Raw genomic sequence first — 288,358 nt, forward strand, 5'->3', positions numbered from 1 at the left:
GGCTGTGCTGGCTCCACACCCATGGTGCTGAGTACAAGCTCAGGGTGCTTATGCGTTAAAATAAGCATTTCTTTTTTTACATCTTAGCTATAGCACAATGTGATTTCCCAGACATAAAGGAGGTGTTCCGACACGTATTGGCATCTGTTTTGGGTACATATGTGTAGGCTTCAGATGCCTGTTAGCAGATGGAGCTGGTGCAGATGGCATGGCTATCACATATGGGGGGGAGTGTTTGATTCCTCCGAGTAGGAGTGCAATGTTATTCTCAATCAGAAGGGTCAGAAGAGCTTTCACTTGTCACTTAGCATTCTTGGTACCTGTTATTTCAGGATGGAAAAATCTGTAAATATTGCCTGTGGAGGCTTGGTGCCGGAAGCTTAGGTGGGACGGGCATTTGGTGTTTCCAGATAAGGCAGTCTGCACCCTGGAAGTTAATTCTGATAAATGCTGATTAATTGCTCTTTCTTTTTAATAAATTCCATAAGGAGATAGGAAGCTTTCCTGCACACAGCTATGACCTGGTTTAAATTAAGATTCAGGAGGGTGATGGGAACACGCCATTGCTGAATGTGTGGGGAGAGCAGGGAAATATTGCAGTGCTCTCATTTTCGAGAAACAATTTCTAGCTCTCTCTTTCAAAACACAATGCACAGTAGTGGGTAGAAACCAATATTAAATCTGTCATGCTTTTATCTTGTTCTTAACATCTCTGTTTGAAATCTAAACGAACTTGCACAGAAAAGCAAGGATCCCTCTAACGAAGCAGCATTCTGGCAGCAGAAACAACAGCCAGGCTCGAAAGGGAGCAAAATCCCCATATCTGCTCTCTCCTGACAATATATAACCTATTAAAAGCAAAGTACCCTGCTGCAGTGACTAAGTGTTTTATTGTATGGATTTTCTTAGAATTTTAATGGGAGAAACCAAGTAACAAGTAAGATTCTTCCAGCTTAATAGCTGATAGAGTGGATTATATGGAAAGTGATACCTTTTATCTTTTCCTAATGAAAACACTGCCACCAGCTGGTTAATAAATGGTTTTGACTAGGGTTTTATATAGGAAAAAAACTTTTGTAAACACCCACAGCTAAGCTGGGACTGATATTTTAGGTCGGTATGTTTTCAGAATAGAGAGAACTGCAGTCCAGGCACTTCCAGGCTTTGTAAGGGATTAAAGTTAAATAAATAGCAAAATAAATATGAAAAACCAAGGCATATGAAATATATTGAAATCAATTTGCTCTGCTTTTTCAGATTCACAGGTTTTGTTTGTTTGTTTTTGCTGGTGGACCGTGCTTTGTTGAATCAGTGCACACAGGGACTGCGATCAAATCTGCCAGCTGTATGTCCTGACAGCTGCATATAGTGCCATTATGGGTTCTGGTGCCAAGGCTTGGATGGTGCCATAAATGCCATCAGCTCTTTACTTGTTATTTTCCTGAAATATCAGTGGTGGCTAGGAGACTTTGGCTGGGTTGACATTTCAATTGGCACGTTGGTTTTTACGCCTGTGCTTGAGACAATTCATGTGCTCAAAACAATCCTTTCAGGTTCTCTGCAGACCCAAGAAAAATGCATTTCAGGTTTTTAAAGTTGCCATAACAATCACAGGGAAGAGAAATCTTGTAAATGGAGGCTGAGGTTCGGAGGCATAATTCTGTGCTCAGGTGGGATTCGCAATTGATCTTGTGTCCAAGAGAAAGGGGATGTATTGCAGTCCCAGAAGCTGCCGTTCCAGCAGGAGATGTGTTTCATATTGCAGTATGACACTTTCCTTAAGACTGACAATCAGCTTTGGCCCCAGACTCAGGCTGTGACTTTTTTTTCCCCCCCATTCTTTCAGCACACTGAAGCCACGAGGAATACCACGGCCCCGTGTGCTCCACCAAGCTTTGAGCTGGAGAGAGATTTCGGCAGCCACAGGTGAGCATGGTGGCTGAAGGGAGGCCTCTTCTGCACTGTGAGCAAAGGATGCTGCTGGGTTTTTGGCACAATGCACACTTCAGGACAAAGATAAACCTCAGAGGGGGCTGGCATTGGATGACACCATTCCTGAAGAGCAATGATGCTGTGGATGAAGAGCAGAAAGCTCTTCACAACCTTCACAAAAAACAAAAAAACTTTCACAAATGAAAAAAACAAAAAAAACTCAGTTACTGAGAACAGCAGTATCCCCTTCTCCTACACAGCCAACAGTGGAAGAGTTTTTTGTTGGTTTATTCTGAATGTCAATATCCCAGTAGAAACATTGCAATAGAAACAGCCTTTTTTTCATAACACGCATACAAACAGAGGAAAAATTTAGAACAAACAAACAAACAAACAAACAAAAAGGAAAAAGAGGCCCCAAACCTCCTGTTCTGAAACGTTACTTTCAGCAGTTTGCTCCAAACCTGTATAGGCCCCTGTAGATAAAGCAACTTTCTGCCCGTGGATGAAAGCTTCAGATGAAATCTGTGTAAGCAACGAGTTAAAAATCCAGCGTATCTGGGGTTCAGATATCACTAACCACCTTTAGGGTAATGTCTTGAATTTTCTTCATGTCAGTTTATCAATCATTAAAATGTTACCCCACAAGGGTAACCTTAATGAGGAGCAGATCTCTGCGATGTCTAGAAACAAGTTGGCGATGAGCATGTTGGTTTGTACCAGAGTTCAAGTTTGTTCTTAATATCTGAGCTGTGCATGATTGTCTTGAGAGCTCATTAGGCTTAATTTCATAGTCAGCAGAAAGCTGAATCAGCTAAGGACTGGTTCAGGTCTTTGCACTATGTAAGTGCCTTTACAGAAATCATTGCAAATATCCTGGCATGAAAGGGATGCACCTAAAAAGCTCTTCCCTTTTTAAACACCCTAAGGAAGAAGTTTAGTATGTCAGCTCTGCATTTCTTTTCAACTTAAAAGTAATTCCAAACTTGTATTAAAATATTTACTGCTTGTATTCATGGATTGGGATCTTTATATTCTAATTTTATATACTTTTTATTTTTATTTATTATTATGATTTTTAGGTAGGTCTGAGACTGATCTGACCTGATAAGGTAAGAACTAAGAGAACAAACCAACTGAAAACTCAACACATTTAAAATGAAGTAGATACTTGAGACATTTCTAGGGGAAAAGTCAACGAATGACATTTTTTTCTGCAGATACTACAAGTTTCTGCCAAGCTTTTCCTCTTGCCTTAACAGTACCAAGACTTAAAATAATTCATGTTATTGGTTTTAACAAGAAGTAGAGATAAATTATTAAATGATCCCAAGTATTCTACAAGCATTATGGTTTCAAACCAACAGCCCACAAGTCATGCTCAGGGCTTCTTGTGACGAGTTATTCTCCCCAAACAAGCATGTGCTGCAATCTTCCGTGATGTGAGACCAAATTAATTGCTGCTGTTGTTCCTTGGAAACTAACATTTCTCTAATGATCCAGTATCTCATTAGGCAGCACTAAAATACTGTTTTTGCTAAAGAGCGGTTTGCCCACGGAGGACCTCCTTGGCACCTGATTTGTTGCAAGCTGACAGCAGGCATAGTACCTTAAAACATCACAGAATCAGAGCTGTTTTATCTGTGTGCCTACCACATCTAAGTGTGTATTATTTTTCATGTCTATGAAAACACCTAAGTAGAATATTGATGTTCAGCAATAACAGCAAAATAAATACATTCAAGTCCATTGGAATAACTGGCTGCAGAACTTTTCCTTTGATGATGAAATTTTACACATTGGTCTGGATGATGCCATGTTCTTGCAGTAGTCCCGTTCACTTGAAAAACAAGGCAGTGTGGAGACATGGGGAGCTGGTCCCATGGCTCTGGGGATGCCCACAGCAGTGCTGCACAGTGCAGGGTTAGTGCAGGAAAGGTAAAGCACATTAACCCCCGCCTGGAAGCTCTCATCCAGGAGGAGACATCTCTTAGCTTGCTATACTGTAATCCTGCCTTAGAGAGGAGGATTAGAGGAGGATTAAGCTACAGTGAACCAAGGTCACTCTATTCCCAAGTGACAGACTTCACACAGAGATTTAGTATAATTTGGAAAATACCCGTTGACTTCTCACGGCCGTCTGATTTTCCATGTCTTCCCTGAGCCTGCTGGTGCAGGCATGACCTTAGTACCGGAGGTTTCAGAGACGCAGCTTCAGGGGGTGATCTCTACACTTTCTCATCTCTAGGGGTGATGGAGAAACTTGGGATGACCATCGGATCGCTAGCATCTCTGCTGGCCACCCAGGACAGGCATTGCCTCCAGAGAGAGGCCATAATTCCCCTCTAGCTAGCTGAGGCTGGCTGGATCTCCAAGGGCAAGCACAGCATCCTACACAGGGGCATGGGTCCAGCTCTGTTTTGGCAAAGAAAAGTTATTCTGTAATTAAACAAAACAAAACAAAATAAAACAAAATAAAACACAAGTATTTTCACCGTACAAGTCATTAAAAGGAGATATTTAGACACCTGCCTCTTTCCAGCTTCTGCAGAGGTCATTCTGGATTCTGAATTTACTATTCAATTAGAGCTTTTCTTATCAACAAAAGGTAATTGAACATTTGAGTTCAGTTAAGCAGCTGAGGCTTAACACAGGATATGAAACGGCTAAATCTAACCTGAAGATGTATGTGACTGGCTGCTATTTTGGGGCAGATATGTACATTTTTTCTATTGTGAGACTGCTTTATTTTGCTGGACACTGGTAGCCAGGCTGTTCTGAGTTATCTGGCAGCTCGTGAAGTGTCTCAGGGTAATTAAACTTTTAAAGGCATGCTTGTGTGACTCTGACTGCTTGGGTATATATATCTTCTAAACTACAGATTACCTTGCACATTTGAGAACTCTGCATTATACAATAGTGCATTATGAGCTACACAGTAATGCTAATTACACTTATAATTATCACAAAGTCTGAAAGAAGAAATAGAGAATTTAGGAGATGGATTGCAGTGATTCTGCAAGCACAGATAACCAATGAAGAGGGCCAGATGCTGCATTATGGCAAAGTCGACGTGCCACTTCTCTCTCTCTTTTAAGACCACGTCAAAGCCTGGGCACCTCACACTTGGAAGTGCCTATGGGTTCTTCTGCATCCTTGTGCTCACATCCTCCAGCTCCCTCTGCACCCCTTTATTCACCATAGCCATGGGTCTGCCCAGAAGGTGCATGCATGCAGGAGGCTGAACCAGCCCCCTTTGGACTGGGTAGGCCGATCCTCCAGTTGATCCCCATGGATTTTGGATCAATTCCCACAACAGCAACACAAGTTATGCAATACTGCCTGTTTAATATTCATGTTTCTGTACAGACCTCATTAACTGTCCTTGCATTAGCTCCCAGATGCACTGAGTAATTGGATACTTTTCTTTTTACAAAGAGAATATGTTGACCTTCAGTTAAATTCAAACAGATATTTCAGGGTATGATTTAGAAAGCTTATCCTGGAAAAATGAAGATTGTAGTGTGTCAGACATTACAAATATCTTTATTTCCTCTCTGTCTGTTTCTGGGGCTTTACTTCTGATTCAGCACATTAACACCTGCAAGAAAAACTGTTTTCCCAACGTTCCTGGCAGATTTTTGGTCTGGATTATTTTAGATTGCAATGTTTTGCTTGATGATAAGATGTAAATAAACCCAAAGGCTCCTATTCCCCTTTGATAAATGAATTAATAGAATAAAAGATGAAACAGTCTCTCTTAAAAATGTTTGCATACATTACACAGTTGTGAAGCTTTCAGAAAGTTACTCATGCAAGGAATGAAAGCAAAGTAATGCTGTACTGAAGTTCTGTGTTGTATTTTAGCAGGTTATCAACTAAGCATCAGGTTATTAAGTTAGCTTAGTTTCCCAAGTCCTCCTTATGGACAACCAGTCAACTTTAAAAGTGGAACAATGAAATATCTCCATATTTAGAAGAAATGAGTGGCTACAAGTGTATGTGATCAGGCAGTAGAAATGGTGGTAGCATTCAGCAGAGACTTCTGCAAACAGAGCTGTTACTTCTACAATAGATTCCTGACAAGTCCAGAACAAATATTCTGACAGGGAATCGACTTCTGAATTGTGTGAGCCAAACACTTGGAAAAATGCTTTGTGTTGACTCAGTCAAAGGTTTTCTACATTGTTAATAAACTCAGCTCTTTCACTCTTCCAAAGAGTTATCTCTGTGTTCTTCAGTGTATTTGGGTTCTCATTGCAGGAATTTGTTAATGTAGGAATAATCAGTTAACTCTTACATATTTACCTGATGAAAAGTCCTTCATGAACTACAGTGGACTTTGAATCAGCACCTTAAAATTATACATTAGATTTTTAAATATTTTCACATAAGAAATTATTTAAGATCTTCCAGGCTAACAACGCCTGCTGTTTTCTGCCATGTTTCCAATAGTAACATGAGTCTCGTGGAAAAGAGGGAAAGAACTACCCTGAGGGGGAAGAAAACAAGAATGGAAAATACAGGCTTATGAAACAACTTGTTTCCCAATGACTAAACAGAAAGCGTATTTTCATTATGTCTTTCTTTGCAAGACCACTACTGGTAAAGGGACAGCTGCAGCTTCCTTGTGGCATCATGCTGCTCTTCAAAAGAGGCTTCTCATTCTCCCAGGTGGCTCTTTTCTGACATACAACAGTAATAAATGAACAAATATGGGAGACTAATATTATGAGTCAGAAAAAAAAAAAAATCACAATTAAATCAATCCCACAGAAGTAAAGATGAAAGAGACTCAAGAGATGGTTCAACCCCAGATCTTGCATAGCCTCCAAGCAAAACCACATTCTGAGTTGGTAAGTGGCCTGCTGTGGCAGCAGCAAAAAGCAACACTAGAGGCACTGAAAATGGGAGGGTCTTGTCTGTCTAGACTGCTCCTGGAAGATCGATTAAGAATTCTTAGAATGTCTCTTGTTAACCTTGTGATGATCTCATTTTGCCTGTTTTTCAATGGTCAAGAAGAACAGCTGGCTGCTGGTTTCTCCCCATGAAACAGCCTCCCTTTGTCTTCTATTAAACAATATAAAATGTTTAAAGATTTTTAAGAAAGTCTTTTTTTAATATTATTTTTATTTTTTTTAATAGTCTGGTAAGTCTCCCTACTGTCCTCCCACCTCTACAGTTTGTCTCTGACCTTTCTTAAATTATGTCATTGGTTTTGCATCTGTCACAGGACTGGTTCATACTGCATCATTCTCCTACTCCCACCACATCTTTAAGTATTGCTACATGGAGAGATACTCCCCACATGAATGTCACCTTTCTGAATGCATACCATTTCCTCACTCTAAGCTAATCTTGAGCTCTGTTTTTTGTTTGTTTGTTTGTTTTTCTTTTTTTTTTTTTTATTTTGTGGCATATTAGTTGTTACAAACTATTTTCTATTTCTGTATCCAAGTCATAAAAGAAAATACCAAATACAATTAGACCAAGAAGAGATTCCTGTGGATCCACACTGAATTATCTCCAAGTGTAAAAGCCATAAATGAATTCATTTCTGAGGGTAGAAAATAGTAATTTTCCAGCAACTGAAATCCTGCCATTACTACCAAAGATCCTGTTATCCTGTAGTGCTGGAGTTATTCGCTATTCACTCAATGCTTTATTTATGTGCATGTTGTGGTTCCACATCACTGATGCTAATCTGCTTGCTGAGTTCCTGTCACCTCCATGAATGTTTAAAACCACATGGAAATAGTGCTGTGCTGATCTCAGCACTTGGACACATCTGTCTTCATAGAGAACTCTATAAATGCCGCGTTCCTGTTAGCAGCCTGACTGCACAAGAGGCTAGAATGGTTTTCCACCAGTATTACCATCGATTAGTGGTGGAAGCTCCAGGCTTACAGACTCACAAACAAGCAGCACTTGCCACAGGAGCAATCACTTGAATTATCTGTTGTTCAGCTTAGAAAAGGATGAGACAGATTTCCTGTATGAACAGTGAACTCAGGGTGGAATCCATTTCATCTAACTCCGGTCATTTAAGAGCTAAATGTCTGATTAAACAATCTTGCTCTCTTCATAGTAGAGAGAGACCAACGTGCCTAAGGGCAGTTCAACCCCCCTGAGTTAACATCTCAAGAGGATGAATCATCCTGTGGAGTCACATCCATCACCCTATCATGTAAGAAAAGGCAGGGTGACAAATATACTCCATGTTTGATAGTCAACCTGGAGCAAGATGAATCCAACCTTCATTGTTCAACCCTGTGCAGCCCATGCTGGAGCTCGACCAAGCCCTTAGCCCAGACATTATATAATCCAACACATTTGCTTAGGGATGGACAGAACATTTGGTTTCGCCGGTCTATTAATCTCAAAAAAAAAAGTGTTTATTACAAAGTTCAGCAGATGACACAGAAGAAAAGATTTCTCACTTCCAAATTTCTGTGCTGCTTCAAAACAACAAGATGTGAGCTATGTCATTAGCTTTGTTTTTGTCATCTTCTCTCTCTGATTTTTAAAGCTTTGCACATAAGGCAACTGGAATTGCTACCATATTTTGAGGCAAGTGACATTTCTTTATCAGAGGTACTAGACAGTTGATGACTCTAGTAATGCTCTAATTATGTGTAGTGAGTTGTCTCTAAGTGCTGTATGAAAATGCTCACTGCATCATTAGCTACCTTGTTGTTTACTAAATGTCTTTTATAATACTATAGGGGCCCAAATGAAGGTTCTGTCAGTGATTGCATTCTGAATTTCTATTTTTAGGGATTTATAATTCAACCATTTATTTTCACTTCAGGCTGAAATCTGGCACACTGATTCTCAGCTGAGACTAAACTTAATTACTAAATTTAAAAGAAAAAAATCATTGTGGATGGGTTATATGACTGGATTGTGGTTTTGTTTTGTTTTGCTTTGTTTGTTTGTTTATATAGCACTATGGGAGCTAGTATTTTTCAATACCATTTATTTTTGCATGGAATAGAAGACTTTTTAAAAACACAGGTTTTAAGATCTGAGGTACAGATAGTAGTCTAGATGTGTGAATATGCCTGAGCTCAAGAGAGTGTTGCAAGGGGCAGTGATTTATTCCAAGGATGTGTCTGCAACAGGTTTCTTCGTGGGGGAACCCAGGGACACTGTGTGGGCAGGTGCAGCTCCTGCTTACTCGGTGTAAGTCAGACTCCAGCCTGGTGCACAAATTGCCATCAGGTGTTACAGGCAGGCAATGAGACTTGGCATCCGTGGAGATGATGCAAAAGTGTCAGCGGCTATCGTAGCACAGGTGTTAACCGAAATACTCCAGCTTCATTGACAGCCTGATACACAGCGTACAGTTCTCGGATGCTCTGAAAACTAATAAATTGCTACAAATCTTAAGTTCCCATTTTCGGTGACTAATGGTTCCAATATACACTCATTACTTTTTCATAATTTTTCAGGGTAATAATATAATGCTTCTCTGGGTCCTCAGAAATATTCATTTTTGGTAAGTGTTATTGGTTCTTGCACAGTGCTAACAAGTTAAAAATATTAAAGCCTTTAATTGCTCAGAATGAGGTGTCCTTCTGCCTTCTCCTACAAAGGTATTAAAGAAAAAAGAGGAAATTTCTAGAACAAAGTGTTTTTTTTCATGCTGTGCATCCTAAGCACAGATCACCCGTTAAACTGTGAGCCAAAATGTATTTTGTTTTTCCATTTGAATGTGTTAAACATTCTGTTTTTTTAAAAAATGTTTTCGAAAAGTCCCTGGATAGATGGAAATGTCAGTGAGATGTGTGCTGTGATGAAAAGAATGGTTATTGCCCTATGCTAGCACCACAACTGCCAGAGAATCTAAAATAAAATTACAACAATTTAAAAATAACACAAAGAATTTATTGGGTTGCTACAAACATATCCAAATGTGACCGGCTGCAAGAGGATTTGTGTTGCTGGTGGAGTAATTAGAGTGGCAATCTGACACATTGTTTGGCAATGCCTAATATTAGTAATATTTTGTCAAGTGTTATAAATAATCTAGAAATAGTCTGGAATGATCATTTAATGGCTGACTCAGCTGGTGCTTCCTAGACCATTTTTCATCAGTACATGACTACACAGTCGTTTTTTAAAAACATGCTATTATTTCTTATAATTTTGCAAAGGAATTAATCCTCGTAAAGTGGAAGACATCTACTTTTAAAGCACTGGTGCTCTGACCTGGTGGGAGCCAAGCAAGACAGCATGAATTATCTCACCCAAAGGAAAATGCAGGTGCATGGGGAGTGCTCTGAGTCAATGACGTCTCCCATTAGATATTACAAAACCATAGTGTATGGTGAGTTATCCAACTCAAGAGCAGTAGAGATGCAGTGGTGCAAGGCTGTGGCTAGAGTGGGGAGGTCAGAGACCTTTTGGATACATTTTCCCAGTTCAAAACACCATGGCTGGTGATTTTGGGTGGGAGAAGATACATACAAGAACAAGGGAGTGACTCCAGTTTTATTATGAGTTTTTAGTAAGTCGGTTAAACTTAGATTGTGTACCAGGACATAATTAAGTTATTTAATTATCCACCCAAAATTTTAGACAAAAATTTTAGTCATAGTCATCTAAATAATAAGCACTGCCCTACTCATTCTCCACTCCCCCTAAATCATACAGTTTTAGTTTTCTCCAGAGACTTGAGTAATAACATAGCAAAACATTTTATAACAAATATTCCATTATCTTTTTTATGTTTCAAAATAGATTTATAAAAATGTTTTTCTTAGTGTTTTCAATTACAAGAGAAAGCTGTACATCATGTAAGTGCCTCACATAATTCAACCGATAATCTCAGCAGTCAATTAAATTTTAAATGCTTCTCCATTAAATACTTATTTTACCACAGTAAATAATTTAACATGTTTCCATTTAAAATTGTTTCACTTCACAAAGTTTTCAATCTTCTTTTTTAATAAAGTCACATCATTCTATTTATTGAAATAAAATAACTTTTATTTAAAGATTTTTTGCTAGTACATTCACGTTTATTAACTCTACATACATTTCCATCCTAGTAATCTGTAAAAACATAAAATAAATAAATAAATAAAAACCCTGAAATCAAGAGACGAAACTGAAACACACTGACATCTTACTAATGCCCTGCATCAATTTCTATCCCAAGTTCCTATCCAAAATGTGTACCTTCTTATTGTCACAGTTGGTAATGACCAAAATAGTCCAAGTTACAGATTTATTTGGACATATCTGAATAACTTGCCAGGGCAATCATCCTCAGTGTTTTTCTATGCTTATCTTGCCCAAAAACACTCTTAATTTTTTGTTGATTTTGAACAAGAGAACCTTGCTCTAACTCAAATATCATTTAAAAGTCAGTGTTTGCAGAGAGTTACTCTTCATGTACAGGCTGGAATCAGAGATTTCCCCTCTGCATACTGAAATCTGCTAGGTGACTTTAGTGAGAAATGGACAACGGATTAGAAAAATACTTATGGAAGGATGGGAAGAATATTTATATATATATATATATATATATATATTTTTTTTTTTTTTTTTTTTCTGGAGGAGATAATAACAAAGGCAGCTTAAATTTTGCATTGAGAATCTAAACTCCATTGAGTACTAATAGCATGTGAAAGGATTATAAAATAAGAAATTTAGAATGATTGAAAAAATGTTATTGCATTTATGATATCTTGATTAATATTCACTTAGAAAGGCTGGTTTTAAACAAAGTGGTGCAGGAAAGCATGTGCCAGCACAGAGTTGTGCCTTGCCCACAGCAGACCAAGATAACCCATCTTCCTTACTCACACCTTTGCCTGTTGCATGACTCCAGGACAAATATAAATCTTTTTCTGTCATGTTTTCTTTATTTGTGCAGCTGAACTAGAGCATACGATGTTCTACCTCCCACCCAGATGACAATGCCCTGCAAAATTTATAGCTGACATTGCTTTATTAGCTCAGAATTGACCGTGGCGTGCAGAGCAGGACCGCCCTGCTAACACGCTTGCTAACGTTGGAGGTCTCGGCCTGCATAAAACTTACACGTCAGGCTGGGAAAGGTCAACACCCAGAAGTTGTTTGTACTGATTGCTAATAGACTAACAAGCCTTTAAAATTATGTTAATGGGATGGAAAATATTCTGTTGACGAGGATGTGCTGCGGTTTAATTTCATATATTTATCTCATTAATTTCATAGCATGAATTGTGTTTTCTGAGCATCATTCATGAGCATAAACCACTTATACCTCACTCATTGTTTTGTAGTGCCCCTTTTTTTGTTGTTACAGGCTCTACTGGCCTGAGATTATCATAAAGCCTTTGGAGCAGAGATATGTATTTGGGCAGCATCCAGCATGGTGGGACCTTCTCTTGATTTGAGCACTGACACTATGAAAATGATACTCAATAGTCATCATGTGCAACATATGGAAAATTAAGATAAGAATGCCTTTAAAGTCTTTTAATTAAATATGATTATGAATATACCGTTGTCCTGCAGAAAACATTATTGAAGTCCATGAGAAACTTCATGGGTATTGGACTAGCTTGAAGGAAACTTGCTTATTTCTAGTTAGTTTGTATTAATTGAAAGCTTTTAATAAATTAGTATTACAGTAAAAAATAAATGTTTGTGTTAGCATATATAGCTGTTGCCCTTAGGCATTCTTCTGTGGGATAATTACAGATATTAATGATTTCTGTACTTCAAAGCACTTTAGATTTTGACTCAAAAACAAAACAATGTTTTTATAGATAAAGCAGAGGAACTGGTTAGGAGGATGAGATGATATTTTTGGAAAATGCCTCACTTTAGCACCCAGCATTGTCAGCAGAAGGGCGTGTGAGCAGGGTTATGTCCAGCACCATGTCACTGAGCACAGCTGGGAAGCTGCCAGCACTTGGGGACATGCATCACCCAGCAGTGGATCGCAGGGGTGGCTTCTCTCCTCTTACACTTTCTGCACTTCCACAGTACTTTGCAGTACTTTGCTATTGAAAAACAAAAAATAATCAAACAAACAAACAACAACAAAACCCACAAACAAAACACAAAAAAAAAAAAAAAAAAAAACACATAACAACAAAAACAAACGGAAAACAAAACAAAACAAAACAAAACAAAAACCAACCACCATCACCAAAAAGATATTTTTCTCAGAGTTCACTGATGTTGGCCAAAGAATCCCTTCAGAGATGACCATGTTGGTGGACATCCTCGGCTTTTTTTCAATATGTATTTCCTGCTTTGCTTAGTGCTTCGGTCAGCTGCACAGGTGTTTTGCACATAGAGGGAAAGGAAAACTCATCTTAGTCTGTGGAAATGTTGTATGAATAGAAGAATGACTTTGCATGCAAGAAAATACAAGGTGAGGAATATAAAAAGAGCAGACCGAGGAAGAAACTAGTGACAGCTGCTGCTTCTGTAAAGACAGAAGAAATGGAGGTTGCTCAGAAAGAGCTGAAGAGTAAACACAGCTAATAAGCAAAGTAAATATGTGTTTGACCACGTGGGAGTAAATAAGCTTTACAGAATAATCTGAGACAAGCTTTTAATAGTTTCTGTGTGCTTTTTGGTATGCAAGAGGGAAAGAGGAGCAGGCTGGCCTATGCAGGGCCTAAACACCACTTTGGATCCGCAGCACCATGTCCCCACGTCCCTGGCCCTGGGCAACCTGCTTGAGCAGGTGTTGGATCAGATGACCTCCAGAAGTCCCTTCGAACCTCAGCCTTTCTGGGATTCTGTGATTCTGTGTCCTCACTGCCCCCGTTTGTCCTCCAGCCTCTTGCACAGAGCCCACGTGTGCACCACTGTGGCCAAGGCAGCTCCACTGCTGGATCGGTCACCTTGCTGTGTGATGCCAAGCTGCCTGTCAGATCCTGAGTGCCAAAGCTGATTTTTGAAAGATTTCCATCACTCTAATTAATTAAAAGCAACTTCTGCAACACCGGCATGGTCCTGTTTGCTTGTGAGACAAACCAGCCCATCCCTCCCTAGTGCTGAAATGGGAAGTGGGTTTGCTCAAGGGAGCTGGCTGATCCAGCTGCTCTCTGTGAGGTGGTGGGGTGATCCTCAGGCATCCATCTATGCACTGAGATATGTGCATATCATATATTTATATCATGTATCTTATATAATATCCATCGATGCTACTCCATCGCACCAAACATGGTGGTGCCATGCACTGCAAGTGCTCTGCACTGTGCCAGAGATGCTCTATTGTGGTCTGCAGAGTGGCTGCTCATGCCAAATCCTCTGCTTTTGGTAGCCAACAACATCACACGGTGACGTTAGTGCCAGGGGACAAAGAAATGACCTCAGTCTGGCTCCCTAAATGGTTCCTTACCTGCCAGCAGGACCTTTGTCTGATGGAATATGGTACACTGAAAAGGAGGAAAATACAAATAGGAGCAATTGGAGAAGGAAAGCCATTGAACAGTACACAAAAGTGACATTGGGGATAGAGCAGTGCATGCTCAGCCACATGGTTAGTTTGCTGGCTTTGCTGCCTCCTCACATCTCTTCGTACAGAAAGCAGGTCTCCCAGCAGTGCTTAAAATATGCTGAACATTGATGCAGAAGCAACACAGGACACATCCAAATGAAATAAAACGTCATGGAGGGTGTAAAATTAAAAACAACCCCATGAAATATAACCCCTTTGGCCAAGCATGAAGCCGTGGAAGTTCTTGTTCTGCATTGCATCCTAGCAGTGCTAGTGCTGAAGCTCCAGGTAGTCTGTCAGTGGATGAGTGTCCGATGCTCGCAGCCTCCTGCAGTGCACAGAAACACCTGCACTAAAAATCCAACCAGTTCAATATGAAAACTCATAGGGTCCTAAAAATTGCCTCAGCTCTGGGCTGTGATAGTCCACTTGTTGCCTGCTGAATTGCAGCAGGCACCATGGAGAGATAACAGTTCATTGCTGCTTACAGTGTCTCTGCTTTATTTCTTTTCGTGACTTCCTTCTGTTTAGCATTCACACAGAGCCCATTGAATGACACAAACAGTGGAGTTGGGTGGTTTTTGCTTTTGGTTTTGTTTTTCTTCTCTTTTTTTTTTTGCTTATGCATAAAAGAATCATAATAGTCCTTAAAAGCTGTTATTCTCCATGCTGGGATAACACTCTTTAGCCCCCTGCTGCAAACAACACATTCTGAATGCAGCATCTCCGTTACGAGCAGTAACCCTCAGTGCTCAATAGGTTTTGGGCAGCCCTCAGCCACCCACTCCTCCTCACGGCTGCACATCGTGCAGCTCCATGGGCTCCGAGCATGGAGTTTTCCACCTGGGATGGCCGCAGGTGCAGAGCAGCAGGAGATGCTGGCTCTGCGTGCATGATGCAGGAGGCCAGGGCACCTTCCCCTGCACGCTGCCTGGCTGAGCACAAGATGCTATTGAGACTAATTTTATTCTTCCATAGCGAATGTCCTTTGAGTATCTGATGCAGCCGTTGCTGTGGCCATTAGGATCCAGCTGTTCCAGCTGTTTTGTATCAGCCAGATACAGGGATGTGTAGCTACATACATATATTTTCTGCTTCACCTGGTCTCCCATCCCCAGCCTAATGGGGGATGCAACTTTAAGCCATTAGAAGATTCAGCCACAGCATCATCTTTTTGGAGTGGGAAGGTTCTCACTGCTCAGATCCCGGTCACCTGGGGGCACAAGTATCAGCCTTTCCCAATGGACTGTGAGGCCGGCAGTCTCTGCTGTGACATGTGAGACAGAAATCACAGACATTGCAGGGAAGGACTGAGCAAGTAAGCTGATTACTTTGTATGCAGGGCTGCTGATTTTTAAATGTGAGTATCTTAGCTATTTGTTTATTGGAATGCCATATGAGCCTCATTAAAACACTGTCTATAGTTCGTAAGATCTTGTTTACTGTTTGTTCAAACAGAATTGAACGATCAACTCCAAACTTGCAGTTGTTTTTTTTTGTTTTTTTTTGTTTGTTTGTTTGTTTGTTTTTTTCTCTTTGTTATCTCGCATGTAAGGGCCAAAAACAATAAAGAGATAACAATTAAAGTTGAGAAAATAACTTCTCAGCATACATGTAGGTTGCATTCCTGCCTCACTTTAGTTGCAGTGCTATGATTGATGTGAATAAGCTATGAAGTCCTTAAATATTTACATTTTCATACTACACACCAACACAAGCAGAAGGAATGATTTAGTTGTATTACTGTATTCTGCTGCTAAACTGATTCCCAGTAAAACAGGGTCTGTGGCTGCAGTCTCCTCCAAGGAGACCACATTTCTTCTCCTTCTAGGAGACCACAATTCTTCTCCCACAAGCTTCAAAAAATAGTCAGTTGATATTATTCAAATCATCACCATCCCAGTCCTTTCATGGAATGGATATACTACTGAAGTGTATCCTAGGTGTCCACGTTATTCCAGGACGTGTCCTTACCCGTGAGCCCAGCAGGTCCAGTCCCACATCAGAGGGCTGGTGTAATCTCACTGGGGCATTTGCTCTGTCACCCACATTGTGTCACACGCTGTGCCCTGTTATCCTTATGGACATTCATCAGCACATTATCATTCTCAGCAGTTAGTCATTTTTAGAGGAAGGAGAATTTGTGGAAGAAGGTCAAAGAAGATTAATAAGGGACAAAAAGTCTAATAACTACACAATATTAGATGAAAATAGGAGAATGATTACTGCTCACAGTGTGCTGTTTGATCTTATTATCCTGCATTAGTGGAATCCATAATTTACAACTTTAATAAACTCCCAACCTCTTTGGGCCAAGATATACATGTACATGGCTGTTGTTTTTATTAGCAACATAATAGGAAGATGCAATCTGCAACATAATTACTGTGCATAAGCAAACTTCTAATCACTTTCAGGTTTTATTTTATTTTATTTTATTTTAATTTTTATTTTATTTTTATTTTATTTTTATTTTTTATGGCAACTAACAGGGACAAAACCAGACAAACTACAGCCCTGAGACTGTGCTCTCACCATCAGGTTTCCAGGATCATAGATTTTGCTCTGAAAATAGAGGTCACTATCTTGGAACAGCCACTGAAGAACTGGAAGGATCTAAGTACCAAAGTTCAAATATTCTCCCCTGAAATTGATATTAACCACTCATTTGTTTTAAAATTCCTAATTAATTTTATGGGAAAAAAAAAAAAAAAAAAAAAAAAAGAGATATAGTGTGATTCCTAAGTAGTACAATAAAATAGAACTCAGAAGACTACTAGTGATATTCCCAGCTCTGCCTGTAAATTCAGAGCATTTAAATATTCACAGACTTTCAGAAAGAAATAAATCCTTACCATATAGTTCCATAGGATAACTGCAGAGAATCCCAACACTGATAGGGCTTCATTACCTTACTCAGATTACTTTGTAGGACAATTGCATGGAACTTAATTACACCTGTAACTCATGTTAAATTTTATGAGTAAACTTTTCTTCTAGGGTTACTCCCTATTTTGAGTTAATATTTTCAATCTTTTTTATTGTCCCTTTTTTTTAAAATTTATTTATTTATTTATTTATCTTGTAGAGCACTTTTTCAGCTAGTTTGAGGCTCTCAGTTTCTGTCTCCAGGCAAATGAAGCTAAGCTGAAACAAAATAAAACAGATGTAGTCAGTTTTTGCACTCACAACAAACCTGCCTGAATAATTTTCACAGGGCAGGTGTCTGCCTGCCTTATTTGTGCTCCCATCCTGCTGGGCTAATAATAAGATATTTGTTTGTGTTTTAGCTGTCTTGATGCACTAGAACAGTGTTTTGTGAAGGCAGATTTATGTCCATGATCAGAAACCAGCCAATCTATATAAAATTCTACAACTTTGTATTTTCAGCCTTTCTGGCAATTTGAAGTATCTGTAACCTGGTGCTGCCACTGATTATCTTTGCTATTCTTAACTTATGTGAGAGTTTCCCATTATAAAAGGTAATTGCCAAACAGTATCACACTATTTGCTTGAGCACTGAGCCCCAATCCTAATGTTTCTCTTCGATCCTACAGCTGAGGTCTCAACGCAGTTCAACTTAACACCTGGCTCTGGGAAATGTCACCGTGCTTCTTTTCAGAGTAAATATTAAAGAAGAAAGTAACAAGATGCTAACACATTTCCGGGAGGTTTTTACTTGTTGTCCTTGGCTGTTCCGGTGTAATCTAGTCTTCATTTCAGCCACCTAAACTCCTGCTTCATTCTTTATTACATCGTGTTGCCAGCATCTCACCACTCTCAATATGTGAGCTGTTTTTCTCTTGTATACATAGCAAACTTGAACAATACATCTTCATTTTAAGGCCTTCCTGGCCTAATTCCATCCATCTACCTATCATTTCTTTCACAGCATGGAGCCAGAGCGCTTGCACTCATCCAGTCAATGGTGCTGACCTTGGCTGCTGCTACTTAATATACTTAAACAAGCTTTGTTCTCTGCTGCAAAGTCACCTTGCTGTCCTCGGTATTTCTCCTTCCTATTTCATCTTCTAGAATGCCAATAAATAATCCTGCTTTCCATGTCAAACAACATAATTTCATTCTTTCTTTGGTGCTTCTGTTTTCTCCTCTATTATTCCTAGAGTCTGTGTTCTGGGGGCCAGCAGGCACTTGTGTGTTTTGGTGGAGTCCTCTTCAGCCAGCCACAACACAAACTGGACTACTACTACTACTACTATTGCTCCTACTGTTACTACTACTGTTACTGCTACTAATTGCCTGAGGGAGCTCCATTTTCATATGCTAGATGGGAGAGGATGAAATAGGAGAATTCAGGAAATATGAAACATCGAATTGCAACACTTCCATTCACATAGACACCTACAACAACCGGGTATGTAATTCTATGTGGGCTTCTGTAAACACCATAGAAGCTTTTGCAGGTGTCTCCAACAGGCCCTGGCCAACATATGCGTGGGAGGAGGTGGGTAGAGCTGAGAATTAACCAGATCTAACATACCAGCCAGAAAGAAGACAGTCAAGAGCTGGATGAATGGGTTATATCTTGCTTAAATGTTGTTTCTCTCTTTGTTCCTTGTCCTTTATATGTCACACAGATTAACTTCTGATTACGGCCCTAAGGTTGCAGAGGGTTAACTCAATAGATGATGTAGGAATATCTGTCAATTCTCTCTTCTTTTACACAGCACATTTGTGTTTGCTGCACCCGAGGGATGGGGTGGAGGAGCCAAACCCCAAAAGGCAAGCAGGCAGCACCAGTGCCAATGCAGTCCTGCAGGAGGAGAAGCTGAAATCATTGGGCTTGGAGCCAAAGCCAGTGGGCACCTTCCCTGGAGGTACAGGGAAGGAGAAACAGAATGATTTTATCTTAATTGTGCAAAGCCTCAGCAGGGAAGGTGATCCCCTTGCGAGCAAAGGCTTGGATTTGCATGTGCAATAATGATTTTTCCATAGGATTTGGTGGTGGGTAGTGAAAGCGCTGGCTGGCTGGTGTTGGCTGACAGATCAGCTTGGATTTAAGGATAAGGAGGGTCAGCAAAGATCATAAAATGAGCATATTATTCAGCTTATAAAAAGGAAAGTATCCTATGTGGCAGATGCTAGTCATGTCACTTAGTGGTGCCCCTTGAAATGCATTTAGTAGCACTGAATAGAGCAGCATAGGAAAGGTTATGCATAATGCTCATAGTTCAATTTCCATGCATTGTTTAACTTACTAAATCTAATTCACTTTTCCACCCACTACTTAATTTAATTTCCATGCATATAATGGCTGGAATACAGTATTATTGTGCCAGAGGCTAGCAGAAGGACCAGGTAGAGGTCAGGTGAATGTCTGAAAAACAAAACAAATTGCAGAGAACACAGATTGTTTTATTATAGGTTTTTTCATCCTGTTTATAGAAGGAATAACTTTTGCCGTGATTGTTGATGATTTTAAATATTTTCACATTTTTGCAATAACAGAGCTGTTGTCATGATAGAAAAACATAACCTCTGTGTGTCCTTGCTGAATTTCATTGGTTTCTTGGTGACAATCACAGTAATTAAAGCTGGAAAAAGAACTGTAGGTAAACTGTTTGCACTGAGTCATATCATGCAAATATTTCCCTTTTGAGCTTGAGCTAGCCTGAGTTTGAGCTCTGCCAGAAATCTGTTTTGTATGTTTTTGTTATGGGATGTGATTGTTTGGTTTTGTGCATATGAGAACAAAAGCTTAATAAAACCCAGGGTTTGTTTTTCTTTTGAGGAGTTGTTCAAAATCTATCTGAAAATAAATAAATAAATAAATAATAATAATAATAAAAAAGAATATTAAGGTATTTTTTAGGAATAAAGATACGCAATTCCCAGGTCAAAAGTGAGCTGTTGTATTTTTCACCCTTCAGTACTCTGACATAACTACAAAAATGGTAGAACAGTGAATTCAACCATGATTATTTTAACAAAAATGTAAACTAGTGTAAAATGTGTTTCCAGTGTAAAAGCTTTACATCAGTAAGACACAGAAAAACACTTGGTGTGAAAGTAGGCAGGTGTGAGTGGTGTTGCATCAAGCTTTGAGCCCAGAATACGTGTAGTAAGAGATTGTAAAATAAGTATTTGAAGATTTTTGTTTTAGCCTTGTGTTTTCCATAAACTGAGAGACGTTTTAAGCTGTGTTAGTGATCTCATTTATTTTCCTCAGCTGTGTGGATGACTGTCCATGAGTTTCTCAGTGCTTAAGGTAGCATGACAGCATGATGCTGAAGGTAATCAAAGCAAGAAAGCTTTTCCGCCCAGGTAGGTCTTGGAGGACGCCAGGTGAGCTAAAGCTCAGAGACACCAGCGGCAGGCCAAGGACCCCACATCCCTCACTTGTCAGGAGTGTAAATCAGCACGTAAGCTTGTAAAGCAAAGGTTTGATGCAAGGAAGCGTAAGAAGCATCCCCCTGCAGTGTCCCCAGGCCGCTCTGTCTCCAGGGGAATGCATCATGCAAGCAGCTCCTCTCGATGATGCACCGTCCCATACATCAGCGCAAGAGCATCATACATTACCCGAGCGAGCTGTAGCTCTCACACCGCATTACACCAATCCATCACTGAAGCAAGCTGTTGCTCTAATGATATATTAGTGTAATAATCTGAGCAAGGCATACCAATGATATATTACTCAAAAGATGGCACCATTTATGGCAGCAAGGTTCCAGGAAGATATTCAGAATAATTACGGGCTGCTGGCTGACTTCTACTGGCAAGAAAGTCAGCCAATGTACCCAGGATAGGATGAGCGCTGCTTTCCCAGCTTGGGTTGGAAATGCCAGCATTGAAGTAGGCTTGCTGCTAGTATAGTGGCAAATGTTCACTCTTCCTTAGCTGCAGTGAGTTGTTTTTAATTTCCCCTGGTCATTTGGTGGAAAAATCGAGACACCAGTTCCTCTAGGGAGTGCCTTTAGTACAGAGTAACTTCTTTCCAGGGTCAGGTTTCTATTTCTGCTGTTTTATATGAATAGTTCCTCAGATTTGTGGCTTGTATTAGGACAGTGACAAATATTGCTTGTTATAATATTACATCCTTACAAATAATCTACATGTTTTATTTTCATCCTGTGCTGTGGCACTTTGGTACCTACCTGGTGCGGCATCATTCATGTCAGTAAACATGGGCAGAGATTAATTTTGCCCTCTGATTATTTCATTGGTTTGAAGGTATTCTATCATGAGAAGAAAACTGTCTGCCAAATACTTCATATTTATAACAAACACTATACTTTTGCATAGTCCAATTGGCATTGTTACAGCCTAGCTTTCTGAATCCCTGCTCATCCTGACTTTTTACAGTAGCAAATTAATTGTACCTCATGGGAACAAAATTAAAGCATTCAAATAAAGAAAAAAAATGTATGTTGTAGAAAATATAGAAGTAGAAATTATTAAGTGAACAATGCTTCTTTTTATCTCTGGCTTCTGTGAGTCAGCGAACCACATTTCTAACATGGACACGGGCTTATAGGGGTTGGCACACCGCAGAGAGAGAAGAAAAATAGAGCAGAAGCATCACCTTTCAAATGAAGGGCGATAAAATAATTAAACAGCCTGGGGGTGGCTTCAGTTCCTTAGATTCTGCAAGTCTTTTTCCAAATAAATGTATGAACTTATGTTTAACATTACAGTATCTATAACAATAATTAATATCACTAGTGCTTCTCTCCAAGGTCTCAAAGTGACTTCACAGGCAATTAGTCCCACGAGGCTGTAAGTATTAATGCCATCCTTTATACAGATGAGATCTGAAGGAAAAAGGGCCTAATTGGCTGAACCAAACCTATTAAAGTACACGGGAGGTCAGACCTGTGACTTTGAGTCGGGTTTCAGTGACTTGTACCAGCTCATGGATCAGTGGTGCGACAATGTCCCGAGCCCCTCTCCAGCCCAGCTTTGTCTGGGGCTCCAGACCAGGACAACAAATCTCCAGTACAAGGTGGGTATGGGACACACCCAAACAAATCTCCCATATGGGACAAGCAAACTTTGTCAATGTGGGGATGGGAAAGTGGTGCTCTTTTGGAAAAACAGCCTACGGGGAGGCTGAAAGTGAGAACTTGGTCTTTGTGTAACATCGGGAACATATTGCGCCTGATGTAAAAACATTTTTCTCAGATGTAACGTCCTTGACTCTTTTTCTGTAAGAAATGCTTCAGTGAGCAATCGATCTTGTAGTTCCCTACCAGTTACACTACATACAGCAAAGTACAATCTAAACTAAATAAATCTGATATGCCACATAGCCCTGATCTTCCTTTGAAAGGGAAATCACAGACTTGCTGAACCATGAATATGATTTCAGGTTGATTTTGCATCACTGGAATCTTTGAAGTGTTGCATATATGAAATGCATCAAATTAACATGCTCTGCCCTCTGGGATTATTATTATTATTATTTTTAAAATCCTTGTTGTTATTTTTTTATTATTGTGTGTGTGTGTGTGTGTGTGTGTTTGATGAAAAGCATACTAAGGAGCCTACTTAAAAAGTAGGCTGGAAAAAAGAAAAGAATTTGGTTTTGGCATTATAATCAAACTAAAAAAATAAACTGTAATGAACAGTTAGAAGACTGTCACTTTGGTCATCATGGTTAAGGTGCTGAATGTAGCATGTGATTTATCACACTAATATATGAGGAAGATGTCAGCAAGAGAGGTAAATCCAACGTTGCTGAAAGCCTTCTCTTTTCCAAGATCACTTCTGTGTAAGGGTGATGCATCTCTGTGCTTCGAGGTTATCAGTTACATCAGCTGTTTTTAACAGTTTTTCAATGCTCAAATTCTCCAGCTCAGCAGACTGCACTTGGCAAGAGTCTTGGTGTTGTTAAACGCTAGATCTCATTTTATTTCTAGGTAAGGTGTATTTCTCTGACCCTAGTGGTGACCCCAAGCATGCTCTAAGGCCCCAGCAAGTTAAATCAGCCCTTGCCTCACATTCATTTACACACAACTTCAAACCCTTCAACAAACGGCTGACTCCTAAAACACAGCTGAGTTCCAGGTGCGTGGTTATCTCTCCCCTGCACTTTGGTTAGTGAGTTGTAGCTGTCTATAATGTGCAAAACAAGCCCAAAATGCTATGTCAAAAATCTCCTTTCATTTACGCTTTGTTTGGGGTCAAATACCTTTGCACAGGAGCAAAGCCAGTGTTGCAAGGAAACAAATCCCACTTAGTGGTGTGCTAGATACACGGCAGCCAGTAGCAGAAGGTCACGAACTTGTAAATATGAGCAATACTCCATGTGTCAACAAAATGAGGTTGGATATTTTTAACCGCTGAGTTGTTTATAAAGCAGTTAGAAAATGAAGAATTAAAGGTCAGCAGTTAAAAGTACAAACGCTGTCAAGCAAATTTATTGATGAGATGACCGGCAAAATCCTCAGGACATTGGACACCGCCTGGTGAAAACAGGTGAGTTTGGGCTTGGAACAACAGCCAGAGAGAGTCATCCAAAGGCAGCCACTTGGAACTAATGAAGGTGGACTTCAAAGAAACATAAACAACCAGCAGAAAATGAAACTGCCTAATAGCTCAAGCTGCCCCCAGAGGAAGCCAGGAGCTCAAACACTCAGCTGTTACTGCCTTGCAGTTACCAGGGAGGTGTTCTCATGCAATGGCTCCAGTGGTGGTAAGGGCTGAGCTCTGCTATGAGTTTCTCTATCTGTCATTCATCAGATTACATAAATTTATGGGTAGAAATTTACATAATCTGGTGCCCGCAGACGGTGAGCAGATCAGCAGGAAGGGAACAGAGAGCCAAGGATGCTCGAGCCTTATTCAGGGGAACTTTTGTTACCATGCCCTACTCCTCCAGATACCCCCTCAGCACTGGCTGCAGCAATATGATCGATGTGCTTGGTACATAAAACACCACCAAGGAGAAGTTGTCCATTATTTTGCTAAATTTTTGGGTAGAAATCAGAAAGGGGGGCAAGCTGGCATCAGCGGCTGAGCAGACGTCCAGCTCGCGGGCTCCTGGCTGGCAACACGCCTCATGTTCTCTTTGATAGATGGGCTTCCTGGCCAGGGAAATAAATGGGTTTTGTCCACCGTCCAGCACAGCAAGGCTCAGCCAATCTGAAAATAAATCACAGAGCATGATGTAAACACTCATAAAGGCTTTCAAAAACAAAGCAGGTCCTCGAGGAGACATTCTCTGCAATGTCTTTCCATTAAACATGAGCTTTGCAGTAATAAATAGCCTACCTAATAAAAATGAAAAAAAAAAAAAAGGCAAAAAAATAAATAAATAAAATAAAAAATAAATAAAAAGAGGTTTCTTCACAAGATGCTCCCAAAGTGCTGCCCCTTCTGTGGTGGCTGCTACAGGACGTGTAACATTTGATACTGATCTTCTGTTTAGTCCATGGGCATAATGGAAAAGGAGATGCTCCTTGGGAAAAGGAGATATGTCTGTAGGCTGCTTTTTGACAAAATGGCCATAAAAATCTCAATTTACAGTTTTAAAGTATATTGACAGATGGATAGATGTCATAGCATACGTATGTATATCACGATGCTCTTCTGTCCTGCACAGAGTGAAAGTGAAGTGCTTCCCTCTAGGCAAAGCCACCAAGAGAGGCCACAGCGACACCAGCTCTTCAGGAGAGGTCATTGGGAATTTGGTGGCAAATGTGTTTTTTTTACTGAATGTGGAGAAAAAAACCCTTGACTTCTTCATTCTTCTCTCATAAACAAATTGTCCTGGTGCAGCAGCCACAACAAATCCTAGCACTGAAATGAGGGTTGCATTCCCCTTCCATCTAGGTGCTAATGTGTGACAGATTTGTAGTAAGGGCCACTACAGTTTGATGGTCTTTCCATAAAATCCATAAAATAATATATTATTTTTTTCCTCAATAAAAGGCAGATGTCACACCCCCAGAATTCAACAGACCAGACACTTTATATTGACATGTCTGAACACTATCAAATTGAAAAGGTCTCTCAACACCAGATCCCTGATATACAGAGCTGAAATAAAATAAGAAATAAAAGTGAAATAGAAATGTAATATACTGAGCATTAAAATATTTGTATGGCCTCTTTTGTATAACCTGTACTTTTATACTACATGTTTTCTAACTCTGGCAGAACATGAAATTTGAGTGTTGAAAAATGGAATCCTGTTGTGTCTGAAAAAGTTATTTTAGGTCAATTTAGATATTTCTAAAAGGCATTAATTATAATTTTGCTCCTTTTTTGAGGTCACAGTACTAAAGTCGCCTGGAGTTATAGGTGGAAATAGATGAAACATAACACCAGTGACATTCTAAAAGCAGTTCTAAAACGGATTTTCTGAAAAATATTCCTCATGCATAGAATATATAACCATATAACCATGCGAGATTATACTAAAGAAAACAGCTCTTTAATTTGAAATGTAATGGACAAAGGAAGACAAACAAATCAATGCATTTCCCACTTTCTTTCAGACAGATTTTCCTGGCAGGCATCTCATACCCCAATCATACCGGAAGGCAGAAAGTGTTTGGCTGGAGCATACGGAGAGCTTCCTACCGGACCCTTTTCATGTCCAAATTGCTGCTGAGTGATTTGCAGCACGTTTGCTCCCTAATGATGCTGCAGTCAATTTATTTTTCAAGGCAACCTCTTCTGAATTTCAGGTCCTGATCCAGGATCATTTTAATGAGAGGGGGAAATAAAAAAAAAGACTGACCAAAGTCTAAAAAGTTAGACTGAAAGAAAACTTAATGAAGAAATGTACAGTCTTATCATGGTGGGAAGGTGCTAACTCTCTTTTGTGCTTGTGCTTTTCAGGCTAGCATCTTTTACACAGAAATATTGTCTCATAAATGAAGCAATCTTGCACTCTAGATACAAAAAGTAAAAGCTGGGACAATTTATATGTGACTTCAGTACATATGAGAAATGTTAAAATGATATTGGTGCCCCCTTATTTCTTTTTTTTTTTTTTTTTCCCATCACGTCCTGCTTTTCTTTAGCAGAGATTCTTGCTTTCCCAGCCCAGAAAAGCCACTTACTGAGGAATTAACAACACTAATTTAAGCAGGCAGATGTGAACGTTAGGTGCGGCACCTGTTATGGGCCACATCTTCTCACTGCTGTGCTCAACGCATGCCTGAAAATTAAATTTCCAATAGCAGCAAGTGGCTGATGGTTTTCAGAGCGAAGATGTACACCTGCTGGTTTAAGACATCGCTTTGCCCAGCCAGGATGCATCCACACATTTCCTTTGCCCCACAGCCAAGGAATCCTCACCCAAAGCTCTCTGCCTGGCCAGCAGGAGGATTTTTCCTCTGGCTGGGAACGATAGTCCCTTCCTCCAGGCTGTCCAGGAACACAGCCGAGCACACATCCTGCTTCAACACAAGGGATTCCCATTATTTAACCCCAAGCTGTGGGCTGTAGCACACCACAACCTTATATAGGGACCTGAGACACTACCAAAAGCCTATTTATTTATTTATTTATTTATTTATTTATTTATTTATTTATTTATATATGGACAGGAAGAAAATTAACTGATTGAATTAAATACTGAAACTCTGATAAAGGTAGAAGAAAAGTTATGGATGAACTCCAACCCATAAATTTTCATGAACAATCAGGAGTGCATATAAATGAAATGATTTAGCCATGCAAAGTATATACATGTACATTCAAATAACCAGGACATGACATCTCAGGAGCTGCATGTGATGCCAAAACCTTTGGTGTATGCAAATTCTATTATTCTGAGACACAGAAGACTGAAAAAATGCAAATGCCATTTCTCTTGTACTAAGCCATTCTTAATGTGGCCACGGAAAAAAATATTGCCTGATCTGCTGAATGTTAGATATCAAAATAAATTATTATATATTTTGTAACTGAAATGTGGCAAACTCCAGTAGATCTGTCTTTCTTATTGGTTTATTTTAAGAGATGCATTACAGGATTAAACCATAATTGCTGAGATTATGTGAATTCTAATTTTAGACTTAATTTAGTTAATTGCCGTAGCCTAATTGGCTCAAGCTTGATTGACCTGAAAAATGCCCATTTGTTAGCTAGTAATTGTAATGCCAAATGAGCAGAGCTGTGTTAAACTCAAAATAATATTTGGGTTAGTATTCACAATATTTGCTATTTTCTTTCTGTTTTGATAAATTCCGAGTAGTTCGTGTTAAATTATGTGTTGTTTGTCATCTCTCGTCGTGTGTTTATATTCCACTTTCTCCCACTTCTTTGTATTTTAAATGAGGGGAGTTTATTCTAAAGTGCGCCGTTTCAGGAGAAATCACAGACTGATGTTTTTGGTGCAAACCGCCCACTTTTCAATCAGCTCTGCCAGAAGATTACAGAACGCTTTGTTCCAGTGAACTGCTGCCTTTCAGTCTTCCCTCAGCCCCTTCCCAAGCGAGCAGTGAGAACAAGCTCTGTACCCGCACCCCTTCAGATTTACCTGCACTATTTTGGCTGCAGAAACAAGGGAATGTGTTGAGAAGCGATGCAGAGGAGTCAATCATCCTACAAAGAGGACCTGGCCCTGGAGGTGGGCGAAGTGCCCTGCCTGACCCCAGAAGGAGGATTTTTGGCTAACAAGATGTGCTGTGGGAGAGGTGGCACCGACAGTAGTGCCTGGCGGATCTGCCAACCCTCGCTGCAACATCTGGGGAAAATGCTCAATATTGAGTGGTGGTGGTATTTAATTTCGGATCTAACATGCTTTGGGAGTTGCCTCCTTTCCTGCTGGTTGTTTTGGGTCGATTTTCCAGGTACTGATTTTAAGGGATGTGACAGAAACTGGAAAAACTCACGGCACTGACACAGTGGGCCCTGAGTTTTCACGTGGTGGGTTTGTTTCTCACTATCCTGACTTCAGAGCGTTATTCCTCTTTCACATTAAGCCCTGTTTGCCTGAAAGCCCTGGTGTAACGTGCTGGGATGAGGAGCTGGAGACGCTGCCCCCTGGCATTGCCTTCCTTCTCCGGGCACAGCCACCAGGATGCCTTCCTTTTACCCGTCCCTACCAACCCCGGGCACCAAGCGACACCGCGCCCGCTGCAGCCACAGGCCAGCCTCACTCGGCTGCTGCCGTATAACTAAAATAACCCAGATGGGATGCGAGGGGACACTGCTCAGGGAGCAGCAGCAGCAGCAGCAGCAGCCAGCACCCCGCTAGGTGGCACCGCAGCCCCGCGGCTCGCGGCCGGGTGCGGGATGCTGCGGGTGCCGCTCCTCCACCCCACGGCACCGCCAGGGACATTTCCACCTGGGAAAGCCTTGGAGGAAGCACAGAAAACAAGTTTCAAGCTGGTACCTCTCCCACAGTGGGGCTGGGTGTCCCTGCACCATCAACAGGAGCAGGGAGATCAGGGAACAGCGGCTGGTTGTTTGCTGAGCTGACCTCATGGGGCTGGAAGGAGCATCGCCCCTCGCCCACCTGAGGTTTGAGGATGGGTCATCTAAAAATACACTTAAATGAACCAGCTGATTTGAATCCCCTGTCAGTAGTAATTTGTAATTTCTCAATGAGCCTGCATAAGTGTTCGGTGGAAACTATATGTTATAGAGCAATGGTTTTCAACTTTTTAAATTTTTTTTTCCCACCTCATGAAGCCGCAGATAGCCATGATTACAGACCACTGGCATGCTTTTTGTAAGCATTTTTTTTTTTGAAAGCTCAGACACATCGGTCTGCCTTGCTGCATGGCCTAAAGGTGAGCGGTAAGCCTTCGCTATCAAATTATCGCGACATGGCAAGGGCCAGGGCAGGAGCCCCAGCAAAGCTGTGGGTGCAGGAGGTACAGCCAGCTCTGAGCAGGTCAGAAAGAAGCCGGACCCTTGGCTTGGCACAGGGGCTTGGCATAAGCCTATATGCATGCATTTATGTGTAAAATGGGTTATAACACCCATATATATATGTAAAATGTGTTGTAACGCTCATGCTCCAGGGCATAAGCTATCCGCTGTCTTGCATTAGGAAGAAACTCGATCTCCTAAGTGTTTTTTGGGTCTCTGGAGCATCTGGTTTGAGCTGCTCCCAGGGAGAGCGCACTGGATGACACCGACCTGCCATGGGAATGTGAAATTTACACACAGTGCAGTGAAAAAAGTGGTTCAGCCATAAGAATGATAGTGAAAAGGCAAAGATTTAGTGATACAGATGTTCTTTCACAGCTAAATTTGCAGTCCCAGCATACAGATCATGGATTAAGAACTGGAAATGATGTTATTTGTATGAGATGCCACTTGAAGTATTTTAGTTCCTTACCACAAATCCGTAGCCATTTATATTTCCTTACATATTGCTATAGCCACTGATAAAGCCATTTTTCCTGTATGTCTCAGGAATGGTCTGAAATTTCTAAAAGATGGAGGTAATCTACAGCAAGAGAATATATAGAAGTCGAATTTAAAATATTTTCTTTTTTTCATCAACTGATGCTTTCTATAAAAGTTGAACAATTTAGGTGATTTTCTTCTCACTGTTTCAATGTTGGTGGGAAAAGCATAACCCCAAAATCTGCTTTTACTGGAGAATGAGAAGTGGAGAAGGAAAGTTTCTATAGGATGTCATGCATATGTCAAAAAATAAAAAATAAAATATAATAAAAAAGTGAAAATCAAGCCATGCACATTGGAAATCATTTCGAATGATTCAAGTAGAATCCATTTGGCTGCAGTATCCCACCAGCACTGTGCAGGTGCATGGTTTGATGTTGAGCAAAGCAGAGTGCAAATTTTACCTTAAGTTTAATGCCGGCAGTACCAAAAGAGAAAAGTCCTTTTCTCCTCTTCTAACCCAGGTTGTGGGCACCAGACCAAGCAGAAAGCCCAGCTGCCACACCGAATTACTCGGTTATTTTGCTGCGGCTCTGCCTGCGGGCCAGCAAGGGCGTGAGCACCCTGAATTTCCTCATCATGGAGAGGAGTTTAGTTTGAGTTAAGGAGTTTGATTTTGGGAACACGTGTACATACAGGACCAGCTGTGGTTTCAGGGTGTTCGCAATGGGAAATTTCAATTTCCGAGTGACAATATTTTTTATTTTGTATTGAACCATAGGAGAGTGCATCGATGGCTTATTGCAAGTGCATTTATTTGCTGGAAGTCAGCTCTTGCCGAGGGGGCGGCTGGGCTTTGCTACCATGCCACAGCCCCGCAGACCCCACACGGGGGTGCAGCCGGGGTGGGGGCGGCTGGGGTGCGGACCCGGGGTGGGGGGCGTCCCCGTGGGGCGGGGGGGGGGGGCTCTATATAACGGGGCGGGCAGGGAGCGGGGCTCTGCGGGAGCATGCACGCCTTCGGGCCGCCTCCCCACGGCCGGGAGCTGCTGCTGGACGGGGCGGGCCGCCCTGCCGGCCTCCCCCTGCCCCTACCCCTAACCCTAAGCCTGCCCCGGCCCCGACCCTCGCCCGCCGCCCCCTGCCCGTGGCTCGGCGGCCCCGCCGCCCCCTGCCCGGCCCCGGAGAGCCCCCGGCCGCCCTATTCGTACTCGGCGCTGATCGCTATGGCCATCCACAGCGCTCCCGGGCGGCGCCGCACCCTGCGCCAGATCTACCAGTTCGTGGCCGACACCTTCCCCTTCTACCAACGGAGCAAAGCCGGCTGGCAAAACTCCATCCGCCACAACCTCTCCCTCAACGACTGCTTCAAGAAAGTGCCGCGGGACGACGACGACCCGGGTAAGGCGCCCCGGAGGGGATGGGGTCGCGGCACCCCATCGGGTGCAGCCGATTTCCCCCCGTCGGGGCCTGGGTGGCGGCCGACGGGCGCGGGGCTTTTTCTCTCTCCGCAGGCAAAGGCAGCTACTGGACCCTCGACCCCAACTGCGAGAAGATGTTTGACAACGGCACCTTCAGGAGGAAGAGGAAGAGGCGCCCCGACGCCGGACCGCCCGACGGGGCGGGGGGCAGCGGCGGGGTCCCGGGGGGCTCCTCCTGCCCGGCCGGGCTGCGGGGCCCCCCCGGCGGCTTCAGCTCCAGCGGGGCCCCCTTCGGTCGTGCCGGGACCCAGGCTTGAGCTTGCCCCCCCCCGGCAGTGAGGTGCTCGTCGAGGAGCGTTTTTGTAGCGCGGAAATGTACATTTTGGTAGAGATATAAACTGACAGAGGCGGAATGAGGGCTGTGTGTGTGCTGGGAGCCAAGCCGGGGGGGCTGCGGGAAGCTCTCTCCCCGTCGGGGAACTGAAGCCCCACGCCCACCCCCGTGGGCTGAGGCCACCCGACCCGTCCCGTCCATTCCCCTCCCGTCCCGTCCCATCCTACAGACACCTCGGAAGGGCTTTAATATCCAGCCCCGGGGGAGGTTAACCTCGGCCCCCCGACGTGACCAGGCCGGCAGGTGCTGGGGGTGCGGGGAGGGTCAGTGGGATGTGCCCCCCCCAGGGTCAGGGTTGCCGTGGGGACCTTCTGCATAACCCTCTCCCCCCCCTTTCTTTTTTTCCAAACACAAAAGCTCATCTTTGTGTCAGCCCGTGGAGCTGATGCTAATTTATATGAAGAATTTCGGCTTTAATCGAGCATCCAAAACTGTGCCGGATCCCCGCTGGGGAGCTCTTTAATTGCTGGGTTCCCCGCTGGCCGCCCTGCAATCCCCCCCGCAGCCCGATCCCCCCACGTCCACTGCTGGCTCTCCCACCTCGTACGGGACGTCCCAGCTCTGTGCCATTTGCAAAGCTCCAGAAAAGTGCAACTGTAGTGGTCCACAGCCCCACTTTTCATTTGGGCTTTTTGTTTTAAGACCTGAAACGTGAGGGTTTTGGCTGCCCGCACCCACTCACCAGTGCCCAGTGCCTGTGTCCTGCTTCCCAGTTGCTCCTTGAAGGTCCTGGAGTTGGAAGAAAGCAAAGCTGAGAATTATACGATCTGCTGCCTGTCCCTCGTGGCTCTGTCTCCTCCGTCCCACTCATCCTTGCTTAGGACAAAAATAGACTTTTCTCAAATAAAAAGCTAACAAAAGAAAAAAAAATCAGAAACCTTGGTTTTTCTTTCTTTCTTTTCTTTCTTAATTTCTTTTTTATTTTTTTTTCTTTCTGCTTTAGAAGAGAACCATAAAGCAAGTTTGACCAAAAGACAAATAAACCAAACTGTGTAAGACCCTGAAATGTGTCAGAGGTGCAAGTCCCTGATGGAGGTGGAGAACCAGCCATGTAAGCAAAGCTTTTCCTGGCCCAACTGGTAATAAAAAAGATTCCAAAGTATTCACAAATATCCAACTTCAGTAGATGCAGAGTAAAGAGAATAGCAAACTGAGCTTGTCAGCCAAAATCTTGTGCAAGTTTATGCAGTCATTTTTTTTTTTATTATTTTTTTTTTATAACCTGCTGTTTGTAAAAACCTTCATACAGGAAAAATTACAAATCCCAAACTGCTTTTTAGGTATTTCAGACCTAACCTCCTTGCTTATGTTATTATTTTCTGGGGCTATCCAGCAAGAAGACATTTAAATTGTAACTCCTGTTTCTTTTTCAAAGGTAGAAAAATGCTCAAGGCCTCGAGCTCTCCTTTCAGCAGGGTGACCTTTAGCTACTGCATTCAGCAGAGCAAGGAACATTATTTTGGTGATTAGCTGCATTTTGGGCTGCTTTTTTCCAGGTGGCTGAGGGTGAACGGGTTATACAGGGAGGGAAGGGGAGACAGCCTTGTGTCTTTACAAAAAAAAAAAAAATAATAATAATAAAATAAAATAAAATAAAATTATAAATTCATTTATTGGTGAAAATAGCTGTGTGTTGCAAGTAGGTGCCCCAGTTTTTAAAACCTGCCTTTGGGCCCTGAAATTCACTCCCTGAGGAATGGATTTCCTGTGAATACACACTTAAATAGGAGGGAGAGCGGCACTGGTGCCCTGGCACTAGCCAGGAGGGCTTCTCCCGAGACACAGTGACAACACACGGACCTCGGAGCTGGGGAATAAGGGACAGCTCGCAGCCCCATTGCCTTCATCATCAGGATGTCAAGTTCTGGGATGCTGAGCTCAGTGTTTCCACCCTGAGCCTCTCTGCCCTGGGACAAAGTGAGGCACCGCAGGACCTGAAGCTGCAGCGAGACACCAGGAGGAGAGCTCCAGGTGGTGCAGGTGCCTCAGGCTTTCTCAGACACAGATAAGTGTGGCCTTCGTTAGCGTGGCCTTCATTAGTGGCTTGGCTGGGTGCTGCGTTAATGGAAGTCTGTGGATTGGTCAGCAGAAGGATCACGGTGCTGTGCCAGACCTTTCCTTCAGGGACTGTTTAAGATGGTGATTCAGTGTGTACATGGAGGCTACCATCTGTATTTCTCCATCTTTCTCTTGTGCTCTATTCTGTGTATTTTAGAGGAAAGGAGAGCTCCTGACAGTCTTCTCATTCTCTCCATATGTGCATGTAGCACAGGAGCTTGCCTAGAGGTGCTATGAAGTCTAAAGTGATCAAGAGTATAGGCTGCACTTGAATTTTGGTGCTATTTCTGGTATCTCCAGGTCTTGGAGTCCTTAAAAACCAAGTTCAGGGCACCCGGCTGCCCAGTGCAGTGTTATCTTCTCCTGAGCACAGGGGTAGCTGTGGCACCAAGGAAACAGCTCACAGCTTTTCACGATTTTCCCCACAAAATACCTGGCAGTGGGGTGGAAAGGTCTCACTACCTGATGGCATGCCCAAACACAGCAAGAAATGGTGTTCATGGTGCATTTAAACAACGACATGCTGGAGACTTGGGCTTCTATCAACATACTGTGGAAAAGTTTAGGAAATCTCATAGTTAATGGTATGAAATGAAATCTCATCCAGCTTGTGTTACACTTTCTGTCTTCTGCTTTTCACCGGGGATGCTTTAGTACTGGCAACAGACAGCAACAGCCTGGGTTCATCACTCACGGATGAAACCACAGAGATAAGGAATTAGGCTGTTTCTTTATCCAGTTAGATTTCATCACGATGAGAGGGCCACGATTTCTTTACTCGAGATCATCACGTTGGCCGATGCAAGAACAAGAAGGGACTGTCAGGTAACCATAATTCATCTTTTCAAGAACAGGCCATGCTGTGGGGCCAAGACACGGCTGCTGGCTCCGTGCTTGTGTGCTGAACATTTCATTCTTGGATTCTGGTGCAAGCCCGGAGTCAGGTCCGAAGCCAAGAGGGTTGGGAGCGCTCATCCCTGCTCCTAGCAGACAATGGGTGTCTTCACAAAGAACAGCCGTGTGGAATTTGCTCATCAGCCAGCCCCTCACGGAAGGCGTTGGGCAAAGCTCTGGAGCACACAGTGACCTCCCTCTCATGAGGGCATGATCATTTTGGTTGCGTGCAAACAGTGCCTGCAGGGTGTCTGCTGGCTTAGCTGGGAGGAGAGGAAGGGTCTGATGGGCTCCCGAAAGCACGCAGGGGCTGTCCCCTCAGTCCCTGCAGTCTCGGCAAACCAAGACCAGCTGAAAAGGAGAGAGAGTTTGGGGTTTTTATGAATATTCCCAAACCACCTGCTGTGGTTTACTTACTGAGTCTGACCCCTTGAATTTTAATCCTAGCTATATTTTAATCTAATTGCAAAGGCAAGGATTAGAGTGACTGTTGCTTACCAGGAGAACTCTGTAATAAATTCAAATGGGAAGTGGTAAATCAAGTTTATTTTTATTATTATTTTTTTAAATTCCCTTTTCCGCCAGATCTAGTACTTGTATGCAATTCATCCTTACGGACCATTACAATTTCCCTATGCTTTACTATGTTATGACGTTGCTTCCCAGTTCCTTTTGACAAAACAGAGTACTGACAAATTTTGTACAGCTGCACTTTGTAGGTGAAATCAACTCATGTAACAATAGATTTTAGTCTGTTCCAAATCCAGGCTTTGGGACTACAGGTTTTTAATTTTGTGGATTGTGAGCATCAGTGGGACTTCCATGTTCACAAGGAATTGAGAATTGTACAGAAAAGTTTTTTTTAACCTTTCTTATAGTTAAAGATATTTCCCTCAGAAATGCACCTCTGTATTTAATCTGAGTTTCCATGTGTTAGTCACTGCCTCAGCGTCAATCGGACAAGGGCTGAAGGGAAAGTGAGACGTAACATAAAAATAACAGAAAATTCATCCTTTCCAGTAGGTTCCCCCTTGTATAGAAATTCACACTACAGGAGACGGTGGTAGTTGTGACAGCACCAGAGGAAAATACCCAGGTGGACTCTTTGTGGAAGCAGGTCAGGTATGAATGACTTGTCCTGAAAGTGCCAAACTGAGGCTGAGGTGGGAGTAGTGGGGGGAAACGGTATGATGAGGTGGTGGAAAAAATGAATTACAGTCTGAATGCACCCTGGTGCTGACTTTTAAGATCATATGGCCTTATCGGGGATTGCACGCTCCCTGATCCTTCCTGCTGCAGTATGTAAATGCTACCAGATAATGTTGTCTTGATGTGTCCCCATCCATGTCTACCTAAAAGGATTAGTCTGATCTTTTCAGCAGCTCATTCTATTTTTCTTTCAAAATGAGAATACGTGGCTAAACTATATATAATTTTTTACTTTAAGGAAATCACTTTTTTGTCACCCATATATCTAACAGAAGAGGGGAAGACCTTTTGCTTTTATTATTTTATTTTATCATGGTTACTACCGTGCTTGCCGAGTGATTTCGTACTACTATCTCTGTTAGCATCCGAGTTCATTTATGAATGCCTTTTTTTTTTAACAGAACAATACATTTTATGTTATTTTCATTATGGGCTTAACTTGTACAATGTTGCTGCTCACAGAATCCAAGGGCACTTTAAGCATTCCCATCCCCAGCCTGGCCTTGGGCACTGCCAGGGATGGGGCACCCACAGCTCCTCAGGGCAGCCTGGGCAGGGCCTCGCCACCCTCATGTGGAAGAATTTCCTCCTTATGTCTGGTCAAAATCTATCCTCTGTTAGTTACATATAAGTTATGAGTTTTAAAAATAAGTTTAGTTCTTCACCATTCATGTGGAGCCTTTTTTTTTTTTTTTTTCCTTAAAGTGTTTTCTGAAAGATCAATAAATTTTAAATTTTATCAGGGATTTTATGATACGTCCTATAACTCTACCCTGGAGTTTCTCATTTACATAAAGACAATTCTCCTTAAACCTGAATATAATTAATGTCTGTTTAACAGTTCTTTACAGTGCCTGGATGTGTAGATGAGTGTTCTGCAGAGGGGATTTGCTCAGCTGCTGTCTTGTACCACATAAAATAGGGGCAAAACCCAGAAGTGACAGCACAGCTTTGTTCCCTTGTTCTTGGTATAGTTTATAAAAGAAAAGTGCCATCAAACAAGCAAACAGAAAATCACATGTGAAAGTTGTTTGGGGGAAAATTATTCTTCCCTGTAAGTGTTTCCTGTGCCGGCGTAAGAGCTGTGTTGATCCAAAAACATATGGGGACCTCCTGAGAACCCTGGGCTGTAACTGATGAGGATTCTTACTGTCAAGGAGACTTCTCAATACGTATTGATTGCTCAGTGTGGCCCATGATTACTTTTCTCTGAACCTGTAGGTTTTGGCTTGCCATCAGCTTTTACAGGCAGCCCTTTATTGGGGCCGAGGTGTGCATTAACTCCAGCGCCTGCCCCAGGCAGCTCCGGAGCTTCCACTTCACCTCGGGCTGCTGCTCGCAACCCTCCCTGCTCCGGGAGGCCTCGGGGCAGATTTGTCCGGATTGCCATGAAGATAGAAGCAGCCTCAAGAATGAGGAGTTTTAATACTTTAATTAAAGGTTTCAGATTCACCCGAGCAATTTTAAACGATGGACTTTTTTTAAATTACATGGCCTGGCCCCTCAGGTTCCCCTTGTAATCCTGGCCGGACCCACGGCCTTCCTTTACATCTCTTTTTCACACTTCTGTTTCTGTAATGAGATAATTAAACATCTCATGGCTTGTTAAGATCCGGGACATGAAAGGGAGTTTTGAAGCTAGTGGTTCGGGATGGCAAGCCAGGTAATCGTAGCTTCTCACTACCCTATAGAACATTACGGGAGAGATTTTGTGCTTTTTTAGAGTAAGAAATGGTTCAGAAAATCATGCTTATTAAGAACAGCATGTGCTTAATTTAATTCCTACTGAGGCGGTTAGATTTCAATATATAAAGTCAAGGAGCTGCTTTAAGTGCTTCCATGACTGGGCTTTTATCCGGAATAGGTGCACTGGAGAGGTTGCAGAGCTGGAGCCCATGAGATGCTCCCAGAAGAAAGCTTTAATGCAGCTTGAATCCACACAGGTGAGTAGGACACGACACCAGCACCAGTCACCTCCACCAGTGCTTGCTCGCTGAGGCACTCAGCCCTTTCATTAGGCAGTGGCTGTTAGTCAATGGCAGTTTCCTTTTATTTTTTTAAAGCTGTCTGGTACTAGCCATTGGCAAGACCACAGTAGGAGGGAAAAATTGTCAGGTAATACCTCCTTTTAAAGAAAATACAAGAAAATACAACATATGCAGAAGAACAGTCTGCTGACAGCAAAAGAAAAATAAAGGTGGGGGCTCTAGCAAGCTGCTTGCCCAGATCTCCTTAAATTACACCACGGTAATGAAAACTCGACCTCCATATGTCAAAATTCATTAATCGGAAGGCAGATGCAAGGCAAGGGGCATTCCTGGCTGTGAAGGTTAATAGCCTGAACTCCTCTGGTGTCCTCTGCTCACTCTCATCTTTATCTCTGCTCATGGCCCAAAGTTCCCCTCACCTGAGCCAGAGGATGTCCAGGGAAGGTATTGCACTGGTTCTGACACTACTGTGCCCACTGGAAATGCAAACAGATTTGAGATATCCTTTCCTCCTGATCTCAGTCACCGTCTGATCGATCTGGACATCTGGTTCCTATCACATAGCCTGCTGGGGACAACCACCTTTCATTTGGCACGAAAGGACTCCCTTCCCATTTCACTGCTGCATCTGACCTCCGTGAGCCAAGCAGTGTATTGCTACCTTCGGATTTACCCTCCTAAGATGCCCATGTCCCACGCTGCCTCTGGGTTCCCACATATTTCCTACAGCTCTATTGTGGGGCAGCAAGAAATTTTGGATGGCCTTCCCTACCCAAATAATGGCCAAACACAAGGCCGGTCCCTGTCCCGGGGGCTCTTCCATAGCTCATCTCTCTCCGCGTGCTCCCCTGCAGACTGACTGGTGTTCTGGGGGGGCACAGCACCAGTCCCAGAGGTCTGGGCACACATGGTTGTATGAGTACCCATCAGCTCCCCAAATCTCAGATACTCCTTGGCGTAACGTACACTGTGGCTGCTCCTCCAGTTTTCAGCTCTCACTCGCTAGTGTTGTTCAAAAGATGGAGTGCAGCTGACAGACACTGCTTGGAGGCAGGGATAAATCAGCAGTGGGTGCCTCAGGGTTTTCCTGTTGTTGCAAATTGTGCTGCTGAAGGTATAAATTCACAGCACGTTTTCTAATCTGCATAGGTATGGTCCAGGATATTTCTTAGTGCTGTAAACGAATAAAAACAAATAAGAAAAAGAAAAGGAAGCAAACTTCATACAGCAGTAAAGCAGCTTGCATTTTTGTTGAGAAAAATGTTACCTGGAGGCTATAGTCCCTCCTGTCCTCAAGCAGAGCTTTTTTAGCTTTGCTGGTGGGATGAGACAGCTGCAATTTGCAAACCTATCTTCCACCATAAAATAAAAGACCTACTTCATCATCGCATTCAGGTCTGCTGCCTTGTTGCACCAGTATCAAAACAGAACCACATCACAGAATCACTCAGGTTGGAAAAGACCTCTATGATCACCCAGTTGTGCTTCTGTCTTCACGCTTGGGTCCCTGATGGAGGTCCACAAACCTGAGCTTGCTAGTCGGAAGGATTATTCAAACACCTTCTACTTCAGATTTGTCTGGGCACCTTGTGGAACAAAAATCATGCTGGCAGCAAGGCAAATCCTGGCTGCACGTGCTGGCCAGGCATGTGGCTGACAGCCCGGTATGGAAGATGAAATGCATCATCTGATATCCGAGTCTAATGGCTCACCACAACCGTAAGCCACAGCGGTAACACAACTCCGCACGCTCTGCCCATGGAAGCCCCCACTGATGGGGCACAGATCTGTACCTGCTATCAGAGATAATTCCTACATTACATCTCAAACCCTGCTAGATCCCGCTGGAAGCTGTGCTTTTACATTGGGTTCATTAAATTGGTGAAGCCTTGAGTGTAAACTTGTTCACTGAGTGTGCTTAATCCTCTTAAGTCTTGATTGCAGATACATCCAGGTTGGCCATTCAAAAGCCAAACGTAAGAAACCTTAGCCAAAACCCAAAATAGACTAAATATGTACAAGTACAACCTAGCTACAGGTTGGGCTTTCAGACTGCAGATTACTTCCCCTTATCCCCATGTGCTAAGTTGCTGACAAAACACATTCTGACTTTGATGTTATGTATCGAGAAAAGGAACATGGACTGAAGTTGTTGGTGTAAGTTCCCAGTTATTTTCAAACAAAAATTCTCCTGTGCCAAGTGTTGTGCCTTTGTTTCCTTATTGTTGTTAAACTTTTTTCTTTCAGAGGTTTGCTCATATATTTTCCCATATACTGGTCTATACTGGTCTCCAGCACACCTCTGTCCCATTGCAGGATAATGCTGACTCGGATCACAGCCACCCAGCTCTCCTGGCCTTTATTTTACATGCAGCTAATCATTTGAGCTCATCACAGTGAAAATAATTGATGTCATAGCCTGCTGAAATTGCAGCAAACTGAGTTGATTTGGTGTGAACATTACACATCACTCGTAACGTTGCTCCATTTCAACCTGCTTGCTTCTCTAGAGACAATGGGATCTCTTATTCTGCTGGAATGAACAAAGTGTACCCAATCTTATTTGTGTTCAAATCAGTGTCATCTTCATCATCAACACGTCATCTCAACAAGAATGAGAAGCTGAAATTGTGGACGCTCAGCACTCACCTGCACAGGTTCCCATGCTGGGTGGGCTCCTTCTGACTCCTGCTGGAAACAGGGCATAATTTAAGGAACTGTTGAGGGTTTTGTGGCAGTCCATTTGAGAGAGAACAAACATTTTAATACCCTAGGCAGCAGGCATTTCAGCTCTGCCCAGGCTGGGAAGGTTATTTCCATGCTGGGAATCTTTCAAGGGTTTAGGAGCAATAAGAAGCCCAGCAACGCTTTATCTTCTCAGAGGCCTGATGGGGTACAGCTCAGGAGACTGGAGACCATTCTTCATGCAGGGGAAGACATTTTCATGAGCCATACCATATATGAGCCTGATATGAATCACAGAATCACAGAATGACTGAGGTTGGAAGGGACCTCTGGAGCTAGAGGTCCTAGAGCTGCTTGCCCAGGACCATGTTCAGATAGCGTTTGAAAATCTCTAGGGATGGCAACTCCACAGCACATTTTCTCTAATTTGCAATTTATTTTTTTCCAACTATATAATTTTTTTTCCCCAAAGTTCCTCACCCAATACTTTGGGAATGTTAAAATGATTTTGTAGTCTCAGAAACGTGTGAGGAGACTGCAGAGCCTTACCCTTGACCCCATCAGCATGGGCTGGGAGTGCCGTGTCTGCTCAGGACACCCCACCGAGTATCTGCACTTCTCATCACAGGGGTGTAACCTTACAGACAGATACGTTTTGAGTCAGAGGTTAGCTAAATGCACTACACATCATTCGGGTTTGACACTTACAGCACTGTACTCTGGAAACAGTTAATAGTCAGGAGTACAATGGCGACTTTTATAATTCAAAGTGACCCAAATCATTAGGATATCTTTACCAGTAGTCATCAATTTTCAGAGAAAGTTCCAGCAGTTTTCTCCTGCTGGCTATAAAACAACTGAGCAAAAGGGTTTGCTAAGGGGGTGAGATATTTCATGCTTCTGAAATTTTCTCACACTCTGGAGATCCTGAAAATAATATGCACTCTCCATATTTCTCACTGCAAATGACAGCAGAAACTCATTAATTCATCTCATAAAGAAATACAGGTAAAAATTATATTCATTCCTCCTGCCTTCTGCTCAACTGAGATGATGCGATGTAGGAGACTGGAATGACTCTTGAAATCCAAGATACATTTCATTGCATTTATATTTTACTGACAAAACTAAAGTTGCTCAACTGAATTTCCCTTGCTGCTATGCCCACAGCAGAACCAAGCCACTACAATTGAGATTTAAGTCTTCTGTGTCATATACTTCTTACAGCAATGCCATTCTTTTGAGAGACCTGAATGACTCTGCCTTCCCCAAGAGATATCTCTGGTAGGTAACAGTGAAATCAAGAATCAGGAACCTAGAAGGAAAAGGTAAAATGGGTGTCCTAAAACGAGAAGAAAAAAAAAAAAATATATATATACATATATATATAGCACTGGGAGTAGAGAAGAAGAAATTAATATATATATATATCCCTAATGCATTTGGTTATGAAAAATAATCAAGTCGGCCAAAGGCTGATTAGTAGCTATGGTGCTAGGGTGATCCCATCAGGGATGTAACATTGTTTTCATCTTGATATATTTTTGCGGAAGAAAAATTATCCAGCAGCAGGGATTGAATTCTTAATGGAATAAGTATTTCATTAAGGTCTCTTAATGAAAGAGATTGGAAAACAAAAAAGCTCTGAAGAAATACAAATATTTAATGAGGAGCTGACTCCTTCTGCCCTGAAAATTAAGGGAGCAACAGCAGAGTCGAGATGACTGTCACTGTAAATGAGGCAGTAATGGCTTTAGCTGGCACCTCTGGGGCTTCAGGAAGACACTCTCGAGATGATACACCATTAATTAACTTTTCTTTTCCCCAGAGGATCTTCAAAAGTCCAGTTGCTTTAAGATCTACCTGAATAGCATGCTGGGTTAAATTCTCTTTCCCATGTTAAAATTTCTCAGGTGGGAGAGTGGAGACAGGCAAGGTTTGTCTCTACAAACTGCTGCTGAGAAATTTGCCTCAACCCCCTTTTTTTTTTTTTTTTTTTTTTTTTTTTTGGAGGGGGGGGACTGCATGCACTGTAAAAGCATTGTGTCTTCAAAAATTGTTTTAATGTGGACTAAAGAACTGTTTTGCAAGTGCTTCATAGCTGCCTGGCTGCTTGATGCTGCATGCACAGCTGGGCCCTACACTACTGTGCTTGGTACAGACCTGGGCTGGGAAACAGCCCCTGAAGGACATTGTGCTGTTCTGTAGTGATTCAGACCTGTTTTATAGCCCTCTTAATGCTTTCTTCTTCTTTTTCTCAGCTATAATATTTTTTTGGTGTTTGTTTTTGTTGTTTGTTTGTTTGTTTTTTAACTGATGCAAAAGACTTGCTTGGGGAACAAACTTTTGGGAGCACATCTTTGTGAGATGAGTGCTCAATGGGGAGCCCTTGCCATCACAGCAGTTCACAGTTACAGCTTTATTTTTCTTTTGGAAATTATATTTTATTTTGTTTTTAAGGTATTTGACATAAAAAAAAAATGATGTATTTGACATGGCTTTTCAGGAAACAGCCCGGCTCTGTCCATGTTTTGGGTAGGGCTCATCTCAGCAGCTGAATTATGCTCATGGTTGAGGTTGAGATAAAATGCTTGGGATTACCTCTGCCCTCTAAATGTCTTGTTCCTGCAGTTTAATATATCTTCATGATGGGCAGTGTCACAGAGGCTGAAATCTCAGACTTTCCTGGTGCCTCACTGAGGTTGACAGGCTGCTAAAGGATACCTGGACGTCGCCTACCAGAGGAAAACCACAACCTTACTTGCAGACAACACTTGCAGCCTCTTGCCTTTCAGGGTCATTATTTTCTATCAAGACAGCAGCAGCTTCTCATTTTTAAACAAATATTGTCCTTGAAAGCATAGCATTACCACTGATAAAATGATGCTTCATTGAGTTATCTCCATACGCACATGTCAGCAATGGCTGTGGATAAATTACATACATCAAAGACTTCTAATGACCATACTTTGAGTAAAATTAGCTTCCTGTGTTAGCATCGTTAATTAAGCTCAACACTACCCTTCCACATATGTTGCTTTCCCTAATAGCCTGTGCTATCTGAGTACAAATTATTGCCCGTCTGTTCAGGTTCAGTTTTGATACATGGGGTATGGCAGCATGATGTAGTTTGCATTTACTTATTTTAGGTGAGATGCTGAGTTGGATGTGTCTTAAGTAAACACTGAAATATCAGGGAAATTAAAGCTCAGTTCGATTCACTGGATGAGAAAACAGGCATTACCTACACATTTCTGTTTCTCACATATTATGCAGGCCACAAGGAAGGGATATTTCTGTGTCTATTTCCTCAGTAATAGCAGTGGGATTAAAAAAAAAAAAAGAGTTTGTTATAAGTTAAAAAAAAAAAAAAAAGTAGGAGGAACTAGACTTTACAGATCATCTGCTAAAAATACATCTTTTGAAGTAAAATTTTTTATTACAAATATCATACATCACACCTCATTATTTCTTCCTCACTTAAAGCCTTGCTCTCTAGTCTTAAGTAATCTCAACCACTTACATTGTAACTTTTATTTTTTTTAATTTTCTTCACACTCTTAGCAAAATTTGGCCCTAAAACCTGCATTTGTAACCTTCTAAGCAATGTGAGAAGGTCCTGTGTCATTTTGTTCCAGCTGTCCTTCATCCCCACATCTCCACCTCAATTCTCTCCTGACAGCACCTGCAAGCAGTGGCTCAGACAGCTCTTCTGAACTTTGGCTTTATGTCAACTGGAAGTGTTCTTATAAATAAATATTGTTCTATACGCATTGCTAACCACATTCCTAAAGCTGCTTCCAAAACTGTATGACTAGAATGCAACATGAGCTGTTGGTTAGAAAGAAAAAAAGGAAGCAAATTAAAAAGTGAGTGGAAATTGGCAGACATCAGCAATAAACCAAACTCAGAGCAAATTAAAGCAGAGTGCCACAAAGTATTTATGGAAACAAAGGCATTCTCAATCCTTTTAGAGCAAGAACCTGCACAAATTGTTATGCAACATCCACCCAGGTGAAGATTTATTCTTAAAGAAATTGAGCTCTAAAGTCGAATTGATATGAACTCTATCCATATCTTTTTGACACATATATATGCTGCAGGTTTAAAGAGGACCTGCCAGATCACTAGTTCAAATATAGATGTGTATTAATATCCCCTCCAAGCTGGACCTGTACACCTCAGTTGCTCTCACAAACATGTATTGCATTATGTTATTTTTTAGGTTTCTGTCACTAGTTGGACCCTGTAGTAAATGTTAAAAACCCAAAGCTCTATAATGAAGTGAATTAGGATTTGCCTAATTATACGTAAATATATGCCCTAACCATAGGGCCAGCTGTGATTCATTCTGATTTGTTTTTCTGTCGAACCTGTGCTGATCTAACCAACAATTATATGAGCCTTTTACCACCTGCCAGGAGAACAGCTCTAATTCCCTTTCCCCCCACTAAATCTGACTTTGTCAATCAAGAAATAAGAGGTGCTAAATAGGGACCTGTGGTCCCTGCTTCTTAATGAAATCTTCATTCAGAGCAATGTTGGCTGTGGTAGGCTGTTCAGGTCTCTGTGAAAAAATTTTGTAACCAAACCAGCTTATTTTATGTTGTAATATTGTGAGGATCTCACTGCAAGAGCTGGAAGTCTTCGGTAAAGGTAAAAAAAAAAATGTTTCTTGTATTTGTATCTTACTTCTTCTTACTGTGAAAAGCTTTTATTAGAGTGATAAGAAAAACAATAGCTAAGTGAATCAAGCCACTTTTCTGAACACCCAAGGTGTATTTGTTGGTACAGAATAATTAAGGTGTTATATTTGTTTTAACTTTCCAACTATGGCCAACTCTGTAAAAGAGATGAATTTTTGCTAATTTGCTCTTTTAGAGTGAATTAATTACTTCTGTAATGATCTTGGCTTTGGGAATCATGTGTTGATTTTTTTTTCTATATTTTCATTTTTATATTTAAAAAAAGTCTTAGGCTTATAAGCAAAAGTTCCTATGAGGGGAAAAAAAAAAAAGCTATGAGCTTCTTATTGAGATCTCTGACTGTCTATAAATTAATCTTTTGATTTATCAAGCCTTTTGGGTTAGAAAGCCTGTAAGGGCATTTCTAAAACTATGTTCCTTTGACCCTTGGTTCTCTGTATATTTTTCTATCTGCTCTTGTTGTGATCCACAGTCCTGAAGTGAAAACTCAATACTGTTTGACTTCCTCAGGCCCCGTCCTATTTTGAGGAGGTCTAAGGTGCATTATTTTTGCAAGTGTAAGAATTTGACTTTCTGTGAACACTTCAAAATATTTCATATGTTGATTGCTTTAGATGTAATTACAGAACTTCCTAGCTTCATTTCCTGACTAATTTAGGAAAAAAAAAATAGTATGAACTTGAAAGAGCATGAAAAAATTATTCTTCTTATGCAGCACTTGAATTTTCACAAAATTTGAATGAAATCAGATAATATGTATTGCTGGGGTCTTATGTGGATAATTGGTCCTATGTTGCCATTGGCTTGGCTTTAATAGAATCACAGAATCACAGTTATAAAGCTTGTGTTATGGAGGACTGAGATTTGAGCCTGGCTTTCGCATTACAACCAGTGTTAAGATATATTGTTTGGATCCAAGTCTGAGGGCTGTTATAACATGAAGATATCTAATTTGATCGAAACCCTGTGTAGCTTCCCTTGTCCTTTGCAAGGGAAGGATCAGGGCTCATGGATTCCCTATTAATCACCAGGATATGGCCTTCTGATGTGTTCCTCAGTGTGCATGCCATCAGGACAACTTGTCTTCTGCCCTTCTGAGCACCTGCTACACAGATATTTACTGATATGTTTCAGTTGTAACCCAGAGGCCACAGTTCTGGCACAAGCAACGAGGCATGGTTTATGGCTGGAGGAGAACTGAATAGCTTTCCATACATAACCTATAATGTTTTTATAAAGCACGCACAGCTTGCAGATAGTTGTACTGTCACCCCAGCATCCTCCCGAGCATCCTCACCCCCTCAGAAGTGAGAAAATGGCCACATAAGTTTTGTCTGAAGCTAAAGCAGGTGGGTGTGCGGTGCAGCCCCTCCACCCTGCATGTGGCCTCCCCTTGTAAGAGGATTATGTGCCCGAAGATGAGTGCAAGGACATCTTTGTAGGATTTGAACACCTTTATGACAAAGGCACAGTGATAAAACATTAAATATTTATGGTCCTCCAATACCCTGTGCTTTTTGTTGTATGCTTTATGGTTCTAATGTTGCTTATGAAGTGCCTAGAATGTTATGGTAGCTCAGGGCCCTAAAATTAATTTCCTATGTTTTATTTATGACCATAAAACCCTTTTTGCAGTCCTTCTGTAGCTGTCTCCAGAAGGAAGTTGAAATATGTTCTTTTCCAGTTTTTAGCTCAGGAATTTACAACTGGAAAACTGTGACGGGACACTGGGAAGCTGCCCACGTGTCTCCCAGCGATGCGCACAGACCGTGAGCCTCTGACTTGATTTCAGGCTCTGATGTTGCTCCCACTGCATAGGGGCTACTTAATTTGTTCTCTGGGCTTGTAATGAATTTTAATAATGCTGCAGCCTACCCCTGAGTAATTCTGTACTGCGGTTTTCCACTGCTCTAGGAATAAATCAAAATTGTATTCTTTCCCTGAAAAAGTGCTTCTGGGAGGCAGGATCTGAGCAGTGTGTGTATGGAATAGTCAAATATCATATAATATAGCACCCATTGGACAATTGCAGACTGGCTATAAAGCGTTGAACTCCTTTAATTTCCAGTGACTGCAAGGAAAGCCGATCTATCACTCGACTGCTTGTGGGAGTGAACTGATGTGAAAAGATTGCTCTGCCATTTTGAAAGACGGTGCTAAAAGCCGATATTGTAAAGGAGTTGAAAACTTTCTAATGCTCAAAATCTGCACGTGGCTTCCACCAAGTTTCTTTCCATTGATCAGTCACAGCTGGGCAGTGCTAATCTTTGCCCAAAGAAAACTGAACAACATCGCTTCTGTGCTGTTCATGGTCTGAAGACCTATTTCAGAAACAGCCAAAATTTTAGGAAAAATGATAAATATTCTGATAGCTGGACACAACAATCCCTATTTTAGTAGGCTTCCATGGCATCTGCTAGGTTTTAAGTTTGAGATCAGTGTTGTCATGTGCAAAATAATGGAGTCTTTGGTATGGGTAGCATCTCTCTGGGCTGGTTGAATTACTCTGTGGATTCTAGAAAGCCTGTCCTCATAGTATACTCACAACTGCAGTCAGGTGTATATGCCAATACCTAACTCCTACCAGTAGTCCTAACATCAACTTTTTGTTTTTCATAAACTTTATGAAAATGAGCAAAAATACTTGTGAACAAAATTAAAATACAGGAAATTGTTGGAAAAAATCCTTGTTTTCCTTATGCTTAATTAAAGTTTCCTAACTGATGGTAAAAATTGGAGCACAGAACATCCGATCCTGTTGCTGCAGGGACCTCTTAAAAGATAAAATCTTTCTGGGGATGCTGAACAATGTGGAGGTGCAGATGAGCTGCAGTTACACCCACTGGACAATGTTATTGCTTTAGCATTAACCATTTTGGGAGAGAGTAAGAGATGAAAGTTTTTTTTTTAAATAAGGTTAAGTTATTAAATTTCATTTATATCTCTCTTTCTAATAGTCCTGTGCTGCTGTATCCCAATTCTCCATTTAAATGGGTTATTTTTGTTGTGTAGAGAGGAAAGTGTCCTCATAACTGGATCACTTTAGCAGTGTTTTGTAAGCCAAAATGTGGCCTGTGTTCTTTGCTATATATATTGAGAGTTTGCAAGCCAGGAAGCACTGGGGCAGGAGCTGTTGCTCCTCTCTTCTCTATCCCTGCCCCAAATGGACGTGCCCTTTGTTGCACTCCAAAAAACCCTGACTTTGAAGGCTTGCCTTCAGTGTTAGTGGTGCTGCTCAAAGCACCTCTAAGAAGCAAGGTAATTACAAAAAAAAAAAAAATCTTTCCCAGTGCTTCATCTTGTTCTTGAGTTGTTCTTTAAACTTTAGCAAGCTTTTAAGGACTGTTCAGTGAGGCAGCTGAAAGCACCTCATGTTTCAGGTTTTAAAAGAAGACATTTGAGTCATCTTAGGCCATGTCTATGCCTCAGCTATTTCAACTGTAAACTCTGAGCAAATGCCTACTTACTGTCACTGTGAAGGCAATATGTCAAGGTAGACGTTGTCACAAACTTCAGAGAATGAAAGAAAACCTTATTTAGAGACAGTGTACCCATCCATTGCAGAGTCTCTAGCAAGGTCCAGGTTCTCTTCAAAAATATAGCTGGAAAATTTCAGGTAAAATCTTGACAGCTTGTCTTGCTGCATGGCTCTCCAGAATGATTTAAAGCCTGAAATCTGTCTTGCCTAGTGTACACCAGTGTTTGATTAAAAATGTCCTGCAGCACTATTTCGTGACTATTATTGATTGTGCAGTGTAAACAGTTCTTTGTTTTTTCCCCTCTTGTCGAAATAAGATGCCATGATTAAATTTTATTTCTGTCAATTAAAAAAAAAAAATACTGACACTTTTTATAGCTTAAAACAAAAAGGCTAACAAAAGGCCCTTTGGGTAGTCCATATCCTCCCTGAAAGACCATCAAGAGGCAAACTTGACATGCAAAAATCTATTAAAGCCCTCTACTTCAGTTTTATTCTGCAAGTGTCTGGCTGTGGATGGCCATGTTTGTGTGGCACATCATGTCTAAGATCGCTCCTTCCTTCATGTCAGCACTACTTGCATTGATTTATCTCCTGTCTTTTAGCTTCTGCACTTTGTAAATTGATCCTAAGTTTGATTAACTTCATGGTGCCTCTGTGGCTGGAGTGTGATGTCCAAATACCGTCCTGCCTTGGGAAGTGAGGAGGAAGAGGGCAAAGCAGACCTATGTTTTTACAGCACCACAGCAGGTACTGGTTTGGTCTGGGTTGGGGAAGGCAGAAACACTCCCATGTTTCAGGGGAGAAATCTTACCCTGAAATCCCTGTTTCAGGGGAGACTTCTATTTTGGATGGGTTTTGTTCGTGTGTGGTGGTGAGCTGGTTGTGTCAGAAAGTTGGTGCAAGGACCTGTAACAGTTTTCTATATGGTGTTCCTGACATGACAAAGCAAGTACACATTTTACCATTTAAAATATGATAAAGGTATTTTTCTGAGGAAGATATTTTTTGTAAACATTTAGACATATTTTTTCTCCATCTTTTTTCCATGTTCTGACAACCATCAATGCCTGTCTTCCCTCCCTGCACAACATCTGAAAGGGCTTCAGACTATTTTTGTCAGAAAAGTTCAAAATAATAATGTTGATGCCTCAGCCAAAGGTAAAAAGGTAGCACAAAATACAGAAAGGTTACAAATGGCAAAGCAGCTCATAGTGCTGTGCCTGATGCTGAAATATTATTGTGCCTTTTCAGCTTCTGTGGTCCTGGTTTCCAGTGGAAGAAAAAAAGTGTTGGCTTAGGGTAAGCACTTGTGAGAGGGAGAATTTGGTTTGCTTGGCTTTATTTCAGCCCAGGCATGTTTTAGAAGTCAGATGGCATCAAACGCAAATATTTGGCCAAATGAACTGATCTTAAAGCCCCCCAAACCTGTAGTACAGCCCTAAAATGCAAAAGTGTTTTTTTTTTTTTTACTATGCTCAGTCTTGTTTGTGGTTCAAGATGCTGAACCACATCACCCTGTGCTGTGTGATGGCTGATAAAGCAGGGAATTGGGATAAAATGGGAAACTTGCAGCAGGTGGGAGCAGTGTGCTTCATAGAGAGAAGGTGAGGAAAGGTCTTGGGTACTGAGTGCCCTGGGAGCCGTCCTCTGCACTTCAGTGTGGAGCTCAGCAGGAGGCTCTGAGGAAAGCTTCTTCCTTTTTCCTCCTCGGAACTGGCTTCCCCATCCTTAGTGCAATAGAAAGCCACCTGTTTTCAATCATAGTTGCTCTATGCTGTGTAACTTGGATATGAAAATAGCAATTGTTTGAAATCCTTGAGTGCTTCAATCCAGCCATCAGTTACCAGGTTCTTGGGCTGAGGTCTACCTGTTGGATTTCACTGCCTCTGACTCTACCTGTTGTTGAGAGGAAAAGGGGTATGAAAAGGAGGAAAAGAGGAAAGAGGTATGAAAAGTCTCTGAAATGCCTCTGACAAGGCACTGGAAAAAAAAAAAAAAACAAACACCTGAGGGTATGGGTACCCCAGGGCAGTATGCTGCATACACTGATTCATGTCCTGCTTGAGCCCCATCTCCACACCGATGTCCATCCCTCAGCAGTAGATATCTTGAGCATTTTCTTCTTGTCCCACGTCTATGTTCATGCTCTTTTCAGAGCCCAGGATGCTTGTACAGCAGTGATCCTTAGCTGTAAGCACAGGATGCTGATCCTGATATTTGTGTGTTCATCTCAGCCCCTCAGGAGGCCGTTCTCCTCTCCCTCCCTGTGTGTGGTTTTGTGATTGCTTACTGCAGGTCCTGCCCTGGGTTTGCCAGCAGTCACTCGATGCTTGAAACTATTGAGAGCATGGGTACAGCCAAGGTGAAAGAGCCGGGCAGTGGTGATAAATGGCTGTCATAAAAGAGCTACTTCACTTACCTCTACCCAGAGACTTCCCCTACCTTCTGGTTTTCCAGTTTCCTTAGAAACTAGGAGACTTGGGGAATTTGGGCAGTGACTAGGAAAGAATACAGTATTTCTCTGATTGGAAGGCATTGATATTGAGTTCAGGGCCTTACTTTGCCCTGTCAAAAAGTATTACGAGGCTCAGAAATCATTTGTTTGATCTTTTAATTCTGATGTTTAAGTGAGTTTTAGAAAGGGTGAGGATAATTTTGGTAAAGCAGCAAATCTGTTTTGGGGATCTGGAAAGCCATGTTTTAAACAGATTTCTCTTACAGATGGTGATATCAGATTTCTTTTATTTCCTTTTTGGAAACATTGCTATGATTAGTTCTATAAAGCTTCCACTCCAGGGTAATTCTCTGAGCACAGAACTTGGATTTTTCCATGTCCTCAGAGCTTATTTACTTTGACAGGTGCAGAGCTGAGAACAAGTAGCAGTCTGCACGTGCCCATGGATCATGACAACACCTTTTCCACCTCACGTGAGGAAGAAAAAGTGGAGAAAAGCTAATCTTGACAATGATACAGATTAGAATTAGTGAAAACCAGAGTGAATGAGAATAAGAAATGTTTAAATGACTCGAAGTTTTAAACACTTTGCTCCAAATTCACTATATATTTCCATTTTCTTATAAAAGATCTGCCACCTTATATAAATGTGATAACTTTATATGCTGATTTCTCAGAAGTGCTATAATTTATCTTGTACTGTCAGCTATAATAATGTTCTTAGAAAGGAGCCCAGTTCTAACGGGGTATAGTTCTGGGCTGGCGTTTCCAGCACTACCTGTCCAGGAAGCCTGGCAGCGTGGGCAGGCAGCGTGGCAGGGATTTCACAGCCCAGGGGTGCCAAAATCCATCTTCTTTCCCCCAAGACTCAAACCACCACAACAGAGAGATGAGAAAATAAACACGTGTGCTAAAACATGATGAAAGCAAGGACTGGGGACAATGCAAGATGCCTTTTAGCAGTATAAATAAAATTACTGAATTGCTCCAGAGTGTTTCCAGGCCAGCAGCAGGTCACTGGTTTGTGCTCCCAGCCTGGAGAAGATGGCCAAGATGCTGTTGGAGTGATACGATCGCTGTGCTTGTGGCACAGCTCCTCAGCTGCCCATGTACTTCACTGCAGCAGCAATCCAAAAACCCCAGGGATTGGTAACACCAAACTGCCTCCCCACATGGGGCACCACGTCTGCAACTGGCTCCAGTGGCAGGAGGGTGCCTGGCTATGGGGAAAATGGTGAAGCTTATGGGTCTGAGGCCAACTGGAAACGAAAGGCAGAGATGCTGGGGAATGGGGTAATGTCCATGGCCCAGCTCCCTCTCCATGGCAGCAATTTCATGCTACACTAAAAATGGTATTTTGTTAAAGAAGTCTGGGGGAGGCTGAGAGCTGTCATTTATGTATCTAAAGCTTCAGATGTTTGACTTTCTAACTGTATAAGTAGACACTTCTTGTAGAAGATGATACTAAGAGAATTGACTTATTTTCTTGGGGTGGTGTAGATATCTGCAATATACCTGAGAGTTTGAGGCAGGAGGGGCTGAACAAGAAGAGCAGACCTTGTTCTTGCAGAGTGCTCCTTGCATGTTGGTATAACCCCTGCCAGGGTCTGCAGCTGGGTTTGTCCTGGAAATTCAGTGTTTGTTGTGCTCTGTTACCGCTTCATCATGTTTGGATGGTCTTTGCATCTCAGTTTAATCAGATTTGGATTAATTTTTTTTGTTTTTTTTCCTTAGAAGTATTCTTTTAAAAAAAAAAAAATTGTCTGAGACTCGTGCCCCTTTTCAGGGAAGAAACAGTTGTTGCTGCCCTTGTGGGCTCTAGAGGAAGCATCATTGTTCAGCCCCTTGCTGTGCACCTGTTCAATTATCTGTCATTTAACGAGGAGAGTAGTCTTTCAGATCTGAAGTCATACAATCATTGCAAAAATCTGTGGGGAGAAACTAAATACCTTGGGAATAGTTGCTGTTGGCCTCCTGCATGGTTTAAAGTGCTGAGGAGTGTCTGAGAAAGGTGTCAGCACAAAGATTAAGGGGAAACTTCCTGAGGCGAAATACTTGTGGGTCTTAAAATGTTTTCTTTTCTCTCAGAAAGCACATTTGTCCAAACGTTTCCCACATGGGCTGAAATATGAGTTTCTATACAGACAGCATAATTTTATACCTGGCACCAGAGGGTAAAACATGTTAGAAACGGGGAGAAAAGAAGCTAACCTGGGAGCCTGGTGCCCTGTAAATCCTTAGATTTTAGCCCAGGAAGAGTTCTGACTTTGTGCTCCAGTGGGCATTATTTTAAGAACCCTTACCTGCTTGTTTTCCCGTTTCTTTTTCTTTTTCTTTCCTTTTTTTTTTTTTTTTTGAAATACTGTTGTAACTATTTCAGTTTGCGATCTTATTTCGTTGTCACTATGGTAACACCACAACAGAGGTGCCAATCTCAGAAAAAGGGAGAAGTTATCGACTACACTGCTTCTGCAATGTAGCTCTTATTTATTATTTTTAACCGCCTCTTGGACATCCTTCAAGGAGAGGGTGCAATCCCCTTCCACAAAGCCAAAGAGAAGAACGCTGTCTTAGGAGATGCTGTGGATGAAACTTTACAAAGTGGATCTGTGCTGCCATCCCCTTCTTCACCCTGGGGTCCTGGGATATTCCTGGTCCTTGCAGTTAGTATCTGGTGGCTGCATTGGTGGAGCAATGCCCAGAAGGACCTCTGTCTTATAATTTCTAACAACGTGAGCTGTGGTAACCCCTCACTTGCATGTTTTTAGTGTGGTCCTGACCTTTCTTCTGCTTCAGGAAAAAAGGACTTTTTTCCTTCTCAACTTCAAGCTGAACATCTGCACCCAATCCTTCCAAATACAACTTTTCCTAGTTTCTACAGGCTTCATGCTTTGGTATCTTTTTGTATCTGAGTGCAAACAAGGCCCTGGATGAATTAATTCACTTGGATTGAGCTTTGCTTCCCTGGCCACAATCAGTGAGGCTGAATCCTGACCTTCTCCACAGCCTTCTCCAGCCTTATCGTTTTTTCTTCCATGCTGGACTCCAAAACTTTTTTCACTTTGCTGCCTAAAGAGTTGCATTTCTTCAATTCCAGAATCTGTATTTTTCTTGTGAAATATTTCAGTTAATAACTTGCTAGCAGAGAATAAGTGTGACCAACACAGAGGTCGAAGACCAGATCTCTGGCCTCCCAGCACGCCAAGAGGGAAGCTGCATGCTGTGCTGTTGCTGTATAAAGTCTTTTACAATCTCTTCAGTTTTGTAGCACAAATGTCTTAACTTGACATTTTCTATCTGGCTGAACAGCAATTCCTTTTGGCCTGTGGCTGCACTCAAATTCTTATCTGGAAGGACTGCATGTCCTGTGATAGGAAGCTTCACAGGAGACTTTGGGATGGAATAGACTTCAGCTTTAGTCCTGTTTGCCTCTGGTGCTACAGCCCAGGAGTCAGGGTTGTGCTGTTCAGTTGTGATTCTTGCAACTGAGAGCTGCTGCACACCTGGTTTTGTAATTTAATATAAAAAAAATGGTTTGCAAATGAAACAAAACTGGAAAAGGAAGGGTAGTGATGTCCTTTCTTTCCTCGGTCATTTTCCTAACTAATTAATCCTTTGCCAGGTTAAATTAACACTTCTTTTTGATTTAAGGGTATTGGTAGCCCAGTAATTAGTACCTTACTAGGGTCACAGCAGGTCAGAGGAACACCCTTATCTGTTCAGAAAGCTCCTGTCTTCCTTCATGCAACTGAGCTCGCATGTTCTCCATATCTTGCTTTTCTGCAACCATTTTTGTTTGCTTCTGTTTTCTAATATTAGCAGCAAAAATGGAATAATAGGAAAAACATTTTTTTTTCCTGCAATAGTTTTAACTTTTTAGTTGTGAAAGAGACAGCTGGATGTGTATTTGACTTGGGAAATTGATTGTGGTTAAAGTAGGGAAAAGGATGATGGCTAAATCTGAAAGGCAGTGAGTGAAGGTGGATGCTTGCTAGGTTACTCCAGACTCAGTTCAAAGTCATGCTGTCTCCCAGACTTTATTGCCTATTCTTATTAAACTGATCATAAACTACTCACCACCTCCTAATCTGCTCAGCCTTTTTTTGTTGAGACACCATTAACCAAATGCCAGTGAGTCTTGTTCATTTTATGTTGCTCTCTACAGAGAAATAAAATGTTAATCTTCATCAGTTTCTGAGCAATACCAACCTGTGCTGCCTCTCACTCCGTTTGTGATCCTTAAGGGCTGGAGTGATGAGCTCTTCTCTGCTCCAGACCATTCACGTGTAATCTCTGCAGGTTTTTGCTGCAGTATCTACGTATGTCAGGTGCTGTCCCTCTCAAACACTTTGGGAGGGCTTCAGAATTGGATTGGCATCCTTTATGGTTGTGGGGTTTTGGACCACCAATTCCTCACACTACACAACATTTTGTATATCACTTCATGTATATGTACACCTACTTGTAACTATAAAATATTTGCAATTGTTTTTTAAGTCAATGCAGTTGGAAAGATTTAGTGCACAGGGCTATGGTTTCCTGCCTATCCAAAGGGCTTGTAGTGGGACTATTTTTCTCTCAAACTTCTCCAGAAGCATCCTGGTTTCAGTGACTGATATTTATCTTCATATCACTGAAATTCGCTAACAGCTTTTGGAAGATTTTCACTTTTTTTTTATTGGACAAATTGCAAACTTTAATCAGCAGCAGATACCTAACTGGCAAGACAGAAGCACTGACCAAGTCCATACTGCATTGCCCAGTAAAGACAACACAAAATGCAGTCTTTCCTGAAGTTCAGGGGCTGGAGAGGACAGCAAAACAAGGCCATAAAATCTCTGCATCAAATTTTATTTTTTAACTGCAGGCACCTTGCAGGGTTTCCACATGGTGCAAATCTCTCTGGAATTGAGATGAGACATTTGTGTACTTGGATTAAGTCAATTGAATCTGCTGGTTGGGGGAAGCATTTGCAAACCAAGATCTCCTGAGTAATACACTGGTGTGTCAAGCCATTTTTATTAATGAAGCTTTGTTTGTGGAGATTTGGCTTCAGTTTCAGATAGAGTATTAAGTACAGAAAACCAAATTGTTGTATTAACTGCACAAAGGTCAAGGCCTAGGGCTGGATAATAAATAACTCTAACAAATTACCTTTACAGTAATAAGCATCTGTTTATGTCCAAGACGTGGTACTTGCACTGATTAGTGAGTTGAGAGCTTTTTTGAACTCTAAAAAGCAAACATTAGCAGAGCTGAACTCTGCAGTCTAGGTGTTTGGCTTGGTTTTGTGATATGGCTCTGGGCAAGGACTTGAAGTCTGTTTGGCCCATTCCTGCCAGGCACTGTTCAGAAGTCCATGGCAGACACTGAAGCAGTGTACACCTTGATTTACAGAGGAGAAAATAAAGGCCACAGAAGGAAGTTCTTTGAAATAAGTTGAATTATGTAGCCAGCTGGATAACTGTGGATCAAAGAAAACCCTTAGTAAACCAGGAGTTGTCTGAGAGTAAGCAATTACTTGGTACTTTGAATAGAAATATCCTAGAGAAAGGAATGGAGTCTTCAGTAACAATGACTTGAATTATTTCATAATTTTGTCTTTCTCCCATTCTCTCACAAAGAAACTTGAGACATAATATATAAACACTGCTGGCCTGTGCATGGAGCAAGCACTGGCTGCAGATACTGAATGTGCTTGGTTGTTCATGGAGCCACCCTCCCTGAGCAGGTTGCAGGTGTGCATCCTCACACCAACTGAGGCAACAGCAGGGCTGCAGCTCTCAGATCTGCAGAATGTGCAGAGAAGGTTTAGTTTTCCATACGACTGATTTTATCTCAGTTTTTGTTGGTTTGAGACTTCTTGGGTAGTGTTGGACAGTGTAGCAAGAAAGATTTTAACCTGTAGTTCATACTTTTCTTTAATGAATCTTCAAATCCTTGTTACAGCCTCTGGCAGTGCATAGTTAAAATACTTAATCCATCCTTTGCTGCAGTGCTCTGCTGGGCAGCACTTACTGCAGTGATCCTAAAGCCTTGACCTTATGGCATTCCTCCATGCTTCTGCTCCCTTTTATAATTTCACGTGCTCTTTCACCTCTCCCCTAGACCTCAGCGACCTTTATGATCTCTTTATTCTTTGTTGCACCTTGTATCTATTGCATTCACCAGAGATCCCTGTAGGCAGAGAAGAACAATGCTTTACACCCCATTGTTTGAGTTCTTTGGGATCTACTTGAATCACATGCCAATTGGTAAATTTTGTAGCAATTTCTAGACACGTTATACTTTTAGACTGTCTTTATAAAACTTAATCACAGCTATTCTGCAAAAGTTCTGCTCTCTGAAGAGCTCTTCTGAAGTAGACTGCAGCTCTAGTGCCAATGCAAGAGCCTGCTATCCTCTTAGATGTATCTGGATGTCTTCCAGAGCTATTTAATTTCTCTGGAGTTTCTGGCCAACATGCCTTGGATATTTAGCGAGGCATTTCTCTAAATGCACCAGTGTTGTCTTGTGTTGCTGTCCTCTAAAATTCTGATGTTTGATGAGAACCACTGGGGTTTTGCTCTTCATTTCAGGTAATACCTGTACTGTTAATTTTTGTTGTTGTTTGTGATATTAATCTGACATGAAAATACTGGGGGAGGAGAAGGGACACTAAACTTGGTTTCCTTCAGGTGAAGGAGGACAGCTCTGGGTCTGATGATGACCTAGCCCCAGGTTTCTGGGGAACTTCACAACCAGAGGTGGATGAACAGCAGCTCTCAGCACCACCTGGGCAGAACTGGCCTTCTCTGAGCTGCCACTTCTGGCCTGGATGCCTGGATCCCCACCTCTGCCACACCACATCTGGCTTGGTTCATGCTCTCCTCCATACTAACAGTGGTGCTGGGACTCAGAATTTCAGAATGGGGTTACGGGTGTAAGGGGATATCTTGCTAGATACAGGGGAAATAAAACAGTAAGCAGTGTGACTGGCAGCATAAAGATGTAAGACACATAAGCTTTGAGCTTGAAATGCCAGGAAAACTGTACTTAGAGATTTTTCCATGAGTTTTACCCCCATTTATGAGTTCACAGACCTGTTGGAAATGTTTGTGAACACTTTCTGAACTGTAACAGATAGTTGATGGTAACTTTGCCATACCCTGCCTAAAAAGACTAACTTTCAAAATGAGATCTGCTTTCAAATGGAAAGGCCCCTTCCACCTGATCATGTCTCGGTGCCAAGCACCATTAGGTGCTGGGAGGTTTTTTTTTTTACTGCTCAGAGGGAAAAGATCACTGCCCCATCCTGACAATGACAAATTGAGTCCTTTTATTTGCTAGACTTTGAAAATAAGGCTTGCCTGCCATTTCTATGAAGGAATGTACTGGCTTCAATATCTTCCTCTAAAAAGGATTTGGAGGAAGCAGCAGCCCCCAGGCACATTCCCTGCCATTGATCAGTGATGCACCTGACACCAGGGGAGGAGGCCCTGCCAGCTGCCCCTGGACACCAGCACCAGTCTGCGCCACCTGGGCATGTTTAAGTGTATCCACAGATATGTCCCACATTTATTGACATGTCTCAGTTTGTGTGATGAGAACGAACTTGTGAATGCTCTGAAAGTGTTTTTTCACAGCTGTAATTAAATCAGTTCCACTGCACCATCAGATCAGAGGGATCTTTTTTTCTTTCAACCTGGGGAAATAAAACCATCCTTGGGCTTCAAGCTGTTCCGCGGATGAGGATGAGTGCTCTTGGTCTTAATGAATGCTAACAAGTAGCTACAGCTGCTTGGAATTTGCAAGAGGAAAATCTCCCAGGATACATGACCAGACTCAGCCTTCAATTTCATTTGACAACAGTCCATATATGCAAAATACTTGTCTGTACAAAAGACGTCTCTTCCAAACTACCAGAGGACAGCATACACGGGAATGTAGGATCCTTGCAAGTGCTGGCTTCATAGAGACAATTTGTCTCTTGAAATTATTGTGGACAGCCAGTGCAAGTAATTAAAGTTCTGGTGTTTATTCTTGCAGGTCTATTCCAGAGAACGTTTCCTGGAATAAGCCCTTTTGGAATAACTTCCTTCTGCCTCCGTAGAGGATGAAGTATCTACAGAAAAGGTCACTGCCCTATTCCCTGACTCCTTTATTAAAATAAAATCCTACCCTGTTCAATTCCCTTTTATGCCATAGCTTCTTTAACCTGCTGCCTTCCTCTCTGATTAAAGGCCTGGATACTCTGACATATTGTAGCTTCCTGCCAGTCTTACCTGTACTTGTCATGCTGGTCACTGATTAGTTGCCTAAAAGTGTTTTCAGCCTGGGTTTCATAAAGGTATCCCAGAATTGACCAGAAGCTATAGGTGGTTTTCAGTAACCCTGTTTCTTTGCTTTCAATAATGGAAATTCTTTCCAGATTAGAAATAGTCACCCTCAGGCATTCATTCACATCATTTTGTTGCAACCAGCCTGCAGGACACATTGACTTCTGTGGGCTTATTTCTTTCATTATCTCATATTAAACCTAGAGGTGTTATTAAAATCAATATAGCGTGCAATAGTTTTGATCTGCAGGGAGCACTGCGACAAGAGACTGCAAGTCCCATTCAGAATTTAAGTGATGTGCCCATTTAAACTTTGTCTGGAATGGTACCCCTTTGTGGTGTTATTTCTATCTCTTCCATGAAAGTTTCATGTCTAACAAGTTGTTGGAAGGACAAAACATTTTGAAGTCTAGGAGCTCTGGCCTCTTGAACATGTCTCAATGCATATTGCCAGGACTGAGGGAAGCGGAGCAAAGGGGGATGGAAGTGAGTAACTTCCAAGATGGTATCAGGGAGTAAAAGCCAGCGCTCTGAAATGGGGCCCTACTTATCTTCCCACAATCGGGACAGACAAATGAAGATGGATGAATATGGGCTGTCAATTTTCTCATCAGCTCATCCTCCATGGCTGCGTTGCAGGTAAGATGCCATGCCAGCAAAATAGCAACTTATGGGCTGAGCCACACTGATAAATTAGAAACTGTTACTTGAGAAGTGTCTTTTGCCAAGCAGCTCAGACTTTACTGATCTCTGCAGACAGCAGCAGGTTTATTCCTGTGAATACTTTACTGTGTGGTTTCTATTTTGTTTTCCCTTGGCTGGATGGGTCTTGGTAGCAGCATCATGGCTAGCACATAACCTGTGGTACATAGCATGATGCTGGCTGTTTAGCATCTTTTGCTGTTGTTTCTTCCCCACAAACAGAATGCTAAATTTGATAAATGCATGGGTTTGCTCATAAAAGCTTTTCTTTTACTTACAGCTTGCTGGTAAAAACATCCTCTTAAGACACAGGTACAAAAGCTGCAGTGCTGCTGGTCCTGGCAAGTGGCGTGTCCTCTGAGTGCCTCTGGTCTGCCCCCCTGACACAGGACGGGAACACAACCCCAGCAATACTGGGATTTTTCATTTTACACTACAAACCCCAAAGCGTTGGCATCAGACAGAAGTGAGGGGTAAGTGGGGAATGTATGAGAAGGCAGTTGGTGCTGAGCAGGGAGGGGATTTTTCCGGCTGGTGAGAGAGGATGGCAGGAAGACCACGTGTATTACGGGCACTGCCTCTGTTGTATTGCACATACAGGAAGGTACCCAGGTGTGAAGTGATGAGGAAAGGATGGGAATGGGACCTGCTGCTTTCCACAGTCTCTGGAAGATATTGCATTTACTTAAATGGTTTTTCAGGTTCTTCAGAGATACTGTGGTCTGTAAGATGGACACCTAAACTAATTCTTTGAAAATAAAGACAACTGCTCAAGTTTTAGAAATGTCATCATGGAAAAAAAAAAAAAAATGAAAAAAACAACCTGATTTTCAAAACCCCAAGCAAACAAAAAGCCCCTACATTTTCTTCCCCTTTGAGGTCACTGTGGAAAATGAGGCTTTTCTGGTAATCTGCATGCACAAAGTGTAGAAAACCAGTTACCCCAAACTCTTCAACACATGCTGAAAACACTGAAGGTTTGTGTCTGTGAACGTCATCTCCTTCAAAACAGGTCTAGGTTGGAACAACTTGTGTTGTCTGAGTGTATTATGGACACAAATGTGTGACTGGTGAGAGAAAGCAGCTATTGGTAATATGGTCATGGTATACAGATCAGGGCAAATACATACTGTGATGTGTTCTGATAAATTCAGCACTGAATTCATGGGCTATAATTGCCTGGATCACTGGAGATGTTTGTGAATTCAGTATGTGGAACCACTGATGTAACTGACTGAGTATCATATGGTTATAACGTGGAAAGTGGTTTTAAAGTATTCAACCTTAATACTGGAGGTTTTGTACCACTTCGCAGAGTAGTGATTGCATCTGATGCTCCTGTGTTTCCAGGAGCTTTGACCAGAGCCTTAATGCAAGCTCTTTGTCTCTGATTTAGACATCAGAGCAGAGACATCTCCACCACGTTCTAAAGGGTGCAAATCATGTGTGTAAATCTGAAAGAAAACTAAGCCCATATCTTCAATTCTCCAGTAGAGGAGCATTTGTGAAGGTCCAGACTTAGTCACCTACTGGGAAGTGGAGATTTGTTTCTTACAAATGAGTCATCTCTTTCATGCTGAGAAAGAAGAGAAGATATGCAGGTTTCAATCTTTGTCACTCAACACTGAAATATGTTTTATTCTACAACTGCAAAGGCTTGACTTGCAACTATTTGGTAGTTCGTTGTCCTTTTCCTGCTACAGCCTTGTCATTGGCCATGTTTCAGAACGTGAAAGAGGTAGAAACTGCCTCTACAAGAGCAAGTACTGACAGATCGATGTTTATGTATTAGCTTCATAACTATGCACAAAAACAGTTGTCACAATTGAGTTGTAGGAAAATGAGTAAGTTGCAAAACCAACAAGTAGAGGGTGTTTGTAGCTTGTTTTCTTGAAGTGATGTAAAATAGGAAAATTAATGATAATTGTTGAGAGAATCAGCAAGTCTGTAGCTGGCCTGTATCAGAAAAGAAACATTTTTAATTGTACAAGCAGAATATTCTCTGATTTTGCTGCTAAGTTCTGGTGCAATGCCTCTGCTGGCTATTCTCAAAATTCATGCCTTTTTTTGGGGTGCAGTCCCAGGGCTCCTACAAGTGTGGACTATGGTGTTGGCAAACACCTGCCCAGGTATTCCTGAGCTATGATGCAGGCAAGGTTTAATGTGACAGCATGTCCTAAAGGACTTGTCTGATCTTTCTGTGGATCATTTGAGTGTGGTCATCCTGTGATCTTCTAAACACAAGTCTGCGACCAGAAAAGTCTTCTAAACAATAAGTCTGATGTGTTAATATTGGCTAATAGTAATGTATTTGGAATATCTGATCTAGTAATTATAACAGTGGTTATACACAAATATTACTGAAGCCCTTCACTATGGTTAATTTGCAATTCCTGTAATTTTATGGGGTTTTCTAAACATGGCACATCTATCATTAACTTATTTATTGCTGTACGTAAGCTCTTGTACCTTTTTATTCAGTGGTGTGTCAGTGTTGTAGTAATGATTTGATGTGTGCAGAAGTGCTTGATTCTTAGTGCTGTTAGATGACTTTAATGTAGGTATTAAAGGAGCTCCCTCCCCCCAAATGCACGCACAAAGATGCACAAATGCTCTCAAGAACTTGGTGGTTGAAGCAAAAACTACTCTTGGGTCTCTCTAATCCATGTTATCTTTAAATGGAGGTGGGAAAAGGAAGATTAGATTAGGGAGGGTAAATATGAAGAGATCCATGTTATTGTCACGTTAGTTTCTTCACAACTTCATCCGAAGCCCGCTAAGGACAATGAAAGTTCCTATTCTTCCTTATTTCCAATTGCTTTTTTTATAAAATCAGCAGAACTTTTTTTTTTTCCCCAGCACAGACGCTGCAGCTCCCCCTGGGAAAGGAAAATTTCAGCTGCTGCTTTAACGTGCTTCTGTGTCACAAAGAATAAAGTCACAGAGGTTTGGGAAGAGGCTTTTTCTAAAAGGCAGCTCAAAGTGCTAGCAGGTGAGAGTAGTGGAGCTGTGGCAGTGCTGGAGCTGATGTGGTGATGGGAGGTTCCCACCAGGACAGGGGACATTAGAAGGACGCATCCCCTCATGTCCTGTGTCATCCACGTGCATTGCTGACCCTGCAGCTCATTCAGGCACCAAAGCAGATTGAGAATGAGCTCCTGGTGCTTGTCTCTAGCCCCCTTAGCAGAACAAATCCAGATTTTAACTTCTCTGGGTGTACTCCCTAACTGGGAACTGCTGGTGAAGCCACCAGCTGACGTTGGCCCTCAGCTTTGACTGTACGAACACTTCCTATCTGTCCCATGAGATTGTGTGCTGGGTCTTGGTCATAAGGGGACAGGCTTCTGGATTTTACACCATTTCTAGACCCATAGCTTATATTTTACTTTACTTTTCACTTAGTGCTGCAGCCTGTAGCAGTGGAGTGTCTAAATGTGGGCATGGGTTGTGGCTGTCGGCCCCGGCTGGCAGCCTGTGCACTGGTACAGCCCCGTGGTGCTGGGCTGGCCCCGCTGCACGCCTGCTGCCTTAGTCACTGGTCAGGCAAGAACGCTTCCCAACCCTCGTTGCCTTTCTCTGAACCTGTTCCAGTAATGCATCCTTCCTCGTTTTTGGGAAGGAGCGTATCTAACCCATACATGTAGTCTATGCTAGCTGGGAAACTGCCGTCAAAAGCCACTGTTTGAAACAGTTTCTGCTGAAGTATTTGGCAGTGGTGCAACGCAGAAATTCATGAGATTTACTAAATTTTGGGGGGAGAGGTGTGATTAAATATTAACCCATGATTTCTTGGCACGTTATATTAAATGCTTCTGTTTCCTCCTTGCCATGGTATTTCATAAATGTAGACTTCAGATTCAGGAGGAAGGCCAGAAACTGCACATAAATAGAGCATAGGCAGGAGAAGACAATGTGTATGTTAAACCCCAAAGACCTTAGGAAATTAAGCTGTAGTTTTGTTATAATTAGTGATTTTCTTTGAAGCTCGTATAATTAGGATATCATCCATCTTTGAGTGGCTTTATTAGCATTGACAGTTACCTTGGGGCTGTAGACAGACCGAGCACCAGCACATTGATGTATTGCCCTGATCCGCAATAGTCTGAGTGTTTCCCATCACTTTGGGTTCTCTGCACTGAATGACACTTCTCAAATAGTCACTTCTCAAATAGTCCCAACAGACAGATGGGAGCACTGGGAGATGAGCAATGGAAGGTGAATCTGATCCTTAACATGCAAAAATTTGCATGAAAATAAATGGTCCAGATACTGTTTAGAGTTGGTTTGGTCACCACTGCAGGTTTTCCAACACTGCTGGCCATCTTTTGTACTCACAATCTTGTGCTTTGGGGCACTTTCAGAAAAGTTTTAAAAATGTAGAAATTAAACATCCTTGATTTTTTTTTTTCTAATCCAAGAAAAGCAGATATTTCTTAATCAGAAAAGTTAACTTCAGCACTGGAAAATGTGTACAAGTTGCAGCACAATACAATTCCACAATGCATAATTTTCTTAAAAATCTCAGATGAGGAAGGGGAGAGCCACCCCATCTGTGGTCACGGATGTCTTCTCTTCCCTATACCCACAAGATAACTATAAATATTTGGAAAATAGTTTTGAGCAATATTGTTTTATTCTTATTTGGGATGTTGTCAAGAAATATAAATGAATGCTCTCTTGGCAATCTCTGCAAAATACTATTTTTACCCTTACTTTGAGAACTGGGACTGAATGAAATCATCCTTTCTCTTTGACTCTGTATTTCCATCCATCATTAATCAATAGCTTTGTTAGCTCTACAGAATTCACACCATCAGCTCTGATTGGGAGGCTTTGAATTGCTCCCCAGGCCCACGTGCATCTTTGTGTATTGTTTTGTTGTTTTGGTGATTATCTTTTCTAATATTGGTAGGTAGTCAAAACTTTTTCCGGGGTCCTGTATAAGCAAGCCATCAGCTTTCTATGCTGTACCTGTTGTGCTTGTTTCCAGGGTGCCCACAGGTGTGTGGGGTGGTTGAGCAGAGCACACCTAAAATCAATGTGCCATTTGGGGAACGCTTTTCTGTTTTCCTGTCTCGGAGTGTACATGTGAAATGCACGCAGACAATGCTGGCAGAAGGCTCTGTTTCTCTCTTTCAGTCCCTGCTTCAAAGAAAAACAGAATAGAAAGGGGAAAAAAATAAAAGGCAGGTATTTCCTCCTCGGAAGGAGGCTGCTGCCCTCTCATGGTTTCCGAGGCGAAGAGCGGGGAAGGTTCCCGGTGGGCAGCTGAGGGCAGCCCCGGGTCCCCTGCCAAAGGTCTCCTGCAAGGCACAGGAGCAGAGCCCAGCTGCCTGACAGCACAGGCTGCACAGGAAAAGATAACTCTCCGTGTCCGGGATTATTGCAGAGAATGCTGTTTTGGGGGGGCTTCGTTTCCCTTGCTTTTCAGTCCTTTTTCCTCTAAGAGAACTTGTTTTTTTGGCATAAATTACAGAAATTGAATGGTAATATTCAAAAGCATGAGCTCTGCTATAGTCAACTATATTATATTTCTGGCATATAGGATATATATATATACACTTCTGGAATATATCCTAATCCCAAAGGATTAGGGTATTCTGAATGAAAGCTTGGAAATGCATGGCTGTGTTTTGGTGGGCGGTTGTACACCTACTCAGGCATTTATGGTGCCCAAAGGAAAACTGTGTTAGCTGAGGTGCTTATGCAGATAAAAATCTCATAGTGTAAGTATAACACACTTGTATCATGGAAAAGTGCCATGGTTACTGCTTAGTGCTGCCTTGTGACATGTACCTTTGGGCAGAAATTAGGTGTGTTGCAGTGCTGGGGCACCCTTCATGCTGGGTGCAGCCAGAAGTCTGTGACTGATAGGGAATAATGACAAATCTAAGTAGTCTAACCTAGTATAGACAGCTCGTGTTTGTTCACACTAATTTTGGGTGGTGATTCCTTTATAAAAAAAAAAAAAAAGCATATTACCAGCAAGCTGTGGTTTGGTGCAGGTTGACCATTCCAGATGTGCTCCTCCAGCAGCAGCCAGGTGATGCTGGGAGGTTCACTTCCCTAACAGAGTGTCAGGATTGCTCATGGAAATGTTTGTCACCACCACATAAAGCCTGTCGCCTAAAAAAGTGAGCTTCGTGCCATGTCTGTGTTCGAGGATTTGTGGTTGATGCATCAAAACCCAAAAAGCAGTGGGCAGCTTGCTGGGCTCTGCTGGGAGCCGTGCCCCTTGTGGAGAGTGCTGTGATGAGCAGGAAGGTCACAGTCTCGTTGCCTGTCTGGAGCCTGTTTTTAAGCAGGTTTCCTTCCTTTCAGCTGTGTTTTGACACTGATCTCATTTTGCAAAGGTCTGTTATCCAGCTGAGATGTGTGCACCTGCCAGGTCTTTCCTCCTGTCCCCAGCACTGCTGCACTGTGATGTGAGGGGTGCCACAGCATCCTCCCCAAAGAATAACTTGAGAGGCACTCATCAAAGTTGTAATGCTGATCAAGGATGCTTTTAAAAGATAAAGGAGCAGAGAGCTGATCTTGAAGCACTGATGAAAAAAAAAATAAAATCCAGAGAAGGGACACTTAAATTAGATCCAGGTAAAAGATTTGTGTCCTTGTAGCACGTTTTCCCAAGTGGGGATTTCTCTGGGGTTTCTGTGGCAGAGCTCCCCTCCAGAGGGACCTCACACCCAGCCAGGCACTAAAACCTGGTCTTTGATATGTGTTACCATGAGAATAAAATGCTTGTATCAGTGTCAGGCTGAAGCTCTCCTGCACGTTTTCCTGCAAAAATTCTTCGAGCAGGCCTATATTTGAGGAGCTGTCACAGGAGCTTCCCTTGCAGGAGGGATGCTCAGGGAAAAAGCTGTGGTCGTGTGCTTTGTCCCCTGTCACTTTGGCAAAAGCCAGTGTCCCTGGGGCACGCTGCTGCTCATCCCGTGCTGGCTTCAGGCTCCTCTGTCCAGACCTGCTGTACGGCCCTGGGGTTGGGGGAGAGATTTATTTTTAATTCTCTGATACTTCTATAATAAAAATCATTACCGCGTCGGCGATGCCGCGCTTGATTTAGAACATTGATTGTTAATTCTGGCAGCTCTCCCGCGAGCAGAGATTTTTAAATAGCGTGAGCCGGATGACTCTTTAGCAGAATTGCTCCTGGGGGACAGGAATTGGTTTTATTGACTGAGCTGCTTTGCCTGTGGCTAACAGCAAAGCCGTGCTGGCTCTTTTTTTTTTTTCTATAATTGTGAAGTTAACTAGCTTCTGCCGTGTTGTCAAGTAGATATTCCGACATCAAAAATTATTACGTCTGCCTGCTGTGAGGTTTGTGGTGTGTGCTATTAAATGTTTTCAGCTGCTGCTAATCATTAAGGTAACTGAGTTACTGGGTATCGTGGATCTTCCATGTTTTCAAAGGAAAAGCTGCTGCTTTTCAGCATTTCTGCAGTTGCTGAGCTTGGTGCAATTCTTGCACAAGTTGAAACTTTTTAAGTGAACCACAGAGCTAAAACAGCTCTGGGGTTAATAGGAAACAGCTTCTGAAGCAGGAACTCCTGACCAGATAATGTTGTATCTTGCTATTTTAATACCTGTTCGGTGTTTTGGTTGTGACCGCTCTAGCAGAAGCATGCAGGTGACTCATTTAGCCACTGCTGCTGCTCGGATGGGTGGGTATTAGAGCAGACAGTGTGGATGGGGGGTGAGGGGTGGCTGTGGATTTCTGCTTGGGCAGAAAAAGAAGGCAAAGGGACCTGCTCTGCCCTTCAGAGGAGGGGCAGAGGTCTTGCTGGATGCTCCTTGCCTCCTTCCTCTTCAGCTGCCACGCTCCCAGCAGGGCTTCCATGAGCTGCAGTGGGTTGCAGGTTCATGCTGGTGGCAGGCGTGGTGCTGGGTGTGCCCGGCAGTGTGCTCAGCACCACCCGGAGCCATGCCCAGCCCCATCCCTGAGCCTTCCCAGGACCCAGCCAGACATCGCTCCTGGCCTCAACTGCTGGCGAGTGATGAATGGGTAAAATTACCCTGGTTTTAGATAAGATGGGAGCTTGATTTTTTTTTTTTTTTTTCTTTCAGGAGTGCATCAAGCTGACAGTGCAAGCTTTTTTTTTTTTTTTTTTTAACCTAAGGGTAAACTGCCAGGATTTGTTCTCATTAGGAGGAGAAATGCGCTGAATTCAGCTCCATTCATTTCAAAGGCTGGCTGGGTGGCTAGAGCCAGACCAACTCCTGTCTGATATCCTAAAAGCAAATCACGAGGTTGGTTTATGTTGCATTTTCCCACCCCCTTCATCTGGTGGCAGTGGGCTGCAAGGACATGCATGATCTCCCCTTACTGAACTCTGATGCAGGAAATAGATACCTAAACTGTTTGACTTCTTGCTTTTTCCTCCCAAGTATCTGTGTGCCACAGGCCAGCTCTGCCTGCAGAGCTCTGTGCGCTCTGCTCTCTTCTCACAAGTGACTTTATTCCAGGGGGCTCACATTTTGTAACTTAATTTGGAGCAGGTGCTTTCAGATCCAGGCAGTTACCCAACAGCTGATAGTTTTATGGCCTCTTTACAAACAAGAGCTCTCCTCCTCATACCTCAGCACCCTGCACAGCCCCCGTTCAGCCCAGCACTTCGCCGCTGCCTTGCAGGGCTGTTGGTACATCTTTGGGGAAACAGAGAATTTTGTAGTGTCCATCTGCATCCATCACCTGCTGCCTCTTGCTGCTGTGCTTCCCTCGCTGGGTGAGCTCACCTGTGCTGTGACCTGCATGGTTTGTGCCTCCTTTGCAGCACCCAGTTCAAGCAGGCACCCAGAAATGGGAACATTTCCTAAAAGAATCACTCCTGGTTTTCCATTTTTTTCCATTTCAGACAGCCCCCTCAGTATGACAGAAGCACCGAAGCAATGGTGAGCCACTCCTCCTCAGAGCAGGAGCCTCCTCCCCTCTGACACTACTCTGCTATGGCTTCATTTCTCTCCATGCCAGTGCCTGAGACGAGCGTAATTGTGCTGCGTGATGGATGCTGGCGGAGCGCTACGGTGACAGATGCGTGCTGGAACTGTGTGAAAATTTTTGCAGCCAAAGCAAAACTGGCAAATGTTTGACTTCCCGCCAGTTTAGCTCGCGGGTGCAAAATATCTGAGGTTTTAGCTGAAATGTTTACAGCAGTGAGAGGCAGTTCTAGGCATGGTTCTTGTCAGCAACGGAGGGGAGATAAGGCAATAAGCGATGTTGACCCATCCCACTCCTCAAGTCTTCGAAACCCTCTTTTATACCCCCGCCACTCTGCCTCATCTTACTTTTAGTCAAATGCTTACAAAACAGGCACTCTGCTTTGATTCCTTTGAAAGAGCACAGCTGCAAAAAGTACAGGGCACTTTAATGCTGAAGCTTTATTTTTTGACATAAATAGTAAGAAGTCGTCTTGTATGTCTTCTCGTACTCTCCCCAGAGATGCTATATTTTTCTATGAATATCTCTTGCATCATAGGACAGACACCAAGCGTGACTGTGAAAATCCTATTGTAAAGGAAAAAAAAAAAAAGGTGCAATAAAAACTTGTTCTTGTAGCTACAGAGGTATGGAGCAAAGGAGCAGCAGGCGCTGACTGCCCTGCGCTGTGCTCATCTCCAGGAACGTGTGCTGAGGGTGATTTCACCCAGCAGTGTGCTCCCTCTGTCCCTGCCCAGGGAAAGGTCACTCTCACCTGCTAAATTTCCTTTGGCATAGTGGGATGGGAGTGCACCCCCTCTGCACAGCTCTGCTGTTGTGTGTGGTTGTGTAGGCATTATATATGATTTACGCTGTAAATATGGAAAAAAAGTTGTCCCTAAATCACTAATAAAGCCCATTATTTGGCGTTTCCATGGGGGCAAAATGACAGCCTAATGCAGCTTGTGGGAGAGCAGCCAGCCCCACCCAACGCAGGTGCGGCTTTATGGGGTTTTATGGTTGTGTTATCAAATGTCTATAAATAGAGTTCAATCAGGTTCTGCTAAGGTTTCTATAGACAAAGAACTTCGATACGGGGCTGCTGTGCTGTCTTTTTTAGGCTGCCAGTCCCTTCACTACTGCAGTGCTGTGCCTCCCCAGCTGGGCTCTGAGCGAGCTGAGCCTGGCCAGGAATTGGTGCCACACTGCTGTAGGGTTTGGGGCGCAGTGACTGGTGGTGAAGAGGCTTGTCCAAGTGGAAAGGGGGCTGCAACCCCACCCCTGTTTGCCAGGGAAGTGTTGTAAGGACCTGCAGGAGAAGGTCCCAGAGCAGAAAATGGGTAGCAGCAAGAATTGCAGGCTGGATGAAGCACTGATACTGCACAACCACTTCTCATCATCTCCAACAGTCCTGGTGTTCGCACTGCTTCTGCCCCTGAGGTGCAAGAGGGCAAATGCAATCCAGTCTCTTTGATCTTCGCCTTTGGACCCAAAGGGCAAAGCAGAGCTGCATTCCCAATGCACCAGTGTTGGTGCAATCGGTGCAGCTCTGTCCTGTGGCCAAGATCCTGAAAGCAGGAGGTGGGAACACCCGCTCCGTGCTGTGCAGCAGCAGGGCTGGCACAGACGTGGCTTTCAGACAGGCAGAGGCAGCACATGAAGAAGCGAGCTGCCCCCAAGTCCTCGTGCTGCAGCTCTCCAGGGCTGGTTGTGGCTACAAAAGCCCCCTCAGGCTTGCAGTGGCCAGTAGCTCTTTGTGCCGCCGCCCCTTCCCTTCTAGAGGTGCATTTGCAGCGATCCTTCCAGCAAAATTAAAAAATAAAGAAATAAAAATCCCTGTGCAGTGCCTCAAGTCCCAGCCCAATGGCTGGCACTGGCATCAGGCACTTCTGGCATTTCTGTTTGGGGTGTCTAGGCAGCATGTTTGCTTATAACATCTAACATCGTAAGGTAGAATCAATCTGCTTTGGAGGTGCAACAGGCTATTTTGTTAATTGAGCTATACACATACCTTCAATTTGTACATAAATTATTGGCCGTGATTGTCCACATTAAATACTTTTTTCTTTTACACCTTCTTTTCTGTGATATCCTTAAAACAGAATGACGTCTTTGGATGCGTTTTCAATTGGTCTCTCCTGTTCTTTCTTCTTAGTATACCTTGCGCAGCTGTAGAAAATAATGATGACTATAGTAGCACAGCTAAAAAGAATGTGAAGCAGCAGGATCCAGTAGGAATAATCATAATTGTGTTTAGATCCGGTATGGTTCTGTTGAATAGAAGCGCATTTGGTGGCCAGCTCTACAGACAGGTTGTTGCCTTGCACGTTCACTGCAAAAAGTATCATGACTATGAGCGTGAAGAATCCTAGAAAATATAAATGTAAATGTTAGGGGTGGAAACATAATATTATTTGTGTTATAAATATTTGTATTAAGTGCCTATATAAATTGCTACTTGGAAAGATTCCACTTAAATTGGTTAGAATGCCAGGACTAGAACAAATGAGAGTAATACTTTCTGTTAATAAAATCATTTAAAGAACTTTTGTACCATCTAGAAGAGTGGGTGCTTTGACACTGGAAACTATCTTCTGCTAAAATGAATGGATACCTATTGACTATCTTTAGATAAGGCTGTGTAAAGTCCTTTTTTTTTTTTTTCCATTGCATTTGGTGCTGATGCATATAATATATTCACCCCTCAGATGATTTGCAGGTTGGCTATTTGATATGAATGCAAATTCATGGAATATGTGGTATAACAACTGGATAAGACTCTGAGCAACCTGGTCTGAGTTCAGTGCTAGCACAGCTTGGAGCAAGAGCTTAAACTTGGAGGCTTGGTTCTTTCCTACCCAAATTATTCAGCTACTGTGATGAGCCAAAATGAGATGTCTTGGATCTGTATCCATTTCCTACAGTTGCCTTAATATAGATGGTGCTTGGTTACTTGGATATATTTAGCCCAATAATGTTTTTTACTTATTTGCTTTCATAGTGCTAGCAGAGGTATAACCTCTGTACACTGGAGAAAATATTTCTGCTCCTTCCCTCTGGATGCACCACCCTACCCGTGCTCCTGCTGACAGGTTCAGCAAGGAGGACACCGGGATGTCAGGCCATCTGGTGCAGAGATTAAGATCCTTCTAGGTACATACCAAATGATGCATGATTTCTCAAAAAAAAATATGCCCACGGTAAGATACACTTCCAGGTCATTGCACTTGGAGGGCTGTACAAAGTAACCACAATCCTTGGTCAACTTTCTCACTAATATTTCGTTTGGCAAGCTCTTTCATTTCAGGTCAATTCTTGCAGATCCACCCTACGTAATGGTAGCTGGGCTTTCCTCTGCAAGGAGACACCAATCTGCTTGTCCCAAAAGTTGAGTAATGGTGTAATTTAGGCTTTTGCTCTTTTTTTTTTTTTTTTAACTGTTTCAAGACATCCCCAGCTGTCCTAGCATCTATATTTATATGCTTGCTGCATTAGTCACAGCTGGGGTAGGGTGGCTTTCACACCTGTACTTGCTACAATTGGGGCTGTTCTAATCCCTGAATATGATTCCCTTTTCCCTGAAGTCAGATTCTGGCCCAGGCAGAGCACTGAGGGCTTTGGGGACCAGCACACAGAGCGTGGCCCTATTGCCGAGCTGTCTGCAGGCGAGGTGGGCACGCAGACCTGGAGCGTGCCTGAGGGACCTGTGCTGAAGGACCCCATAATCAGATGTCTTAAAAGGAATTTCTCTCAGTGCTAGCCTAGTATTAGAGGAAAGCATAATCCTCTCGAGACGAATCGAGTGTGAGAGCTGCAGTCATTACCGTAGCGAGATGAAGAGTGTAGCAAGGTGCATTAGGAGAAGCCAGATGCAAGCCTGCTGGTTGAATGAGAGCCTGCACCTCCAGGGAGCTGTTTGGCAGAGTTCACGGCTCTGACAGCTCAGCACCTCTACCATTTTTTCTGCTTAGGGAATGTTAAAACTTATTTTGATCTCTGCAAGTGTTTTTACAGAGGGAAATAAATTTTGCCGTGACTCAGCCCTTCTAACCACCTCCCCTTTTGATGTTAATGCTGGTTTAGATGTGTTTGATTCAACACATTTTTCAGAAGTGAAGCTATTATCCATCCCCCAGATTAGACCTTAGAGGCCTAATTTGGAATGCAGGTAACCCAGGAACAGTTACGCTATAAATACCATAAAACAGGGGCACAGAGTCTTTAAGAGATTACAAATTGTGTTGTAGTCATATACGTGGACACAATTCTGTTCTGGTTTAACAATGTATTTGTCAGCTTACTCTGTTCTTGATATGCATCGTGTTTGCCATGATGTGACACCCCAACAGGTGCAGTAGCATCACTTTGTGCATTTTGCTGCCAGTGAATCCAGCTTCCTGCTGCCTGATACCATTGCTTGAAGTAGTGCTATTTTACCAGTATGTGAAATATAGCTTTAAGATAACCTAGCAGATATGGTTAAAACCATTAAAAACAAACAAACAAAAAAAAAAAAAAAAAAACAGATGAATAAAACACATTTTCAAGTGTTTCTTTTTAAATGTATAAAATATATATTTCTTAATTTTGGAATCAATGAGGATACAGTATTAATCTGCAGAGCATGCAGAAAGTGTTCAGTACAGGACATGTTACTCACCGCCTATGGCGTTCCAGGTGTAGACTCCAATGGGTCCCAGAAACGTCTGGTAGGGATTGCTCACAGCGTTAGTGAATGTAAATCCTGAGCTCAGAAGGGAGCTCAGTAAGCTGAGGACCAGAAGCACGATGATCGTGACGTTGATGCCTTTTCTGCTGCTGTTCACCAGTTCTGCAACTGAAAGAGAGCGGCTCAGTGGTGGGTGCCCAGCCTCATCCAGGGGAGGACAGATTCAGTGCCTGGGGTGTTTAAATGTGCCTGACAAGCTAAGGGTTTACTAGTTGTAATTAAAAGCTAATAAGCAGAGAAGTGGCTGAGCTGCAGAGACCCAGCTGTAACAGGAGCAGGAGGTTTGGCACAGTACACGAACCCAAATCTGCAGTGGGATGAAGGTACCTTCATCTGAAATAAGTGCGTGTCTGCTAATCCTGCTGGCACACAAACTTCATGGGCAGTGGGCTGGGTAGCAAACTTCTCTTCCCTAACATTTCTGAGGGTATATCATCTTGACAGAGCTCGACAGAAATTTTACGGTAAGCCTGATGAGGAAACGAGCTGTTCCTGCCCATCATCCCCGAGGTGTCTGGTGACTTCTACAAATGCCTGATTTAAAACTTGGCTCTAACTGTAGATTATTTCCTTTTAATGCAGCAGCAGTCCCTTCAAGTGGAATAAATCTGACAACCAGAACAGCTTTTACAAGTCCAGTAAAGCTGTTAGCTTGGCAGGGTCAGATGTGTTTGTAGGACAAATGTGTCTGAGCGTGGCCGGATGAGGTATGGCTGGCCACTGAGCTGCTCCTCATACCCCGGCTGGATCTGTCTCTTGCCTTGTCCCACAGAAAAGAAATGGGTGGGGACAATTCCTCCTTTATTTATTTATTTAAAAAGGAGCATCTCCTGCTTTTTGTTATGCGTGGAGGACGGGTGCATCCTGGGCTCTGCTTCCCCAGGAGGGTGATGTGAAGCTGCTGCACCCCTCAGCATCGAGCATCCCGGCTCCTCTGCTTCATGCTGCAGCTTGCTGCACTTTCTGTGTGCAGGCTGTTCCAGGGCAGTTTCTGTATTTGTATGCATGGCTGGCTGTAGGCACGCAGCACGTACAGTCCCTCCCTCCAGGACTGTCACCAGTTTTGTTGTTTTTGCCTAAATCCTCCTAGTTGTTTGATATGCTGCTGATAATAATGGACACAAATATGGGTGCAATATACTCAAAGTGTAATTGCAGTATAGCTGCGTTGAAATATATTATTTTCCTTTCAATTTAAAGATTGAAAAGGCATCCATAACATGCCTGTGGCTGCCTTAACCTATAACAAGTTTGACATCAGTGTTTTCATGCTCCATTCAAAAGGCATTGTGATAGGCAGCCATCTACAGGAAAACTTCCCTTCTATGCTGCTTTTAATACAAAGCCTTTACTGCAGTATTCATCTAGCATATAAATTGCAGAAATCATAGCAAAAACATAACAAGTGCACATAAAAAGAAAATAAACACCCAGAACAAAGCGAAGAGCTACTGGAAATAAATTAAAAGGAGAGCTGCTATCTCATTTACCGTTTTATTCTTGGAAGTTAATTTCTGTTTGAGCAAATGGCAGGTAAGGATGTGTTATGGAAATCAGATGCAAATTTAAGCAATTCTCCTAGAAGAATAGGAAAGAGGCATTCAGGGGACATCACTCAATTAAATGGAGGTGAGCACAACACCAGCTGCACCGTGTGCTTGTGCTGAAGCAGCCTCGCTGCTGGGGTATTGCCTACCTCAAGGAATAGGGCTGGAGCTGAACCAGGCAGGTGTGGATAATTTCCCTCTGGCAGCCTCACTTAATTTTATCACTCAGAACATCTCCAGAGTTGACTGGCTACATCTATGGCACCCCCTCATGGATCTCATTCATCCCTGACAATGAGCTGCAATTTAAGGGATGTAATCTTGCCAGATTTCACTTGTTGCAGGCATGCCAGCAACAGCTCAGGACTTTTAAAGCTTTTAAATAAAATATTGTTTTCATGGTGGCAGATTTTTTTTTTCTAAATAAAACAAACTAGAGGACTCTACAGTAGCTGATCTTTTTGAATCTGATCAATAATAACCCACAACTGGATAACCTCTGCATCAGTGTAAAATAGCCTAATTCCAAAATGAAAGCAGAGGTTTTTGCCTCCACCATCTCTTCTTATTTTTCTGTATATTTTCTTTTTTTTTCATCTGCAACTCTTGTGTGGCCAGATTCAGTTTCCCAAGTTTTTAGTGACTTGTTTGTGAATGGCTTAAAGGCTTCAAGCCAGCCTTAATGCCCTTTTGAAGCAGTGTAGATTTAGCAGCTTTCACTGATCTCTGATCACTTATCACACAGAATGAATTGCTCATTTAAAAAAAAAAAAATTAAACCTAACTTTTTACTTTTCATGAGGTCACCTGAAAAATGATGGGAACTTTGTTGAATACTCTGGTTCCACCAATTTTCAAGTTTTTTTTTTTCTTTTTTTGAATATAGAAAATGAATTGATTCCCCTCTGCTGTAGTGAATCTCTGAGCCTTCCTTGGGTGTGGGTTGTTTCGCTGGTTGCTGATGCCCAGCTGACCCGACTTGATGGGCTCCCCGGGCGTGCCTCTCCCTGCACCTTGCTCACTGTTTTTATGTGTTTGACTTGGAAATGAGCACAGTTGTAAAAGCCCTTGTGCAACCTATTACGTGAATAGGTTGTTCCTTTCGGAGACGAATGACTAAAGAGGCTAATGAAGGCTCTAGGAAATGACGTTACTTAATGTCTATGTTTGGCCAGATCATGCTGCTCGTCCCCAGGTCTGCCCTGGCCATGCCTCTCAGGCACTGTATACTTGTGGAATCTGTACTTTTTTTTTTTTGTCTTTCATGTTTATGCTCAAAAATTTCTTTCCATTGTGTGGTTTTTGAAAACAACGTTGTTGTTTTTGTAAAGGCTGTTGATAATCTGCTTTCATATGGTCTTTTACTGGAGCCAACCAGGACTATTGCTAACAAGCAGTCAACTTATCTTCTTTGAATTACTTTTCAGTATTTATTTTGTGACTTCCATTCATTCTCCTTGATTTACACCCAAATACGAAAGTGCCATCTGGAAAACACCCAGAGACCTCATCAGGGCATGCTTACTGAATGCCAGATCATGCTGTGCTGTATAAGGGTGTTCATAACACTGCCTGCTGCTGCTTGAGATGTCAGAGTGGAGAATTCATGACGATTCGTTTCTCCATATTACAGGCAATCCATTTACTAAAGGACATCCTACGGTCTTAGGACAACCTGGCTATTTCAGTTCATAAAATGGTATGTATGCATGCAGTTATGTGAAGTATTTCTCCTGTTTCAAGAATGCTTGGAATCCTACTTCATACAAAATGTGGCAATTGTACCTAGCGTAGAGCCGAAGAATTAATTTTAAATGAGTTTATTTTATCTTGAAGATACACCTGACTGAACTGGGGAAGGATGAGGGCAAATCTTCATTTAGACTACGGATGAAGCATTTCTTTCAGCAGCTGTTGAAAACAGCCAGCAATTCCTGAAGCTCACTTGATTTGTTCATCTATAAATGGCTTATATGTGAGAATCATGATGACATTTCCTAAATGAAGAGCACAAAAAATTAAATCTGGAGAAAAAATCACCTCCAAAAAACAAATGAACATAGACCATGCAAAGAATTGAATTGTTTACTGATGCTTGTTATAACTGTGATTAAAATCTACAGGGTGCTAGTGCCCAGACCCTGGGATTTGCTGGTGTTAGTTCCTGTGCAAGGAAAGACAAGACACGTGCCCCAAATTCCTGCCAGACTGCATCCCCGCCCTGCCATCAGCTCTGCATGGGTGGACTCCTGTTTTCACATGGCACCCTATTAAAATCAGCAAGAGCCTGCCTGCATGGAGCAAAGTCTGGGGCTAGAGCCAACTGGCATGAGGAGATATAATCATCTATAAACTATTTTTATAAGTGTATATTTGATTTTCTAAAAATTACTCTGATTATTCCGATATGACTGTAAATACATTGGCTTGAATGAGTTGTGATTTTACATTTGTTAGGCAGTGATCTCAATATTTTCTATACGCTTTGCTAGGAACACTGCTATACTCAGTTTTTTCATTAAATTTGATCGCTACTGTGTCAATTGGCTTGCACGGTATAGCTCTGTCACTGTGGTAATTTGGGTGCCTGTTTTACAGATACAATTTCTGTACTAAATGCAATGGGAAAGAGCTGGGAGATGGGAACCTTCCATAGGCTTAGATCTGCTTTGTTCTACCTGGGTGGTTTATTTGCTCGTAGTGATGGACTACAGCCTACTGAAAAAGAAAAAGAAAATAAAAATCTTAAAGTACATCTCATGTTTCAAAACTATTTGATATACTCTTCCAAATTGTAGTTAGGTTTCTTTTGATTGCCTTTTTTCACTTTCAGAGGTGCGTATAGGCATTACAGCTTTGAACCCAAAGTGCAGCAAAGATACAGAAAATGGGTGCAAATCCTTGAACCTTGCAGCAGTGTCCAGGTTTATCTACCTTTGGGCTTTTGGAATATTTCTGTTAACATAGGCAGAGAGACTTGTGCATAAATGCATCTTGGCTGAACTTTGTGAAATCAGAATCAAGTCTGCGGTTTGTATTTGGTATGTATCACTGCTTGTTTCTCTTCTGCTTTTTCTCATGTTTTGTTCCACATACTAGGATTTTTATGCTTCTGTCATTACTTTCTCAAATGTCACACTAGGTAAGCCCCCTTCTATTTTTCCCCTTATTTTTTACCTTTGTTTTATTCCTGTGTAGCATCTCTCCTCCCTAGTCCCTCAGTTGTTCTGTTCTCTTTGTATCTATTTAATCATTTAACCATTTTAATTTTTCTCCTTCTGGTAAGAATTTTACCACTGGGGATAAATACTAAGAACCATAGATGCACAAAAAAGCCATGTTACATATCAACAAAAGATAACATTTAATTTGAATCTGTGGTTGTTTTTTGTTTGTTTATTGTTTTTGTGTTTTGTTTTTTTTTTTTTTGTTTTGCTGAAGTGCTATTCTAACAGCCTGGATTCAAAATCTTATCCTAGATATTTTTGGAAAGTCGTGATGAGGAGGCGTCACCTGAAAACTATGCCTTGGGTGGGGAAAGAAAAGCCTTATAAAAGATGAGCTATGTTGTATTACATACTTCATAGACTATTATTAAAAAAAAAAAAAGAGATGAGCAAGCAAAAATTTTGAAAATATTAAATGCTTCAGTTTAATAATATCACTTAAAACTGGAATGGGATGGTCTTGAAAGAAGAAATAAAAAGAATACTTTCCTTAAGTTTAGGTCAAACACAAGTATAAACACCATATCTGTCTAAATTAGCTTTACACTTTTGGTTCTTCTCCCTTAAGCAGTTCCTCTCAGAACCTTCTTCTATTAAAATGATGCTAATTTGATCGTAGGTGGCAAAATGTTTTAAATCAAACAATTAATTTAACATAATGAAATTTAAAGGAAACCAAATGAGGTTTGTAATCCTTTAATGAAATGCTAATAGAGTGTTGCTTTCCTATTTTTCACTTAGAGCTTCTGAAAATTAAAATCTATTTCACACAGAGTTCCTACCCTGTATTTTTAACTTCTTCAGAGGCGTAGGTTAAGGTCACAGATAATCAGAAGGTGCTATCGGCAAGAGTGTTTCAGCATTTATCTACTATTTTGGGGTCTGATTTTACACCACTTAAATCCCTGAGCTGGTCTGTAGATATTCCTGCGTTCCCTCAATGTTTTACAACCCCAAATGGGTGCAGAAAGGCCGGGCTGCTCCTATGGGTGCCCCCAAGCAGCCTGCCCATTGCCCTCCATCGCCAGCCATCGCACCACTTACCTTGGAAACTACCGCCTGAAAACTGAACTCCAGCCTCGATTTTCGAGGCACAGGTGCCGCTGAAAAGTCCGTAGATGATGGTTACCGAAGTGCTGCTGTTTGATTGGGAAAAGTAGATTGTGCTGCTGATCCATCTCTGGGTTCCGAGAACGACACAAATGATCACGAAAGATAAAACGCTGGTTAAAAAAGCAGCTCCAAACATGAGTTTCTTTTCTCTGGTCGGCATTTTGGCAGACAGAAATTTTCCACGGGTTCAGGGGATTTTCTTCCTTTCAGCCCTGCTTGGCGTGAGGTGGTTTTCTCCTTTCACTCCCTGGAATCTGCTCTGCGTGCTAGCTGAACGCTATCCTGGTAAACTTTAAGCAAACGGCAGCAGTAATAAAAATGTAAAATAATTGAACTTTGGTCTGGAGGAAAGGCGTTGCCATGGCTGCAATCAAACTCCCCTGACAAAGGCCGGGAGGGATCTGCCACCAGGGCTGCCATCAGTAGTGACGCACTGGGCTTACTGGTGTGGCTTTGCCCTGTGAGAGGCACCAAGGGAGGCCAAGCTGCTCAAATCCCTGATCTCCAGAGCTTTGCTGGAGCCCAGAGAGAGCAGGTCCATGTCTCCCAGCTCACCTGCTGTTTTCTAGAAGATTTTCGTTCCCCAACAATATTTCCCTATTGTTCTTGCCTTTTCTCATGAAAGGCTCATACCTAGTTGAGAAGCAATTTTTGCTAGCTCTATATCTAGACCACTTTGAAAGTGAGGGATGGATTCTGATTTGTTATGGTGAGGACTGATAAATGTTCCTCCTCTGTCCATATCCCCTGCTTGCTTAACAGCTCTCTTCTGAGGCCTCTTAAATACTTGATGCTCTTTGCAAGAAGTCTGGGTTGCTCCAGGCTCCTTGAGGGTAAGGAGTTTCTCTGGAGTATCAACAAGTTATTTTCTAAGGAAAAGCTTTAATTCCTAATTAAATTCCATGTGTTTCCCCACAATAAGTGTTCCCTTTACCTTGCTTTGGCTTTGTTTTGTTTTTGTTTGTTTGGACTCTGCTAAGTTCCAGTTAATTTCTCTGAGCATCAGTTGCTTTAAATGTGTAATGATCTTTGATTGCACTCTACCAATGGGGCTTTCAGCCTTCAGCTCTTGTTCAGCTCAGACATGAAATATGCATTATTTGCTAGTGAGCCTAAGTGCTCTACAGGGAGGAAACAAATACCTTAAATAGGGACTCATTTCAGTGTGGTAGTGGGTAGGTAAAGGAAGAAATACTGAGGGAAATCTGCCCTGGGCTACAGAGCAAGAAGGGTATTTCTGCCCAAATTGACTTAAAAGAGAAAAAAAAAAAAAAAAGACAAGACACCAATATCACGATTTCAACCAGAAAATACTTTTTTTTTTTTTTTATTAATAAGATTGAAGCTGAATTTCTAGAATTTTAAGTAAGCTGGCTATTCAGTTTCCTGTTTTGTTTGTTTGAAGTGTGAAACCTGATTTAGTATCTCTTGTCAGGATAAAGTAAAAATATTCTATTAGCTCTTACTTCTTTTAATTATAACATCATTATTATTTGCTGTCTTGAAGCCGTGCTTCTGAATCACCTTGATTTTCATAGAATCATAGAATCTAACCTTTGGACAGCAGTCTCTTTCAACAGTGCTGCTAAACTAGCCTCTTGAGATGTATTCCTGAAGCTCGCCTGTTTTGTATGGTAAAGATTAGGAGAGATTAAAGTTTCATGAATTTGAAAAGGCAAAGAACTTCTCAGGAGGAGAAAATGGCTGTTTGGGAATCCAGTAATGCTGTAATTGTTTTAGTGTTAGGATTTTTTGTTTCAAAGCTTTAAAGCAGTAATCAGATTTGAAATCAGTGTATTTTATTTCTGAGATGTATAACTGGGCTTTCATACGATATGGCCTTGTGTGTATATACCTCATTAGATAGGACTTAAATCATACTTCTGATGTCATCACTTTTCTGAATTTATTTTTATTTTGTTTATAAATCATGTATGTACCTCATATATAGTCAGATTTTGCATATGTACATAGATGATGTCACTCAGTATATGATTTACGCACTGAAGACCAAAGGGAAGCATTTCAGCCCTCCTAAGCAAATAAGAAACAAAAGACCCGTCTCCATTTTCCTTCCAGACCTCCGGTTAAATTTTAACCCCAGAAAAACGGGTAAACTTCACCAGACTGGCTACTGCTATGGGTTTGTTATCCCAGCTGTTCTCCTTGCCATGTGGTTCCGTGCACAGGGAGGTGCTGCTGGTCCTCTCCCAGGAAACTTCTTCTGTTAAAAAGGAGAAGTTCCTGTGCTGATTCATCTGTGCCACTTGCCCCTCTATGAAATACATTTAAAAGATACACATTTAACTAGAAATCTTTGTCGTGGTACTAAATTTGAGGGAAGACATTTGAAGCTGCTGCTCAGTGGTCTTCCTTTGGCAGACATACTCAGCTCACTTGCATTTGCTTTCATGCCTTTAAAAATGCTAAATAGCAGAGACTAAGAGCTGCAGGAGATGATCTATACTTTCTCTCCAGGTAATGTTAATGATCTTTACTTTTCAGTGGCTATGCTCAAATTTTTGTGGCTCAAGTTGTTGAAAATCTCCTGAGGCCGGGGGAATCGCCCTGCAAATAAGCCCATAATTTGCCCTTTCCTTTCTTGTTACCTTGTAGTTAATCTATCCTTTTATGATGGTACAATTGCTTGTATCTTTTCTCCTCACAGCTACCTAAAAAGCAATGTATAATGTGTATTCTGCACATTGCTTATGCATTTCACAACCCCTCCAGAGTGAAACCATCGCTAGCCAACGTGGTGCTGCCTGCTCCTGCTAAATCTGAAGGATTACGTTAATGGGTCCAGGGGTTCGCCAGAGCAGTGGCCGAGTCCTCGCAGCAGGCTAGCTCCGTGCAAGGAGCTTTCTCCTCCAGTGGCAGCATTTTTGTGCCTTCCTCCAGATCAGGCACTCACATGGAAATTGTAGTTTGACATGACACGCCTCATCACTTCAGAGAAAAGAGAAGAGATTGGTTTCCTCCAGCTGGGATAAAATGTTTCCCCACCAGCAGCTTACCAGCTCTGCTGCAGCCAGTGAGGATGCTGTCCTGCACAGCAGTCGAACAGAGAAGTCAGGGCAATTCACTGTCACAGACAGCAGAGAGATTTGGGATAAAATTGCACGGAGCCCTGCATCTTTAAAGGTGGAATATATATTTATCTTGCAATTATGTACAAGTTAGCTTGCTCCAGGCATCCAGATCTGCTATCAAAAATATAAACTGAAAGCTTTTACTTGCAAACTGAGTGTTCAAGCCTGGTGCTGATCCAGGCAGGGAATACCCCGTGCCCCTGCTAACCAAGGCTACGTGAATGGCCTCTGGCCAGGCTACACAGCCTCCTTTAGCTAACCCAAAGACATTTTCCTGTGGTGGCTTATGACATTTCATAGGTTATTTCTTTTCCTATGTTGCAAATGCTTTCTCTGGACAGAAGACCCCCCGGCTGCAGCAGCCCCAGCAGAGCTGCTCGCAGGTCAGTGCGCTCATCCGTGCCCAGCACAGCTGGGGAAAAGTCACGGTGAAGCCACTGCAGGTCAGTTTCTGTTCTATTGCAACCTCAGCATTTAGTGACTGTTGCTGGCAGTTTATAAAATTCCATATTTGGTTAAAACCTTTTGTTCAGAAAAATGTTATAAGGCAGGTGAATCTAGCATTGTGTCTGGCTGGCAGGTGCGTTGGTATTTGCAGTTTTCCCCAGACTCCACCTTTGAGGTGCCCTCTGGCAGATCACACAAAGCTTTTATGTTCTTTTTAGTTTCCTTTTTTTCCACATCTAATTGCAGAGGAGCACAGTAGCTAAGATGGCAAGTCCTTGGGCTGCTCTTGGCTCCAAAAGGGGGTCGATAATGCTCCACGTGTGCACAGCATTGCAGGATCAGGCCAGGCATTATTAATTGTTTCTGCCTCTTCTAAGCTGGACAAAAGGTAATTGAAACAACTTGCTATAAATGTAATAGAGAATACTAAGCAAGAGATTGATTTTTTTTTTTTTTTTTTTTTTTTTTTTCCTAGTAGCTTTGCAGCCAGCTTTCTGAGAAGTGGTGGAAATAGGAATCTGCTTATGCCTCTTGGACTGGGTGAGGGAAATCGGATAAGGCTTCGTGAACTTTATTGTAGCTGGAGATGAAAATTTGAAGCTCAACTGAACTGCAAAATTATTGCAACAACTGTTTGGGAAACTTGGATGTGATACTTTTTCTGTGTGTCTGTTCCCAGTGCCGCTGTGCAGTGGATTTGTACTGTTACATCCTCCGACTTCTTTCTTCTATTGCTCTGATCTTTTTTACAGCACTGTTGAAAGAAAAACAAACACGTTTCAAATGCCGCTTGGAATTCTTCCCAGAAAATGACTAAATCTTCTCAACTGAGAACTCCATCACTAGATAGTTATTGATTCCTGAGCTCTGACGTTGAAGGGTATTGGTAAGCCCTGGAGTGACAGCTGGAATATTGCGCTGCCTCCGGCCCCTCCAGAGCAACATCCTTTCATCTGAGCAGCTATCAGAAGCAGCGACTGTTGGTTTCTGTATTGATAGAAAGAAAAAAAAAGGCAGAAGATCCCACAGCCACCACATTGGTATCAGTGGAAATGCGATGAGCAAAATCCATTTTTAAAATGATCGCCTCCTGTACGAGCATCCTTCAGTTTCACCATCTGAGCGAGCTGGCTGGTGTTTGTTCTGGTATCCTCAGGCACAATCTATGCTACTCCCAAACAGCATTATAATGCAACTGTGTTTTGTGCTCAGGCATCCGAGGAGCTCATAGCTGAATGTGCTTCATCCTGGGAGAGAAGAAGTCATGTTCAGCTTTGTCTTTTGAGCTCCTTGCCCAGCTGGGACTTGTGTGTGTGGTTGCTTGGGCATGTGGCTGTACCAGCTTCTTAAAGTTCTTAGCTGTTTGGAAAGGATAGTGTAGTCTACTCTGGTAAAGTAAGAAGTTAAAAATAAATAAATAAATAAAAATCAACCTTTGAAAACATAGAGATGTTTCCCATTTTTTTTTTCTTTATACCCAAATGCTAGTGACTTCAGCTACCAAAACAGCTGAGTGCCATTAAAGCATTGAAGACATCCGAGGGTGTCGTTTCCATGGCCCAAAGATGACTGGACTTTAAAATAAATAAATAAATAACACATAAAAATCTTAGACATCAAAAAGCTGCTGTTATTCATGACTGAATGCTGCAAGTTGAGTGGCCCAGTATTGTTTATTGAAGGTGAGGAAAACACCTTCTGGTCTTGCATGAAACAGAAAATACCACTGTTGCAATTTTTTTTTTTTTCAATTTAATAAAACGTGGCTTTGATCTGCTTCAAGGTTTGTAATGTTTAGAACAAATCCTGGAGGTGGAAACAGAGAGAAGAGCTGGCAGAGCAGGCTTTAATTTATTGCAAATTCTGTAACAATTATAAAGATATGTAGCCTTGAATACTTAAATATATTCCCAGATACTTATACTTTCAGACTCCAAATGTAAAAATCTTAGCCAAATACATCTTTGAAGTCATTAAATTAGCTACTGCTGCGATGTTATGTATTCATGCGCTTTTTCTCAATTATATGTGCTTTAGAGAATTTATCCTGTATTTTTCATCTGAGATATATTTGCAGCTACAAAACTGATGCCTGTATCTGTTATTTGCTGTGCTCCCTGATTTTATAATTTCTTCAGCACGTTCACAATTTGTGTTCCAGCATGTTGGGAAGGAGACTGATGTACTGTGCTGCTACCCAGTGTATAACGGGCACTTACCAGTAAATGCGAAAGCCTTGCAAATATCTTGAGAGCTTTTCTCTAAGTGAAGGAAAGGGAACGATTAGATTCTCTGTCACATACTTTAATAAGAGTATAGATGCTCCTCCTTGAAATCCTTTCTCTGGTGCTGTGATCATTCGTTACTGTCTTTTGTTTTTACAGGCATTGTCCAGACAGCAGGAAACAATTTTGCCTTTCTTCCTGCTATGAGGCTCAATACCATGCTGGAATACTTGAAATAAATTGTTGGCATTAAAATGTTGTTGTGTATTTCTTATCCTGCTTTTCTTTAGCTTGAAGCCAAGAGGACACCGGAGAGCAGCAAAGGGCCTGCGATTGCTCGCGGGGACGTTTCCAGCCCTGCCACAAGGATGGGGTTGGCACAGCGGGGAAGGAGAGGTGCGGGTGTCGGGTCCTGCAGGAGGTCTGGCGGCTCCTCGGGCAGCTTGGGAGGGAGGACAGGATGGTTGCCAAAGAGATGACATTGCTGGGAGCGTGTCTGATCTGTGATGGAAAGAGAAGGACAAGACAGATGACCAGTGGGCCGTGAGCTGGACAAAGAAAGGCCACTGCTGGAGCTCTGTCAGGATACACATGCAAACAGCTATGGGGCCTTACCTTATTTTTGCTTCAGCTTTTCAGTTTTCTAATTTCTTGATTTTTTACTTTCCTTTTTTTTTTTTTTTTTATGATAAAGCAAGCATGCTCTGTCAACATAGCTAAATTCTGCCGTAACAGCCTCGCTTTTCATGCTCTGCCCTTTTTACAACAGCATAAACTCTCTTCTGGCCCTGTCTGGAGAGCACTGACAACAGGTTTAAAGGGGCTTCTTTCTTCAGATTGCCAGATCCTGGACTTTTTGCGGTCTCATCCTAGTTTTCTGGATAAAGCACTGCATCAGAGAACATATGTTTTTTTGCTTTTTTCACACTAGCCAGCAACTGAAGCCTGAGGCTTACTGGCTGCTATCTGCCTGCAGCTTGTTAGTGTACCCTGAAGACATCAGCCCCTTAAAAAGGGGTTGGAAATGTCCTGGGTACAGGAGGTGCTAGAGCAAGAGTGACTGTGTGAGCCCCTGAGGGCTGTGCCCGTGGCCTCCTGCTCCCTCAGCCCTCGGGGACATCGTGTGCGAGCTGTGCCCCGTGCTGCAATGACATGGGGCTTGTATGCAGTGTACAGGCCACCCAAGCTTCTTTCACAGCTTTTTTTCATGTTTGTACTATTTCTTTAGATATTCCCATTGCCTACAAGAAATCTCTTTTCCCCAAGTAATGTATTAATAACTATCATGTGCATTGTCTTTGTTTCTTTTTTGTACATCTTTGGCTTCATAATAATTTTTGAACCACAATAAAATAGGACTTTTAATCTCTGCAGTAATACAGAGTGGTAATTTTATCCAATATTCATAGTAATCCCGTTTATTTTATTGCTTGGATGTAAGCAGCCATTCAAATTCGTATACAATTTCTTGTAAATAGTTACTCGCAAGAAAATTGCTGACTTGAAGTCACTCGATCTACAAACGTGTTCATTGAAATCAAACACCTTCCTGGTATTGTGCCCACTTGTGCCTCTATTTCTGTTGAAAAAATTTAGTGTTGTAGTAAATTACTGCCTCCCAGTCAACGTGATGCCAAAGGGATGTTGTTATGATACAATTAAGTTTTCTGCAGAAGACAGAAATATTCACAGGTGCTGCAATATTTTGGTCTGACGGCCTTTTGCCACAGTCCCTGGTTATCTGCCATCCTTTGGTGCTCTTCAAGTCAACATGGTGCACATGGACATGGGTTTTTGAGAGTCACATGTGTGCAAGTCACAGAATCATAAAGGCTGGAAGAGACCTCCTGGAGGAGAGGTTTCTTCCGCAGGAAGATTTCCTCAGTTTCGGGATGAGGTATCCTAGGGACTGGAGACAAAAGGAGGCAAGACGTGAATTTAGGCTCCTTGATTCTCTCCTTTCTTTCATCAATCCCCTCCTCCCTGCCCTACTTTTCAGCCTGATGTTTCTATTCCGGGTTTCACCGCCTTGACTCCTGCAGCCCAGGCTGCTGCAGGGGTTTTCTGGAGGGGCAAATGGGTACGAAGGGCCCCAAAAAGGTGCTCCCACCCCACTGGTGGCCACCCTATGCCATGTTAGTGACAGGGAGAGGCTGGCGGTGGGGACCTGCGTCTGCAGCCCGGAGGATGCTCAGGTCCCCTTGAGCCATGCCCCAGCAGAGCCCTGGGGAAAGGTGGTCGGGGGCCAAACCCCGGCTGGAGGCGAGCAGGGAGGAGGGAGATGCTCAGAGATGCTCAGAGACGCTCGGAGATGCTCGGAGATGCTCGGGCAGCGGGGCCGACCCGCTCGGCGCCGGCATCCCTCGGCAGGCATGGGGGGGGACCCCACGAAGCCCCCTTTGGGGGGTTGCGGGATGGGGGCTGGATGGGGGCTCCCCCGGTCCCCCAGGAACCAGCCGGGGCTGGGGCGAGGCTCGGAGCCCCCCCGGGCGGCCGATGCGGGCCGTGGCCGCCAGGCGGCTCCGCGGCCGCTCGGTGCCGAGGGGAGGAGGAGGAGGAGGAGGAGGTGGAGGAGGAGGAGGAGGAGGAGGAAAAAAATTTCCTGCCTGGCTGCCGCCGCCTCGGGCCGGAGAGCGCCAGGGCGGCCCAACCGAGCCGCCGCCGCGGCGGCGGGGGGCGAGAGAGAGCCCGAGGGTGAGCGGGGCCGGGGGGGCGAGGGGCTGGGGGGGGGGGAAACAGGGACCGGGGAGCAAGGAGCAGGGACCGGGGAGCCGGGAGGATGGAGCCCGGAGCCCCCCCCGGCTGTGGGGCAGCGCGCTGGGGGTCCCCATCCCCGTGCCGCCCTCCCCACGCGTGTCCGCGGGGGGCTCGGGGCCGGCCCGGGGGGGTCGGGGCTGGGTGCTGGGGATGTGCGGGCCCCCCCCCCCCATCTGCTCGCAGCCCGGCGGGGTCCCCCTGCTCTCCGCCCGAGAAGTTTGTGGGTGCAGCCCGCGGGGAGGGCTCGCAAGGGGCTGGGATGGCAATGATCCTGGAGCGCTGCCCAAAGCGGGGGGGTTTTGCGGCTTCTCCTCCCCTGCTCGTGGTTTTTCTCCTGCTCGTGGTTTTGCTTCACACGCGGGGAAAACGCAGCCAAGCCTCCAAGGGAGCAAGGCAAGGGCAACTCTCAGCTGGCTCCCCTAAGGAGCCGGTGTCGCGCTTGTGCCCTGCGGGTCGTGGGGTGTCTGCTGTGAACCTGACTGGCGGGGTGTAATGGGAAGGGGGGAGCCCTGAGTGCCATTTCCCTGAGGTCCCTCTCCTTTTGCTTATTTCGGAGGAGTTGGGTGCTGTGCGTGATGCTGCGGGGCTGCTGAACCGCTGCCCGCCTCTGATCTGCGCGGTGTCGGGGCTGGCAGCTTGGGAGGAATGACATTGCTCACCCCGCTTCCTTCCCCGGGGTGTTACAAGCTCCATGAGAAAACTTGGGAAGGAGACACAGAGGGACTGAGAAATGAGGGATATGACAAATTGGGAAATACCATGCCTTGGGAAATCCTGCTGTTTGCGCGGCGATATTCTGCGCGTTAGGGGACTGTAAAAATGAACACAGGGATTAACTTTTGGGGGCAATTCATGGCATTCAGCTGGAAACTGGCAATGTCATTTTGCAGGGAGCTTTCTGTGGGTACATGGGAGCTCTCCTGGCCCTGGGGGCGTGTTAGTTTCCCGGTTTGTGCCTGGTCCTGGCCCTGATGCTGCCAGGGTGCTGCTTTGGGGCCGGAGCTGGCTCCTGTGCCCTACTGGGCAGGTGGGGAGTGGGCGAGCACAGGTAGCTCTGTGTGTGGGTGAGCAGAGGGGAGCTGAGCTCAAGGCACTTGTTTGCTCAAGTGACCAAATCAATTATTGCAGAAATGTGGGAGAAGGCAGAGAAAATGATGGGAGAAACAAAAGGACATGGGCGTAGTCTGCGATTCCTTTAATTTGCTTTGTCTTTGCTTACAAATTAAAGAGTTGTGCAGGCACTGTGCTCTGTCGCACCAGCCGTCCTCTCTGGCTGTGTTTAAGTAACATATGCTGTGTTCCTAAATGTATTTAATGTATTTTTCCAGGTAAAAAACAAACACTGAAAGCTTCCTATGCCCTAGACACCTTTAATAAAACCAGAGATCTTCATATACCTCAGTCAGTGTGACTGTGATGTGTGGACTGCAGTAATTTATCCCGAGCCTGTGAAGTGCAGGTGTGATGCTGACAATTTTAGCACATTTGGGTCCTTGTTTGCTTTTGTATCTTGTTTCTTTTCCTCCTTTCCACTTCATACGTTTATGCTTATCTGTGTGCTTTCTATCTCAGCCTAGAGTTCCCACCTTGAACCCCAGCTTTCCTTGGTTCTCTTTTTCTGCCCCTGCCCCCTGTTGCCTTCCTGGGTCTTGTGTTAGGCAGCCCACTGATGGTGTCAGAAATGCACTGGGTGGCCCGAAATGGCCTGATATGGCCATGAGCTGGGCGGCCCTGGTCTGGGCACTCGGCATAACACCTTCCTCCTGCGCTGTCACGTGCGGGTGTCCAGCAGGATCCCTGAGCAGGTCACTTGTACTACAGCAAGGAATAAAAACAAGCCGAGGCAAGTGCTGTAAGGTGTGCAGGATGCCAAACGTTGTGTATAAATGAAAAGCAACCTTCAGCGTTTGCCATACCCGGCTGCGGTTCTGCAGGAGCTGTTCAGCTGCGCAGAGTCTGAGGATTACGTTTGTATCTCCTCTGAGTGTGTCATTTTGTAAATACAATGCTGTATTTCAAGCCGTTTCCAAAATAATCTTCAGCATGGATTTGTGGTAGGGCTTAACACCAGCAAGAGCCCGTGTCTGGAAGTCGTATCAGTGCACTTATCTTCATTTGTGGCTCGGTGGAAAAGCCGTGTCGTTACGTAGCAGCACCAAGCTGGATGGCTCTGTCTGAAGTACCACAAAAACTTCTCAGTGCAAGCAGTTTCCAAAAAGCCACATTTTGCCAGAAGGTGCTGATCCACCCACATCAGGAGGTCATCAGGGAGGGGACAGATCGGGCTGTGTTGCTGCCCGGGGAGCGGGGGAACCCGGCAGCCCCAGCAGGACACCAAGCCCTCAGAGCGTGATGCTGATGAGCAAGGAGGGGAGACTGCTCAGCGTGCTGGTACGTGTGTGAGTTTATTGAAAAGCAGCTCCTGGAAAGGACTCTTGGGAGCTCCGTCAGGGTTATCAAGAGCGATGTGTTCAAGGCAGACGGGGAGATGCGTGAGGAACTGCGGCCTGCTTAAAATGGAAGGCCGGCTGTCCAGCGGTGTGTCTGATTTCTGAGGTAAACATGTGGTTTAGCCAGATCCTGGGCTGTCAGGCTGCCTTTTAGGGAAATACTCGTTTGCAAACGGCTGCATGAACAGTGAAGCGAGAACAGCCCCGAGAGCAGGGGGCGCGGGCTGGGGGCTCGCCCCCCATTCACTCCCCACACACACAGCTCGGAGGTGGCTCCCAGGCCGTGGGGCTTTTCAGTGCTGGTTTCGATACGATATAAGGAAAACAGAGGCTCCCATAACCTAAAATACACTGTGCTTTCCCTCAATCAGGAGCGCCGTACATTGAACGGATGCGTTATTAAGTTGTGAATCGCGCCTTCGCTGCGGAGCTGAGTGCCCGGTCGCCTGCGTGCACTGCTCGTCTTGTGGGGTTCAAGCAGTCTGGGAGAGGGATTCAGACACTGCCGGAGCTGATGTGATGCAGCAGAATTCAGGCTGAATGAAAAGTGGCTGGAGCCACCGGGCTGCTACACGCAGGCTTTCTGCAGCTCTCCTCGTGGAAATCTTCTATTTTTCCTCATTGCCTGTGCCTTTCTGTGCGACGTTTTATCCAGGTGTAGTCTGTCCTGGCTAATAATAAGTATTCTGTAGTCCCAAATTCTGTGAGTATAAGGGTTGTATAAAAAAAAATAATGTTCCTATTTATTCCAAACTTTTTGCTGACATGTAGATGTCTTAAACAAGACAGACTGGGAGAATTGTGTGAATCAGAGCTGCAGTGAGATGCTGGTAAGGCAGAGATTAGGAGAAACCCTGCACCAGCAATTTATTGAAGTATTTGTACAGGATTTATTTTTTTTCTGAGTAACTCACAGTATGGAACCTATTTTTAAGGTATGTCTATAGTGTTGTGTTTTTAATTCAGTCGTCTTTCGGCAGGTGTAATGATTCCATCAGTTAATCCTCTCACCTGCCAAAATGTACCGTGTTGTCTGCAGAGGGTGCCTGTGGGAGAGGGCAGAATGGACGGGAGATTTCCTTGCTGATAGGCGAGGCTGATACCTCGCACTGGATTTTGAATTGCAGCGTGCTCAGATTTCTCTTTCACAGCGAGCCAGCCAGTGGATTACCTGCAGTGGGACAGCTCCCTGAGCACGAGTGCAGTTAAAGGCTGCTTTTTCTACTTTCATGCTCTTCCACAGCAGGGCCAGCCGGGTGGCCTCGCCAGGTGAGGTGCTGCAGGAGAGCCTGGGTGCCTGCTGTGTGTCCCTGGGTGCTGTGCTTTTCCCAGGCTGTGGGGAGTGAGCTGTAAACCAGTCTTTTTGCTCCTCAGCCCGCTGAGTACATCTGCTGACAGTTTGAGGGATACAGCAATGCCCTAAAAATGCCCTTCTGCCTTTGACTCCTATTGCCTCACTGCTGAAGCGGCAAAGTAAGAGGATCTGGGCACAGAGATCTAGGGCAACAGTCCTGTCTGTTATCAAGGGTGTAATCTGGCCAAGAGAAGAAACAAAAAGTGGAAATAAATCTATTGGGGTTGGTTATTGCTTGCAGTGGCATTTTATTGTTACAGGAACTCATGGCATGACTCAGCTGTGGATTTCTCTGTCCCTTTTAATCTCAGCTGTAAAGAGAGTTCAGGCCTTAAAACTTTGATTATCATAGATCTCCATTTTTCTGACTGTAAAGTGATAATCATCAGTAAGAATAAGGGATCTGAACAGGTAGAAACAAAAGTGTAAATTAGGTGGAGGTGAGGTGAGATGCTAACTATAAAATGAGTGATGTGTGGCTGTGCAGGAGACGGGTGCCTCGTGCAGGAGTGCCTAGGGGAACCTGCACCGAGTGCACCGCTGAGCACTGCACACCTACACGGGTACAGCTATGTCAGGAATCACCAGGAAGGATGCAGTCTGGGCAAAGCTTTGGATAAACAGCAGTATAAATTTTTAGGTAAAAGCAAATAAGAGAAATTGCAGAAGGTTCACAATGGAAGTTAGTAAAACTTGTGATACCCGTGTTGGTTAAGATAAGCAGAACACTTAGATAAATTGGAGGACAAACTTTTCTGCCTAAACCACAGTTAGATGACTGAGGAGGTTTCCTCCCACCTCTAGGTTTGGTTGCTCTAGGAAGGATTAGAAGATAATTTAGAAAGAAATACACAACTATCTATTCATGATAATACCAGCGCTCTGATACAAGTGAGTTTCCTGTTTTCTGATGGTTGGGTTTTAATTTAATTGTAGCTCTCGAGTTTTCTTCCTTTTCAGTAAAATCGCCATCTCTTTCATCTGATGTAGCGATTAAAGAAAGCTAGAGTAAAACAGAAAGCTGCTGCAGTTCGTGGCCGTGCCCCTTGCAATGCACTAACCCAAGACCAGCCCAGTGTTATCTGCCAGAGTAATCAGACTGAGATGAGTTGTGGGAGCGTGGGGCTCATAAATGTCACTCACTCTCCCGTAGATGTGCTGTAATGTGCATTGCACCAAGGAGAGAAGTTTGGTTGGGTTGTACAGGGCTTCTACTTCCAGGGCCTGAGGTCCTGCAACCTGAAGGTCACGGCACCCCGTGGTCTGCTGCTGTCTTGTTTAGGTGGTCCTGGCATAGGGCTGCGCTCCGTGACCTTCCTGCTGTTATCTGCAGGATCTGTCCTAGAATCTAGATCTTAGGTTTTATAATCCATTTTTGAATCATAGAATCATTCAGGTTGGAAGAGACCTCCAAGATCATCCAGTCCAACCTTTAACCTAGCCCTGCCAGGTTCACCATTAAACCATGACACTTATCTTGTCACTTGCTTTCAGAATTTGCCACCTCCCTTGCTGCTTTTAATGAAAATGTTGATCAGAAATCAAGGATGAGGGTTTGACCAGTGACAGAAAGACCTTGTGATCAACACTGGAAGCCAACTGTGAGAACTTGTGGTTGAAGACCGTCAACTACTTGCAAATATTTCCTTACTAAGAGCTGTCATTATTTGCCTCCAGCGCAGTCCTCATTTTCTTAGAAGGCCAATTCTCTTTTCAACCAACTTTTCTGGCTTTTAACTTATTTTTGGTGCAGTGTGGCAGTTCATAAGCATGTCTGCGTGTGAACTCCACCAAGAATTTACTGTAACTTAAGAGGACATTATTTTTGTAACATGACTTATTTTGTAACCTGCCTAACTCTAGTGCTGGGTCTGCTGCCGCTTCCTAGTATGCTTCAGCTGCACGTTTTAAGCTTACGGTGCTGTAAAACTTTGTTAAGAGTTTGAATCTGCCAGGTTGTACCTAAATTACTGTTTTTCTTAAAAGATCTTAGTGCTCCACATGCCTATTTCTTCCCTTGTAGCTGTTTTCATAACTGAGTTCCAAACTAATAGTGGAAATGAAAAAACAAACAAGCAAAGTAACAAAACCTGTCTTTATCCAAAACAAATCAATGCATTAACCCTTCCTTCACCTCATGTACTGTTTCTCTTAGTAAATTACATTTTTATCATGTCATTTCTCCTCTAATCTTATCCTCTTTGCTGCTTTTCCTTTGATCATTATTTGTCTTTGCCTTAGTTTCTGCTGTTGTGTGTTGTCTATTGCTTGAGCTCCAGCACGGTGCTTTTCCCGAGTAGTGGAGTATTGATTCAAACAAGCAATGACCACTGCTTGTATCCTGTGTTCTGGGGGATTGGATGTCTCGGATGCTTTCTGAGTTATTTAATTTAGATCTGTATTTCATGGGCGTATTTAATTACATTGCACAATGTCTCTTAAAAATTGGAAAAAAAAAAAGTTGAAAAACTGAATATCTGCCGTGTTCCATCCTGCTGATCTTGTACAACTGGGCAAAGTTTGCAAATTGCTACCGAGAGCTAGATGGTGGTTAAACAGCTTTCAGAATGCAGAAGAAAAGCCTTTGTATAACCAAGTTAAAATGATATACGCTTTTCCTGTTAAATATAGGGATCAGTTTAAATGGATCCACATTATCAGTTTGTTTGCAGTTGTCAAAAGCTCATTAATTTGAAGTTAAACTACCTAGCTTGCTGCTTCAAATTGCTTTTAAATTACATGTGTGCTGATTGGTCTTGAAAAGCTAATTTAAAACCCCAGCTGTGGGCACATTGCAAGGCCACGGGTACAACACTTTGTTCCGGTCTGGTTTTCACAGGCTAAGCTGTCCCCTGTGGCACCTCCCTGGTTCCCAGCAGAACCTTTGGGAGAGGGACTTGTGGTGACTTCAGTATTTCTGGGAAGGCAGGAAGAGGAGGAAAAGGTGGAAACGGGGACCTGTATTCAAATAGCGACCTATTTGCATTAGTTAGTTTAAACTGTTAAAAACAAATGTACGATGATGTGGTGTTGAGATAATTGGGGCTGTCATATCAGGTGATGATTTCCAAGGAGAGACACTCCTAGTCTGCTGCAAGCCCCTCTCTGTTTAACACAGGCACCTGGCTGCAAATACAGAGCGATGCACAGGAAAGCTCTGAGCAGTCACAGCCTTCACTTTTTTTTTCTTTCTGAATGTTTTTAACTAACAAAATGGCAAAGTAATTTAAGTCGCATGCATGTAACTTGGGAGTAGAAGTTGCCATTTGTTTTGAAAAAGGTTGAAAACTGCTGCATTGGATCAAACTATTTGCCCCTGAAATTGAGCCTCATTTACCAAGATCTTCAGAGGAAGAAACTTACACAATTTCCTTTAAAAATCACTGAACCCTCAACACTTTATCTGTAAATGCTGTTTTACATTTCTAAAGGCCCTTGGTTAGCAGTTTTTTATTTGAAATGAAAGCTTAATGCCTTCCAGAAGAAATTACACATTTTGTCTAGAATTACTTCTGTGTGCAAATAAAATCTTCAAGCTTAGTCCTGATAGCGTGCTGCTGCTGTTTGCCCTGCCAGTGGGTCTACATCCTGCTTTTTCCTCTGGCAATGTCACATTTAAATGGAAGAGATTTTAGCAGGTTAATCGTGCCCTTTTAGATTTTGGTGGGGTTTTGTGTTTCTTTCCTTTATTCCGTCTTTATCTACCAGTCTCTTTCACATCACAGTATCTGCAGGAGAGAGGTTTTTTCCCCAATTACTCTAAACCCTTCTGTGTTTTTGTTTGTTTTTAGTGATCCTACAGGCAGGGAGGTGCAAGGAGACGACTCACATTGTTGTCACACTGCTGTGCAATGTGTCTGTGTCACTGCTAAAGGAATCGGAGAGTCTTGCGTGCACCACCAGCATCTCTGGGAGCCGTTTCACTTTCTGGATGATATTTAGCTGCTGCTATTTTCACAGCTTTTGTGGTCACTGGGGGTACCTTCTGTTCCTCTTTGGGGACCGTGTAAAAGAACTGAGATGTGGGGAGGGCTCAGGGGGAGCAGTGCAGGGTTGCTGGGAGGTGCCGCTGTCTTCAGCCGCCACCACAGCGCTGATGTTTTCCGTGGTGGACACTTCAGGATGCTGGCGGAGCTCAAGATAGATTTTAAGAATGCTTTTGCTGTACTTGTATTCAAATTGGACTTAAAGGTAGCTGGTTATGAAATGCTGAAAGGAATGAGAAGATTATATTAGAAAATTCCCTCTGGTGGGAGGGCTGTAATTTTTTTTTTTATGGGATAATTTATCCTGCTTGCAAAATGAGATCAAGGGCAGGCAGTGCTTGCTCATCTAGAAATAGATTAGCAAGAGGAAACCCTTCTGGCTTTTGAGGTGCATTTACTTACCTTAACCACTGTGGCAAGGTAAGACCCTGAATCGCCTCGGTGATTTTGGAGATGAAACTCGTGTCGGGGTACTTGGCAGGTGGATGAGGAGGAACCCACTGCTCCTGTCCTGTCCGGCTGTGCTCTGCTGCGCCCTGTGCTCTCTTGAGCCCAACTTCTCTGTCCCTATAAGCAATATAATGTCATTAGGGGCCAGAGCATCCCCAGCTTTGTCCCAGCTGCTCTGAGGAGCGGGGCTGTGGCTGGATGCCATGCAGTGACACTGCTGTCACTGGAGGCTGGAGGCAGAACCGCTGCTGGAGCGTGGGAAAGGAAGGGGCTGGCCTGCAGGGCCGCACAGCATGCCTCTGGTGAGGGGGGGGGAAGGCAGTGTTTTATTAGGTTTTAGGCTAGAAGCCTCCTCACAGCTGTGTACCAGTTTTCAGAGGTGTATGCAAAGCTTTTTCTGCCTTGATACCTGCTTTAAATCTGTTTCCAAGTCCTAAGCTTAATGGGTTCTGCGGAACATCGTCTCCTTGTCCAACACCTCCAGACTCCCCTGCTCTGCGTAACGTCCTGGTGCGTATCCCTGTAGCTCTCCAGCAGTGCTTTGGGCAGCTCTTAACCTCTTCACCGGCGATGTTCCTGCCCAGAGGTCAGCTGGCAGGTTGGATTTGTTTGTTCTTACAGCTCAGCACACAGCAATGGTGGTGCTGCTGGTGGGGCTCTCCTGCAGAGCTGTGCCATGCCCCGTCCTGCTGCCCTCCACCCTGCTGCATCTCAGCTTGTGCAGCTTGTATTTAACATCCTCATCGCTCAGTGGATCCACTAGGTTTGGCTTTTAAAAAAAAAAAAAAATTAACTAAGCTGCTTGCAAAATATTTTTTCTGAAGCTGTCAGTGACTCAGACGCGTGATGGTTATTTCCCCTAAAATGTGTACACCCTGCCTGGAAGCGAGTAAGTGAGTAGCTGCATCTCATCTGCATTCCTGGGCTTGTGCATTTGTTGATAAGCCCTGTAACAGCTGTCCACAGAAGACAGCCCTGTGATTGTGTGGCTGATAAGGGGAGCGCGGTCACTGTCACAGACAGAGTAAGGGCGTGACATGGCTCAAGTGGTTTTCAAGTACCTGGGCTGCATTACAGAAACCATCAGAGCCTCCTCGCTTGCTGTGCATTAATATGGCCAAGAAAAAGGGGCTGGTAATTCAAGAACAGTGGGCAGGCAGACTGGCATCATGTGGGAATAGTTATGTTAGGAAATGTTCTTGTAGGACCACTTTGAGAACATTCCTTTTATAAAAGTAAACTTAGGAACATTGTTTTTACTATATTTTGTTCTTAAAAACAAAAAAATGCCTACAAGGCTTGTCCTGCCAAGAATGACAAGTGTGTTTTATGCTGCTTCTTGCCTTAATGATTAGGTTCATCTGCTGTCCTTTTAAATGGTGAACACATTGAAATTTGGTGGAGAAGTGCTGAATCCAAGGGTTTCATACCCATGCAGTTGGAGCTCAGGCTGGAGCAAGGATATTGTTCCTCAGTGTGTCTGTACACACACTGCTCTCTGTTACATGTATACGAAACGTGTGTTCGAACTGACTGTGCTCTGAGGGCACTGCTTTTGCCATGAGCAGGGTGGAAACCATTTGCGAATGCTGCATAATTGAAGCCCCCAGGAAGCCAGATATATCGCTATTTTAGTATTACTGGAATTTTAAAAGCTTGTATTTTCCAGTTTATAAACTTCGGTATGTGCGCCACCCAGCACTAAACCCACAAACTAGCAAGCTGCCTGCCTTAAACTCTCTCTTCAGTCTTTGGAGAGACTTTTCTGCGAGGCAGCTCAGGCACCTGCAGCAGGCTCCTGCCCAGTCCCTGACTGATGGAGGGAGCGTGGGGAGATTAACTGCTCAAGTCTGAATGTTGGGTAATGTCCATTTCATCTGTGTCTGCACATTTGTAATGATTTTCTTTTCCTTACAGCTGAAAGAAATTCAAATGGAGTGTTGTTTTCTTTTTAATTATTATTATTTTTATTTTTTCCCCAGCCTTAGGACATCAAGTAGTGTCCCTGGGAAATTGCTGCTTCCTTCGCCAATAGTTCATAAGACCTGTATAAAGACCTATACTGCTAGACCAGTATCAGACTAACAGTTTCAGTAAAAAATAGCTGGAAAAAAAAGTTGCAGCAAAAGTGATTAGTAATGGGCTTTCCTGTTTCAGCATTGAGTATGAAAAATCTGAATACCTTGCAAATGTATCCTTATGTGCGTAAAAGACTGGATGTGAAGACGATTTTTATGGCAAAATCAAACATCATATTTTTAATTTATTTTTTTTAATGAGTTGAAACTTGGCATGTTGTAGCTTTCACATAGGTAAGCACATTTTCTGATTGCATTTCATTTTGGGACGCTCCATGGCTGTGGCAGTTGCAGTATTTCAGGTTGCTTAGGGATTCAAGTGAACGCGAGAATGAAGCAAAAAAAGCTGACTGTAAAAAAAAATAAAATCCAAAACCTATTCTATTTATTTGAGTTTTTGATTTTTTTAGCAGAGGTGATAAAAGCACATCTGCTGCTGTGTGGTAGGCTGGTGCTCAACCCTAATGTGAGGAACCACAAAACCCCGTTGTTTTGAGCGCTGTGCTGGCGCTGGAGCTTCCCCGTCACGCAGTGCCTAACACTGGAGCTATTCATGCCGGCTGATTCAAGGGGCTGACAGCAATCTTTATCTGGGCATAGAAACTCGAATTTTCCTCTGGGACAGAACAAAGCTTGAGAAAAATAACTGCGCTCAGCAACAATTTGTTTCATCCTGCCAACAGCGAGGCAGGGGTGTAGAGAAGTCCCTGCAGGTGACAGCAGCTCTTCTCTGCCCGGGCTTTATGGCCGTGCTTTGCCCTTCCTCACAAGTGAGTTGTGTTTTTTTGTTATTGTTTTTATTTTTATGTTGTTGGGGTTTTTTTTGGAACTAGTATTTTTTTAAAGACATACTACGTTGGGAGTCTTGGACATAATGCTTTCTATAGAAATCCCTCCTAGCACTTGTCTATTTTCCTAATACTGTACTGATTATATGTGCATTGATGAATTGTATCTAAGGAATATAAATGCAGTTTCAAAATATTATAGCAATTGAAAACAGAAGGAAAAGGGAACTTTTTGGCTAGTTTCAGTGTATAAAATCAATAGTTAGATTACAATATGTACAAATTGCAAGAAATGCTGCAATTTTTGAGAACTGATGGCATGCTAGGGTTTGCTGCTCAGGGACTTGCAGCAGTTGGACAGCAGCCAATACATTATCAGAATCTATTAAATATTTTTGTAAATTTTCAGAAAGGAAACATATCTTTGACTAGATATTTAAGAACTCCTCTAGAAACCTCTAAAGACCAACAGGTTCTTCTTCCTGTATGGTTTCCTAGCTTTTTAGGTCTCCCTGGAAACATACAAATGCTTGCATCACATATCTATTTTTTGATCAGTTTTTAAATACTACAACTCTTTTAATTGCAACACATGCTGTTTGGTAATATGAATTTGTGAAATACTGTGTCATTTAAATCATTTCATACTTGATTTGTGGTAAATACATAATCAGATTCAAGCTGATGTGCCAGGATAGTGAGCAGTGATAATTGGTTGCTGTTTGTTGGGACAGTAACCTATACTTTTTTTTTTGTCTATTTAATTATGGTCAAATTAAATGATCAAGCAAACGTTATGTTTATAGTAGCAATTCCAAAAAGCTGCAGGGTCCCAAAACAAGAGCTTTTTCTGAACCGAATCCCCACAGCCCGTGTTGTGTCTGGATTATGTGTCAGCCGTTGTTGTTCCTTTTTTTTTTTTTTTCCCCCAAGTCACACAAGCAGGTATTGACTGTGTTTACGCTGTCATGTCTTTCTGTAATAGGAATGGGCACATGATCTTGTTTATTAAGGTTTCTGGAATGCCAGAATCATGTGTGTTCTTTGTTTCCAAGCAAACAAAGTCAGGACAATGGAGAAAGGATATTGGTATTAGGCCTCTGGGACATATTTTTTTTTTGAAATAGCTTTTAATAAGTCTGACCTGATATCCTGAGCAATCATGGAAAATTCCAAATGGACACCTAACTTTCCTTGTTTTAGAAATGCACCTGATTCCTTTATCCCTCATCTTTCTCTTTTTTTAATTTAAGATGCGGGTTATTATTTGAATGCCAAAGTAGCTAATCTGCTGGTGGTGTACCATTGTACCTGAAAAGTTCAGCAAACATTAATTCTCATCACAGATCAAACCAACTAATACAGATTTAGTGTCGTGCCAGAAGGTAAAATGAAAGTAAAAAAGGATATAAATTCTTGAAATAAATGGCATTGCAGGAGGGAGCCTCTGAGTATGGCATTAGATGATAGACTTTGTGTGAGTGTCCTGAGTGTCAGCTCCTGAGTTTTGTCCAGCTAATATGAAGTCTTTCAAATTTTTTCCCAAATCTTTCACTTGTGTCTAAATGAGCCAGGAGCCTTCGTAGTTTTGGTTCGTAAAGGGAACAAAAACTGTGTGGTCACCTTGTGGTCCAGAAGCTTGAATCCAGACTGTTGCTCCTTCCACCCTTTGAATAATTATTCCATGTGTTTAAAACTGTATTTTAAAGCATTGTTTCCTGATAACTTGCCATTACTGTTCCAGGTCCCCACGTGGGGATAAAGGCTCTGAAACAGCCAAAGGAAATGGGAAAAGTGAAAGCAAGGGAAAAACACCTTGCTGCAGTGTCCATGTTTACCTTCTAACACCCTTCTCTGACCTTTTTTTCCCCAGGCAGTCCCTGTCCCTCTGTGCCTAAATTTTCACTGCCCTCTGAGGGAGGAATTTCTTCCAAATACCTAATCTAAACCTGCCCTTTTTTTAATTTAAAGTGATTACTCTGTGCTTTATCGCTTCACTCCCTGATAATGAGGGAGTTTGTTACTGAGACAAACTGTGTTGTTCATCTAGCTGGAACCGAAGTAGTTGGAAATGCCGAATGTGAGGGGATGCGGGGTGAGGGGCGCCGTGGGTGGGTGCAGAGCAGGAGCCTCCCCTTGCTTTTGCAGGCCTGGCCCCAGTTCAATGCAGACATCCAGTTTGATGCTGTTTGTGTCCAATTTGTTAGAACTGGGGTGTTCCCGGGGTTGTTTGGACAGGAGAAGGAATGACTTTCTTGTTGGGACCACTGAGCAGCGGTTACTGTGCGTGGCTGTGTCTGAGCAAGGCTCTGTGTCAGCTCAGCTGTTGGGTTTGCTGTCAGCATTTCCAGAAAATTTCTGCGCTTTCTTTCACCTTTTGCAATGTTTCTGCATAACGGAACAAACTTACTGCGTGTTCTCGATGAGTGAACTTCAGTGGCTGGCTGTGCTGAAGGACAAGCCGCTAACCAACATGGGCTGTGCAGTCAGCAGCACTTCTGCTATCCCCGAAATAAACCACTTGCTGTTATTGTGAGCAAAGCATATGATATATGTGGACATAATATGATATTGTGTACATCACTGTATGGTGTTCAGGAGCTGGGGGCATCTACATTAATGTTGTGGTACACTGGGCTGTTCCCTTTTGAGTCTATGCCTAGGTAATTTGGGAAGCTGAGTGTGGCTCTGCTGGCAGCCCGGTGGGGACAGGTCACACAGGCGCTTCCTTAAATGTTTTTACTAAAGCATGAAATGATCCTCTGTGGTAAGAAAGCAATACCTATGTTGCTTGTTTGTTAGAGGAACAAGGATAGCTGTCACATAGGAAATGACAAAATCCTTTCTCGTGATCACGTACATAATTTGCCACAAAACTGATGAAATCTTGTTGGCAAAAGTAGGTTTTGCAGAAGAAGAGCTACAGAGAGGTCCTAGCCTTCACAGTAAATGCAGGAGGAATGAAGAGAGAGAAATCTCACCACTGCTGTGCCTTCACTAAATGCACAGATGTATTTACTGCCATCAGTAAAAGTGACTCAGACATTTTGCATATTGCCTCAAAAAGATTTGAAAAGGATTGTAATGATTAGAGGCTTTTGACTTGGTAATTGTCCTCAGCTTTCAGTGTTGGTGCCATCATTTCATTTCTGAAGTCCCTGGGGCATGGTTCTGAGTGTTTCTCTTTTTTCTGCCAGTGTGATGAGAAGCTGCCAAACTGAGCGTAGCTCTGAGCTCACGCGCCCCCGTCTCAGCATCCTCAGAGTCCTGCTTTCGTGTGGAAGGATGAAGGCAGTGAGAGGTTAACCCCAGACCCTGTCTATTTCTGTCCCCTCCCATGGATCTCCATGGGAATCACAGTTATGGGGATTTTTTGTGCTCCCCAGAGAGATGCAGCAGAGGAACACACAATGATGCTCTGCCGCAGCCCCACAGAGGCCGTGGCCAGGCGTCGGTGGGACCTCTCCGTCTTGGGGCAATTCTCATCACTGTGGCTGGTTTGTGGACCTGCCTGCCAGGTGCCAGCACCATCTCGGTTCCTTCTGCCACTTCAACCTTGGAGCAAGTGGAGAGAAGAGCACATGAGTGGGGAACACCTTCCTAATGTGATAATTGATTTCTGGTTCTCTACTGCTGGGAGTTGAATTCGTCCTTGCAGGCCTACGTGACCACCAGTATCAGATGGAAAGGCTCATCTGGGAGACAAGCCCTCTTCTTTGAGTCTTTTGAAGGCAATCAAGTTGCAGAAGACACTTTATTCATGGAAAAATAGATGACATCTGCCAGTGATTGGGTATAACTGTCCACTGTTTAAGGAGCAAATGAAAGTAGGGGATCAGAAGAGCCTCTGCGCAGTGTTTTAGTCTTTCACGTTCAACCCTCACCCTCTATAACAAGGAAAGTGTGGAAATCTGACGCATTTAGTGTATTCACAGGCTTTCACAAAAGCTTTATAGACTCATGCAATTATGAGACCCCTTGACATTCAAACAAACAAACAAACCTGTTACGTGTGGATTTCACTCTGAAAAATACGTGCAATGTACACAGTGGGAATCGTGGGACTCTAGGGGAGTCCCAGTACCTGTCCCTGTGCTCAGCCTTGAGCTAGGTATTTATCAGTTTCACCCTGGAGTTGTACAACTCTATCTTCGTTGTATAAGAAGATAGTAAGGCTCCATGTGAAATCTCCCGTTGTTGAAAGGAGGCTTATCTATTTTCATTTCACTCTCCCCCTGGTAGATTTTGTTTTGCATCTGGATTTCTGATTGTTTATCCAGGCCTCAAACATGAACATCTGACGTGCTTCTGGAGCCAGTAGAAATACTGACTTAAGGAGGAACAAAGTTCACCATTTCGCTTTGGATAGTTGTACGGAAGAATAGCTGAAATAACTCAAACTTACACCAGTTTTTGTTTTTCATCTCCTGTGTTAAGGAAGTAGTGGTTCTGAGTTTCTGCAAGATGGTCTTAGGATGGCACCATCCAAGCAGAAAGGTCAAGTCCCTGTAGGACATATCCAGAGTATTTAAATCAAGGGAACTATGTATAAATGCAAACATGAAATGCTCCCTGAGGGCAATAGCTTTTATTTATCCCCTCAGTGTGACAGAAAACAAGCCTGGAACCATCTTCTTAAAGCACTACTGCAAGTCTCTGTGGTGGGTGCTGTCCTCCTTTTTGCACACCTACAGAGGGCCTCCAGGGAAGGGTCCTCTCCAGGCAGGTCCATATTTGAAGCTGGGAGTTTCTTCTGCCAAACTGTAGTTTCTTCTCTGCAAACCATAGAGAAACATTTTTTTTTGTAGAGAACAGTTTTTTCATGTTTGTTCTTAAACTCAAAATAAAAAAAAAAAAAAAAAACAAGGCTATAGGTTAACTTGCTATCAAAGCACAGTTTTAATGAAAATTGTCAATTGAAAAGGGGGGGAAGTCACATCTATACTGTAGCGTTAGATTACAGTGTAGCTGTCGGCACATAATTACTTGAATCTTGCTTACTGCTAGGTCTAATGTAAGGCTGTTCTGAAATGAAGATTAAGGTGATATTTAAATGTTCCCTTTTATTGAGGTATGCGATTATGAGAATCCTGTTGTGATAAAACTTCATGCCTCAGTACGCAATGCTCTTGTTTCTGTTTCTGTTGTACTTATCTAGGAGTTACCTTTCTTTCAAGCTGCTAAAATTCAGAGAAGAATAAAAACAGAAATTACCATCCACTGACTTGTGCCATTGTATTTGGAATAGTTTTTCTGAGGCACTCCAGTTGATGGAAAAATATATTCTTTAAATAATAATTAATGCAGTCTGTCAAGTATGTGAAGTAGACTTGAATGAAATGGGTTGTGGAAGAGCGAATGGAAGGAAGTAACTTGTTCACTCTTATCAGTGATCTGGCAGCGTGGACTCTGCTTCCAGGAGCACCCATTGCAGCAGAGCTGGTGACGTCCTTCTGCTTGGGAACGGGGCTAAGGTCTCTGCTTGCATGGTGGTTTCTGCCACTGGAAATAACTCTTCTGCCGTCTGTGCCAGTGGTTCACAATTTACTGAAGCGTTACATGGAGATGACTACGGGACCTGTGAGTAGAGTCTGAGCATGGCTCAGATTTGCTCCTATTTGTTTCACTCAGAGGGGTCGGTCTCTCTGGGCTGTTTGTCTTTGCTTTTGCCTCCAGGAAGCCATTATGTGAAGGAGGCTTTGGACAGGAAAAGTTATAAACTAAATAGAGAAGACAGACAAAGGCTGAAATAAATGAACTAGTGGTATTCTCATTTTGTCATTGTGAATGAAGGCTGGTAAGGTTCTGTGGATATCATCTTCCAGCAGAATTTTGTTATAGGTTTCTGCCTTTCCTTAGTTGCTTTCATGCCTCTGAGCTGCCATTTACTGATGATGTATAATGTTATTTGTGGCTGTAAATCAGATCAGGGAAATGTTTCCTTCTGGAAGGACCTTGCGTTAGTATTTTATTTATTTTTAAACTGGAGAGTTTCTTAGGCTGGCGTATAGCAAATGGTTGTGCCCAGGCAAGTGGTGGTGTGTTGCAGAGTGGCTGGGGTGATTCTCAGGCTGATTTTCTGCCCAAACTAAAGCTCGTGTGACTATAAAAATGAACTGGTTAACCCAGAAAATTAATCCATATCTCCTGAACCTCAATGTGATGTTCAAAAGAACTGTCATATTTTCCAGTACGTTTCAAGCCTCCTTTTTATACATTTGATCTTGGACATTGTTTTTATTGCTGTTTGCATTCATCCACTCGCTGCATGCTTGTTTTCCCAGTGCTGTGAGCTGTGCTTCCTTTCAGCATAGCTTTGGAAAGAAGCCATAGGGTGGCCACAGCACAGCTGGTGGTCGTATCTAAGATGCCCAACAAATACAAAAGAAGAGAAACTGAACGCTAAGAATAATAGCATTTTTACTATTGAATCAGTATGAAACTTGCTTCAGAGATCCGTGTCTTCATAGAAGCATGGATGGCTGTGAAGGAGCTGCCCTTTCCTTGGGCAGTGCTGCGAGGAGCCATAGCCAACGCTGCCCTTGGAGTAGGAGTTTGGTGTTGCCTGATAACCCCAGGCGATGACTTCAATTTGTTGCTTCCCATTGATTTCCCTGTTTGAGAGCGTACTCTTGTAGAGCTTAGTTTGTCAGATGTGTACTTCATTTGACACTTCTCTGATTGCCCCGGGGGAATTATCTTGGTCTCAGTAATCATTTCAGACAGAGTCTGTTATCAAACCCTAGCCTTATTTCTGGACGTTGCAGAATAAAACTCTTTTCAGGACATACACTGCTGCATGTTGATGCAGAGCTTAGTCATCAAATCCTCCTCCTGTTCATTTGTTAAATAGCTACTTAAATGCCTTCAATGACAAATGTGTCTTCTTGTCAATTTAAAAAATGGAGACTCTCTTGTGTCCTCTGTGTGTATCTCCCATTATGTTCTTCAGCGTTACCGTTTTCCCTCCAACACTGGGGGTAAATCCAGAACCTATAAAGTAGAACCCTAAAATGTTTGCTGCAAACACACATCCCTTGTTAACTAGTATTTACATAAAACATGCTGACACCAGTTTGGGGAGACTGAGTAGGATGCTTTCTCAGCTGTTGAAATTTGCACACGAGATAGGAGATGTTTTGATTAAAAAAGAGCTGAATATTTTTTCCACTTATTCCCATGTGTCGGAATCAAAGCAGTGTTTCTCTAGGCATTTTGCCCACTTTCATTTTTTGTTCTCTTGTTCAGTTGTTTTGGATTTTTTTTTTTCATCAAGGTTGGGATCTATTTTTTTTCTCTTAATGGAGGCGTGTAATAGCTTAATGAGATAAATACATGTAAAAACATCTTTCAGATAGAAATGAAGATCATACTGCTGATTTTAGATTTCTGTTCATTTTTAGCAGTATCTGTAAATTCATTCTTTTATTTACCAGAACAAGTAATAGTGAACCAGGGACAGGTGGTGAGAGAACTGTGAGACTTATTTCATGGGTAATGTCTTCCTGCTGTCAGAACAGCACAGAAAAAGATTACAACTATAATGCCTAATTTACTTCTAAACATTCTTCCAACTTGTAAGATTTCTAGTATGAAGCCATTTCTGTGATAGCATTTTAGCATGTTGTTTGGTTTGTTTTGGTTTTGAGCTGTGTTTAAAAAGCCTTCTCTCGAGGAAGGGAACTCCATCTTTTTTAATCAGTGTTGAAATGACTTTTTAAAAGCATAAGACAGGATCTTAGCTGTTCTCCCTGTAGTGAGAAAAACATTCCCTTTTTCATTTCTTTGTTTTTATTTGCTCCATGTGGATGCTGATGCTTCTGGCCACTCAGAAACTAGAGCAAAATCTTTTTTTAGAAACTGGAACAGAATTTTCATAATAAACCTGATCTCCTACAGATTCAGAGCCTCCGCTGGGGGGAAGTGAAGGAAGGAAACTGGAATTAGGGAGGGTTATAAGCAATGTAATTTCAAGGATCCATATTCTAAAAAGTCTCCATGGGTTTGCTACTGCTGCTTGGATTAGGAGGCCCTTTAATTTGCTTTTAATTAAAATTATTTTCATTTATTCTGTGCCTTCTTCAAAGGTCCCAAGGCACCTTACAAACTTGTGATTATATATATAAAACACAAAATCCATATTCATGCGATGCTGAGGTTTCAAGTTAAGGATGAAAATGAATGTACTTTTTTATTACTGTTTTAGGAACCTCAATTCCCAATTATAGTGTAAGTTTTAAAGCACTGCAGTTCTACATGTTTGATCTCAGGGACTGCAGGCCAAAATGTAAGCATTGACCTTTCATTAATATCTGATCTGAATCATATATTTAAATAGCCAAAGCTTTATTTTTGCAACCTCAAAGTTGGAGGAAAAAACTAATAATGTAAATACCTTTGTTTTTGTTTTTGTTTTTAAAGGAAATGCATCTCCATTGCAGAGAACTCCAAAATGCTATGAAAATTATGTTTCCATGTAACAAATGGAAATTGTTACATGGCTCATAAATATAGTGTATGTACATCAATTTTAACTAGGTGATCTTAATGCTATGTAAATATTGAGGAAATTAAGAAAAAACTTTCCTAAAGATGACTGTCTTGTACCATGCTGCACTTCTGTACTCACGGTGCTTCCTCCACAATACCTACTAAAGAACAGAAGGAATGGGGCTATCAACAGGGAAACAGCCATATTCTTAAAGAATATTGCAGTGTTTTGTTTGTGTTTGGTTATGTGCGATTAAATAAGTGCATAAACCGTTAAGTTCAAGAAGTAGTGTGGATAATACAGCCTCAGGTGTGCGTTTGGTCCCAGCTAAGCTGATGGTGGCAGGGCCATCGCTGGGGGGGAGGTGGCAGGAGGCAGGCAGCAGCAAGAATGAATGAAAGCCTTCTTCCCAGAAACTGGAAAAGTTTCTCTTAGGTTCGTCCGTTTTGTTTTGGAAGAAGCAAAAACTGCAGTGGCAGAGATGCTGCGATTTCTTTTCATGTTCATGAGTTTAGACAGCTCTAAATGAACATTGTGACATTTCGTAGCAGAAGGGTGGTTTGCTGCAGGCACAAGTTCTCTGTGCATTTGTGCGATGTATGCGGTCGTACAAATTCTCTAATCGTACAAGGAGTTTTGAGACGCAGTAATTAAAATGGAAAAATAGAACAAAGTCATTAAAAGTGGCTTAGACATCTTATTTTGTAATAAAATTGTCTTGAAAAAACGGGTCTTCTACAGTAGAAGGAAACCTGAAATTTCTGCTTGTTTAGAGAGAGCCAGAAATTTTACTGTTCAAGTTAGAGAAAGCAAAATGCCATTTTTGACATTACACTGTTGTTTGAGGATATTACACCAGAATTGTGAGCAGCATATTTTCTTATAATACGCTTTTTGTTTTCTAAATGAATCCAGCAGTGTTCGCTGGTACGGGGGAGTTATTCATGAGGAGTTCACAGAACTTTCTCAGGATCTGGCAGCAGAGTAGAGGACTGTGCTCAGCGGTTTGAGGAGGCTTTTTCTTTTGCTTGAGTTGATTTTTGGAAGGTTGGAATGTCAGCGTGAATGGCTGATGGACAGCATGAAGAGCCTGGTGTAGGCGGGTGGCAGATGCCAGCCGAGGTGGAGGTGCGTGGCGAGGACTGAGTGATCCCAGCCACCAGCCAGCCTCAGCCTGCAAGGATTTCCCTCCCTGACAGCTGAATGGTTCAGTTTGTGGCTTCTGTATTTTTTGTTTGTTTTCCTTCCACCTCTACTTCCCAAACCTGTCTCCCATCTGTTGCTCTGCGATCAAAACCATAAAGTCTCGGTGTTATTTTTCTGGTATAACTGGTCAATAAAAGTGACTGAAGGTGCGAAAGCTGATGATACGTGGGGAAGCGGTAGTGAAAGACATCATAAGGTGAAGTATCTCCTTCTGCCTTACTGAGTTTTATGGTGGCAGCCGATTTCAGGTGGCTGAGTCTTTCTTCAGGCCCACAGTGGCAGGTTTCTGAGGAGAATCAGCCTGCTAAGGTGGGCCTCAGGCTCCTGGGGTTTCTATTTTCTGCAAACATGGCTTAGGCTGTAGGAAAGGTGTATTTTGAAGTACAAATGATAGCTGAAGAGTAAAGGCAGAAAAGCCTTTCGTTTCTTTTTTTCTTGTGTTTAGTTGACTTGACTTACACAGAGTATGACATCTGACTGAACTATAAAGATGGTTAAAACTATCTTGTGAAACTGCTGTACTCCGTTGTGCTGGGAATGGATAATAATAAATGACTGTTTGGGGACTGCGGTCATCTGAGGCCAAGAAACATGCCGCAGGGTGATTTCTTGTGAAATTTTAGTAGGCTAAGATGACGGACTTAGGGCCAGCTTACGCATTTATGGTGAAAACTGTACCAGTTGAATATTTTAAATGACACTGCAAGCCGCATGCATTGCATCTGCTATGTTTCATTGTTCCATTTAGGCCCAGATGTTAAAGAAATGGCTGAAGTTATATAAACTTTCAGTGCAAACTATTCTCTTTGGAATTAGGTTGGTCCCTTCTTGCTTTGGCTCCAGTGGGCTTAGCTGGAATAGGATTAGCAGAGGAACATCAACCACCACTGTTTGTATCTGAGCGTGACCCAGGTGCTGTGTGGGGCTTTTGTGGTGTTACCTCCCTGAGTCCCTGCCCTGTCCAGCAGCGTGGACAGGCCTGGAAATCCAGGTGAAGAGGCATTTCCCAATGTCCTCATGTGCTGCTTCAGGACAAACGCTGTAGAAAAGTGCCTGGATATTACACAGACGTAGAGGACAGCCTTATAAATGTCCCACAAAGCAGTTCTCACTGCTTTTCAGGCAGAGCAGGTGTTTTGAAGGCGAGTTGAAGGCATGTAGAGGGCAGGTCCCTGAGGCAGCTGTGTAACTGCTGAGGGCTGGTCTGGTGTAGTGCCACCCTCTGGTATCATCAGAGTTTATCTGTGTGGTTATCCCCGGCTGGGTGTGCAGCAAGTCCTTGCACACCGGTGTTCCTTGCACACAAGGAAGTTCCTGAATGTGCACGGGGTAAAAGTCATTGTCATAATTTCTATTCTAAGTACATGTAAGCAGTACTTGTGGGAAGATGTAGCCTAAGGACATGCTTTCAACAGAAGATTGGAGCAGGTGATCTCCAGAGCTCCTTGCCACCCTTGAGTTTTCTATGGTCAATTTTAAAAACACCTGTAATACATCTTTCAGGACTTGAAATCTTGTCAGTAGATGCAATTAATTTATTTCAGATGGAAAAGAATGCTTAAGAGAAGCCTTTGGGAGGCACGCATAAACCCATTTCAACCTTTTTTCCCCTATTTGGGGGGTGGAGGTGAGCCAAAAAATCTAGAAATGCAGGAGAGTAACCAGTGTGATGGAAATAAATGCAGTTGCACGCCTATCAGGGAATGTCTGAGTTGAGCTGTTTTCCTGCTGAATTGAGATGTAGTGACATTTGTGAGCTTGTCTCTCTTGAGTGCTTGTGGCAAATGGTCAAAACACTAGCAATTGAAGTCTGCTGAAATAACTGCAGCTCTTAGAGCGTTTTATATGCATCATGAAGCAATTTTTGTTGTTTCTCTAAGATGCAGTGGACGAGTTGGATGTTAGTTAATGTCCTCCTGAGTTTGTATTCTGTATACGTACGAAACATCCTCACAAACATCCTTTGTACATCAAAAACATAGAAGGCATGCACAGCGTGACCTTTGAACACAGAGCTTTTTTCCTGTTTATGTTGGCCAGGACCCTTAAAAAATTATTTATTCTGTCATGAAGAAAACTGCCAAATCAGTTAACATCTGTGGAAGCTTGCAGAAGGTAGGTAGCGAAACTTGGCAGGCTTTGCACGTCAGAAGGAGGATGGGCCTTCCAGGAGATCATTCATGCTTTTGTGGGATGTGATATCTCCTTATCATTGCGGCCCCGTGGGATCAGAATGAAATGACTGCTACGACGCTCTAGCAGAGAGCAAACTGCAGTCACGTTTGCACAGCAGCTGTTCCTCGTTTAATCTGAACAAACGGGAGCAAAGTTCTTTATACATCATTTTCTGCTGGGTGATATTCAGCCATGTATTCACGTGTAACATCTCTGTCGGTGACGGGGATGGTGAGGTGAAGTGCATGCACCACGGGCTGGCAGGTGGCCGGGGTTCGGGAGGGCAGGGCTGCCCTATGGGGAACGGGGAAAGCATGGGGAGCCTCCTGGTGTTGGCCAAAGCCAAGTACAAGGCTTTGAGGACGTGGAGTAAAGCACAGCTTCTGTGAAGGCTGGAGGGGAGACGGCTGCAGGGTAGGCCCAAACTGCAGTCTTCAGCTTCCTGAGGGCAGCAGTGGAGAAGACCAAGTCAGGCTCTTCCCTTCATGGGGACAGGAGACAGTGGGTGCAAGTTGCAGCAATAAAAGTTGGAATTGGTTGTACAATGGGATGAAAATTCCTCACTAGAGTGCTGTACAATGGTGGAGAAGGGGCCCAGTGAGGCTGCAGCACCCCTGCTTGGGGAGCCAGCAGCATGGGCACCCGTCCCACCGCCCTAGAGCATGGCCTTGCCCAAAGGGCCGAAACTATTCAGTCTCACCCAGCACTGATGCCCAGCTAAAATCCTTCATAACTGTGAATTAAGGAAAAAAGAAAAAGGGCAAAAAAATAATTCTCCAAATGTCTTACTACAGTAAATTCACATCTATGTGCAACTCCAGCTGCACTCAGGTACATGCAGTGTTATTCCAAAACACAGGAGATCCTGCAAGCTTTTATTATCAAGATGATTAACCTGTTCATTATTACTATGACCAGTCTAAGAAAATGTTTATCGTTTATGTTGAGTGTTTGTACTGACGGAACAGCATAGCTAATCACTGCAGATGGTTGTGCTGCTCTGTGGGAATGCGTAGCTTTCAAACATCCTCTGTCTGTAGCCGCTCATTGAATTATACTTTAAATTAATTTTCATAAAGTGGCTGTACTTTTATGTTGCTATTTTTAGCCATGTTAGCTGCTGTACTACGAAAAATCAAAACCTATTCTGTTGATTCAGCAGAAAGCAAAATTTTATGTGTAAGTAATGCTCAAAATATTAGTGCCTCTAGCAGACTGTAAAGCAAAGTGGGAGCTTTATTTACACCTGGAAAGAGTTGTTTTTCTGTAATGTAAATCTGATCAGTATATTTGACTTCCTGAATAAAACTGTTTGTAAAAGCATCATTAGAGTCCATAGTTCACAGTTTTTAAAGAAACTAAAGTAAATCCTTATTTCAGGGATCAATACATAATGTGTTTGAATACTGGTCAGTCACTACCTCCTGTCCTCTGGAAAGAGTTCATCTTCTTGAGCCATCCCATTGTATTTATATCAAAAATAGTGCTATTCCTACCTCACTAAACCAGGAACGGTTTGTAAAGGAAATGAGATGCTGATTTGTCACAGCTACCACAAAGTTTTGGTCTCTTTTGAATTTTCTGTGTTGAAAAGTAGTCAGTTTTGGTCAAGCTGGTGCAGTTAGTCTTATGATAAGTCAGCTTTTGTGGTTTTAGAAATGCATTTTGCATATCTGAATAAGCATGTACTAATTAAAAGTCACAGACTGTTAAATATCATGGATCGTTAATGATTTTCTTCAGTCTTTCAGCTGAAGCAGGGAAGGGTTTCTGCAGAATAGGAGGAGGAACCTCTGCGAGCCTCAAGTATTAACACAGAATTTGTTTGGATTTAGGTATTAGTGGAAGGAGCAGGTTGGGAAGCTGCACGGATATGCAGATAAGTTCAGGATTATATTCTGCTGGGGGAATTGCATTGGTTGAGAAAAGCTAAAGATGAGTGAGCCACTAGAGGAGCTCCTTTGGCCTCTGTTGTGCAGAGAAGTGCTTCATTGTCAGTGCTGGTAGGTGAGGAGGCAGAGTTGGTGGTCAGGAGCCACGGCAAGTGACCCCCATGGTTGTGGTACAGCATTTAACAGAGCACCTCTGTGTTTCAGTGGGAAATCCCTCTCCAGTCTAAGCAGCATGGGGCAGCAGCTGCCTGGGGCACTCATGCTTGCTTGCATGAGTAATTTGGCAGAACTGTTCTGGTTTCAGGCAGGACCATCTATGATGGGTGTCCCTAGGTGCTCTGATTTGGTCCCCAGAGCTGAGCCAAAGGCTGCTGCTTTGGAGAGGTGCAGAAGCTGCTCAGAGCTCCAGTTCTTCCAGGCTTTCCCCTGAGGTTTGAATTCTCTACTGCCCTTTTCAGGGGCAGTGAGATTTCCTCAAGGTCTTTGCTGTCTAGTGAGTTTAGAGATGACCAGCAGGGTGCACGGGAAGCATTTTTCCATGTTTTACCAGCTTACATTGAGCATAATTGGGTTGTGTCATTTCTTTCCCCAGTTCTAATCAGGAAATGTAAAGTTTGACCAGACCAAATAACTTTAAATCTGCAGATTTTGTCACCTCCCTATCTGTCCTTTTTCCAGGTCATTGAAGAATGGCTTTTCTTTCATTTGTGTTGTCGAGATGCCAGTGCAGCTGCTTGTGAAAGACTGTTGTGAAAAAACAGTAAGTAGTTAGAGCAGAAAAAGTAAAGGGCAGAAGTAAGTGATTCACCTCCTAGCCGTTTGTCACCTGTGTCATGGGGTTAAATATATGACAATGTCAATATTTTGAAGTCAGTTTTATATTTTTTGAGGAAAATCCTTTAGATGCATTTTGTATCATAATATTATTCCCAGTGATCCCCTCCTATTTATTCCACAAAGCTGTACATTTTGTTTGTGTGCCTATATGTTACTCCTGAAGCAAGAGTTTTGCTTTATTATTGAAGACTCATGATGTGCATCATTTAGAAAATATTCCCTGCAGGTTCTTCTTTCACCAGCTCAAAGTCACTTTAAGGAAGGCATTGCCTTATCTCAGTAACACATATTTGAAAGTCATTTAGTGAGCAAATTGCCAGATAATTGCATTGGTGGTAATTGCATCTTAAATTGATCTGCTGTTGAGAAAAATGCTGAAAATGAACTGTTCTTAATCTTGATATGAAAATATTGGTTCTGTTATATTAATTAGCATGCTGTGAAATAAGAATATTTTTTTTAAGGGAGATGCTTAAGCCGATCTGTTTATTTTTAGTTAGTGCCTTTAGTTGGTTCCCTGGAAGAATCAAAGCTCTGTGCCTGTGTGAGAAAGAGAAAAAAAAGTTTATAGGTTGTCAATCAATGAAAACTAGAAAGGTTTTCCATAAAACAGGATGTCTGTGGCATATCTCAGGGATTTTGTGTAGCTCTGTCAAAATACTTTTTTTCTCTTTCCTTCAACCCTGCTGTGTTCATAACTGTGTCACTGCTGAATCCGTTATGGGCAGCAAAACTTCTGGGTTGATCTGAAGGGGTTTGAGAGATTGACCTGACCAGGAAATAGCATTTCACTGCCTGTTGTACTTTGACCTGTAATTTTTCCTGATACTTCATTCCACGTCTTGTAAGCTAGCTTTCTGTCTGTGCATTTCTTCCTGTAGCTGGACGGCTGCATTTTCTTTTACTGACCTGGGTACACAAGGGATGACCATGAGGTCCAGAAATGTGAGGAGTTTGACTGCTTCTTGCACTTTTTCCGCACAGTTTTAAAGCTTTCATGACAGTTTTGGTGATGGCTGGAAACCTTTCCTTCAGACATGCTGGAGTTCAGTTTCATGGGATGTTTATAACTTTATTTGCTCTCCTCCCACAAGTATGCTTTCTCTTTCCTTTAGAGCTGACCTACCTGACCCATAGACAAACAAAAGGTCTCTTGGAAGCCAGTGTGTTTTGATTGTACACGTTATAGGGGTTTGGTTGTTGATACACTTTTCCTTGAGAGGACAAGATGGGTACATGAAGTATTCAGAAATTGACCTAAGTTTAGTTACCATCACTTTTGTTGATAATTAGCCTTGTGTCTGTGCTATTCAGCGATCTCATTTTCTTTTTATTTTAATTTTAATCTTTATATAGTGTAGTCCTATGATACAGAGAAAAAATTCAGATAGTGAAAGGAGTGCAAAATCAGTTGGAGCCTAGAAATGAATTGCAATCCCATTATTTTTTTTTTGCTCTTTTTTTCTTTCTTCCCAGCAATATGACTATGGTTCTTTGGTGGCCTTTCAGGGAATGTATGTGGTACATTTGAGTATAAAGGGAGAAGAATTCAGTGTATGAATTCTTTTGAGAATTGCTCTGGAGCTGCTTCTGATAAGGCTAAGATATGTTTTATGAGACAGCTAACTTGCACTAAATTGTACATTAATGACTTCAGCTGGAAAATAAGATCGTAGGCACAAAATATGCGTGCCACAGGGCAGGTTTCTGTCACTAACATCTGATGTGATGGAAAAGGAAGGGATCTGCTTCAGACACAATGCAGACCTGCTTGCAGACGTAGTTCTATTTCTCTATTTCTCTATTTCTCGTTCTATTTCTCTCCATCACTGCAGTGTGCTGTGCGTACAACTCCATTTATTTGCTTTTGAAAGGTGTGCGAAATGAGGACAAGCCAACATCTCCTTCTTAGGGGGAATGGTACACAGGGGTTTAGTAGGTCTGTGAGGCCATAAAGGCCATCTGGGGGGAAGCAGGAGGCTGTCAGGACATCCCTGTGGGCCCGCTGGGGTTGGTGTGTGACAGTTTTTGGGACTCTGAAAATGGAGTTGTGGTTAAAACACTCTGACTTGGAAATAAAAAAAACCTGGCTTACATTTTCCAAAGGTTTTCAGATTTGGTGGATGAGGCTGAGGACTGTCTGCTGACTTTTTTTCATGTAGCTGTATCACAGGTAGATTTCCTTCATTGTTTCCCAACGTAGAAATACGTGCACTGTGGCCAGGCTCTCAGTAGGCTGCTCGGCTGGAAAAAGAGAGGATCTGAGTTTGTTGTGGCTTCAGCCAGTCATCCATCAACCTGAACGTCTCCTTTTCCAGTCACAGGAGGAAAATTTTAATGTTTGAGCATGGGCAGAGCATCTTGGGTTATTCCATTGAATCCATGGGATGAGCAGTTATCACATGCTAAAGCCGCAAGCAAAATACTCAGAAATCAAGGTTTCCATCGCCAGGGAGGGACTACACAAGCACGCTGAATTTGGTCTATAAAACTGCTCACCCTTTCTTTGGCTGAAGTATTGTGAAGGAAGAGTTTGACGGGCAGCAGCGTTCAGGTGATCTGAAAAGATGGATCCCCTGGGGCAGCGGCATTGGGTCTCCTGCAGTTCTGCAGCGACTACAAAACAGGTAAATAAAAGGCAAATTGTCAGAATTGGTTTGTATAGAGTAATTTAACAAATGTGTCTGTGTTTGTAGATGCGTGCGCTCTCTGGGACTACAGAAGGGAGATACAGGAGGTGTGTGTGCCTCCTGTCTTGATGTGTCAGGGTAAATTTGCCCAAAAGCTGCAAGGCGCTGGGCTGGAGGAGCACACATCTGGGCACGTAGCACCTGTGCATGTGTGTATTACACTGCTTTCATACTGAAGATCTCCGAGATGCTTTTTTAAACCTGTTTCTTCAGAATGGCTTGTCAAAAGGAAGGAAGGTTGACCACTGTGTTTCATATTCTCTGAAGCTAGAAGTGTCATTTAAGTGATTTCGGAGGATTTCTGTATCTGACAAACTAAAATTAAGTGTTTATGGTGCTGTGGCCTAAGGGAATCTCGGCTCATCTTCAAGTTTTATAGTTGTCTTATTAAAAAGCTGCTGTTTAATTAGCTGTGTCATACTGGCAGTCTCTTTTTTTCTTTCTTTATGTCAGAAGAAGTAATGGGAGCACACTATTCAGATCCATAAAAACCTGGCTCGATACCTATAAAATCAGACTTTCAGTGAAAGCTTCACCTTCTTCTTCATATTAAAAGCAAAAGCATCTTCTGAAATGGGCCCTGAGGGCTGTGGTGGCTGTGTGCAGGTACTACTTGTTCTGCAGGGAAGCAAAAGGAAGGGTGTGTGGGGGATATGGAATAACAAATTACTCCTGTACCATGCGATGCCTGCCCTGGAGCAGCTGGGTGGGTGCCTGGCTTGGAGTGGGAACCCCAGCACCTCCACAGCCCCTGGGGGTGGCTGCTGAAGTGCCCCTGTGGTGTGACAAGTGCTTCTCATCAGTCCTTCCTTCTCACCCCAAACCTGCTTGTGTCCTGCCCTCAGTGTGCCAGTGAAATAAGTGAAGTCAAGGCGGTGTAAGCGAGGAACTGGAGGACAGGTTCGGCAGCAGCAGATGGCTTGGGCAGACATGCAGCTCTTGCCAGCTTTATTATTTCAGAGGATGCGATAATAAACATTGGGACAGAAAAAAATATGATTTTTTAAAATTAAAAATAATAATAATAATTTTGCACTTTAGGAAACAACGGGTTTTGCAATGGGAGGAACTTCCCTACCCCATTATTTCGGTGGGTGCTCCTGGCACTCGGAGCCAAGGGGAGCGAGGGCAGCGCGGTGCCCACCAGCCCATTCCCCTGAGTGGGGTTACAGAGGCTGCTCTTGCTGTTGTCTGCTCCTGTGTTTGTGCAAATACAGCTTGCAGACTGGGAACGGAGTGTCCTGTACAAATGCCGGATTCTTTTTTAAAATTAACATACTTCTTCATTTCCAAAATAGAAATATAATTCTCTTTGATCGTGGGTCCAGGATACAGTTTCGGTCCAAAAAGCTATTCCCATGGTAACAACCCAGATTTGACCAACGGGTATTTTCCACCAAAATATTTCTGGATGAAATAGCCCAGCATCTCTAAACATAATGGTCAAATCTACAACTTGTTCTGCATTTCATATTGTCTCTATTTTCTGCATGTGTTGTCTTTTAAAGAAAGCTGTTCAGGATTGGTGGGAAAACAGAGTGACTTTTTTTTTTATCCCCTTTCCATAAAGGAAAACATTCCTTTATGCAGAATCCATCATACAGTGTAAGGAAGAGAAATAAGTGTTTTTAAAAATCCTTACAAAATTATATTTTTGTGAGCTATAACAAAATCTGCTGTAAATACTCTGAGAAGCACTTGCTTGTGATAAATATTTCCCAAGAGCACATTTCTATATTATTACTGTTATTGTACTATTAATCAGATACAGTTTTTTCTTCCCCTTCTATTCCTTAGTAAATGTGCTTGAGTGTAACAATTCTTCTTAATATCAGTTCTTGAAAAGAATTGATAAGAATCTGAATGCTAACCGGTGCCTTGTCAGGGATTGAAAATACACAGCTGTTTATCAACGGTAATGCCATCAGGGATTCCAGAGTCGATTTTAAAGCACATTCAATAATAAAATCTCAGTTTATTCTGGAGAATAAAGGACAGTAAATGCATGCTGCTGTTGACACCAGCTGTCTCTGGAAAGCAAATATTATTTGGGTTGTTTGTTTGTAGACAGCAGGAGCAGCGACAGCGACATTCCTGCACCATCGGGCAAGCCCTAGGAAAATCAATGGATGGATTTTCCATCAGGCGGTGCCTCTTGCCAGCCTGTTTCTGTTGAATGATACCGCCTCACGTTAGCATATGCTTGTGCACTCAGTGCTAGCTAACGTCCTCGATAGCCGAGCAGCAGCAGAAGGGGGCTGTATATTAATATTGCGTGTTAATAGCACGTGGCACAAATGGTCAGCGTGGGTGCATGGAGTGAGGTCTGCTTGCGACCAGGCTGGGGAGCGTCAGGGCTTCGTGCTGCCGTCAGATATTCCAGGAAGGTTTGCCGTCCTGCCTGCAAGCCTCTGTTTCTGCTTTGGAGAAGATGTCTCATCATCTTTTGATTTATTTCTCATTGTATTTTCCCAGTTACTGGTCCTCTGCCAGTTCCTCTTCCTTCCATCTTGAGCGATGCTTTCAACCTGCCTGTGTTGCTTGAAATGCACTGCTCAAAATTATCTGCTAATTAAACACTGCGCTGACAAGATTTGAAGTCCAGCCCCCTTAAAAAAAAAATAAAAAAAAGTTCAGAAGGACTTATGAGGACTTCATTCATGAATAAGTAATGGCAAAGTGCAGCCCTTTGGCCTCAGCTCCTAATGCTGCAGCGGGGAGTTCTTCCACATTCTGTCATTTTTCTCCCACCACGATTTGGACACTGGCTTTAAACCTGCGATGTGAGGTGTTTGTACCTGTGAAGGTCCCAAAGGAGCCATGAGCCTTCCAGAAGGTAACAGAGCTGCCCCGTGTTCAGCGCTCAACTTTTCCTTCAGTGTGCCTTCCTGGTTCCACGTAACCATGCGCAGCTATAGCCGTGTCTCAGAAACCAGCTGGCACCCATCTGCTCCCAGCCACTGCAGGTTTTTCATTCTCCTGTTTACATATGTCACAAATGCATTTTTCTGATTGCTTTAACCCAGTTTCTGCAAACCACGGTTGAAACTGGAGAGGTGGTTCTGCCCTCATCTGTGGGCTTCAATACAGTAAAAGAAGCGATTGGATTAGGGGGTGGGAGTGGGGAGTGCAAACACATACAAAGGTTGTAAAACTCCTGCTCAGCTCCTTCCTTCTTTGAAAGCCCTTCTGCTAATCCTTGAGCAGCGCTGTTAACTGGAGGCAAGAGCTTGGTGTGTTGCTGGAGAAGGTGGAGTTGAGGTGAGCCTCGAGGGGATACCCAGAGGAGGACATCGGTGGCTGTGAGCATGCACGGACATGAGGGGAGGGCTGCGTTCACCACCTGCCTTTTCCATCCAGGACTGAGCTGTGCCAGCGTTCCCTGCCCTGTACTTCCACGTTTCCCTTGCATCAGAGAACTGCAGGGTGGCTGGCGGGGAGGAGGAAAGGCATCTCCCCGAGCAGGGGCCGCGTGCTCTGCTGCCGGGAGCAGTGCCCAGGTCAGCGTGCTCCGGTCACAGCAGTCTGCCGTAATAGATATCTTCTGTAATAGGAATCATCTTTTGTCATTATCGCTTCCATAACAACCTTCCAGGATGTCTCTGGGGCTGCAATTTTATTTCAGAGGTATAAAATGAGAATAATCAAAAGAAAGGAGGGTGCATAGCTGTATTGTCTTCCTTGAGCTATGACCCTTTTTGTGTGCTGCTTTGGAATTGGAAGGCTTCTTTGCAGGTTCAGAGTAACAGTCCAGGCAAAAAACATCATCGACCCAGAAGCAATCACCACGTTTCCATCTCTCAGTGCGTGCAGTCCCTACTGACTGGTGTTTGTGGGGAAAATCTTGGCACTGTTGGGCTGCACGCTTTGTGCAGGTCCCAAAAAAACACTCCTTGCAGCAGCTCTGCTCAGCCTTCTCCTGTGATGCAAAATAAGATGTATTACATCAAAAAACAAATACAACTATTCCTGTCGCATTCCTTACAGGTCTGGTTAAGCCAAACCTTTCATTTCTGCTTGCTTTTAGGCCGTGGGATCAGAAAGTATTGAAACGAGGGACTGCCTACCTTCCAGCTGGCAATTCACACTGATGATCTTGTGCAGTGTCCGTCTTCTCCAGAAACCCAGCTGTAATGTGCGTGCGATGCTTACAGATATGGGCGTGTACTGTAACTCGGCCTGTGCACAAAATAAAAAAATATTTCAGATATTAGAAAATAACTATGTGGGCTTTACTGCCAGGAGTGGCGGTGTTTGAGCAGCTGCCTGCTGTCAGTCTGGCTTGCAGGTGAGAACCTTAATTTTCAGACAAACCGAGCGCTGTGGGCTCTGCGTGCCCACGAGCTGTGCCTTTGCAGGTTTGTTTCCATGCTGGCGAATCCTTTTCCTTTAGTATTTCTTTCTTGGTTTTTTTTTTTTTTTTTTTTTTTCCCAATGCCATATGCTATACCCCATGACTAGGAAGGTCAGATGTGTGTCTGTCTCAGCAGGTAGCACCAGCAGATTTCTTTTTTGGGTGGAAAGGGAATTTTCCTCCAGCAGATGGTCGGTTCCTGTCCTCTGCGCCTTGCACACTGTCAGTGAAATGCTTCCACTTGGTCCAGACCAAAAAGTGTGAAAAAGTAGGAAAAGTATGTTGATAAATAAAGTTTTAGTAATTCCTTTTCTGTGTTGCTACCTAATTTAGTTGGGATCGTTAGAATAATTACAAAAGCAATTGCTGTATTAGTACAGAGGTGTTCCCTAGTCTCTTCACTGGTGGCTCCCTCTGGAGTGTGACACTGGGGTGGCAGTGGGGACATGGCACGTGTCTCCTTGTCCCCAGTGCCGTGCTGGCGGCCCCATGAAGGGCAGTGTCTGGTTTGTGCAGCAGGGCTCGGTCATTTCCATGCAGGAGCCCACTTGTGCATCGTCACCCTTCTCATCGTGCGGCCAGGGCAGGATTTGCAGCACTAAAGCACACCCCAAAAAAACCTAAATACACACTGTCAGCTGACTTCACCCAAACTGATGTGACCTCTTTTTTCCTTTGAAGTGTAAGCAGTAAAGGGAAGCGAAGCAGGTTTCGGTGTTGGTTTTTATTTGCAGTCTCTGCTGAGCCCCATTGTGTTTGCATCCAAAGGGTATTTACTTTACCAGCCTGCTCTGCTGTCGTGTGACAGATTGATGCAAGGACACGCTGCTGCAAGGATCTGCACGTGCAGCACAGTTCATTAGGAATATGTAATCAGATTTAAATCATTAGGTATTCTCTAAATGACTACGTTGGTGTCATATCCCTTCTCTGTATTATGAAAGGGAGAGAACAAACTGAAAACGTGGCTTGTTGGGGGCTTTTCGTTGTTTTTATTTTTATTATTATTATTATTATTTTGACTTATGTGCCATACTTAGAAATTTAAAAGTTTGGTGTCAGAAAATATTGGAGAAGTTATCACTGTCATTTTCCTTCTTTTAATAAAATGCTGCCTGTTGGGAAGGTACGGCCCTGCATTGTAAATTAGTTTGAGCTGCATTTTGCCCTCAGAAGGGGGCTTTATGGGGAAATAAGGTTTCCTTCATGCAGGGAATTGCTGTCGGAAGCTGTTGCAGAATCATCCTCTGCTGTCCCCCCTGGAACAGCGGCTTCAGGAAACCACAGACCTCGCATTTGGGGTGGTTAGTTGAGCCCAGGGCCTTGGCGTGATACAGCAACCTGCCCTTTGCGTCTGTGCCTCACGTTCCCATTTAAGAGCATATAAACCTGGCAGTAAATCAGACTGCAGTCTGCTCCTCTAGTGCAGCATGCTTCAAGAGCACCAGCCCCTGCATTTCAGAGGCAAAGACAAATGCAGCAGCCTGCAACTTCACTGAAATAAATTGAAAAACATCCTCCGGTACGAATTTCAGTGTATCCAAGCTGCTCAGATCAATAGCAAGTGATGCAACCCCTCTCTTGTAGGTAGGAAACGAAGGAATAAATGGATGTGGTTTAGCTTCATCTGTGTAGAAGTTAACAGGGATGTTTCTCTGTGTGTTGATCTGAGCTGCAAGTCGGAGGAATCGTTTCCTCTGCCACCCAGCACATTGCTCCTTCCAGCACTGTGGTGCCCACGGCGGGTGCCATCGCTGGGGGTGCTGCACCTTGCGAGCCATCGCGTTATGGGCTGGCCAAGGGGAGCTGCAGGTCCCGAGCAGCTATACTGGAAAATCTCCATGGCAACCCAGGAAAATAAGGGCCCCTTCTGGGAAAATGAGAGATCTCAAATTCTCTTGCAGCCAAGAAGTATTATTAGTGTCTGGCTGTAGTGCTGTCACATTCTTCTTTCAAAGTTTCTCATTGCTGAAAACAAATCATGATGGGGATTTTTCTAATGCTTTTGTAAAGGCCCTTGTAGATCAGCACTGTTGGCTCAATAAAAATAAAGGGGAATAAACCCAAAGTATTGAAGAAATGCAGCATTAATTACAGTCATAAAGTTATCAAGTGGAAGTTGTGTGAATCCCCATTGGAGTGTTTGTACATACGTGTAAAAACAAACAAACCAGCCACCAGAGCACCTTGATTTTGTAAGGGAAGCTTAAGTTATATTTTCTCGTTCTTATTTAAAGCCATCGGAGGACATATGCATGCATCCAGTCATTTTCTTAAATGCAAAACATGTTCTTAATAGCGAGCTCCTCTGCTGCTCCTCAGTGCATCAGTTCACTCTAGTTCTTTATATGCAAAACGTGCAGAATTGGTATTAAATTTTATCTGGAAGTTACTGAATTATTAAAAGTCTTGAACAGAACTGTGGAAAAAAAATGAAAAATTGATAATTACAAAGCAGCGTGCTACTGAGTCAGAGCCTGTTTTGCATTGAATTATCATTTCACGTCCTCTTCAGCTAAGAAGCTGAACTATTTAAGAAAATACCATATGATATTACATATGGCGTTTTAATAACACCTATTTTACTCTGCTTCTGCTTAACCACTAAATGCTAAATGTAAAATTTCAAAGCACCCCTACCCCTTCTCACGAGAAGTCCAGCCAACTTGTCAAGCTTCGCCGCTTGTTCCCATGGCACGCGTCTCGCTGCCCTGCCCGCAGTGACCCCGACCTCTATCATAAAGTAAGACTTCAGTATTTTAACCTGGGTGGGAAACACACCCACAGGTCTCCAAATAGCAGTACTGCTGCTCCGGGTGGCTGGAGTTTGGTTTTGTCCATATCGATAATTTAAATTACTGGAGCGTTTTGGGTTGATAGCCTAAATCCATACATTTTTAGATATTTAAAGGAAGCAAAAGTTTCCTGATGAAGTTTGCCAAAGCATGGAGGCACCATGCTTTACACCTTGTGAAAGTACCCCTTCACAATTCCCCTTATACCTGATTCGAAGAGCCAGCATGGTGGGTTACTTACTCTTAAGATATTTAGAAGTGAATATGAGCTGTTTTCAAACTGTAGGTTTGCATGCTGTGATTTTATCTCTGGGAAACTACTTTTCTCATAGAAACTTAAGAATTGTAGGGAACTTGCTGAAATATTTTTAGCCTTCTACATAATTTGGGAAGTACCACTTCTTCGTTATATATAAAACCAGTTCCCGAGGTTAACTAGGAATTCAAGATAATGAACAAGCTTTACTCAGAAAAGGCATTTTAAGGGTTTTTTGTTTGGTTGGTAGTTTTTTGTTTGTTTGTTTGTTTGTAACTGCAGCCTTAGAATTAAGTTATTTTGGGGAAACATATTTTGGTCCATTACATCAATTTTTCCTAAGGTGGAACTTGAAGTTTGCAATAAAGAGCTGACCTCTACCCCTTTCCTCCCGTTATTAACATTTGAAGACTGCGATGGCTTTCCTCTGTTTGTTTATACGTGGAAAAAACCTGACAGTTGAATAGATTAGCTCCATATGCCATTTCCTTCCTGAGAAAGTGGGATGACCTTTCTGAACGTACGGACAGGATGAGTATGGGCTGTACATCATTTGGATCATTCAAGCCCATTATTTTGAATATTCTTGTCTCCATTGAGATATTAAAGCTAGGGATTAAGTTGCCTGAATTGCAAAGTAAAAACTCACTTGAAACACGTACTGACAGTAAATACCTGAAATTAGAGAATCAGAAGCTCTTAGGTTTAATAAACTGTGATTTGACCAAACGATCCTTAGTTTGTGGATGTCATGAGGCTGCAGAGATCCTGCCTTGGCTGTTTCGCAAGCAACACGTAAGCAAATCAAAAGCTTTGCTTTTTTTGTCAAAAGTCAGTGCAGCGAGCCCTACCTAGTGGTGCCTTTTGCAGTCCATTGTGGTTCCTTGTTGTTGAGGGATAGAGAAGAATCTCTGGCACCAGTTCTAAAAGAAAGTACCTTAATTACCGCTGTAATCTTCGCCTGTGCTGCATTTGAACGCTGAAGCTCCATGGACACTTTACAAGTACGTTAGAGGTGCGTGCTAGACTTCACTCGAGTGTTTGAAGTTGTATTTTTTTCAAAGAACAGTTCCCAAGTTAACATCAAAATGGAACATTTTCAGATCTTTTTGGACATTTCTGGGAATGCTCTGTGAATTTGCTATCAAGCCCTCATAATTATTCCAGATTACTGTGTTACCAATGAGCCTATATAAAATATGCATCTAAAACAGCCCCGAAGAAAACTTAAAGCTGATTTTAATGCTTTGGGCTTAAATTTGAAGGGCTTTGCTGGGTTTGCTTGAAGAAATTCAATAAATATGTATTGGCTGTACTAGCCTAAGTGGCTGGGAGAACTCAGCGATGTGAATGGATTGTAATCCTTTGGTTAACAAGAATGGATCAGGAAAGTATTACAGGCTTACAACTCCCATTGTCATGAGCGTGCAGTGCATTAGCCTGCCTTTCACCAGCGATGGAGTCTTCCCTTTAAGTCAAGGTACCTGTTGCATAGAGGCAATGCCTACTTTGGGTATATCTCAGTGCGTTCCAGCAGATAAATTAAATAAAAAATCTCTGCAGGTGATGTTTATCAAGTTATTCACAATCAAAATAATACCTAAGTAATTTAAACGTGGTCACAATTAAGATAATCTCGCCAGAGAGCTCCCATCAGGCAGCCATAAACACTCTCCTGCCCTGTCAGGGGATGCAGAGCCTGGATCGAAGATTTTTGTCCTCGTCTCGAAGGGGTTCCCTCCCCGCTTGGGTCGGTGCCTTGCTTTCCGAGTATGTGTGATGCCTCTTACAACCCAATAAAAATGTGCTCACTTTCAGCTAAACAATGTACTTCATGTTGATTAAAAGGAATGAAAGATTACAGGAGTAGAAAAAGAAAAGTAAAAATCCTGAAAATCTTAGAAATGACTGCTCCTGCCTCTTTGACGGCTATTTACATATAAACACGTCTTGTTTTCCAAGTAGTCTTCATTTCGGTGATGAACCGAGCCCTACATCTCTGCTGTGAGATCCAGGTATGCATTTTAGAAAAGACACCCAAACACTGCCTGTTCAGTGGTTGTAGCAAAGTTCATATAAGGCAGATTGTGATTCAGATCATCGGTGCTCTACATTTTGCAGCTGTCACATTTCGGATTCTGTTTAATTTCTTCGGGATTAATGTTGCCTGTGTATTTGGAATACTAATCCTTTCTTTTTCGGCCAATATCTTAGAAATACTGACAAAGTTTGCATGGAATCGTGGTTTAGCAAAGCTGAGATGCCGGGAGAGCTAAACGGAAGATTTATTGTTGTAGAAGATTCTCCCCGGATTTAGGATTAAAGAAAAAATGCGGCACAGGTGCTCGTCCAGGAGAAGGATCTGAGCCTCCCTTGTGGAGGTCGCTGTGTGCATCTTGCTGCTCGGTTTTCTGAGCCAGCAGGATGTAAATATCCAGGAAGGAAAAATAAAAGGTTGAGTGTAAACCTCTCAGATCAAAGGCCATCCAGCATCCTCTGCTCATCTCTGATGGACAAAACTTGTCTTCACTTTTCATACACAAACAATCAGCCGCTGCCCCAAATCTCTGGATTTTCTGGGGCTGGGAATAGGAGAATTAGGGGACGAGAGCTGTGACTGACACTGCATGCTTGCTTAGAGCAGATTCTCATGGGAAGGGGTTTTTGACCTACACCTTTTTGACACAGACGTTAACGTAGGTGAGGACGTGTCATGTTTAAATGTTTTTGCTGCAGATAATACTTATTTATCCCGGGAAGCTGAAGTTGTTATGACACTTCCATAATTATAACTGCAGTGGAAAGAGAGCTTATTTTCTATATATAGTGGTGATATTTAATTTATAATTCTCTGCTCTTGTTTGGGGCAAGAAAAGCTCACTCTCGCTGTCGTGTTTCTGAAGCAGTGAATGTGACTGCTGAGTGCGTAGGCAACGATGAAACTAATTTGGAGGCCGTGCTTAGAGTTACATACTTATGCTGCTCTCCTGCACTATTAAAATGACTGAGTGAGGCTGTGAGACCCTGCAAGAGGCGCAGGCTGTGGTGAGGGGCAGTGAGGTGGCACGAAACTTGGCTGAGCTGGGGGGCTCCAAGGGGAGCATGAGTGGGGCAAAACAGGCTCGCAGGGTCCTTTGGGGTTGCGTCCAGCATCTTTGACCCCTTGACACCTGGCAGTCCCCCAGGCCAGCTTGCAGGTGGCATGGGAAGAGCTGATGGGGGACGTGGTGGCCGTGCTGCTGTGCAGGGGGACACGGGGCTCAGCAAGGAGAAATGCCAGGTCCTGCCCCGCAGAGCAGCTCTGTGCTCTGGTACAGGCTGGAGGATTGCCACTGGTTTCTCACGTCTGCTTTTTGTGGCCACCTTTGGGAGGTTACCCTTCGGTTGGCTGGCATCGTGCCTGCTTGGCTTTAGCCCTGTGTTGTGCACTCGCATTTTAAACCCAGCTCCTTCAAACAGCAGCACTCGCACAAATGGCTGATGCTTAAAACTTGGCCACGTGCGTATGGAAATGAGCATCGTGCTTGTTTTGCACAAATCAAGTTGGGATCTCCAGCTTTATTTAAAACCTGCGAGCAGAACAGATGTATGCATTGCGCTGCATCTTCATCAGGGCTGGAAGCAGAAGCAGTGGGGAGGAGAGAGGGAACAGATGTTGCACGGGGAGAACCGCATAAGCCCCTCAGGCCAACTCATTTTGCTTTTCTTTTTGTTGAAATTTCTTGGATTGAGTGGTGCTGCAGGATTGCAGTCACGCAAAGACGAATGCAAACGTTGCAGTTCCCATAGGATGGCTAAGCTGCCCATACTTAGTATTGCTCTTCCTCGCTTTGTCATTAATCAATTTATTATTTTCCGACAACTTGCATCTTCTGGCCCAGTTTTGTCCTTTGTGGATGCATAATATAGCGGGCTGAAGTTGCAACAGGAAGCATTAAGTAGTAAAAAGTTAGATAAAACAGAAATCAGCAAGTTTCGCGAACAAAATTTGGGGTACAAAAATGACGTTTCAAGCACCAGAGAGTAACCTTGGTTATTTTTCCTGAAGGTTTTCAAAGAGGATGTTCCTGCAGAAATTGCAGGATTAGGAGTTCATAATAAACATCACCGTTGACCAGAAAACCTATTTCTATATTGAGGGCTGTTCTTATGTGGCACTGAAGAGAGAAAAATCCTGATACAAAAATGTAGAGAGACCATTAGAACAAAATAAGTGCTATGTCCTTGGGTGCCGGATCTAATTATACATCCTCTCAAAAGACGCAGCAGCTCTACCGGAGAGAGATTCCCGTATTTTGGGTAAGTGGCACACTTTTTGGAGAGGGCGGGGAAGCCACTGACCTAAATACATGTTTATCTGAGAACTTACTGCATTACAGGGAGTTTTTTTTTTAAAAAGCCGTCTTAAGCTTGGTCCTCTGTATCAGTAAGGGTTTGGAGATTTTAAAGTTTACAGGACCTAATAAAAATTGCACGAGCTGTTCTTCCATGATTGTTTACTGCACATTCTTTACAGTCCTTAATTTTTCTGCAATTTATCATCTTGAATGTTAGTATATTAGTATGTGGGCAGTAGCAATGAGGTGTAGAATAAATTGAAAGTGCACTGTGTAAGACTGAATATCACACCTTACTTTCACTGCTTTTTTTCAGTGGTATTTCAGAGGAGAACAGTTTCTGGCTGTAACAGTTCAAATGTCTTTAAGGCTCCAAGGCACTAGGTAGAGATGCGTACTATTTTTTTTTTTCTACTGATGAGGTGCTATCAATGATCTTTTTATGCTGTGAACACTGAGTTTTTTTCCAATGTTCTCACATTGGAAGTCACATCCCTAGCCCGGTAAGGAGGCTGCAGACACACGTCCTGGCACGTATCGCAGAGCAAATACCCGAGAGATTCTGGGTGGGGACATAAGGGAGAAGGGCTGAGTTTTGCTCATACTCTGCTTTATCTAGAAAAAAAAAACAAGTATTTTGCCCGGACTGTTATCTTTACGCTGCAGAGCAATACTGTGAGCACGTAACAGTGTGCTGGGCTGTACAAAAGCAGTCCTGTCTCCTGAACTTCTTGAAACTCCCTGAAAAATGTATGTGCTCAGATAGTTGTGTGCTCTCAGGAGAAGCCCCCGCAGCTCAGCACTTTGGTTTGGAGCTGTGCGGTAAGGTAGTTTGGTTTTCCTCCAATTTAACCCGTGGGGTGCTGCCTGCCAGGCTCTGTTCCCTGCCGACCTCTCCAGCCGCTGCCTTGTGGTTTTTCTCTGCAGTGCTTTGGGGAAGTCGCGGCAAACAAGGGGTAGTGGGGGCTGGAAAGGAGGCGGAAGAGGGTGATCGGTGTGTCTGCAAATGCCTTGCTCCTTCTGCAAAGCTGCGGTACAGAGAATTGCCGTGTCGGCTGTGGAACTCGTTCCTGGGTGACTCCAGCCAAGGTGTCCCCAGCCCACCAGCTCCAAGTGTCCTGGTAGAGCAGGAAAGGACTCCTGGGTGTTTTATCTCCTTCATTAAGGATGGATGATAGCATCCAGGTTTAAATGAACGCACTGAGGGGTGCCAGGCTTCCAGCATGAGGAAACGAACGGGCAGACTTGCACGTACGTGTGTGCTCTCAGCCCTACCCAGCTCCTTGAGCTCACCTGGCGGCTCCTTCCCTGAGCGTGCAGAACCATCTGTGCACAGCACAGGGCTGCACGATGCTGAGCATCAAATACACGTGCACACGAACACTCTATGAAATCATAATTTCAGCAAATTGTACTGGCTGTGAAGAGTTTTTCAGACACGAAGGAAGAAGTGAGATATCACAGAAACAGGATAACTTTTTCACCTTTAAGACTGAACTGTGTAGAGAGGAGCAGTGCAGAAACATTGTCACAAGACATTCTGCCATGGGTTAGTGGAGATGTATAACTGGGGACATACATTTTGTCATGTCACCTGAAGGAGAAAAAGGAAAATCAATGCAGTCGAGAGCCCTTATTTAAGGCAAGCTTTCTTGACTTGCATAAGAAATCACAAACTTGAGGTTGTGCACTAGTGCAGGCACTGAGAGCTGCTCACAGGTACGAGGAGTCACAACCCTCTATAGCCTGTATAGCACATTATATAGCTTGTGTTGTACTGCTCTGCTTTGTTCCTGATTAATTACTGGCTTAGATGGAAATTGTCTGTGTTTTGAGAGTGAATTATCACTCTTCAGGAGAGGTTAAGAAATGAAAAGTTTAATAATGTTCCAGTAATGAAATTTACGTTTTCATTCCAAAGAAAAAATTAGATCCAGCTGACATTAGACAGAAAAAGCTGAGAGAATTATCTGTGGGGCTCTTGGCGCCTAAAGGCTGCAGTCTTAACCTTTCTGTCTGAAATGAGGAGCTTTAGGGGCAGATTAATTATGAAAGAGAAATGGACTTACTTTTGCATTTGCCAGTGTATTTTAATACACAAATGAGAATGTAAATAATTTTTTGACTTAACAAAGTTTAAAGTACTCAGTTTTCTTACGTGAGGCAGTGTGTGTCCGGGTGCTGCTGATGGGCAGGACATTGTTAGGCGTGGACTTGCAGCATCGGGGGTAGCCCATCATTCCTAGCCAACCTGGGATGAAAACGCTAACACTTTGCTGCCTTTGTCAACCTAGTCTTTGGAGAGGACTGCTCTACCTCTGTCCAGAGCAGATGTGAAAAAGCAGCTTCCTCATTAGGGTTTTTTATGTGGAAGTTGAGGGGTTTGGGTCAGTGTGCTGGTGTCAGACGGCTCAAGGAGATGTTGTGCCGGCAGCTTCTGGGAGCCACACGACCCCTGGGTGCCTGTCCTCCCTGTACCAACAGCAACTAGAAAGTGTTGTGGGTTTTCCTTAAATTAAAAAGGGCAAGATTGCGGTATGTTAGCAGCTTCTGAACAGCGTCGTAACATCTGCTGGTTGGCCGAAGGAGCAGTGTGGTCAGCAGCAAACGAGACCAAAAACAGGTCAGCAACCTTCGCTTTTGTTTTGAGGTACTTCCTTCATTAGAGTAGCAAAAAATGCGTGAGACTGTAAGACGTGTTTATCAGAAGAGTGTTGCTTCATCAGGCTGGAGATACAGAGAGTGCAACTCACGTGCAGTTGGGTAAGTGGATGGGAGAGAGGAAGAGGAGCCGGGCGGCAGCGCGGGCGCATGGAGGCCAAGGGCTCCTGGCCCCGAGCAGGTAACATGGAGGGGAGCGGGGGGCACAGTTCCAGCAGGGATTTCTTTGTCTGTTAAACCTCCTGATGACCTTTTAACCTGTTCCTCGGGCTGTTTTGCATTCCTCCTTGTGTATTGGAAGTTTTACCATTCTTACGTACTGTATTTCTATGTAGATAGCGTATGCACACAGTGCCAAATTGTTGCCCAAATACTAAGAAAGAAGGAGTGGGTGAAATGGCTTGGGTTGGGTTGGGTTGGGTTGGTTTGACCCACATGTAAGTTCTTACTGTACGATCGGAGCACCTTCAAGCTGAGGCTCTGATTTCTCATGGTAAAATTCATGTTAACCGGGAAGGTGAGCAGGCTGGGGAGGTCTGAGAGCTGGCTGTGCTGTTTGTGCCCACCCCAGAGATCCCCCAGTCCACCGTAATCGTAATTGTGGAGGAAAGTTGCCGCTTCCAGCCCCAATTTGAAGTGCCCATTAGTCTTTTACAGCATGTCAAGAGCCTCACTTTACAGTACGAGTGTCGTTGCCTCCAGGAACTGACATGAATCCATCCCTTTGTAGGGCTGTAAAACTGAGACAAGGACGATGAAGGGGAGGTAAGGAAGGCACGTGTGAAGGGCACCTCTGGCAGTGCAGCTGCTGGCAGTTCAGGCAGCTCGGTGTCTGCTGTCAGTGGAACCACCACAGATTGTTGCCTTCCTCGGTGGGTTTTACTTCAAGTCTCCGTGTCTCTGATTTCAGAACCAGCTTTATCTGAAATGGTCTTCATTTGCCATGCGGTACCTAGCATCGTTTCAAAGTGTATGCTAATTTACAGCTTAATTTTTAAGCTTAACAATGCACACAGTGCTCCGTCAAATAATGCCTTTAGCTTTGTAAAGATTTCTCCTTTTTCCCAAGCTTAACGTAAAGATTTTTTTAACGCTTACTGTACGTATTGCGCAGTTCGTGCTGAAGAGTGCCTAATCAATGCAGGCCCCAAATCTTCACCTTCTCTCAGGTATCTATTTCTTGTTTCCATTACACGTTTCTCCTCATGGACAAGGAGAGAGGGAAGGCAGCGTGCTGTGTGTACCGGGTGCTGTGCAGGAGGAACAAGGTTACAACACCACCTCTGGCAGGTTGCACAACGCCACCCTGCCGGCTTCTGTTCGGGGCGACCTTCATGGGGAGCCTCGTAATTTGTACGTCTGGGGGTCGGCTGTCCTGTCCCAGTGACTTTTATAGACATGTCGAGCTGTAATCCTGGGTCAGCCACAGAAACAGAAGTACTTTTTGCCTCGGGTTCTCATTCCTCCTTTTTCTGACATCAATTCAAAAAGAAAAAAAAATACATTTTTTTGAGATCAGGTGAGTGGTGGGTTTTGTTGGTTTGTTTGTTTTGCTGATCGTTCTTTTCTTTGAAGTGATTGATAGAAGTTTAAAAGATGTAACAGGACATTAAAAAAAAAAAAAAGAATTTTGAGTGCAATGATTCGTGTTAATATAAAGAGATGCAGTCTGTGTGCGGAGATTTTGAAGCACTTCGCTGGAATACGTTTGGTTTTCTTGTTGTCTTAGTGGGTTTGCTTTTTTCTTTCCTTTAAAAAGCAAGTTTAAAGGAAATAAAAGTTTTAAGGCCTTTCTTGTCTGATGCTATTCATGGCTGTGATCCCGAAAAGCCAGCCATAAGCTCTAGTAACAGGACATCCATAGGACTTGGTGAGCTGGCTGGGGCCAGACTTATTTGCAGGCAATGAGCTGGGGTCCCAATGCTGGCACAGCACGTGTCTGTCTGTCTGTCTGCCGTGGTCACTGCTGCACCTCAGGCCGTGCTGCTTCCTTATTTCTTGTTTATGCACATTTCGGCAGTCTGGTGCTGATTGGAGCTGAAGCGATGGAAAATTTGCTGCATTCCCATGCAGGCTGTTTCGGTGGCGGGTCACCCTCACAGCCCAGCATCGGTGTTTGTGATGGGAAGTTGCTGCACAGCACCAGTGTCACCGGGCTGCTCGCTGCTGGCCTTGGGGGCTTTTCCAGCCTGCATCAGCGCTTTTCCTCTCAGGGTTAACTTTTTATTTCTCATTCCTCTTTTATGATACTAATGCTTTTTCTTTCTTTCTTTTTTTTTTTTTTTTAAAACTTGAGCAAAGGGAAATCTCCTCCCTGCCCCTTCCTGCCCAAGAAAGCCTAATCTGCCCTGAAATACATGCCTGCATCCTGGGGTGCAGCACAGGCTGCCGGCCTGGGTTTTACATTCCAGTAACTCAGAGGCTTGCTAGCTTAATCTTAGTAGTAAATGCATGGCTTCTGTTTATTTTTTGAGACCATGGGCTGTAAAGAACTTTCTGTTTATTTTTTGGAGGCTCCAGGCTGTGAAGAACTTCAGCATCCCTAGATATTTGCATTGGTAATGATCCTTTTTTTTGAGAGAAATGGCCTATTAGTAGGCGTGTGACTTAATAATGCATGAGAAAATCAGATGCGTTTCATGTCCCAAGGCCTGATTTTGAATTAAAGCTGCTGCTTTTTGTCATATATTTACTTTATGTAGCTAAATTTATCTGCTAACTTAGTGACTGTTGCAGGAGGAGAGAAATACAGCCCCCTGCCACCAGCTGCTGCAGTATCCGTGCAATAGCTGCCCAGCTATGGCTGTGGCTTTCGGTGCCGGGGAGCTGCAGGACCCCGGAGCTGCTGTCTGTCCCCGCTGCAGCTGTGTCCCTGCAATAAATACCCAAGGAGCAGGTTTTGGTGCGTGCCCAGCCAGCCCCTACGTGCACACACAGCTGTTACCCCGAGTGAATCTCGGCACGTTTCGCAGGGCACTGCCTCGCCGTACGGAGCCATTCCAGAGCAGGTGGCACAAAAGATTTATCCAGGGCATGAGTTCAGCATCTGGCTTGGCTCGCTTCCTTGGTTTTGTAATGGTTCCTTACACATTTTTGCCAGAGAGAATTGCTGGTCAGTGGGAATGCTTTTGTGCCGTAGCAGAGGCTCCACAAGCAGCTGTGGGCAGCTGCGGGGTCGAGTCCTGCAAGTGCGGTCCCCGGCCGTGTTGTGCCAGTCTGGGTTGCAGGAATTCCTGTTGCTGCAGCTTTAATCCCCCAAAACAACATTGTTCTTGCTGCTCCCATGTTTTTGGGACGGTTCTGGCTTGTGTTGTTGCCAGTGTTTGGGTTTCCAGCCCTATCCCAGCCCTGCTGGGGTTCCCAGTTACCGGGATGCCAGACTGGGTGCCGGGGTGGCTGCATCCTTCCTGCATTTCCAGGTCTGCATTCACCAGGTTGTAGAGTTATCACATTTTAATAGGAGTTCAGAACGGGGTTAAGCACGGTTATAGAAAGGTTTCTGCATGCGAAGAAAGTTGTCAGAGCCTGGGAGGCTTGTTTTAACCCAAGCAGTTAGCAGTGTGATTTGTGATGGTGCTTTGTGATTTAAGTCACAAAACTACTATATAACTTTTTGGGTAGCATCTTTCTTGATGTGCTATGAGTGAGTTCTCAAATATCGAGACGTCATGTTCTCCTTTTCTGGTTCGTCTGAGTGTGCAGACAGCCCATACATCGTGCTGCTGTTTTTCCCTTCCTCCCCTCGTTCCCTCCCAAATGAAATACTTTGCCACTGAAACACAAGCATTTAATCTGGCCATTGTGTGGCACATAATTCTCCTGTATGTATTTTCCATCGTATGTAATTAGCTTTAGTTCTCAAGAACCGATTTTAAATATTCATATAGATCTATTACAAGGGAGCATCTGTATGATGATATGTTTTCTGCATCTGAAAAATAAAAGGACCACTGGGATGGAACAAAAGGCAACTTCTCAAGTTAATTGTAAAATTTTATTGGTGTTTCACTCTGCTGCTCTAGGGTTTCTCCTGTGAATCAATTGCAGACTGCCTAATTTATGGATGAACTCTGTCTGAAAGGCGTCGCAAATTGATTTGCTGACAACGCATGGGGAAAGGTGACCCTAATTTGTTACTTCAATCTCCTGTACAAGCCTATTGGGGGAAAAAAAAAAAGTGATACTGGAACTTGCAAAAATGTAAATGCAAATTTTTTTTTGCTCATTGTAAAGGTTTTGCATGCGTATTCAGTAAAGTGTAATGAATGTAGGGTGTGGGCAGCAATTGCTTAGTATTATCAAAGATATTAATGAGAGTTTAAAATGAGTCAAGATGTTTGTCCTGCAGTGTTAGTTCCTGTAAGATTTTATACAGAAGCCCTGCAACTTCTTTGTTGGCCAATGTTAATTGCTTGGTGCCCTGAAAAGCCCGGTCTGACGGATAAAGCTCTTTTCTTTCTCCATGTTTCTGTCTTTGTGAACTTACTCCTTTGGTGAGCTTGTAGGTGAGATGGTAAATAATTCAAAATACAGCCTTGCTGCAGAGATCTTTATTTAACTAAAATTAGACCAAGAAGGACAGATAATGAATATTTATGCAGCAGGAGACACGTTTGGATATGAAATAGGGCTGTAAAATGGCTGTGGTGTAGACCGAATGGTAGACATCTGCTTATAAAATAATTCAATGTTTTTCCTTCCTTTTTCACCATAATAACTACTTGTGCTTTCATCTCAACTCAGAATTTTGTGGCTGGATCCTGCCCTGGGGTGGGGGCCATCCCCTAACACCAGCTCTGCTGTGAGCATCACCCAGGGGACCACAGCTGGGCTGAGGCTGTGTGCCCGTGGCGCTGGTGACCAAAAAATGCAGGTTTTGTGCCTTGTGAGGCAGGCCGTGTGCTGTGCAGCACCAGCTGCTCCTCGCATGGCTTTACCCAGGCTTTTCACTTTGTAACTCGTTATCTGGAGGTAATTTCTTCCATGCTGAGCATCTGTCACAACACTTGAACTGGTCTCTTAGGATTTGGCCCCTGATGGAGAATTTCTAGTGGTTCCCGGTAGCAAAGGGATCAATGGGGTGAGCTGAGGTTGAAAGTAATAACTCAGCAATTTATAAACCTCCTCTGCTAAAAATGAGCTGAGGCCTTTCCTCCTACACCCTTTGAGTAGGTTTGCTCTTCTTTGTGTGCTCCAAAAGCTGAGGTTATTCAAATGTTCATCAAAATGCTGATACAATGCTCTCTCACACGAGGGACTGTCGGAAAAGGGAGGGCTGGCTCTGCAGTGGTGGTAAGCTTTTCTGCATGTAAAACTGTGGGACTGGCTCAGGATGTTGATAATGCGATGTGAGGTGCTCTGTTAACTGTTTCCTAAATTCTGCCCCCAGCAGCAGCAGGACTTGCTCTCCGTAAGGCATTTCTCTACAAGTTCAGTGTAGATTTTGTCAGGCACACAGACCTGCACTGCAGAAACCACTGCCTCAACCAGGGGTGTCGCCAAAAGGAAATGGTGAAAGTGGTCAGGAAACGAGGGAATCAGTTCAAGAGGTAGAAGCAGGAAAACTGCAAAAAGCTGGAAATGGTTTGTTCTTTCTGAAAAAAATGGGATATCACGGAGCTTCACCTTACAGAATTACCTGGTGAGCCTGCAGGAGCACTGCAGACGTAAATACGGCAGACTTCCAGCTATCTTAGCTCAGAAAACACGTCTCCAGCAGCCTTTGTGCCTCTCCTGGGAGCAGGCTCGAGGCTGTGTGTGGCGGCTGGAGTGATGCCAGGCAAGGTGAGGGGCAGGTGGGCACAGCAATGTCAGTGAGGGTCTGGTGTTTCGGGTTCAGTCTCTGCCTCCTCCCTGCTGGCTGAAGCTGTAGCGTGGTGGACGCTTGGGCTGGCTCAGATCTGGTATTTGGGGTCCAGATTACCTCTGTAATGAGCATCTCTCTGCTGAACTGTGCTTGCTGTTTGAGGGAAGGGCTGTGAATTCCAGCTAAGCCAGGAGGAGGAGCACCTGTCCCTGTGGCTGAAAAAAGAACCAACTTCTTGTGAAGTTTTTGCTTGCTGACGAGACTTCTGTTTTTGCAGAGCTGAATTTGTTCCCCTCCTTTACACACTGTATCCTAACGAGATGACTGGGATCGATTTGCCTTAGGTGTCGCTGAACAAAGCAGCCCTTCAGGGGTCCCACGTGTGAATAGATAGGTGAAAAAAGGTCTGCAAGAGCATCTCCTCGGGCCATGGATGCTCAGTGCTGCTTGTGAGGCTCCTGCCCTACCTGGAGCAGGGACCAGGCCACCTGGGCCATCCAGTGCTGGTGCTGTATTGCGGTCTGTGGTGGGGCCAGGACAAACGGCGTCCCAAAGGGCTTGGTGTCTCCAACCCAGACCAAGCAGCCTCACAGGGGCCGTGTTTGGGAGCTGGTGAGGGCCAGCAGGCACTGCTCAGACTGGCAGAAGATACCGTATGAGCCCACTTTGGGAAGGAGGTGAGGGGGAGCTGGAGGTTTCACAGACTGGTCAGCTTACCTTCATTTCCAGGACAAACACCAAAATAATTAAATATCCCAGGAAGCAGTTGGAAAGATGTGCAGGAGGTGACATGGCATGCCCTGTCGGATCAGGCGTGTTCCTGTGGCAGTGTGACGTGCCCCACATGGAGCAGCCACAGATGCTGCCCTGAGGTCCTGACCCCATCTCCGAGGATGCTGTCTGGGAAGCAATTTGGGGAAAGATGGATGCGATGAAACCCAGGCCTTCAGAGCAGCGATTAATTGGAAAAACCCTGCCCTGAGGAGTGCAGGTGTGTGGCCTTCACAGTCCCCTGTGTGGTGTTATGTATTGTGTCTGCTAATGGCTTGGCTTGCATGGGAAGTGTTATATTAATGGCATTCAAAGCAGCCTTGAGTAATTAGGGAACCATTGTGGAGAGGACAGCATGCAGATGCAGAGCAGGTGCAGAAGGCTGAAGCAGGAGCAACGAGTGGTACAGGACGAGCTGGGGAAGTGCTGTGCAGGGCCCTGTCTGATCCGTCCCGTGCCACGATGCGTGCAGTGTGCCAACCTTTGAGACCGTGAACGGATCGTGTCCTTTGCATTTGGACTGGTGAGGCCTTCCTCATGCCCTGCGAGCACCTGGGGAAAGATCTGGGCTGGGAAAGGTCAGAGGATGAGAATCACCCGGGTTTAGAAGAGACTTATTCAAAGAGGCTGAAAGAATTAATCGTTTACTGAAGATATGATCAAAGGGACCTGGGCATAGGAAGCTCAAATGGGAATGATGGGATGGCTCTTCATGGGGTGGGGGGAGCATACAGACAGCAAAACAAGAGAACCCAGACAAGTGGAGGACTGAGACACATTGCTGAGGGGTGCTGAAGAGCATCGCTGGAGGTTCAGAAGCACTCTTCAGACAGACATCACGAGTGGTATAGGTCCAGCCGAGGTGATCTGCCAGAAGAGGGCCCTTCTCACTCAGCTGTGTTATTCAGTGCTTTTGCAGCTATCATGGTTATATTTAGAATCTTGCAGTTGTGTGAGCACCTCTATAAAAAATGATTCATTTCCTTAATTACATTGAAACCATGGGGCTTTACACTTAGCCTCAGATTGGAGTTATTTTAACTTACTCCTTTGTGATTAAAAACTCAGTTTGTGGGTGTTAATGGGTGCAAATCTTTTTAAAAATGTTATTTGGGGATTTTTAGTTAACATAGGTGTGAGGTTTTTTTATAATGGAAGGAACAGCAGTAATTTAATTTTTGTGTTTTCAGGGGTATTGAAGCAGTTTTCTGTATATACTAGGTATGAAAGTTTTGAGGTGGTGTCCTTGTGCATTGCGCTTGGAACAATAGACATATGGTGTCATTTTTAGGTAGTCCTTTGTGGAACCAGGGGTTGGACTCAGTGATCCTTGTGGGTCCCTTCCAACCCTGGATATTTTGTGGTGCTAGAGCTCCTGGTTGTAGCAGTCCAGGTTTGAGAGAAATACATGCTTAATAATAATAATACTCATCACAACTAGAAGGAAAAGCATTGCATCTACAAATATTTTTGTTAGTCATTGGAGTAGGTGATCTTGGAGGTCTCTTCCACCCTAAATCATTCTGCGATCATATGGCAAACTATTTTATTAACTATAATTTGCTTGCTGACTTCATCCTGGTTAAGTGTACTTCATTAAGTGTGGACCTACTTACCTTCACAGAATTTCTAGGTTGGAAGAGACCTCAAGATCATCGAGTCCAACCTCTAACCTAACACTAACAGTCCCCACTAAACCATATCCCTAAGCTCTACATCTAAACGTCTTTTGAACCTTAGCCCACTCTCAGTGCTAGCTGATGGAGATTGCGAATGTGCACTTCAGAAAAGCACCTGCTGAGAGAGTTACTGAAAGAGCTGATCAGACAACTGCAAAAGCAGTGAAAAGAGTTCTTTAAAGTGTATGCAAATTTATGTACCTATGTAGAAAGAAAATGCAGTAATTGTCCTAAGCTTTGTTTACTTCAGCATGGAAGCATAGTTTTGAATTTGAAAACAATTCTAATTTCTCTGAAGTTGTCCTTCCTTCACTGTTATTGTTGGCTTGCTCTTGTGTACTGTTTTCCTAATTTTGGATTTCTGTGATGTGGAAACTGAGAGTTCTAAGTCTCACCTGTGTAATTTTAAATATGGCATCCCTAAAGCCTTCACAGCCTTTTTATTACTTCATTGAGAGCCACTGAGCACAGCATGAAAAAGAAGTGTCCCTTCAGATAAGGCATACATTACCTGAATATGGAGAGTTTTCCAAAAATTAAGGCTACAGCCAAAGTTCAATATGTTCCTGGTTTGAAACACTTCTAAAGCAATTATCTTTTTGCTGTGATTTATGGCACATCTCCATAATTGCTCTGATTCTAATCCCAGTAAGTAGCAGCGCCAAAAAGTCAAGCACATAAAATTTAAAAAAAAAAAAAAAAAAAAGCTATAATACTCCGTACAACTGCCTCATGAACCTTGATGTATTTGTAAAGTCTGTTTGATTGAAAAATTTCTCGCCATTTTTAATGCGGCAAGTGTCACTTTTTAATGGTGGCATGTCAACCCCACTGCAAACACTGTCATTTAATCCTTCGCGGAGCAGACCTGCTAATGTAGTGCTTAATCTGCTAGTGACAACCGGTGATTTATATTCACTGGAGAGCTCAGCATTACTAATTGAAATGGATTTGAACTACTGCTAGCCATGGTAGGGTTGGAGACTTGCTTGTGATGTTGAGAAAGATAGGTAGGACTGGCTCTACATGGTCAGTGGAATTTAAAAAAAAAAAAAAACCTGCAGAAATATTGATTTTGGTCTGTAATAAGATGTTTATCTTTAAAATGTATTTTTTTTTTCTAACAGATAACATGTTTTCTCAATGAACTCTTGTAAGCTGTGTTATAGTCCATCTACAGATAGTGTGACTACCTACCAAACTAGCCTTTGTCAGAGCAGAAATTTGCATTTCTCAGCTGTCCGCTGTAAATTTTTGCCAGGCACAAACTCTGTGCTACATATGCTGACCTTCCCTCGCCTGAAAGTGAAAACAAATGTAATAGTTTGTCTGTGTGAATTAGGGACGAAGTGACTAAGCGAGTAAGACAGTCTATCAAGCTTCATTATTCCAAATGAAAATTCATTTTATTCGGTTAATTGGTACTTTGCCTCACTCGATCTCTTACGTGTAAATGGTTATTCTAATTTGTAGTCTTTAATCTGATTATTTCCATCTCTTTTAAAAGCCCTTTATTGCACGTAGTCTATACACATCGGGAATTATTATTGTCAGACACAATTTTGCGAGCAGTTCTATTAAATTATATAGGATTTTAAATGTTAAGTATTTATCCCTTACATTCTGCTTCTATTCCTGAAGAGGCCAGTAGCAAAAATCTGTATTTATATGTCAAAAAAAATGGAAGTGAGTGTGCTGTAGGCAGTCCCATTTTAAAACAAATAGGTTTTAATGGCAGTATCGCAGTGTTTTTATAACTCACCTCTAAGAAATGGCTGTGCAGCAGCCTGTGCAGCTGATTTTTAGGAATGTCTCCTTCGTAGAGTGATCCCTGGCAGAGTTTCTTGCTGGCTGAGCTGCACGGGATGCGCTCGCACGATCGGCTCGTCTGGCACTTTGAAAAATGAACTCAGTCACAAAGAGCGGAGGTTGGAAAGACAAATTCAAGTCATTCCGAGTAGCTCAGGATACTAATTTTAGTTTCTTACTGCAGTCTTTCATTGTGTTTTTGGCTTCCAGGTGTCATTACAGAAAGAGATAGGACTCTGCTCCATCAGCTCACGCAGTTTGCCAGGCTCATCTACACCGCTGCATTGCCCAGATGAGGACCTTTGTGTGTATGACAGATAGATAGCGTGTAGATGTATATATGTATATATTTATATTTTCATACATCTAGAGGCATTTATCTTTTTTCTTTTTTCCCAGTGCACACTGCAGGAGGGCAGCTTGATCAGTTGTTGGAAGTCAGACGTGCCTTTCAGTTTTGAGCTAACCTTTATCTCAGATGCAGACAAACTATCACAAGCTCTTTCCTTATCCTCTGGATTTTAGGATATCCTAATTCTCTGAGCAATACTGAATTACAGGAATTAAAAAAAAAAAAAAAAAAAAAAAAAGAGAGATACCTAAGGTATTTATTTTTTCTAAAGTTCCTAATTTTTAAAGCAGATCAAAACATTCAGCTTTTATCAAACTTCTTGAATTTTTCATTTAGGGCTTCCCACTATCCTATTTCCATGTATTCGCTATTTTTGGTATTATTAAATCCTTAGATATGAGTTATGAAGTAAGTTCTCTATTCTGTACTCACACTACCCTGACATTAAGTGAGCGCTTCATTTATTCTGCGCTAATTTCTCAAGCGGGTTTCCCAGAGTTTCATAAACAGGCATCCCTGCTGGATAGGTGTGCTTCTTTTTTAAGCGATTTTGGAAAACCACAATCGAATAATTAATTTTAAAAACTGTCAGGTCAGAAGAGGATTCAGTTGTGTGGCCAAGACAGAAATTAAATGTGTAAATGTGTCCTAGTGCAGTAATCCCTGCCAACAATGCCATTTCCTCACGTTTGGGGGCTGAGCCATCCACTGTGGCGTGTCCCTGGGCCACCCAAGGACCAGTGGCGATGACAAATGCTGGGCAGGGGATTTTTTTGCATATTCCACAGATTCCTACACCAGGATTGCATTTGGGCTTTACATGCCATGCCTCCCGGGCAGGATTGGAGCTCGCTGTGCAGTTTCACAGTGACGTTTTTGGTCATGCTGTCAGGTTCTCTGCTGGACATGGAAGCATTTTTCTATTACAATGCAGACTTTGAGAACTGTGATTGTAGCAGCAGGCTCTAACAGGTTTCATCATTTTAAGGCTTTAGTTAATCAGGAATAGCTAATAACCTCTACTACAAAAAATAGGATTCTGTAGAGTCAAAGCTGAAGTGCCTCAGCTAGTTACCCACAAATAGCCATGAAATAAGGACTGGATGTCGTGGGATACAAGCAGGCAAAATGCATGACATCCTCATGCAGTTCCTGAAGCAGCTGCTGTGGCTTTTTGCAGGCAGGCAGCAGTGGTCTTGCAGAAGGAAGGTGGCCTTGAGCCCTGTGAAAGTTGTATAATAACAAACAGCGCGCACCTCACACCTCGCTGTCTTCCTTTCTGATCTTATCAGCAAGAGGCTTCTTTAGTGTACACGGTTGTCCTTTCCTGTTCAGCGCTGCCTTGCTGCCTGCCTGCTCTTTCTGGAGACGAGTTGTTCTATTTTTTATTTTCTTTATCAGATTATCATGACACTGCACCTCCTTGAGAAAGGAAAGCGTTGCTCTGTCTACAGGGGTTGGGTTTTTTGGTTTCAGAAAATGCTGTAGTTGAGGTCCTGTAGTTAACTGCATGCGTTTCAGCATATGAAGCAGATAAATATACATACACAGTAAAATTCACAGTATTTTAATGCATTTTATTCAACTTGCTTACTCCCTATCCACCCATGTCTGAAGACAAGCACTTGGTGCTTTGCAGAACTTGATCGTACTGAGCTCAGGCTCTTGCACCTGCCCCCAACATTTGCTATAATTTTTCATCCATCCTTTGGCAAGCAAGAATACGAAGCACTTAATCATGGCTTCAGATAAAAATTAGATCCCAGAATTTGCATAAACCTTGTAGGTGCGTTTGTTTCTGATAAATTTGGGGGCATCAAATGTGTAATCATGCTACGCTTTATCACATTGAAGAGAACAGATGCGAGATGTCTGTATGTCTGTCTGTATGTATGTATGACCTGTATGGAGGTTTTTCATCGTGGTTATTCTCATGTCTACCGGCGTTTTTGTTGGTTGTTTTTTGTTTGGTTTTGGGTGTTTTTTTTTAGTGGGTTAAGCGCTACTATATAATATCCTGTGTAAATTGTGCTATTAAATATTTATGCTGATAACATCGGGGAGCTTTGTCATGCCGTAGTGCTGTTACAATTTCAGCCATGGACACAGACCCACCATCTGGCCGTGTTCTGCCATTTGTGCAAGCCAGCGCGTGCCCACAGTGCTGGGGTGCAGCGTTTTTGCAAAAGATGACACTTGAAAATCCAACAAGACTGCCTGCTGCCTGGGGCGGCAGCCTGTTGTAATTAACCCGACTATTAGGGACTAGATAAATGCTCAGAAAAAGTAACAAGATTAATTTTTTTTTTTCCATTATAAATATGTACCTCAGTTTTGAGGGACTGGAGTGCTTCTGGGTTGTCTGCCCCAAGCTGCCGACTCACCCTGGCACGTGTGTTCTCCAAAAAAATACATCATGGTGCTCTGCGTGCGTGTGTTTGGGGAATGAAGGTAACGTAAGAAAACATAGAAAGGTAGCTCACAGCCCCAAAAGGTGTGATACCTGCAAGGAGGACAGGATCCATCAAACCTCCATGCCCAATTTCTGCCCTGTTTACTCTCACGATGCCAGTTACTGGTACTTCTGTATTTTGGAAATGATTTCCAGATTCCTTGCCTCCATGTCCTCAGCTGCTGTGTGTTGCTGACACAGAACAGCTTTTCTGCCCTGATTTCTGTAATCATCTTTGAATGATGGCTGAATGCTGTCTTCCTGTTCTTGCACTTAAAGCATTTGTAATGAATTCTTAATGCCGACAAGTTGCATTTCCTTCCCCTTTGCATCAACAAAGAAAATTAAGTGAGAAGGCAACAAGTTTTAAAACTTCCCTTGTGTAAAGTAAGCATTGCTTTTTCTTTAATTTTGTTCTGAAGAGCGGAAAAAGGTAATAGCAATTTGACCCAAAAATTTATCTTGCGCTTTTCTTGTCTTTCAGATCCAGGATGGAACATCCCTGTTCGTTCCTGCTACTCTGTGTTAGCTTTCTGTTCGTGCAGGCTTTACCACCGAATGGAACTGAATTACCCAAGCCCACCACAACGACAAGTAAGGCCATCATTTAATTGGCAGGGGTGGGAATAGGGAGGGAAAAGGACTTCAGGTGAGGTCCCTGCAGTGACATCCTGAATATTTCTCTATAATGTTCTAATCTTGCCTGATGACATCTGTGTTTGACCTCTCTTTTATTGGTGTTGTAACTACTTTCTCTTTCCCACGTGTGGGAAATACACAACTTGCACACTGATATTTTGAAATAGAGGCAGAGTTGCTTAAACAGCAGAGAGAACAGCAGGAGGAACTACAATATTTTTGTTGCCTTTTCAGTGATGTGAGCTATCTAAGGCAGAGCTGGAGGTGGATAATAGTGCAGGTATCCTGCATCAGGTGAGGTCAGGTGAAAAATAAAACATTTTTTTTTTCGAAGACCAGAGAGCAATCTTCTACTCTCTGATCCACCACAGCATCTCCTATTTCTCCTCATTTCCTTCTTTCTTTGACATTTCTTCCTCTTGCTTCAGGACCTCCTGCAACTGGCCTAACACAGCACAGTCCTGTAGAGGGGCTAGTTCAAGTCTGTTTTGTTTTGTTTTGTTTTATTTTATTTTATTTGTTAAAGGCCATTGATTCTGCTATTATGTTCTATGAGTGAATGGCAAATCTGAGCTGCACGTTGTCCTTATCCTTCATAAGCTAGCTAGGTGTCTTCAAATGCCTGTGTGGCTGCTGCTGGGCATTGGCAGTTTGACAGTGCATATTTATTGGTTTAGGCAGTGGCCGTGCATGGCGCTGTGCTCACGTCGGAGATGGATTTTGGAATGAATAGCTTCCATGTGGCCTTGGCTGAAGGAAAACAAAGCTGATTGTGTTCCATATGAACACTCTGCTAAAATCTCAGTAACTTTTCAGGTCGCTGTTGTTGTCATCCAGTTTTTATAGAAGGGTGTGTTTTTGCTGTTTTCTTTTTCTTTTTAATCTGCCTGTGAACTTCACACCCCTATGGATGGAAAGCCAAGCAAGAGTCACCTGCCAGGCGCAGCTGCTGGCAGTGCCCATGGCCTGGCGGGTCTGCGTGGGGGCTGAGCTCCTGATCCGTGGCAGCACGGCCTTTTCTCATCCAGCTGCAAGGGACAAAGCCAATAGCAGGGCTGGCTTGGGTCAGTTGTTTGTTGTGGTGTTAATGCCACTTGACATTCAGTCGAGCAGCATTGGAAATAAATTCTGTTGTTTGCACTTCAGAGCTGGTTCTTCAGGTTGTCAAAAAACTCACAGGGCACCAGCGGGCTTTGGATCCCACGTTCATCATTTTGGTCTGTATTTGTAGCAACTCAGGTCTTAGGCATTTGTGTTCAGCAAGGTGTAAGACTTCAGGGCAGCAGAGGTCCGGCGGTGTGCTGCTTTCCCTTGTTTTGCTTAGGTCTTTCAAATTAAGTAAAATGTGAATATAAATAAAAATGAAGCTAAGTACAAGATGCTAATAAATAGCTCTGTTGAAATACTGTCAAATAGTTGTCTTTGCCCTGCCTCTTGTATAGCACCTGGAGCTTTAGAAAAACAAGTTTTTAATATTTGTCTGAATATGTAATATATATTTGTAGGAATATGGGAATTGAGAAGTAACCTTGTTAGTTGTTTCAATACCTAAAACATTTAAATAAAATTACTTAAAACAAAAAAGGACTTCCCCAAAGATGCTGTTCACCTTCACAACTTAATTCAAAATTGTGTTGAATATGAGCATGATGATGTGGGTAAGAGTAATCTTACCTTCCATATTTTAATTAAATCTTAATTTCAGTGAGACGAGTTAGAAATTATTAGTACAACTAAACTTTTTTTTTTAGAAATTTCAAAGCCTTTATTACTTTGCTGTGAGAAGCAGAGTTCTGTCTGATAAACAAAACATGCACACTGCAAGTAGATTGCTGCATAGAGGGTTCCAAGATACTAGGATTATCTAATACTTTTAATAGCTACTGAGCTAATAAAATATTAAAAATAAATAAATATCTCTGATTAAAGTATTGAGAAAACTCTTTTAAAAAGTACAGAAATAACTGAGAAGAGTTGTCATTTTGCATGCAGATTTGATGAATGATCCAAAAAGATAGGATGTTTTTGAGTATTACTCAATTTTTCAGCACTGCTGCCATTTTGCTTCCTGCAGGAGTACCATGAAATTGCTACCATGAAATTCCCATTTAATACAATCAGAATAGTCTGGATTTTATTGCAACGCCATTTACTGGAGAAATTGTACTGTGACTTACTCAGTATTCAACTGCATAAAATATAAAGCACTATTTATTTATTTGGATTTGCCTAAATTTGTTTATTTGGATTTGCACATACGTTTCAGGTAGATAAAACTTTATGCTATCAAATACATATAACAAACTGTTTAGAGATGATGCTGGTCCATTGAATTCAGATATTTCCCGATTACTTAAATATTAATTTGTTATCCAGGGTTAATCATAGCCAGGATTCTTTTACTTCTTCTTCTTGTTTTGTTTTATTTTACACTAGTTATGTCATTTAAATGTCAAAGCAGCCTGGGAGCTGCAGTAGTAAAACTCTTAAATTTAAATGTTTGGAAAGGACTTCAAAGCTGTTTACACTGGAATGAGCTTCCTAAAGAGGTGGTTGATGCCCCATGCCTGTCGGTGGGCAAGAGGCAAAATTGGTCTTCGGGATGGCAAATGCCAGCACGATTCTTTCATTTGCTGCTGAAGAACATGAGGAGAGAAGTGGGCTTTGGATGCTGGTTTGTTTCCCCCACCTTTCTGTTTCCTTTAGTCTTTCTTCAGGATTTTTTTTATTTTTTTCACTTTGGGTATGTTTTTTATGCCTATCAAAGCCGCGTTATTGACTGTCTGTCTGCTTCCTCTCTGCAAGTAGCCACTGTGAAGTACAGCAACTCACTGCTACGGGGTTTTATTATCCAAAAGTAGCTTGAGGGGGCTCAGGCTGGACTTGGGGTGTCCCTGCTGTGTGGGGCACTTGTCCTGCTCTGCCTCACAGCACGAGTTCAGCCGAGCCTGCAGGAGGCAGCACAGCTCTGGGGAAACTGAGGCGGGAGGCAAGCTCTCCATGCAGTGAGTTAGCTTTAAGGTTTTTCAGAGTCTGTAAAGCACATGGTAATTGCAAGAGGCTTGATTATGGTAAATCAATCTCTGTTAAACCTGCTGAGAGGCAAACTGAAGTTAAGCACTTGCAAAAGCTTTTATGGCAGCAACAAAATATTTAAATATTTTGCTACTCACACAGTCCTGAGATTTCATAACTGCCCATGTCTATGAAAAGTGCTAAGGCCTGCCCAAAGTATGTCTCTTGGGTCTATCTTCAGCACAGAATTAGTCCAAATGACAGCACGAGGACAGCCTGTGCCACACGTGCATCTGCAGTGCGAGTAGCATCCCCAGTACCTGCAGCTCAGCAGTAGTGTGAAAGGGTTTCTGTGCCAGGGCTGCACGCTGTGGGAAGCTTGGCTGCTCCCTGCAGTTACTCTTGGTGAATTTGGAAAGAGTTATCTGCCCTTTGGGGCTTGTGAGGAGCATGGAAAGGCCACAATTAACAGTGAAGAAGCTTGATTGCTCTTTGAAACATGAGCAGATTTAGTGGTGTAAGTGAGGGATCAATGTAAAAGATACTCAGCACTCCCCTGAGGTAGATCATTTGGTCTGACATCTCCCCTAAGTTATGGCATGAGGTCTTGCATGGCCACCAGGCAAGCTGGGTGCAAAATCTGATGCAAGGTGAGCTGAAATCTTCAGCAGAGATGTGGCCAAGAGCTTCTCCATCCATCCTCTGTCTGACGGGAGCGCTGCCTACATACTGGCGTTGCTGTCATTTACATTAATGGGCCACTGTGCTATCCCAGTCCTACATGTAAAGGAAGTGATCCAGGGATGAAGAGGAGCAAACCTGTGGAGGGAGTATGGTAGGGGGACAGCAGGACACGCGCTGTTGTGTAGATACTGCCGTAAGTTCCCTTTTTTGTTGCGGTTGCTTTTGTTTTTAACGCTAGCACACTGAAACTAGGAACATCCTAACCCTGAAGGAAATGGTGATGCATTTCCAGAAAAAGCCTTAAAGACAACTGGGGCAGCAGTGCATGGAATAAAGCAGGGAAGGACCCGTGAGTCAGACTCAGTGGGTGGCAGGGGAAGCACGAGGGGTTGTCACCATCCTTCTGGTGACAACACTCATCCTTTGCCAAGTTCAAAGTCCCTATTTCATTGCAGTTCTGAAATGTTCCCTCCAGACAATTGTTTCCATGTAGCTGTGAACAGAAAACCATGCGGTTTTGGGCCGCTGCTCTCTTTGTGTTGGAGCAGCAGGAAATTTTTCCCAGCATGGCTGTGGTACAGAAGATGCTTTAGAAGACATCTGCCTTTTCTGCATGTACTTACTCATGTTTCAGCTGTCAACTTTGGAAGCAGCAGTGATTAAAGAAATATTTCACATCTCTGTTTCAGTCTCCCACTAAAATCTGACTGAATACATAGAGAGTTATCTTGGCCAAAGATCTTTCCGTTTGTGAACCTGCAATGGCCTAAGGCTTGTCACAGCTTTCTGTTGCAGTTTTTTGGTTGTGTTTATAAAATCACCAGTGCGGACACTGAAGAAAATGCAGGTAATAAATGCAACTCTTTAAAAACATGTGATGCCTTACGTGCAGGCTCTGCAGAGGTGAGGCCACTGATGTGCCACTGCAAGGCTTCAGAAATAGATGTGCCCACAAATGAGGAAGGAAGAGCCACTCATGGGTTTTGACCTCATCTCCTTGTAGGGGGAGAGGAAAGATCTTGATGCAGAGAATTGCACCAGGCATTGCAGGGCTGCCCTGTGCTGAAAGAAACGTGGGCAGTCCTCTGGCAGGAGGCTGCACTGCTCCAGGGGTGCACTGGAAGAAGTTTGTGGCCCTTGTTCATGAATCACTTTTCCAAAGTCCCCTTAAAAATAGGGTGTGGGATGTGTCAGCTCTTCGGAAAAGTAGAGGCAGGGGCTTTTGTGTTGTGTAATGGACTGCGGGAAATTTTAATTCCCCCGTGACTCAGAATTTTTGCTGTCATTTTGTCTTAGGCATCTTGAAACAGAACCGATTATAAGAACTACCAAAACCCCCAAATCCTGGAGGATCCGAAATATTCAGTCTCAAATTTCCAAACTACAGAAGTGGGCTAAAGCGGTTCATTTTGCCCGTGGAAGGCAAATACATACTTCTTGTTTCTTTATTTGCCAGATCATTGTTTCTATAGCGAGTTCAGTATTGCGAAGTGCTACACAGAAATTGCTAGGCTGCTTCTGCCTGATGTGATTCCATCCAGACACTTCCTACAATAGTGATTTTCTGAAAGGCCGTCAAGTGCTGGTTTCTGATTACGATTTTGTCATGCCTGTCACTTTTGTCTTCATATACCACTGAAATGTCAAGTTTTGTGCATTTTATTGCCTTGCCTTTCTTCGTGCTATTATGTTGACTGAGGTAGCTTCTCTCCTTGTCTGCCCTGTGGATATGCCTATAAAGGAGGTTTTATTCCAGGCCCTAATATTCTACTTGCAAAACCTCACATTTCTTCTCTCCAAATTTTATTTTTCCCCTCTTTGTGGAGTTTGTTTTTAACAGTGTTAATCAAGCTTGCCTCCTGCTCTCTCACCCGTGACTTAAATATGACTAGGCTCATTTGTTTTGAAGCAGTGATTACCCACGACGTGGAAAAATATCGTTTGATACAGGGCTGGTGTTGTTAGGAGGACCACTTTGTAGTTTTAGGTAATTATTGTAATCTTGTGATTGAATGATATTTTATGTCATGGCTTGTGGCCTATTCAGAAAGTGTTTGCTGCAAATAAAATGAAAGAGTTTAGGTAAGTGTGAATGCAGGAGGTGTTAGAATTACTGCTGCCTCTCTCTACATTCAAAGACCACTGTAGAAATTGTGAGGAACTCATTAAGAATGTGTTGATACAGTTTAAAAAGAAAGCCACCAGCAACCAAAACTGCCTTCTTTTTGGTAGAGCATATGTTGGTAAGAAGGTTGACAAAAAGAGCACATGAGGAAGGCTGAGGAAGGCTGCTGTACGGACGGAGAAGCGGGGGTCCCAAGACCCATACTGGCAGATAACACGAGCAAGGGCTGCTACTACAGGGATCTTATCTGGCTGTGACCAAGGAGAGCTCTGCCCACCTGCAAAAGGTTTGGGCAATAATTCCTGACCCCATCTGCCCACCCCGATGCTGAAACTTGGGTGTACGAGCCTGGTCGGAAGGAGAACAGGCAGCAAGGCTGTATTTTGCTAGCTGAAGACTAAGGCCGAGAGTTTTGTTTGTTTAAACAAAACATGCTCTTTTTTGTGTGTTTTTAATGTGTTATATATTGTTCAGTAGCATTAAAAGGTTACAGAAAGCACATTGAAACTGAAATGTGAAGTGCCACATACATTGAAAAAAAAAACACTTAACAGAAGGGTGAGACTTGCAGTTCATACTGGATATAACATAGATTTGTTTTTATCTCCATTCTGAGCATGTATAAAAATCCCTGCCTGTATTTGCATACATCGTGGCGTGTCACATTGGATAAGTTGCATGTGTTTTAAACAGACACCGTGCCTTTGGAGTAGATAAAGTTTAAAGAAGGGGTGGCACTCCTGGATGATTTCTGGCTGGTTGAGAAGCAGCTGCTGTGCGCAAGGATAATTGCACAAGGAAACCTGTTGAATGGGCTTCAAATGTAGTTCAGGACCTTGCAGCACTTAAACTTATTTTAATTACAAGTAAATTTGTTTCTAACCAGTCATCCCCAAAATATACGTGACACTGTCAGCAACAGATAGAGAGTGCTCTGTGCGTGTGTGCCTTTGAAGAAAAAAAAAAAGGGGTTTAATTCCAGCTTTGCATATATTAAATAAATTTGTGATGCTTTTTAGTAAGTGCAAGCAGATCGTTGCGTAGAACCAACAATTTCTGATATCCCAGGCTGTTTCTGCCTGTGCTGGATGAGGCAGTCTGCATCTGTACTGCTTCACATTGACTGTCTTTCATTTTGCAGACTCTACAGAGGAGAACAATTTACACAGGGACCTGCTGACTTCCATGCTGATCCTGCTGCTGGTGTTCATCATCTTCATTCTGTTGGCTGGCTATTTTTTCAGGTACGTCTGTGTGGAGCTCTGCGTGCGGAACTAGTTCAGTCTTGTTCTGATATGATCTAATGAGGAAACGAAAGCGTGCGTGCGCATGGTGCGGCAGGAGCCTCCATCACAGCGCAGGGCAGGGAGCCGTGGTGCTAGCGGCTCTCGCCGTAGCAGCTCGCGGGAAGATGAACAGAAACAGCTTCTCCAGGCTTACATGGTTGGTAAAGGCTGATTTGGGAAAATGCAGGTTACCTTTAAACGTAGTTTCTCAGATTAACGCGGCGTGTGTATTTAAAGGTTCAGAAGACATCGGAAAGCTGTTGTGAATTCCGGTGACAAAAAGATGCCAAATGGGATCTTGGAAGAACAAGGTAAGGAGAGATTTGCTTTCCTTGTCTGTGTGAATTGTGTGTATGCACACACTCTGTCATTCATCAGGAATTCAATTATTCAAGCATTAATTATGCTTGCCTCTTATTTTATAATGTAAATTCTAAGATTATTAATAAAGAGAAAATAGTAAAAACAAAAACAGCAGAAGAGGTCCATACGTACATGTATCTATTCCTCTATCTCTGTCTCTCTCTATCTATCTATCTATTTGTATCTATTTATCTTAACTTCCAGGTGTTGGTTTTAAGTAACTTTTACTTTATGTTGTGATGCAGCAAATACTTCTTTGAAATGTTCTTCAGGTTCTTTAGAAATGTTTTATTAGGATGCTGACTGAGATCCAAGTTTCTGGCACTGTGATCATTATATTAAGAGAAAGGATTGCAATATTTTGTCTTAAAAGACAAAATAAAATAAAATAATAAAATAAATAAAATAAAAAGCCCTTAACTCTTTGTGAAAGTAGCAGGTTGTTCCTGCACATAAGCAGGCAAGCAAGGGGATGAGATAGGGCTGTATTGTAAGCCAGTTGGACTAAAATAAAGTACTCCCAGGAACTGGTAAATGTTTTCCCCTGGCTTTTTTGAATGTGCTGCTTGTATTTCCTTGAGCAGGGAGCCCCCAGGGCTGGTGGCTCGGTGGGGCTCAGGAAGTTCAAACATAGTACATGTGGAGGAGCCATTAGTTTCTTGCTTATAAATTTTGTGGCCATAACAATGAGGAAAATGTAATGAAATGGAACAGTTACGGTGGTTCTTTCTGTCAAATCCACAATGCTACATATGAACTGAAGACTTGGTTAAAGTAACGTGGAAGAAAACATCAAGAAAGTCAGGCTTCTAAATACACCCCGGGTGCTTCCTGTTCAGTCCCGGCGGTTGTGCACAAGCCCTGCTGAACCTGCTCTGGAGTTTCTCTGTGCCTGTCCATCAGTGGTTCATGCACTCATTGGGAGGGTTTAGTTTTGAAGCCTGGCTGCTGGAAGTCATGCTCGTCTGCCAGGCTACAGGTGCCTTATTTGTGAAGTAATCCAGTAGTATCTCCTGCGCATAAATACCAAAAATTGTCCCCCCAGTCCCTGCTGTGCTCTTCTTCTTTCCTAAACAAAACTTGGTCGCACTGTAATCTGGTGTGAGTACAGAAACCATTGATTTTACCAGTAGTGGTTCTACTTGAGCTGAGTGTATCTTGAAGAAGTCACTTGGCCTGTGGCTTTGGTTTCTTATTTCATTTAAAATCAGCTTTATCACTGATTTAAGTCTCGTTTGAGGAGTATGTTTTGACATCCTCCAATGTACAATTAATTTGCAATTTGAATTAATTTATTGGTGTGCTCTGAACAGGGCTTTAACTTTTATTTTCCTTGAACTGACAGAACAGCAAAGGGTGATGCTGCTCAGCAGGTCTCCGTCGGGCCCAAAGAAGTATTTCCCTATTCCAGTAGAAAATCTTGAAGAGGAAATAAGGATCCGATCAGCAGATGAAGGGAAACTGTTCCGGGAGGAGTTCAATGTAAGTCATCAGATTTGGGGTGAACAGCTGCATAGTGAAAAATAGGGAGAAAATCAAAATGTCTGCAAATGTTAACAATTTGTTAAAAAATATGTGTGTGATGCTGATATCTCAGAACCTTAGCACACGTTGTGTGAGTGTGCTGGTACAGTTTGTCCTTCTTTTAACAGTTTTTCATTTTGTCTGGGTCAGTTTTAAGGCCAAAATGCTGTTTTTATTACATTGCTTGGGGCATTTGAAGAGGGGGATGTTCTGCTTCAGCATTCCTGTCCTGGGCATTACCCCTCTGCACACCTGCTCTCACCGCCCTGTGGCAAAATCTGAAAGGTTAACTGAAAGGTTAGCATTTAAAGTTCTGTAGTAGAGAGGAAAGTGGAATGGAATAAGAATCTCGTTAACTTTGATTTTCTTGTTGCTAGGGGGAAGCAATTATTACGAGTGCCTCACCTCTATGGGAAGTACTTAGGGTAAAAGAGTGTGGTCTGTAATATTGCCCTAATGAGTTTTGTTTTTTTTTTTGGTGATTTGACCTTTTGCTTGCTGTTATCCTCCCATCACTTCCCTTTTCGTAGGTCTTGGTGCCCTAGTAGATACGTTTCCATGAAGTATCTCAGCTGTGAGGGTTTCTCTGAAGCGTTGCCTTAGCCAGAAAGGAGATTCTGTTTTCCCCACATAACCCAAACAGCTGCGTGTGGTTGTGAGAATGAGTCGTAACCAGAGCCTGTGGTGAGCTGCTGCAGACCGGTGTCCATGGTGAAACATGGCACTGCCAGCCCGCCCTCGCATGCCTATTTCATGAGCCTTTACCAAACTTTCATTATTTCTCTTCACTTGCCTTAGCAGCAGAAGCAAGTTGCACAGAGCAGTAGATTAAATGTCAAATACGGAGTTGTCAAAGCCAATGCATGCATTAATTAGACAGCCTGTTATGTTACCTTCTTAATTGGTAGCATATTTATATCTGCAATTTGTTTGATGGTATATTTAAAAGGTATAATTTCTTTGCCTTGCAAGAGACACAGCATTGTGGAGATATTTATCTAACTCGACAAAATGAATGTGAAAACTAATTTGTCAAGATGCACAGTTGTGAATTTTGACTCTCCTGATTAATATGTTCCACAGTCAGGAGTGAAACAAGCAATCTATTTTTATTTTAAAACCTGCTCTGCTTGGATCGTTTTCTGCATCGTGCTGCGAGCGGGTGAGCTTCTGTCTGCACACAAGCTCCAAGTCTGAAAACCGTGCTCCAATACCTGTAAATGAACAGGCACGTGTAGAGCAGGCTTGTAAGTGACTGTGGGTGATGGTACATAACGTCTGCTTGATGGGTTTTGTGCTGTTTTTTTCCCCGTTACATTGCCTGTGGCTGCTTGCGGACTTGTATGTGCTGCTTGCTCAAGCCTGAGAGGGGAAGGAAAGGTGAAAATTGAACTTTAGTGATCAATATTATGACATAAAACAGGAAAATGGATAAGCAGAAGTCTGCTGTTGCGATGTGAGAAAGAAAATGGTTGAAAAATTGAGACCTGCCAGCATGGGATGCCTACGTGCCAGCCCCTCCTTCAGAGGCCCAAATTCAGCTCCCGCCAGGCACCAGGCCATGGCAGCTCCAGCCCAGCAGGCTGGCCACAGGATTACCTCACCAGGCCTATATAATGTCCCAGGAGACACATACAGGGTCTCTTCCTTGAGAATTTGAAATGGATTTGGGCTGATTTTGATGTTTTGGCACTCCTGCGAGCCAGCAGTGGCTGCACATTTGCACCACCCAGAGGAGTTGGGCCCTGAGGGATTTTTCTAGTGGAAGTAAAAAAGCAAGCACTGGTAGGCAAACAGCGCACAGCAGATAGAAAGGATTTTTGAGGACAGTTCTGTTAGATTTATCGTGTTCTTCAGTGCTTTTGATTTTACCCTTAAAGCCTAAACTACCCTAAATTGCACATGTTACACTTGTACACTGAAATAGCAGTCTCCTACCCTTGGTATCTTCATTTTATTAATTTTATTTCATTCCTGTGTTTACATAGGGCACTAGGAAGCGTGTTTTCTTTCTTCACAGCGAAACAAACAAACAAAACAAAACAAATATATTCCTTCCTGTATTGGTCCCTCAAATAAGACTTACCTCTATTTATTATCCATAACACAAAATGAGCTGGCTGTTCGTTGAAGTGCGTGATGGCTAGGTCATTGCCTCAATCTTCGGATTAATGTCTGAAAACCTTCCTAAGAATTTGCCTTTGAAGTTTTAATTTTGATTTAAGATGTCTCTGTGGTTCATGCAGTGAAAAAAAAATGAGAAAATGTGCTGATGCTTGGATAGGTCGTACCGCTCCATCACTTCACAGAGCTTTTTAGCGTTCCTGTGAAGTGGGAGCAGATAAGATCGCAGTGACCCAGTACCCACTGGGCAGACAACCCAGTGCCACCAAGACTCATCAGCTCCTCATGACATGTGGGAGGATGGAGAGGACATGATCAAGTGCATCTTTGTTGAATCCCATCCTCCCCTCTGGAGATGGTTGGGTTGGGTTGTGAAGCCCATTGAAATGGGCGGTGTCCTTGCATGGGGTCCAAAGCACTCCTTTAGCAGTGTGGTGTGACATAAGGAAGTGTCCACAGAGGTGTCGTGGACTTGCAGAAGTAAGGAGCAAGGACTGGAAAGATTATTGTGGAGTGGTAATTATTTTTCATGCATTTTTCACATAAACATGCAGGACTAACATGACGTTTCATTGGGAATTTTTTTGGCTGTCTTCAGAATGAGTGCTAATTATTTACTGTTATGCAAAACATAAATTCAGTTTCTGTTTCTTAAAATTGTAAATGTGTTTTGATTAGTTTTAATTAGCAAAAGCATGGGTTTCAATTGAATAAGGAATTAGGCAGTTTACTAGAAGTAGCTTTCTTTTTTAACTGGTAGCTCTTTTTTCTTTCTTTTTTCTTTTTTTTTCTTCTTTTTTTTTAACCTTCTTTCTCTTACATTCACAAGTTTAGGTGGTATAAAGAAAAAAAAACAAAACAGAAATGCAAGTTGCTGTTCTTTCTGTGTCGGTGAGGTCCTCCCTCCTTTCCTTCCTCCCTCTTTCTATGCTATGTAACCCTGACAACACTGATTTCTGTTTGTAAGGGGAAAGTCCAAACAGTGCTTTATGACAGACAAGCAGGGACAGTTGCTTTAAGCTAATTCTTAAAATACAGTCATTTCCCAATTTTCCCTTCCCCTAAGTGATTCAGAGTAGGCTGAGCAGTTTTGGGGGAAGTGGAGGAGGTAGAAAGGGGGTGGGAGAAGGAGGTTCTGCACTCCCAAACTGCTGGGATTTTACCTCACTGCGATCCAACACACAATAGCATTGTTTGAGGAGATAAACGTACCAAACCTGATGGACCTCCATGCTCCTTTACACTGTTTGTCATGAGCAGGGCATTTCAAAGCACAGGGAACATGAGTTGTATGCTGTGTTTCTGGATGAGCAGCGTTCCTTGTTTTTTCCGTGGGCCTTTTCGATAGCAGCCACATCTCTCCAGCTTGCAGGGAAGCCCCTGTGACCTCTTGGTGATGGTATCCTATCAGCATTGACTGTGGAGATGGAGTGTTTCCACCTCTGGCACCTCCTTCTTTTTATCTTCACCATCTTCCTCTCCATTTCTCATTTCTTCTTTTCATTTGATTGTTCTGAAAGACCTTTTTTTTTTTTTTTTCTTAAGCCTGACTAAATTTATCTGCAGCCTTAGATCTTGCTGATTACAAGCAAAATTTTTACTTGTGCTCTTACACCGAGCTTCAATACTAACGAATTGTGATTTATTTTATTCCTCCCTTTCTGCCAGAGTTGGAGCCTCACCTGTAGATCTGGACAAGACGGTTGATATTTCATGTTCTCAGCGCTGAGCTATTAACAATCAAACTCTGTTTCTGTTATTGAACCAACTGCTATTGCTAAAAGTAGCTATTGGAGCAGAGCTCGACAGAGCGATGCATCCGCATGGCTGGGTCACGGCGCTATGAATCATGATGGCAGATGGCATCTTAAAGCAGCAGCTCGGATTTTAACAGTCTTCTAAATAACTGTGATTTCTGGTGGAAAAATTACTTATTTTTCAAAACTGCTGAACTCGTTTTCTGCACTGAAATCTGCCAGGCCATGGTTTCCTGTTTTAGAGTAATGAAAGTTATTTTTTTGGAAAAAAATAAAATATGTTTAATTCTGTTGGATGAGAGGCATTATGTAGAAATGCAGATTTTTCCTATGCTGTGTGCAGTCAGCAGTTAGCTATTTTATAACACAATGACTCTTTGTGTCTTTTTGCAGTCATTAACACCTGGATATGTGCAGGGAACATTTGAAATGGCAAACAAGGAAGAAAACAGGGAGAAAAACAGATACCCTAACATCCTTCCATGTAAGACATTACCTTTTCTTCTAAATCAGGTGCTTTACCTGTCTGGCATTGAGCATGGTGGCGGTGTTCATTTGCTGAAAATATTCAAGTAACATAATCTCACTGGCCACAGGTGTTCCTCATATCTCTGTAAAACCTGTTTATTTTGCTGCAGCATGTCTCTAGCTGTTGATCATCCTAAGTCATGTTTTTCTATAATGCTCATCAGGTGTTGTGATATAAAAACTTAGTGTTCTACCTAACGACTGTATGGCAAACTGGTGTTTCATGGTTGAAATAAAACAGAGTGAAGTTTGGGCTTCCACTGTTCTGGAGATGCAGTCCCAGTAACCCTCAAGTGTGAGGACAAAGCAAGACTTGTGTGGAGGAAGTTTCTTGATGAGAGCTGGGGACAGCACGCAGCTGCTGCTGAGTTCAGCAGAGCCCCCACAGCCGCTTTGGGCAGCGATGTCCTCCTCCAGGTCTGGCTCTTGCAGCCACAAACCCTTGTGAAAGTGCTGTGCTTTGCAGCCTGCACGTACAGTCACCGTTCTCAGGCTCTGGCAGGAGGAGGTGAAGGGCCACCAAAACCCAGAGCACCTCTGAGATAGCTGGGGTGCAGCCTGCAGTTTGGGAGACAGCTGATGCTAAGCCTGTCCTGATATTTATAAGGAAGTAACATACTGAAGACTGATTCAAATGCAAATGTGCTTGTAATGCCTTTTTTTTTTTTTTCCAGATGATCATTCCAGAGTGATTTTGTCCCAAATAGATGGAGTCCCACCTTCAGACTACATTAATGCGTCATATATAGATGTAAGTTCAGTTTTCCACTGCTAGCCAAACTGCTAACTTTGACTGTAAATTAATATTAAATAGGCATTTTTCTGCCAGCACACACTGACATTTCATTTTTTAACTCCTATGATATTTATTTCCATAGGGTTATAAAGAAAAGAATAAATTCATAGCAGCACAAGGTAATTCATTCTCATCTCTCTATTATGTGCATTTTATGGCTGAACGTATTTAATTTTAGAAGTTTTATAAAGGTTATTTTCGGGTTCAGATGGTGGCCAAATGTGAGGTGAGCTTTAAAGGTTAGACTGTAAATGAAAGTGAAGTGAGCGTGGGGGCACCCACTGCATTTCAACCTGCAGGTACTCTTCTTAGCTTGGAGAATTTCCTTTCTCCACTTCCATCTCCACTTTGTTTCTCTCTTCTTTTTTCTCATCTGGGGGTTTTGGGTGAGGAAAAATAATTGTGTAAATAATAGGATTTTATTTATTTATTTATTTAGTATTAGTGTTACTGTTTTTAAGAAATAAGCAGTATGGGTCAAAGCATGAGCAGTTTGTAGTAAACACAGTTCTGGGTGGGCACCCAGCACAGGGGATGCTGGCGCGTCCCGTGGTGCTGCTGGTCTTGGGCACATCCGTTGAGCAGAGCTGTGTTTTGTGTGCAGGACCCAAGCAAGAAACGGTCAATGACTTCTGGCGGATGATATGGGAGCAGAAGTCTGCAGTTATCGTCATGTTAACAAACTTGAAAGAAAGGAAGGAGGTAAGGAACTGTCAGCGTGACAGAGGATGTCTCTACCAACGTTGTGATCCAAAAGTAGCTGCGGCTGCTCAGCACCTGGCCAGCCGTGTATCTGACCACTTCCTTTTCCAGCCCCTAAAAGGAGCTGAAAGCTCATCTGAGTGCCTGTTAATGAACGTACTTTTAGCTTTCCAAAGTACAAATTTATGCTGGTAGATCTTGAGGATGAAATTCTCATAGCTGATTTTGTCCTGCGTCACCCGTAGCCAAAGGCACATTCTTGTGCCTTTGTTTTTTGTCAGCATAGGACTGCACTTGTGGGTGGTTTTGGTTAGAAACGAAGAGAAAAACGCTATTCATTTGTATGCTGAGTATTATGCTTCAAAATCCTTTCTGGGGCATGCACACAACAATTGAAAAACAAGGCTGCTCTCTTGCGAGAGCGATTCTGCTGCTTCCTGTTCCCACATTCCCCCGGCGCGCGGTGCTCCTCCTGTTGCGTGAGGCTTTCTGCGCGTATTGGCTGAGCACCGAGACGCAACGAGCTTCAAACATTTAACTTCTTTCCTGCCTCGGAGATCTTAGAAGCTAAGTCAAAGCATTAAGGAAGTGCACCATCACGAGATTTTGACAAGAGATCCTTCAGTAGTCTTTTTTTTTTTTTTTTTTCCTTCTGGGGGAAAGTTTGCTACGCTGTTTGTGCCACAGCCTTATTGTATGAATACCTAAAGTCCTCCAAATCGTACACCAGAAGCAAACCTCGTTTCCCTGTTAGCTGTGAAAGCCAGGAGGCAAAGCAGGCAGAGCCCAGCAGCTTACTGGTGCCTGTTCTGCTGCTCAGAGGCGACCTCTCCTGCCAGCCGTGCCGTGGTGGTGACAGTGGCACCTGCCTCGGGATGGCAGTGGGTTGTGCATGGCTTGGGGGAAATGGCACGCTGGCCTTCATAAGTGTTTGTTTATTTATTTATTTATTTATTTAAAACAAGAAAGAAAATACAATTCAGGTACTCTCATCTCACAGCAGTGATGAGGAAAGGCTCTCCTTCTTCGCCTGTTCACCGTGGTACTTCTGCTTTATTTTACTGTAATTGTAGCGTTGCTTGATCAAGCTCTCGAACTGCAAAGCAGTCTGTAAGAAGAGCTTGTTTCTAGTGTGAGAAGGCAGAATTGTTAAACTGTTAAAACTCGATGTTCCTGATGACTCCTACATGAGGACTCCCTCACATTTCTCACTGGCTACACCCAAAGCTTAAAAATAAAGGGTCAAGACATCAAAGTTCCCTCTCTATCATCAGAAAGCCCCCCCTACCCCCCCCCCCCATGTGGTTTAGATCTGGATGGTTTAAAAAACAGCTTCAAAGCTTTTCACACCCTTCTCTGCATAAATTTAATCATCGATAGCACTGGCAAAGTGTTAAAGCTGTCTTCTGTCAGATGACTAACCCCACATACTCTAATGTGCACTTCTGTGCACAGTTTTCAAATACCTGCCTTGTTTTATGTGTGACCAGCAGTGAAGTCAGATTCAGCGTTACAAACTGCACCGTGTGTTTGTACAGGAGAAATGCTACCAGTATTGGCCTGATCAGGGGTGCTGGACTTACGGGAACATCCGCGTGTCGGTGGAAGATTGCATCGTTCTCGTGGACTACACCATTCGCAAGTTCTGCGTCCAGTCGGTCAGTAACAACGCTCCTCTCTGCCTCCATTTTAACTTTTCAAGCAAATTGTTGCAATGCCAAATTAAAACAAAATAGATTTGGAAAGTAGGTTAAATATTTTCAAATCAAGAAGGGTGCTGTGCTGCGTCTGGGCTGGCTGGTGGGCTCTGTGTGACAGCATGCATCGTGGCCACGGCCGCTTAATGAATTGCAATAGGCTCTGCTCAGGTTTCTTCTTGCCTGTAGCCAAGTGCCACAGCATTTGTTGTAATTATCACAGGAGCAGAGTGATGAACTTTTGGGGGACAAATTGTATAGATAGATAAATGAGTGAATTTGAATATAGCTGGGCTTTTAGAGTGGTCTGTGGATTCTGGATACTGGCTGGCCAAAGTCAGACAGCATTAGAGTTTGGCTTCTCTCATAACCTTGGTCTTCAGCACAATGAAAGCTTTAGATCACAAGAGAGACAGAGGTGATGACTGCGTGCGCATCCACAGTGTGTTGCCTCTTACAGGGACAGGCTCCCAGAGATCCTTGCCCCGTAAAGGGGGGTTGCTGTGTTTGTAATGCAATTACAGCGTAATGCAGGTTGAAGTCTTCAGATTGAATCACAATATTTATTTCAGGCAGTATGTCTAGTGAGAGCTGATAAGCTGTGTCCAGCCATATAGAACTACTTTCACTTTATTTTTCACGTATGATACAGAGTGCTGATAGTCAACACAGGCCATGTGAAGCAGTGGATAATACTTTTAACTGTCCTTTAATGCACTGATGTGAAATGTTTATCCCCATATTTCGGGTTTTGTGATAAAGCAGTTTGCTAAAGTTGGCATTCGGCACCTCATAGTGATGCAGGTCTTCAATGTTTAGAGTGAATCTTCTGAGTTTCATGTGAAGTTGCTAAAAGAAGTGTCATGAGGATTTTATAAGAGAAAAAGGACTTGAAATTATTTGCATGAGCTGTGAATTTTGTACTTTACATGCATTTTAAGAATATATGGTAATTCTACTCCGTGTTTATATTGTACATATGCTGTAAGTGTCTGATCCTTGAGTCGGGATCCAGGTGTTGCAGGAATACAAGTCATAATCATGGGAGTTTGTTTATAAATCTCAGCATGGAAAATGAGATGTCCAACTCAGTCTGTGTGTTCCCTGCAGCTGCATGACGGTTGTAAAGCACTGAGGCTCGTCACACAGCTTCACTTCACCAGCTGGCCCGATTTCGGAGTGCCTTTCACACCTATTGGGATGCTGAAATTCCTGAAGAAAGTCAAAACGTTGAATCCTGCCCATGCTGGGCCAGTAGTGGTTCACTGCAGGTAGGTTTGAACTCTTCAAACCATTCCATTAGTTTGGCCTGGAGTTACACATGGAATATTTAAGCTGAATGTTTATTTTTTGTTAATAGGCTACGAGCTTTTTTGTGTTTGTTTGTATATGTATGCATATAAAGGTCAATACTACGCTAAGCTTTTTAGAGCCAGGGGTAAGAACAGTTTTAAAAGATAGGTCTTTGCTGTCACTGTAATACTCAGACAGAAGGTTTTGTTTTATCCATGGATGATCTTTGGTATAAATATGCTCTTTGTCAGAAAAACAGACTTGTAATACAAATCTGTGACCTTTGCCACTAAATGCTCCTCTGAGAATTCATCCTCCACTTTTCCCACAATAAAATTAGTTTGCTATGTAAATCGTCCATTAAATGCCTTGAAGTTTTTTAAATAAAGGCTTGTATTTAAGAGATTGAAATGCTGCAATTTAAGAAATGTGCTACATGCCGATGCAGAACACAATCCCACTCATTCAGTCGCAACCACATGAACTTGCTGCTGTTAAAAGTTTGTGCTAAGGTGTTTGAAATTAAATGTTAATGAAACCACAATCAAAAAATTATTTTTAAAAGAATAATTACAATCTCTGTAGCAACTGTAATGTTACAACTGAGGAAGAAGTGACTTTTCAGGAACAATTATCATATTGAGCGAGGTTAGAGTAAAAAGAAAAGAATAGCAGCTTTGTCTTTCTGGGCTTTGTTTTCAAGGGAATGGTTGTAGGTTCATATATTTCTTTATTTTCTGTTACTTTTGTCAGACATCTAGAAATACTCCGAGAGTCCTTGAGGACTCCCTGTGCACTACTGAGAAGAGCATGGTTGTCCTGCCCAGCCAGCCTCTTCCTTTTTTGTTTCCATTCAAATTTTGTCTTCTCTCCCATGTGCCATACATAAGAGTCTTAAAGAAAAGCCTCAGAAGGAACGAGACTTTAGGAGTCTCACATAGCCTTTCCTTTGAGAAACCCACTGTATTTTTTCAGCCTTTAGCCGTGATGTTCTGTGGAGACTAATACTGGGACTGAGCTTTATTTTGAACCAGGATGAAGTTCTGTGCTTAATTTAACCAAGAAAAGTAGACACGATATAAAGATAAATCTCTGCAGACTTCTAATGAGATATTTTATATTTAAATGAGGTATTTTATATTTATATGCTGGTCCAGCAGCATGCAGTCACTGCACTACATGCCAGGTGGGGATTTGTGTGGCACTTTGGCCTGCTTTAGAAGTAACGAATGAGAAAGGTGACACTTAATTTCCGCTACAGGCAGGATATGACACTATTGAATTGTTGGGAAAAGGAAAGGGAAACTCATCGATAGTGAGTAACCGTGCATTTGGGGGGGGGGAGCTTTTACAAAAATATCATCCAGTCGTTCTGGGTAAAAACTGCTCGGTCAGAGATTTTTGAAGGTTAAAAAAAAAAAACGCTAATTTGGCATTTGGAAGTAAAAAGCAGTAGGTAAAACACTGGGAAGGGAGGGGAATTGGCAGTCTCTGCCAAAATAAGTTTTTGTCGTACTGAATTTGATGTTGGTCTGCAGAAAGCTGACTGCAGGGGACGTGGGCACCCATGGGTGAGGGACGAGAGAGGGGCCCAGGGGTGTGAGGCCAGCGGGTGGGTGGCAGAGGGCACATCACGGCCAGAGGTGGCCTCCAGGACACGTCAGGAGGAGGAAAATCTCCGTAAAGTGTGAGTCAAGAAAGCAGGGCTCGAGGTGGAGTCGGCCGCTGTGGGAGAGGTCAAACGTGAATGAAAGGAAGCGAGAGGGAAGGGAGGCCTGGCTGCACTGAATGGCCGCATGCGGTAATTGTTTTCTTCAGAGATGATTTAAAACCTGCCTTTTCCTTGCTGAAAGTTACTCTGCGTCTTTTGGGCACGTGGGGATGAGGGGAGAAACGTTTGGCGTGATTCAGAAGGTGTTTCTGGGCGTCACGGCAGTTGCTGTATGAAGTAAGCTGACAGGAGGTTAAGGGAGAGCTATTAATGCCTAGCACAGGATGCCATGCCCTTTTCCTCTGAAAGGAAGAGCTGGAAATCAGGAGCGATATAATTTATAGTAATCTTGCTCCCTCTTGTGGCTGTTGAAGGATATTTAAAATATATATATATATATTCGGGGATAGCAGTGTTCAGAAGTGTAGAACTTGTAACAGCAGTCATGCAGAAAAGAGGAGGAAAAAAAGGAAAAATATTTAAAATTTAATTTTAGACAATTATTTTAACTGCTCAAGCACAGTTGTGTGTGTGTTTTGTTTTGGTTTTTGTTTGTTTTTACCAAAGGTGTTTGAGTAACATAATTTTTATCTTACCTCTTCAAACAGCTTAGAAATGGTAACTTTTTAGGTTAAAAACTTCGATCCTTTTGTGTTGCTGTCCCTACTAGAATCAAAAATGAAAACGTGTTGCACATTGAGTATTTCAGTTCAGTAGAAACAGTGCAAGTTCCACCTCTGTCCTTGCCATAGCAATTCTTGCAGACTTTGTAGTTCAACTATTTTTTTTGTCTTTTTTTCTCTCCTTTTTAAGCGCTGGTGTGGGCCGAACAGGCACGTTTATCGTTATAGATGCCATCATAGACATGATGCATGCTGAACAGAAAGTTGATGTTTTTGAGTTTGTTTCAAGAATCCGTAATCAGCGTCCGCAGATGGTTCAGACTGACGTAAGTAGGAATTGGTTGAAATTACAATTTTTCACGTTTTCTTCAAGTCCATTAATGTGCGTCTGTATCTCCAGTGTGATATTCCCTCTTCTGTTGCACACTTGGGTAACTGGGACATAAGCAAAGCCCAGAAGGGTAATGCTGAGGAAGGAGATAGAGGCACGTTCAGTCTTTGGCATGGAGATAGATCACTGTAATGCACGTTACCTTGTGGTATGGTGTCCAGGGTTTCCCCTTGCACAATTAAGTGGAATTTAAGGAGTGTTGTAACAGGAACTTTGTTTTACCCTAAGGTATAAGTTGGTGATCAGTGAGTTGTAGGCCAAATGAGGTGAATGAAGTGCCAGACATGGTGTGGTTTGGCTTCCTTGACGTGCATCATGCTTATATGCCTGTTGTTTGTTCCAGATGCAGTACTCCTTCATTTATCAAGCCTTACTTGAATACTACCTCTACGGTGACACGGAGCTAGATGTGTCATCCCTAGAAAAACATCTACAAACATCGCACAGTGCAGCACCAAACCTTGTCAAAATAGGGCTGGAAGAAGAATTTAAAGTAAGTACAAAGGGTCTAAGATTTTCAAATGTTGAAACACTTGGGACAAAAAGATACTTCAGAAGCAGGAGAAGGGCAATTAAAAAAAGAAAGGGACTGTCAAGACTGAACCACCCATTTTATAGTGGATGTACTGGGAATGGATCCTGTGGGATCAGTGAAGGAGGCCTGGCCTTAACACCCTGTTCGAAAAATGCACGTTCAAACCTTCATCATTTGACGGATATTTTCCTATATGCGTTTGGTTTCCTTGTAGAAGAAAAATGGAATTATTCTTTCAGTCTTGTACTGGATGCCAGATCAGATACTGCTGGAAAACGGAGCTGGGTTACATTGACCGAATTGGCATGTCAACAGAAATGTTAACTCAATCACCACCGTGACAGCAGAGTGAATTATGGAGAGTTTTCAGGTTTTGTACTGAGTATCCACAACTACCAGGAGGGAAAAATATATATTTAAAAAGTGGAGAAATAAGGCATTCTTGTTTTGTGGAGAAGCCCTGATTGGAAATACCAGTGACGCTGTCTTTCGTGATCCCTGTTTAAAATAGACTTCAACTGCACTGAGGAAATAGTTAGAACTTTTCTGTGACATTTACTGTGCTAATAGACTTATTCTATATATGGGTTGAAGGCATTAAATGACTTAGTAATTTAATCAAATGAATTCAGTGTTAACTGAATTTCTCTTTTTCCTTTAATGGATTAATTTAATCAGAAATTGGGAAGTCAGAAAAGAAAACGAAGTAAAAAGTACAGCAAAAAGTTCAACATTCAAAAGATTTATACTCTTTGAGGGAAGGAAGCAAGTGAACACATTGAGTATTCCACTTTTTTCCAGAATTCCTAAGTTTTTAGTTTTTTTTTTTTTTGCTGTCCACTGTGCTAGCCTCTGTCACAAAGTACAGAGAGCAATGTTTAGCTCGGCTGTGTATTCTGAAAAGCATTTAGATGGGCCAGGAGCACTGAGCCAATCTGCACAGAAGAAGAGCAGAACTCTGCTGTAACCACTACCAGACTCTCTGACATAAAGTCTGTTAAACATGGCATTACAGACTAACTGGAAGGTGATTTCTGAGATATGGGAGTTTCTTTTTATTGGTTTGCTGCTGGTACTAGAGCTTTCACTGGCATTAGGATGTGCTGCTGCTCAGTATCTGGCAAATACAGAGAAGTACCTGAAAAACTGCTTGCAGCTTGAAAATTAAAATGTAAACTGAGTTTGTATTAAATAGCTGCTGAAATGCAGCTGTGTATCTACAGTCATTGATGGGCAGGTCCCAGCCCAGCAGAAGCAGCCTGTTGATGTTAGTGGGCACAATCTCATGTGTAATCTCTACTACAAAAAAATGTTGGGGATAGGGCAGTGCTTGTTTTCTATGTCCTGGGAATACTGTCATCCTATACTGAATAAATAACAGAGGATACCACCATCCTTTGGTCCCTCTGCTAGCAAAAGCTGGCAATGTACAGAGCCTGGTTACAGTAGGTAGTGCACAGCCGGCCCCACGCCTGTGCAACCTCGTTATGCCCAGTGGTGCATCTCAGAATTTTAATAATCTGAAAAGGATCATTACACTGCTAATATCAAGGAAATGAGTATGAATGCTTATGAAATGAGTTTGTGCTTGGATGATAAGGGAAGTGAAGTTTATGAAAGAGAAGTATTTTAGCGCTTGAGAAGAATGTGGAAATGAAACGGCCGCTATTTCAGTGCCGGGCTTGCAAAGCTCCTGGGTTGTGTCTGGAGCTGCAGGAGTGGAATAGTGTTCAGTGTGCTCCTCGACCTTCCTCTGCTTGCTTAAAGGCTGGGAAGGCAAAAATGAAATTAATTTGATAAAAAGGTAATGCAGACAGGTTTTCAAAAGTGGCTAAATTTGTGAAACTCAATTTCTGAATCTGAAATTGAAGAAACTTTTCAAAGGGCGTGGGCACTGTGCTTCTGGAAGCCACGCTCAAATAGTCCAGAAGTGTCATTAAAAAAAAAAAAAGATAACCTGCTGTCATTTTATTGCACTTAAACTTTACCGATATGCTTTGGAAGCATGTTCAGACTCCCAAAAATATTTGTTAGTATTAAAAAAATTACATGACCATCATTCGTAATTATACTGTACAGATAATTACAGATAATCTGTGTGTTTTATTGCAGAAATTAACAAACGTCCGAATAATGAAGGAAAACATGAGAACTGGCAACCTTCCAGCAAATATGAAAAAAGCTAGAGTCATCCAGATTATCCCATGTAAGATGATCAACTTTATCTGTAGAAACAAGTGCTATAAGTACATGGCTGTCCTAAGGTTGTTGTAAGTAAATATTCGACCTGCGTGTTGGTACCAGCACATCTCATATCAGCATATGGCTGCGTTGGCTGGGTCCAGAAGAGAGGAAAGCCCAAACTTGGAAACTGTAATTCTGCAAATAATTACTGCATATGCCTTGAAGAAGGAAAAGTTGTAACTTTTACATACTGCCTGTAAAATTCAAATGCTTTGAAAACTGTTTTTGTTTCATATTTAGGTAGACCACATTTTTGAGGGTTTAGTTAGCTTCCCTTTGGTTTTGTCGTCCTCTTTGCAGACATGGCTGCTCAACGCTTGGGCAATGATACAGGCAGAGTATCCTGTCCCTGTAACGTGTGGTGTCCTTATGGAGTGTCTGCACACACATTATTTATTTATTTGAACTTTTTCAATGTAAAATATGTAATGACCAGATTTTTTTCAGGACTGAATGAAATAATTCAGCAGTTTCACCCACTTAACCAGCATACTTTCTGTATGTTTCCTTGCCCAGTCTGGAGCAGCACTGCAATGTCTGCTCATGAAAATAAGTTTCAGACCTTGCTTGTCATATCCTGTGTGAAAGTAAAAATAAACCACAGAAGAGCTAGTGCTCTCCTCCACACGCTCAGTAAATCATGGATAAGATCTGTAAGACACTCTTTCTGGCTTCCAGCTGAAAGTTTTGTTGTTGTTCTTTCACAAATGTAAGAGTGGAGCAGTTGTTGATACAGTTAGCAAAAGAAAGAATAGACCTGAGTGTTTGTTTTTTTTTTTTTTTTCCAGATGATTTTAATAGAGTGATTCTGTCAATGAAAAGAGGGCAGGAGTATACAGACTACATCAATGCTTCCTTCATAGATGTAAGTATAAATGTTTTTGATATATTTAGACTACAAGTCAAATATTTTGCTGTTGCTTGTAAGTCTTTTTAAAGAGACGCGGCCAACTTGGCTTATGAAGAACAGTAGCTTTTTTATTTGGGTTTGGCTTATGAGAGTTTCCAAATACGTTTCTTATCTGGCGTTTTCAGTTTCAATTTAAATAGTTGTGTACTTTAAACATTGCTGATGTGAGATGTATAAACTAAGGTTTGTATTAAGTCCTGAAAAAACAGGGAGTGAAACAGGTTCTGTTATCTGCATGCAGGTTAACAGACATCCTGACTCTGGTTGTCTAACTTAGAGGAGGGGTGGGAGGGTGGAGTATGTATTTAGCATGGGGAAAGGCTTTCAGAGTGTTTGGGAGTCAGGATTTACCTGGGGAGAACTGCAATAATTGCCAGCTTTGTTCCTGGCTTCCTCACGGAACCTGGCCAACACCTTCCACTTTTTTTTATTTAAATATGAGAATTAATTATGTCCAGAGAGGCTCAGAGAGAAGCTGGGTGCTGAGCTCCCTGCATACCAGCCTTGGTCACTCTCATCCTCACGTGTCATTCCACTCACGTGTCTCTTTCTCTGCAGGGCTATCGCCAGAAGGATTACTTCATTGCCACTCAAGGACCGCTGCCCCATACCGTGGAGGATTTCTGGCGGATGGTGTGGGAGTGGAAGTGCCACACCATCGTCATGCTCACAGAAGTTCAGGAGAGGGAGCAGGTATGCATCGCACAGCTGCTTTTTAAAAGTGCTGTAAAGATGAGACTTTGTGTTAGATAAACACTATTATATACTATTTATAATATTTACACTACTTATACCATTTGTATAAACCCTTATACAAATTTTAGCAAGATTTTTTGCCTTCTCTGAACGACCTCTTGCTTCGCTGTTAGGTGTCGGCCAGTGTTGCTGCTTTTGCTTGAATTGTCAGGAAGAACACAGAAACTTATGTTTTTTAAAAGGGCCCAGTTCACATTAAAATCACAATTATTATTGGGATTCCTGGTGTGAATGCCTGTGGAAGAGTTGCTTGGGATTTGAGAACAGCTGACAATGTTTTCTTGAGGAACTCCCCCTTTTTTTCACCACTATAAGCTTCTGAACCTCTCCTTGTGCATCCTTCCTCATGAATTATCAGAGACATGTATCCCTGCAGTGTTGCAAACTTGGTGTTCAACTCATGTTTTAGTGCTCTGCGATGTTTTCTGGTGTTTTTGGGAGGCTTTTTTACAACACTGCATTGCATTGCCTGTAGGAGTTACTTAATTTCCTTCTGATTTATTTATAAAGCAGTATTTATCAACTATGACTTCTGAGCCCTTTTCATCTTAATGCTTTACACTGTAGAAATATTTTATTCCAATACTCTTGGTTATTAGCCTTTTCACTGCAAACTGTCTAGAACATGTTAAGCTGTATTTCACATTTTATATCAGAGATTCGTCATTATGCAGATAACGGGGATAAAAATAATATCACAGAATGTTTACAATTCTCTCTCAATTTTGCAGGAAAAATGCTTCCAGTATTGGCCATCAGAGGGCTCAGTAACTCACGGAGACATAAATGTAGAAATAAAGAATGACAATCTTTTAGATGCCATAAGTGTAAGAGACTTCATAGTTACGTATAATCAGGTATGGTTTTTAAATTGCATACGTTTTTTGTTTTTTTACATTTGAAGGTATTTACAAATATAATTACGTAACTTAAATCCTGGAATTTCTATCTAATGATAACTGCAGACATTTTAGCAGTCAAGAGGAAACTTATAGGAAATATTTCACTTAAAACCCCATGAAAATCCTGGTCAGTAAAACACGTCCTTTATCAAAGTGGTTTTTTTTGGTAATGCTTTGCTGTTGCTGCTGGTCTTGCATTTTTTACCATTTACCATATATCTAGTACAGAGAATTTGATTCAGGATTTTAAATTCCTGGGAAGCATTTACAGCACAAATACAAATTCTCTGCCTACCAGCTGTTCCGTAATGCTGCTGTGCTACAGGCATGCTCTACAGATGACTATTTTTTGAACTTTTGGACATGCATTTCTTCACTCTCTGAACCATTTCTTTAGGAACCCATTTGCATTGCTGTGTTTGAAGAAAAAAAAAATTACTTGCCATTTAGCATACCGTTAATTTAACTACCTATTGTGTTACATGTAATTTATACACTTAAATAGTTGGCACATGCAAAGCAAAAGGGCTTTAAAGGGCTCTGCATTTCCTTCTGAAGGAAGGTGGTGGATAAGTCACAAATACACACTGTGCTCCCAACGCAGAGTCCTTGTCCCTGTGTTGACTTCTGTCCTGTTGGAAAGTGTTTAAAAAACACTTGTGTTACCAGAGTAACACAATTTTAGATAATTTTGGTTTTTCTGATTTTTTGGTTTTCGTAATAATGGTTTTCTTCCTTATGTATCAACTCACTATTTTAGCACCACTAGTGAAGTCCATTCCCAACAATCCTGTTTAATTAGCTCTGAAATAACGATGCAATATTCAGATTGCCTGCCAGAATTAGTATGACATTAATACCTATATGAACTTTTAGTCAGCAAGCATAAGGACAAGACAAATAATTTTTAAGTTTCAAGGTCACAGGTAGCATTGTGCAAAGATGAGTGGATTTCATTAGCTGATTTTTTTTTTTTTAGCACTGTGCATGGGGATTGTAGGAACATCAGGTATGCATGAGTGGTGTATTATGGACCAGGTTGAAATTAGCCCGTGTTACTGTAATGGTGAAAAAATTATGCTACAGCTGTTGAATGTAAGAAGTGTGTTTCCATCTGGAATTAACAGCTGGATGAATCTGGTTTTTGCACGCACGCAGGGTAACCACGAGAAGCAAAGCAGGCTGGTTCGGCAGTTCCACTTCCATGGCTGGCCAGAAATTGGAATTCCTGCTGAAGGAAAAGGGATGATTGACCTGATCGCAGCTGTCCAAAAGCAGCAGCAGCAGACAGGGAATCACCCGATCACAGTGCACTGCAGGTAAGGCTCCCCTCTCCTTCCCACAGTTAGCTGATAACTTTTTCTCCAGTCTGGTTGTGGTTGCAGCAGTTCTTTGTAAGTAGACTTCATCCTTTAAAAATAAAAATTAAGAAATATGAGCAAAAGGTAGAGAAATGGAAAAATTGAGATTACATAAATGTGAAACAATAGTAGCTTTTTTGTTGTTGTTGTTGTTTGTTTTGTTTTGTAGTGATTTGTAAAACACCCCAGCAATACGGGGCTCAAATGTTCTATCAGGATCAAAGTAATCAAATTATTGGCAGGATGGAATATATCCTTAACCTAATCTGAACACAAACTGTACCTCTGTTTTTGAAAGCATGAAAGACAAAAAACAGTGTACTCTCATTTTTTCTTTTTCCATAGTTCTTTTAATAAGCTGTATTTTTTGGACTTTTCCTTTGTGTTTTCAAATGCTATTTTTAGAGTATTTTTTTCTTTTTATCAGTCTTCTAAATTGTTCTTTTCCATTTCTGCACTACATCTGCTGACTTTAAAAGTAGTAGTAAAACTATCATTCTGCCTCTCCCTAATTCAGAAATAACACTTTCCTTTTAAAATACTGGATTTTTTATAAGTGAATAAAGCCTTTTCTTTTCTTCTGGTCAATACAAAGTCAAGCTGACAGTCCACAGAGGCAGAGTCAGCAGAAGAGAGGTGCCTGGTTTGTTTTGTCTTCTAAATAAGAAGTTGTTAACCTCAAGAGGTCACCCTTTGACATGAACTTTTTTGCTGCTGTGGGCTCCATGGACCTGTTTGCTGTGGGAGAGGTGCTGGCAAATTCAGTGCTGCTCTTAAGACCGGGTTTTGCAGGGGCCTCATCTCTGCTGCATTCGTCTAAGATCTTGTGCAGTAGAGTGTCTCTTGTGATTGGAGCTCGACCGTGACATATTTTGTCTCTCATTGCCCTCAGAATTGGTAATTGAATACACGTTAGTGGCCGATTAGATCTTTTCTTCCTGAGCACGTTGTATGAGTTCAGCTGCTGTTGCTGGACTGTGGTCTCCCTCAAGCCATGCACAGAGGCTGAGATCCTGGTATTTTCATATCTAACAACATTTATTATTAATAATTGTGGTATTTTCTTCCCCTTTCTGTGATCCCACTGTTGAGCAATGCTTGGCACCTGTACTACGACAGGGATCCTCCCTGCAGGAGCTGTGCTCTCCCGCATTCTGTCAGCCAGCGGTGATGTCTGGCGCTGCTTCTGGGGCTTTCCTGCATTGCAGAGGACACCCAACAGGTTGTTTTTCATGCTGCAGAAATTGCAGCAGTGATTTATGTGACACTCAGATTGTCTCGTAGCATTATCCGCAGGGACGTATGCTCACTGACCGTTCGGAAGTGTTTTGCTAGAAGAGCACATGGTTGCTGTTAGAGTTAGAAATAGGAAAGGCTTTGTTAGAGCTGCTCTCTGCAGAGTGCACTGACTTTTTTATTTTGCTCTGATTTGAGTTTTAATGGGTCTCACTCTCTGAGAAGTATGGTTTGTATTTTGGCTATCGAAGTGTCACAAGTATTTTCATCAGCTGCTGAAGCAAAATGATCCGGGGAGCTCCTGGATTTGTTGGCGTTTTGGGATAGGAGCATACAGTAATGTGTATTAATTGCTAAAACTTCTTCCTCCTTGCTTCTGAAGTGTTTTCTCTTTGCAGTTTTCATTTTTGTTCCCTAGGGGACCGTGGGTTTTCCCACCCGATGGTGGCTGAACTCAATGTTGGTGATGATATTTTGTGTTTGGTGCTTCAGTTTGACCAGTTCTGACAGCTGCTTCCATATAAATGCTAGGGAGGTAAAATTCTACATGATAATTAAAGTGGGCAAAGTATCAACTAGTTCTAACCGATAAAATAAGAGGTTAAAATAGCTGATCTCTTTGATACACACAAATCAGATAGATAAGAGCTATCTGAGGTATATATTGCTTCTACTTTTTTACATTTTTTGAGCTGCAGCCTCTGTGAAGCACCAGCTTAATTATTTGATGCGAGTTTTTCCTAGATTTTGTTCAAATCACTGCAACGATTATAAAATTTACTAGACAAGAAAATAAAAGCAACCACGCAGTGTATCCTAGGATTTTTAATATTGCACATTTTGTCCTGCCCCTATTTTGACAGCCTGTATGTACAGTGCACTTTAACTGCTCCGTGCAGTCATACCTGAGTCTTCAAATGTGGATTAATGTAAATTTATGAATAAGTAAACACCTTTCAAGAAAAGACTGATTTCTCAGAGCATTCGCATAAACTTGTGAAACCTTCTGTTATTTTTTTCTAACTATGAATGGTTTCAGGAGCAGCTAGAAGTGATAATTTGTATGTGGAATGAAGACCTAGCACTAAATAGTTTCAGAAGGGCTTTGCTAACTGAGTTGCCAACAGAATTCAAAGCCAATCTGCTAAATCCCAGTGTTTGTCTCCTGCTGCCTTCTGGTTAGCTCATAGCTACCTGTGTTTTTTCTCTCTTTGCTGTCTCCTCCTCTCTGCACCATAATAAACCAGGTAGGACTACTTAAAGATCCCTTGCTTCACTCTTTTGCCCGGTCTTTGCCCTTTTGGAGCATCCTTTGCTTTTGAACTTTGTCTCAAGAAATGAAGTCTGAGAGTCAAATTGAAAAGTTATCTTCCCTTTAGAAAAGTGTTAAAGGAAGTACAGAGAGGGAAGCGAGTATGAAAGGAGTAGTGCTGTGTTCCCGTGAGACAACACATGTGTTTTTCCTGCATTTCAAATGCAGTTTAGTTCTCCATACCAAAATTTTTCAGCCAATTAACAAAACAAAACCAAAACAAACAAAACAAAACAAAACAAAAAAAAAAAGAAAAAACAAACCAAAACAGCTAAACAAACAAAACAGACCAAAAACCTTACATGGACTTTAAGGATTTATTAAAAAGATGTTTTGGGAAGAAAGAAGGAGAGAGCATCTAACACAAACAGTATAAGCAATGGAGTGGAAAACAATGTGTGAATAAGTGAATAAGCAACATTTGATGATGTCTGTGTGCACCTTTACTTTATATCTTTTTTTCCTCACCTTTTTGTGTATGTAGACCAATTCCGAAGTGCATCACTCATGGGTTACTCTAGAAAGCACACAAGATTACTACAGATTAGCTAACGACAAATAAGCCTGAACCCTTTTGGATTTTGCATTTTTCTTTAATCTGATAAAAGTAATTGTCTGAAGGGAATAGTGCATCTAATATGTTGTACCTGTTCATTTTCCCTCCAGTCGGACTTTTAATGTATCCAGCTGAGGATACATGCATTTGCACTTAATCTTTTCATAAGACTATGCTTATCAGATTTTTTTTTCCATTTGATGGAATTAAGGTAGAAGCAATGATGTGTGATTACACTTCACCTGCTATAAATGATTAAAAAACATGAAAATTTTAAATTTAATAAATTATTTTGTGCTTATCCTTGTTCAGTCCAGTGAACCTTCTGCTTCATCTTGCCACTGACTGCCGAATTCCAAATTCCATCCTGGTTTTAGTTATTTCCTATCAAAGCTGCTGGCCTTCCAGGGCACAGCCCCTGTTTTTTGGTGACAGATAGTCCATAATTTGTGTGATTAAGAAAGCAGAATCTTTTTGGCTCTGATATTAGGCTCTGATTGTGTTCTGCCACATACAGAGCAAACCTGAAAGCAGAGCATGAGAGCATGGGAAGCTTTCTTTGCTGAAGACTAATGGATACGAGAAGAAGCAGCTTTGCTAGCTCGTAATTCAAGTGCCAGGCTGGTGCTGACAGCATCCATGTGCTGCTGCTGCTGCTCACAATCTCCTGTTTGAGGGCAGAAGCTGTCAGCAACGGGGCTGGAGCAGCTCCTGCCTGGCTCAGGATTAATTTCGATTACTGCTGGCTCCCTTCTAGCGTGGCTGAAGTGGCAGAATAGGCTAATATTCGTGCTTGGGTATTCTCTATCAATATTATTTTTAGCATTTTTACCCTGCTGCATGCCAACCAGGTGTGTTTCCATTGCAGCGCTGGTGCTGGCAGAACAGGTACGTTCATAGCACTCAGCAATATCCTGGAACGAGTGAAGGCTGAAGGGCTCCTCGACGTATTTCAAGCTGTGAAGAGCTTAAGACTGCAGAGGCCACATATGGTGCAAACACTGGTATGATATTTAACAACCCGGATCTTTGTCAAAGGATGTGTGTTTGTAAATATTCTTGTGGGAAGAGAACAAAGGATTTTTTTTTGCAGGTGGAAATAAATTATGTATGATGGCTGTGTATGTACAAGGTATTATCAGAAATCTGTATTTTTACAGATTTTTTTTTATGGCATTTCTAAAAATAAAACTTGGCTAAACATTCAGTGTTTTTTTAGGAACTGGTGACAGTTAAATAAACCAAAATCTTTTGAGAGTTACAGATGACAAAACTTATGAAGTAAATGCCTTTTAAGCCATATATATCAGGTTTTCTTTCTTTACCTGAAAGTGTCGAGGCTTAAACAGGCTTGCAGTTCATCTCTGAAAGGGAGAAACGCTGACTTGTTTAAAGTCAGCTACAAAGAATATGTGAAGCTTGATCCTGACACTTTCCCTTACAGAATAAACATTAGAAAGTTTTATGGAGGTGTGTTTTTGGAAAACACATAATGCCGATATTTGGTATTTTGATAGCAGCTCCCATTCGGCAGTGAGAAACTTCTTTAGGAAGTTATCTCAAAGCTCCTTTCCCAGGTAGATGTTTTCTCCGTAGTGCAGAAAGGGGAAAGAGGCTGAAGAAGTGGAATTGGATTATCTGCAGTCACGCTGAGACAGGGATGAAATCTTTCTTTTGGGGTTCTGGCTCTGTGATTTAATAATGTCAGTTAAGGGTGTAATTGCTGTTATTGGATTGATATTCCCAGCTGAGCCTGTGGAAAGGCTTCTGCTAAACTCTGCTTTCCAGCATGAGTGAATTCAGATGCCAGTTCCGTTCATTATCAGGCGTTAGAGATCTGATAATGCAGCAAATCATGTCGAAGGCTATCAGCATGCCTACGAGCTCGGGCTGTGCCCCATCCTTGGGATGCAGAGGGCTAGCCAGCAGGCTAACGTAGCCAGAGGATGAGTATACACAGACAGCATTTACAAGTGAAACTCCACTACAAAAAAAAAAATGAACTTAGAGTTTTTTTTCAAGTTCTGTGCATTTGAAGTTGCATTGTCACACCGTTTCAGCCGTGAAGCTCAAAGCCTGAAGTTAAGCAGCCGGGCTCCCCGGGGAAGGCGCAGGAAGAGTTACCTGCTTTAGCATGAGATGGGGAACAGCCAGGTGCAGTCAGCAGCTTCATTTAAATGAGGAGACAGGTTTAAGAATTGATGTTCATTTGAAGAACTATCCCCTAGAAAGCTTGAAGAAATCATTTTAACTGACAGGCAAGAATCAGCCTGTATTTGACAAAAGAGAGGTACCGATGCTTTTATTACAGGAAAAAAAAGAACCAGGGTAGACTCGTGCTCAGCTCCTCCTGCACATGAAGGGAAAACGGGGGGCTTTGAAGAGAATACCCTGCTGACGGGTGGGTGGCTCTTTGAGGGCAGGGTGTTACCATCCGCCTATTATTAAAAGTTGGTTGCATGTGAGAGGAGAGAGAAGCCTTTCATGTCAGAACCCACGGCGAAACCGTGGCTCAGGTCGTGTTGAGGACCATGTCGAGGTCCTCAGCTCACCGGCCTTTGGCTTCAAAGCTCCTCGCGGTGCCAGGTTGGGGAACCAGCCAGCAGCGAGGCACGGAGGAGCACAGAACTTGTGGGCAGCCACCAGAAACTTTGAATCGGTGGGCAATTAGGTGGAACTGGTAGCTGCTGTGAACTCACAGTGCTCCAAACCGGAGCACCTCGCCTTTACCACGAGGATTTGCATAAGAATGATTTTTTTTTCCTGACGTAATCGTATGGTTTTTGATATTTTCTTCCTGTTTTTCAGGAACAGTATGAATTCTGCTACAGAGTGGTACAAGATTTCATCGACATATTTTCCGACTATGCTAATTTCAAATGAAAATTCCTGCCTTATTTTTTAATTTGTCTGTATAAATAGTTGTATATTATATTAATTTATTCCGTGTCATTTCGATTGACTTTTATTGTAAATATGCCTTTGTGTTTGCCCTAAAAGTTGCATTTGCTGTACAAAATTATTTCTGAAATATAAATATCTTCTAAAGCAAAGTATAATGTTCATATACAGTATATTACTATAAGATGGTAGAGAAATCTTTATTCTAAATAACAGTAAATTAATTATTGAAGTTTTGTTTTTTCTTTTTTTTTTTTCCCCACTTACAATTATTTATCAATAATGCTGTCTCCCAGTTCTTGAAACTTGATGCAGGTGATTTACATTTCATACTAAAAAAGTGAACTGTGGTATATATGGTTAAACTAAACATGTTTTGGCCATAAACCTTTCTTCACTGACGTCAACAGCAAATGAAAACAGATGTTTATCTGGGGACACACACTGCTAACCTACTCATGCTTACATGTAATTTATTTCCTGGTCTCACTGAAGGGCAAAGAGACTTCGAGGTATCAGAAAATGGCCATTTTTGTGTAATAATGTACAGTATAGCTGAAAACTATAATTGCTTTTAAAGTCTGTTTTTAAGAACCTCCCAGTGGATGGCAGTTCTATTTTGAGTCTTAATAAGATATAATCATTATAAATACAGATTTAGATTTTTGATTTAATATAACTTTAAAAGTCCATTTATTTTGTTCTTTCCTAAATATTACACCAGCTTAAATCAATCTAGAAATACAATAATGTGAGTTTGCCACTATTTGAGAATATTTTGCATATCTGAAGAGTCTATTTTGCAGCTCCTGAACTTGTCTTCTTCAAAAGGCTCTACTCTCCTTCTTTTATTACACTCAACAAAATAATTAATAGTATTTGCTAAAATTTTGAAAAAAAAAAATAGAGTAAATTTTTAGCACTAGCAACGTTGAGCACTGTAGCTGAAAGTTCCTTTATGTTCTTACTTTCCCATGTATGTTATCAAGAAAAAAGATCTAAAGATCTTTATCTAAAAGGGTTATATGATTGTGTATATAGATATATTTTTAATGAAAGTACTACTGATAATATAATTGGTGAAATAAATTTTAAAGTCTTTTATTATAGCCCAGAACAGGATGTGCTTGGGGGTTAGAAAATCCAAAAAAAAAAAAAAAAATCACAGGGCATCTGAATGTTGAATAATTCAAAAGTATTTCTTTTCCATTCTTTAAAATGCATATATGAATTAATGAGCACAAAGTATGTACTTCAGTTACTTAACTAATATGCAATAGTCCTGTCTTGTCCGGTTGGTTAGGTTTTTTCAATGCAAACATAAAAGCCTTATTTAAAATTAAACAACTTAAACTGATCATTTCACTGTTCTTGCACTATTTTGCCCCATGACCATTTTTCGTATCTGGTAACAAGTAGAACAGTCGTACAATGCAAGGAACAAGGGAGGTGCTCATCCCTCTCCTTTCATTTCGTACTGGATGGAAAAGGTGCAGTTCAGCCATTTCTAAGCACACTGTTCTGAACACTGCCATTTACTGCTTCTTGTCTTCCCATTGATGCACTTCTGTATTTATTTGTACAGTAAATTATGCACTTAAAAACAATTGTTTAAAGACTAAACATTTATTGTGACTTGTTAGAAGATACACTCAAAACACAGAAAGCGTTGAGGAGTAAAAAACCACAAAGTTTACATTACTACTGCATGCTAGAATTCTATCAAATTTCAAAAAGGCATCAAGTAAATTCAGTAGGAAAATCAATGCAGCGAGGTTTTCAGTATGATCATCTGCAGCACAGACAGAATCAGAGAGGTTAAATGATGATAGAAAAGAATGCAAAGAAATTTTCATTGTTTTCCAAAGAAGCTTTTCTTACAGTCCCGTTAGATCCTAGGATCTTTCCAAACATTTACTTTGCAATAGAAAAATAATTTGTCTGTCAGACAGCCCATCTCCTAGGGATCTCACATAAAAGCCTACACTAAGAGTTGCCTCGTGAGGCAATCCTCCTCAGCTGGACCGCAACACAGCGTGATGTTACGGGGACCCGATGGGCAGCAGCTAAGAGCGGGCTGGAGCTAAGCTGAAACATCACATGTTAAGTGGGTGCTCTGGTTTTAGTTGCTACCTATTTTATCAATTAGGGAACAGAAAAAAATGTAACACATTTCAGAAGTCACAAACACAATGACCTTTTTTCTTTTTTTTTTTCTTTTTTTTTTTTTTTATTAATCTGAGACGCTTGCTTTCCAGTTGTGTTTGGGGAATAAGCTGCTTACTGCAGCAGCCTCATAACTGGGGAGCTGTATCTTGACATAGATATATCTGATTTTTTCTTTTAAATTTTTCCTACGTTGCATGAAATTACTTTAAAATGCCAAATAGTTGATTGGAAGTTGTACATTCTGATCGGTATGTGGCTTTGGTCACTATGTGACTTGACTGTTTTCACGTGTTAAGATGGGTTCCAGTTCACCGAAGCATTTAAGCATTTGCTTTACGACATCGCTACTCCACAAAGCATACAGCACCCTACGTTCTTTGTTCCCGAAGCAATCCCTTAAGTGCTTTGCTGAATTGGGCCTTAATGAAGAATGCATACTGTAATTACCAGTGTTTTTTAGGGTATTTTTACGTATCAGTTTTTTAAACTTTTAAAATGAGCCTGGCCGCCTGTGTTCAATATTTTGAAATGTTTTCATTTCCCTAGTACCATTTTTAATGTAAAGTTATTGAAACTTTTCTGTATGACCAAACTGTATTTAATTTGTCAAATCTTTATAATATATGTATGTATTATACAGTTTCAGCTACTATTATTTTCTTTTATTACATTTATAATTTGATCTTGCTGTGTTTTTAATGCCGGTGAATGTTGCTGAATTCTTTGTATATGCAAATTGCAAGATCTAATACATTCTGATGCAAGAACAAAGCTCTGTTGTTATTCTTAAACCGTATTACTTTCTTTAAACCTTTTAATTTCATTCCCGCCCTGTGTGCTCGTTTCAGTTAACCATTCCAAAGGATTGAAAAGCCATTACCTAGATAGGTAATTTTTTGGTGCTTATCACTTTGGAAGTAGTGCTGATTCACGTATAAAACATGGATAAATTCAGGGTAGCAGTTAGCAGGCAACGTCTCCCCAAACAGTATGAATAATTAAGGCCTGGTGATCGATACAGAGCTCCAACATGGTGAGGCCCTGTGCAGCACAGACACGACTAGGCCCCGTGCAGCCTTCCCTTATGTAGCACTTCAATGATTTGGAGCCTGGCCCTGCAGTATGGTGACAAGGACAACCCCCAAATACTCTTGTACAGCTCCAATGGCTCCTGTCAGCTGTCACCTGTCATCAATCAAGTGTAGGATAGGCCAAGAGGGCCTCAAGTTGTGCCAGGGGAGGTTCAGGTGGGAAACGAGGAGCCATTTCTCCTCAGGACGAGCAGCCAGGCGTTGGGACGGGTTGCCCAGGGAGGTGGTGGCGGCACCGTCCCTGGGGGTGCTCCAGGAGGGGTTGGACGTGGTGCTTGGGGACACGGCTCAGTGGGGACACTGGTGCTAGAGGGTGGTTGGACCAGAGGATCTTGGAGGGCTTTTCCAGCTTTTACAATTCTGTAAGAGTTCTGACAGCGTAGATTATTTTTCAATTACTTTTTCCGTGCGTGTTTGGAAGAACTTCTAGCTTGCGTGTCCTCCTTGTGCACTGTATGCTGACCTATTACAGAACTTTCTTTGTTTTCTGATGCTTGTCAAACCCCCTGCTCCAACATTTAGCATTCGCACGTGGTAATCTTGCTGCTTTCAGCGCTACAGTTACAGGAGTAACTGTATTGTCTGTCATTCTGTGACTTGTTACATGTCAAAGCTTTTTTTTTTTAATTTATTTTTTGTAATTCCAGATGACCTGACAAAATATTTTGTGCGATTGGATCAGAGTTTTAGCACGTATCGAGATGCACAGCCTGTGAGGCCACTGGAAGTCAGCTGTGCAAGAACAACAGACTGATAGCTTTGCTTTCAGAAAAAAAAGAATCTCAATCATTAATCAGTAATTATTGACTACTTACTGCTTAATTTAAATAATTGTTATCATAATTATTGCTCATCTGCACAATTTCTAGTATGATACGGTTCTGTCTAGCAGTATAGGAGTATCACCATTATTAAAATATTGAAGCTAAATAGCAGGGGTTACATGCTAGGAGACACAAAGAATGACTTTTCTCCTGTCATCATAGTGTGCTTCTGTTGGCCTCTTTCTGTATTTAAGATCAATGATAAAAGGCACCTTTCCTAACAAACCTCAAATTGTAGAAAGAACTTGGGATAACATGATCCTCCATTCCTTCAAGTACCTAACAAACTGCTGTTCAGATACTGTATTAATAATAAAGTTTTCAAATTTGCCTCTAACATCCAGTAAAAAGAGATTTTAGGGAGGAGGTGGCAGTATAATTATGATCCAACAAGTGGAAATGTTTCTCTCACAACAGATACCCTCTGCTCTCTACTATGTCCCATTTTAGCGACAAATCTGGAAAAAGCAAAAATATCACGACTACTAAAATACAGAAATAATAAAACTACACAAAGTGTGCAGCCTGTAATTTTTATATACATAGATTATATGTAAAACCTACTTTTGTCATTCCATTTCTCCAGCAATTAATTTTTGACTCATCTGATGAGAATCTGCACTATTTCCTTTTTTTTTTTTTTTTTTTTTTCTGTCCTTGAACAACTTGCATTTCTTTCTGCAGATTTTGCATTTTACAGCTTGGAGATAGTTATGTTTATAGAAAACGGACTTTAGAAATAACAAACTTCCATTTTAGACTACTCGCACAATACATTTATTTCAATAGGCTATTTAAGCAATATAGACTAACCGAGCTCGAAGCCATATTTGTTCTGTATAGGGCATAAATGTCAAGTCAAAGCCAAGATTTCCTTCATACAGAAATTGCTCAGTGCCTCTGAGAATTTTTCAAGCAATTGGACTTTACTGTGAATGTTCTTCATTTTATGTATTAGGATTATTTTGTGATTTCGATATTTTAATAAGAACTTTCTTCAAATGATTTCTATACGTTTTCTATGCTACTTCTCACACAGTTAGAATTAGCAAATTATTAATCCGGCTAAGACTTTGTCCTGGAAGTTCTTTGCACAAATAATCCTTCCTTCCCCTCTGCCCGTTGTTCCTGTGTTTTCATGCACGGCGCTCAACCCATTTATAACCCTTGAACAGATCGAAATTGCTACTGCATGCCAGTTGGGTGAACACCAAGAACAGCAAAACTGAACCACTTTCGAGGAGCTCGAGAAGGAATCAGCACGTTGGCAGTGGCATCAGATTATGAAGCTCAAGGTGTGTGCTCAGTGGCAGTGCTCTGATACCAGCCTGTAGGCTGAGCCTGTCCTGCTCGTGGTCTCTGCTCCTGGCTTCTCAGAAACACCACGAGTGCCTCAGGCCCTATGAAATAGATTCGTATTTTGCTTTTAAGTTATTTTGACAGAGCTCAGTGGCGTCCTGCCCCGTTCACAATAAATGAGTGTACACACACGTTTACTTACACAAACAGCAGACATGTTTGATAGGAACCATTTTGGAAAACTGATCCTGTTTGTTCATAAACTTACACAGATTCCTCTCACGTGAGAATAAGTTGTCAAAATTTGGTTCTCTGTATGAATACATGCATCTGAAAATCTTAGGTGGGATAATGTCAGAGCAATAAACCATTGTAAGAACAGAAGTCTATTGCAAAATAGATAAATAGATACTTTTTCAGAGATTCATCATAAAATAACTTGTTTAATCACTGGGCTTTGCTTTACACAGCATCAATAGCCTGAAGTGTAGAATCTAGAACAAATGGTCTTGTATGAGGACCTTCAGATGAGGAATTAAGATGTTAATTTTTCTAATTCTTTTCAATTCTTTTTAATTTAAGTTAAAAAATGTCTAAGCTGGCAAGCGCATTCAAGGACTGATTCAAACTACTATATAAAACTACTTTTCAACACATTTTGAGAGTCAATTGTCTTACTTCAATTTGTATGTGGTGGTTTGTAATCCTAGTAAATTAAATGTTGACAGATAAATATTACCCAACAGAAAATTTCAAGTAAATGTCATTTTTTCCCTCCTGTAGATATACTGTTGCAAATATCTGTGTATCCATTATTTAAGAGACCACTGCTGCTCTTGAAGATGGATTTGAGGCAAGGCACTCTCAAAATCTTTTTTTTTTTTTTTTTTTTTTTTATAATTTGTGTTTTCTTGTAGGTATTGTTCTGTTGCAGAGACGTTTATCACAAAGGTTGTGAAAAGATACTGCGTGGTAAGTGCACTAATAAAGCACTGAATGATCATACCAGAATATACAATTATTGGCATATTGCAGAGCAATATTTTTTTTATTTATTTTTTCCTGTAAAAACAGCAGAGCCCTTGTCAACATAAAAATGCCTATACAGTGATAGCGGAAAAATTGCTATTTTGCTGCCGTCTCAATTCAATGTGGGCTAATAGACACTGTAATGAATTAGGCTTTTAAGTAATTTTGGTGGTGTAAACTGGTGGGTTTTTTTGGTAACTTCTGTTACAACCACGCTTGTGAAGACCCCCAAAAGGATCTGACTTTGCTATCTATTGATTAGCAATGATACCCAGTGTTAAGAGTTCTGATTTTGCTTGAAAGTTTTATGGTTTACACCTAAATAAAAGATTATCCAGTAGCATAAAGCTGTCACGACAAGCTGAAGGTGAGATGATAAATTTGTGTTAATATGTTAAACTAAATTAACCCCCTACCGAAACTTATGAGATAGACTTCAGAGTAATTTAATTCAAAAGAAAAAAAAAATCTTAGTTGCTTACATCTAACTTTATCATATGCAAAGTCCCCTAAAGTCATTATACCACATAAAAATAGTATTTGAGGCAAACTAGATAATTAATTATAAAAGTAGTAACATCAAAAGGAGTTCTGCTTTGTGAAAGATCTGAATATTAGGATCTTTATCGCCTGAAGCACAAAAGACTGGCTGACCTTGTAAAAGGCCTTTCTCCCTTTGTATTCCCCCCACCCCACCCACCCACTCACACACAAACACACACACACAGAACTTTGTTAATTTGCAGTTAAGGTTACTGGATTATTTTTTTATTTAAAAAAAAAAAAAAGGGAAAAAAAAAAACACCTCAGGCATCACTCAACGTGTCTAATTTCTCTTGGATTTTCACCATCCACCTTGGGTGGAAAACCATACGAGTATGATGTTGGTGGACAGCATGAATTGAGGGAGAATTGACCCACAAGGATCATTGAGTCCAACTTGAGTCCAACTCCTGGCTCCACACAGGTCTACCCAAAAATTCAGACCATATGACTGGGAGCAGTCCAAGCACTTCTTAAAATTCAACAGCCTTGGTGCCATGACTGCTCCCTGGGGAGCCTGTTCCAGTGTGTGACCACTCTCTCAGTGAAGAACCTCTTCCTGGTGTCCAGCCTGAACCTCCGTGTCACAGACTGACCCCATTCCCTTGGGTCCTGTCACTGGTCACTACAGAGAAGAGATCTGCCCCTCTGCTCCCCGTCGTGAGGAAGTTGTAGACTGTGATGAGGTCTCCCTTCAGCCTCCTCTTCTCCAGGCTAAACAGGCCCAGTGTCCTCAGCCACTCCTCATACATCTTCCCCTCTGGGCCCTTCACCATCCTGTAGATGGTGACATTCTCTGGACACTCTCCAACACTTTCACATCGTTTTTGTGCTGTGGTGCCCAGAACCGCACACAGTGCTCGAGGTGAGACCGCACCAGGGCAGAGCAGAGCAAGGCAATCATTTCCCTCGACCAACTAGCAATCCCGAGTTTTTAAAGTATTTTTGATTTCATCTGTAAGAGTAAATTGTTCTCTCTGTCTAATTATTCAGAACTTTTAGGTGTACTTTGTTTCTTTTGTGCTGATTTTAAATATCTCAACTCTGTTTAACTCTGGCAGTAGGTAAAGGTCAGTTTGGCTTTCATTTTTGTGAAACCACAGCCTGAAAATGAGGTTTCGAGCAGTCAGACTAACCAATGCCCGAAGAGCAGGAGGAGCATTAAGTCACCTGCATCTCCATCCGCTGCCTGGCCTATCTCTACTCCCTCATTTCTAAGAACTTTCCTGTTCTGTTTCATGGAGGGGAAGAGAGCCGTACCCTCCAATCCCTTTAATAGAAGTCCAAACTCTTTTGTGACTCCCTTAAGCCTCAGAGAGAATCAGCAGAGAGGAAATACATGACTTGCTTTTAAATTGGCTTTATGTACTGTGTGGAGGAGGCTGGAGAATGAAATGTGAGGTGGTTGGGGCCTGTGCTTTGTAACTGCAGGCCACTGGTAAAAATGTGCAAAATGAAGAAAGAATTGAGCATAATGATGGAAGTTATGTGTCATAATGTAGTTAATTTTCATCTGTGCTTAAATGTTTTAAAGAGCATTTTAAAAATAATCTTCTCTATGTCACGAAGGGCTGAGGTGGAGTCCTTCCAGTCTAAAAATGTTTCTGACCCGAGTCTACATTTAAAGGGTTCAAAGGCATCTTCTGCTTGCCTATTTTCAGATCAGGGTTTCTTGTCATTTTTCATACCATATTATCTCATTGATTGGAAGGCAATTTTTGCTTAAATGATAGAGATATCAAGTGTAGACTTGGCCAAGAATGTGGATGGCCGTGATGTTGGATGTGGTGATGACAATTTTCTCTCGTATCAGCTTTCTACTTTTATGCAGTCAAGGCCTTCTGGTCAAGGCCTGAGTCATCCTGGCTCCTCACCAGTTTTTTGTTGTTTTTTTTTTTTTTTAAATCTTCACATACAGAGCAGCATGGGCTTTGTTTTGAGTTCTTGAGAGTCTCAAATTTAAGCCTTAGTACTCAATTCCTGTCAGGGAATAAATTTTTGTACGTAACAGCAGGTAACTACTTAGATGACAACAACAGACTTCAAGCGCTGATTTTATTTTCAACACTTTTACTGCTGCTTCCTTCCGCGCTCCCCCTACTGTTACCCCTTCGAAGCGCCCTGTTTTTATGGTGAAGAAAACAAAAACAAAAACAATTTGAATTAGGGGAGGAGCGGCTCAGAAGCCAGACTCGGCTGTCTGCGTTAGTTTAGGAAGCTTTTAGCGAGCTGCTGTCCAACCGGGGTCCCCCAGAGCCCCACAGCGTCAGCCGTGCCCTCCCGCTGCGCCCCGCCCGCTGCAGGCGGGGCGGGCCGGGGCCAGCCCTGCGGCGGCCATTTGAAATCAAACGCCCTCCGCGGCCTCCCATTGGCTGCGCCGCGCCACACGCCGCTCCCCGCGGGCCAATGGGGACGCTCCGCGCTCCTTTTCGAACGCGCTCGAACGCGCACTGAGCTTCGCTTCGGTCTCCTTCCGCCACAGCGCCGGCCGTTACGGCTAAAAGAGTCCGTCCGCCGAGCGGCGCCGGATAGAGCCAGGGGGCGTCGAGGCGGCTCAGTCGGGGTTGTGTGTGCGGGGCCGTGTCCCCCCGGGGCGGCTCCGGCAGCTCCCGGTGTCTCCGGTGCCTCAGGTGCCTGTAGCGGCGCGGCGGAGGGATACGAGCGGGCGGAGGCGGCGCTGGCGCGCGCGGGAAGGGCGGGAGGGACGGGAGGGACGTGAGGGGGGCGCCGCGGGGAGCGGCGGCGGCAACAGGAGGGAGCCGGCACCGCGCTGAGGGGGTGAGCGCCGGGACGGGACGGGACGGGACGGGACGAGACGACGTGAGGGGAGGGGAGGGGAGGCGGGGGGCTGCTTTAAAATTAACAACGTGTGGCGCTGCACCGTGCACAGGCACACGCAAGGGTTTGCTGGCGGAGGGGCGCTGTCAGTGCTGTCACACGCTGTGTGTGTCTGTGGGAGCCCCTCAGGCACCCGGCACCGCGGGGCTCCTGCCAGGCCTTTCCCCTTCGCTCCTTCCTTTGCTGACGGGCCAAGGGGTGAGAAATGTCGTGGTTTGGTCAGGTTTGTATTTAACGCAACGCTCAGGACCCTGGTCCTGTGGTAATGACGGGTGCTTCAGCCTCCTCCTGGAGGAGGGAGCTCCCTGAGAGCCAGCCTGCAGCGGGATTTCTGTGAAACCTCTGCGGGTGTGAGAGCTGGCACTGACAGGGAGCTGCAGATAAATAGCTCCAGCCGCAGTCACGGCTTCTCCAGGTTTACTTCAAAGGCAGCCTTGCTTGGAAGCCAAGTCTGAGAACGTCCCAGTATATGAGAGGAAGGTAACGCACCAGGTGTAGGTGAGCAGGAGTGACTGCTTGCCTGAAAATAGCTTTAAATTTAAATCGCTCACGGAATGAAACATTGTACGAGTGTCCTGCCTCTTTGCAGGCTCTGATGGATACCAAGCAGCTATCGCATACGTCAAAGCGGTATTGCTAAGTTTGTGTGAGCACGTGATGACTGCTCTTACCGCTGTTAAAAGCGTTGTTTCCTCCAAACGTGTAGTGCCCGCGCTCCTATGCACGATTTCAACCAATGCTCGTGGTGGCTAGTTCCCAGGTGCAGGGAAACACATGGAAATGGCACTTCGTTCACGTGGCACAGGCACAAGGCTCTTCTGCTGTACTTTAGGAGTGTTTTGAACGGCATTAAAAAAGGGTTACGTTGCTTTACATATTTATGAGAATAAATAATTACTTGGATGAGTAATTTTGACATTCTCACATAGGTAAGACTTCTTATGTTGGAAGATGCCGCTCTTCGGGAAAATAATTGTAATTAAACGCAATGGGACCGATGGAATTCACTTCCCACTCACTGCAAGTTCTTGTTTATTTGGAAGGTGAGAATGTGTTGAGTACTCGGATGCATTGAAATAATATTAACGATAGTTCCTGCAGACAGAATCTTTTTAATATTTACTTGCAAGAAAGAAATGTTTGTATTTGTGAATGCTGTTCAAGGTAGGAAAAGTGGTATTGGACTCACATTACTTGAGTGGAATTTACTGTTTGTCATCGCTTTTTGACCTTTCCTTGTTAAAGTTCTTTTTTTTCCCCGAAGTTTCTGTCAAAGAGATCCGATAGAGCTATGAGATTGCAAGTAATCTACATGTGACATGTGTCCAATTAGCAAGTGGTGGCACTCTTATCTGCGGGCAGGTCCTAGAGAACCAACCAGTGCAGAAGGGAAAGTGGCTTGCATTCAACTGTGCTCATACCAGTGCTTTTTTGCATTTATTTTTTTATTTTTTTAATTATTTTTTTGGTTCTCCAAGGCCTCAGTAATGAAATGCACGAGCTAGTATCAAGAATTGATAAATGTTTTTACTTCTCCTGACCTGGGTTTGCTCAGCACTTCTCTGATTGATTGATTAATATCTTAACTAATTATCCAGTCCTGCATCAGATCCCGTAGTGCCAGTCTGTGGGAAGCACTGCAGTGTCAATAATACTCTTCTTTGGCTTCAGCAGAGCTGCCCAGGCAGATGATAATCAGTTTTAATGTCTTTTTAGGCTTGTCATGAACAGATTTTTGGTTATTTTACCTTTTTTCCAGTATGGCTTCTCTGGCATTACAGAAACATAAGCTCCTGATATTTTTTTGTCACAGTTGAAAGCCTTAGGTGGTTCATTTCTTCCTGTTCATTGCCTAATGTCCTGCATTTTTTTTCAGACTTAATTGTCTTCAGGATCTCAACTCTTTTATCCAATTAAGGTGAATGAGTTCAACGCTCCCTGGTGGGTTAGGCAGGGCAAGCCTGCATTCTAACAATTTTGGCCACTAATGGTAATCTGCGGCTTCACACTGGAGCCAGTCCTATAATAATTGGCTTTACTGGCGGATGAAAAGGCTGCTTCTCAGCCACTCAGACACTGTTTTTTTTGATCTCTGTATTGTTAGCACTAGGACAGATTTTGGACAGAGTGTATTTTGCTGATAACGTGACTTAGAATCCAAGCTTTAGACTCCGCGTTTCTCTTTCAATCCTTTTTACTGCAGTGCTGTTTTTTCCACCACTTTTCATCACAGAAATTAGCACCAAGTACAGCATTCCCCCTGTTTCTTACCTGGAGAACTTAGTGACTGCTCTCTTGCCTTAGGTCTGTTGGCATGTATTGAATGTATATGTCCAGAGAAAAGTGGTGGAATTTAAACTGCTGATCACATTCACTTTTTTCTTTGGTGGAGAAAAGGTTTCCCTGTGGTAGCAATAACTTTCTGGCTTTTTCCTAGTGTTCCAAACTCTTTTGGTGCGATAGACATCACGTTAAGTATTTCATTCAATGTATTTTCTTGTCCCTTTGTTCTTCTGTGTACAGTCATACAAATTATTAGCTGAAATTTGGGATGTCAAAGCACCAAATTCTACAGCAGTGAGATTTTTTGTCTTCTCTGCATGTCTGTAAACTCCAATTATATTTTCACCTCTAGGAGAACAGAATGTGACATCCGCATCCAGTTGCCTCAGGTCTCAAAAGAACATTGTAAAATTGAAGTAAATGAAAACGAGGAGGTAAGATACGCATATTTTAATGACATTTGTATTGCATTGTTGCATCTCATCGGGCTACTGAAATTTTTGTTTTATTTCTAGGCAATCTTGACAAATTTAAGTACAGTAAATCCTACGCAGCTGAACGGTAGCTGTTTTCAGCAACCTGTACCTCTGAAGCACGGAGATGTGTTAACTATTATTGATCGTTCTTTCAGGTAAGTGCCAGTGACAAACTGTCTCTGACAGACAATGCCTTGATCCTAGAACATGTTCTGCAGCCAAACAGTGTGGGGAACTCTGTGGACGGTCTCTACCTGCCGGATGAAGATACAGGAGATAGCAGTAGATGAATGGGAAAACCTAAAACATCATTTTACCATTTTCAGAAAGATAATTTAGTTTATTTTGTATCTCTTTACAATGTCTTATAGAGCTTCTCCAGAAGGCAAGACGGCTTAAAGATTTTTTTTTATTACTTTTATATATTATATTAAGCTAAATCAATAAAGATAGAATTGTCTGGAGAGATCATTTTGATTTCGTTTCAAGGACAAACACATTTCTAAGAGAAGAGAATATTTTGATGTAGTGAAACTATTTTAAAGCAATATGTTGGTATTGCTGGGAGTGGGACAACTCTTTCTAGGTCATTTATCTTAATAATGCGAATTTAGTTATCAGCTATTTAACCAAAAAAATGCTTGTTTTTACTTTTAAAATATTTCATCCAGGTTTGAATATCCTCTCCAATCAACTCCAAGAAAAAGGCGTTCCAGATCTCCAAAAGATGAAACGCGGCAGGTAAATTTGTGGTGACAGGCTTACTTATAAATACATTGGTATCAGTATTGATAAGGATAAATTCTATTTCCCTGTTTTGTTGTGGGTTTTGTCTGCTTTTTTTTAAATGAGGAATATTTTTTCAATCGTAGGCTAGCTTTCCGTTTGAAAACGCAAATGAACTCATATCTTTTTTAAACTCAATATATTATTTTTAGAGTTATCAGTTTCTGTTAATAGATCTATTACTCATCTATTAAGATTATAGGCAACCTATTGAAAGTAATCCTTATCTTTTTTGAGGAGAGGATAGGATGCAGGAAACAAAGTATTAACATTGGATATACTTGTACTTTTAAATGGGGATGTTTGCCCTAGAACCTGAGCATTTTTTTCCTCCAAAAGTATGTTGTTTTATGTGCTAGTAAATTGTTGGAATTTATAAATATCAGACTAAGTTTATCTTTTAATAATTTATTTGCATTTGTTTCTTTTTTTAATTCCCAACAATGTTTTAACCCTTCAAGGGGATATTGCTGCTTAGCGAGTACTGTGGCTATTGAAGATTTTTGTACGTTATGTTTCTCTTATTTAAATAAAATTCTTCCACTAGGTCTGGTACAAAAGTGAGCTTAGAATGTGCTTGTACATGTTCATATGCTACAGCTGCTTTTAGAGCTAATAATAATAAAACAAGACTTGAGCTCTTGCTGTGTAGAGTATCGGTTAGTGTTCTTAAGTGGTGAAATACTCGGTTTTAATTTGAGTGCTTTTAAACCTGTTCAGTATGCAATGCTTACACATTTATAAATATAGCCTTTTTCAATGTTCAGTAGAAAGCTAAATATTTGTTGCTCTGCTGTAACGTTGTACAAATTTACAGGTTCTTCATGTTCAGCAGGTGGCAGAAGTGGAGTTATTACATAAGCAAACTTCAGGATCTAAAAGATCTTCAGGTTGGTACCTGTATTATAGGGGGGTTGTGTTCATCTTCCTCCTTAATTTTAATTCTTAGCATATGGAGGAAAAACAAGGTTGAAAAGAGCAAAATAAATATATTTAAAGATTTTTCAAACTGAGCACAGTACACATTCCTGTGTCAGTGTACTACTGCATTGTACTTAAATGCTGTAATTTACCCATGCCAGGGGAAAACACGTTGCATTCTGACAAATGGGCAGTAACACTTTTTGAGAAACAGTATTGAATGCTTTGCTGAAATCCCAAAAGATCACGTTTAAAGATCTCCTTCCTACCCCCCCATCTCCTTTTCCAAAAGTTGATCAGTGTGCTTTTTCCTTGTCTGTTAGTCTCTACATCTTTACATGTATTTCCCGTTGCATCTAAGAGAAGTGGACATGTCAGCATTTGTTTTAGTAGATGTTCATGCTGGTATATGGCAGTGTTGAGACTGTGGATGTGTAAATGTTCACAAGGGCTCAGCTTCTTGTGGTTTAGAAAGGCAACTTCTTGGATGAACCCTGCTAGCTGACTGCTCTCTGCGTGGAAAATGTGAAGTGAAGCATGTTACTTCAGGCCTCCAGCATGTGTGCGGTCACTTGCTCTGTCTCATTTGGGAAGTGCTAGCTCTGCTTTATTGTCTTGCTTTACCCTAGAGAAGCATTGGTACAGTTAGAACAATACAGCACCTGGGTAAATGCAAGACAGAAAACTGACTGAATTGTGGTAAGCCGATCTCAGTGATTGTTTAGTTCTGTGTTCACAGATTTGTCTTGTGGCAGCCGCGAAAGATAGATACATAAGCCACTGAAGAAAAACAGCAGCATGAAATACAAATTGCCTTATCTGAATGTGGGATAAGGTCCAGATTGCAACTTAAAATTTATTAAACATTTTACAACTAATGTTTTTATTATGAGAGAATTGTTATTGTAAACAGAGCTTTGTGTACAGTCCCATATCCTGGAGCCTGGTTGCTAGCCTTGGTAGAGGAAAGGAGGGAATTCTCATCTGTATTTAAGGAACTTTACTTATGTTTCTGCTTTTTTTCCATAACTTTGTTTTTGCTTTGCTTACGCTGTAGATCATTCTGAGTGCGAAGAACAAAATGCTGATGAAAATAAACAAAGTACAGAGGAAAATATATCCAAAGCCTTACCAGTTAAGCTACAAACACCTAAATCTTCATATAAGATAAAACAATCTACTAGAAAGCAAACTGAAATGTCTCCCTTTAGTAAACTCTATGAAACGCTGAAACATGAGATTAAAGTGAAAAAAACTCTGCAAGGAGGAAATGTACCTGAAAAAGCTGGAAAAGAAGGTGGTAAGGGTGCCCTGCAGGAACCAAGTGCTCAAATCGCATCAAGTTGTGATCATGTAAGCCCTACTGAAGAAAAAGAAATTGGCATAAGTGAAAATAATGAAGAATATAAAATGAAACAAGAAGTAATTAGTTCAGAACTTAATCAAATCTCAATGGTAGGAAGTGCTACCAAGAAATGTTTTACCAGAAGTCCGCGAACTTCTGTTTCAAAGGAGATGACAAAAAGTATTCGCAGGAGAAGTAACTTGCAAGATCATAAGGAAGAAAGTACACCAGGTAAATCTAAAGGCGCTGAAGTTACAGCCAAAACACCCAAACCCAGTAAGGAGAATGATAGAAATGCAGCATGTCTGCTGCAGCCATGCTCCATAGAACGCTTGGGTTATGCAGATGAGGTGAAAATCTACAACTCTGCAATAACAGCAGAGAAAATAGCACAGACAACAAACATGACAAACATTTCTGAAGTAGACAAACATGTTATGTCTACACCAACCCCCAGAAGGAAGAGTCCTCGATCTTGTTTCATGTCACCTACCAACGAAGCTACTGGGGTGGATTCTGTAAATATTGGTACTCCGACAGCTCGAGGAGATGTGTTGTTGGAACACAAGTCTTTTTCAGAAATTTCAGCTGAAATTCAAAGGGAAGATTCAGTGTGCAGAAATGATAGCCTCCAACAACAGCCTTTGGCAGAAAATAAATGCATAAACCAGAGACGAAACAGTAAACAACATACACCAAGAAAATCGGGGAAAGTAGAAGTGCTGAAAGAAATCTGTGATCAGACAAATGTAGATTCAAAAAAGAGAGATTCTGAGTCTCCTGCTTCTAATTCCAAGAGTCCCAGAAGAAATGTCAGACAAAGTAAAGAATTTGTAAACAAAAGCATCCATTCAGAGACACCAACTTCAGGAGAGTTAACATCAGAACTGGCATCTCCTGCTAGTCAGAAATCTGGCTCTGGAAGAAAAAGGGGTAGGCCGAGGACCTCTGAACTGCGAACTGAGAAAGCACTGGAGACAAATGCAGTTGAAGAACACGACAATAAGACTGTAGACAGACAGGACAGTGGAACTCAACAAGATCTGGCCACCAATGGGTGTAATCAGAAATCAGATTTGGAAGATACTAGTGTTCTAAGACCTCGGAGATCATCATCAAAAAGGTCTTTGGGAAGTGCTAGTGTACTGGAAGGCAATGAGGCTGTTTCAGAAATGAATGTTTCTGACCTGTTGGCTGAAGAAGAATCAGGTAAATAGATTTCGCGCCTTCTTGGCACTTAATTGGAGAAAATCTCTTAATTTTCGTGAGAATTTTTCCATTTAAATATATAATTAATTGCTGATACGTTGGTTCTGTAACATCATGTTTTTATATTTATGACCCTAAAAATAACCAATAATTTCTATAAAACTTTCTCCAATTGAATGTAAATGAGTTACTTTCTAATATGTTTCTGACTTTCAAATGCCCAAGTAAGCCTTGTTTCCTGTGCTGGTTAAAATGGTGACTTCCTGGATTCTTTGATTTGTGGAGATATATTCAATTATTGCTATTTTTTTGTTTAGGTAACACAAAAACAGCGTCTCAGAAGAGGAAGAGTGATGATCTGTTACCTCAGCCTTTAGGCAAGAGAAAAAGAGTGTCTTTTGGTGGTCATCTAAGTCCGGAACTCTTTGACAAAAGTTTGCCTCCCAACTCACCCCTTAAACGAGGTGCGATTCCTGCAAGGCTGAGCTTACCGTTTGGAGGCTCCCCACGCGCAGTGCTGAAAAAGGCTCAGGGGCTGAAGCACTTTGCAGTCCAGGTAAATAAATGCTGAAGCTAATTGAGTCGCTAAGCTAAGTGATACGAACAGAACTTGTAAATTCAAAGACTTCTAAAAATGAATTCAAAATGAATAATAAAGATGTATGTTAGGAAGTGGACATATTGATTGGGAATTATAATGGTATTTTTTAATCAGCGTTTTTAAACTTTTTCCTCCAAAGGAGGATGTGCAGCTTATTGTTCGTCTACCTCTCTTTATCCAGTGGGTGTGCTTTATTTCATCACACGTTTTTGCTTGTTCTCATGCATGTTTAGGAGTATATTTGTGTGCTTGTGCTTAACAGCAGAATCTACTGGCACCAGTTAATCATAAATAGCAGAAAACAGACGCAATCTAGAAAGAGTAGTTTGCCAGACTATGCAAGCTATGGCCATGTGGCTTGGCCAGAAGTCTGAAAACATTCGGCTGCTGATTTACGCTAGTGAAAGCCTGTAGTGCACTTTATGGGAATAAGACTGTTTTGAATAAACTAGAGTAACAAAGTTAATTTGTTCAGTTGGATTTGCACAGGCCATTGGAGGCTTTTGAAATTTAAAAGTTGTTGCCAATTTGCTTTCTTCTTAGAGAGTAACATCTAAGACTTTTTCAACTGATCTGATGCTATTTTATACTATTGCATTTACTTTCAGAGATAGAAAAGAACACTTGTAGTTTAGCTTTGCACAGTAATTTTTTGTTATTTTTTTTTCTACCAGGAACTTTCTGTATGTTTGCAAAAAGAAAAAATGTCACCAGAAAAATTGCCAGCCCAGACACCCCCAGCTGCCTCTTCCCCTCACTCTGGAAAAGCAACACCGCAGCTTCCTACAGGCTCTCCAGCACCTTACACAAAAGGGCGTTTCTCTGTTTCGCACATCACAACACCATCACCAATTGCAGAAGAGCAGAACGGTGTTGCAAAAGATATGAATACAGGGGAGAAAAATGGTGCCCTAGAGAAAACACCTAAATCTAATGGTGTTAGCCGAGATGATAAAACCTCAATGGCAACACCTAACAAATTAACAAGAAGTTCACGACGTAGTATGAAGAAGACTCCCATGAAGAGGAGGAGTGGTGCTGTAGCAGTTATCAGTTCAAAAAGAAGAAGCGGTGCCTCTACTGCCAACTTACTAGGTTTGTTTCAGCAGTTAATTTTAATATGATTTCTACTGCTTTAAAAAACAGCTACAAAACTGAAGTAGTCCTATTATTAGTTTTATTCTGAGACCACCAAATAATCGGTGTATATTCTGATGGTTTGGGGGATTTTTTTTTTTTGAATCATCTGAGAATTGAAAAATTTTATGTTCTCACACTTATCCATCGCTTTAGCAACTAGATTTATAACAAGGTATTTAGAACGCAAATCCTAATACTCAGAAACTGAAAAATGGTAGAATTAAGGTTCTGTTTGTTAGGTTAATTGCGGTATTGATCCTCCAAGTCCCTCAATTTGGAGTAGTATATAACTGATACAATTTCAGTTCAATAATTTTTGTTGGTGAAAACATGCATTTTACCTGTATTCAGCTTAGTTTCTTTATGCCTTTTTCCCTAGCCAGTTCACACACTGTCAGTTGTAGACTGGACTGCCTGTAACTGTTGGGTGTATGGCAGACATCATGGATGATAACCATTGAGACACAAATATTTTAATTGTTGAACATTCAAATTCAAATGTTGGTCAAAATAGTTTTGATACCACTGGAAAAATTGAGAGGGAATCTGGTTCTTGAAAATTTAATCTTTATGAAAACACTTAAAGATGAGATGTCTTTAATTTATGAAAACAAATTATATCAATTTGACTCTTTCAAAGTCAAATTTAAAATTTCCCATCAATATCAACATTCATCTGGCAATTTATTATTCTTTGCTATCTTCGTTTTTTGTAGAATCATTTTAAAGTTGTGAATAACATGCTGTGTGCAGTGTCTGTGTGCAGTGTCTCAGTGATAGTCCTATTATATGGTGAGATAAAATCACGGGCCTTCCTGGTTAATCCTGGATATGTTTCACTTAAAACAAACAAACAAAAAAAAAAAACAATAAAAAACAACATGTTTTTGCTGTTAAACCTTACATTCTGTTAAGGAAAAATTCAGGTAAAATAAAGTGCAAGACTGAAAGGCTTATGGCAAATTTGTAATGAGGAAAATATTTCACAGAATCGCAGAATATCCTGAATTGGAAGGAACCCACAATGATCATCAAGTTTAACTCCTGGGTCCTTAAATGACCGCCCAGAAAATCAGACCACATGTCTGAGAGCACTGTCCAAATGCTTTTTGAACTCCAGCAGAGAGTGAGGACAGAGTGACGTCAGCACTTAGCACAGATTCTGGAACTGTATGACGCTTTTTGTTGTAGAAACGTACTGGATGCTTGGACACTTGTACTGGATGCTTGGATGTTCGTACTGGATGCTTGGACACTCGTTAAGATTCAGCTTGAAATTGTGATTTCTGACTACAGCAAATCCTTTGGAATCATAAATAGCTGTGAACTCCTGTTTACACAGCTGACAGTTAAGGTTATTGTGTCTGTTTTGCTTCGTAGTTGCGAAATCTTGGGCAGAAGTGGTAAAATTGGGTGTTGCAAGACCACAGGCAAAGGCCGTTAAAAAACGTGCCCCGAAACGAAGACCAATGAAGAAGACAACACAGTCACCAAAGGTATTTGTTTTACTTCTTTTTAAGGTTTGGGGGTTTGCTTAACCTTGAAACAGCTTGTTGGCATTTAACTGCAGAAGCTGGAAGTTTGAGATTTTGGCAAGATGTTAAATGGGTATTGGTGTCTTTCTCACAGCGTGTAAATCTACTTGAATTTACTGAAATGTATTGATTCAAAACATCTTAAGAATGTATCTAAATAACTAATTGTGTTGGGTGGATGGAGTAAGTATTTGTCCCTTGTCTGTAGTTGAAGCTGTAGTGCTGTTTGAAAGAGGTTCTGTTCCGGTTTAACCACTTTACGTGGTGGTGAGGTTGGTCGTTGGATGATGGTGAAGGTCTTTCCCAACCTAAAGGATTCTATGCAGGTGGAAAGGAGTAAGACTGAAACACTCTCAGGATAATCCCTGAGCGTTTCTGAAAGCTAAGAAAACTTGTCTCAGATGCTCATTGAGCATAGTCACTCAAATCTTAAACGAATATATGAGCTGCATTTCACAACGAATCAGCCCTTTAAAGTAGCTGCAATTTAACCACTTCTGTATGCCCAGCAGTCTGTATTAGCTAAACACGACCAATAAACTTGTGGAATCTCTTGAGTGATTCTGGCTAGGTTTTAAATAAAAGGGATCTTTGTGTCCTAACTTTTATTTATTTTTTTCCTTTATAGACTCCAGAAAGAAAAATAAAAGGTCATTTTAGCACAGGTCATGCAGAATCTCCTGCTACAATAGTTGTAGGCAGAGCGCACTCTACCACTGGTAGAATGGCTGGACAGGTCCCTAAAGTGGTGAAAAATCCAATCTCGAAACAAAACTTGAATATGGATGAAAGCTTCACAGGTACGTTGTGAGATTTTTAAAACCTGTTACTGGTTCTGCCAACTGTGCACTTTTTTTTTTTTTCCGAAACAAGTGCTCATTTTTCTGAATATAATTTATAGGGCTGGCTGAGATGTTTAAAACTCCAGAAAATACGAGTGGAAAAACATCACCTTCAAGCACTGTTCGTGACAGTGATCTTACACCACCGTGTACCACAATGGACATTTCTGAACTGCGTACTCCTGAAGAATCTGGTATGGTTGTTAATTGGAAAGAAATTATTAAAGTATACTTTGGGGTAGCTGTGTCTGCAACTCACTGATAGTGCATAGCCTAATGCTAGGCAGACTTAGTGTAGAGATAAAGCATCTTGCAACCATTGATTTTTTTTTTATCATGTATTGGAGGACATTTTCCAGTAGTTCCAGTTATTTTTTTTGGTAGGTGTTATTTTTTTCTTCATTCAGTTTTATATCGAACTTCTAAATGCTGAAGTATTGTTTCAGGCAAACCTTGTGTTGAAGCATGGCAATCCTTTAATCAATTGTCAAGGGATACATCTAGATTCAATGACAAAATCTTACGGCAGGGAGTGGTTATGCTGTATAATTTTGCAAAGATTCTACTTAAGAAAAATGTCAGATTAGGAAGATTTGTGTTAAGATGATACTTAGCTTTTTTTTTTTTCTGTCTTTTGCATATGACTTTGCATATCAGTCGTGTTCCTGAATAACTCAGAATTCTTTAAATTCTGTTTTACTAAGAATTTAGCAAAAGTGAGCATCTAGTGAATCACCGACAAAAATCAAGAATGAATTATCCAATATTCAGAGTAGTGATACTAATGATTTTTATCAGATTAAATAAAAAATCATCAAGGTTTTTTAGGCTTAATTTTTTTAACGTATGCTGTGCCTTGTAGGAGCTAATTGCCTTCTTGCTAATTACCAAACCAATTGCTGAAACACAGTTTTGGATTTAGCTTGTAGAAAGCTTTGGCTGATTGAATCCATTTTTTACTTAGTTATACAGCAATTGGAATGTTTGGATTTCCTGCTTAGTTTGTTTGCCAAATTAGATAAACCTACTGTTTATTTCAGGAGAGATGATGGTGTCACCATTAAATACTCCAGATTCTTCAGGAGAGATACTGGATTGTCAAGACATCTCAGATTTGATGAGAGAGAAGGAATCTCCAAAGTCTATATTTGAAATAATGTCCTCCAGAATTCCAGAAAGAAGAATAGCTATGCTGGAAGAAGATCTTGATGTGGATAGCGTGTCAGTAAGTGCAGAGAAACAAGCCTCTCGGGTGAAATTGGCAAGTAAAAGGAAAACTCCAGATCAGAAGTTGGAGTCAGTCAACGTTGTATCAGGCATCAAGCAGCTATTAAGAACCCCAAAGAAGAAGCCAGAACCTGTAGAGGTCCTGTCGGGCATCAAGCAGCTCATGAAGACCCCAAAGCAGAAACCAGAGCCAGCTGAGGTCTTGTCGGGAATCAAGCAGCTCATGGAGACCCCAAAACAGAAGCCAGAGCCAGCTGAGGTCCTGTCGGGCATCAAGCAGCTCAGGAAGACCCCAAAGCAGAAACCAGAGCCAGCTGAGGTACTGTCAGGTATCAAACAGCTCATGAAGACCCCGAAGCAGAAAACAGAACCTGTAGAGGCCTTGTCAGGCATCAAGCAGCTCATGAAGACCCCAAAGCAGAAACCAGAGCCAGCTGAGGTCTTGTCGGGAATCAAGCAGCTCATGAAGACCCCAAAACAGAAACCAGAGCCAGCTGAGGTCCCTTCTGGCATCAAGCAGCTCAGGAAGACCCCAAAGCAGAAACCAGAGCCAGCTGAGGTACTGTCAGGTATCAAACAGCTCATGAAGACCCCGAAGCAGAAAACAGAACCTGTAGAGGCCTTGTCAGGCATCAAGCAGCTCATGAAGACCCCAAAGCAGAAACCAGAGCCAGCTGAGGTCCTGACAGGTATCAAACAGCTCATGAAGACCCCAAAGCAGAAACCAGAGCCAGCTGAGGTCCTGTCAGGTATCAAACAGCTCATGAAGACCCCGAAGCAGAAACCAGAGACTGTAGAGGCCTTGTCAGGCATCAAGCAGCTCATGAAGACCCCAAAACAGAAACCAGAGCCAGCTGAGGTCCTTTCTGGCATCAAGCAGCTCATGAAGACCCCCAAGCAGAAACCAGAGCCAGCTGAGGTCCTGTCGGGCATCAAGCAGCTCATGAAGACCCCGAAGCAGAAACCAGAGCCAGCTGAGGTCCGTTCTGGCATCAGGCAGCTCATGAAGACCCCCAAGCAGAAACCAGAGCCTGTAGAGCCTACTGATTTCCTGTCAGGCATCAAGCAGCTCACAAGGACCCCACAGCAAAAATTGGAACCTACTAGAGATGAAAATGCCTTGCAGAAATTGCCAGAGACTCCAGTACAAAACAAGGAGGTAGTAAAAGATGTGACAGGAGTTAATTTAATCCAGAAAAATCCGAAATTGAAACATCAGCCGGTAGAAGACATGGTTGGAGTCAGCCGTATTTTCAGAACTCCAAAGGAAAAAGTGGAACCCATAGAAAATATGTTTGGGATTAGTAGATTAGTGCAAACTCCAAGAGAGAAATATCATCCAGTTGATGACTTTGTGGGTCTGGAGAGGCTTATGGCAGAACCCAGACAGAAAAATCCTGATTCTGAAGTGGACTATGTTGGAGTTAAGGAAATGTTTGATGCATCAGAGGAAACAAAGGTAAAATATTTTCTTTAGCTTTTGGAAAGAGTTTATTTAAGCTTGGAGCCTGTGGTTGAAGTGAACTCTTAGGCCATCTAATAAGACATGTTTTATATCATTGTATTTTCATTAAAATATCTCATGCACAAGACCTGTGGCTGACAAAATACCTTCTGGAAGAGCACCTGATGTTTATTTGAAAACAGTGAAGTTGACAACCTGTGTTTTCCTTGGTAGCTTTGTCCAGGTGTGAATGGGTAAAAACCAGAAGATGCAGTTGAGTACAAATTTGAAGGAGCACTTTTTTTCTAGTCACTTGTTTCTGTTATGTTTAAAGCACCCTTAAATTACTTACAGACTACAGTGGAGTTCTTTCTGTGCCTTCCTTTTCATAAGTGGGATATATGCATGTTTGTTTTTTTTGTACAGCTTCTTCATAGCTTGTAGATTAAATTCAAAACACTTTTTTTCTTTAAGCATCCAAGAGCACTGAGCTTTTGCCAAAATTTTGTGTTACCACGTAGTCAGTTGATTGCTCTTCATGCCCATAAGGCTTTCACTCACTGCTTGCTGAATAGACACCAATTCTACTCTGTTTGCTTGTATTAGTATGTACTTTGTTTAGAGGAACCCTATCTAAATGGCTGCTGAGGCTGCTCTGGGTTACCATTTTGACCTTACAATTCGCACCTTCATCACTCTTGTCATTGGTGTATTTTATTAGCATCGATTTTTGTTGACTCCCAGATCCATAGATTAAAATGAGTATTGCTGGTCTGTGTAGAACTACAATAAAACACTTCAAAACATTCAAATGATTTAGATTCAATAACCCTCTTTTTCTAATCTTACTAGACAATGTTCAGCCAGTTTACTGAATGCTTTTTAAAACTATACTGTGTTGTCTTTCACTGTAAAAACTGCTACACTAGCTCAGATAACAAGTATTAAGTTCAATTTTGTGGTAGTACCAAATATATGATGCAGTTAGCAAACGAAGTTGGCTTCATTTTCTCATAAAGTATTTGGCAAGACTTTTTTCAACTGTTTCACTCGCAATTTTCTATTAGTTAACTATTTCTTGTCCTGTCAGACACACACAAAAGTATTGATTATTGCTTATTTCCTTAGGTCAGGTCAGAAAATGTTATGGATCCTAAGCAAGAAGATGCTGTAACTGCTTGTACTAATGGCAGTCGTGAGTATGGTAAGTACAAACACTTTTATTTTAACTAGAGTAATAATGAATATGCAGGACTGTGTGTGTTGTTAGGAAGTTTCAACGTGTTGTAAAAATTCCAAATTATATAGTATGGAAGGAGCAAATATCTCAGGGAATTTGAGCAGTAATCTGTAACACAAACCAGTGTTGGCATTCTATTGGTGTTTAAAAAATGGTGGAGTAGTTTGATGTAATAATGGTGGCATCTCCAAACATACCAGTGTAAAAAAAAAAATAAAATAAAAAAATCACCTGTTGCTAAGGTATCCACTTAAAATCACCTCTATTTGCAAAGACTTTCAAAATATATCTTAAAGCTTGAGTGCTACCTGTCAAATAAAACAAATAACTCTGTGTACTAAACTGGGTTTTATTCTAGGAGTCTGTTTAAATCCCTGTTACTTTTTAAAATTAAATATGATTCATTTGAGCAAGACCACTTTACTAGGAAAATGAAAACTCAAGAGATACTTTGATCGGGCATAGTAATGTATAACTTTTGATTGTGCTCTTTTCTATATTACAAACTTTGTAGGGGGGAATAAAACTGTTTTAGAAGACAAAGGAAATACTTCACAAGATAAAGATTCTCAACAAAAGTTGTCAACTAGTGAAGACCACTCTACCCAGAGACTAACAAGGGGCAGACCAAGGAAGACTGTACATCCACCTTCAACAAAGCAGTGTGAAAAGGATTTAAATTCAAAAGAATTGCAAGGTCTGGAGAAAAAGAGCATCCAAGAAGAGATGGGAGAGATCAGTACTTCAACTTCAGTAGCTAAAAATACAGGAAGAGGAAGGAGAACAAATCTTTGCATGGAAAAAGAAATTGTTTCAAAGCATCCTGATGAGAAAACAGTTGAAACCGTTTCACTTGTGGAAACGCAGGTTGATACTCGAAGACCAAGAAGAGGTAAAACTAAGGAACCAAAGGAGTTAAAACATCCTAGTGAGGATCTTGAGTCTTCTGAAAAAGATTCTTCAGTGCTACAAAAAGATCCTGCAAATAGGAAACAGGCTTTGCAGGAGTATGATATCAGTAGCACATCTGTAACTGAAGATGATCAAAGCAGAAAGACAGAAGGCGTATCTAGTAGCACTCAGGATGAAAATCACCAACTGCAAACAGATTTAAAAAAATCTGAAAACGCATCTGACAAAGGTAGTGTAGAAGACAGAGAAGAAATTCTTCTATCGCATCAGAAGAGGTCTAGAGGAATGAAAAAAATAGAAAACACAGAAGTACTGCTTCCACCCAAAAGACAAAGAAGAGCTAGGAATGAACAGGTTGAACAAGCTCCTTCAGAGGAACTTCATGGGACGACAAGGAAACTTCGTAAACACCAATCAGCAAAATTACTACAAGGTGATGAGCAGACTTCTGAGACTGCCCCCACAGAAGCATCTGGAAACAGAACTGAACTTGAAGTAAAGGTAACAGAAAAAAGAGGTAAGTCTTCAAGAAATGCTAGAAAACAACCAACAGAAGTAAAAACAGACATGTGCGGGATGGCACTTGAAAATACACAGAATGTTCAGAAAGCAAAGGAGACTTCAAATGAAACCATTACCGAAACAAAATCACCCACCAAAAATGAGAGGAAAATATCTCTGGGAGATGAAGCGGAAAATGCTCAGGAAAATACTACAAAGGCATCTCAAAGATTAAAGTCAGAATCATCTTCTGGAGAGACAGATAAAATGCCAGTAACTGTTCTCAACTTGGAATTCAAACAAGAAGCAAACAGAACTAGAAGCAGGAGAGGGAAAAAAGACTCTTCAGAGAAAAAGGCTGATGAATTTGCCCAGGATGTAAACAGCCTAGATCTTACGCTTAAATGTAAGTCAGAAACAGAGGAATCTTCTCCCAAAGAGTCTTCAGCCTCTAGTTGTGTCAAGCAGGCACACCAAGTAATGAAAGACCAGAACAACACAGCTGACACATTGGTAACTGCTCTAAACAGTGATGGCATTGCTCATAGACATCAAAAGCAGACAAGAAATGAGCAGGAAGCAAATGAACCAAAGCAAACTGAAATCCTGCAAGAGAATCAAACACAAAATAATAGAATTACACGTAGAAGACTTAGAGGAAGAAGAGTTAATTTTAAACTTGAAGAAGCCAGTTCCGAAGCTCTAGGAGAAGAAAGGAATTTACCTGGGAATGAGGAAGGAATGGCTTGCAAACATGATCAACGTGAGGCTTCAGAAAATCCTTTAGAAGTAAGGAGGAGCAGAAGAAGGCAAGCTGATTCCATTCCACAAGCAGCTTGTTCTGCCTTTACGAAAAAAGAAACCTTAATTAAAGATCATAGTAAAGATGAGACTTCTACAAAAGATCAAGATCCAGCTTTGGAAGCTATTCCCTCTTCAACAGAAGAAGTTCCGCTGAGAGGACGAAGAAGGCGAGAGGTTGCTGTAGCATCACAAACGGTGAGTTCTCTTTCTATCAGAGAAAAACGTGGGTTGCTAGAAGGTGATGATAAAAAGATGACTGTGAAAGAAGATCAAAATCCAGCATTGGGAGATAACACTTTGCAGGCAAAAGCAAATGCATCAGCAAGGGACAAAAGAAAAGAGATTGATCTAGCAGCAGAGGCAAAAAGTTCAGCTTCTCTCTGGAGAAAACGTGGCTTGTCAGAAACTGATGACAAAGAGGAGAGTACTAATGAAGAACAAAACGTGCTTTTGGAATCGGTGTCCTGTGCAAAAGCAAAGCCATTAGGAAGGGGCAGAAGGAAAGAAACTCCTCCAGTGTCACACACAACTAATTCCATTTCTCTTAGAAGAAAACGTGGTTTGCCAGCAGATAATGGTAAAGAAGAGGCTCTTAAAGATCAAAATGTTCCATTAGGAGCAGTTGTTTCAAGTCTAAAAGATCAACCAAAAAGAGGCAGAAGGAATGAAGCTGCCATCTTGTTAGAAGCCACAAGTTCTACTCCTGCTCGGGGAAAACGTAACTTATCAAAAGAAAGTAGCAGAAATAATAATCATAGGAAAGCTAAAAAAATGATTTCTGAAAAACCCTCTTCCGAAGAAAAAATTGACCTTTCAAAAGGGTACTCAGGGAAAAAGTGTAGTATCACTTCACTGGCTGTTAGTTCTAGTTCACTTCAAGGTTTGCCAGAAGATGGTAAGAATGAAACTCCCAAAGAGCAACAGGGTATACTTTTGGAAGTAACCCAATCAGGAAAAGAAAATCCATCGAAGGCAGGCAGAAGGAAAATAGTTCCTTCCAAATCTGAAGAAACTAGTTCAACCTTTCTCAGGGAAAAGCTTGTCTTGCCTGAAGACAGAGGTCAAAACGGAATCCTTAAGGAAGGTGAAGGTACAGCTCTGGAAAATAACTCATCCCAGGAAAAACATAGGCAACTGAGAAATAAGAGGAAAAATGTACAATTCAAACCAGAGGCAGCTACTTCTCTTCGTGACAATGGCAACTTGCCTGAAAACGGCAACATTTCGGAAATGCAGTGTATGATACCCACTGGTTCTGAAGAAAGTAATCAGTCTGGAAAAGGAAAAGAGGTTAACCCTACCCAACAGACAACTTCCACTTCTCGCAGAAGAAAATGTCTGTTGCCAGCAGATGACGTACCACCTAAAAAATCAAAATCAGGTGAGGAAAAAAAAATATTTCTATTTTCTACATATAGCTAAGTTTAGAATTTTGTACAGGTTATTACTGTTGGCTGCCATAGTCTAATGTAAATAGAGAGTGGGTCTTTAATGTAGTAAAGAGAGGTAAGTAAAGAAGGGGCTAGGTTATCCTGTACAAACCAGATGTTTCTCCAAAGCAGAATGGATTGATTGTATGGCATCTGACAGCTGTATTCCTCTTCTGCTGAGTGATTCAAATGCCCTCATGCTCTTCTGCTGTCTCAATCCATAACTTGCAGGTTAAATAACATCAATTAACTAACTTACAGGTGGTAATGAGCATAGCATGATATTTACATTTGTAGCACCCATTGTCTGTGCTTGTTTTCTCCTAAATACGCTCCTGCTTTTGTATGTCCAGGTTTTGGGTAGCTTGTACGACTTAACCGTGCTGTAATGAAGTTGGTGCTAGAAGGACTTGGAGCTGTATTTGAGCTCAAATGACAGCAGAAGTTCCACATGTCTCTCACTTTTCCCGTTTTTCAGTTTTATTTTCCCCAATCCAATAGAGCTCTAGCTTCAGACACTTGAAATATTCCCTAAACCTTTCAGCTGGATGTGATAAAATTTTAAAGATACCACGTTGTAATAAGAAATTATCGTCAAATAAATATAATCAAATGGAAGTAATGAATCTTTACAGATGCACAAAGAATTTTCTGGCAGGTTATGTGCATTAATCCTATTGTGATTTGGCCATGCTCTCGTTTCATTTCTCTTCGTCTCTTTATCTGTAACATGTGCTTATCCAAACGTAACACGTACATCTATTGTGCCAGGTTCCCCTCTTGGTTTATTGACTTCACACTTCTGCTAGTTTTCACTTCTTGACACTGCTACATGCACCTCCCAAAGGACTGATCTCTTCCAGTGCTTTTCTACTGGTCTGAATAGTTTCTTTTGGGGGGAGGTCCTTTTTCCCCACATGGATTTTAGTGGTGGTGCTTGGGTCGATGCTCATCTCTTAGAGCAGCTTCACTGGTCTGTGCCATCTAGATTCTTCCACAAGCGTCCAGTGTGTTTGTTACAACTACAAGCCTGACTTTGCAGTTCTAGCTGGACAATAAATTAGTTGCTGTACATTCATTTTTGCTGTTTTTTTCTTCAGTGTTAGATATGTTTTAGTTTTACATATCAGTAGAAGAATTTTTAGCTAAAATAATAGCTAATTGGTTTTGGTGCTCTCATTAATGTTAACCTACTTTCAGAAATAGCTGTATGTCCTTGGGGACCTATTTTAAAGGATATTGGATGTGCAGAAGTGTGGGTTTTGTAACTGGTTTGTTGAACTCATAGATGTAAGCTTTGGAACGTAGTCATTAGGGACATCTCCCTTAAAAAACAATGTAACTGAAGATTGACTTTCTATAAAATGCTTGATTTATGATATAAATTTACATTTAATATTTCTGTCTACGAATAGAGAATGATGAAAACGGATCACCCAAAAAAGGGAAAAGAAACAAAACTGAAGAAAAACTTGAAGGCAATGTGAAGACAACTCAGACTGCTGGAGGGACGAACAGGACAACAAGATCAAGCACAAGAGCAAGTGCAAGAACAAGAAAATAGTCTTAACAGTTAAAGAGTCAGTTTTTAGAATGATTCTGTAAATGCAATTGGAATTTTTAATGTGACTTGACTTACACTCAGATTTTAAGTTCAGATTTTGTAAAGCTATCGCTGATGATATTGTCTAAGTACTTTTCTTAATATGTTTACAGAAATGATGCCGCCTGTTTTAGTAGATACATATAGTGGTTCCTATACCATGCGATGCTTGTGCAGAATGGCAGGTAGAAAAATAAATCTTTTATGCTCGTATTTATCCCCTTTTTTATGGTAATGAGTACAGTAGCCAGGAAGCCATGTTACTTTACTGCCAGTGTAATTGTAAGCTATTTTCTGCTTAAATTTTATGTGCTTAAGTCTTATTTTTTCATTAAAGTTCTGTAAATATTCTTTTAAAAACTATAGATTTATTAGTAGAACTACTATGAATGAAAATGCTATTTTAAAAAAAATAATAATTTTACTGAGAAGTACGGGTTTGTAAGCCATTAAATTTGTAAACAATTTAGGACTTAAGTGTTTTGTGTTCTTAGGAATAATTAAAGATGTAATTACTACTGTCCTCTTACAACCATATTTAATTTTTTTTAGCCAAATGCCATAATTTTTGGAAGTGTAATGTGGGTGCCTCTGAAATTCAGGCAATTCTCTTGTAAACATGGCCACGCTGTGCAGTGCTTGTAAAGGGAGGTGAGCACTGGGAAGAGGAGCAGTGAGCGTATGAGGTTGCGATGTTGCCCTTTTCAGAGCTGCAGCTGATGTGGAGTACTGAATGTGGTTTGGAGAATATTTTCTAGAGGTCAGTGTCTGTGGCCTGTGGATAATGTTGGCGTGTACACATCTCAAAGGGTGGTAGCTTTCTGTTCCTCTATTAAATGCAAAAAAAAAAAAAAAAAAAAATTCAGCTCAGGTATCTATGCATTTTTAAAACCCCAGTTAAGAACCTACATTTTCATATAGTCTAGGAAGAGTAATAGGTTTCTATGGAAGGACAGATAGAGTTTATTTTCTGATGTTTTTCTTAGGGCTTCTTTTGGAGAAGATGAATGGCCCTTTGGGCAAGTTCTGATTTGTGAAATCCGTGTTTTCAAAGTGTTACCACAAGAGGAGTGAGGGGTTGCTTCCACCAGCTTAGGTTGCAGCCTCTGAAATGAGAGGAGCATCTTCACCCAAAATGTTTAGTTGGGTCTGTGGTGCAGAATTTGTGATCATCCCAAATTCCAGGTCATGTAGCTTCATGCTTCTTGTCTCAGCAACACCTCAAGCAGTAGGTCTAGACTAGTGACCTTGGAGTTTTACAGAATTTTACCAATTTTACTGGATCTATATGAAGTCCTTGCATGTTGAACAACTCCAGTTTCCTTGCACTCATTTTCTCCTGCTTTGTTTGTGACTCAGTCTCCTTAACTGCAACAGGGAGACTTCACAAAGCCATCTTCACGAACCTAATCCTGTATCGGCCCCTACTGGCTGCTGCTTAAAAGTATCCCTTTTGGTTGGTTTGGTTGTTTTCCAAAGAAACCTGGTGATAGCCACCAACAGATTCAGAAGAGAAACAGGACAAAGCAGCTTGGCATTTGTAACCCCTTGAAGGTGATGTGCTTGGGATCAATTTGTCATTTGGCTTAGTAGCTTTCCCTATGCAATGTGGGTAGAAAGAGGAAATAACAGCAGTGCTTTAACCTCTGGAAGCTCATGATATAAGTACCCTTCTAGGTCAGCTCCACAGCCTTGCTGTCTTCCGTGTTCCAACCTGTATTTTTTGTTCTTGCAGTTATGTAAGAGAAGCAAGTGCCTCTAAGTTGCTCTTTCTCTGTCATTTCAGTCTTTAATATCATCCCATAATTATTCAAGGCAGTAATTTCTAACAAATCAAAGTCCTAAGGCACACACCAATTTTTATTTTTTATTATTTTTTTTTTTCAGAATGAGAACAGGGCTGAACTCTTGTGCTGTGAGCAAATGCTCCATTTTAATTGCATCACACACAGCCTTAATGATAAGGGATCATTCCATCTTCCCTAATTCAGCTAGTATGTGTTCGATAGTGAGGTGGCTTCCATACCAGAGGAGATGAAAGCCTTGGGCAGAGGCACGGAGTTGTGAGGGTAGAGGAAGAACACTTGCCAAGTTTCCATCACTGCATTGAAGGAGCTGCCTTGTTTTCCATTCAGTAGCTGCAACTAGGATATAAGAGGGCGTCTTGGCCTCTGTGCAAAGTGAAGAGCTCGTCAGCGAGATGAGCAAAGGGGCATTTTGTTTGGGTTTGTTGAGTGTCACAGGTTGTGCAAACAAGACATTCACCACACAAAAGCTGTTCTGCATAAATGTTACTCTTGACTCATTGGATAAAACCTAATTAAGGCTTTCCTAACAGGGCAATATTCTTTTTTTTTCCAAACAAAGTTCTTGAAAGAAGCAGGAGGGGGGATTCTCGTCTCCTTTTCACAAACCATTTCAAAAGAACTGAGAGAACACCCTTAACTAGATAGCGCCGTTAGGAGCAAATCATTTTTCATAGCACCTGGCACACTGCGTTAGGGTATCACACATCCCACCACTTCAGCTGTGGTCAGCACGTGTCTGCTGATGAGCAGGGGCTAACGAAGCGTGCCAGAAGCTGGGCTGTGACTGCTTAACCCCACTGCCACGCGGGGCCTGAGCTTGCTCCCCATTCAGCCACTCGGGCTTATTAATTGGGGCTGCGATCCACAGGAAAGTAACTGCTCTGTGGTTGTTTTCTGTTGAGCAGCTAATGCTCAGACTAAGTAAATTGGCTTGAAATATCTAATTAATAAGTAAATAATAGTCCATAAAGAGCAGCTGACTCTGTCTGCTGAGATACTACAGAAATGGGGCTTTGCTTAGCAAAAGAGGTCCTAATGGCCTTTTGGGGCAGTGCAAGAAATTCCCTTCTAAAGATGATTGTTAGTTTTGTCCTTGCTTTTATTCTAAAAACCAGTCTCGTCCTAACTGACACCAGCAGAAAGAGTCCACACTCTTGTTTTAAGACAGTATCTGTGATTTTCATGCAGCAGAATTGGTAATTCTACAGGTCACGTTAAAGGTTTTATACAGGATTTTAAACTCAAGTATTTGGTGTCTCTGATTTGTTTTGAAGTCTGTCTCTTCAAAACTAGTAAACTGATATACCTGTATATATATATGTATATACATGTATTTTAACAAGTTTTAAAGATCAGCAGCCTATGCACATCATTTTGGGGAGCAATGGTAACAGTGGTTTGAAGCAAATTATGTGTCTGTTTAACACAGAATGGGAAAAAATAACCTACTTTAGTTGTAGAATCTCAGAGGAAAGCAAAGTCCTACCAACACACCTACAGTGAGAACAATCTCCAGTGAACCATACGTATGCAAACGTTATAGCCTTATTGAGAAATAGAGCTGAACACAGGCATATTTTTCTGATTCTAATTAATATATATATTTTTTGTCTCCAGTGATTCTGTCTGATATCTCATTTTTTGTTTGCTCCTAGTTTGTGACTTTCTATGTATATGTAAAGTATGCATATAAAGTTATCAAAGTTATACACTTATATATATTTTTCAGAGCTGAGTTACCAATTTCTGAACATACTAAATGCATAATTAATACTTGATATACATTTAATATCTCTGTGGCAGTGAACTAATTTATTTTCTACTTTTATATTACTATTTAGTACAAGCTAAACATGAGTAAAGAATGGTATCCATCCCTAGGCATGTTGACCAGATCTGTACCATTACAGTAGTTCAGGGGGACAGAAGGTGGTCAACCTTCATCTCGTGAGACTCACAGCGCCACAAGGAAAAATGTGTCATAGGATTATTTTCTGTAACATAGTACGCAGAAATATCTTGCAATTTGCTCTCAAGTATAGCCAGGAGTCTCAAGTTAACTATTTTCTCAAAAATTTTGATGGCAAATATAAATGTGCGGTTGTCATCCCATGTCTTGTGTCATTGGTCATCTCCTGAGTGTACACCGACACTCAGCTCCTTCCAGGAATCTTCACCGACTTTGATACTGCCAAATCAATACCCTTTAGGTTATAAACTCTACAAGAAGCCAGATATTTTTGCCTAAATTGAATGCCTAACTTGAAAGAGCCCTTCAGAGCTGCAACACAGCTGAAAATAATTCCCAAACTGCCCTACTTCGATTTCATTCTGCTTCATTTAATGTGTTTCTGGAAGGTGGTGGTGTCCTTAAAGAATGCAAATTGCAATTCTTTTATTACACGAAAATATCTTCTAAAATGGTCTGAGTCTCAAGCTAAAATATTCTGAGTCTTATGCTAGGTAAATATTCAAGGGAAAAACAAGGGTAACTATGCAGAACTTCTGAAAGAAAGTGACACAAAAATAATTTAAGAGAAACTCAGAAATACTGTAATGCTTATTTTCAATATAAATTGTAAAATATCCTATGTGGAGATATTTATAACTCCATCACTACCTTGATTTATTTACCTTTGGGATGTGACTTTACAGTGTCCTTTTCTGTCCCCAGGTATGAACTGTAAGTGATCATAGCAAAGACTTCATTTACTTATGTATTAATTTATTTATTTCCAAATACTGTTTGGCTTTCACTTAAAGAAATATTTCTGCATTTTTCAAGAGGCATAGACTGAAAACATAAGGTGGAGAAACAGCTGATCCTTAGCATTGGAAATGTATGTAATTTTTAATATAAGGTGTATGTAATTTTTAATATAAGGAGGTGTTAAAGTGCCAGGCAGATGTCGCCATAATGTCTTTATCTGCAGTAAAACTTTTGTACACCACGTAATGTGCTACTTGTCCATTGAACTAGGATGTTTTGACTATGGATTTTGAAAGAATGTAATTAAGTTTCTATATATGCCTCACTTCTTTTAATGTCTTGCCCTAGAAAGTTTTTGTTTGACAATAGTAAATAAAATAAAGTTGACTTTAATTCTGTGTTTGTGTTTTTGTTTGTTTGTTTGTTTGTTTTATATAATAACTGTAGCTTTCAGGAATTCATAAAAATATGTTTACAGTTACTCATGACTTTATTTGGATTCATAGTTTTCTCTGTATGTGTCTATATATTTTTACATTTATAAATATATTTTAAGGAGGAGAGAGATATTTAGACAGTAGAACAGTAGAGAATGAGTACTAAATAATGTTGGTGAAGAGTGGTGGTGAATATCCATGGCCAGGTAAAATAAAAATAAGAAAGAATATCACAGCTGCCTTTCTTTTCATCAGCAGACTGTTTCCTTTATACCAAACTAGGGAGACGTATAAGAAATTGAGGTGCCTGACAGTGCATCAGACTTTTTTTTGGTTCAATATATTTGAAAACTATATTTTGAAAGGCAAAAACATATATATATTTTATCTGTCCAAAAGAAACAAGAACATTCCATAAATACCTGCAAGTATGTAAAGATAATATAATTTTCAGTAATGGTATAAATATATACTCTCCAGAAAGGCCTTTAAATAAAATTTTAAATAACATTTTACATGGATACAGTAAGATAGTAAATATGCAGTCCATTTTATTATTATTTTTTATTATTCTATTTTTAAGAGCCTGGTCACATTTTATTAAAATGGGTAACTAAAATATTCGCTGTAAGGCTGAACGTTTAGTTAACTCGGTATTCATATTTTCTAAGCAATCTTCCAAAAAAATAAAAAAATAATCCTGACATTAGATTTTAATATTTCAAACCTGTATTGTAATCAATGGTATAGTTTATATATAGATATGTCATCTACTCTTGACTTTCTCTTTCATATCCAATATCCTTTCTGACTACTGTGAGTTCATAGCTCAAAAAAGTTTCGTGATAACAAGATCAGCTGCTTAATTACAAGAAAACCTGTATTGGTTTGAATTTTCCATCTTTTAATTTGTATCTTTCCATGGCATTCCTCTCCTGACTTGACACTAAGGTGCAATGCTATTTTGAGAGAACAGTGTGATTGTAGTTGTTAACCTTGATGCTGAGTTGTAAACACTGTCAGGTTCGATAATTTCCCAAAGGCTGAGATCTGATGGAGCCAATTCTCAAAGATTAAAAGATATCAGGTAATTGATGATCTTTGAGGATGTCATCTCCATAGATTCTTATTTCAGCTTCCTTTCTTGCTTCTTTAGGATAGAATTTATGGTTTGTCCCCAGGGGAGGAAGAAAAAACAAAAGAAAACAAACAAACAAAATAAAACTGAAACAGGTGGAACTTGCACCCTTCTTTAAAAAAAAAAAAAAAAAAAAAAGCCTTTGGGGTTACTTGCATCTCCAAAAATCAGTTAGTGAATATTCTGAGGCTTGTGACTTGCGCTTGTATGTGCACTTGAAAGGCTCAAATTTGGGGAGGCAATGCACTGGAAGAAGGTGATGTAGAAGTAGAATTTTAACTGTTAGTTATATTGGGTCATCTGATAGCTTTTTATGGTACTCAGGGTAGATACAAGTACCTTCTTATGCTTAATTTGAGCACCTATCCCTAGCAGGAAGTTGAATATCTCTGTCTAGAACTATTCCGACTTCAGAACAGCACTTTAAAACACGTTCCTGACACAAATCCTTTATCAGAAGTGTCCAAGCATTAGGAGAGATTTGGGCTCACTGAACTGTGATGCAGCAGTACTTTGAAAGAGAAGTTTAATCAAGTTTGAATGCTTGAACAAACACAATATTCTGTGGGATTGGTGTTGTTTTAGTGTGTACCTGAATGCTTTTCCATTGCAAGAAAAACTTCTTAACAATAATGGCGCAATAAACTATTTTATTAAACATAAAGCTTGCGTGCCATTTCTAGAAATGCATCTTTTGCCATTGAGAGTGGGAGATGAAAGGACTGCTCAGACTTGCAGCCATCTGAAAAGTATATATATATATATATATATTTTTTTTTTTCTCTAAAAAGGGAAAAAAAAGTTAATATTTAACTTCCATATTTCATTTCCTCAGTATTATTTCCTTCAGTGACAGGATCGTATTTTGGAGGAAAAGACCTAGTTAAAGAAGTGCTAGTGGAGTAGAAATTGGGAAGTTCTGCAATTAAGATCCTTTACCAGGCTCCTGGATAGCTTTGAAAGCATATAAGAAAATCTAAATGGCTACTGTATGGCTTAGAAAAGATCCCATGAACTTGTTTTTTTGCTATTTTCAGAGAGAGTTGCATCTACCTTTTTATCAAATATCTTCATGAATACCAGAAAAAATCCAGGTATCCTTGCCATTAAAATGTCAAAAAAAAATTGCCTAAAATCAACTAATTAGAGCTTTAAATTATATTTAAAGATTGGGCTTTTCTTAACAAGCTAAAAGCACATTTACTAAGGCAAAGTAAGGCAAAGTTTTAAATCCTTGGTTTTGTTTGAGAGAAATATTCTGCAAGCCAGCCAACTGTGGAAGTTGTGTGAATTTTGTAATTAATATTTTGCATATGTACATAAAGCTCCAAATGACCTATTTTTAAATAAAGGACAATGATAACACCCTGTAGGAGGGTCAGACAGATCATTTTGTCAGAAATCACATGTAAAACGAGGGCCAAATTCACTTTAATCGGACCCACCGAGAACAAGTTTCAAGTCAAAGCCTTCAACTCATTTACATCAACAGCCGAGACTTCTAGCAGTCTGACCTGGTAGCTGGGCCAGGTTAAAACAAACAAACAAATGAAAAACTTTCATCTGTTGCTGTTCCAGTCTGTCAAATTACCCAGATAAAATCATTTTACTACTGTGTTCTGAGGTGTATTTTAGTTAGTGAATTACTTCCTAGCCCTCCTCTTAACTGCCTGGTTCCCCTCAGCAAAGTCAGGCCCACCAATTAGCGCAGGCTAATTCTGCTCCTTTTTATATGTGTGCCTCCTTTGTTATGCTGTACATTGTTCACTAGTTGGTATATCTAATGACAATTAGGGAATGAGGCAGACACAAAGACTAATTTGATCACCCGGAGACCTGCCTCCCAAGATCCCTGTGTAGTCAGTGGAGACACAGCAGTACCTCCAGGGCACTCCAGCTGAGGTTTCAGCTCGCCTTCGCCCTCTAGAGAAGCCTCCTTCTTTCCATTAACTACAGGGAAAGACTGGCATCCCCAGGCAAGAGATGGCCCCTCTCAACCACGCTCCCATTTTAATAAGGGAAGTCAGCGACAGAGTTTGACTTTTGAGTTTCAGTGCAAAGGCTGCTCGTCCGCCACGGTGGAAACGGGCCTGGTCCGGCTGCCTGATGGAGCTCATCCCAGCCCAGCTCCCGACCTGGCCCCATAGGCACCTTGTGCCTCCAAAATCAGCAATTCCCTTTGGGCACACTTCCAGGTGCTCTCGGGACACTACTGGCCTCACCAGGAGGACAGAATGAGGGAGGAATGGCAGTGGGGTGAACCTTTCACATGCATTAAAGTCATTAAGAAACGTTGAGGGGGGCGTCTATTTCACAGACCTATTCACTGCTGTGATTATAAATGTGTGCTTTTAAAGTTTCCCTTACAGTTTGGAAAAAGCAAACAAAACCCTTAGTGCCACAAGCTGTGTGGCCACTTTTATTTCCAACTTTTAAGAGTCCAAATCCTCCTGTGCTGTGCTAGGCTAGCAAAGCAGACCTTGGTTGTCCTGTACAAGGCACCGTGCTGCAGGTCAAGGTGCCTACCTCAAAAAGGTTCAACGTGCCCCCACAGAATGAGCTCTCTCTTTCTTAGCACTTGGCCGGTAATACAGCTGTGAAGAGAGACAGCCAGTAAGTGGATCTAATGTCTTTTCATACCTAAAATTGCCTTGTCATCTGAGTAATGAATTCTCTGGGCTTTATGATAGAAAAGATTGCAATTGAGCTTTCTTTCGGGTAGGGTAGCGGACTAATTTGCTAAACTGCTTTCACAGCCCAGGTGTGTTGAGAACGGAACCAAAATTATTAACCTTAATACAATTTTTAAACAATTATTAAGCTAATCGGATGCAAATTAAACAAAATGAACCTATAAATATATGTGTTTTTCAAATTAGTAATTGGATTTTTTGATGATCTTTGGCTTGACATTGATAAGCTGCTTCTCATAACAGTCTAATTAGGCAATATGTAAACTTTGGCATTCGGTTCTGTCCTAGTGGCTTTTTCAAATGATGTTTGTAAAATTTGCAATTTCATATTACAGATTAAAAATTAAAAACTGCAGGAGGCTAACATTAAAATGAGAATTCATTTCATGGAAAGCCCTGTAGACAAAATTCACCCTAATAGAATTGTGCATAAGGGGCTGCAAATCATGATCTATAGTTACACAGGGGAAGGCTTGTCAAAACCAGTATTGTTGGCCTGTAGTTCTATTCACAGTATTAAACCCATCAGTGAAGTCACTTTGGGGAAAATGCGAACATTATCAAAGAACAGTAAATTAGCAAGAAATTAAAGCATATACCCTTGCATTTCCAAAACAAAAGATCCCTTCATTAAAAACCTTTCATCAGTGGTTTAATATTCATAGCAGTAATTTGCATAACTAAATCAGTTTTCACTGATGAGAGACGACCAAAGTTTTTTCACTAATTTCTTTTTTGAATGAGCTCTCTAGTTTTTTGATTAAAATTTCACACCAGTAGTTGGGCAGAATTGAATACATGACTTAACCGTATTTGTGAGTATCATCCTTTAAAACGCCAAGTTAAATGTTGCTGTTGTGTAAAAAAATAGCTTGAGCTGCTTTGTTACCTCAGCAGAGCATATCCCCGCCTTGCCTCAAATCCTGGCTCGTGCTAAATTCTGAAATTCCGAGCCTGAAATATATGGTTGTGGGGTTGGTGTTTATTAGTTTGCTCCCTGCCTTTTCATGTTCTCATACCTGCACATGTACACAGAGCAATGATCAGATCTGACAGAGCCGATCTGGTAATTAAGAGAAGTCATTAGACTACACATGCTAAGAACTTTTTAATATCTCGGAAAGTGATAGCCTTTTCCAGGTTGATTTTTTTTTCTTTTTTTTTCCTTTTTTTTTTTTTTAATATTTTGAAAAGACCAGTTCCCTTGTGAAAAGCAGGAAGGAAAGAGGAAATACACTTGCCTCAGGGAACGAAGACAGAAAGACTTTTTCAATGTGCAAAATACATGTATATTATGCTGGCTCAGGACCACATAGCCCTTACTAGAAATCAGTTTAAACATCAAGTTCGAGAGCTAAGAGCTAATTCTGTCTAAGTCACTGAGAGATTAAAGTGAGTAACCAGCTGTACAATATTTACATGTAGGTACTCTGGGCAATGATTTATTAAACTGAAATCATTTAATTCATTTGAATTCTGACGTGGCATCAGTCACTCAACTGCATTGAGAACAGGCCAGTTACAGATGCAGTTTTAGTGTTTACAGTCACATAACCTGATTTCAAGTAAATTAGTTTCAAACAAATAAATGAAATAAATGTCCATGTTCAAAAAAGATAGATTGATCAGCAGCTATGAATTTTTGTCATTTTTTTTTTTAACTGGCTGACACTGAAGCTTAAGTTAAAGCATAAAAAGATGATTAAGTGAAAATGAAGAGGTTTGTTTATTCCCTATGCAGAAGAATGGAAAACAGCTGTAGGAAGACTTAGAAAGGTCATCATTTCTCCTTTTCTCCTCCAAAAGTTTGTGTACTGTTATTAGATCTGGAAGAGTAGTTTTCTAAAATGTTTAATGCACCCTGTTTGCTCTTAATTGTCTGAAAGTGTGATCTCCCAAACTATTTCTGCTTTATCCAGTAACTTTATTTCCATTTTATTTTATTTTATTTTATTTTATTTTATTTTATTTTATTTTATTTTATTTTATTTTATTTTATTTTATTTTATTTTATTTTATTATTTTATTTTATTTTATTTTATTTTATTTTATTTTATTTTATTTTATTTTATTTTATTTTATTTTATTATTTATTACAAATTACTTATACAGCAGATGTCATTACAGGTGTTTCTCTACTGCCATGCTGCTTTCTGGTCATTACTAGGAAGAAGTTATCAACCTGGGGGCTGGGGGTTAAGGTTTTGGTACTTCTGCGCCACCTCTGCATTGTGCAGAGTGTGCAGTGTGCTGCCTACCAGTCCCAGCCAAAACTTCTTGCAAGTTGGAGCGACAACTTTGTTGGCCTTCCAGGTGTTACTACACACAGGGAAGGGTTTCCTTACCTCATTCACCATCGTGGCAAAGCATGAAACCAATGCTAGAGCTGTTGTAGATCAGATTCACTTTTGATGTCTGTCCTACCCCAGTCTCCAGTTTTCTCACCTTAGCTGAAGATGAGATTATGAGAGGGCTGTGGTGGTGTGTATGGCTGGTGGAAGTCAGTTCACATAAACCTGAAGGTGACATACATGTATAAAAACTAATTACCAAGTAGTGATATATTTCCATATTCACTAAATGCTTTCTTTTACATCTGCATGTCATTCAGGACCTACCCAGAACCAGGTTAAATATTTCTGTTTAGATGTTCTTCTTACCAAAAAGTAACTTAACAACTTTATGACTTTATGAAGTCTTGTTTCCCTGTGATAAGCATGAATGAAAAATCTTTCAGTAAGTAGACATTCTGGATGTTATAACCTAGTGCTCTTCTGCATTTAATGTAATGAATATAATTTCTATTTAGATAAAAGGATTGTACACAGGTCTAAAATCAATGTAGCAACCTGCCCCAGGAGTTGGCACTGTATAAACAAGAAGTCTTTATTTTTTTCAGAATCTCTTTTGTCTTTTTAGAATACCAACAAATAATATTGAGACAGATACTATCAGGCTGTTCTAAATCTGTGTCCCATTTTGAAGAAAGTTTAGTCAATTCCTCAACAGACAACTTCTTAGATTTATTTCAAGGGTCATGGGATTTATTCAGATATTTATGGTTAGTGGTGTGAACTGACTGGAGCATTTTGCTTATGTACCATTATTACTGTCTTTAGACAATTTTATCCTTTTGTACCAAAGCAACAAACCTTTGTGTAATCCAGTATGTATCATATCATTGGTAAAAGTTACATTTTTTTAAACAAACCACTCTGCTCTTGGAATTTTCAAACGTATAGCTCTAAGCTTTGTCATTCCTGTTTCCTGGACTGTTTTTCTAATTTATTTCTAATTCAATGAACATATTCTGTATCATTGAAAGGGCTGCAAACTTCTGACTGCTAAAGTGATAGAAACTGGATCTCAAAGAAAATGAGAATAAATGCCTTCAATTACTATTCATACCACTCTGACAATTTTGTAAACAATTTGAAGATTTTTGTGGATTTTATTCTCCTGGAAGTAAATTTAGAGTTAGTGAAACATACAAGAGTGTCCCTAAAGGGCATTATATCCATACCAGCAAAGATGGGTGTTTTATGGTGTGTTTGTGTATATATATATATATCTATCTATATATATGTATATATATATGTATATATATGTATATCTATATATGTATATATATATATATTTGTATTCCTTGGTCATTTATTTGAATAATGCATTCAATTAAAATAACTATTTCAATGTTTTCTTTCACTCAGAAATTAGCATTAATAAACATTGTCCAAATCTGAAGGAATGAGAGGTAAACAACAATTGCTTGTTTGCATTAATCAAAACTATTTGTATGAATAGTAAAATATCCCCTTCATTACTTCAAAAGTCATGCCAATAATGAACATAAAAGAATTCATGTACTATTAATTATGCATATCCTTAAAAGTGCCTTAAAAAGAAGCAAGTAGAGCCCTCTAAAATAATGAGATTATAATATCTCTGCAAAGATACAATTAAAACAGAAATCCCATTCTTTGTATCACCCCACATCTAGAATGCATAGCATCAGTTCATGTAGCACGTTGTCCCATATGATAACCTGGATATGTCTGCAATTATCTAAGAGTCTTGATCTTGATGCTCCCAAAATTTCAGCTGAAGATATTAAAGTTTTATTTTTAATTCTGTTTATGAAAATCTCATGAGGAAATTTCTGTGGGGGCAAATCCACTACATTGCCACACTGTGAGCTAAACACTTCACTGTGTGCCCAGTGTCCAGGGAGTGTGTTTGCCTTGTGAACTTAATCACCTTCCACTCTAAGCACAAATATCTTTTTTTCAAGCTTGCCCATTCTAATGTAAATCCTTAACAGGCTCTGCATCAGAAAAGTATAGCAAGCTTGAGCTAAACAGCCCACCAAACTCTAAACAAGTATAATAAAGTCTCTATTAAAAATAAACAACCAATTTTCCATCACCATGTTCCTTTTTAATCACGTAAAAAAAGCTGAAGAACAAAAAAAAGTGCAGACAGATCTGTATGCTTGCTTAATTATACAGCTATAAGAAACTTGGATAATATAATCATGAATGCAGTTTAAAGTATATATATAATATATACATAATAATATATATATAATAATAGCATAGTTTATACTATACTATATAGTATAATAATTATATAATAGTAGTATATAATAATGGTAAGCTATTATTATAGCTTACTATATAATAATAGTAAACTACTATTATTTTGTAAGTATATAATAATAATAGCTATTAAGCTGTTATTGATTTATTACAGACTAAACTACGGATTTTATTAAAAACAGATTTAAACATAAGGTCTCCACAATTATTCTCTTTCCATAGTAATTATTTGTAAACTGTGTAGAATAACAATTTTAAAATGGAAGATGAGACATCTGGGAAGCTAACTTTACTACGTGTAAATAACTGGGTAAAATAAACTTTGTTCTAAATATTATTCTTACCTCGTTTGAGGTTTTGCTGTTATTGTAGTATCTATGGAAGTAGTGTGTCTGTAACTAGCCAAAATATTTCATACAAAACTTTTTTGTGGTTTGATTTTTTTTTTTTTTAATATAATATCATCTGGATTTCTAAAGAAATCCTAGTGGTAGCCCCTGACCCAAATGTACATCAAGTGCTGTTCCCCTATGGCCCTGGCCTATTTATTGCCTTCCTAACTACTTGAGTTCAAATAGGAGCTCAGAACAAAATTGAAAATGAGCTTGGGGTCTTTTTCTAGTCCCAATTTGTTCAATTCCAAAACCACTACCCAATTTAACACAATTGGCAGCGTCTGCTCAAGAGAGGGCAAAGGCTGGAATAACAGGGATGCAGAAGGGCAGGACTGAAGTGTACTGGCAAAACAGCATGGAAGAGCGTTTCCAGCACTGCGATGGCTGATGTAATTTCTCAGCTGTAGGAGCGTGACAATTAGCATGCAAAGCTGAAGAATGCAAAAGGGAAGTTTATTTTCTAATGCCTACTCACAACGTGTATTTGAGTGTGTAATGTACTCTGGCAGCAGGGCAACGGAATTATTACTCATGACCAAATATCAATGCATTGCTGTTTGCAAAAGGTATAGTAGAGGTAGAAAACAGCTGATAAAGAAGTGGTTTTGCATGTTATCAGTACAAACAATTCTGTTTTCCCAATTCTCTAAAGGAGAATTATGAACTGTCATGTACTTAATTAATAGGTGCTTTACTATGCAGACACAAGATTTGTGGTTGAACCAGCAAGGTTCTGGACACCTTTACGACCCAACAAAGTCAGTGACAATTGAATGCCCAGCACCTGGCACAGCTCTGGTTTGGAGCTTAACTGGTTGCCCAGAATTGAAACATTTATTTTATTTTTATACAGAGGCATGAATTCATTTGAATGGTTTACAGAAACGCCTTTTGAGAATGAAAAGAAATCATGTTAAGACAGGTAAGTAAATATCTGTCTATGAGGAAAGCTGAAAACGTAAATGAGAAGTAAAAGAAATAGGTCTTGTTCTTTTCCTAGGGAAAAAATCTTCAAAAGTATAGCATTAGATTACTTAAACTGCTGTTCCTAGACTAATCTTTCTAGTAACCTTCATGTACCGAGACCCATCTTTTTCCTGCTTCAGGTTATTTTCTGGCATCCGCAGTTGATTTATATTGTCTCCTGCAAGTGATTTTGTAAATAACTGACCATTAGCAGTTTAATTATTTTTGAATATACAATTAGCATACATGAAAGCTGTCCTTTTATAAACTACTCGTAAAATCAAACAATTAAAATCAAAGCCCAAAGTTACAGAAGTAATAAAATCAAAGACTTAGAAGTGAAAAAACTCAAACAAGCTTTCTGATTTGTTTGAGGTATTGTTGAAGTGATACAGAAACGTATGCAGAAAGAAACAGTACTTTGGAACTATTTCTTTAGATTTTATTACCGTTCTCCTGACATTTTTCCCTTAGCTTCATGTGTACTTGATGTCAAGAGACACCCATCGCCCAGCGAAGCAGATGCTGAGTCTAAGCAGAAATAGAATCAAACCTTGAATAATTTTGCTTTTGAAATACTGAGCTGATCTTATTTCATATGTGCTCTTAAGGAACACTTATTAAAAATACACATGCTTAAAAGTGTGATTTATATAGATTGTATGTGAAGCCGACTTCTTCCTACAATTAATTGAGCCTATAGCTGCCTCAACTAGAAGCACTTCCTCATCAGGTTAAAACAAACAAACAGAAAACAAAACCAAACAGCAACCAAACAAAAAACTTTTCCCAGATATATATTTAAAAAAGAGACTGTGTAATGGGAAGATGAACTTTTCAAGGATTCACTGTAAACTATATGGATACAAGTATAAGAGAATTTACAACAGATTTGGCTTTAGAAAATACGGTACAATTAAACGTGTATGAGGCATTTGTTACAACACTTTTAATTTTCTTACAAAATTGTAAAATGTGATTCTTCTTAGACTCTCTCACCTTTCTCTTTTGTCCAAGAAGTGCTTTGTTGTTGCAGGCATTTACAAGCTACTAATATAGATTAAGAATAGATTAAGAATTGCCAAGTATTTATAGTTCCTTTCTATTATTCTGAAATCCTTGTCTCACTGGGATCAGCCTACAAACAACAGGTACATTTTATCTCCTGCACTTTCATTTCTCTCTCATAATCTCCCATTTTATAGTAGATTTTTTTTGGTTTTAGTCCTGTTAATTTAGCATCATGGGATAAAGACTGCCAGCTGCCCCTGTCAGTCCATTAGTTCCAGCACAATTCTAACAGTTTCCTCCCATGTAATTCTGCCTTGCACATGTCACCTGTACATGTTTTCAAACAAACAAACAAAAATAAAACAAAAAAAAATATTCCCTGTATTCAGAAAACCAGCATCATGAAGTTTCTGCATCTAGAAATAGGATTTCTGATCTTTTTGTTGAATATTTCATATATCCTATTGATACTTTGAGCCTTATTAGTTCTATGCTATTTATGACACTTTAAGTCAAGTTTGGCAATTCCAAAGTTGTATCAACTCCTGTAGAAAATTGGCTTGAATTTTGATAGAAAAGAAAGTGACAGAAATGTAAGACAGATTTTGTTACGAACATAAATAATTAATAACAGTAATAATACCTGTGTGCCAACCCAGATTTAAAGCCATAGGATTCTTTGTAGTTTAACAGATTTCAAAATAGAAATATACCTAATTTTGGAAACCCGAGTTAGCTGACAACAAAGTTTGCTTTTCAAAAGAAAAGCAGTCAGCAATAATGATGGCCAAATTTTACTATTTGGAAAGTTTTTTTTTTTTTTTTTCTACCAAGCTTTAAAGGCCTTTTGCTCACCTTCTTGGAAACTGAAAGATGCTAATTTGGTCACCAGAGGCCACCACGCAGCACATTGCAGTGGGGCAAACTCACCCCTGGGGTAACACCGTTGGCTCCAGTGAAACGAAAGCGGGCTGAATGTGGCACAGGGAGAGGTATGGTTAAAAATTAATAAGCAGCTGAGCAGATGCCAACGGCTGTAATGTTCAAACAAAATGTGTTCCCTTTTTCATATTAAGGTCTACATAGACGTACCCTTCATCAGCAATATCCAGGCTATCCAGGCTTTTTTTTTTTTTTTTTTTTTTTTTTTTTTTTTTTTTTTTTTTCAGATGGAAAATCATAACATTCCTAAATGGGGAACAGTGTTCAACTTTGAGTATTGAAGTTTTGGCTTCTTGTAACTTCTGTCCTCAAAAGTTCTCAATTTACCTTCAACAAAGAGTTTCTTTTTGCCTTTTTCCTTAATATTACCTTAATCAAATTGGGTATTCCTATATACTCTCTCAGGTTGGATGAAGTGTTCGGTGTATATTTTTTTAGAATATCCTCAAAGATATTTCTTCCCCAGAGGTTCAGCTGAGCCCAGGCCAGAAGTTTTGTACAGCTGAGGCCAGGAAACTTGTCTGAGGGGTCTGTAAAAGGCAATGGCCAAGAGGACTCAGAGTTTTGAGGAGAGCCATTGCTCTTACCACAGCTGTGCAAGTGTGGGCTGGCTTGGCTACTAAAGTCCCTCAGTAAGTAACCAGGTAAGACACATTGGGAGCCCTTGTTCTTCTTGTCCAGGTGAGCAGGCATTGGTTTTTCCAACCAGGCCTTCCAACCCTGAGCTGTTCTGTTGGTTGCATGACCACCTATCAGATGTTTGCAAACTGCTTGTATCTCAAGTGCCATTGTGTCTCAGGTTATCTTCAGTGATTCTGTGCATAATTCACCTGGACTGGGGAGCAGGTTGACTACGTTTTTTTTTTTTTTTTTTTTTTTTTTCCACCTGTAGTATGGGAAGAGTTGACAAGATTTCCCTCTGCTCTGAAGAGAATTCTCATTCTTGCACTTTTCTTGTATGGTGTATGGTAAAGTAGGATTTGAATGCACTAGAAAATATTTAGTCTAAGTAGGAATATTTAGATATTTAGAAATATTCCCAGAGAAAGGGAACTAAATATGGTATCAAAGGGACAAGCAAGAGTGAAGAGCACTGTTTTACATAAGTATTAGCCTTAGTAGGGTTTGTATGTTTTCTTAGATGCTAGAATGCAATTTGCAATTAGTCTGTGAACTTGGTATGTGTATATATATACATGTATATACACATATATTTTTAATTCAACCTAAAATGCTCTGCTTCCTGGGTCTCCATAACATCCCTTAGTAAGTCTTGCCTGCAGAATGGTTTCTTAATCCCCATCCTGAAAACGTTGCACAAGCAGAAACTTTTGCTCATCACTTCCTGGTACAATTGCCAGCAGATCTGATCCCGTGAAGGGGCAAGTCCAGGACTGCTGCCAGGCACCGTTTCCCTGTCTCAAGCCCTGGCACTGCTTTATTTCTCCTTTCCTGTGCTCATCAGCTCCAGGACCACTAGAAGGCTCAGGCAGGACTCCGGCCACATCATTTTGATAACCCAGCTCCGGACACACATTATTGATTTTAACAGTGTCGGATTTCTTGGGCTATCAACTGATCCTGTCATTCTTTCCCAAATTCCTGTTGCAGACCTACAGACAGATGTCATACCCTGTACTTCACTTGTAGAAACCTTAACCTAAATCTTTGCCAGAGTGAATTCAGGAGAGAGAAGGAACAGAGAGCCAAGACATAGGACATCCATATGGTGGGGCTCCCTTCCTTAGAACTTAAGTGGTGAAGAAATTAATCATGTGGCTTGAAGGGTTATCGATTTTCTAAAGGGGTATCAATAATTCTTAATTGTTTATAATCTCTGTAGCCATCTTATCTTTTTCTGAGCTTGGTGTAGCTGTATCTAATATCTTTATATTGTATATCTAGCTATATGTCATATAAATTTCTGTCTGGCTGTAAACCATCTTTGTCTGTCACCCAGAGACTCTAGGTTCACATACAAATTTGCATTTGAGATTTTTGTATGTTGCAAGCATATTGCTAAGTAATTTTTTGATCATTGTTACAAGCACAAAGTGTGCTGCCATCTCACCTCTCTTTATGCAGAGATGTATTGCAAAGTGTCTCAGGCCCTGCTTCCTCTGAGGTGCCCAGCAAAAGAGAGAAAGCATTGAAAAGTTAGTAGTTTGCAATGTCCTAAGCCTATTCATGTCATTGTCATTACCTCTTTTATGATTATTTTTATCTCCTTTATGATATTTTGATTGCATATAGTCTTTCCTGACCTTTGATTCAAGTGGACCCAAGCTTATCTTAATTAATTTTCACAAGCATCTCTAGCTTTTCTGAGTAACACTGGTGATGTTTGGGTGTGTACTAGTTCAAGGGGCACATAATTTGCTCATATGAATACATCATTTTGCTTATTCTCGGCAGGTTTTTCTTTCAGGACTACTTTTGGGAAAAAGCTGAGAGCTCCACCACAAAGCCAGGCACCCTCAGAGCCTGGTTCCAAGTCTGGCTCATCCAGGTCAAAGCCTGGATGAGAAGTTCTTCAGCAGAGATGTTCCTTCCTCCGGGGTATGCCAGTTGCCTTGTCTACAGTTCAGAATAGGTCAGAGTTCAGAGAAAGAGAAAACCCAGAGCTGCAGCTGAATGGCGCTGCTAATACAGTTTCTGCTTTCTATCTTTTATCCCTGCTAAATGGAATTTCTGCTAGTGGGTTTTTATTTCGGCAACAAGGGATTGAATGATAGTTGCAGTGTCCCCTCCCTAGCCTTGCTTTTAGAAGTCAATAATGGTTGAAGACTATCAGCTACGGTCACAGTGGGGATGGGTATTCATACAGAGCCTGATCTATTTGTGTTCCTCAGGCAAAGGATCATTTAGAAAAAGAGTAAGTTCTGTGAAAGGCATAATAACTCTGGCAAAGTCAGCAGAAAGAGGTATTTTTGTTAGGGTGGGCAAGTGAAAGCATCCTTCATTTCATTTTCATTTTTTTGTTTTAGGACTTGTGCAGAGTGGAATCCTGGCAAAAAGCAGTCCTGCTCTGAGGAGGAAAAGTGTAAATAGACATCAGCTGCTGTCTTGGAAGCCAGTATGGAGATGGGGCAAGTCACTGAAGTTCTCTCATTTCCCTCTTTCAACAAAAGCTTTTCGTTCACACTGCATTGCTTCTTGTTTGCTAATATTTGTAAATATTTGACCTTTGCAAGTACAAATGCATAATGAATTGTTAACCTAAATATAAATGATCTCCTTTTACATATGGTATTTATTTTTTTTTAATAGATATGCAAAGGATAAATGAAGTCATGGTGACACACGCAGTATTTCCAGGCTACAGAGTCCTTCCAGAGGACCACTGTCACTTTAAATCACTTTATTCTATACAATGGTCTTGAATATTGTCAGCTAGTGATGCAGACTATGGTCTTTATCATTAAAAAAAAAAAAAGTCACAAATTTGAAAGTGGCTGTTGTGAATAGGGACTTACTATACTCTATCAAAAATGTAATGAGTTTAACATACCTAGTTACACAACACTCGAGTGGCTCTTCAGATTAAAGGCTGCCCAAAATACACTTTGACACAATAGACTGTAGCTGCTCCAGTCCAGTCCATCACTACAATATACTACAAATTGATTCTGAGCACATATTGAGCACACATCTCCAGAGAGGTGCACTTTGGTGCTTATTCAAAAGCAGTAGCAAAAATGAAGTATTGTACTTTTTGTGTCCAGGATATAGTTTTTGATCATTTTTTAAAAGTCTATGCACTACATTGCTTTAAACATTCAAAAATATTTGTCCTCAATGAGGGTGAAAACCAAATATAATTTTTAAAAATTTGTTTTAATTATTTTGTCCTCCAAAGAGCACCTCAGGAAAAATAAATAAGTACATAAATAAAATCATAGTGTTTTCATATTCACTTAAATGAGAATTAGACCAGAAAATTTCAAAGTCTTCACAGCTATCCAATATCATTGCTCGGTCAGAAACTGGTCAAAGGTTCTACCTTCAGAACTAGGTACTCTTATGGGAACTTAGTGAGGTTTCAGTTCCTGTGTGTTGCATCTAAGCAGATCATGTAGTGATGGCTTAGAGAGAAGGTTACTAAACTGGAGCTACATGGCCTTGAGGATGATCTCCAAAGTGTTTTCCAGAAAGAAATGGCAGACAAAAGCTGGATCAAAGCTGAGATCATTTACGGGACAGGCTCCACACTGGCTATGCTTTCCTCAGCGTAATTGAAACATCTCCCCCTGGAATGTTGCTTCCATCCTTGTGTTTTGTCAGCTCCCTGTTCTTCCCCCTACACTTTGGCATCGCCACTTAATGCTTTGTGTTCGTTGTGTGATTTCTTGCTCCTTAGGTCTTGAATCTTTGTGTTATATCTAGCAGGCACTAACTAACAAAACAATGTTATATAGCACTCCGGTGGTTGAAGATGGCAGAAAATAAAGCATGATCTGGAGTAAAAAGGTACTGTGGAGGGAAAAGACAAATGGAGGGGAATAGCTAAACCTGAAAAGTCCTGTCCAAGCTGCTATTTATGTGAACCTGCTAAGATCTTGTCTGATGTCTTGAAGAACACGTTAGATATCCTGAAATATAAAAAACACATTGATGTAAGGCAGGTAGAATTAAATTTTTGTGAGGAACAGAGGAGAAAAAACATGCTGTAGGGTTGTGCACAGAAATGTTGCCACATACGAACATGTTTTATTGGTGTTGAAAATAGATAAGTCAATGTGATTGCTGTTCCATGTACTTTCGTGGGTTTATGCTAATTTCTACCAGATGAAGCCTGAAACTTAACTTGTTTTGGGTCTGTGGTACCTCAATGTATTAATTGTTAGATGTTGTGGCCTGCGTGTTATATAGTTTACTGATGTTTCAAGAAAATGTAGTTCAACCTCACTAGATATTTTCCTGAGCAATCCCACTAAAATCCCATCCCAAGCAATGCCATTCAAAACACTAACAGATTTTGGTGAACACAGGTTATTGTCATAGGAATAGTTTGTGACCTTGCAATTACTGGAAAGTGGTGCAAGAGGATTATGTTAAAAGAAAAACTGAGTGAAAATTGGAGTGTCGAGGTTTCTACTAAAGCTGAACAAACACAGCCAGATTCCTGCGGCAATGCTTGGACACTGCTAGGGGACCGCCTAGGGGTAATCTAGGGTATCACTGCCTCTTCTCAAGTACAGCCTCTGAGCACTAAAATATGAGTGGGTTGAAGAAGAAGAAGAAGAAGAAGAAACAAAAAAAAAAAAAAAAAAAAAAGAAACTGACTTGTCCTTATGCTGGCATTCAGAAGTAGAATTACAGCAAACTAATTTGTAGAGCTCGACAAAACATTCACTGGAGCCAATACAGCTGCTCTCAAAATGCTCAGCCTTTCAGAGCTGAAAGAGGAAGCGGTCTGACATCTGATCTTTCATTTGCTTTTGTATAGTCCCTTATATTTACTGAGGACTATAGCAAGGCCATCAGCTGAGTGCCAAATATTGTCTCTAGCACAATGGCAGAAATGTGTAAGCAAAAGGAAAGATTTGGAGAGAGAGCTGGAACTTTATACATAACTAGGAATTAATTTCTTTGTGGTTAATGGATAAAATAATGTGTATTTCCAGGGGCCAACCTACACTAGAAGCTGGTGCTTTCGGTCAAGATGAGTTTAATTCAAAGAAATATGAAGTCAATGGAGAGATTTTTCAGCAGGCTTTGTACCAGACCCATAAAACCCGAGTGCGTGCCAGAATTGAGAGATGAAGTAAGTCTATATTTGTCTCATGGGGAGCCTGTACTATAGACTAGTGTTTGCTGCCGTCTTCTAAACATGCATTTATGTGCAGTGAAGCTCAAACTTTTTGTGTGTGTGTATATATTGTATATATACAATTAGAAGTAAAGTCCTTAGAACATTAGGAACAATGTATGTTTTGTTGAACATATACTATTACACATCATCTGTTTTTCAGCTACCCATGAACCTCGTAACATTCCACTGGTGGAAAGCCTTTGCCAGAAGAAAAAAATTAGCATTTGTTCATTTGTTAGTGAGGCTGCTTGTAAAGATTCCTCCAAAAAGTCACTTTGGCTCCAATGTCTGACTTGTGAGTTTTGCTGTATTAAACCAAACCTTCATTGTCAATAGAGGTGAAGGCTTTCATAAACCTCTGCACAAACATGGATGCCCAGAAAAACTGGAAAATGTTGACATTTTCCATTATGCCAGGTGAGCATCACATTTGATTTGGGCAAAGGCAGAGTCCTTGCAGTCAATGTGTTGTAAAATAAGGCCGCGCAGATTCCAATTTAAACATTTACTGTTTTAGAGACAATTGGCATTTAAAAACACCTGAAGTGGAGCCAGTCTGCAGAGACTCCACACTACCTGAAGATCACAGGGCAGCTGGTGTGGCCATGAACTGCTGCACACAGATTAGGTAGCTGTGCAAGGACTGTTGCCTGCATAGCCCAGTGGTTTGGTCTGCATATGAAAGCAAATCTTGTTTCAGACTCTTACAGCGCATAATGCAGGAATAAGACCTGTAGACAAACTTTGTTATCGCAAAATATGGCACAGGTGGTGAAGAAAATATTCAGAAAATAGCAAAACCTGAGCAGATCTGGGACATTAAAGACATGGAATAAAAGTGGTAGCTAGCTTCAAACAATAAATTCCTGCTGTGAAGCTGTCATCATTGTTCTTCTGCATGGCTGTGAAATTTGGACAATTACAGTCAGTATCTTATGCTGTGTAGTTGTTTCCATACGTACTGTCTTCATGCCCTTATAAAGTGAGATCTTGGTAATATATCCTGATAAACAAGGCAAGAACAGCAATGTGTTAAGGCATTGCCAACAAGTCAGCACCAAAGCTATGTTCTTCAGCTCTATTGTTCCTAAACATCTGGTTTATGTGTCAAGAGACCACCAGCAGTTATTCGTCATAGCTAGTTAAAACACACTGGATGACTGGGGAGAACTGAAATGTTACAAAGGCAAGAGCAATGTTCAGCATCACTCGTGTGGTAGTACTTCCATAGCATGGGAGACTGAGGAAAAAGTCTCCAATGGGGCAAAAAGATATGCCCCAAGCCCCTGCTGTCCTGTGCAAAAAGCTGGTACTGGTGATGTTCAACAAAAAAAGCACTTGAGGAAAACAGTTGCAAGAAATACAGCAAGCTATTATAATGTGTGGCTGTTGGCCTGTGACAAGAAAAGAATCATTTCTCAAATAATTTATTTTTTTTTTCATCATTCTGCATTTATTTCAAATGTTACAAAATGTTGTTAATAAAAACAGACTGTTTATTTCAGGTAAATTGACAAGCAGGTGACTATATTAATAATGCTGAATAAATGAATGCCTAGGCTGCATTTCTCTAAAGCTTCCTGTTTCCCTGCGTGTGAGATTTTTTTCTGAGTAACTGCCCATCTACTCTTTGCACTTTTTTTGGCTACTGCAATGAAAACATGAAATTTTACGAGTGATAATGTCCTTTTCTGTGTACATGATGATTAATCACTATGGTTTTCCTATGTTATTTAGCAAAAGTTTGTCTTAATCTGGCAAAAACAAAAATAAATATTAAAAAGAAGAAGAAAAAGAAGAGATCGGAATGTTTTAGAAGAACTTTTCCTCAGAAGTTTCTGGCCACAGACTGGCCATTTTTTACAATTGTAAACAAAGTTACTCGGTATAAAATTCAATTCAGAAGGGTTTACTACAATAAGATTTTAGCAAAGTTTAGCAGGATATTGTTTTGCCTTTTAAATCTTCTTTCTTTCTTCTTTATTTAACCATTACAAATGAAATTATTTGGACACAACCATTTCTCAGGGAGGAGAGCATCAGCCCACTGACATGCGAGATGCTGTCCAACAACCATCCATAAAGGAATTTAATATCAGGACAGTTATACAAATCCCTTACTTCTACAAAAACCACCATGTGCTTCCTAATGTCTACAGAGCAGAAAAGGTTTTAGTTTATATGCTATTCTCTGAAAAATGTACTGAGTTCACTGTATGTAATGTGGTATATCCAGTTGGAGATAAAGACTGATCTTGCCTTGTGAAAGACTGCAGCTGTGGATAAGTACGGATAAATACTTGAAAGCAGATGTTCAGAGCACTTTCCATCCCTTACAGCAAAGCCAAAGAGCTTACTTGGAACAGTGCGTACCTTCATTCTTATTTTTATAAAATATGCTTCTGCATCAACAAAACTATTTCTGCTAAGCTGTATTCTGAGGATGAGGAATAAGCTTTTACTTCTCTTACAGGCTGAAAGAATTTACCTGCCTCTTCCGTGTTTGCATATTAGAGAACAGAGTACGAGAAAGTTGTTCTCTTTTTACTAAGAAGTGCAAATTATTTTATCCATTCTTTAGGTGTCAAAGCTTGGGCACAGGGAGGTATGCTCCAGTTCAGTAAATCTGATGTTGCCCAAGAACTTTCATTCTGATCTTGATTCTGATATTGAATTATCTTCATCACCAAACAAATTCTGGCATCCTTCTGTCATACAAAGGGAGCTTCATTCTGCCAAAATCTCAATTTTTCTCGGTAGCCTGGTTTTGGCATCAATAAACTGGGTGGTAATGCTTCTGCTTCCTCCAGTTGTTATTTGAAAGGCCTGTGTATTTGCATATTTTAACATAAGCTACAATTAAAGAAAATTTCTGAATAACAAGTGATCACAACTTTGATCTAAAAAAAATCCTAGCTGAAAAATCCAATTATACAAATGAGCTTTCTAAATTTTCTGAGAGTTGTAGTTCCCAATGTGCAAACATTTTTTTCTTCAAACTTAATTTTTTCCTCGCAGACACTAATACCTTGGAAATGGTCAAAAACGATCTGTCAATGAACTGCAAGTGAACATTGCTGGATTGCAGGACTAAAGAAAACTTTTCCCTAAACATTTACAGAAAGCAAAACAGGTTCTGTTGACTCTTTCAACAACAAACTGTTTGCCTCTGGGCGGAGAGCAAACATGGAAAATTTCAGCCCCACAGGGATTTGAGAAAATTAAGAGCACCTGAGTTAGGAGGGCTGTAATCAGTTGTGCTTTAGCTTGAGCTGCCACGTTTGCTGTTGCTGTAATCTCTTCCTAGTACCAGATATTCCTGCTAAAACGTAAAGACTCTAGTATGCTTTGTCATTGAAAATAAAATTGGGTGTGAAGCCAACACAAAAAAAAAGTAGATAAAACCATAAAAACAGCTTTCCACCTGGTGTCAGGTTTGGCATTTAATCTCACTGCTGTGCAACAGGTGAGGGATGGGGGCCTTGAGGCTCATGGAGACAGAGATGGGCATTGCTCTCTCCCATCATTTGTTTGTATGACAAATGTGTCAATAATGTGGAAAATGTTATTTATTATTTAAAGCTGCAGCAAGCTGTTTGACAGAGATTCAAACTCTTCTGAATGAGTCTCTCTAGGTTTGCAAAGTCACTGCCATTTGCCTTTTAGGCTTGGGTGAAATGCAATTTTGAGAAGTGCCAGTATTTGTCTATGTGATTCACAGTGGGACCGGGATGAGAGACAGAAACAGTGTCTGTCTCTGTGAAAACAAAAACAAAAAAACAGGCATCTGGTATTTTTCCCAACCTCTTGCAATGTTCACATTAGAACAAGTGCTACTTAGCCCATTTCTAGATAGAATTATGAATCATGGTCCTCTGGGTATGTTGGCTTGTACACCTATGAAATTTGGATTTGTACAGACTTGAAAAGAAGCTTGCTTGTAATATTTTTTTTTTTCTTTCCTAAAGTCTAAAGTGAAGGTCTTGCCTGCACGTAAAAACTGCAGTGTTATAAATAATTTGTTCTTTCCTGTTCAAGAGAGTAAAAATTGAAATGTTTGCTTTCAACCTATTTTGTTTTCTGTTGACTTAATTTGATTGCTGTCCAGATAAAAATATTAGCTAATATATTTCAACGTGTTTACTTAGAATATGTGTGACATCAGCTTGCTCTTGCCATCTTAGGAAATGTCAGGGTGATGTCATGGAGTCACTTTTCATCTTTAATTCATTTAAAATAAAGTGACTCCTCTGTAGGTTGTTACACCAAACGTAACATCCATGAAGCTGTACAGCTGAATTCATTTTGTATGAGCTTTAAAGTATTTCAAATTTCATTGCAATAGTAGAAATACTGATCTGTTATCTAATGGATGGCAGAAATAACGTACAAGTCAAAACAGGGTCTTCTAGATGTTTATCACTGAGTGCTTTATAATTTTAATGTATATTTGCTGTCTAACCTCTTTTTCTCAGTCTTGACACTCATGAAAACAGCCCTTGACTGATTCATGGAAGAGTATAAATTACCAGTTTAATGCCTCTGCATATTTTCTGCACTTAAGCTAACAGTAGGGGAATTTGCATAGGTGACCTCAGTGTCTTAAAACTTGAGGTAAATATAAAATTATGAAAATTATCTGAACCCTTTACAGAAAAGCCAAATAAGTACTGGGCAGTATGCTTAGCATTCCTCCGTTTGTCCAATTCTTAATTACCAGACAATTAAGTTATTCTTTAGCTGAAATAACACTAATTTTGGCTGTTTCAGACTGCTAAGAGTGATATCTAGATACAATCAAAACCTACACTAAATTCATGCCAAATGATCATGTTTATGTTTTTATGAATTCACAGATTGCAAAAGACTTCAACCCTACATTGCAAAGAAGCTTCAGAGAATTAAAAATGACACTTAGCTTTACTTTGGCCACCTATCTACCATACTCTGAGGCACATTTCAGCCCTAGGCCCAGGGCTGAAAACCTAACACATGCTTGGATTAAATATGCCTAATTTCATGGACTACAAGGAAATCAGTGACAGTTTGTTCCAAGTTGATTATTTTTCCTTTATTTTTCCTGTGCTGCAGCTGTTACTCTCTTCAGCCATAGCCAAAATATTAGTAAAAATTCTATGAAGTAAGGAGTTCCTCGTCTAAAAATCAGATTTTGCTGCGTGTGCGTTTTGCTGTCATCCATCAGGCACTAAGGGTGAATTAGCCGTCCTGTGTGTAATCACACCACTGGTCTTGGGCCTCCTTTTGGGTAAGTGCCTCAGTGAAACTCAAGGCTGGAGTTTCTGAGCTTGTGGTTAGGACGTGTCTCTGCAGGCCGAGGTGTCAGCCCATGTGCAGCTCAGCCCAGGGGCTCCCAAAAGTTTGTGCTGTTGGGATCTGAAGAGCCCATGATCCCTGGAGGTTTGCTGAAACTCTTCAGGTGGCCAGGTCTTGTTGCTCTCTTGTCTCTGACTGGGACCTTTCTCCTTGTCACATTTGCAATTAAATTCTGCCTCAGTAGGCAGCTCATGCCTGCTTGTTGCTTGCTTGCCTGCATATCTGCAAATATCGATCACTTCAAAAGGGGCCTAACAAAACCAAACAGAAAACCCTCAACAGGCCAAGATGCGTCTACTTTAAGTGCTGTGAATAACTGTGCTAGCAACTGATCTGCCACCTTCCATTACTTTCCTATTGTACCTTAAAAGTCCACTTTGAAAAGAATGCTGTAGAAATGGCAGTCTGATACGAGTCTCTAAATATTTATGCTGAGACTTTCTTCTTAATTTGCAGTGGGTGCAATCAGTTTTTTGGAGACTTTAGTCAGACTTTCTGACAGCGACCACATGGGCAGACTTCCATTGCTGGCAAAGAAGGCAACGTCCCATTTGTTCAGGGAAAGAAGATTTTTGCTGGATGCCATAGGATGCCTAAAGGCATGGTGTGAAAAGCAAGTTCTCAGGAGGACGTGAGAAGAGTTCTTAGTTAATTTTGTCATCCAAGGTTAATTGGGGGAGTGACTTCTTGAGCTTCACTTGCAATAATTGCGTAAGAGAAAACTGGAGAAACATCTGCACGCCTTTGCAAAGACCTCCTGGCCCTCCTGCCTAGTGAAGGGAGGCCACACCATGTGAGGAGGACAGGCTGTGTGAGGAGGAGAAACCATGCCAGGCCCCAGCTCTGGGCCCTGTCTGCACGGACACGGAGATGGCACGTGGCCCAGGGATGATGCTGGCTTGGAGGTACCTCAGGAGATGTATTATGAGTGCTCCCTTCTCTCCTTATTTACTCCATATGCTCTGTCCTGTTCAGACAAGTATTTTGACGAATTCTTGCTTTGAATTCACTGCTTGGGTACCTCAAAGCCGGGCCTCTCTACTCACGTGAAAGGCAAGAGGAGCTTACCCTGCAGCCCAGCCTTTATGTTTACGTATCGATTAGCCAAACTCATGACAAAATTGAAGAGTGTAATTTTGATTAGTTTTGTTTTTCCCCAAGGAAAATTCACAATCTTTTTTTTTTTTTTTTTTTTTTTTTTCTTTTTCTTTATTATTATTATTATTATTTTCCCTGAAAGATCGCATTTGAGTTCTCAGATCCTTTTATTTTACTAGTGACCATCTGGTACTTTGTAGATAACTTTCCTGGTGCTGGATATTGACTTCTCTAATGATTCCCATGCAACCTGGCTCTAATTACTTGAATTTTGTTGTTGTTTTTAAAGTAGATTAGACTCTATTTTTTCATGTTGGCTCAGATCCCTTGCTTTTTCCTCCACAATGAAATGAGTACGACTAAATATAAAAAGGGGATTTTCATAAAAAATAAATAAATAAAATAAAATGACACCAAAATGCTTTTCAGGAAAAAAATAACGTGCCTTGGAGACTGCGATTTTACTTGCTAGGCTGAGCAGGCATCTAATGTGCTTTAGTAGGAACTATAACTCTGTAGATGTCTCAACTCACCTGAGGAGTATGAGTGGCACAGGGTACATGGGACTGGACCACATCAGAGAGGTGCATCCATGGGGCATGATTTGTTTGCTCCTGGGCTTTGCCAGCCATGCTGAGGCTGGGGAGAAGTCTGCAGCCTTCTCTAAGCATCTCTGCAGACTTGCCTGGAGCCAGGGAGCAGTGGGGACCACCAACACTGAGAGCAAGGTAAGAGGCTGCTCAGTTCTGAGCACTTTGCTGCCACTGCCCTGCCTCCCTGCCTGCAGGTGCCTGCAGGTTGTGGGTACAACCATGGGGCTTTGGTAGCCTCATCAGGTGTGGGAGCAGCCACCCGGGACTTGTGTTTCATGCTAGTGGGGAAGCGAGCATGAGCATGCCTTGAAAAACACTTATTTTTGTGGAAACGTCCCACTGCATCCTATTAAAATATTTATACTGCACAGTTCTGTTTCATCATTCCTACATCAATATTGAAGTTTAATGTCAATATTAGTATGAAGTGTCTGTAAGGGTTTGGAAAATAAGAATCAGAAAGATCAAATATTTTATTTATGCTCAGTAAATTTTTAAAGTCTCCCTTGTGTTTTGATTGAAAATGCATATTACTGAACAATTTAGTTTCAAAAGTCTTTCTCTGATGTAAGATTTATTAGGTATCTGCGAAGGTCTGATTGAAACATGGGAAAAGTCAACGCTAACCTTACCTGCACCCCAAGCAATGCTATTTAAAGGTCTCTGATGTTCTGGGGTTCCTCTGTTAAAAGAAACAATAACCTCAAACTCTGTGTGCAGTGGGTATTGCTCGTCTGTTGCCCCAGGAGCCCGTATGGTGGCCCTGCGTCTTGAGATGCTCCAGGTTTCCTGCTTTTTGCAGGGAATGTCATTTGCTTCCTCTCTTACAAATGCAGGGCAAAACCACGCCAATAACACGGGGGCAGATGGTGGCAGATGACTTGCAGATGTGGTTGCAAAGGTCACCACGAGACAAGCTCCATCCAGAGGACCTGGCGCAGCAGATTCCTGCTGCAGAGTTATTTGGCTGTAGTGCACTCCTGGAGCACCTACAGCTGCAAGCAGTAACACCACAGCGGAGTTTCGAAATGTTTTCAGGCAGACTTCAGCTCCCTGGGAAATTATTTTAATTATGATGATGCACATATATGGGAGTGAACGTTGATGTTTTTTAAAGCTAATAATGGGCAATTAATAATTTCCAGGTTTTTATTTGTAAGGCAGCATTATTCCTGCCTTCCATTCAAAATAAAATGCTGTAAGTAAAAATAATACAGTTAATAAATAATTAAAAATAAAAGGAAATAAAACCCCCTTTAGAGACATTTTTTTTGATTCTTAGTAATCTTTTTCAATTTACTGGCAAATACAAGTGTGCCTTAATTACTAATTAATGTCAGATAGCATTCCCTTCACCTCCAGATGAAGGCTGCAGCACAAATTATAGAAGGCTTTCTATCTTTGGTGATTACCTTTTAAATAAATAGTCTTTAAAATATTGCAATGATTTCTGTAAAATCCTTATACTTGGCAGATTATAATATATTTAAAAAAAAAAATTCTGAGCATTTAGAATTTCTGAGTATTGCATTTATTTCTTCTTGAAACTGTAGTTAATGGTAGCGTTTTGTTACTGAAGGTAGAATTATAGTTTCTTGTGGTTAGTCCCTGCTTTTCTTTCCTGCTTCCATATTTAATTTAATACATTCAGAAACTGTGCCAAATTCTGGTAAAACCTGTGCATGTTTTGCTAATGCTTTAATTGTGGATCTGACTGTGACTGCTGCATTACTATTTCTTGCTGAAAATCTGAAAATGTTTATTATAGTTTTATACATACATAAATATACATATATACACAGAGATGCATAAGTATTTATATTTGTGAGCCTGTGCATATATAAATACAATTATCTAAATATACATTAGCCTTTTCTTTTCTTGAAAACTGTTCAGTCTGACTGAATGTGGCCAGCTAAGAAGACATTTGAAGTTTTTGCTTAATTCAGCAGTGTCTGGCTGAGGATCCTGTTCTTAATTGAAAGCTAAAGGATAAGTCTCTTCATCGCAGAGAAAAAATTATGATTCAGGGTGTGTTGAAGAGCCAGGGTTAGCTGTACAGTTGTCCATGAGACCCTGTATTAAATTGAAGACCAGTCAAAAAGCATCTGTCTCTCGGGATGAGGGCTTACGCGGTGGTTTGTGTCTTGGTCTGGGGATGCTCCCGAGCTCTGGTTTGAACAGGACCAAGCATATTGTCATCAGTAAATAAATAAGCTAATAATAGAGTAATTCTTGGCAGACAGACAAGCACTTCTGGTTCTTACTGTCCTGTCCCACTTGACAGCGCCACATCAGTGGGCTTTGCAGTCGCATACGGCCTTCCCATAACTGTGTCCACATCACTTACTTTTCATCACAGATAGCTCCAACTAGTAAAAAACAATTCAGTCAGTGTAATTGTCACCACTTCATCATGATAGGCTTTAAGGATTGACTTCAACAACCTTTTTATTTATTTTTATTTTTAACTTTGTAATATTTATTTGGCATAGAAAGCATCCCTTTCCTTTCCTTTGCTCAGATACCTTTGGAGCATACTTACAGGCTTTAAACATATCACTTGTGCTCTTTTCCGCCAAGGTTGTTTATTGGCATATAGAGAAACAGTTTGCGATTAATCAAACTGTTCATTATAGCCATTTATTGTACTTGGGAGCACCACATAGGTATTTATTGGAGATGGTGGCGACATTTCATGATCAAGATCCCTGTCCGAGGGTTGGAGTATAATTATACAACTGCTGTCATTTGCATATTGCCAGGATGCTGCCAGTAAATATTAATGGATTACTTTTTATTCATTTAGCTGGTGTTTTTGAAAGATGCCTAAAAACAAAAAGATCATATCTGTATGTTGTTTTTTAATTTATTTTCACCTTTTTGTCTCCTTTGGAGACCCCTAGTGTATCAGCACTTTGTTTACCACAAATTAAACCTTAGCTGATTGTTTACCAGACTGAAGACCCTTGTGCATTTCTCCAGCACTTTCCCTTTTTTTAATAATCACAACCTGGGATTCATTTGCAAGAGGCCCTAATCTGCATGAGAATTATACAATTAACTTTTGATTAACCGCCTAGTTCTTTTCGAAACCACAGTGTATAGGATACTCTGCATTTAAATAATTTTCCTTAAATTGGGAGCAGGCCTTTCATTAAACTGGTGAGTTTGACTAAACAACAACATTTGGAGATAATCAGGGTCAAAACAATAGGCAAGGCTGCAAGGCTAGAATGTCATCTTTAAATATAACAGCTGAGATAAAGGCACCCAGATTGTGCCTTATCAAAACACAAAAAATCAAAGCTCTCTCTTGTCTGTGGCAAAATACTAGGCCCTAGTGTTTAGGGCTACCATTGTCTGGGCCTATAAGAGTTGCAGGATTTGCATTCAGAGAGCCGGTTCTAACACACATTACATCACGTAGGGTACTTATCTCGGAGTCTGACAATAATTATCAGGAAGAATATACTCAGAATGACTTTTTTGTGATTTTTATGCATCCCCAACACAAGGAAGTGGAGATAACAGCATTATGAAAAAGGGGAGAGTCTCAAAAGGCTCTCCCTGGAGCTGCGTTCTTCGATTAAATTTGCTATGCCACTCTGGTGTGCTGAACAAGTGGAAAGAAAGACTATGAGGCTTTTATATAGGGTAATAATAGTCCTGAACACAGCCCTTACCAAAAGATAAGATCCATTGTCAAAACAAACAAAAGAAGCAGTATTAAACACCACTTGAAGAATATATATGAGCAAAGTTTTCAATCCTTGGGTTTTTATACCTTGAACCTGGTTCTGTCATGTGGCCACGTTTTAACCAGATACCTTTGCAAGTGTGGAGGGCTCCACAGCGTCTTTTCCTTCTGCCTTGCACCGTGTTTATCTGCAGGGGGGTGTAGCTGTGGCTCCAGGAAAGACAGAGAAGAGACTTAAACCACAGCAGCCTAAGTTTTGTGTCTGCTCTGATTTTTGACATATTTACAGGCGGGCCGGTACCCAGTGTTTTGTTCCTGTAATGCCTTTGCTGAAGGACGCTGCGATAATTCATTGCTCACTTTCCAAGAGCTGACTGTGTTGTGGCAGAGCCCAGCAAGGCAGGTGAGGGCCATGTGCACCTGGTCACTGATGGCTCGGTCCAGCAAGGCTTCGAGGGCAGTGGGACAGTTCCCAAAGAGGCCCTTTGGCACTGCATCGGTCTCTCCCCAGCTCCAATTGTTCCTGGATTTTGTTTCACCCACCTGACTGCTGCTGGCTTAGGTTTTTGATGGAAATATGAGTGTCCGTTTCTCTCTAATCGATGTAGATTTGACCTGCAAATTTGGCAGTCCAGACGCAATCTTCCCCAAATGTAATAGGGTGGTGATTGCCACAGCTACATAGGGGAAATGTGCTTCAAGTTGCAGATCTGCCTTGGGAAAAAACACTGCCACGAGGTACATAAATCTATTTTTTTTTCTTCATGGCTATGATTACTGGAATAGGAATAGGCATTTGGCAGGAAGAATGGCATACTGAGAAACAAATTTATAGATAAATGATATGCTAATTACAGCAGGGCTGAATTTGGCCACAAAATTTGACTACGGCCAGACATTTAAGAAAGACAAAAGTGCTTAAAATAACAAATACATTCGGAGTGTTACATCCACTTAGAGACAAAAGCTACTTCTGCATTTTTTTTTTTGAGTTGCTTAGCAGTTATTTCATCCTTTAAATATCCTTCATGCTACAGGGGTTTTGTTGCTGTCTGTCCGTCCCTGGACCACTGCTGTCAGCCTGGTTCTTCACTGCCTGTCCCCGTGTGTCACCACTGGTGGCACCTCGGCCAGGAGATGTGAGTCGCCGAGGAGGCACCAGAGCAGTGCTCATGGGCTGCAGGATCCTACACCTGCTCTCAAACCTCCCTCCACTGATGCAGGAGGCTGCCAAATTGCAATTAGGCTGTCTGTGATGCAGTCAGTGCTGGCAAACACGTCAGGAAACGGAATCAAAGGATTCCCCCAAACAAAGCTCCCTGGCTAACGCGGGCAGCGAGAAGTGTGTTAGCACAGCAGCAAAAGGGACACTGTGACCTTAGAAAGTACTTCTGGAAGGTATTTCTTTTTCCCAAGGCACAGTGTATGAAGCACCAAAAACATGGCTTAGGAAATGTGGACGAGATGTGAAGGAGGGAAAGTTTTCAGAGGATTCAGTGCAAAAGACTACCAAGAATGCTTTCAGAAACTACAATCCTGGTCGCTGAATGAAAGAGGCTGTCTGAAAGTGAGAGCTCAGAGGTATGGTCCATTTTAAGTGAGAGTTCATGAAGTATTTATGAAGAAAGTCAGCAATTATCCAAGGTCAGAGGATATGGCATGATAGGCTGCTGTCAGTACAGTTTCCAAGGATTACGAACTTCTGATACCTGTGAAGAAGAAATGTATTCAAGCAAACCAGAAGGTTTTCAAGTTGGATAATCCATGAATGACCCCAAGACACCAGGGAAGCTCAGTAAGGTGGTTAGAGACCCTCCCGCAAAGAGAAACACATCCAAAAGTGCTTCTGGAAGGGGAAAAAATAATAAAAAAAAAAAGCCAGATTTGCTATGGCTTTTCTCTCTTTATCTGCTCAACAATCCACAACAATATGTTCATGTGGAAACTTTTACTGTCTTTTTTGATAAATTAGCAGACATAGTTTTGGAATATATATATACATAAACACATGTACACAAGTAGTAAGTTTTTAGGATCAGCAGGGCCAGTAAGTGCAAGCTCTCCTGAACCTAGTGCAAATATTAAATCAAGGAGGCCTGAGCAGGTTTTAGCCCCGCTGCTGCACCTGCTTCTCCTGCTGCTGCCTCCTCGCTCCTGGTGCTGCCTTCCAGCTCCCAGCCCCGTGGCTTCTGCACTTCCCAGCCTCGGTGCTGCTGCTGAAGGTCTCTGAGCTAAATGCTGGGGGCCTGCTAGCAGAGGTCGTGCTGAATCACAGCTCCCTTCCCCGGGGACTGATAAATGTCTTGGAGAGCAGCTGGGGAGGGAAGGTTAGAAACGTGGAGGGGAAGTGTGAGGACATGTTCTGAGTCCAGAGAAGTGAAAGATGGATTTGATATCTCAGCAGGTTCAGAAGTTCAGTCTTGACAAAGCTTTGGTGGTTTCGATAAGCATCTTTATACAAGTGTGACCCTTTCAAATCTTTGTTTCAACCTTTCCCTTTTTTTAGCTTGTTCTCCTTACTCCTTTTCCTAAGCTCTTATTGCTTTCAAGGGACCCTTTTCTTCTCCTAAATTGAATCCAGGAGCTTGTTTCTGTTCCTTTCCTCCTTGTTTTACCCCCCAGCAGACTGCGTTCCCTTTTGTTAGAGCATTGTCAAGTCACTTGTGGTATTCAAAGCCTTGTGATGTGCTATATGCCAATGACAGAGCATGTCTCGTAGTGCACGAGCAATCCCAAGCACTCAAAATTAAGGTGAGTTCCTCAGATCATGTCATTTGGCTTAAGAATAAAATTTAAAAAGCAAAATGTCATTGGCGTCCCTGTATTTTGCTTCTGTTTGTTGTTGTTGTTGTTGTTTGGTTTTTACCTTATGGGTACTTAAAGAAAAAAAAGAAATCTGAGATGTCGAGAAGCACAGCTTTGTGAAAAACACCAAGTATCATGGGGCCTGTGATTAAATCTGTATATAACATTTGAATGGAGCAACAGAAGATACTTTATTTCCTAAGTAAATCAAAGTGCTTCGATATGGAATGAGCTGCAAGTGTGTATTTATGGGCTGCTCTCAGCTGCTCTTCTACAGCATCACAGCCACTCCAGGGCATAGCAGCAACCAGCAGCAGCCCCGATGCAACAAGCACAAGGTTTTTTTAGCACACCAGCTCAATGCCTGGCTTGGGGATGAGCCTTCGGGGTGCAGAGGCCAAGGAGGGAGGATGATGGCCTCCTCCTGCCCATCTCCTGCTCCTGCAGTGTGCTGGGGGAATGTAGGTGGCTGCGGTGTCAAACCACACCTCGTGGGTTTGAGAGGAGCAAGGGCACTACGAAGAGGAGCAATGGGGGCTGCTGCAGGAAAGGCTGAGTCAAGGTGTGAAGCCATTGCTTTTAACACAGATTTCACCCCAAATGAGTGTAAAGTAAGTTGCTGCTAAAAGGCTGCAAGCCAGATCTCTTACTGGCACAGGGCACTATTGCCTCGGGGCAGATAGTTCCCTTTTCTTTGACTTCATTTTTTTTTTTTCTCTCTCTTTTATTTTATTTTATTTTATTTTATTTTATTTTATTTTATTTTATTTTATTTTATTTTATTTTATTTTATTTTATTTTATTTTATTTTATTTTATTTATTTTATTTTTATTTTTATTTTTATGATAAACCTAACATTGTTTCTGAAGCTGTTTACTTACCTCCTCTTCACAACTTTGATGAGCTCTTCTGCATATATGTTTTTGGTTTGTGGAAGGATGAGAAGGAGACTTTGTGTGGGTTGGCTGGTGGCTGCTGCCCCTGCCTGGCTCCAGCAGAGCTCAACCCCAAGGGCCACCACATGCCCCTGAGAGCCCAGCACAGCCTCTCCAGTCCAGCCATAGCTGCTGCACTGCCTGTGACTGGAATTCTCACTGTATCTTGCTCACTTTTATGTGAACAAATTGCCACTTTCCGCAAGCACTCAGTATTTATCCTTGCTGAGGGGGTGTTGCCAGGACTACGTTTGCAGTGCTAAAAGCAGTACCCAGTTAGAGAAGTCTGACAAATTGTCCTTCAGCTGATATGTCTAATGTTATGTATTAAAGCTGCTTTACATCCTTATGCAGAACTCCTTGAACTGCCCTGCCTGGAATTGTGTTAATGCCTTTTTCTTTTTCCCTCGATAGATGCACACCTGCAGGAAAAGCCAGGACTTCCAATTTTGATAAAGACTTCTATGTGAAGACCTGTCTCCGTTTTAGGATGAAATTCATGCTCAGGGTGTGAGAGTTCAAGAATACCAATGTGGTCAGATTATTCACCTTGGTCTAGGAAATATCACCTGTATGCTTTTTCAGCTGAATCAAGCAGATCACAGGGACTGACTGGAGTCCCTGCAGCCCAGATGAAAGTCCCGATCATTTAGCAAGAGACAATGCTGGGATATGTGCTCTCTCTCTCTCTCTTTTTTGGTAAGAAATATGACAAGTCTTGCTTTCATTTGTGCTGGCAACATTGCTGGAATCCCAAATGAGTCTTTGATTGGAAAAGATTATTCAGCCCTACTCTGAATTTTCCTTTGTGTTATCTAGGAAGACCGACTTCCTTTTCATGCAAGCACCTAGAATCATCTGGAGTTTCAAGATGCATTTACAGTGAATTAAATGAGCCAGCTGAGGTTGTGTAAGACTTTAATTTGTCTGATCTATGTTAAGTATCTTTGCAGGACTGACACGGACTCTGCAAACCTGCCATTAGTGATTTCACAGGGGGAATCTCTGCCCCTTGTGAACTTTGAACGCTCTTCTCTGAACCAAAGCACAGCTCAGCCAGGACGACTTTACTTGATGTTCCTCAAACAGCTGCAAGACCTGGCAGACAGCAGAGTGTGTGCTTTTTCCATTTCAAGACAATGCCTTATTTTGTTCCAGACCTTAAATTGAGAAAAAAAAAAAAAAAAAAAAAAGTTAGAAAACAACATCTTGCACAGAAACAAGATGCTCACTTATTTTCTGACAGAGTGAAGAAGCCTTTGGGGGATCCTGAAAGCATCTACAGCCAGAAGGCATGTGAGAGATGCAGCAGGACGACAGTCTTGCAACAGGAGAAGGGTCTTGTAGCTTCTCCACATGACAGAGTCTGGCAGGCTAAGTCAGTAATTATTATGGTTAAGAAACTGTTGTAGCAAGTAGGAAGGGAAGCATAAAACCTGAGATATGTTAGATTACCTGTAATTTAAAAGAAAAAAAAAGTTTTCACAAGGATTTTTATTTGTTATCTGTGTTAATTACAAGGAACACAACTTTTGGTGCATATGGGAAGAACGCAGAGAACTTCAGAGGCTTGCATCCTTCGTGCTAGTCTTCACACTAATTACTTTTTGCAGGCAAGAGCTACATTTTCATCTAGTATTGCCCTTAATTCTCCCCCCTGCACTTTGCTGATTTATTAGATCTTCTTTCCCCCTCTCTGCCTAGCAGTACCACACGGTAATGGATCAGGGAAAAACATGATGACTGCTGAGATCCTGCGGTGCATGAACACATGCTTTGTCGATCTGCACGGTGCTCAGCTCTCCACCTGGGTCTGTATCTGAGAGCCTGGGCTGAGCAGGACTGATACCTGTAGGCTCTGTGTTCACTGGGTAGTGTGGAACCATGCACGTGACCTGCATCAGGTCCCCGTTGCTAGAAGGTGTTTGAATGTACAGCAGTTTCATTCTCACCCATAACACAGTTTTTAAAAACACATTAATTCCTCTGTAAGACCTTGCTAGGGCTGTGAAAGAATTAGATATATGTAGGGATAATGTGAATGCATTACTTTTCTAAAAGTGCAGATCTAACATATAAACTTTCATGTTTCATCTTATTATCCTATTCATCTTATTCATCAATCATCTGTTAAAAACTTATTCTAATCAGGGACCATTCTAAACATTTCTTTCTAATATTTAATATCTTTTTCAGAGAAGTTACAGAAAACCTGTAATGGTTAATAGGCTTTATTTCCAGATTTTAGATTTAGCACGTCCATACTATGTACAATATGTTTTCTATATAAGTATATTAAGATAATATTTTTCAGTGATAAAAATTGAAATTCTAGCTGAGCGTGGATACATTTACAAACAATGGCACAGGTACTCATTATCTTCACATCTCTGTCATTTTAGTCACTGTTAATTGGCTAAAATGTTCAAGATACGACGGCATCATTAACGGCCACTTCATTTACAGTTCTGAATGACAGGAGAGATGAGAATATTAACAGGGCTGACAGTGAATTCAGGGAGGAGATTGTCTTAAGAGGACATCAGGAGTCCAATTTTAGTTACTTTAAATTAGAATTTGCATGGCAGAATAGGTGTCAAGAGAGAGTGAAAGGCATTGCTCAATGAAAGGAGGCAAAATGTGACTGAAGAGGCAGGTCTGAGAGCCACTTCTGTAAAAATGGACATTACACTGTCTGTGTGGGTTGGCTGCTCAGCCACTGACCTGACTGCCAGGAGAAGTCGAGGTCCATTGTTGGGTGGCGGAGTCAGGCAAAGAGGGCAAAAGAGGAAAGTGATAACTGAAAGGGAAGAGAAAGAGAAGCAGTTAATTTCCAGAAAGGCCCGTGGATCTAGGGATTTCATCAAAGGATGAATAGAGGCTGCTGAAATAGGACTGAAACAAAGATGAGCATTGTTGACAGAATTAGAGAACTGGCCTTAGTTTCCCTGAAAAAGGAGTTCTCGCTGGTGTCCTGCAGAATAGTCCTGTCTTGAGCTGTTCTGGGCTATGTTTCAGATTAACCAATGGCAAATGTGTTGTGCAGTTTTTTACCTATGAATAAAAGCTTAAAACTGTTGCTCTGTGTGAATTAGACATTCTCCTGAGGTCCCTCCCAACCTGTTATTGCATGATGATTTTACAGATACCAATAGTACAAGTATATGGTAAGGCTATTTGAAATACTAAGCAGGCTCTAAGCCATATTCACATAGATTATTTTTTTTTTAAATGTTTATTTTTTAAGGAAAACTGTCAGTGGGAGGAAAAGGTCATATCTGTATTATATCATACCTAAGTGTGCTCAGGAAAGGCGCTTTAATGTGCTGTCAAAAGATAATCTGTGTTGCCCATTGCAGCACAAAGGTGAAGGGTGAGGAATTATTATTGTCTCAATTGTACAGGTAGGGAAATGAGATGAAGGAAGTGAGAAGCTCAAGGTCACATCCAAAGTCTGTGACAGGGCTGGAAACAGAATAGAGGCTCTTTATTCCAAAATCAATACATTAATAATGTCAATAACCATCTCGTTTACCTCTTTTTTCCCTTGCACATTATCTCAGTGAGGAACTTGCTAATTTGTTTGAAAGCTTGTGAGATTAATCAGTACTGCCGAAAACATAATGGCAGTGGCAATGGCACTGTTTTGCAATTGTAGTTTAATCCTCTGAAAAATTTAAGGCAATGGGCAGTGCTGATGGCATTAAGAAGAAAGATACACTGTGAGGAGGTAAGGTGTGATCGAGTCACATTGCATGCTCCCACCTATAAACTGTTTTGCCTGGCCTGAGGCAAGTCAGCAGATAGCAGGTGATGTATTACTGATTGCTGCCTCTTAGTTTTTCAAAATAACTCCTAAAGCCAGTTTGGAATTGTTACAGGGCCATCACTTATGGTGGAGATGCTGCCAGCATGCACAGACAATAGCAGATATGATAATAAATGATTTTAAAGGATCTGTTTTGCACTGCTTCCAGTCTGGCAGACAAGAAAAACAAATGAGTTGACAGATTTGCTGCCGAGCTAAAGTTATTGGTAAACAGTTGAACTCACAGTGCTTGTTTCTTTTGGCAATGCATTTTACATCAGCTCTCATTTTTGGCTTCCCAAGCCAGAAGAGCCCCATTCTCTTGCTGGCGCTGAGTGAAAACCCTATACTTACACACTAGCAATGTTAGAGTAGGGCTTCTCATGCATTACCACATTATTTTTGCTATCAGTTCAAGGAAATGGACACTTGATTCATCTTCTCACATATATTGATTCAATCCTCCTTTTAATTTAGCACTGGAGAAGGCTATTTGCCTCCATTCACATTTACAATAAGATAATATAACCTGATAGCTGTTCTCCCAATCCATTACGGAAGAGGGATAAAATAGTTTTGTTTCTGTAGGTAAGGATCTATTGACTCACCCTCCTCCAGCTGCATTTATAGCAGCAGCTGTCCTCAGTACTATGTCTTCGTAGCGTTTCACCTAGGTGGGGTATTGATGAGAACTCCCACTGAAGAGCAGAGATAAAGGCGTGGGCAATGCCTTTCACTCTGAAAAGAATCCATTTTTTTTTTCCTCTAACTTCTATCAGCCGTACGGTGAGCTGTGCAAAACAAACACTGCCTCTGTCATCACGTTAGTAATTCTTTTACAACTCAAACCGCAGACCTGAGAAAGCCTTCCCCTGGCAGCATCCCTCGCTGCCTGAGCATCGTCCGAGTCCCCTTCAGCCACATCCTCCTGATCCAGGCTTCAGCCCTCACAGCAGGGCCTTGATGCAACCATCCCTATTGACTTGTAGACTCGAGAACTGTTTATTTATTTCACGTCTGCCCGTAAGCCTGCCTTGTTGCACCCCAGCACCCAGCCGTTGCCTTAGGCAGTGCCATGCTGTTAGCTCCCTCGGTGCCCCCGCTCCCTCCCCAGCCTCGCCTCGTTACTCACACTGCTAGATTAGTCACACCAGGGGCTTTACAGAAACAGCTCCTAGGCACGCACTCAAGGACCCTTTTCTTTCTTTCAGAAACCAGTCAGTTTCTTTTAGTTCTTCATAGTCCGGGCAGCCTTTTGAAAAATAGACCCTACACCTTGCAAGCACTGAAAGGGTGGAGAGTTGACAATTCCTTCCTATTTAAAAGTAGCGAGGAGGAAGAGAGGGAAAACTCCCAGACATTTTGCTAAAGGAATATCAAACCCAAATGTATGGCCAGTATGTTCTGCCAGAGAAAAACCAGGGCACCTCAGGCACGGGGATGAACACATTTCACTTCTGCAGCTTCACCTGCTCCTGGTGGGAAGCTGGGGCATGCTGCTGGGTCTTTGTCAGCCCCTTAATGCTTAATTACGAAGAATAAACACCAACCAGTAGCAACCATGGCATCCATCTCTGCCTGCCTATGACTACTGATAGACCAACAATTAATTTGCAAAGTGGCAGATCCCATACACGCAGAGAATAATACTTCAATAAATAATGTCTCTAACCTTCTTTTTCCTGTAATACAACGGAGGCGATCCAATTTCTACTTATTTCAATTTATATTTTTCATACAGAATGAAAAATATCAAATATTATTATTTTTTGTATGTTGCTAGAAAAAAAAAAACATTCTGAATTTTGTATAATAATGCACGTTTTCTGAAAAAAAAAACTAATAATTTAATACAATGTGTTAAAAAAAAAAAAACAACACAAAACAACATGATTCTAATTGTTCTTGCCATGGAAAAGGTATGACTGAATTAAATTAATACATAAGAGACTTGTTTCATTCTGCAGTAACCACTACTGTTCTTTGAAAGGCTGTTCTTTTTTTTTTTTTTGAGTTCCTTATCTGAAAAGGTTTGCCATGTCTTCATGCAAGTAGTTGTCATGCTTTAGAAAAATCACAAGCAGCAAAAAGTCAGAATTGTCAGTTCAGAAGACACTGCTTGTTCCACTGGGTAAAACTGAGAAAGCAGTGCTGGCAAACGATCTTTAGGAAAAAAAAAAAAAAAAAAGGAAAAAAAAAACACACGATGGAAACAGCAGCAGAATGAAGATAAAAAGGCTTGCAGGCTTTATTCTCATTGAAGGTTGGCAACGGGAAATCTGTTGGAGTAGAAGAAGAATATCTGATAGGTCATCTGTTGTGTAATGAAGAATAGAAGACAGAAGACAAGCTAGGAGAAGCAAGGTGATTCCAAACCTCGGAGGAATGTAAGATCTTATGAGAGAAACATGAAAGCAATACCTTTATAAACTGACCAAATTTAATTTACTATCAACGAGCTTTGTAAGACTGCAAGCTGACAAAATCCATTTATAATGTTATAGGTAAGACTGAAGTCATGCATTTTTCTCTTGTGGAATCATTTTATTATGTATTCTTTTTTTTTTTTTTTTTTTTTTTTTTTTTTTTCTGTGTAGGTCTTCTGATTAAAAATTACCACTAAGATGTCAAATATTTCCTTGTCCTCTGGTATCTGTGCTTAGTTACCCCATAACTTATTCAGACTATCCATCTTCTTTAGTCACAATAAAACGTGTTTTCAGAGGATGAACAAAAACAGATAAATATGCTGTCATATAATATGCACAGTTTTCAGCAAAATGTCCACGTTGTTCTGCTCTGTATGTTCCTTGAGAGACACTGGAGTTGTCAGTATGTTTTGTTGCGATATTTTAAATGCTTGGCCTCATGATCAATGAGCATCATAGCGAAGACGTTTGTGATTTCAAGTAGAAATTCAGAAGTGTTCTGCGCGATGTTCTGGTGGATTTTCTTTGGTTTGTGACACATTCAGAGTTGTGAAAACTGGATTCTTTGCATCGGGAAGCTGCGTGGATGGGCTGTGATAACAGCTGATTTGCATTGCACTCCTGGAGTGCTTCAGACAGTGAAATCCCAAACCAGACTGTGTGCTCTCTCACTGCGAAGGTGCAAGAGAAAATGGTTTCTAAAATACCAATTCAAGTGCGTTGAAAACAGCCCTGTTTATATAATCTATTTTGTACACTAAACTCTGAACCTGGGATTTTCAAATTCAGAGGTGGCAGCTAGGCAACCCATATCAGTGTGCTTTTGAGGTTGTTTTTAAAGGCTGTAGATTTGCTCTCCATGAATGGAGCTGCAAGAAAGGAGCTGCTTGCTCTGAGCTTTGTGGTTCTGAGGTTTAGTTCAGAAGGAGGAAGAAATGACCGAGACCCACCAGCTTCTGTGCTATATAGCTTTATAGACCCAGGCTTCATTAGCAGGACTTCTCTTCAGTCTCCCATGTTGTGGGAAGGTGTTGGGGATGGAGTGCTTTGTGCTTCCACAGAGCCCAGTGTTTCTCTATAATAAAAAATGGGTGAAGACAGCTGAGAAGAGAGGAAAGGTGGTTTTATTTCCAGGACATGCAGCCTGTGCTGAACGGGAACTTCACCGGGGTGGTATTAAAGTGATGATCTCCTTGGGACTCAGCTGAAACTTGGAAGACACCGCAGCAAGCTGCAAATCACACATACCTCCTGTATGATGAAATAGAGAAAAACGTCAGCGCTCTGATGTAGTGGTGTAGTAAACTGAAAAGTAAGAGTGCATTAACAGTGAGCACTGTATTACATTATAACACCGTATCACAATATGGAATTTTCTTTGCCAGAATTTTTCTTGAACCATTATGAAAAGAAGCATTATGTGAATGCACACTAATTTTATTTAGTCTTGTTTTGCAAATCTAATAGAAAAAAAGCTAAATTAGGTTAAACTACTTGATAATTCTGCTATGTGCTTTTAAATAACATAATGTAAGAAGATTATGTTACTCTTTTCCCCATAAATCAGGATTAAACTTGAATTTTTCAGGGTTTTGCACCAACAAAATCCCCAATTTATTGAGCTCAAGTTCTCTAATCTGGTGGCAGAATCCAGAAGGAGCAACGTGCTTCAGAAACTGCAGTGGCCATGGTATGTACAGGGACAATTTAGGACTCTTTTCTAACCTGTTGCTGCAATATTCCTCCTGCATGGGATGAGCATGTTTCTTATCTCTGTGCTTTCTCAGCACAGTTCTGGTCGTGTCACCCAATTTCTCGTGTACTTGTGGTAGAATCAGAAGATTTCACCTGCAGCACAGTGTGTTTCTATTAAAATCTGTACCAACATGCTCGTATTCTTTTTAAGAGAATGCAAGTTTTCCTTCATAAAATTCCAGTGGGCAATGAATTAAAAATGACAACTCTATATACAGTGAAAACAGGAAAATAAAATATACAAAACATTGCTAATGATCAGTTCTTGAAAAATTTACCAGACACATACTACCCAGGGAGATAAACTCATTAGCAGAGGGTGATGCAAAAGCTGAGACACTCCAGGATGAGGCTCAGACACAACATATTCAAATGAAATCTCTTTAGCAAAACTGTTTTGTTTCTTTCACAGAAATATTTGGCAACAAGATGTCTTCCCTTAAAAAAATAAAAAAAATAATTTAAAAAAGGTATCTGGGAGGCTGGTTACAGCATCTCGTTAATCAGCCGTCCTGATGGTTGTGTGCTCAGGAGCTCAGCCCTCCTTGGGGAAGGCAGAGGCGTTCCCGATGGCAGGAGAGAGCTGGTCCCCCTCCTACCAGCGTGGTCCTGTGCTCTGGGGCTGTGCCTGGCCCCCTTCCCATGGGCGATGTGCCCCTCGCTGCCTCTCCCCACGGGATGGCAAGCAGACGGAGACTTCAGGCTCACTGTGAAGTGACACAGGCCAGCCATACGGTGCCACGCACGCTGTCAGCACTCAGTAAATTGTAATAATTAATAGTATCTGGATGACCTCACTCGATGGCTGCGTGACATTGGATATATTGGACGACAGTATATACCAACCCATTAACTTAACGGAGCTGCGCATGGACTCTGTGTGGCACTTGAATGCTGACACCTTCCAGAAGCAGACAATTGTTTCACACCTCATTTGCAAACTAGAGGAGATATGAAATGAATTAAACTTCCTGCAAACACTCAGGAGGTTTACAAAGGGTCCTATCTCTAAGTCTACTGTACAATTTGCATAAAAGAATTCAGTATCAGTGTAATTATTAATGATAATTCTAAAGTAGTTGTGCTGCTTCAGGATTTTTCAGATTAAGAATGTAATGAATTAGTAATAAAATCCTAACACAAATTTATTCCTAAATACAATTTCCTTTCTGGTTGCGAATCTCCTTGTATTTATTATAAAAGAAGTACTTGTTGAAATAGCTTTTCTTCAACGGTGCGGTTTAAAGATACATGTCTTGGGCAAAGTCAAATTTCTATTAATGGACCACTTTTGAAAAAGTCTCCCTTTTCTTTAGCAGAAATAGGATTTGACTGATGTGTCCTTGCATACCGTAACTTTACATGTCTTATAAATATCCATCTCCTCCATAGACTCAGCTGGGTGCAGCACGAGCAGCGGCAACACGTGGATGCTGGCACGGAGGAGGTAGATCTTGCACTGTGCATCTCTGGCAAAGCCCATTCCCCAGCCTAATAACCGTGCCGAAGCGAGGAAGTCAGCCCTGCTTGCTCCCGACTGCAGCGCTTTGCTGGCTGCCTCCCCACTCGCAATGTAAATCCTCCACCTTTTGAACCGCGTGCACTTACCCCCGTAATCGTTAACACGTACCTTTTTATTTGTTCCCTTTGCATGCCATTAAGCCTGTGTGACACTGCACATCTGCGCCTCAGCATGCCTTTTCTGCAGACCAGTGAGTCATTAGCAGAGATAAGATGAGTCCCAGATGTTAAAGAAACATGGTAGCACTCCATGGATTACAACTGGGACAAATAAAAGCCAAAGTTTTAATGTTTATTGGGCACCGCGAGGTAAGCAAGTTCATTTAGTTACGTGCAGGTGGTGACACCTTTTAATTTAAATGCTTTTTCTTTTTCAAAGCCCACCTCTTGAAATTATTTTGTGAGGTGAGGAGTCTTGCAAACTGGTGAAGGCTGAATCTCAACTGCAAAGCAAGAAAACCTCCCGTTTTCTCCTCCTCTTTATGCTCCATGCAGCAGCACCTGCACCCTGGGTGCCGACGCAAATGCTGGTACAAATTTTACACTTTCTGAGTTTTCAGTTTTGCTGAAAAATTTGTTTTCCCTAGGAAACTATCAGGCTTTGTTGTTGGCTCTAGAGCGGGTTACAATTTTGTACTGGCGATTTAGAACATTTCGTGTCTGTTTTGATACACTGTGAAATTAGAAAAAGCAAAACCTTGTTACTGTGGCTAGCATAGTAAAATGTGGATGTCGGGCTCATTCAGAACAGAGGGCCGCTTCCTTATTTAATATCCAGATGGGAACATGCCTTCCTGGTTGGTTTGATGGAGCGAGGTCTGGCTGTGAGCGCTGGTTTCCTGCGCTTCCAGTGGATCTGTTTACCATGAACTCACCCTGCCCATCTTGAACAGGAAGAGAGAATTAAGCACAGTCCCAAGCAATATTCCCCGAGTGTTATATATTCAGTTTTAGCACCTCTTTAGTGATTTGATCTTCCTGTGACCAAGAAAAAGTTTAAACGCATCATACAATGCGGTGATGCACCAGGTGACAACATGCCCTGGAAATGCCCTGAGCTCTGCACAGATGAACACGTTATCATCTGCCTGCTATGGCAGGGCTTGCGCTTAAATGGGTGAAACATTGCTAAAATATTGATTGCTTGGCATGATAAAAATCCCGGAGGAAAAAGGACTTTTGTCCCGGAACGCTCCCTGAGAAATTTTGCGCTGACAGGATTGTTTAATGAGATTACCATGAAAAAGAATTGATGTTTGCTGAAAATGAAGATATGCTCTTATTCTGTTCTCAACTTTGGCCTCCAGAGAACTAATTTACCAGGACATACTTTTTCTTGTATTTAAGACCACTGGAGCACACACTTTACATTAGACATCCTGATCTGTGTTAATGATGGCTCTGGTAAAATTTTCATATATGAATTTATTTTTCCTAGTGATCCAATTTTCTGTTCAGATTATATTAGCATGTTTAATGTGAATAATTGTAGATTCCTGTTTGTTTCAAGACACAGCAGGGGCTCTGAAAGAGTGGATTTGCTTTTTCTCTAAGTTACCTTCAGAAGTGAGAGCTACTGGATATAAGCACAGGCACGATAGATTGCTCCGACACAGCACTATATTTTAGTCTTATAAATGAAAGGTTAATTGTCTTTAAAATTGTTTGCACATGGGCAGAGCTGCAAGTCCACATGCTTATTTTACTTCCCTTTCAAGCTGAAGTGTGTGGAGAATCAAAGTGTCCAAATTGTTTATTTCGGGTTCACTGCTGTAAATGGCTTGTTACTACCACACGTTGTCTTTCTGCAGTAAACAGTCCTGGAGGAGTTTTAATTTACACCACGGAGAGTGGGAAAGCAAGATTAGTGGCTAGTTCTCTTCTAGCGATACAGAACCACGTGGAACTCTTCTGAAAGACTGTTTTAAAAACAACAACAAATCCTCTTTGTGCCCAGGTGTGGGATCCCTGACAGCTTCAGCCCTGGGATGTCTGCGTGGGTCTGCACCCACCACAGCCCCAAGGCACCCCGAGATTTAGAGAGTGTGGCACATCGGGCTTAAAACGCCTGGCTGTCTTGGGTCTAAAAAATAACAGCTATATGTTTTTCTGACTCCTTTTGAGGCTATATGGAATACTTATTTCCCTGATTTGTGTAGGAGTTTTAAACCTACTGTGTCGCTCTGATTTTCAGTGGGACCTCTTCTTTGCTTAGGAATGCTGCGAGAGGTTTCTGTGAGCTTCAGAGGTGTCATCACTCTGCCTTGTCATAAGGACAGGTAAAACTTTATAAGTTTCCTGAATTCTGCTTCATTAAAATATAGAAAATACTAAAGTTATCTTGAATTTGCTTTATGAAGTACTAAAATTGAAAACATTTTGGGTGGCTTACTCTAATATTTAGTTAATGATTCATTAAAAGCCATGTCAGGAAGTAACACTGGAGGCCCCTTCAGTGGCAGACACCCAGGATCCTTGTAAGGGATGGACACCGACAGGAACACTAGGATCAGGAGGAATTGCTGCTGTGGCTCTGAGCTGGCTGTGCACAGAGTTAACAGGAGAAGAAATAACACCCAACATTTCCTCCTGGGATCACAAGAACCCCAAACCTCCTCCCCATTGCAGTCCTGGCAGATGTCGTGGAGGAGAGTGCTGCTGCTCCAAAAAGGGGAAGAAATCTGCTTTCTGGTGTTATCACCAGCAGGAGGCAGGGAATGCCCTGCAGCTCTGAGCTCCATCTCTCAGACAGCTGCTCCTCAGCTGGGGCCGATTGCTAAGCCACTGCTGAAGTCAAGGTGGCTGGGAAGCTGTGAAAAAGGGAGTTACTCTTTGTAAATTTTTATTTTAGTGTATATTTTGTGATACAATTGTTACTTTGGAAAGTCGCTTTGGATTGTCACTTTACGATTCTCACTTTGGAAAGTGCTGCAAGTTTAGCATTGAAGAGGACTCTATTTTAATCTGCAAAGTTTTTGCATCAGCAAAAAAAAGCATTTCCTGACTACCCTGGCCTTATTGTGGTGTTTTGGTTGAGCGCCGTGTTTGTTAGATACGTGCAGTAATCTCCAGCCTCCAAACCCAGCACTGGCCATGATGCTTCAGCAGGGCCGCGGGTGGGACTGATTTAGGAGCTGGTGCTGTCATGTGCTGAGCGCTCGGCATGTTCCTGAACATGCTTTTCTCTGTTCTCTTGCATGCGTCCAGTGCCTCCTTGGATCAGACACAGCGTGGCTCATCCACACTCAGTTTCGGGATTGAATCATGACCCTACAAATATTAAATCACTGTATGCAGCAAGAGTGATGTGAAATGCTGGACCTTGTCTCCATCTTGATTGTTTGCAGGTGTTGCAGTTGTCCTGAAGAACCAGACAGTATCTTGACTCACCCTAAAAAATGGTCAACATCTGTGCAAGCACTTTAAAATGTGATGCATATCAGGTAATTAGCACCACATGCCTCCACCCTCCCATTCATAGAAACTGATTTACTTATTTTTTCCTGCTGTCGAAGCTAGCCTAAGAATGAAGCTGTTTAGTATCTGAAATTTTGTTTTTCAGCCCATATAATGCACTCTTACTTCTGCCAGTTGTGAGGCTTCTCTGTGTGTTATTTCACCTTTTGTTCCAAGCAGTTGTTCCACCCACAAAACAGCTCCATTATCTGTGCATTTTGCCTGTTTGCTGTAATGAAGACAACTGGATTTGTAATAGTCTATTAAATGGTCTATTAAATAATGTAGTTGCTGGAGGGACCCTGGCAATACTGTATGGAGTGGCAGGGTAATAATTCTGTGATTCAGATGTTGCATGGATTTCCTTTCTGTTACAGCTGTTTGAAACGTTTTCTTGAGAGTTTTCATAAATCTTCCTACTTCTCAGCTGGCCTGCAGCCAGGATGGATCCACTCATTTCACTAGAACCTGAGTTATTCAGCAGACAGGGCAAGTTCTTTACTGCTGTAAGTGTTAGTCCATTATCAGGTTTAATGACTACTGCCACAGTACTGAAATAAACTTGCTGGACTGGCCACCTGTCTGAAGTTGAAGTCACAATTCTGATCGCAGGAGATATAAATCAAAGAGATTTATATCAGGAGATATGAACAAAGGTGCGTATTTACTCTTCTGGATGTGGTAGCAGACCTGGTCTGCTGACCTTGATTTGGGAATACCTGTGAACAGCTCTTATTTGTATTGCAGTCTCAACCAAAAATGGCTCTCCTTATATAAGGCGCCTTAAAAATCTCCTGAGAGACCATCTCAGTGCTTATAAGGTTTTATCCCTGAGCACAGCAGCAATGCGCTATTTTATATGGCTGTAATGGATGTACAGAGTGCATAAGTGACTTGCTCAGAATCCCAAAGAAACCTGTGTTGAAGCAGAGCCTGAAAAGTATGTTTCTTGACTCACACTCCAATGCTTTAAGATCAAGACTTAATTTCCCTTTGAGAACCTGATCCCAAAGGCATGTGAATGGTCCTGTCAAGGTGATGATTTAAACATTTTGCTGAACAGGGGATTAATTCACTTACTTGCCATTTTCAGTGGTGCTTGTCATTATATACCACTGCACTTAAAACGTGTACTCTACTAAAATTTTTTTAAAGGTGTTTTTTTTTCTCTCACAAAGAGAATAGTTTCCCTATTTCCTCTGTTCTTCGGTTTTCCTCCTCCACCTCTGAAATACTGCATTTACATTCAAATTTATGCATTATTACCCCAAAGCTTCACAATAATACATGTATAGCACATCATGCTATAGTTTCTGTGTAACAAAACATACTCTGGGACAGGTGTTCACCTTCAAGATGGGCTGTCGCTCTGACATGGCCAGTTACGAGTGGTCCTAAATCACAACACTCCTTCTCTTTCCTGTTCTGTTGAAGTACAAGTAATCACTGTGCATTAATAACATTTCAAATGAAATGATATTAACACTAAAGGTAACTTTTTGTAAAGTGTTTCTGTTTGTGAGAGTTTTCATTGATATGACTTATTTATTTCACTACCACGGCCAATTATTGTGTTCTCTACCCTTCACTCTGAACAGGAGACATAGTTTCTGGTTTTGGCTATATTTGTTTCATGTAAAGCTTGATTGGACACTATCTTTCTGTCTTACAGGCTTTCTGAATTCAGGCTGCTCAGAAGCCCACTGCACTTCCAGGGTAAGAGCTTGTTTCTGCCCCGATTTTGGCATGCTGTGAGCTTTTCTCTCCTCTCTTTGGGCAAGGAGGACGATGGGGCGGTTGACTTTTTTGGTCTTTCCCACCCTTGAAGGTTTCACAGCACTATCCCCTTTTGCCATCGTGGTTTATTGTCTAATGTTATATCCAAGAGATAAGTCAGTTCCAGAACAGACAATATTTCTCTTCTAGATGAACCGTCTGCCAATTTTGTACTCAGAGGTCTCATTTCTTTGGTATCCCTCACCCAGGGAGTACGGTGATGTGTGGCTGCTGAAATACCCAATACCCTGTGGTGACCATCTTCTACTCTCTACTTTTTTGATAGGACTGTGTCTTCTGTTCATCATCATTTTGCTTGGTAGCTGAAAATCAGTGTACCTTTTCAAGTACTATATTGCTTTCGCCTCCTCCTGCCTAAAGAAATTATTGGACATTTCTCTGAGAACTCCAGATACTAAGATTTTGTTTCTGTTTATGCTTTATAGTGCTGTTTCAATGCTTAATTTACTTTAGCACTTTTGCTTTGGCACCTCAGTATGCTCCACTTAGTCTGCAGAATCCTTTTTTTCAGTAAGTACAAAACTTCCCGGTGAACTTAAAAATCAAACTGCTGCTGCCTCTAGGGACCAGAAACTTTCAAAGGCATTGCGATTCTGTCCTGTCCTGGGAGTGCACAAAATTGCTAATGGAGACATATCTTAAGAGCACAGAAGCTCAAAAATGAAAAACTTTGAGTAGTATCTTCAGAATTTGGGGTCAACATTTTTTTTTCTTGCTAACTGCATATGAATCCAGCTCCAGCACAGTCTGCTTCTCTTTAGTGATGTGGTTCACATTGGACATTGGTTGTAAGCTTGACATCATCCTTCTGATAGCAACTTTGTAGTTACATATTTCAAGCATCGTGCTTACAAAGATCCCGTGTAGACAGAGAATGAAGTTGTGTGCTAGAGCCAGGAAATGATTTTATTCTGTGGTTATCATACTGTGGGATTTAATTCTGAAAAAATGTTGGCTTTACTTGAATTGCTTACCTGTAATTCATTTGCAGTGTTGTTTCTGTTGGCAACCACGTTTCTCAGTGTTATCAACCACATATAGTCATCCTGCAGATTTGAACTGCAGGTGCTCCAGTTACATCTTGAACCTCACTGGATATCCATCAAGGAATTATTTGGCATCACTAAGTGCAGCTGGTGCAGCTATCAGAAAAGGTGGCTTTTGAAAGACCGTTCAAGATGGTTTTGATATATCCAAAGTTTGAGAGTTTTCATTTGCTTTCCATAGAAAAACTCTAAAATGGAAGGCCATTCATGTGTCGTAGGAGGAAGTTCTTTACCCTGCTGAGAGATGGCAGATGGGAAAACAAGAATCGTATATTTCACTGATACCCAGCATGCTGTACATGTCAATGTCCTGCTTCCTATCTTCAACAAATCTCTAAATTTAGAGATAAGCCAGTTGTAAGATTACAGCCTGTATCAGGAATCTGTGTTTGTGGTTGCTTTCCATTCCTCTGTATGTGTGTGATTACATTACCCAGGCCCATAAGAACATTTTCGCCTGCCATTTTTCCTGCCAGGCTGGAGACAGGAGTAGTGTTTGGCTTCCAGTTTTGCTTTTCTGTGATACACCGTAAGTCTGGTCCCCCTGGGTGCTTTTAGCCAGTGATCTGCTCTGCGTGTCCTATCTCCTTCAAGATGATGTTTAGGGGTGTGGAGTGGGCAACCGGGCAACTTTTCTGGTGAAAAGTCTGTTATGTGCCCTACTCTGACCACAGCAGAGGCTGCTATTCGTTCCTGTAAGGTTTTCTCCACTGGCCTCTATCAAGGACAAAGGCTGTGGACAAGCTGAATATAATAGATATCCTTGTTGCTTTTGCTGACATTCAAAATCTGTCTTTTCTGATGTAACAGATAATTTTTGTGTCAGTTAAAGAGATGAGATCCTTATTTCCCTGAACATCTCAAACGGATATGAAAGTAATATTTTGCTTTGGCTGATTTATGAGGATGTGTTGCCATTGCCAGTAGATTATCTGTGCTGATAATGGATTTTTACTTGACGTTGTGGAGACTTGTTACAGATGTGTGTTTCTTCCTCTTATCTTCCTCCAGAAGATTTGTACATCCTGGAAGACACGACAAGCTTTCTTTTTGGATTGGGCAGGGAACAGGAAGGGTTTATGCTACTGTTTGTGTGAGCCACCAGAACTGTTTCGGCTTGGGGCTGCCGCTTGTTTAGGATTTGCTTCTATCCTCCAGTCCCTGGGAGGGAACTTTTATTGCCATTGCAGATCATGAAATTGGATCACTTATTCCCTTACCAGTTTGCCTTGCTAGCATTTCTGGCATTTAGTAGAGCTCTGTGCACGCCTGAAAGTGTTGTTAGCTTGTTTTTAGGTCATATTTGGCATCGAGGACTGGCTAAGAGACATGCTGTGGCTTGTTTTTGTTTATTTATTCGTGCCAGTCTTTCATCCCAGCAGGTTTTCTGCTGTCCCCAAAGCCAGTGTGCTTTCACTAAGGCAGCAGACCCCAGCCAGGGCCTGGCGCTCCCCCTTCCCCACCCTACAACCCCTGACCCACCTCCTACACCCCTGTCCGCTGTTACGGACTTCAAAAGCAGCCAGCTGTGATAGATCCATGTCCCAGATGGGGTTTTTATATTACACAATGTGGCAGGACCCAGTGCTGGCAGGATGTGGCTGTGTGAGAGCTCAGTGTAAGGGGGGTGGCCCTGTGCAAAGGCAGGGGCTGCTGGCCGGGCACCCAACCCGCTCTTTGGGGTAACGGGGGAGTAGAGAGGCTTGGGAGAGACCACAGTTGGAGAATTATAGAATCATTTGGGTTGGAGAAGTCCCTTAAGATCCCCAAGTCCTACCACCACCTAACACCACAAGTTTATCGCTAAGCCAGGTCCTTAAGCACCATCTCCACACATCTCTTTGACACCTCCCTGGGCATCCCGTCCCGATGCTCAACCACCATTTCCATGAAGAAATTCTTCCTGATATCCAACTTAAATCTCCCCTGGTGCAAATTCAGGCTGTTGCCTCACTGCCTTTCACTTGTCCCCTGAGAAAAGAGACCGACACCTCCTCGGGCAGCCTCTTTAGGGACTGACGGGGGTTATGGGGTCTCCCCTCAGCCTCCCCTTCTGGATGTCTGCTCATAGTGGGGCGCCGGGGATCATCAAAGAAGAGCAAAAGGGAGACACCAACAGCCTGCAGCCACCCCAATGGAGCCCCCCGGCTGCTCGAAGCCCCCGGCTGGACAGACGGACCCCGGGGGGCTTTCGGGGGGCTGCGGTGTGCAGCGTGGGCCCGCGTCCACCCGGGGGCAGCAGCGCCACGGCTGTCGGGGGGCTCCGAGACCCCTGCCGCCGCTTCGGCCCCGCTGCCGAGCAATGGGCTCCGCTCGCTGGTTTTATTTTTTCCCTCCTCCTGTGGCATTGTCCCACGCTTTTGTTTAAGCCCTGCGTTAGGGTGTGCATGCGGTAAATAATCCGCACGCGTGCGGCCGATGGGAAAATGCCGCGGCGGGCGTAAACCAGACCTAAGAAATTCTCAGCGTGTGGCCGAAATATCCATCCTTCTAAGTGGATGAAACGGGGTTTTAGAGCTTATACTTGTGCTGTTGCAACTAAATTAAGTCATGAAAGAGGATAATACAATGTACCATCATTTTGAAGTAATTTAATCATGAAAACTAAAAATTTGGAAGCAAACAGATATTTTACTTAATAGAAACCATCTGCACTGTACAGTAGGCAAATTGTATAAAAATGAATAAAACTGTCTCTGGAGGAAAATGACTCAGGCACCAGCTTATATAATGAAGATGTATATGTGCCTTTTAGCATTTGCATTGTCTATTAGACTAGGTAAATCGCAGCACTAGTGTAAGTGAAACAGTTACAAATTTTATTACCATCATATGACTGATGACAAATGCAGTAATAGAAGTAATGCGTGTTAGGCAGGGCTTCTTCCAGACCCTAAACAGCGTTGTGCCTCGGACGGGGCTGCAAAGCCGAACCCATAGCGAGTGGTGGGTGGCTGGGCCCTGCCGGGGGTGCCACTTGTCCATGGGCAGCCCCTTGAGGACATCCTGGGCTCATCACGGGCAGGCTGGGCTTACAGCCATCCAGAGACAATTTCTTATGAACCCTTTATTTGGCTGTGCTGGGCAGATGCTCTTCAAACCGGTCCTTTACTCATGTCACCACACAGCAAAATGTGTCTGACACGGAGATGCTTTTCTTCTTTCCTGCCGGCAAGTCTCTATTTTCCCTGTTGTTGAAGGACAGTTTTCTGTACTTCTCAAAATATTTATTCGTTTGCATTCAGCAGCTTTCCTAAGTGATTGCAAATAATATGAATTATTCAATTTCAGGGCTGTAATAGCCCGCGTCTAGTCTGCTTTTAAAATGAAGTTTGTAAGAGCCACTTTCAGTTGCTGAGATTTAACACTCGAAATAAATGTGCCCCGTGTTAAAAGCTTTGTACTATTTCTTCCAAAGCCACAACAATATCTGTTTAGAAAAGCAGAGCGCAGGAATTTTCTGACACAACATTTTTTACAACAAAGGAAAATCCCACCCTCCCGGTGACATTTGTGCTTATACTTTCTCAGCTGGCATTTTAAAGGATGGGTGTACGAGGAAAATTTGTGTAATGCAAAAGCAGATTTATTTTTGTTTTAGGAAGAGTAAGGAGGTGAAAGCAGAATCGGTTCCCACTTGCATATTAAGCATATTTGGCAACGGGAACATTTCACATTAACAAATATGTAAAGTAAAAATACGTCCCAAAAGATTAAGACTTCTGTGGATTTAAAACAAATTAGATGCAGTTTCCCACCCCGGTATTCTCCCTGTCTGTTCTGCTGGGTGCAGTGCAACTCCCCCCTGCAGCGTGGGGGCACAGGGAGCTGAGGTTGCAGCCCCTGGTAGGGAAAGCCCCCAGGTCCGACATGGGGCGCAGGGGCTGTGCCTCTCCTGGTGACACGGCACACGCTGGAAGTGTCACCGGGGAGCTGTTGGTCCCCAGAAAGGTTCTGGTGCTTGGAGAAGAGGGGGTGACCCAGGGATGAGGTGGGGTGGATGATAGCCGACCCCCCCGAAAGTATTTTGGGTAAAATGCTGCTCTTTTTCCTAAGCTTGGCGGTGTTTTATTTATTTATTATTATTATTTTTCGTAAGAAGATGATGCAGAGGACGTGGAGTGGAGCAGGCACCGAACCACCCGGGAAGGGACGCGGGCTCTTTGTGCGCCGTCGCGGTGATTGATGGCCGTGCTGCTTGGGAAACAGGCAGGAGGTGTTGAGCAGTTGTCCTCGGAGGGGACGTGGCGTTGCTTTTGTGTGGCCCCATGGAAATGAGCTGTCTTTTTAGCATTCCCCCCACGGCGGTCGAATTTGGAAGTTCTTCAAGAAAGAAGCAAATGCTTGGGAGTCCAGAAGCTGCTCTTTAGCAGAGCGTGATGGTTTCGAGGCAGGTCTAATATGGGGCCTGGATGGCTTAAGGGCGGATATGTAAGGACAGAGCTTTCTTCTGGGGCTCAAGGTGCCCCCCTTAAGGCAGTCTAAGCCACCCTACTGACTTCAGTGGGCCTGGATTAAAACCTTGCTGGCACAAAACTCACCGATATTTAACCCAGAGCTCCTGAATAGAGAAGGAATTTGGCCGTCAAGTTCAGAGAGGGATCAGTCCCGTGCATTTAAATATCTTGTTAACAGTATTTCATTAATTAATAGCAGTTACTCTGACAAAAAGAAAAGTCTTTTGTTGCCTATGGCTGTTCAAACCTGAAGAAAAAAAGGTCCTTCCCTGCCTTTTTACTATTTTTTTTTTTTTTTTTTTTTTTTGGTGAAACGTAGCCTGCTTTCAGTAAAAAATGGAAATAGCTGAGATTTCCTAAATATGTATGGAATTTAGAACCTCACAGATTTTCAATATTGCAAATGTAATTTTTTATAGATTGCAAAAGCAAAAGCACGAATAGCAGTTTATCATTTTATTTTCTAATTTGGCGGTAAAGTCAAGTAAAACATGAAACTCTGAGATGCAAATAGCCCTGTAGTCCAAAAGCACAAAGGAAATGGCTTCAGAATGAAGACATTTATTTTCTTCTTGCTTCCCTGTAACATGGTTTATTTAGTTTCATGTGATTTGTGCCAGGACAAAGTGTGTTCTATAAACAAAAAAGGGAAAAGGTTAAACTGGTAATGAAGTGCAATGACAATAAAAAATAACGATGACTGTATAGAAAAAAAAAAAAAAGAGTGAAGAGCAAGTGCGGGGTGGATGAGTCAGTGGACCCCAAAATAGACTCGTTAGGAAAGTAAAGCCCGCTGTGTTTGGTGAGGGAGAAGGGGGCTTTGGAAACGTTTCTGTGTTTCTTAGGCTCATGAGCTGGATTTGTGCTCCCGAATCACTCGGGCATTTTGGGAGGCTTGGTGCCTGTCCGGCCTGGATCTCCCCAGTGGCCGGGGGGCTCTGTGCCTGCCACCAGCACCCTCCCACCCCAAATGTGCAGCAGGGGGACACGGAGGGCACCCCGGAGCGGTGTTCCTCATGAGGGGCACCCTGAGCACTGGGTGGGCTCCGCACAGGGGCTGGGGCCGGGTGGGCACCACCCCTAGTGGGGGTCTCGCTGCTGCACCCCTGAAATGGGGCTTTTGGGGCAAGGGCCTCGACCCCGCTCCCGGCCCTCGAAGCAGGGTCTCCTTATCCACACGATGGCACTCTTAAGCTTTCAAACGATTTCATTTAACTCTGCATTTAATGCAAAATCTGTTTTTTTCTTTCCCCTCTGCCAAAAGCGAAGGAGAAGGGACTGGGGGGACACGGCGCGCAACTTGGAGTCCCCCTCCAAGGCCAAACGTCCCGGGTTGTCCCCGGCCCCTCCTCAGCCTCGGAGCCCACGGAGGCAAGCCCAAGGGCAGGCTCGTGTTTGGACATTTATTGGGGGAAAAGGTCATATTTTGCGTTTCGTAGCTTATTCCGCACAGCCTAAGCTGTACAAAAGTCAGTGTGGGCTGTTTTCTCCAACAGTTTCAGCTATTAAGGGTCTTTTAAAAACAAGAATTCCTCGCTATCAATCTGGCAACTTCTGGGAGTGCTAAATTTACTCCATATTAAAGCGCGTGTGGGAGGGGAGGGAGGCGGAGGGGTGCTGGGGGCAGATCCTGTTCTTCGCCGTGCAGCTACCCTGATGGCTATATCATCCTGTCTGGGAGGTATGTGTGTGCCTGTCGGAAAAGTCAGCACATCACTGCACACCAGCACAGCCGTGGAAGCAATTTCTGCTCCTTTCCCCCTGCCTGCCAGGTGGGTTTGGGTCTTGTGGTCAGGCTCTGGAAGGATTTTCTGGCTCCGCAGCCTGACGGGGCTGCTCAGCCAGCAGCCTGCCCTGGGTCTGTGTACAGGTCGCTGACCCGATACGTTTTCCTGGCAGGGAAAGCACAAGATCTCCCTCCTTTGTTCCCTTCTTCACCTGAAGGTATCACCCACCCATTGGATGCAGAACTTTAAGCTTCTCCACCAGGTCTTAGCCACCAGCACTTAGTACCACCGCCCCTGCCAAGGCAGCATGTGCCAACCCATTTTTCAAGGGAAGCGAGTTTCACATCAACATCTCACTGCTGGAAAACCCACCCCTAACAGTGCCAGCAGCTGGACCAGGAGTGAAGCTCAGAGGGCCTCCATCATGGCCCTCACATCTGCTGTCCCCACGCCAACCTGCCCGTGCTCTGATTTAACCCTACCAAACTGTGCCCAACCCCTTTTAAAACACAGGTAACAGTGGGTCACTGTGTCGCCAAACCAAGGGCAGATGCAGCAAATGTTGGAAAAAAAGGGTAAATCTCTGACCCCTTGTGCACAAAAGGAGACCTTTGTAGGGACAGGACCCTGCCAGCAGCATAATGGACATCCTGATGGTGCCAGGAGACTGGGCTGCTGCTGGGGGGCATCTCTGCTGGCAGGAGAGCTCCTCCTTGGTGGGATGGGGGTGGCAGTGGGACGGGGGAGCTGGGCAGGGTAACAGCACCACTGGGGTCTTGGCTCCATGCTCCTGGCTAAATGGGGGATGATGGCCTGATCTGTGTGTGCTCCCAGCGTGGTGGTTCAGTCCCTACCTGCCCCTGGTGTCTCTCTGAACAGCTTGGCTCTTTTCTGGGTGCTTTTTGTGGGCTGCCAGGCTTTGCCTTAACACCCCTGGGTACAAGGGGGAGGCTCTGGGAGCAGGACTTCAGAGCTGTACTGGATTGCATCTTCCAACAACAGCCAGGCTGGGGTTTGAGGGCATTCTCCAGGGAGTGTCCAAAACCAACACGATCACCTTGGTTATTACTGTTTGCATTGGCAAAACTGCTGGAAATGCATGTGCAGTAACAGACCCATCTAACCATCTAATCTAATCCATCTAACTGGTGGACAATCTTATTTTTTTTTCTTTTTCATTAAGGTCAAGATAGTTTAACATACAATCTGTTCTAGAGGTTGGCTGGCTGCACCTCTTTCAGGTTAAACCCTGACATTTGCCCCAGAGTGAGGTGCAGTGAGTCCTGTGCAGGGATTCTGCAAAAACGCACTCTTTGGCTCTTCAAAGGACAAGGAGGGCCTGAGTTTTGCATGCATGCAGGAGATTTGAGCATATTTAGTCCACACTCCCAGGCTCCACAGTTTAATTCTCCACCATTTCCATCTAAAACTCATCAATTTTTGCAACTTATCCCAGTGCCAGATTAGGGTCTCATTTATTAGAAGACCGCTTCCCACCCCTGACTTTTTCAAAATATTCTCTGGCGTGTCAGAGGTTAAAAATAATTTACTAGTTGAATTCTTCAGTGCTTAATTAAAAAAGAGATTATTGGTACAAAACAGGAAACAACCATTTGGGCAGAGTTCACTCACATTGTACGCTCTGCCTCATTTTTTACTAAAGAAATTCTTTTGTTGTGATTTTTGTGCATGTGTGGGTCGTGTTATCCCTGGGTCTTTTTTTTTTTTAATGTGTTACAGTGCATTTAATAGAAATATGATTGGGAGACCTATGCTGATGTGCAGCTACAGATAGGTTTTTCTACTGATGTGAAAGTACTGGCTTAAGTCCATTCTTCATAAAGCTCCACGTTTTCATCATAGAATAATCCCTGCTATATTTTCTTCTTAACAGGAGTAAGGAGTTGTGCTGTTTGTGAATAAATAGCAGATATGCTCTAATGTATTGAAAACAAAAACAAAACAAACAAACAAACAAAAAACAATAGATACTGTGCATTAGAAGAAGTTAGTGCTGTATCAATATCAAGTTATTTAGAGTGCTTTTATTTCTGTATTAGTTAGGAAGGGGAATGCGGCAGGGACTCTTCACTGCAATTACGAGATATCTCTTGAGGTCACCTGCGTTTTTGGTTACATGTATTGCAAAGGGAGCATAATTTATTCCAGTTAATTTTGGATTTGAAGAGCAAAGATGCACAGGCTATTAATCCAGTGAATGTAAAATGTTTGGTGTGTTTGCCTTCACAGTGCTTTCCTCCGTTCCGAAAGTCTCGGCTGAAGAGGGCAGCTCATCAGTTGGTTTGGGGGGCAAAACTCATCTTTCCTTTAGAAAATGCAGAATGCTCAATGAATGGCAAAAGTGCTTTTAAAAGGGGCTCGTGGAACACTTTGAAAATATTAATTAGTGTGTTGAAGCATTCTGCATAGCATATCATAGTAAAACTGCTCCAGGGGGTTGCTTGGAATGAATTATTAATATGAATCCCTCTCTCCCTTATGCTTCACACCCTGATTTTATGGGACTTGGCGTGGGTTGGGGTGTCTATTAGATTCACTTATTGCCTGTTTAGTGGGAGTACTTTGTAGGCTGCATCAAAAGGTCACTTTTTCTTTCTTTCTTTTTTTTTTTTTAACATAATCCCAAATTTCAACTGGTAAAAAGAGTAGATTCCCCCAAATGTGAAAGGCAAGCTATTGAAAAAAAAAAAAAAAAGAAGCAAACTCACCACAAAGCCATGATTAAAATTGCGTGGTAAATATGCAGCAGGGAAGGGGAACACATCCGGACTCCTCAGTCCCTGTGGCACAGGGATGGAGCTCGTTTGGGTGCATCACCCTCTGCTTGTGCTGAACCGAGGGCATGGTGCAGCCCCATGCAAATCTCAACAACACACTTGTGCAGATGAGTCTGAAAACATTTGCACTAAAACACTGTTGTAACATGTTCACACTTCTTTCACACATGTTTAGATGCCTTGTACCACGAGTATCAGATTCATTAAATTCACTGAGTACAGTTGCTTTTCCCCTCTTGGCTTGCAATATCACAAAGTTGAACCTGTTAACCTAACACTGAAGGAGAAAAACTGTGCTTAAGAAAAAAATTGTTTTTCAGCTCTTGAGGTCTGTTTTGATGATGTCCCTGGTGTACAAATATAAATAAATCCATAAAGTAATTTGACTTTTAATTCTTACTTGGATTATGGAAATATTTGTATTTCATGGCTGCTAGGCTGAATTACAAAGGGTTTTGAGGGTCCGGTTTTCATTCTTATAAGCAAAAGAAATATAAAAATGATGGCTTACAAAACAGAGGCACCTATAATACAATGATTTTCAAAGGATTGAGTGTTGTGCCAAAGCCCAGTTTGCTCCCTGCAGTTCCTGATGGCAGAGCAAGACTGAACTTTGGGCTTGGCGTGTTGTGCTTGCACGTTTGGAGCTCCCACTGTCTCCAGCATGAGCAGTGAATAAGTTGTCTGAGAGTGCTGAGAATGAAGGGAACGTCACATCAGGCATATTTCCCATAATATTTGAAAAAAAAAAAAAAAGACATGAACAAGGAAAGAGTTTATTTCTGCATCTGAAAATAGATGCTTAAAAATAGATCTGTGTGTCATATTTGAAAGTCTAAGAAGACGGTGTGCTTAGGCTTTCTCTGAAAGAAGCAAAAGGGAAGAAAAAAGGGAAAGCTCCACACAAACAGGATTGACATTGTTGAAGCACAAAGGTTTTAGTTTATTTATGGTGTTAAAAACTTCAGATTCAGTCATCATTTTAAAGAGAAAATCACAGAGCGGTAAATGCCAAGGAGATTATTAATAATAGCATTTTTTTTTTTTTTAAAGAAAGAAAAAGGTGAACGACAGCACATAATATTGGAGTCTCATAGACAGCATAAATCTGCATCATCTGCAGAAGTTTGACATGGAAGATTTTACTCTTGTGCTGTACTTCCCAGGAGTTCTGCCAAAGCAGGGTCTTAGCTGAAATTTCTTGTTGATGACAGCTTGCTGCAATTATGACAGAAACTCATCGTTAGCATCAGCCATTTCATACTTTTAAGAAAACTAACAGCTATTTCATTTGTTTAAAAAAAGCAATCCTGAGAACTAACTCTGTTTTAGGAGTTAAACTGGTGATGGATTTTTCTGAGGAAATGATCATCTTACAGTTTCTCAAGTTGTGAGTGTTATTGGCTCTACATAATATGTCTTTTTCTTTCTCTCTCTCTTTTTTTTTTTTTTTTTTTTTTTTTGTTCCAGAGGAGAAAGGTTGCCAACTGATTAATATTTTAAACATGTAGACAACCTGCAGACCTTGCTCGCAGACTCAGATTTCTCCCTTATCCCTCCCAAAAAAATGGTTTCATTGCTAAAAACTCATTGTTAGAATTTCATACTCCCAGGTGAAACACAATTATTTTTTCACTTTATTTCACCAAAATAAAGAACAAATAATAACAGAAAGAGTTCAGCAAACAGTTAAAACAATATCACATGTAATCTCTGTGGAATTTGGTTAAGATTTCAGCTTCTCGCTTAAAATTATGTGGGTCAGCCTTATGATGTGGGCAATGAATAGGAAAATATGCTGCATTTCAAGAACTGAATTTTATCTGTCTTTAAAGAAAATGCTGGTAATGCTTGGTGCAACAACGTGTAAGATGCCAATTTAAGAGGCACTGCAGAGCAAGCTGTCGTATGCTGTAGGAGGCTCCTCTGGATGATTTATGGGGATTTATTTATATTTATTATTCAGATGAGGATTTAAATATTCCACATTTTAATTTGAAAGTGTAAGATGAGAAACTGAAAGTTGGCTGTGAGATAAGGGAGACAAAGGAGCTGAGAGAGGACCTTTTGGTGGCCCCTCCATCCTGGCCAGGCCCCAGATCCTCGATGGCTTTTGGTTGACCCATGGCGTGGGCCATATGAGAGGCTTCTCTTAGCTGCCCTGAAGGTTGCTGCCATGGTGCAAGCTCAGGTTACCTCCAGGGCCACCTCCCTGCATGTCATGAGCCATGTTTAGCACCTACTTACGGTGGTGTAAATCTAGAGTGCTCCCTCGGCACCAGAACTGCACCAGTAAAACTGGGAACACTGGGGTTTAATCTGCAAAAAAACATTTTGATGCATTTTACTCTGAAAAAATCTGCATTCCTACTCTTCATAGGACCCCATTCTCCTCCCATAACTTTTCTTTTTTTATCTTTTTGATTTATACCTACATGACCACTGCAAACAACTTTGGACTATTTTAAATAAGCACGGAACCCAGCCCTAAATTTTGATCACTCTTTATTATCTTCATTCTTTCTCTCTCATCCCACACACCTTCTGAAGTGTATCTTAGACTCTGATCTTGTATCTGTGGCACAGGAAGCGACATATGGAGATGTGGCAGATATGGATGTCCATTCATTTCTGCAGGGGTAGAATCAGTCCTGGTTTACAAAATGAAAAGGAAGTGGAGTGTACAAGGTCCCACCAAAGAGCACCTCACACAAAATATGCTGTGCATACAGCACGTGAGATACCTACAGAGCCATGTCTCCTCTGCCACTCAATGCTAGGTGGATAAAAGATTCAGAAAAGTCAGGCTGCAAGATGTCCTTACCTAGAAAGGCTAAAATCCAAACAAATTAGAGAGCATTCAGATCTATAAAAACACATTGGTGCAAAAACTAGTTAAACTTGTTAGTTTCTGCATGTCTTTCAGCTTCCCATGACTCAAATGCCTTTTCCTCCTGGTCCCTTGTGACACCCAGTGTCTAGTTATCACCTTTCAGCTTCCACTGAGATCGGGGACTGGTTTAGGGGCATTCAACCTGGGCCTACCTGAAATTTTCAGCTGTAATCAAACTGGGTAAGTGCCTGTTTTAATGGTGAAATCTGCATCTTAAATATTTGCAGAGATACACACATCTGTTGTAAAACCACAGATGTGTGTCTCTGCAGATATATATACTTCAGTGTGATATATTATGTTTTATAATTAAAATTTTATTGAATTTTAATATAAAAACAAATTCATACATTAAAAATTAAGTAGAGAACAAACATGTGTGGTATCAGGAGGATACAAGCTGTGGTACAGTAGGACAACAACATCTGACCCATAAAAAACACCCTGCTTTAGTTAAAAAATACCTTTGTGGCTAAGAGAGTAGTGCGATATATTATTGAGGTTCCAATATTTGGAAAAATAATGCAGTTGTGTCACTTCCACTCATGAGTAAAGAAGCAGCTTTAAAAGTAGCTTTATTAAGCATCCAAAAGCAAATGGATTTAGACAGAGCAAGCATGGCCTTTATGCTGTGTGGTTGATGCTGGGAGCAGAGCAAAAAGCTTCTGGCCGTGCCCAATACAACCCCATCCTTGGGATGCTGGAGTGTCAGGAGCAGGTCTGAGTTCTTCATTTGAGGAACAGTTCAGCTCTGTCTTGTGATCCCAACATGGTCAGGTCTCTTGAGGACATCAAGGTAAGTGCTGATGATGCGTAAAGCAACTTAACTCTCCTCAGGACAGATAAGTGCCCAGAGTACTCTTCTAACAAGACTTAGCCTCCTAGGGGCAAAAGTACTGTATGGAGAAAAAGACTGACCCACTTCTTGGTGACAACAGTGAGAACCAGATGACTTCTGCCCACCAAATCAAGTGGTGGGCATCACATTGCGTGTCCTTCATCGAAACCAGTTTCTGTGCGCATCGCCGCTGATACAAAGCAAACCACAGCACAGGATGTATGCAAATACAGAAGGGAAAATAGTGCTGAAATATTTGAATACTGTTACATAAAGGGGTGATGTGCTTTTGCCTTGAACACTGTATTCATTTCCATTTCAAAAAAGATACAGCTGAAATATAAAAAGTTCACAGACAGTTGATGGAAATGATTAGACACAGGGCTAGGTTTGTGCATGATGAGAGGCTGTCAAGATCGGAAGATGAATTTTGTGGCTAACAAGAATGAAAATGGTAAAGAGGTATCAAATAATGAGTAGTACTCAGAAAATTATCCAGGATACCCTTTTTTCTCCCTTTCTGCTGATGCAAGAATACAGGCACGGCCAACGGAGGTGACAGGGAGTATGTCTCAGGTTGATGAAAGGACATGGGAGTGGGATGCATTGCCACAAGATTTCCAGAAGTATGGAGAGTCAGGGGTTTAAAAAAGAGCAATTAGAGATTTGGATAGCAATATTTACATTAGATGAGGTAAAGCTATGGGATATATAATCTCACTCTCCATTAGCTGCTAGGACTGAAGGATGTGTTTCCCAGGGGCTTTGCAGGATCTCCTGAGCCTTTCCCAAGGTTTTGGAGGCTGTTGGCAGAGCTGGACCTGCCCAGTACCACCAGCACTCTTATCTCCTGTCCTCAAAGGCCCACCTCTGCTTAAAAGTTAAAATTTAACTTTTAAATAAGTTCCATAACCCACTCTGTGCCATCATTTTGCCCTCTCATTTGAGAAAGGTACGTGAATCAGATAACAATATCTGGGAATTTCATGGATGAGCAGAGACAAGCGTGTCATGACTGCCAGGATGGTGAGCAAGAGATTTTCTAAAGAGCCACATTTTCCAAGTGCATTGCACACAGACACCTGCAAGGATACTGCAAACCACATGCAACTCCATGCCTTCAACTTTTAACACACTTCCCCAATTAAGCTATTCAGGGCTCACACTTAAATAGCTGTCCGCAGCTGCTGCAAATTGATTTATCCCCTGATGACAGTCAGAGCTGCTGACGAAGTTGCTAGAGAGAGAGTTCTTCAATTGAGGTGTGGCTTTATTTCTTTTTTCCTTTTCATGCTGACTTCAACTTACTTTTGCTTTATGATTAATTCATGATTGAATTTTAGGATATATCACAATATATATGTCACCTTCATTTGGTATAAGTTATATTCTTTCCTTTTTCCTAAATGGATGAATTAAAATAGGACTTTTTATTTTTTATTTTTTATTTTTTATTTTTTTTTTTGAGAAAAAGAGAGGACTGCTGAGACATCCTAATGTTACAGATTTTCTAGTGGCATCTTGATATTTGTGCTCTGAGAATTTACTGAAAATGTGTTTTTCAGATTGGAAATGACATATTTACAAAGCCTGTGGAAAGATGATGGCTTCTATTTGGTAAAAAAGTGGTCTTTTCCTCTATTCATACATTTACTTTGTTAATCTGCAGACTCACCCATACATCTCAGCATGTCACTGAGCTATGTACCATTTACCGTTTATATAAAATGTTGTGGCCCATCCAACACAAACCTCCGATGAAAGATTATACTATACACAGATAATCTATAGCTCTCGCAAATGATCACTTTATGATTGTGCGTACAAACAATACACTTCTTCATGTTTGGTTTGAAAAAACAAACAATCAAAACACCTTCAGAAATGATTAATAGTAAGTGTCAGTGATTTGTTTTGGAGAGGGACTGTCTTCTTGTTATCACAGCCCCTTAACCTGGCAGGAGGATATTGATTACGCACAAACTTAACTGTACTTGCAATTATTTCACTGGAAAGGATCAACAAAAAGAAAGGAAAACCTGTGTTTCAAAATTAGAGATTTGTAGATATCTAAGAAGCCTACAGCAAAATAACATACAGATAAAGCAGACAAAAAACTATTTCTTGTGCTAAAAGCATTCAATATTTTCTAGGTACAACGTATATTTATTTATTCATTTATTTATTTTTTTACAAAGGAAAAGGAAAGGAAAACAGGAATTGTGTAAATTCATACTACCCCAAAATTGTTCACACTCAGGATCTTGAAGGCTTGGGATGGGCCCCAGGCCACAACCCATACCCAAAAGGGGCAAGGGCACCACCGAGGTGGGGACCACGCACATTTTCTCACCACCTGTCCCCTGCAGTTTCTCTCTTTTCTATTCATCTAGCTTCCTGTTTGCATGTTTTTTCCTCATACGGTCTCCTGGTTGGAAGCTGGTGTTTACAGGAGATGCTAATTGTATTTTATTGCATTTTTTAAGTTGCATTGCCTAATGTTGGGCAAACAGCATCTTCCTCTGGGAGCTGCTGCAGCTGGGGCCAGCTTCTGCGTGTCCTTGTGCTGTCCGTCTGGGAATAGGGAAAGGGAAAATGATCGCCCGTACTGTGCCCGTGCTCTTCTTCTGACCTGACAGTTCCCTCGACTTTCAAGAAAATCCTCCTCACTGGTTTGGTCTGAGCTCCGGCTGTCTTAAATCAGGGCTGAGAAAAACCCTGCTGAGCTAGCGAGAGCCCTAAAGAAAAACCCAATAGTTAATAGAAAATAACAACCTTTATGTAGTGCTTTTTATACTAGACTGTAAAATTTAATCGAGGGTTTTATCTTACTGTAGAAATTTGTATTTATTTATTTATTTTTGCAAAAATCCCAGGTAACATTATCATTTCTGTTCTTTACTTCCTTCTTTTTATTGTATTCTATTTTATTTTTTTTTTCCTAAGTAATTTCTCTAGGAATTGACTGTGTGTTTATTTAGATGTTTCCAGGAATTGCACCTAATAAATGCTGTAGGACTCTATCAAAGTCATTTTTTTTTCAAGAGCTTTAGAAAAATACTAATGAAATTACTTTCCTTACATCTAACTGAACAATGTCTTATTCAAAAAAAAAAAAAAAACAAAAAACTAATAGTTTTAGTGATATTATTAAAGAACCCAGCCTCTGCTTCTCAGGGAAGGACAACAAAATTGCTTGGGCTGTGCTAGGGCATTGCTCCCTGCCCTGAAGGTTGGGGTGGGGACCTGCACCCCTGCCTGGGATTTTGGGGGGATGGAGTCTGTAGGGCTGCGCTGTCTCCATCCACCCCCAGCACAGGTGAGAGGGACTGTCCCAGAGGTTGGCTCAAGAGTTTGTGTGTTTTGCAAATCTTTGAGGTGTTTTTAATGCTTCTGAGGATGAATGCAATTAGCTTTTCAATGCTAAATAAACTAAAGATGGTTGATTTTTCCTTTCACAAATTTGTTTTCCTCACTTTCATAGGGGACTGCAGCCTGTTTACGATTTTCTCAGAAGTTTGAGAGTTGCTTGCGCTCAGTGACAAATTCTCCCCTCTAGGCAGTACAAGCAGGAAAAAAGGAGAAAAGCAAAGATAGTGGGAACCTGGAAATGGACAGTGAGTCTGCAGGGAAGGGAAAGCCCTCAGGATGCCCAGGGGTTTGGGCTGTTTTCTGACTGTTTATTTACGCAATTAGAGCATGTAATTCCACAACAACAAAATAAAATGCAGCCGCACAGGAGAAATCACAGAGAAGCACAACTGAACAGGTTGGTTACTGAGGGCTGGAGTAAAGCTCTGGAGAGCTTTCAGGGTTGCAAAGTCAGGATGGCTTTGTCCACTCATCCCAGGTAGTCTTCAAGAAGCGTCTTAAAATAGAGCTGAACATGAAGGATGGAGGCAACCACTGGAGAGCATTGAGAAAGTGCTTTAAAGAGCAATGGTATGCAATGCCAGGCTTGCTTGTTGTCTTCATTTTAAACTCTCTAGTTAATACTTTCTCTTTTTGTGTCTTTTCCCAAATAGACAAAGCTTTCCTATTGTTTCAACTTTTCAGATAACTCAGAGGGGTTAAAGAAAGATGGGTAGAACTGCCACTGGCTTGGAGCTGCTAACAGGCTGATATAGTATTTGGAGAAAGTCTTTAGCTTCAGGACAGAAGAGCTGTGAAAACACTTGAAGTAGCACAAGTGATGCATGGAGTTTGTAAGAGAGAAAAAGATACATGTAAAAAGCAAAATCCAGGTGAAAGGAAAAACTAGTCTGCATAGTCAAATTAAAAGTGTGGTTATTAAGGACAAGGAAAAAAAAATATTTTGACAACTACACAATTGAGTATTGTTGAAATGAAATTGTTTTTTTTTTTTTTTTTTCCCAACTCCTCGTGAATGCAACCCACCGCTTCTGCAGAAGGCCAGTCATCAGGAACTGATCCGGGATGATAGCAGCATGTCCCTGGCATGGCTGTACAAATAATTTCAGTAACATTATATATGACCAGTGGGAATGAGGATGCTCCAGCTTTCTGTCTCTGTGCGTATTTCTATCATGTCCATCACTGCTGTATCTGGTGTGTGAGATCTAATCAAGTGCATTGCATTAAAGTAAAGAAATAGGGTGAGCAATGGCCCAGCCAGTGGGGCATACCCAGGCAATCAGAGCAACTGGTCACCCCACACCAAGACTTGATAAACTGCAAGAAGTGAAGAAATGGGATTTTTTCCTTCCACAACACCTAGATAAAGCCTTTAGTGTGTGTGTGCAAGTGCACATGGCTGGGAGAAACAAGGACAGACCTCAGTGTGGGTCAGGACACATGGACAGAAAGATTCTGTGCAATGTGGCCCCGCTGGGTTGGGGATTGGGAGTGGCTGTGGAGCAGTTGAGGCCAGGCATTTGCCCAACCAACCTGCAGCAGGGCAGGTAATGGGGCAAGGAGCGAGCAAGATGCACCAGGAGGAGGTGCGAGTGAAAGGGACTTCTGGGTCCTCCTTCTCTGAGAGGATGGATGAGAACAGAGTGAGCATGGAAAGGATAAAAAAAAATTTAAAATTACAGAGAAAAATATAGATAAGAGTAGGGAAACTAGGCAAAGAGTAAAGTGGAAAAGAAACTGGAATTTTCTAGCACTGAGTTGTCAGATCTAGATGGAATACTGGAATCAAGAGAATAAGCAGCTGTGGAGGTACAGACATCGCTGGTGCTGCTTACAAAAAAAATAAAAAAATAAAAAAAAAAGAAAGCAAAAGCCATGATGCTTACTCTTAAAGATAAAAGAAATTGTGATGAGCTAAACTTAACTTTCAAGATACTTGATCCGTCTTGAGATGCAGAGGGAGGAGCTGCTGGAGCAATTTGGGTGTTACATGCACAGGACCATGTATGAGGACTGGATGTGTGTCTGTCAGGCCTGCAGTGAGCACCTTTCCTGATACTAAGCAGAGGTAGTAAGTTTGTAATGACCTAAATTCATTTAAGAAACAGAACTACTGATTTATATATTCAGGTCAATAGCACTTTCCCCAGGTTTCAATAATCGGATCAATTATCTGAATCCAATAAAATCTTATTAAAGGAATTCAGAATTATCTTTAAAATAGCTGGCCTTGTAGTCCCTGAGTAGGTTACAAAAACTGTTATGAAGAATTACTGTGACCTACTTTCTGGGCAGTACAGATATCATTATCATATCAGAGGTGCAGCCTGATAAGGCTACATGACTTCCATCTCCTCTTGAAGGTAGTTTGGGAAAGAACAAGCGAGAAACTTTAATCTAGGTCCCAAATTAATTTTATTTTCATAAATATGAACAGAAATTAGAAAAGTCAAACACTTGTATGTGAGACAGAGTTTACTTCATGTGTTGTACATGCAATAGCCAGCAGCATGGGTGGGCGTGAGCTCTTGCTGCAGGTCACAAAAGCTTATTTGGCCCCTGATGGTGCATAAATGTAAGTGCTGGAATGGCAAGGCTGAGGAGGAGCTGACAGGTATGTTACAAGAGCCAACAGGAAACCTTTCAGCCTTGTTTAGGCTGCTGAGATATTTGGGTATTGTATCACTTCTGAGAAAATAGCTTTGCTAAATGCCTTCTGGCATTGCAAGCTGTTCTCTGACACGTGTGGATCTGGACATGGAATGAGCTGGACAGGGCTTTCCGACAGGCACTTGGTGGCTCTGCAAGAGCCTCTGCAAGGCCCTTTTTGTATCTTTGATACATCTGTGGTAAACCTGACTTCCTGGGTGGGTGCACTGAAAAGCCACGTGTGCTCAAGGAACATCCTTTGCTGCTCTGGGGCTAAAGGTTGGAGCCTTGAAAGGCGGTGGGCATCTCACCTGGGGCCGCCGAGATGGCACAGGCAAAGGCAGGCAGTGCTCTCCTGTACAATGGGGACACCAAACGCTGGTACAGCCACCGGTTCTGGGACATCCCTGGGGACACACACCTCCACGCCTGGCGTGGGCAGCCAGGAGGGATGGCGCCGTCTCATCAGTTAATTAGAAAACACGCGGCAGTGGGAGCCCGCGCTGTCGGGCTGCTTTCTGCTTTGAGAGCGCAAAGAAGCAGCGGTCCCAGCTGCTGTACGCCTGCCCCGATCGCGCGGCCCAGCCAGCAGAGCCAGGCCTCCTCCCTTCAAACCGGCCGGCTTTGATCTCCCCGTATCAAACTGGCTGCAGCCTCCGTAGGGTGGTGGGAGGCAGCAGGCGCCGTGGCAGCGTGCGGCTCGGGGCACGCACCTTATCTGCGCGCCGTGCCGCCAGCCCCCGGTCCGCCGCGTGACATCAAGGCAGGTCCGACCGACTGGCGCTTTAATTAGGAGGCTGAAATTATAATATTATGTTAAAGAACAAAGAGCCTCCGAAGGAAAAAAAATATGTGCCGCATATCTGACAAAGATAAATTGGATTATTCAAAATATTCCTGATGAAATGTTACATTTTGCAACTAATTATCAATCTGTTTTATCTCCAGACCAGCTGGGCATTTTTGTGCATGCAAGACCTGCCTTACCAATGATCTTAAGATGTCACTGTAGCGTTTACATCTTTTATTTCAAGATTTAAATAACTAGGAAGTAGCTAATGTAATTCACTGCTGAGAAGAAAGGCTAGTTAGTTGAATGCTTTCCAAAGTGATCTTCTCCTAATGAACTTCTCTGGACTGTGAGTAATGAGGCTTTATTCAAATAATGTTTAGGAAAGATTTTCAGAATGTAATTTCTAAAGAAAGAACAAGATTTTCTACATTTAAAATATCTTTATTAATCCTTAACTGCCTCACATAGCATTAAAGCATTGTGAAAATTTGGTATTGTTCCTTCTGAATCCTACTTCTGAGATTAATGGGTTCTAGTTGCAATGGAGCTATAGAAATCAGACAATTAGCTCACAAACCTTCAGTGATAACTTATGAATTCCAGTCTGTCATGATTACAATGTCATTTTCCCATTAAAGCACATATAGTTTGGGTATATTTAAGTATATATTATATATTTAGGTGTATTTATACACTGTAGTACATCACTCACTCGATCCCAAATCCAAGGGCATACCTACCAAGCTGGGTGCTTTACTATCCCCACTGCAACTTGCCATTTCGAGCAACTGTGCCTGGATTAATATACTGCTGTCATCAAGCAATTTTCTTGTTTGTGTGATTCTGTGGTAGTTTTGAACTGACATAAGAGAAAATACAAAACAGGTTAATTTTAGCAGCAGATTTCTGCAATATTTCATACTCTGGTGACATTATGAAACAAGAAGTTCTGCTGGACCTGTTCTGACAAATAAATATTGCTTCTGAGGGACTGAAATGATGGGATGGTCAGAAAACAAACAAAAAAACAAAAAAAAAAACAAGCAAAATATAAAACCTCTGAGTTGAGTTTTGATTGGGCAGTTACTAGGAAGAAACAACTCTAAATATATTTGAACAAGCCCCCATGTTTTTCATTAACTAATGAAGATCAATCATTGGACACGAGCTCATCCTTCAAAAAGGTCGATTCCCACTGTGTAAGGGAACCTGTGTGTTTCACAGTGTAATTATATATTTCTGAAGCTAGCTTTATTTACATCAGAGGATCAACTCAAAAAAGAAGAGCTTAATTCCAGATCTTTATTTTTCTTTTGCTCTTACCTCCCGACAGTTAAATCTCTAACTCTGTGCTCAGCTTGTCAGAGTTTTCCTGAAGTAGGAACTGAATAAGAAAATAGCCTTTAATCTCTTGGGAAGAATATATATATATATTTTTTTTCCACTGGATAATTCTTTCTCATTATTGATTTTGGGGGAAATCATAGTGGTCTTGTGTAAACAATCCCTGCCCACATGGTGTGGTAAGTGGCTTGAGCAGATCTCAGGAAAGGCCAGCAAGACCGATCTGTTCCCATGGGCAGCTTGGCGGTGTGGTGGGCGAGAGCCATCAGAGGTTGGGTGCTTGGTTGGGAGACCTGGGCTGGAATACAACTCATCTCCTGCAGCCAGGTCAAAAACTTGGAGCATTCAGCCTGTGGCACATGGAATAAAACAAAATCAGTTTGCTCAGCTCATCATCTTTTTTTTCTCCTTTCCTGCAGAATAAATTGTGTCCCAACCAACCGTGTTAAGTATTCAGAACAGCTTCCACTCCATTACATAAACAAATGCTTTCTGCCCTTTTAATCAGGGTCTTCCTAAAGCCGCTCATTACATTCTGTATCCTTCCATGTGCTACTGAGGCCTGATTCTGCAAAGGACCATATGCCTGCTCAGAGGTGCTTGGCACACTTGCTTTCTCCCGAAATGCCTGTGAGATGAGAGGGGTCAGCATCCAGCAGGATCTGGCCCTTGCTTTGCACAAAAATCTCTTTCAGTTTGAATGTTTCATAATGTATGTTTAAATAGTCACAGCTAGCAAAGAACTTTGATGAGGCAAAGGGGTAATTGGATTTTCTTGTTCTATAATTAAAAAGGTATATATTACATCCACATTAATACCAAAAGAGTTCATCATGATCAATGTTATTACAATGAATACCAAAGGATTTAACAGTGATTGGCCACTTAGTTTAAAGGGTACCTGAAATCATTAAATTGTTTGCTGGAGGGCTTATGAAGGCCTATTGGATCAGTTGTGACTAAATTTTTTTTACTACTGGCCTGCAATGTAAGGTTTACTCTTTCAAAGTAGGAGCAACAGGATGATCATTTTCCTTTATTATTCCCTTATTGACTTCCAGTTAATTTTAATCTTTGCATTAACTGACCTCTATTAAGCATGCCATGTATCTGATTACACTGTCAAGGTTGAGACCGGAAAATGACCTATTGCACCAAGTCAATTGTCCTTCACAGAAGCCCTTACTGTTAATCAAGAGAAGGAGATTAAAGGAGATCAGAACTACCAGCCTGAAGAGCATTTTGCGTTTGACTACACCTTTCTACCAGTGTGTGTGTGTCTTGTCCTAGGAAAAAACAAACAAACAAGCAAACAAACAAAAAACAGCAAACAAACAAACAAAAAAACCAACCCAACCCAACCCAAATCAAAAAAAACAAACAACACAGAGAAAAAACACTATTAGGAGCAGGTTCTGCTGAGATCCTATCAGGGAAAGGTTTTCAAGGTAAGGTTATATTTGCAGCCTGAGCTTTACCCTTATACATTTTAACAGATCTACAAAATCCTAATTAAACTATCTCATTCTGTTTTTGTTTTTTTTTGTTTGTTTGTTGATTTTTTTTTGTAATCTTAAAATGCTCATATTTAATGTTTCTCAATTCTACATAGGTATAAATTAGTTTAATTCTCTCTATATATATTGTTCATCTGAGGTGGTTTTATAGGATATATTTGATTCTTTACCAGCACAGAAATATTTGTCCAGACCTGGAACCAGCTACTCAGGCAGCGATGGCTTTTGAGCAGGACCTGAGCCTGTAGAAATCTTCATGTTAAAGCAATGACACTATTTTTTATCACAATGTGCATTTAAAACAGGGTTTTAGCAGGCTGCCTTCCCGCATGAGTGAAACTCAGAATGTAAGAATGAGTTATGCATTCAGAACATGTGATACTTAAATATGTGGACTTCTTGTAATAAAAGCCAGTTTTTGTCACAGTGTTAAGTAACACATTATTTGGCTGAAAGTTATTTTTTCTGCTATATTTCACTGTGCTATTCCCAGTTATGCAGTGCTAGAGTAATTCCAGAGAACCTTTTTCACTGTCATGAAGAAAATGTAGAGTACAAACAACTGAAAACAATATAACGCTACCTCAGTTTATTGTGGTCACTCTCATATTAATAACCATAAATAACATAACACCGCTGTTAGTAAATGTCTCATTTTTAAACAACACTCTGTTTCCCTGCAGAATTCTGCTATTTCTTGGCTTGGCTCACTGTCAGCCCATTTCCAAAAAAATCTTTGCAACATGGAAGAATTTTCCTGGAGAAATTTTCAGCTGCTACAAGGAAAACAGATTGAAGAGTTCATGAAAACATAGTTCTCTTGGTCCTACCACCTTCTCCATGTAAGTTACGTTATCAAAAAACTGTCAGGTCCTCAGCAGAAGGGTGATTTACTAATAATCATAATACCTTCCATTGGTTGTGTGTCAAAAGCATTGCTTCCTTTTATGTGAATTGAATTGTCACTGACAATTCTTTTGCTGACTTAGAGTTATTGTTTGGAGGGCTTTTAAAAAAGTTCTTAAGCTTATACAAAAAATTCATGTTTTTAGCTCTTCTGAAACGTCCTTGTATTCATAATAATCATATTTATTACACTTCAGTGCTTTGGAAATGCTTGAACAAGGCACAAGTATGTTGTTGTGTTGCCTCTGCTGCAGGTGAGTGTGTCAACATTTTTCTTGACGGAACTGGGAAACATTACTGAGCATCAGAACCCAGAGGGATGATAAATAGGCATGTCAGTATTTAACACTAACCAAAAGCATTTGAGACCAGACTGAACTAATTTTACTAGTAGTTAGTGTAATTAAATGTTTTCACCAGGATGGAAAGTCATGGTTTGATTTTGAAGCAATTTGCTTGACAAATATCAGATGTTAAAATAATTAAGGCTTAACCATTTGTATTTAATCTCAAGTGAATCCATGAAAACAACACTCTAAATTATATCATATTCATATATTAATTGATTCATAGATGTTAAGACCTACAGGGACTATTATGGTCATCCAGTCTGGCCTTCTGCATAAGCAGTCATGGAATTCCACCAAGGAATTCATGCATTAGGCTTCTATTTTCAGAACAAATTATAAAAAATGAAAATCTTACAATGACTTTGTAACCATTGAAATCCTATTAGATAGAAAATTGGTAGAAATATAGAAGCTCTAAGGAAAGCATGGAAAGATAAGTTTTGCACAGGTACAAAACCTATGGAATTACTCCCCAAACTTTTGAAGTCCTGTTGAAGTGATTTTTAATACTGCAAAAGGGTAGGCATCAAAACGTTTTTTTTTTGCTTGTTTGTTTTGTTGTTGTTAGAGATGAAATAAGGTTCTTTGTGAAATTCTGAAAAAAACATAAAAACTAGCTAAAACCAACTTGGTTTACAGTCCGCATCCTGTTTTAATTTTAATCCAATGGGGTAAGAGTGCTGTTGTATTATTTTTATGGTTTATCAATCACATAAAAACTTTGGCTTGAAATTGAGGTTTGACTTTGTTGTGTCAGACATTTGTGTTAATGAAGTTAGGTAAATAATTTTACTGAATTACCTCTATGAAATTCAAAATGGTAGTTATAAATTACAGTAGTGTTAATTTATTCTTTTGATGTAGAACACCATATTTTTCATGTGGTAGATCTCAGTGATTCCAGTTGTTTAAATCATAAATTGTTGTGTACAGCTGAAATTTTGGTAAAAAGCTGATTATATTGTATTAGATTTTCTTAATACATTTTGAAACTTTACAAAAAATAATTCTGAAATGATTGGTGGTAGAAATTCTCAAATTATTGTTGAAAAGTATGTATATATTTTGCCTAGAAAGTGAGTACATGAATGCATGTTTAAAAGAAGTACTGATTTCTCCCAAAATACAACTGTTATAAGAATTTAAAATTTTCACTTTTCATATCATGTAATCTTGTGTACATTATTTTACCTTTGATAATTTACAGATGCAAAAAAATTGTGTACTTGAAGTTAAACAAGAAGGTAAGTTTGTGTAGTCAGAAACCTAATATGGTCAGCTAATTGCTAGGTCATCTATTGAAGTCTATGTTCTGAACTGGTTTGGGATGTATTGAATTAGTGAAAACACTGGGAAGAAAATTAAAAAAAAAAGAAAATTAACCTCCTTCTAGCTAAAGAATCCAGTAGTTATTGAGATGATCTTTTTGAAGACCTACTTCCAAACCTTAAAATCTTTTCTCTTTTTTTTTTTTTTTTAATTTATTTTTTATTTTATTCTTTTTCCCTGGTATCTCCAGCCTAAACAAAGCTTCACAAGCTTGTACAGTTTGTTTAGCTTTTCTGTGAGCTTGTTGAGCTTATTTTCAGTGTAGGGGATCCCAAGAGCATTTAGCTTTTATAATCAATTCTACATGTACTAGCTTATTCTTAATATAAAAATGACTGGTTGGCACATAATAATGTCAGTTTATTGGGATTCAAGTCAATAGCGGTATTTGCTCTCTAGATAAGACAGTAACCTCCAAAATACTATGACATTCATTACTTTGATCATTGTGCTTTATGTATACATGCTTAACAGAACAGGATTAACTAAACTCAAAGCTGCCTTTGCTCTATCGTTAAATTCTGTTTGGAAAAATAGTTTTGTCAGGAAAAGGCCACTTTGATTAGACATATAAGTTGCACCATTCTTCAGATCTTCCAGGAAAATTGAGAGAGATTTCATAAAATATATTTATGTATCTTTATGACTAAAATCACATCTTATACATTTATACCTTTTAAGACTCAGAGCATGCGTTCCTTTTCTAAGATGTATAAGGACATATGCCTTCATTTTCCATAAAACATACCTTATTTTTACAAGTCTAACAGATACAGTGTGGCCAGCTACAAGGCATCTTTAAGGCAGTCAGCTCTGCTTGTTCTAATCAACTTGCTGTATGAACGGGAGCACCAAGGGATTGTCAAGAGTCGGGAACAGCATTTAGCACTTTGCTGACCTTGAATCCACCTTTTCAAAACTCCTTCTGGAACTAAGATTTTTTCCAGCCATTTTCAAGTGATTTCTTCCACTTTCTCCTGAGACTAAAACACTTGATTGACCCATGATGTTAAGCGAAATTCTTTCAGTGGAAAAGAAAAATTGTAGATACACCTAGACATGAAAATATTCATGAACTTTATTTTGGTGGCTATAATTTAAATCTTCAAAAATGTTTCAACATATCTAATGTCTGTCTAGGCAACCTAACAGGTATTTTGGATTTTTTTTTCTGTGAAGGAAGACATGGAAGCAAAAACACAGATATATGTATAAATAGTTAGATATTGAATTTTAACAGTATAATTTTAACTAACTTAGCCTTGTACTTACAGCAATTGTTGTGTGTGACAACTTTTTGTCCTGTTTGAGAGTTGCTAATAACTGGAAAATGGTTACTGAGAACTTCTGAAATTATACCATGTAGAAAATGAAGAAGTATGAGAAGATATTTTATTTTTATTTTTTAAATAAAAGCTTTCATAGCTGAGATCTGATAGCACAATAAATTATTTATCATCATTATTTAGAAGGAACAATGGAACTGAAGTTTATACCATTAGTATACCTATACTGGATAAATCTCTGGCTAAGGGGTACCTACGTGCATGTTACCCCAAAGAGTCATGGTGACTCTTTGGAGAAAGTTGGAGAAAGTTTGTATTTATTTCACAGAAGTCACAGTTATGCCTTATATTCTTTATTAAACTTGGTAGACTACATGTGGCATGGAACCAAAAAACGATCTCTCTGCTATAAACTGAGGACTAGTCCATGCTGAATAACCTAAGCTGCAAAAATGACTCTCATGATTGATCTATTTTCTAACAGTGAAATTAGAATAATCAGTTTCAATAAAGGAAAAGCAAGCAAAAAAAAGCACATTTTTCATATTCAAATCTTGACATTATTTTGATACATTTACCTATTAATTATTTGTTAAATGACATCATCAATCAATATAGAAGACATATACCAAGAAGCTCTATAGCAGTGACTTTGTTAGCAGCCGTACTGTGGATAATTGTGTTTCACACCATGCTACCGGTTTACTCTCTTCATTCATTAGAAAGGAAGTTTTGCTGCTGAAACAAATCAAAATAACATCCAAAGGTGCAACTTAACCACACTGAAGCAGAATCTGGAATCTCATTTTCTAAAATTCTGGATGATAAACTTTCTCAAAGGTTAAAGTTTCTCTGTACATTTCCCCTCATTTCTCTTTACAAATATTCCCATCACAGAAGTAGCTTTTGCTTGTTTTTCTGTGCCAAAAAAGTGGACCAAACACTGAACTAATCTAACTCCAAGATGAACACTTGGGAAGAAGATATTTAAGGTTGTATTTCTTTTAAAAACTGTGTTTGAGACTTTGTATTTGTTTACTTTGGATAGTTATCTTGGAATGATGAATTATTTGTTGCTAGGTATCCATGGCCCAAAAATTCAAAGTGTATGGCTTGCCATTGGCCTCTGGGTACTAGTGAACTGCAGTGTTAATTTTATTGGTCATAGGGATTTCCTACTTCTGGTCACTTTTCCATTGAAATAAACAGTGTAACACCCAGGACCCTGTTCAGCCCTCAGCTGCACAGACAAGATCTCTTCTGCAGCACATAAAATGCAGCATGGCATGTACAGTATATGTAATTTACTTTTACAGGCTGAACTGTTATTCTCTAATCCCCTTGCTCTGCTATGTCAGAAAGCAGGACTTGATGGTTTGTCTGGGTTTTCATGTTATAGAGGTGATACAGAGGGTCAGTAAAACAAACAAATGAAAAAAAAGCAAGTTGGAAAGTTGGAGAATAGTTACATGCTACAGGCAAGTTCTTGGTAGTTGAGACAAGGATAAATTTTGTAGCTTAGGAGACAATTGTATATGCA

General features: G+C 41.5%; 4 protein-coding genes and 3 long non-coding RNA genes across 26 annotated transcripts; 5 read left to right on the top strand and 2 right to left on the bottom strand.

Moving 5' to 3' along the window:
- Positions 1–30,640: 30,640 nt before the first annotated feature.
- On the top strand, positions 30,641–32,333 carry FOXI2 (forkhead box I2). Its single transcript, XM_068688458.1, has 2 exons — positions 30,641–31,069; positions 31,183–32,333. Exons 1-2 carry the CDS (start codon positions 30,679–30,681, stop codon positions 31,404–31,406), a joined length of 615 nt encoding a protein of 204 aa, XP_068544559.1. The 5' UTR covers positions 30,641–30,678; the 3' UTR covers positions 31,407–32,333.
- Positions 32,334–44,683: 12,350 nt separating this feature from the next.
- LOC137859775 (uncharacterized) lies at positions 44,684–78,146 on the top strand. 5 transcript variants are annotated; one of them, XR_011098533.1, is made up of 6 exons: positions 44,684–44,973; positions 60,260–60,452; positions 62,839–62,971; positions 68,047–68,871; positions 71,898–72,049; positions 77,009–78,146. It is a non-coding gene; the product is annotated as an uncharacterized lncRNA (long non-coding RNA). The 5 variants fall into 5 exon arrangements; XR_011098535.1 differs by lacking the exon at positions 62,839–62,971 and having other exon boundaries at positions 44,685–44,973; XR_011098534.1 differs by lacking the exon at positions 68,047–68,871 and having other exon boundaries at positions 44,708–44,973; positions 62,844–62,971.
- CLRN3 (clarin 3) lies at positions 70,990–79,788 on the bottom strand. Its single transcript, XM_068689186.1, has 3 exons — positions 79,444–79,788; positions 73,557–73,733; positions 70,990–71,264 (listed from the first exon to the last, which is right to left on the bottom strand). The coding sequence occupies exons 1-3, from the start codon at positions 79,670–79,672 to the stop codon at positions 70,990–70,992; spliced, it is 681 nt and encodes a 226-aa protein (XP_068545287.1). The 5' UTR covers positions 79,673–79,788.
- An 8,062-nt stretch (positions 79,789–87,850) lies between these two features.
- Positions 87,851–180,613, top strand: PTPRE (protein tyrosine phosphatase receptor type E). 8 transcript variants are annotated; one of them, XM_068689193.1, is made up of 21 exons: positions 87,851–87,970; positions 113,582–113,663; positions 144,187–144,296; positions 151,307–151,409; positions 151,689–151,762; positions 153,160–153,296; positions 157,613–157,703; positions 158,422–158,498; positions 158,626–158,662; positions 159,148–159,245; positions 160,784–160,903; positions 162,053–162,213; positions 164,760–164,895; positions 165,304–165,453; positions 167,608–167,701; positions 168,528–168,604; positions 169,208–169,342; positions 170,137–170,262; positions 171,466–171,626; positions 175,641–175,776; positions 177,581–180,613. In XM_068689193.1, exons 3-21 carry the CDS (start codon positions 144,194–144,196, stop codon positions 177,653–177,655), a joined length of 2,091 nt encoding a protein of 696 aa, XP_068545294.1. In that variant the 5' UTR covers positions 87,851–87,970; positions 113,582–113,663; positions 144,187–144,193; the 3' UTR covers positions 177,656–180,613. The 8 variants fall into 8 exon arrangements, with proteins under 8 accessions (XP_068545294.1, XP_068545293.1, XP_068545297.1 ...); XM_068689192.1 differs by lacking the exon at positions 113,582–113,663; XM_068689196.1 differs by lacking the exons at positions 87,851–87,970; positions 113,582–113,663 and adding an exon at positions 98,997–99,121.
- On the bottom strand, positions 135,369–138,271 carry LOC137859779 (uncharacterized). The gene is made up of 2 exons (XR_011098537.1): positions 137,357–138,271; positions 135,369–136,854 (listed from the first exon to the last, which is right to left on the bottom strand). It is a non-coding gene; the product is annotated as an uncharacterized lncRNA (long non-coding RNA).
- A 6,492-nt stretch (positions 180,614–187,105) lies between the features above and the next one.
- MKI67 (marker of proliferation Ki-67) lies at positions 187,106–208,626 on the top strand. Of its 9 annotated transcripts, none has more exons than XM_068689199.1 (17): positions 187,106–187,258; positions 188,396–188,509; positions 189,343–189,384; positions 190,102–190,183; positions 190,265–190,380; positions 190,897–190,966; positions 191,829–191,901; positions 192,990–194,486; positions 194,804–195,042; positions 195,762–196,182; positions 197,608–197,723; positions 198,391–198,562; positions 198,664–198,798; positions 199,645–201,290; positions 202,404–202,479; positions 203,030–206,113; positions 207,578–208,626. In XM_068689199.1, exons 2-17 carry the CDS (start codon positions 188,418–188,420, stop codon positions 207,724–207,726), a joined length of 8,010 nt encoding a protein of 2,669 aa, XP_068545300.1. In that variant the 5' UTR covers positions 187,106–187,258; positions 188,396–188,417; the 3' UTR covers positions 207,727–208,626. The 9 variants fall into 9 exon arrangements, with proteins under 9 accessions (XP_068545300.1, XP_068545308.1, XP_068545309.1 ...); XM_068689207.1 differs by having other exon boundaries at positions 199,645–200,810; XM_068689208.1 differs by having other exon boundaries at positions 199,645–200,030.
- A 41,913-nt stretch (positions 208,627–250,539) lies between these two features.
- On the top strand, positions 250,540–254,560 carry LOC137859928 (uncharacterized). The gene is made up of 3 exons (XR_011098667.1): positions 250,540–251,056; positions 252,570–252,671; positions 254,129–254,560. It is a non-coding gene; the product is annotated as an uncharacterized lncRNA (long non-coding RNA).
- Positions 254,561–288,358: the final 33,798 nt, after the last annotated feature.

This window comes from Anas acuta, chromosome 7 (genome assembly GCF_963932015.1).
Source record: "Anas acuta chromosome 7, bAnaAcu1.1, whole genome shotgun sequence".
NCBI lineage: Eukaryota > Metazoa > Chordata > Aves > Anseriformes > Anatidae > Anas > Anas acuta.

Coding starts and splice junctions, on each gene's coding strand:
- MKI67 (XM_068689199.1), top strand. CDS start 188,418: ATGCCGCTCTTCGGGAAAATAATTGTAATTAAACGCAATGGGACCGAT. Junction 190,381..190,896: donor ATTATTGATCGTTCTTTCAG/GTAAGTGCCAGT, acceptor TATTTCATCCAG/GTTTGAATATCCTCTCCAAT. Junction 191,902..192,989: donor AGGATCTAAAAGATCTTCAG/GTTGGTACCTGT, acceptor CTTACGCTGTAG/ATCATTCTGAGTGCGAAGAA.
- CLRN3 (XM_068689186.1), bottom strand. CDS start 79,672: ATGCCGACCAGAGAAAAGAAACTCATGTTTGGAGCTGCTTTTTTAACC. Junction 73,734..79,443: donor TTCAGGCGGTAGTTTCCAAG/GTAAGTGGTGCG, acceptor GCTCTCTTTCAG/TTGCAGAACTGGTGAACAGC. Junction 71,265..73,556: donor CACCTGGAACGCCATAGGCG/GTGAGTAACATG, acceptor TATATTTTCTAG/GATTCTTCACGCTCATAGTC.
- PTPRE (XM_068689190.1), top strand. CDS start 130,710: ATGTTAGCAGCTTCTGAACAGCGTCGTAACATCTGCTGGTTGGCCGAA. Junction 169,343..170,136: donor AAGTTCAGGAGAGGGAGCAG/GTATGCATCGCA, acceptor TCAATTTTGCAG/GAAAAATGCTTCCAGTATTG. Junction 175,777..177,580: donor CACATATGGTGCAAACACTG/GTATGATATTTA, acceptor CCTGTTTTTCAG/GAACAGTATGAATTCTGCTA.
- FOXI2 (XM_068688458.1), top strand. CDS start 30,679: ATGCACGCCTTCGGGCCGCCTCCCCACGGCCGGGAGCTGCTGCTGGAC. Junction 31,070..31,182: donor GCGGGACGACGACGACCCGG/GTAAGGCGCCCC, acceptor CTCTCTCCGCAG/GCAAAGGCAGCTACTGGACC.